This window comes from Pipistrellus hanaki (genome assembly GCF_964339955.1).
Source record: "Pipistrellus hanaki genome assembly, chromosome: 5".
In the NCBI taxonomy this organism is placed as follows: Eukaryota; Metazoa; Chordata; class Mammalia; order Chiroptera; family Vespertilionidae; genus Pipistrellus; species Pipistrellus hanaki.
In genome coordinates, this window is record NC_140507.1 from 33,721,619 (window position 1) to 34,009,303 (window position 287,685).

Here is a 287,685-nt window from a genome sequence, read left to right on the forward strand (position 1 = left end):
AGGGAAGTAATGTTTAGGTGATCAAGAAATCAAGAAATCAGAATCCATGCCCTAGCCGGTTTGGTTCAAGGGTTGGAGCATCCACGCTCGAACTGAAGGGTCCAGAGTTCAATTCTTGTCATGTACCTCTGTTGGAGGCTTGATCCTGCGCTCCTGGGCACATGTGGAAGGCACCCAATTGATGTGTCTCTCTCACGTTGGTGTGTGCATGTGTGTGTGTGTGTGTGTGTGTGTGTGTGTTCTCCCCATCCCTTCCACTCTCTCTGAAAAAGAAAAAGAAATTAGAATCCAAAGGAAGCTTGAAAGCAGTTTTATGGGACTTCTCTAGAAGGATTTCCAAGGAATGCACCCACCCTAAGAACCCTGGTATACAGAAACATGGGCTTTCTCTCTGCCCATGCCATACATCTGGCTTTCTCCATGTAGTTTTTCTTCTCCTGTCAGAACCCCAGGAATTTTCTAATCTGAGTGACCTAAGGTCAAGGCAGCAACTCTCATTTGAACTTCCAGCCCTCCTCCCTGGTAAGAGGAGAAATAACTCGTTGGCAAAACAACCTAGACCACCCAAATTCTGTATTCCAGGCAACTGGCAGGCTCATGACTTTCCTGGGTGATTCACTGTCGGCGCCCAGCTCCTGACACCCCTGTCCCCTCCTACTGACATAGGACTCACTCTGCAAAGGATTGCCCAGGGAGGGGAAACTCCTCCAGGGAAGGATGAGCTGTCCCATGGTTTCCATGAAACAGCGCTAATGACATGTTCCCCTTTTCCAAGGGAAACATTCTCCTAAGACCAGCCCGTCATTATCAAAATATTTCATTGAGATGCGATGTGGTTTATTTAGAATAACAGTGATCATTCAAGTCTTTTAATTTTCGTCAATGAGTTGAGGAACCAACCATAACTCATAAATTCCATGGTAATAAGCACTGTGTTTCTTCTTTGCAGGGAGGACTTTCCTTAGTGAAAATAAAACATTTCCCATTTAATCGAGGACTCTCACTTATTTGAGGTATAGTAGCCCTATCCCGTGCTCACCGACTTTGTCCTTGAGCAAACTTCAATGTCTACATGTATTACACCTCTAAGTGACAACCTAAGATGAAAACTCACAGTGGAAATAGATGTGGCTTGTCGAGAAAGCTGTCTAACCCATTTATTTATTTATTTATTTATTTATTTATTTATTTATTTATTTATTTTAATGTTTTATTGATTTTTTTACAGAGAGGAAGAGAGAGGGATAGAGAGTTAGAAACATCGATGAGAGAGAATCATCCATCAGCTGCCTCTTGAGGATGTGCCCACAACCAAGGTACGTGCCCTTGACCAGCATTGAATCTGGGACCTTTCAGTCCGCAGGCTGACGCTCTATCCACTGAGCCAAACCGGTTTCGGCTGTCTAACCCTTTTAAAAAGCAAAGGTTGGGGGCTGCCTTATGAGATATAAAATTATCAACCATCTGTCCCAAGTGTATGTAAATTGGTGATACTCCTGAACTAATCGCTGCTAATCTTTGAGCCTCTCCAGGAATTTGCTGCGTAAGATACGGAGCAGAGGTGCTCAGCAAGCTCCCAGGGGCGGCAGCTGAACTCTTCCCTTTGTTCTCTGACACCAAGTCTGTGAGGAAGGGAAGCTTCCGTGGCTCTCCTCCCCGTGTGTGCATTGTTTGAATGATTTGCGTTCGTGCTGTTCCCCGTGACTAGATGTGAGGCACAGACTGCAGGGTCCACACCGAGCTGACTTTTAAAACTCCCTGCCACACAACCCAATTCAAAAATGGGCAGATGCCTTTACTCGACTTTTCTCCAAAGAAGCTATCCACATGGCCAACAAGCACATGAAAATGTGCTGAACATCATTAGTCATTGAGGAAATGCAAATAAAAACTACAGTGAGTTAGCGCTTCTCACCCACTAAAGTGGCAACTTTAAAAAAAAAAAAAAAAAAAAAAAAAAAAAAAACCACAACAACAAATAAACCAAAAAACAGAAAACAATGATGGCAAGGATGTGGAGAAATTGGAACTCTTGTGCATGCACTGTGGGTGGGAAGGTAAAATGGTGCAGCTACTATGGAAGAGTATGGATGTTCCTCAAAAATCAAAAATAGAATTACCACATGATCCAGCAATTTCACGTCTGGGTTTGCACCCAAAAGAACTGAAGGCAGGGTCTGGAAGAGATATTTGTAAACCAGTGTTCATAGCAGCATTATTCATAGTAGCTAAAAGGTAGAAGTACCCTGCCTATTGGCAGATGAATAAATAAGCAGAGTGTGCCCTATCTATACAATCCAGCCTTAGAAAGGAAGGGAATTCTGATACGGTTTATAATGCAGATGAACCGTGAGGCCATTATGTTAGGTGAAATAGGCCAGTCAGAAAAAGAAAACTATTATATGATCATACTTATACGAGATTAGAGGGCTGATGCACGAAATTCATGCAAGAGTAGGTCTTCCTCCCCCTGGCTGCTGCACTGGCTTCCCTCCCGGCCCTGGCTGTGTCTGGAAGGTCGTCCGGAAGGATGTCCGGTCTAATTAGCATATGGTGCTTTTATTATTATAGATAGCTCACATAAACAAATTCACAGGAACAGAGTGTAGAATGGAGATTGCCAGGGGTTGGGGGGGGGAAGGTGTTTAGGAATGGGGTGTTTCAGCTTTACAAAATCAAAAGACTTTGGAGATGAACGGTGTTCTGGTCATGGAGCACAGCATTCTGAATGTATTTAATACGGCTGGCTTTACATTTAAGAGTGGTTAAGATGGTCAGCTTTATGCTTCAGTGCATTTTGCCACAATAAAACAAAACGAAAAAAGAAAACTGACCGAGAGGTCTTATCCAAACAACATAAAGAATGCCTATAAGTCAGTAAGAAAGGCAAAAAAATCCCACCGAAAAATGGATGGAAAAAACAGCAACACCCCAAACTTCTAATATACCTTAGTGGTAATCAGGAAATGCAATTTAACATAATGTCTATAATGAGCCCCAAATTGGAATAATCGAAATGTCCATGAGGGGATAAATAAACTGACGTTTTGTCACACAATAGAATATTATATAATACAAACAATACAAATAAATGAGTTGTAGCCACAACCCCAAAATATGGATGAAACTCAAAAACATAATGTTGAGTAATTATTTTTTTTAAAAGAAATGCAAAGCTGAAACCAGTTTGGCTCAGTGGATGGAGTGTCGGCCTGCAGACTGAAGGGTCCCTAGTTCAATTCCGGTGGGGGGGGGGGGGGGAGAGGGGAGGCATGTGCCTTGGTTGAGGGCACGTCCCCAGCGGGGGTGTGCAGGAGGCAGCTGATCGATGGTTCTCTCTCATCGATGTTTCTGGCTCTCTATCCCTCTCTCTTCCTCTCTGAGAATCAATAAATATCTAAGAAGAAGGAGAAGGAGAAGGAGAAGGAGGAGGAGGAGGAGGAGGAGGAGGAGGAGGAGGAGGAGGAGGAGGAGAAGGAGAAGAAGAAGGAGAAGGAGAAGGAGAAGGAGAAGGAGAAGGAGAAGAAGAAGAAGAAGGAGAAATGCATTGCAGTACATACTGTGTGTTTCCGTTTATAGAAAGTTCAAAAGCAGGCCAAAGAAAACTGTGTGCTTAGGGATCCATCCAGGAGAGTGGCTCGGGGAGGAGGCGGCAGCGTCGGGATCAGGGGAGCCGATGCGAGTGCCTCCCGGAGCCGGCCAAGCTTTATCTCTTTACCTCGTGATGAATGCACAGGAGTTCCACTTTCCGGGAAATGTGTCACATTTCCCAATGGAACTGTTTCAATAGCAAATAAAATGTCTCTGCACATTAACGTATTAATTCGTGTTTGCTTAATAGTCTACAGTACAATAAGGAGGAAACGTGAACGTATAAATTGGTGCATACAAATAAAAAACTGTTTTCTAAAAGTCTGTTCCTGGGGAGGAAAAAATTGAAGTCTTAAAGCTGTTGTGTGCCCTAAGCCCCATTCATTTGGAGAGATGCTGGGCAGATAGGAGATGGATGCACACCGGAGAGTCAGACAGATGGACAAAGGGTTAGCTTTCTGCGCACCACACTGCCGTGACAGGCACCAAAAACGGGTAAGCCTGGGTCTGAGATCGCTATCCTTGAAAGTCTGTATCGTGTTCACTGAGTGGGAATAGAAGCTAGTAATTATACAGCAGGCCTTTCTCACACAAACCAGAACCCCAAATTAACTTAATTTGTTTAGAGTCATGCCTTTCAGTGAGGAGGCACCGCTCCCACCCCTTTCGGTGCCAGGGGAATCCCTGTCACTTTCATCTGCTCTTGTTTCTATTCTGGGACCATCAGGGTAAGGTAAGAGCCTCGCCGGACCTCAGCGGAAAGATGGGTTCGATTTAAACACCGGGCAGAACGCATAGAGCGTGATTCGGTTTCTGGTCCAGCACATCTGCAGGACTGGGGGCTGGGGTCACCTCCTTGCCAGCAGAAAGTATGGCTGATATTTGCCACAGCTGGACACTTACTGCAGCTCTTTTTGGGTAATTCGTGCAAGAATGTGTGAGTCGTGAATCTTCCAGTTTGTTTTAAACCACAGACTTCCTTCTGTCTTCCCTCTCGTTGGGCTGCCTCCATCATCACGTTCAGGCCAGTGTGACCTTGGGGGACCAAACCTGAACTCTAAACTATTGGTATCCGTGTAATCAAATGATAGGAATTGGTTACCTGCTGCCCTCCTTCCCTCATCACATCGCTGAGACAGACATTCGTCATTTCAGGACAGTTCTGTTCTCTTCCTATTACGGAGAAAGCCCTACTCTGCGTAGTTTGGGCAGGAGGCAGGGCCCCTGTTCCCGCTACAAACATAAAAGGGGCTTCATCTGCCTTCTGGCCGTCCCCAGGCCGTCAGGGCCTGGACTGCACTCAGCTGATGGGGAACGCCTCCCGGAGCTTACAGTCTTGAGAGAGTGGCTCTAAGTGACAGGACAGATGGCATTAGTTCCTAGGAGAACGGGGGGGGGGGGGGGGCGGGGGGGGGGCCTCCTGGTCATACGGTTTCTGATAGAAGTGTCTGCTCCTGGGCTGTTCAAATGGGTTGATCACGGTCCCATTTCCATCATAAAATCTAGCAAGGATTCTATGGTCCACCGAAGTTCTCCTCATACATCCCGTTTGTGCTTAGGTTACCTGGCGTTGTTTTTAACATCCTGGCCAGAACACCTTTGCTCTGTGCTTTGGACATCGCTGCTCTTTTCCCTCAGCTAGGACAACAGGAAGGAAACCGTATGCCGTCCAGAGGGGTTCCCAGACGGAGGCCTGCGTCAGAGTCGCCTGAGGCGTGTTCACAGAGTGTGGGCCCGCCTCCTGGATTTCCGATGCGCTGAGCCTGGGCGGTAACTCAGAACCTGCATTTCTAACCAGCCGACACTGCTGCTCTGGCATGTAACAGAGTCTTCTCCAACGCTGCCCCCAAACTACCAAAAATAGTAAGCCAAAAAACAGTGACTCGGGGTCTCACTTGGAATTTTCTTTGATGTGTTGACTCCCCTGGTTATCATTGCTTATGTATTATAGATGAGGTATAAAATTTTTGAGAAATTTTTATCTTATTTTTCTGAACCAATAGAAATGGTAAAATCTTGGTGTAAGCCTGGTCATCTCCTTTGTTTATTTTTAAAAATATATTTTTATTACTTTTTTTTTTTTTTTTTAGATAGAAAGGGAAAAGGAGAGAGACAGAGATAGAAGCATAGAAATACCGATTGGCTGCCTCCTGCAAACACCCTCCCTCCCACCTGGATTGAGCCCACAACTCTCCTCCCTGGGAGACTTGGATCCCTGAGAGGAATCGCCCTGACGGGGAATCAAACCAGTGACCTCTTCTTGGTGCGTGGGACAATGCTCAACCAACTGAGCCACACCAGCCGGGATCTCCTTTGTTTATTTACAATAAAATGGTCATGTCTGAAGTTTTTCAATTGAGCTTATTATATTCTTAATTGCATCTTAATTATTTTATTAGGATAATAAATTTGTTTAAAACACTGCTCATCTAAGTGAGAACTGTTCTCTAAACAAAATTACATTTTTAATCAATAATAGCAGTTCAGTAATTTCCTAATTTTCACTGATGACCGTAGCTATTTCTGGGCATAGACTGCGGGGTTCAACTAGGATCTTTAAAGAGAGACTTTAAGAAAAAAGACTAAAGCGTTCTCGCCGGCACGCAATAAATTCCCGACGTTCCTGTGGCGGGAGCACAGCCGCTGCCACAGTGCCTATGGCCATATGGGGCTCTGCACGCGGTCTAACAGGCTGTCATTCGCATGGTTCTCTCAATAAAGCCGGGTCTGCTAAAAAAAAAAATAATAATAATAACAATAATGAATTTAAAAAGACTACAAAGAGACTATTTTTCTAGAGTTGTCCCTAACTACCTGGCTGCATATATTTGAAGAAATAATCTATCCCTCAAATAATTCCACAGCCATAAGACACAGCAACTACACACGTGCCAGGCTGGTGAAAGGGAATCAGTGACACCACCAAACGCTGGCAGGGATGCTGAGGAACGTGCTGGGAGGAGAGGGGAAGGCGATGGCCACCCCGGCAATTCTCATAAAACTAAACATGCAATTCTCAATATGACTCGGCAATCGCACTCTTGGGCATTTATCCCAGAGAAATGGAAAACTTACGTGCGCACCGAAACCTGTACACGAACAGTCACAGTGGTTTGTTTGTGATAGCCAGAAACTGGAGTTAGCCCAGGAGTCCTTCAAAGGGTGAGTGGGTAAGCAAACGTACACGTACACGTCTATGCTATGGAATACTGCTTAGTAATAGGAAGGAATGAGCCACTGATACATGTAACAACTTGCACGACTTTCTAGGGAATTATGCCATTTCCCAAAAGATTTACATCCTGTATGATTATATATATATATATATATATATATATATATATATATATATATATGAAACATTGTTGAGCTGACATCGTTTAAGCAGTGGAGGACAGGTGAGTGGTTGCCAGGTCTTGGGGGTGGGGCAAAAGGTACGGTTCTACACATGGGGGATTCATGCGGTGTTGGGACTGTTCGGTATTTGTAGGGTGGTGGTGGATAGTGGAACCTACACAGGTGTTAAAACTGTGGAACTTAATAAACACACACACACATCAGTGCAGTAAAACTGGGGAAATCTGAATCTCATTGGATTGCATCAGTGTCAGTATTTTGGTTGTTATATTATACTACAGTGTTGCAAATTGTAATCATTGGGAGAAACTGGGCAAGGAATATCTAGGTAGTATTTTTTTTTTAATTTTATTTGTTTGTATTTATTTGCTTATTTATTTGTTAATCCTCTCACAAGGGTATTTTTTCCATTGCTTTTAAGAGAGATAATAGAAGGAATGGAGGGAGGAGAGAGATAAAGTGAGAGAGAAACATCGATGTAAGAGAGACACATCAATCAGTTGCTTCCTGCATTGAGCCTGCCACTGAGGTGCATACCCTTGACTGGAATCGAACCCAGGACCCTTCAGTCCTCGGGCTGACACTCTATCCACTGAGCCAAACCAGCGAGGGCTATTTCTTACAACTGCATGTGAATCTACAATTATCTCAATAAAATTTTCAATTTAAAAAACCCAGGTAATAACCCTACCAATGATAATGCTATCGTAAGATTTGCGTATTGCTAGTATTAAGTTTAGGTTGTAAGTTAGAGGATGATCCTAAAGGCTTCCAGACATAAAAGGATAAATAAGGGTGCTCATTAATCACAATTTTGTACATCCAATTGTTTGGAAAACAATGTTCAGATGAAGAGCAAAAAAAAGCCTAGATTCTAGATCTAGAAAAAACTTAAAAGGCTAATCTGATCTAGCCACTGGCCGCCGAGGCACCAGCTCGGGTAGAGCAACGTGCTCTCCAGAGGCATTTGTGAGAGCCATCCACTCCCACCAGGGACGGTCCGCACGACATCCCGAACAGATTCCCCTAGTCCAGTGGTCGGCAAACTCATTAGTCAGCAGAGCCAAATATCAACAGTACAACAACTGAAATTTCTTTTGAGAGCCAAATGTTTTAAACTTAAGCCTCTTCTAGCGCCACTTCTTCAAAATACGACTTGCCAGGCCGTGGCATTTTGTGGAAAAGCCACACTCAAGGAGCCAAAGAGCCGCACGTGGCTCTCGAGCTGCAGTTTGCCGACCACGGCCCTAGTCATAGCACTGGTAGGTTTCCGCAAAGACTTAGCATGCACCTTTCACTGGTACTAGGAAGAGCAGTCATTCGTTGAGTGCCTGCTAAGTCTGCGTCCAGGGTTTCATTGAAACGCATGATTTCAGATAAAGGAAGAATTTAAATAAATCCATGTTTTATTTTAAACTTTGGGTGAGAGGCGTTATCTCCATTTTCACAGTGAGGCCTGGAGGATTTAACTAACTTGCCCTAGTGTGGCTGGCACTGTGACAGAGCTGGGGTGGCGTGTGGGTCTGGGTGGGTCAGAGCTGTTCTCTTTCCAGCGTACCCACCGTCTTCAAAGGCGGCGACTGTGGTGCTGGCTCCTGAACAAACATATGGAACATCCCCAAGGTCATTTGCTTGATCGTTTCCTTTAGATTAGGAATTCTTACTCTAGGAGTGATGAGACTGTGTGTGTGGGAGGGAATCGATTCATGTGCCTGTCTCACACAATGTTTCTCCATCTCTCCCTCCCACTCTGTCTAAAACTCCAAAGAAAAATATCCTCCGGGGAGGATTAAAAAGAAGAAAAAAAAAAAAAAAAGATCGTATGTTTGATAAATCTGATACCTGATGAAAGGATATGAAGATACGCCTTAAGTTCGATGTGAGGGCTGGCCCACAGCCTTAGCACAGAATTCTAATTTCTATTCGAGTTAAAGGGGAGGGAGGGAGGATACCTTTGTATAAGCTGTTCCCTCTTGTTTTCAGTGCCCTTCCCCACCTCTTTGCCCAACAAACTTGAACTCTGCCTTTCTGTCCTAGATCAGGTCTGTGATTCTTCTCAGATCTGCCCGTATCTCTGCTCCCAGGCAGAATCGCCCTGCAGTCTATGTTCTAGCCCTCTGTACACATCTCCCTCACTGTATCATTGTCAGCTGTTCATGTCTGTTTCACCCAGGAAACTGAGCTTCCGAAATGCTGCCGCTATGATTTATTTGTGTTCCTTGCCCCTGGATGCATAGTAGGTGGCCTGTGTTGGCTGCTGAATAAAACATTCACTTTCATTTAGGAAGGTCCTACTTGTGAAGGTTGTGCTGAAAGACACTGGTAGACATATCTTGTGAAATGACAACAGCAATTACCGGTACTTATTAATGAGTAAACTGAAATGCCTTCTGGTAACTTCCAGAAGTGACCTCCTGACTCGATAATCAAGCAAAGAAAAGTACAGAAGTCTAGGCAGGTAAGAAAACAGGTTAATAGACTAAAGGTCTTTAGGTCAGGAAAACAGCTGGTTATCAGAACAGGGGTCACAGAGATGTTTAGTCTGGTTTAGAGAGAAGATACTTAGATATAAGACTAAAGAGGAGAAATACTACCTGGACTGAGAGAAGAACGGGGATTTCTTGAGGGCGTCAGAGATTCCAAATGGATCTTTCCAGACTGCGACTCACTCACGCTTACGGAAACAGAGCTGGATTCTGGATCTACTGCTCTGCTGCTTAAACATAGCTTGTATTCTTTGGTATTTGAATACTCATTGAAAGTCTGAGCTGCGAAGGGCCAGAGAGATGCCTTGGCCGTCCTTTAGTTACAGGATTGAAGTTCAAAGAAGCCTTGAGTCCAGCCCAGGAGAGACTGTTTTCACAGGTCGCGGGCTCAGGTGGGCACGCGTGCCAAGGTGGTTTGTTCGGGACCGCCACCCCAGAGAAGGCCCGCAGCTGCAGTGGGTGGCAGCAATGGCTCAGAACCGCCTTCCTTAGGACACACACGAAATAAAGGCACTGAAAGAATTAGGTGGTTGGTCAAAAACAAGTTTGATACTCAAGCTCAGCTCTCCCTCTTCATTAGCATATTATTTCCTTTCTATAAAGATTAACGGGGTGAAGTTGGTTTGCTGGACAAAGTATCAGAGGTTTTAGCTTTATCCTGTAACTCTGGGAGGAAAGGAAATACAAGCAGAAGACGGGGAAACACTGGCTGTAAAACTGCTTTTTTGTTTTAAACTGCACGCGGACCGGATAGCAACACAGATCTACCCCCTCCACTTGATTCCCTCCAATGTTGCTCACCTTGTTGCTGTGATTCTAGCAACTTTGTTACGGGTCAATGGAGAGCACTCGTGGCAGAAAACACACCTAAGAGAGGACTTTTGTCTTTTGGGGAAGTCATCCCTTGGAATTGCATTATCTAAAGGCTCTCCACTAAAATAAAACACAAAATTTAAAAAAAGAAAAAAGTGTTGTCTATTTGTGCAAGGTGCAGGAACAGACCAGGGCAGGGGTTCCTGTAACCCTCTCTTCAGTAACTCTCAGGAGCCTGGAGCCAGGGACCCGGAAAACCAACGCGGTTCTCCGAACCTCAGCGTCCGCCCATGCAGGCAGGTCCCCTCGGAGGACGTGGCCAAGATCCAGGGCGACCGGGCGCGGGAGCCCCGTCCCGCCCGCCCCGGGGCACCTCCGGTGCCGGTGACCAGCGGCCCAGGCTCCGTGCACCCGCGGCCGTGCTCTGGCCTCCGGGCGCGGGGCTGCGGGGGGCGCTCCGCTCCCGAAGCCGGATAGCCTCCCCCGGGATCCCGCGGAGGCCGCCCGCCCGCCCCGGAGGAAGCAGGAAGCCGGGCCGCGGGACAGGGACCCCGCGCGCCCGAGGCCGGACGGACAACGCCAGCGCGCGGCGCGCCCCGCCCCGCCCCGACGTGCAGGCGGGGGCGCGCACGCTCGCAGGCGCGGGGGCGCACGCCGGGGCGCGCGGGCCGGGCCGGCAGCGGGAGCGCGCGCGGCTCGGGAGGCGGCGGCGGCGGCGGCGGTGGCGGCGGCGGAAGCGGCGAGGGCGGCAGGCGTCCGGCTCTGAGGTGGTGAAGGCGGCGGCGGCGGCGGCTCCGGACTGGGCTGGGCTAGGAGCGAGCTTGTATCCGAGGCGCCGGGTCCAGCGCGGACCTCCCGGCTCGAGCATCCGCCCGCCGCCCGGACGCCTGGGCCGCGGAGTTGGTGTCCCGGCTCGGACCCCGGCGCCCAGCCCGGAGCCGTAACCTTGAGGCGGCGGCGGGGCCGGGCCGGGCCGGGCCGGGGGGCGGCGGCGGCGCTGGATCCCCGGCTGCCCGATCGTTGGCGGGAGATGTCGAACCCCGGGACGCGCAGGAACGGCTCCAGCATCAAGATCCGTCTGACAGGTACGGCGGGGGGGAGGCCCGCGCCGCCCCCTCAGCGCCCGCCCGCCCCCGCACGGCCCCCCGGCCGCCCCGGCTTCCCCGCGGAGCGCCCTGCGGGAGCGGCCCTCCCCCACGGCGGCCGTTGTCCCAGGACCTCCGCACCCCCCTCGGCGAGTGCCCCTCGCTGCTCCCGGCCCCGCCCCCTCGCCGCTCCGGCCCCGCCCCTCCGCGTCTACCCCCCCCCAGCTGCCTGCTCGCCGCCTCCTTCCCCCTCCTGCCCCCTCTGTTCCCCCTCCTGGCCCCGCCCCCCCGCTTCGACCCCCCTGCCTTCATCCTTCCCGTCCCCCTGCTCCCCGCCCCGGGGTCCCCCCTGCTCCCCGCCCCGGGGTCCCCCCGCTCCCCCCCTCCCGAGCCCGCCTCCCGCTGCTCGTCCCCCTCCCTCCCCTCTCTGCCCGATCCCCTCACCTGCCCCTCGCTCTCCCCTCCCGGCCCCGCCCCTCTCTCCCACCGCCTGCCCACCTTCTGCCTTCCCTGCCTCCCGCTACCTGCCGGGACTCCCGCCTCTCCCTCCTGCCCGCCCCCCGCCTCGCCGCCTCCCGGGTCCCCCCTCCGGCTTCCCTCCCGCTGCCCCCTCTCTGCCCCCTCGCTCCTTTCCCCGGCCCCGCCCCTTTCTACCCCCTGGCCCCGCCCCCTCACTTTCTCCCCTAAGCCCCGCCCCTCATTTCCTCCCTGGCCCCGCCCCCGCTTATCTCCCAGCCCAGCCCCCTTGCTTCTGCCTCGCGGCCTCCACCCTTTCCTTCAGCCTCCAATGCCTCCGTCCTCCCTGGTAGCTAGCCTCTCCAGGGCCTGTTCTCTCCACTTCCCCTCCTGGCCAGACCTCCTCGGTCTCGTCCACTTCCTTTCTCTCCCAGGCCGGGCACTGTCTAGTCTTGACTGTGCTGCTCGCATTCTTTCCTCCTTTGCATTGAATGCACCTTACCATCGCGTCCCCCCTTCTCTTCCTCATCCCTGGGGCCCAATGAGGTGTGGGTCGCACCCTCTCCCTCACCACCACCACCGCCACCGCACACACCACTGGCTTTGGCAGCTGCACTGCCGCAGGCTCCTTGCTCCACTCTCGTTTAGTCTTCAATGAGATGCCTGTGCCTCCTAGGTGGCTCTGTAGTGCCACCTTCAAGGGTGAGCGCGAAGCTCCGCCGTGGGCCTGCGACTTGGTGGCTGTGTGTGTGTGTGTGTGTGTGTGTGTGTGTGTGTGTGCGCGCGCGCGCGCACGCAAATGCCAACGGTGCGTGCTGGAGGTGCCCCTCGCTAGCTAGCGGGCCCCAGAGGCCCTGGACCAGTCCGCATCCTCACCTGCCCCTTCTCTCCCTCCTCATCACTGTGGGCGGCTGCTCCTTGTCTCAGTGTATAGCGGAGGCCGGATTGTCGTGATGCCAATACCGTTCTGTTGGGGGACTTTCCAAACTCGAATATTTCCAGCTCTGAGGAGGAAGTAAAAAGTTTGGGCTGATCCCTGCAAGGGGGGTTCCCCCTGGATTTTTCTCTTCAGCGACCAGTCTGATGAGGATTTCACAGTCAGAGTTCCTTTCAAAGAGACAAGTGAGCATTTTGGGGACACTTCATGGCAGATGCATAGCCCTGAATCATTGATAAATCTGTGAAAAACGCAATGGGTGATTGTTTTCCTTTGAAAATCCACAGTTGTTGCATGATCCATTTTTTGTTTCAAGAAGAGAGTCATCATTCTTTGTAGGTATAAAAATGCCTGGTCAGGTTATGATCAGATAATATGACCAGATCAGATGATGATTTGGACCCAGACCCAGACGGTGGTTTTGTGAAGTAGCCGGCACAGCCCAGGGATCTTTGCTTCTAGAAACAATCCTCTAGTTCGGGGCTGGCAGGAAACACTTCTTACTCTGCATACATTGTTATTTTTATGGTTACATAAAAGCCACCTATTTGAGTTTGTAATGCTTGTAAAACTTTAATTACTGACAACTTTAATTTGGTTTTCATTTACAAATTAAATCTGTAATTGACATCAGATTGGTTTTCTTGTTAAAAGCCAAAGTAACTGATTTTGTGATTTCTGGGTAGAAATGTGATTAATGTTTTAGAAGTAATAGGTTTTCGTTACAATGTTTGTGGCAGGTGTATAATATGTATTAATCCTAATAGGCAGGTCTGGGTGTGGGCTTTTTCCTTATGAAAGGGAGGGCTTGGTTTGTCCTCCCAAGTTACTTTTGGATTCAGGACTATAGACGTCATGGATGTAGAAATGCTTCAAAAATTATTCAAAGAGTTTTTATATTCATTTGATAGTGAAGGATCAGATGATGAGTGTTTTTTCCAAAACACCTTTTCCCAGTGATGTTATTAATGACACGACAGAGTGTGGTTATTGCTGCAGCCGGGTTGAGAGTTTAGGGATGATTGTGGACACACATGATGCCAGTTGTCTGCTGATGTGAATGTACGCAGAATCGTTGGAACTAGATATTTTGTTGAAGATAGACTGGGTTTTGGCCTCATCTTTAAGTTTGTCGGGAAGTTCGATTTATCTTCACTTTTAGCAAATCGGCTAGCCATCTTTCAAGAGCGTATACTTTTGTTACGGTTTTAGAGTTTATTTCCATGTGTGCTACTTGAAAAAATGACTTTTAGAATGAGAGCTATTCTAACAAGTGAATACCACACAGGGTAATTCAGTGCAAAATATGAAGACATGGGTGTTATAAAAGAGCATTTACAACTTTGGGGTCTATAATTATATTTGGTGGTGAGTAGAACATTGGATTTAGAATTAAAAGACGTGATTTTGGTCAGATCTGCCATAAACTGCATGATATGGAACAAATTATGTAGCCTTTCTGGGGCTCAGTTTCCGCATATATAAAATGAGATCTTGCCGAAATCAGCGGTAGAGAGTCGGTCTGTGGACTGAAAGGTCCCAGGTTTGATTCCGGTTAAGGGCATGTACGGTTGAGGGCATGTACGTTGGTTGCGGGCACATCCCCAGTAGGGAGTGTGCAAGAGGCAGCTGGTCAATGTTTCTCTCTCATCGATGTTTCTAGCTCTCTATCCCTCTCCCTTCCTCTCTGTAAGAAAAATCAATAAAATATATATATATTTTTTTTAAATGAGATCTTAACACCATTTATAACATTATTTCATTCTCCTTGTTACAGGATCTGTCAATTTTGACTTATTCCAAATTACTGTTGGGTGATTATGTTTTGTTAGGTCTCAATCCTGATATTCAGAAATTTGTGTTAAAACACATAACTTGTGTTTGATTTATGCCAAGTATTACTTTTTTGTATTGATTACAATTATGACTTCTTTTAAAAAAAAATTCTGTGGAATCCCTTTTATTTTTAAAAACTATTTGGTGAACTGCTTTGGAAATCTGGCCTAAACAGTAGAAGAATGTTTGAGTCTTTATATTTAAAAGAATATAATTTAAAAAAATGTCTTTGTGGTATTTTAGCAGGGTAATAGTTTTTCAAGGTATCAGTAGGTTTGGGCACAATATTTTCAAAATAGAGAGATCTTTGTTAAAGGGCATTATCTTGCAGACATTTTAGAGTTCACTGGCTAAACACTTGGGAAACCTTTTTATTTTAAATTCAAGCAGGATTTTCAAAAACTTTGTTCTTATGTGGTACACAAATGAATCCCAGATATGGTATTTAGGCCACTTGGGTAAAAGAATGGAATTTTGAGCTCTAAGGGTTCCACAATGCTCTTCAAACAAATTAAATTGTATTCTAATGTTAACCAGTTAGATGAAATACCAAAAGCCTAACCTTCTCTGTGCTTTTATGCCTTGAAATACTCTCAAGACCTCTTTGTGTTTTTCTATCTCTTGAATTGTGACTGTGTATTGTGAAGAGAGAAAATTCTAATTCCACTTAGAGGTGGGGAGAGAAACCTCCCTTAAAGGCATAGGGGAATGGAGGCTGTTTTTAAAGTTGTAGTTCATGTGATGTAAGGCTGGCTTGTGTTTGGCATCCAGTTGATGCAACTTGGAGGGAAATTGCAGTAGTAATAACTGTTAGTAACGTTAATTGATCAATAACAGGTGACCTAATTGATTTGAAATAGTTACATTTCTCATAAGAAAGATAAAGCTGTTAAGAGTGTTGCCTTTGTCCCTCTGTACCAGCAAAGAACCTCCCTTGTACAAGGCAGGCAAAACTTTTATTTTTTATTATTTTTTTAAAAATATATTTTATTGATTTTGTACAGAAAGGAAGGGAGAGAGATAGTTAGAAACATCGATGAGAGAGAATCATCGATCAGCTGCCTCTTGCAGGCCCCCTACTGGGGATATGCCCGCAACCAAGGTACATGCCCTTGACCGGAATCGAACCCGGGTCTCTTCAGTCCCCAAGCCGACGCTCTATCCATTGAGCCAAACCGGTTTCAGCAAGGCAGGCAAAACTTTTAATAGTTGCCACTCAGATAAGTTGGAATTGCTAGCCATCCGTTTTTAGCCTTGCACTGCACCTGCGTTTACATATTTTCCTCAAGATTGGCCTCAAGTTTATGAGGTCCAGTCAAGGTACTTTAAGCTGAATTATTTAAGGATGTGAAATGGGTTAAATCAAATCTTACTGCAAAACTTAAGCTGCAATTATACTTTAAAGGGAGTCACATTCTGCCATATATAGGACTATTGTTGTTTTTTGTTATTTGGTCACGTTTGTGTTGTCTTAAGAAAAACATTTTTTAAATCCATTTTTACTTTTTCATTTTCTTGATCCAGTTAACAGACTTGAGAAATAAAATGTCTCATGTACTTTATTTCTGTCTGTATTTTTGCAGTAGTTGTGTCCCAGTAAAATTTTTTACTGCAAGTCCATTTATTTGTCAGATTTCAAAGCTTCTATTTTGCAGTTTTGCCAGTGGTGTCTGAACTTCGAGTTTTCCTTCTCTTCTGCAGGTTTTCATTTTCTCTGTTTGGTTACGTCTTCAGGTTCTAGTTTGGAACATTGGATGAACCGGGGAGGTTCTGGCGGCTGAGTCACTGGTGAGGAAGTATTTCCCCAGGAACACAAAAAAGAAAGACTGGCCCATAATATTTCAACATCAGCTTAATGATTCAGTTAACTAGACTGGTTGTTGTGTAACACATTTGTGGGCACTGGTTAAAAGTTAAAATAGCTGAATTATCTATTTTAGTGTGTGCTAGACTGAAAAGGAAGTTCAAAAAACCTGACATGATGAAATAATTTTGGTATTTTCTAGTTGAGAAACCCTAACTTTTAGGATTCTTATTTGAGTCAAACTTTTGCAATTTTAAAACTATTTTAGAGGTTAAATATTTTTTAACAAATAGAGAATTAATTAAAATAGTGTGGGGTTTGGGTCACTGAGCAAGTTAAATTACTGGCTGGCTTGTTGTAGGTGAGTCTCATTGAGAGAAAGCCCCTACCTTAGATTGGCTTATTGTCCACAGCACTCTGACTCTGCTGACTGGTCCCTAAGGCCATCTAGTCAAAGAAAAGCTGCAGAGCTATGTTGGGAAAACAAAAGCTCCTAGCCGTCTAGATCAGGCAAATCTTCTTAAAATGTTAGAATTACTGTTGTGTCTATAGATGCAATTTACTCCATTTAGATATTTAACTAAGTGGAATGACGCTTCCATATTTCTGGATGAAAGGGGGAAAATCCTTTTATTGTTTTAAAACAAGGCTTAAATAATGTACAATCAGTGCGGCTGGCGATGCACCCCACTCTGTAATTCCAGCTGTGTTCACCTCCATCGCAGCCGAAAGGAATTCTAATTGGCTGAGGAATGTCGGCAACATGGTGTATCACTGAGCATGAACCTATTATGCTGGCTACCGGTGATGCATTTCAGATGTTTGAAGCTCCTGAGTCCAACGTGGAGGGTGCTTTTGGAGACTGGAAGAGAACGTTGTGACGCTGCGGGTGGTAGATGGCAGCCTGCTTTCTTCTTCGTATGTTGGGCATGGCTCAATTCTCTGAAGGCTACAGTGCGTTCTTGTGGCAGAAACACTGGATTAGAAATCAGAAGGTCTGAATTCTATTCACAAAAGTGCCACAGTGAAGAGAGGAGGGTGGGTAGAATTATAATCTTTTCATGACTTAGTTTTTCTATTCAAAATGCAATAATGCCTGCCTTTTTATATTGCACAAGTACTTGATATTAATTAAATAGCTTGATGAGTAGTTATGAATTATTAATAGAGTAGCACAATGGAAATAAAATCCTAGATTCCTGTTACTTCTTATTCCTAAATAATCATGTAAATGCTAAAGGTAAGAATGTACATTGACACTGAAGAACAACTGTAGAACCTATTGATAAGCATGGAAAAATAATGCTCAAGAACAAATTGTTAAATTCTCTATGCATTCAGAAAGTTCGTTAGAGAAATCATGTTGAAAGCCAAAGCCAGCATCATCTTCACTTATGAAATGTTGGAAGCATTTCTATTAAAATCAGGAACAGTACAGGGATGTACACTGTCACAGTTGTTATTAACTAGAGGAAGATATCAGCAAGCAAGCAAAATTGCTATTATTTGCAGGTGATATGATTTTATATCTTAAATGCAAAAGAATCAGCTGAAAAGCAATTATTAGTAATTAAACAAAACTTTAGTATAGTAGTTGGATAGAAAATTTTTCCATGGAAAAATAAAATTGGTTAAAACTCAATATGCAAAAACAAACTAGGGAAAACAATTTGCAATCTGTATGAAAATGAAAGTCTAGCTTCCTTAATATATAAAGAGCCTTCAAAATCAGTGAGAAAAATTCCAGTAACCTATTTGGCAAAGAATACAGACAATTCACAGAAAAGAATGAAAATGAATTTTAAATATGTAAAAAGACACAGCCCTATTTATACTAAATAAAATACCAATTAAAATTAAAGGTGAAATAGTTTTTCATCTAGCAGATTGGGAGAGACCAAAGAGTTTAAAAACATGTCATGATGACAAAGGTATAGAAAGCAGAAATTCACACTGTTGGTTGAGCAGTAACTTGATACAATAGAATAAGGAGGGCAGTTTGGTACTGTCCTATATAATAAAAGTCTAATATGCAAATTGTCCCCTCAACCTGGAGTTCGACCAGGGGGTAGGGCCTGCTGGTCCCTCCCCCCCCAATTGGCCCTCCACCTGCGACCAGTCACTATGACATGTACTGACCACTAGGGAGTGGATGCTCAATGCAGGAGTAGCCCCTTGGTGGTCAGGGTGCTCCCACAGCCAACCTCCCAAGGTCCCATTCTGCCTCCCCACCCCAGGCCAGCCAGCCTTCCCAGTGGCCCCGATTGTGGGGCCAGCCCGACAACCTCCCGAGGTTCCTTCCCCATGCTGGCCGCCCCCCACATGCACATAGGCCTCAATCGGGGCTGGCAGGCCAACCTTCCAGGGTCCCTCCCCCTGGCCTCAATTGCCTGCCAGGCTGAGAGACCCCACCCATGCACGAATTAGTGCACTGGGCCTCTAGTATCAAAGTAACCCTAAATGATTCTTTCCAGGTTCAGAAATCTGGTCCTCCTTAGATCTACTTTCTATGGTGAGTCCTTTGAAAGACTGGGGTCTTGATTCTGAATAATATTGCTGGTTTATATCATTTATTTGGAATGTCATTTGGGGTTGGTTATCTCCTGCTTTTTCTATATCAGGCAGGTAATTTATTGCCTTTTCCCCTATTAGATCAGTGGGATAAAAATCCTAACTGTTACTGAATTGTATTTTTACATTTTTGTTTTACAAATTATAGATTTGAGAATTACTTGCTGCCTGTTTATACATGTCAGTATTATTAATGTCTCATATCTTATAGTTTCCAAAGAGTTCTATATATTTCCTCACTTGAGCCAAAATATCAAACCAAGTTGAAAAAAGTTTTGGGTTCTTTTTGCATGTGTTTTTATTTCTAGGTTAAAAAAACAAAACATGTTAGCATGCAGTTTTTTGTATTTTTTAATTTAAAAACACTACTACACTATTTTAAAAATTCTACAGAAAAGAATACTGTCTCCCATCTTAAATGGATAATCATTTCATGTGCAGATAAAATATTTAATCCAACTGTAATAAATGTACATGCTTTCCCAAAAAATCAACAGTCATGTGCAGGAGAGGGCTCACATTTACTCATGGGACATCAATCGGACTCTTCTTAGGCTTTAGTGAGGGTAATTCACACTCATAAAATTAGACCAGCTTTCTGGGATAAGGTAGCTTTTTTCCTCAATAATTATGGAAGGTTAGAAACATGACATTACTCCTCCCCCCCCAACATGCCTAGTAGACATCTTAAACTTAACATGTCCAAGATGGTCTTCTTGATTCCCCCTCCCCAGAAAGCGTCCTCTCCCCAGTCTTCCCCACTTCGTTAGATCTGCCCAGTTGCTCAAACCAAAAATTAAGACTTCATTGTCATTCATATCTAATTTAACCTCAAGTCCTGTCGTTTCTCCACCACAGCTTATCTGGACTATGTCTTCTCGTTGCCCCCATTCTAGTTCAAGCTATAGTCATCTCTTGCTTCGACAGATGCTTGCCCTTTTTTATTTAAATGTAACTTGTAACCCAAACCACTTTGCTCTAATATTATTTATTTCTCTATTACAAAAATGTTAAAAGGTTAATTATAAAAGTCTTCATTTTGGTGGTTCTAAAGTGGAGATGCAAAGCGACTTGCTAACGTTGCCCTTTCCCCTGGCTGCTGCAGCCCCTCTGTGTTCACGGCCTCTGCCTTCAGCTCCCGGAGCAGTGTCAGGATGGCCAGATATCTGTCAGGTAGCACAGAGCTTCCCAGGGTCTGACAACTTAGGGATGGCCAGTGACAAGTTTAATTTTGTACAATGGGGGAGAGAGATCGACAAACCAAATTGAAGACTTACTACCGGTATTTGAAAGAGTTGAGAGTTATATTCTCTTGTATGGGAACAGCGCATTGGTTGCCTCTGGATAACTTGTGATTTTTATCACCCTCCTTAACCATTCCCCAAGATGCTCTGACCCTAATTGCCCCATCTAGTAAATGACATCATCAACCAGTCAGTTGCTTTTACAAAAAACATTGGGGTCTTCCTTGGTTCTCTTTTTCTCTCATTCTCTAGAAGTTGTCAGCTCTTACCTTATATACCATATTCTGAATCTTTTTCCTTCTCTCCATTTCCACTATTATCACCCTAGTCCTAGGCAATGTCACCTCTCACTGGGATGCCTGTGATAGTTATCTCCTAAATATTTTCCTGCTTCTGTATATTGAAATATCACTACATACAGAAAAAAGGCAGTGTACAGTTTGTTGATATTTCATGAACTGAACATATCTTTGTAACTATATCACAGATCAATGATTTTCAACTGGGAGCAGTTTTTGCCTCCCAAGGGGCATTTGGCAATGTCTGGAGACATTTTTTATCATTACAACTGTGTGGGTGGTACTGGCATCTAGTGGGTAGAAGCCAGGGATGCTACTAAATATCCTATAATCACACTCAGACCCTCACAACAAAGGATTATCTGGTCTAAACTGTCAGTAGTGCTGGAGAAACTCTGATCTAGATCAAGAAATAGAATGTTATTAGTACCTGAAATACCCCCATAAACTCCCTTCTCAGTTTCTACTCCCCACTTCCCAAAGATGATAATCTGCCCTGACATGCTTTTAAATTTCTTATTAATGGAATCATACAGCCTTCATTCCTTTGTGACTGGCTCCTTTTGCTCAACATTCTATTGTGAGATTTACCTATATTGTTGTGTTTGGTTGTTTATCATTCATCCTTTTTGCAGAATAGTATGCTATTATGTGGATGTACCATAATTTATCCCTTTACTGGATGATGGGCAATCGGGTAGTTTCGAGTTTTGGGTTGTTCTGAATGGTGCACTGTGAACATTCACATGTGTGTCTTGGTGGGATATGTGTGCATTTCCACTCAGTATATACTTAGTAATGGAAGTGCTGGGTCACAAAGCAGGCAGATGTTCAACTTTGACAAAACTGTCCAACACTTTACCAAAGTGGTTGTGCCAATGTGCATTGCATCGGTGTGCAAGAGTTCCAGTGGCTCCATATCTTTGCCAAACTTGGTCTTTTCTTTTTCATTTTAACCTTTTTGGTGGGTGTGGCATGCTATCATTTTGTGGTTTTGCTTCTGCTTTACTTTTCTCCTATCCATACTTTAAATGGCAGCCGTAGACATTGTTTATTAACTTTATTTTTTAGGTAGGGTGTAGCTTTGGTGTAAGCATTATAATGCTTTTTCCTCTCCCAGAACATAATTTCCAGCTCCCTTCTAGGCAATACTGCCCTGTTAGAATGAATGGTCTGCCCTGGTGTATGTCAGTCACCCAGGAGGCTTGAAACTCATGCTGGCACCCCCAGGCACTAGCATATACCTTTATGTAAAAAAAAATCTAGGTCTGTATTTGGGCGTTATATTAAAAAGGGTTAAAAAGAATTTTAGTCAAAACTTTAATAACTAGTTTCTAATTTATTATGTAATATTTTGTCTACATACCAGGTTTTCCTGGAATCTCCTGTGTAGATTCAGATTTATTTTCAAATAACTAGTACTGTTATTAAAATAATATGACAAAGTTATACAGACTACTATATTACAAACTTAAATTCCATGTATTTAGTCCAAAAAGAAATAGATGCATACTTTTCACACACCATGTGAGTTTTATCTATTTAATTTTTATTATTTTAAAAACAATTGTTATTAGTTATGCTTTTGTGTGCTTTTTTAATTGAGGTATCTCTGACATATAACATTATATTAATTTCAGGTGTACAGCATAATGATTTGATATTTGTATGCATTGTGATATGATCACCACAATGTCTGGTTAACATCTATCACATTACTTAGTTTTAAAAAACTTTTTTCCTTGTGATGAGAACTTTTTTTAATCCTCACTTGAGGACATACTTAGAGGAATGGAGAGAGAGAGAGAGAGAGAGAGAGAGAGAGAGAGAGAGAGAGAGGGAGAGAGGGAAAGGGAGGGAGAGGGAGGGAGGGAGAGAGAGAGAGAGAGAGAGAGCGAGAGAGAGAGAGAGAAACACAGATAAGTTGGCTTCCCTATGTGCACACCTGGGGTTCAAACCTGCAATCCAGGGGTGACCAGGAATCTAATCTTTTGGTGCACAGGATCATCAATGCTCAACCAACTAAGCCACTCCGGCTGGGCTTGTGATGAGAACTTTTGAGATGTACTTCAACAATTTTCAAATACGCAATATATTTTTAACTTTTAATTTTGAAGTAATTATAGATTCACAGGAAGTTGCAAAGAAATGTACAGAGAGGTCCTGTGCCCTTCACTTACCCTCCCCCGTTGTTAACATTGTGCATAACTATGGTATAATATCAAAACCCAGGCTGGACAGTCAACATTGGTGCAGTTGACAGGGTTTATTCAGATTTCACCAGTTACGTGTGCATGGCAAGAAGCTGGTCTTCCTTCATTTCACAGTGCTGTGACCTCAGAGCCCTTCCTGGCTCTTCCCTGTGTGTTCAAAAGGTCACTACAGGCAGCTCCCGTGGCTCTCTGCTTCTAGCTCTAACCAGAAAGGCTGTAAGGCCGCTTCTTGAACAGCTCACTCTTGGAGTAGGAGTCCTGGAGCTGAATCCTCTCGTCTGGTTGACCTAATTTGGGTCATGTGTGCGTCTCTGAACCAAACACTGTGGCTAGGATGATGGGAGGTGCTGGTTGGGCAGTTAAGGTCCATCACAGAATCTAGCAATGGTGTTAGTATTACCCAACAAAGGCCTGGGCCTTTGAAGGAATAGGAAAAATGGGTGTTAGGAAGGCAGCTAACAAATAAGTAGACAATACCGTTTTTGTTGTTGTTGTTTTTAAAGTATAATGATAGTTTTGTATATGCTGAGTGTAAGAATGGTAAAGCTACTGTTTAATCTACTTCTGAAAAGTAGTACCTTCTTTGTAGTAGTGTGAAACAAAAGATGCATTTTTGTAAAAGTGCCAAACATTTTTGCCAAGAGTTAGGAGTGGTGTCTTTATATGTAAACTAACCCCAACAAATTTCGTTGTCAACTTGTATTATAGAATGTTCCTAGATTGTTGTATAGTGTTGTGTGTTTTTTTTTATTTGGGATTATTTCAATACTAAGATTTAAACAGAAATTCAGATTGGAGGAATGAATTCTTACATCATTTCTCTAAAGATAATAAGGTATTTTAAGGAAGAAACATTCATGTTAATTGTTTGTAAACTGAATTCAGATTGTGTAGAAAGAGAAAAAATGGTTTTATGCAAGTATATAATTTTTTAGTAGATAAATGATCACCAACTCTTACCTATGCTAAAGGCTTTCTATTTATGAATCTGTTCTTGATGTTTGGAGCTCTGTATTTTCGCTCCTATATTCATTTTATAAAATGTGCTTTTAGGATGCTTGGCTGACCTTTGAACCCATGCTTCAAAAAATTATTGGCCCTCTCAGGCCCCAAAGCTCTTCCCTCCATAAAGTCAGTGAGCAGAGGGGAAAAGTTGGGATGGAGCCAGTCTGTGCCTTTAGACAAGTGACCTCACCTCTTAGTCTCCTGAGCTATAAAAATGGGTAAAATTAGTGTTGTGGATATTAAATGAAATAATCCACATGCAGTATCTGGTACATAGTCAGTGTTCAATACATGTTAGCTATTATTAACATTTTCATATTTCAGGTAATCTAAGTTGGCTTTGATTGAAAGTCATACCACTAAACATGAAACACCAATAATTACAGTATAACATATGATTCGTTTGAAGGTTTCAGAGATGTTAACATATCAAAAAATGTGTCCAAGAATCAGTGGTATTTGGTATTACGGCCGTCTCTGACTTCAAAGTCCTGGAAATTGTTTGCATACTCAAAGAATAATGCCATCTGTCTTCAGTTTATACATAACACAGTGTGAACTAAAATTTCTTTTCATTTTTGTTGTTGTCCTAAACTCACGTTGGATTTGGTCTCATATGTTGCGATATAGGCAATGTAATAATTACTGATTCCCCACATAGATTTAATAATGGATTATGTAAGACACTGATAGGCTTGGCAACTTAGGTTATTTGCTTTACCTCAGTGATTTGGGGGTGGGGAGGATTGAGATACAGTTTGGGAAATCACTAATATTGGTTGAGTAAACCCATCTGGAAGCTAAAAGCAGGCTCAGTGATAGTGCCTGTGACCTTTCAGAAGAGCCCAAATTGTTATCAGGAAGCCTGGTAAGGAAAATGCTTTTCATATACCCAAACACGTTCAGTTTAGAAAGCATAATACTTATATTTGAAAGCAATGTGTGGTAGTTGATTTTCTGCTAAAACATAAATGTGGACAGTGTATTGTAGCTTTTGAGACATACTCACAGGCTATTTATGTACCCACTTGGTATAGTAAAATGTTGGCTGTATAATATGCTTAGCATAAATTTAGAAATAAAACCTGTGAGGATATCCCATAACCTTGATAGAGCGCTACTTCTCTCGGAGCCTGGTATTTAGAATACTGTGAATGGGATATTATGAGCCTGGGTTTTCTTTTTTTAGTCCTGTTCTTTATATTAAAATTGAAATGAATTATGGAAGTCTTTCTAGAGACTTGACCTGTTACTTATTGCATAATTTATGGCTTACTTCACACACTGACTGTCAGCAGGATTCCACTTGTTGAAGACAACCGCATGAATGGAACAGCTATGCGGCTGGGTTGTCTTGTCATGAGCTCCAGAGCTGTCCCCTGGCACATCTGGCAAGTGCAGCACTTAAACATAATTTGACGGTGTTGATTGTGAGTTTGGAAAAGACTCTCTCAGTGCATTCCATATTCTAATGCATTCTGAAACAGCAGTGTTGTTTTTCTTTTTGGAAACCCAGGAGGGTTTATTTGCTGTATTTTGTATAGGGTTCAGCTTAGCAGAACAAAAATATATACTTTTAGGAAAGGAGTTTCACTTTAGAAAGTGGTTGCTAAATTGAATTAACAGTAAAATAACTTCCAAAAGGAGTCATTTTTATCAATTTTAGTACTTTTTCTCATTACCTGCTTAGTAGTGACAGACAGAGCCAGCCAAGATCACTCGGCAGGCTTTACAAAAGGATTATACGATGGCACTGCTACTCCAGGTGTCTAATTTCATACAGGAGGAGACGAGGATTTGGAGTTTCTTATATTAGAATAGGTTGGACTTTATTCAGAAAAACAAACAAACACTTCATTAATTTGAAGTGTGTACATCATAGCCTAGAAAATATTTTAGAATAGATCTAAAATAGATCGTGCATGCTTATGCTATGAAAGGACACCCATTAAAAATGTCTCCCTTTCTCCCTGTCCCTGGTCAACCAGCTTGCCTCCACAGAGGAAACTATTATTGCCACAGTGTTATTAGTTTCTCCTGTATCCTTCCAGAGGTTCTCTGTTCCCTTTTCCTCTCTCTTTCACATCGTGATAGCATACTGTGTGCAAATAATCAGGGATTGCTTCATTTTTGTATCTCCAGAGCTGCCTCTGTGGCAGAATCATCCCTGCTCAGTGACTAGGTCTCATTTCCCAGCTGCTTTGCCATTAGGTGGGACCATGATTGGTTCTGGCCAGGAACTGTGAGAAGTGACTTGCCCCACTCTGGGGCTAGAGTAGTAAGAGCCTGCAGCTCTGCCATGGAGCACCCTGAACTGGGTATCAGAGGGTGGCACCGCTATCAGCCAGAGTCCCTGACTGCGTAAGTGGACCAGAGGGTCCCCTTAGGCCCCAGCCTGCCCCACCAGGCCCAACCTGTGTTGGATGTGCCATGTTAGCGAGGAATAAACCTCTGAGAGGTTCATGTGTTTCTGCATCATATCAGCCTCTCCTGATTGATGTAACGTATTTCTTTCGATAGTTGTGAAATGCATGACACTTTAAAGGAGCTCAGTTCAAAAGGCCTGATAGTTTGTTAAAGAACAAAAAGGTTTCTAGTTAGAGAATAATCATTTAATTAATTACCAGAGAAATACATTTTATCCCAGTTGTGTTACTATACAGATGTAGCATATCTATCTCTCTAGTTTCTTCTTAAAATGTAACTATTGAAAAGTGTAAAGAAAAAAGAAACACTTTGTTATTTTAATGGAGTGTGTTTCTTTATAGTTTATACTTTCTGCATTCGAATTTGTTAATAATTTTCTAAAATTATTTCTAAAGCAGGATAAGTGCCAAAGCCATACACACTGGCTTCATCCAGTATTGAACAGGAGACTTAAAGATGAAAGGAATATTGCAAAATATAGTTGTCTCTCCTAGGACCTTAACAGCACAGGGAAGTAAGACATTCACTAAGCAAAGTGCCAGATTGAAAAGGCAGCTCCTCGTGGGCCAGAGAAGTCTGCAGTGGAAGCCGAATCTGAAGGTCTGGAGAGACCCAGGTGGAGAGAGGGATCACATGGTAATAATGTAAAGGCAGAATGGCGCAAGAGTGTGGCCTTTTTGAAAGTCAGACAGTGAAGTAAGGGAGGCCAGGCAGATAGAGGGAACAGAGGACACAGGCTGCAGGGGTGGGCTGAGGGTCTGTCTGGATAGCAGCGGGGAGATGTTAGATTCCGCCAAGAAGTGAGATGACGAATTCTCGTTTGTGAGGCCTGCGTGCAGAAGGGGTTCTTTTGTACTCTGAGGGCAGCAGCACAGCAGCCAGCAAATGGAGTGGCTTAATGGCCAAGAGCCTGGACGCTGGGGCCTGGGTTCCAATCCTAGCTACGTTCTAGCCGTGGCAAGTGCTGGGAAGGGTGTGCAGGTCAGTGGGCAGAGAAGTTAGTTGTAATGTCTACTGCTGATACTATTTGGAAAGGAACTTGGTAACAGTGAAAACCCTCTAATGAGGGAATCAATTAGGCCCCTTCACAAAGTTGTAAGTATTACTGTGTTTATGCAAATGATGAATGGTGGTCTTTCTAGGGTGCTTTACAAGGAATCCTTTATTGGGGCCAAGTTTAGACTAAATGGTCTTCAAGTTTCTTTTAACCAACATTTACTGAATAACTACTAAGTGGTAGGTTGTCTGGCAACTAGCGTATATCATGAAGTGGATAGAGACCAGAGGACAAACTATTGTTTACCTTGTCTGTGCATTGTTACAAAGTTAACATCAGCTTCCCTATTTGACCCTTGACAAACCATTCCAACCAGAGGAGATGAATGTGTCTGGAAAGCAAGTTACGTATTGTTTTAAGTACCAAACGATTTTGGACATCGGGCATTCTGGGGAAGTTAACTTAGCCCTTCCTTCATTGAACTAGCTTAATATCTTGCTGGCTGATTGCAACATGCTTACTTGAAACCGTCTTAGAAGTTCCGATTGAAACCCAACTGCCACTCCTCCAGTCTTGATGGTTGTGTAGTGCATTTTTTGACCCCAGGCCTACTTCCATTGGCGGTAATATTTAAAATCTTTCTGTGGGTAAAGGAGGCCAGATGTAAAGCGCACACCAGGGAACTGCACCGGGTGGGGAGGCAGGTCTCGTGGAAGGTCCCATGCTGTTGCCTTCCCTGAGCCCTGCCCTGGGTCACTCATGAAGACTGCGCAATCTTCACACCAAAGTTTGGAGTCTTTCCAAAAATATTTTAGAATGAGACTCTGCCAGGTGCTAGCTTTAAAGCTTCAGTCCTGGGACATAATTTGTTGGAGGGCCCCTTCTGTCCTTTGGCCTTTATAAATGGAAACGGGGTCAGGTATGCAAGCGCCACACTGTAGATAAACACCTCGGTTAGAGTATGGGTTTTAGAGCACAACAGACCTGGGTTTCCGTTCCAGCTCTGCTGCTGAGGAGCTGGGTGACTTTAGACAATAAACATAAAGATATTTGTCAATGGCTGAAGCTCTTCCTCCTCGCCAAGGCAGGCACTATACTAAGTACTTTTTATGAATTATCGTATTTCCTCCTGTCAATCCACTTACGAGGTAAGGACTGTTCTTTGTTCCCATTCCCGGGACAGTGGAATCAGCTGACCCAGTTCCACCACATACCAGTAGCCTTGGGCAAATCACACATTTCATCTTTAAGCCTCAGAAAATACCGATGTCATAAGATTGTTGCAATGAATAAGTGAAGTCACGTGGCAGCCGGCTGTTGGCCAGCATTTGCGAGGGGCTGGCTTGTCTAAGGCTCCTTATGGTTAACTGTTTTGTGAAGTTACTCTGTTTCTTCTTTTATAAATTGGTGTAAACATTGTTTCTGAATCTAGTTCTTTTCTTCTTTGTCTCCAAAATAAAGTCTGCATTAAACATCATTCAGTTAGAGGTTTTCATGTTCAGTCAGCCATCCCAGAGAGCACTCACATGGATTGTTACATGGATAAGGGGAAATGGCACTGGCATGTACCAAGGATGAAAGAAAATATGTGTTCTCTCCAAATTTCCACCACTGCTTACCAACCTAGTATTTATTTTTATTGCTACTTCCTACTTGACCTATTGATAATTTTCAAAAAATGTTTTGAGTAATCTGTGCCTTATTATTTATAACATATATATTACTGAAATGTTACTCAGTAATTATGGTTCCACTAAAAAATTAAAATAAATGTTGGTGACTTCCAGGAGTTTGAGAATTCTCTGTTTAGTTTTCCCTGTGCTGTTATTTTTCTTTGGTTTGGTCTTCAGGCCTGGTCACCACCCTTTCTCTGAAATAAACTTTACATTCTAGTGAGTGTCATGAAGTTGGTGGTCACTTTGAGATAGAGCATTTTGTGGTGTTATTTAATCAGCCTTTAAACTCATGAATCAAGTTTAGGAGAGAATTTGCTAGTATAGATCATTGTTGACTCGGAGACATTTTAAGCAATACCCAAACACAGCCCTAGTGGTTATTCAAAATACACAGAGAAATGATGTGAAATTATAATGATGTTAAAAAAAAAAAAAGTATGGTAGATATCAGTGTGATTGAGTCAGTTTTCTTAGTGCAGGGCCAAGGACATGAACATTTCAGAAATATTAAAAACAGGCCACTCTACAGAAGTGGCTTTCCTGTCCTAATAGCATCAAGCAGCTCGGAAGGCGGCCCTATGAAGGGAACGTGCACAGCGGCACCGGTCAGGAGACTGCTCCCCTCCCTACACCCCATTCCCATGGGAGCAAGGACCGTTGGGAGCTCATTTGAACAATAGTTTTCCCCTGAAGTTTGAGGAGCTTGGTCTTAGGTGTGGTGCTTCCCTCTACCATTTGTATAGTTTCCAGCCTGCTATGATTTTATCTCTCAGCAATGTTCTAGGAGGTTTTAGGAAAAATGCGAAACTGCCAAACCGCCTATCAAACTGAGTTTGAAAAAAGATCTCTTGGGAAAGGACAAGCTAAGTATTCTAAGTGGTCTACGATCCAAAGCATTTCCTGGGCTGAGTGTTTATCAAGGCTGGGCTTGACTTCCAAATGGAGCTGGAGGAGAATCTGGGACTGTTTCCCAGCTGATTGGGGGTGGGGAGTGGAGGAGGGAGCTGGTCTGGGAGAAAGGAGAAAATCTCACTCTCTTTTTATCTTTTACACAGTTTTCTGATGAAATCTGTATAGATATGGCTTGCAAAATAGAACCATTTTGGAGTATGGAGTGGGAGAGGCTGTTAGATATTTTTTTAAATTATATGTAGTATTTTAATTATATTTTGGGAGTGGAACATTGGGTCAGATTAACTTTTTAATGGATCAGTCTTATTCTTCAATAAATGCAGAGAAAAGATCATACCTCCCCATTAATTGTCATTAATCTCACATCACACTAGTGTTTTTTGCTGTGCCTGTTATCATTCTCAGAGTTCAAGGTCTAAATTGACATATTTTGGAATAGTGAGGTGATGAGGAAGTAGAAGTGGTAAGTATATGATTTTTTCCTTCCTGTCTGACTCAGTGTTAGAGAACTCTTTTTAGATAACATGTTGATTTCGATTCCTCCATGCCAGATTATAGCATTATAAACATCCTGGTATAGAGACTAGTTCATGCTCTTTTAATAGAAATCTTATAAAGAAAACATAAATCCCTTATTTCACTGTTTCTTTGCCTAACCGTTTTTGTAGTCACTACTCCTTTATTGAGAAGTGAGAGTTGGTGGTGATACCAGAAGAAAATTCCTTTGACCTGAATAGTGCCAGCTTCACTTCCTTTAATGATGACAGGTTTATGTGTATTTTAAAGTTGTCCTCACTACCCCTTCTTCTCCTTTCCCCACCCCCATCCCGCCCCATAATGTGCTGCTTTGTGTGAGTTCCCTAGCAGAAGAGGCTGGCATTGGTGGTGAAATACTTCAGTCTAAATTAAGATTCCTTTCTGAGGTTTCATAGACTACTTCCTTAAATTAAGCCCCAGACTGCAGACGCGCGGCCTTTTCAGGTTTGTTCCCTTTTTTCTGCTCTAGAAATAAAGATGATGGGACAGGATGGACTGGCTCTCACTCCAGCTGCTTCCGAAGGTTCTGCCCTGGTAACCAGAATCACTAGCAGCTTCTGTAACGAATTTAAAGGTGATGGGGGTAAATCTGGTGGTGATCTGACAGAAATGGCAAACCATCACTAATCTGAGAGACTGTGGGTGAAACAAGCACTTGGGATTGTATTGTAAGTTGAAGGTCGTCATGGATAAGGACTTCTTTACCTGTTAATGTACCTGGAACCTAGTGAATCATGAGTGAAACCAGTACATTTCATTGTTGAGGGTACAGTCGAAGATTTTCAGTCAAGAGAAAGAGTTGAAAATGGGCTGTTGGACTATAATCATGGAGGTTTTACCCAATCTCCCTCTCTCTCCTTGAATCGATAAGGTTATTTGAAGGCTTTTTTCAATATGGAGACAGGAGAGATGAGAAGTGCGATGAGGAAGGGGCAGGAGCCCAGGCCCTCGGCCTGTCGGGAGTCAGGTGTCCTGAGGACTGCTCGCAGTATGTCGTTGAGGATTGTTTGCATCTGTAGTCAGAAAGGATATTGGCCTGTGATGTCTGCTATGTTATCGGGGCGATAGTGGCCTCACAGAATGAGTTAGGAAATGTTCCATCCTCATCTATTTTTGGAAGCTTGTATGAAGGTTGGTGTTAATTTTTTTTTTAATGTTTGTAAAACTCAACAGTAAAGCCATCTGGTCCTGGGGTTTTTGTTTGGGAAATGTTTAATTACTGAATCCATCTCTTTGTTATAGGTCTATTCAGATGCTCTGTTTCTTGAGTCAGTTTTGATGATTTATGTGTTTTTAAGAATTTTTTTTTCACCTAGATTATATAATTTGTTAGCATACAGTTGTTCATAATATTGTCTTACACTTCTTTTTATTTCTGTAAGATTGGTACAAACAATTTCATTTCATTCCTTTTTTTTAGTGTTCTTGTCATTTCTTTTTCTTGGTCATTCTAACTAAAAATTTATCAGTTTTGTTGATCTTTTCAAAGAACTAACTTTTGGTTTTGTTGACTTTGTTTTATTCTCTATTTCTCCTCTCTTTGCTCTAATTTTTATTACCGTATTTCCTTCTGTCTGACTTGGACTTAATTTGCTCTTGTTTTTCTAGTTCCTTTAGAGGGAATGTTATGTTGTTAACTTGAGATATTTCTTTTTCTTTTCTTTTCTTTTCTTTTCTTTTTCTTTTTTTTTTTTTTTTTTTTTTTTTTTTTTTTTTTTTTGTATGAGCATTTACAGCTATAAATTTCCCTCTTTACATTGCTTTTGCTGCATCTCATACATTTTGAGATGTTGTGTTTTTATTTTCATTAATCTCTAAATATTTTCTAATTTACCTTATTTTTTTCTTGACCCACTAAGGTTTTTTTAAGTATGTTGTTTAATTTCAACATATTTGTGAAATCCAGATTTCTTTCTGCTGTTGATAGCCAATTTCCTTCCACTGTGGTCAGAGGAGATACTTTGAATAATTTTAATCTTTTAAAATTTAATTGAGTCTTGTTTTATTGGCCTAATATGTACTCTGTCCTTGAATATTCACAAAATGTGTTTTCTGCTATTGTTAGATGGAATGTTCTGTATACATCTATTAGATTGAATTGGTATAGTATTAATTTTTCTGTTTCCTTGTTAATTTTCTGTCTAGCTGTTCTATTCATTATTGAAAGCGAGGTAATAATGCCTCCAACTATTAGTGCAGAACTATCTATTTCTCCCTATAATTCTGTCATTTTTTTCCTTCATGTTGTTGGGTGCATATAATTATTATATCTTCTTGATGAATTGACTCTTTTATCATTCTATAAGGTCTTTCTTTGACCCTTGTAATGATTTTTTTTTGTCTTGAAGTTTATTTTGTCTGATATCAACATAGCCAATCCAGCTGTCTTTGGTTACTGTTAGTGTGGAATATCTGTTTCAATACTTTCACTTTCAGCTTATTTATTTGGGTCTAAAATCAGTCCCTTTTAGACAGCGTAATATTGGGTCATGTTTCGTTATCCATTCTGTCCATCAATGCCTTTAATTGAAGAGTTTATCATATTTACATTTATGTACTTGCTGATAAAGACTTTTACCATTTTGATATTTGCTTTCTATATGTTTTATGTCCTTCTTTTGTTACTTTCTTCTTCCATTACTGCCTTGTTTGCATTAAGTCAACCAGCCCTCTTTGGTGGACATGTAGGCGTGTTGCCAGTCTTGCATTTTTACACCTGATCCTTCAGTGAATATCTTTGAAGATGTGTTACTTTACACATCTGCAAGCATATCTGTAGGTAAATTTCTACAACTGGAAATCCAGCTGCAGCTGGGATGATGCTGACAGAAAGAGGAAACCAGGAAGGAAGCCCCTTTCCTCTCCTCTCCTCTTTCAGCCTCTTTAGGACTTCCCATTGGCGGAAGGAAACAGGAAGCCACCCAGCATGAGGATTGGGAAATGCAGTGTGCAGAGCTCTAGCCTCAAATCACAGAGTAGAGCAGGGTGGGCGAGGGAAAGACAGAAAAAGGGGAAATAAATGCACATAAGAAATTATATTTCCTTAAACTCTTATTTTCAAATGTACAGTCTTATTTTCAGTGTCTTAAAATTTACTTAAGTTAACTTCTTAGTATTATATTAGGAGAAATCAATCTCTTCTGAATTACAGGTCACATAACAAATTGTTAATCTTGTAGATTCTGAATCCCATTCAAGGTTCTAACTAACCTTCTCCCTGGATTCAAGGTGTACATATTACTTTGGGCTTGCAGTTGTGTCTTTAGTGGCTGAGTTGGGGGAGAAAATGGCTCTGGAAAGTGCTGTCATCTAATAGGCAATGCTTCTGTGTCCTTTCAAATCTTGGATGAATAAGAATGCCATCAGCTCCTGCATTTCTTTTTTGGACAACCAGCGGATTTCAAGTATTTCAAGTCTTAGCCATATCTTACCTTCCATTCCCCCCATAGTTCCTATTATTCTACCTCTATCAAATAGCATACCTAAAAGGAGGTGATTTACTGTATATTTTGGCATTTATAGAACAATAGAAATATCTCTTGGAATTGAAAAAAAAAGTTTTATTTGGTGGGTATATTCTAGAATGGCCATATTTTCTGCTTCTGCCTAGAACAATTCTGTTTTAAGCCTGTTATCCTGGAATAATTAATAATAGTACCCTTTCTTTTTCTAAAATGTGCTCTGGTTTGGCTAGTATAATCACTTGATATAAAACTTACTGTCTGATTATTCAAGCCATCTTCTCTGGTATAGTTCTATTCTTGGAATTTCCAAAACTTAATCTCTCAGATGTTTAGCAGTGTCGGGTGTCACCACATGAGGAAGTCGTACAGAGGGAGGCTAAAGTCTGGAGTTGGGGTTGGCAAAGGGGCCTGCGACTGAAGGCAGATGTAGATACATAGACATAACATATACAGAATCTTCAACATCCGTGCTTTCACAGGATATGTGTACTCGTACCTCCAATCACATGCACATCTCTAAAGACTTTTTCCTATTAAGTGTGATTATTCTTTATTAAATGAATGATTCTTTTCAAGATGAGAGATCCTATCAATCTTTTTAAAATTAAAAGTCTTAAGTGCAAGGGCGTAACAGGGAATGCCTGGTTAAGTCTCCACACAGCAACAATGGCCAAGTGTTCTGGTTGTGAGCAGGATGTGAGCTTCATTATGATTTCATTAGGTCGGCTCTGTTAGTGCCTTCCACTACTTTCAAGGGGTTTTCTTAAACGTTTGAGTGATTGGAGATGTCTGTTATAGTTTTTTTAAAGAATTTTTTATTTTTATTGATTTCAGAGAGGAAGAAAGAGGGAGAGAGATAGAAACATTAATGATGAGAGAGAATCATTGATCAGCTGCCTCCTGCATACCTCCTACTGGGGATCTAGCCCTCAACCTAGGCATATGCCTCTACCTGAATCGAACCCAGGACCCTTCAGTCTGCAGGCTGACGCTCTATTAACTAAGAAGAATGAATTTTAAAAGCATTCTCACATAGGCAAATTAGGTTAACAACCGCACTTTTCATTCTTTTGGCACTCTTGGGATATTTGTCAGTTATTTTCTGGGTCAGGTGTGCATAAATGCAAATAAGCCTGCTGTTGACGTGAACAATAAAATGTCTCACCACATTAATGTTGTTACTCCAAAGAACAAGTGTGACTTTGTTAAGGGTAACAACCTCTTTCCTATGGGAATCCTGTTTGATGCCACTTTGGAAGTGGCTTTGGAAAGCTGAGTCCAGGTTAATGCCTTGCTTCCTATAACTAACTGCATGCTGTTTGGCACTGGGCAGCCCTGCAAATAGGACCTGAAGGCCATTTCCAGTGGGGATTGTTGGAGGTTGCTGCCAGCTTTCTCTGTGTCTGAGAATAGTTGTTTTCCTGTTGTTAGTTGTGTTGGGTACAAAGGGATTTCCAGGATCACAGGAATCAACCTAATGAGGCAGGATCATAAGAAGCAAGTCCAATCAGAAGAATCTCCATGTAGGTGTTATATTTTTTAAGTGATACTGTAGCTTTCTGAAAAGAATATTCTTTGAGATGTTCTCGTTGTTGAAGGTTTCTCATGGTGACAGGGAGTTAATGTGCCATGCGGTACTGGTGGATTGCATGTCCACCCCTCTTCCTACCGGTGTCTCCTTCTGTGTTTGATCTGCAGGGAGTGTGAGCAGTGAGTTGTCTTTGTTCAAACTTGTTTCCTCTTCTCCCTTTCTTCAATCCTCATCCAAGCAAATGTTTAAAGAGAGAAAAAGAGCTCGGCCGATATGGCTCAGTGGTTGAGTGTCGACCTGTGAACCAGGAGGTCATGATTCGATTCCCGGTCAGGGCATATGTCCAAACTGGAAGCTCAAACCCCAGCGTGGGGCATGCAGGAGGCAGTTGATCAATGATTTTCTCTCATCATTGAGGTTTCTGTTTCTCCCTTTCCCTTCCTCTCTGGACTTATTTATTTTAAAAATATATATATTAAAGAGAGGAAGGGAAAGAGAGAAACATTGATGTGACAATTGTTTGTGTCCCATACTTGCCCAAACCACGGTGTGTGCCCTAACTGGAATCAACTGCAACCTCTTGGTGTACGGACAATACTCCAACCAACTGAGCCAACTGGCAAATCTCGTTTCTTTTGGTGACACAGTAAAAAGTTGTCACAGAATCTGCAGTATATTATTTCCACTTGGTTAATAATTGTAACTACATTTGGATTTCTTCCTACCATTTCCACATTTACTTATCCAATGTGGGAAAAATGTGAGGAACTATTTCATCTTCACTGCAGTGATGGGCAGGTAACTTAAAAATGCAAAGAGCTTCTTAGCTTTGATTTAATTCATAAAATCACTTGAGGAAACCAACTGAAGAAACAAACCAGATCACAGAAGGCAACAGGATTCTTAAAGTGAGAGCTGGCCACCTGTCAGAGTTGCCGGCAGTTATTACCCTCACTGCTGGCTCTCGTGGCAGCCAGAGTTTAGACTTTTTCCTTGTGGTTCATGTGACCTTGTGTTCCCAGTATTTACCAAATGTCTTAAATAGTTTTCCAAAAAGTTTCCTTCTTTATTTCCCACAGTGTACGCACATTCAGACCATAAAAGGAACTATTGAGATAAATGTTAAAATTCCACAAATGATAGTGTCTCTTAATGATAGGTTTTTTAGATTACAGGGGGCCTAGATTTGTTTAATGATAGGCTAATTGAAAAAAAAAAATCTTTAATATTCTCCAGTTTGCTTCCTTGGGATTGTCCATCTTGATAGTAAAGTCTTCAACTCCTCGATATCCTTAGCCTCAATAGACATTAATTGAGCAAATACTTCTTGCAATTACTTTTTTCTATACAGTGGAGAATTCCAAATAGAAGAAGGGAAGTTAGATGTACTCAGTTTTCTAGAACCTTACATTGGGAACGGGGCAGTGGGGGGAAATATTAGCAGTTTATAATACATGCTCTACTGGAGGTAAACAGAATCATAGGAGTGTAGAGGGCAGGCAGATTCAGTCCATCTGAGCGGGTTTGAGGAAGGTTTGTGGAAGATGTGGCTTTTGAACTTGGCATTGCATTATTGAATGGGATAGACATATGGGTAATGGGTTGGCAGGATATTTTAAATAACGAAAGTAGCTTGAATGAAGGCTTAGAAGTAGAACAGCACTTGGCACTTATTGGAGAATGTGACCAATAACTTGGTCCGTGTGCTGGGATCCCAGTCTTAGTTGGAAGATGAGTCTTAGCTTTAGTAGAAGATGAGGTATTTATTGGAGCCCATCTGTGTGGTAAATGTCCTCTTGCCATTTAGACACCAACTATGACACAATAAAAATTTAACATATGATCAGAAATAAAAAAATCTGTTATTATAAGGTGAAAAGCAAGAAGCAGTATGTATGGTAGTAAAGAATACAGATTTGGCCCTGACCAGCTTGGTTGGTTTGAGGTATCGTCTCACTTACCAAAGGGTGGCAGGTTCGATTCCCAGTCAGGGCACATACACAGGTTGTGGTTTCAATCCTTGGTCAGGGCTCATGTGTGTGACTGTGTGTGACTGTGTGTGTGTGTGTGTGTAGGGGCAACTAATCAATGTTTCTCTCTCACATCGATCTCTCTCTCTAAAAATCAGTCAAACTTTATTAAAGATTTAAAAAAAGAAGAAGAAGAAGAAGAAGAAGAAGAAGAAGAAGAAGAAGAAGAACAGGTTTGAACCTGGATTGCATGGGTTCAAATCTTGAATTGCTGTGTAACCTTAGGTAAATTACTCAATCTCACTGATGCCTCAGTTGCCTCACATACAGCTTGGGGATAATACTACCTACCTACAGGTTATTGCAAGGATTAAATGACTAATATGTAAGGTAATTATAACAGTGCCTGGCACAAAGGAGAGTGGTATATATATCAGTAATTTGTAGTAGTAGTTGCAGCAGTAGTAGTACATGGGTATTGTGTGTAATTTGATTTTCTCTGAGTTAGATTCATCTTTCTGTAAATTGTACTAGAATTGTCTATGTAATGTTGCATTAGTAAAATTGTCGCAGCCCAGGCCTATAAGTGCATGAAAACTCTGATAGCAGAATTTTCATTTGAATAAAAATGTCTTTCTTTTTGAGAGCCTTTGTGCTTTGCATTGCAGCTGCTAGTTTTACTGACTGCTTCCTGGGACATAGGAGATTACAAAGGTTGGTTGGTTATGTAGCTTATCATTCATGTGTGTATGTGCATATATTGTAGGTTTTCAATGACTAGAAGGAACTGCCATATAATGGAATACATTGTGGCCTTAAACACCTATATCTAGATCATAAAAGGCCTGTGGCTGTCACACCCTAATGCGGAATGACCAAACAACCAGTCACCAGGAGGTGCATGGAGCACCTCTCGCAGGCCAGGACTTGCGGCTCACATGGGGCTGGCAGGGCTGGTGCGGTGGAGGCGGGGCCAGAGGCTCGTGCAGGGTGGGTCTGGGGGCCTGCTGGCACAGCATGTCTGGGTCTCGCATGATTTTGCGCACTGGGCCTCTAGTCTATATATATAAAATTCTAATATGCAAAGTGTCCCTTCAGGAGTTTGACCAGGAGACTGGGAGTTTGATCACTCACTATGATGTGCGCTGACCACCAAGGGGTGGCAGGGAATGAAGGAAGGCCCCGGCCAGCAGCAGGAAGGCCCTGCTCAGCCCTGATCACTGGCCAGGCCTAGGGACCCTACCCATGCACAAATTCGAACCATGGGCCTCTAGTTTTATATAAGAATATTTAATGACTTGGGAACTGTCCACACATTCTATAAAGTGCAAATAGCAGGTAGCAAACTATACGGGAGGATAATTTAAAAATTCAATGAAGTAGCTACTATTTTTTTTAATATATTTTATTGATTTTTTTACAGAGAGGAAGGGAGAGAGATAGAGTTAGAAACATCGATGAGAGAGAGTGATCGACCAGCTGCCTCCTGGACACCCCCTACTGGGGACATGCTCGCAACCAAGTCCATGCCCTTGACCAGAATCGAACCCGGGACCCTTCAGTCTGCAGGCTGACGCTCTGTTCACTGAGCCAAACAGGTTTTGGCAGTAGCTACTATTTTTCCTATTTGACAGAAGAGGCTTAGAACTATTGACCGTTTGCTCAAGGCCACATGGCTAGTAAGTGGAATAAAAGATGGTGCTCTTTTATTATTTATCTTGATTTCTATGATAAGCATATGTTACTTCTAACGTGAACAAAATGATTCTTAAGTTATTGTAAAAGTGTAGTTTTAGAATACTTGTTTCCAGTTGAAAAGTTATTCAGAGATTTCCATTGCAAATTTCTTTTTATATATAACAAAAAGTACCAATAATTAACTCCATTAATGTATGAATTTCCTGCTTGAACTTGTATGTGTCATACAGTGTATTCTTACCATTAATGGGAGAAATGATTACCATCATCAAAACCAGAAAATGTTATTGGGATTTTAAACTCAGTGTTGCTGCATTTTGTGGATTACATCAAAGCTTTGATAAAACAGTTTGTGTTTTAAGTGGAAGACTTAAATCTGTGAAGCTTTTTAAGATTTGTGTTTGTCACATCTTGGCACAAGTTTCTCATTTGTAAAGTATGGTTACAAAAAGAGTCTGGTTTCCATATGTATATTTAAATTACTCTGAGTCATGGGCTCAAATGAGTAATAGACATTATACCTATACTAGATTTCTGCTTTGTCATGCCTTAGCATGAAACCTGTACACTTATTTTAGTACTTGCAAAAACAAATACATTGAATTGACAAAATTGTTTTTTAATTCTCTTCCCCTGTTTTTTCACTACTTTCTAGAAATTACTTTATTGGACTGAAAATTTGTGTTCGATTTGACAAGAAGGTTGGGGGAAGGGCCCACAAGTGTATGCACACAGGCATATGTATATGGTGCTGTGAGTGGTGTATGCATTGGTATTTGGAAATGAAAAACTCCCTATCTCCATTTCTTCATCCCTTTTACTAAGTCTCAACTCTAAGCCAAAACCACATTGATTGTTAGATGTACCATTAGATGCACGGCTAAGAGGGAAAATACTATGAATTAAGTGCTTTCTTATTACCTATGATTTTTATTTATGCTATTGAAGAGCAACTTATTTATTATATGTATAGGTTTTTATCTTGTAATATTCTTGTGCAGATATAATTAAAAACTATAAGCAAAATAGATTAAAGAATTCATAAAATATATTTACATTCAGTGTCTATCTCTTCTGAATCAACCAACTGACAGAATGAACAATATTTGTATATTTCCACATACTATGCAATAGAATGTTGGTAATGCAACTTTTTAAAAAGAGTGAACCATTCTTATCTTGAAATTTTTTAAAAAACACTTTATTGAGATAGAATTCGCATATCATACAATTTCACCCACTTAAAGTATAAAATTTAGTGGGTTTTGATATATCACATTAGTTATTTTTAAAGTTGTGATAAAGTATATATAACAAAATTTCTCATTTTACCCACAGGCCAGGCCTAGGGACAGTACCCACTCATGAATTTCGTGCGCTGAGCCTCTTAGTGTGCCCATAAAAGGAGCGCTAACTTACAGTATCTTGTCTTTTTTAATTTATTTCAAATGCACACCATAATATATATTATATCTCTTTCGCTGGTAACATTATATTAAAATAGTCTTTGAGCTTGCCTGGACATGGATTTGCAAAATAAGACAAACTAAATTATTGTGTATTTTTGTATGTAAAAAATTTTCCTTTCAGTGTAAGATTAAAATGCCTGGACCCTCTGATGTGGAATTCCCACCTCTGTTTACAAAAATTGATTGTACATCCTGTCACAAATTAAAAATATGTATTGTATTTTAGTTTGAAATTTATGTATGTCTCCTGTAGTGTATTATTTGCATGTCTAAACCTCCTTGCCAAATATGAGCCAGAAACACTGTATTGCAGTTTTTAAATTAGAGGAAACTGCATGTTAAATTCTTACCTCTACTTCCCCTTCCCCTCAGATTTCTTCAGGACACAATAGTAGCATTGCTTCTTATCAAGAATAACATTCATTGCTAACTTAAGACAATTGAACTGAGTTATAAAAGGAAAGCAAATGGCTGAAACATTTATTGTGTGATCAAAATTTGGTTACCTCTTCCTCTAATTAATTATTAAAGTAAAAAACTGGAGTAATTACTAAGTAAAGAATTCTTTTTCCTGCAAGCTTTATCTCTGCCCATTGTTTCTTAGATTCAGATTTAAATTTTGATGAATATTATCTTTCATCTCTTTTTTATTCTACTCTGAATATTCTTGTTGCTTCATAGAATGTCTAAATTTTATCAAGAAATCTCCCTATTTCAATCTCAGTTTGATCATTGATAGAATGTTTTTAGTATTAACTTATAAAGTATGACTATGAGTTAATGATTGTCATTCAAACAAAGATATAAAATTTATTCAAATAAATGTGATTCTTTACACAAGTCACCTGAGAGGGCTGAATATATATTTCTATAACATTGGGCTCAGAATATGCAACTGCATTCTTAAATTGGGATGCTGGTTGCTCTCTTTATTTCTTACTAGATAGTGTGAAAGTGCAACATCTTTCCAGCACTAAACTCATGGATTTCCTGCCATCTGGCCTATTATTAACCTCAGTGTATTTACAGGAATGTTTGAGTATTTATTAAATATGATCCTGGACCAATTGTTTAAGATAAAAAGCAGAGTTGCATTTAGTTTCAAGCATAATCTGCTTCAAACCCTTTGAACACAGGAAATAAATGTCTGTACGTCCATTCTGTCCCAACTGATTAAGTTGTTACAGCCCATGTATTTACCATGTACTCTTTTCCCTTTGGTGTTATTTAGTTCAAATGCCTGAGTAGACTCTGGACTTTGTAGAAACTGGGATTGTGGGTTAAACTAAAGAGATTTAACTTGACAGTTTTTAAATAGATCTTATCCTGTATATTTAGAAAGAGTACACTTGAAGTTGTCCCAGAGACTTCCTACACTAGCTTTATTTTATTTATTTTTTTTGGACTCTTTTTCCCTCCCACATTTTGATTGGGTGGTTTGTGTTTCCTTATACTTCAAATTGCTGATTTGATTATCAGCCTCATCTAGTCTACTGTTGATCCCCTGTAAATTATTCTTCATTTTAGTTAGTGTATCCTTTGATTGTGACTGTTTTTTTTTTTTTTTTTATGGTTTGTATGTCCTTTTTATGCTGTTGAAGTTCTCGCTAAGTTCCTTGAGCATCCTTATAACCACTGTTTTAATGGTTTAGCTTGCCTCCATTGCATTTATTTCTTTTTCTGGATATTTATTATTTTCTTTCATTTGGGACCTGTTTCTTTTTCTTCATATTTTGGTTGCTTCCCTATGTTTGTTTCTATGTATTAAGTAGAGCTGCTATGTCTTCCAGACTTGGTAGAGTGGCCTTGTGAAGTAGATGTCCTGTAGGGCCCAGGGGTACAGCCTCCCCAGTCACCTGAACTGGACGCTCCAGGTGTGCCCCTTTGTCAGCTGTGTGCACTCTCCTATTATAGTTGAGCTTTGATTGCTATTAATGACACTGAGAAGGATTGACCCCCAGGCCGATCAGCTGTAAGGACTGGCTCTGACTACAGAGGAGTTGCTGTGCAGGAGCCGACCCCATGGAGCAGGACTTGCTTCAGTGGGGCTTTGGTGATCACCAAGTCCACCCTTGAGAGTCACTCATGGAGATGGTAGGGTTGTAATCCAGTAAAGTCTGAAGCTGTCCACTGGATGCACTGGCTCTGGGGCCTCCTGGGAGGTGCAAAGTCAGCCTCTGCCTGTGCCTTGCCCAGAGTGACCTGACATGAGCTACAAAGTGAGCTGTAGATGGCTGTTAATTGTGCTGGGCTTGGAGATGCCCAAATGAGGCCAACCTGTAAACTGAGTCCACCTGCCACTAGTGCCACACCGGGGGCCATTTAGCAAGAGGTACAGAGTATGCAGAGGCCAGATGCCACCTAACTACCAGAAGCTGGGAGACCAGCATCTCTTCGCATCCCTCAGGAGAAACCAACTTTCTTGTCACCCTGATCTCAGACTTCTAGTTTCCAGAACTGTGAGATAATAAATTTTCTGTTGTTAATGCCACCCTATCACTTGTTATGGCAGTTCTAGAAAACTAATGAAGAGGTACATTTCTCTAATTTGAGATCTTTAAGAAAATATATTCTTGCCAAAACCGGTTTAGCTCAGTGGATAAAGCGTTGGTCTGCGAACTGAAAGGTCCCAGGTTCGATTCCGGTCAAGGGCATGTACCTTGGTTGCGGGCACATCCCCAGTGGGGGGTGTGCAAGAGGCAGCTGATCGATGATTCTCTTTCATCGATGTTTCTAACTCTCTATCCCTCTCTATTCCTCTCTGTAAAAAATCAATAAAATATGTTAAAAGAAAGAGAAAGAAAGAAAGAAAGAAAGAAAGAAAGAAAGAAAGAAAGAAAGAAAGAAAGAAAAACATTCTTTCAGGTCCTGAATATAACTTTGAGTATCTAGCCCATTGCTTGTATGAAGTAGTAGGTAGGCAGTTGATAAGTATTTATTTATTTATTTATTTATTGGTTGGTTTTTAATTGAATTTATTGGAGTGACATTTGTTAATTAAACCATATAAGTTTCAAGTGTACAATTTAATAAAACATCATCTGCACAGTGAATCATCACAATTCAATCATCACTTAAAATCAAGTCCTCATCTATCCCCCCTTACCCACTTATACCTCCCAACCTCTTTCCCTCTATCACCATTCTGGTTTCCATATCTATGTGTCACATATATATATTGCATGATCCCTTCACATTTTTTCACTCAGCCACCCAATCCCCCTCCCCTCTGACACCTGAGAGTCTGTTCTATGTATCTATGCTTCAGCTTCTGTTTTGTTTATTAAATTACTTTGTTTATTAGAGTCCACATATAAGTGAAATCATGTGATATTTATCTTTTTCTGACTGGCTTATTTCACTTAGTAAAATTCTCAGGTCCATCCATGCTATCACAAACATACTATTTTTTCCTTATGTGACCGAGTAGTATTCCATTGTGTAAATATACCACAGCTTTTTATCCACTCACCTACTGATGGGCACTTGGGCTGTTTCCAGATTTTGGCTATTGTAAATTATGCTACAATGAACATAGAGGTGCATATATTCTTTTGACGTAGTGTTTTGGGTTTCTTCAGATATATTTCCCGAAGTGGGATTGCTGAGTCAAAAGATACTTCCTTTTTTAATTTTTTGAGGAAACTCCATACTGTTTTCCACCAGTGAATGTCCTCTTTGGAGAAGTGTCTCTTCAGATTCTTTGCCCAGGTGTGGATAATACCAGACCCGACAGTAAGTAGAAAGAGACTATTCAGAAGATTCTTGTTATTCATGGTAGCTGTGTTCCATAAGTTGCCACAAATACTACACCATCGCTCCTAAGAAATACAGGATTTGGTTCCTGTGAGCCTCTGCCCACATTTTCACCAACTGATCAATACATAAGCTTGTTTCATATGTGCATCTGTTTAAAGACATTTAATACTAGTGGCCCGATGCATGAAATTCATGCAAGGGATGGGTATTCCTCAGCCTGGCCTGCACCCTCTCCAATCTGGGACTCCTCAAAGGATGTCCTACTGCCAACTTACAGGGATCGGGCCTAAACGGGCAGTCGGACATCCCTCTCACAATCTGAGACTGCTGGCTTCAGCCGCTCACCTGCCTGCCTGCCTGCCTGATTGCCCCTAACCACTCTGCATATCAGCCTGCTCACCTCCAACTGCCCCCCACCACCAGCCTGCTCACCCCCAAATGCCCCTCCTACTGGCCTGCTCGCCCCCAACTGCCCCCCCCTGCTGACCTGCTTGCCCCCACCTTCCCTCCCTACTGGCCTGCTCACCCCCAGCTGCCCCCCTGCTAGCCTGCTCACTCCAAACTGCCCCCTCCCCCACTGTCCTTATCACCTCCAACTCACTCCCACTGACGGCCTGCTCACCCCCAACTTGCTCCCCTGCTGCTCTGCTTTCCCACAATGGCCCCTGCAGACTCATCCTGGCCTGATCACCCCTAGGCGACCCAATGCCCCAGCCCCTCTTTTTTTCCTTTTTCTTTCTTTATATCTTTTTTTTTTTTTTTTTTTTTTTTTTTTCAGCACCTCCTTGAGTGAAGGTCAGGGTTGGCTGGAAACAAGTATCTAGGATTTATTATCTTGTATAATTCAAACTTTGTAGCCTTGAGTGGAGGCCAGGGCCAGCCAGGGCGGGCAGGAAGCTTGGCTTCCTCCATTGCCAGGGTAACCCAAGCTTCCTGCTTGCTCCAGCTCCATGGCCGGCCACCATCTTGGTTGGGTTAATTTGCATACTCGCTCCTGATATGGTTTGGCATAGATGAGTGATGGTTAATTTGCATGTTTCTCCTTTATTAGTGTAGATGTATTGTTGAATCGTTAACATTTAACTCAAAGCCGCCGAAGCCGGTTTGGCTTAGTGGTGGAGCGTCGATCTGCGGACTGAAAGGTCCCAAATTCGATTCCGGTCAAGGGCATGTACATTGGTTGCGGGCACATCCCCCATGGGAGGTGTGCAGGAGGCGGCTGGTCAATGTTTCTCTCTCATTGACGTTTCTAGCTCTCTATCCCTCTCTCCTTCTCTCTGTAAAAAAATCAATAAAATATATTTAAAAAAAGAACAACACATTTAACTCAAAGCCAACAGCACTGTAAGTCATGCCTGAATGAAGTGTATCTAACACGTATTTTTTTCACATAAGGCTCAGCACAGCCTTCTTGAATTTAGGAATAGTAGATTGCACTTCAATATTATACATAGGGGCTATTTAAAATAGCACCAATAAAAAGCATCAAAATTGAAAAAGGTGGCATTAACCAAACCTCAGAAAGGACACTTGTTTATATATGAGATTTGAAACAATAGGCAGAATGTCACCTTCTTCATCCATAGCTGAGAATGTGTACAGTGGGTAGGTAATTCACATTTCTTATCACTGCATATGTCTGTGAATGACTAGGAAAGTGCCACAAGTGTTGATTTGGGGGTTACAAATAAATTTTAACAATTAGGCAAATTCAGAGTCCCTGTATAATGAGGATCAACTGTACTAAAAGCCTGGATTGGAGTCCCAAACCCCTCCCTCTCCCCTCCCCCCCTGAATAGTCATGTTCTCTTAAGCAAATTACTCAACTTCTCTATGTCTGCTTCCATATTTGTAAAATGAAGATAAATATTGCATACAGCAGAAGTTTGTGAATTTAAGTGAGTAAAGTTGTTATCACATTGCCAGGCATTTTTGATAAGTGGTGTTTGTAATATTAAGATAAGTTAATAATAGCAACTATTTTTTAAGTACCTATTTTGATGCTCCTAATAACCCTGAAAAGAATGGAGTATTATCTCTATGGTACAGATGAGCAAAATTACGGCCCAGGGAGATTGGGTAGTTTGCTCCATGTTAGCCATTTATATAGCTGAGTTGGAATTTGAACGCAGGATTTGATAATTTCAAAATCTTTTGGCCCACTATAGTGAAGAAAGATTATCTATGGCTTCCAGTCCCCAATAATCCAATCGGGATCTAACATCTAGGGGAGGAGAGAAGGTAAGTAGGCAAAGAGAAATGAATGGGGAAGGACAGAAGTTATACTCGCTGCCCAGAGTGGGAGAAACCAGGGCAGAGGCAGAGCCCACAGTGATCCAAGTGACGAGTTGTGGGATGCAGAGTCACAGACATAGGATCATTTAGATTGGAGTAGAAGCCAAGGGGTCCAGAAAGAACAGAGGCCGTAGTTAGGGTTCAGCTGGGACAGGACCTGGGCACAGAACATTTGCATTTGAGGGAGAGGGTAAATTTCTGTTGGTCGTCTTCCCAGCTCTGAAACTGGACTTGTAAAGAATAGCACTTATCATTGCTTTCCTCGTATGTATTTCCGGCCTTCCTAAGTCCTTACATCCAGAAACATTGGCATTTGTGAAAGTTCCTTGCTTCTTAAGTTCTCCAAAGGACTGATCTACAAGTGCTGTTTGCTTCAAAGTCTTATTCCAGAGATATGGGTCCTTCCTTTGGGTGGTTTTGGAGAAAGGCTTCTCATACTCACAGAGTTTGTAGGTGGAGTGAATTGGGAACCATCCAGTTCGCATTGAGCATTTGGTAATAAAAGCCTCCCAAAGGCACTTTCCACTCGCCCCTCCCAACAGTGGCAGAGAGACTTTCTGAGTCAAGGCTGAGCAGTGCTGTGAATGCCCAAACCCTCAGGGAGACACATGGAAGTTTTCTATGATTTCTGCTTGTAGTCTGCAAATATTTTTCAGTAGACTACAACATAGCAATTTGAGAGGAATGCTTCATGGTGTTTATTCTTGTGGAATGATTATTTCTTACATCTGGTTCAAGCTTGGCGAGCATGCATTGCATGGATTTCACCAAATTTTGTTTATATTAATATCCATATAGTAAATAAATGAATAAGTTGTCAAAAACTAGGATAGTATTGGGGGGATATATTTTTCTTACTTCATGAATCTCCAAGAAGTTTTTCCATTGAGGTTATTATGTACATACAGTCTGGGAGCAGGAAGGAATTGTATTTCATTTTGCAAGTGGTGCTGAGCTCATAGGTTTATGTGTAAAAGAGTTACAAAATGAAGAGTGTTTTACTCATTGATCCAACAAGTAATTATTTCATAATTAAAATTAATTAGAAAAGAGAAGCCAGACCCCATTGTTACTCAGACATGACACAAGAGTTGCCTGGAATTGAGCTATAGCATTGGGCCTGGAAAGAATAGATTTAAGCTGCTACAAAAGATGAATTGATAGGACTTGATGAGTAATTGAATGTGGGTAAGCAAAAGTGATCTATCTGTTAGGCACTATTGTTGGATTTCCTTGTTAATGCATTTTGTTTGTCGAACTAAACTGTAAACTCTTTGGGAGAGACAGTACATTTCCTGCTCCTTTTGTATTAGATGCCCATTATTTTTTTATTCCTGTTTAAAGAACTTATTTAACACATCTCATTCCACACAACATGGCATTTTAAACAATGACCTCTAACTCTATGATTTGTCTTATGAAAACCAAAGACCGCTCACATTAGTCTTCAAATTACTGTTGCATTTTATTTCTTTCTTGAGATGTAATTATTGTACTATAAACTTTACCCATTAAAATATACAATTCAGTATTGTTAGTCTATTCACAGAATTGTATAACCATCACCATCTAATTTCAGGATATTTTCATCGCCCTCAAAATAAACCCTACACACGTTAGCAGTCCCTTCCTAGTCCCTTTATCCCCCATCTAAGCTGCTATCCCCCATCTACTTTCTGTATCTATAGATGCTTTATTAGTTTATTTGGGCTACTCTAACAAAATGCCACAGACTGGGTGCATTATAAACAAGAAACATTTATTTCTCACAGTTTTGAAGGCGGGGAAGTCAAAGAGCAAGGTGCTGGCCATTGGGTGTAAATTCATATAATTGAATAGTAGTTGGCAACAAAAAGAAATGAAATGATACTTGCAACATGAGTAAACCCCAAAAACATTACACTAATTGAAAGTCATAAGGTCACATATATTATATGAATCCATATTTATGAAATGTCCAGAATAGAGAAATGCATAGAGTCAGAAAGTAGATTAGTGGTCGCCATGGGGCTGGAAAAAGGGGGAATAGGGAGTGGCCACTTGGGGTACTATGAAAATGTTGTGACATTAAATGGTGATGATGGTTATACAATTCTGACTAAACCAATAGCATTGAATTGTATTCACATTTTAAAAGTATGAGTTTTATGGTTTGTGAATATTCTTAACAAGTTGTTGTATTTGAAAGTGTATACTTAACAAGACACCACAACTTTACATCGTTCATTCTCTAGTTAGAAGCAAGATCTGGCAGATTTCCCTTTTTATTTTTTTTAAAGTCACATTTGTTTGCTTTTTAAAAAATATGTGTTTCTCTGGATTATTCTGGCTTCTTTATGTTGCATGTCAATTTCCCAACATAATTAAACCTTTTCAAAGCACACTGTATGGGAGTATGGCACAGATGGGAGAATGGCCTTGGGCTCCAGAGTCAGAGTCTTGAGGCTGTGTGGTCTTGGGCAAGTAATTTAATCCTGATTTCCTTATCTGTTGTGAACTCTAGGTAAGGTATAATTTGTATCCAACCAGTGTTGTTTTATGTCAGCTCTGCTTGTGGATGCTTGTACAGCTGTCTTAATCTATGGAAGGGAGAGAGCTTGATGAGCTGGGAGGAATGCTTACCTTTTGATATTCATGATTACCCTGGAAGAAGGTTTTTGCTTACTCTGGGACTGACATCAGAGAAATGACACATGAGAGATCCCATTGGTCTCTCCCATTGAAGTTTCAACAGTTTGAACACCTATAACTTAACAAAGGATTCCCTGCTTAATGTACAAGCAAGCCTGAGAGATCCATGCAGTGAAACATCTAAATGTGTGCAAATGGGAACAAAAGGGAGAGGCAAGAAAGGGAAGGTCTCAGATCATCCACAGACACAGCCCTGCAGCCAGGAGTTCATGGCGGGGCCAAAGAGGAGAGAAATCTGGTTGTGCCTGGCGCTCCCTTCAGCTAGGAAGAGCAAAGAAATTTGGTAAGCATTCCTGCAGGAGTGGGTAGTACAGGCTGCAGTTGAGCCCACAGACCTGGGAAGGACACAGCATGGGGGTGCAGCCGCAGTTCTTAGGTGGTCAGTATTTCAACAGAGAAACAAAGCTACAGCTCCTTAGCCTCCTTTGCCCTAGTGTCAGGTTGTGGCACACATTTATCTGCAGACCCAAGAACTGATACTACGGAATCGCTTTCTTTCCTGAGTCAGGGTGCAGGGGGGGCCCAGTGGAAGTCTAAGGCCACCAATACTAGGAAGGCAAAACAGCAAAGAAGCCGGCCAGTTCCCCAGCCCAGCCCAGCCCAGCCCCATGCATTGGGCTGTACTGACAGCATCATCTGGCTGGGGTGGGGAAGAAGTACTGGAATTTCAGAAAGCTAAAAACTTGTGATTCAGTGCCACCTACTGGAAAATAAGAGAAAGGCCTCTTCCTATTAATCAGCTAGAGAAATGCCTTTCTTAAATAGATGCCCAGACAGAGAAGGGATTCATCAAATACCATGAGTAACCAGGTAGGCAAGCAGTTCAAAAAGAAAATGAAACTAAAACAAACTAAAAGACCTGGATATCTATAATAATAAAAGCACAATATGCTAATTAGACCAGACATCCTTCTGGATGACCTTCCAGACAAAGCCAAGGCTGCAAGGCCCAAGGCAGAGGTGGCTGCCGTGGCAGGCGGGGGTCAAGCTCCTTGCACAAATTTCATGCATCGGGCCTCTAGTATTAATATAAATGACATAGAATTCAAGATTGCAGTTTTGAAAATACTCAGCAAGATGTAAGAAAGTGCAGCTAGGCAATTTAATGTGCTCAGAAAACAAAACAAGTACTTTATCAAAGAGATTGAAATTTTTAAAAAGAGCCAAACAGCCTGGCCAGTGTGGCTCAGTGGTTGAGCATCAAACCATGAACCAAAAAGGCATGGCTTGACTCCTGGTTAGGGCACATGCCCAGATTTCCAGTTTGATCCCCAGTTAGGGAGCTTGCAGGAGGCAGTTGTTTGATGTTTCTGTCTTATATAATGTTTCTCTTTCTCTCTCTTTCTCTCTCTCTAAAATTCAATTTTAAAAAAAAATAGAACCAAACAAATTATGGAGATTAAGAACTCAATAAATAACAAGAAAGAACTGGCACCCTGGCCAGTGTGGCCCAGTTGGTTAGAGCATTGTCCCATGCACGAAAGGGTTTTTACAGGAAAGGGTTTTGCGGGTTCCTTTCGCAGTTAGGGCACATACCTAGGTTCCATGTTTGATCCCCAGTCCGGGCATGTTTGGGGGGCAACAGATTGATGTCTTTCTCTCTTTCCCTCCCTCCTTCCCTCCCTCCCTTCCTTCCTGTCTAAAATCAAAAATACAATATATCCTCAAGTGAAGATTGTATATATATTTCTAATATATATATTAGAAATCTAAGAATGAAAAGGAGGGAAGAAGAGAGAAACTTGAGAAAAAAATAAAAAAGATCCCGGCTGGTGGTTTAGTGGTTAAGCATTGGCCTATGAACTACCCAGTCAGGGCACATGCCTGGGTTCTGGGCTTGATCCCTAGTAGGAGGCAAGCAGGAAGCGGATGATCAGTGATTCTCTCTCATCATTGATGTTTCTATCTCTCTCCCTCTCCCTCTCCCTTCCTCTCTGAAATCAATAAAAATATTTTTTAAATAACTTTATGAAAACCATCTGACTTCATCAGAAATAGCAATATAAAATAATAGGCATACCAGAAAAAAGAAAAAGAGACAAGGGAATGGAGAGTCTATTCAAACAAACAGTTGAAAACTTGCCAAACCTATGGAAAGCGCTAGATCCTCAAATCCAAAACACAAACAGAATACCTACTTAGTTCAATCCAAAAAGGCTTTCGTCAAGGCACATTGTATTAAAACTGTCAAAAATCAATGACAAAAAATTCTGAAGGCAGCTCAAAGAAAGTAACCTATAAAGGAAATCCATTAGATTATCATCAGATTTCTCAGCAGAAACTCTATAAGCCAGAAGATGGTGGAATCAAATATTCAAACTACTGAAAGAGAGACACTATTAGCCATGAATAATACATCCAACAAAGTTATCCTTTATATATGAAAAGGAAATAAATACTTTTCCAGACATACAGAAGCTGAGAGAATTTACCACCATAAAACTTCCTTTGCAGGAAATCCTCAAGGGGGTTATTCTATCTGAAACAAAGAACAAAAGGTCACAAAACTATAAGTAAGATCACCAACAAACTTACAAGGCAAATGGATAATTTGTGATGATAAAAACATGAAAGGTTTGGTAATAAAGGTCTGAATTTGCTAAGGAGGATGAAGAGCAGATGCATTAAAAAGAAAGACTATTGTATATATGAAACTTTCTTTTTCATAGACCTAATAGTAAACACACAGACACACACTCACACACCAAAACAAACAAACAAAAAACCCTGAGACACAGAGCTTCCAGAAAACAAAAGATAAAATGGCTATAGGAAATCCTCATACATCAATAATTACCCTAAATGTAAATGGATTGAATTCAGAGTAGCAGATTGAATCAAAAAACAAAACCCAACCATATACTGCCTTCAGGAGACACATCTAAGCTGCAAAGACAAAGTGAAAGAGTGAAAAATGATTCTCCAAACAAATAATATCCACAGAAAAAGAGGTATAGCCATACTTATATCTGACCAAACAGATTTCAAGATAACAAAGGTTACGGGAGACAAAGATGGACATTTTATAATGATAAAGGAGACACCACATCAAAAACACACAACACTTAATATATGTGCACCCAATCAGGGAACACCAAAATATATAAAACAATCCCTAACAGAACTAAAGGGAGAAACAGACAAAAATATAATCATGGTTGAGACCTTAATTCTCCATTGATGGCTCTAAATAGGTCATCCAAATAGAAAAATCAATAAAGAAATATTGGCTTTAAATGGCACATTAGACCAAATGGACATAGTTGACATTTACGGAGCCTTTCGCCTCAGAACATTGGATTATACATTCTTCTCCAGTGCCTATGGAACATTCTCAAGGAATGAGCATAAAATTAGCCTCAAAAATATTCAAAATTGAAATTATACCAAGTATATTCTGTGACCACAATGCTTTGAATTAGAAATCAATTGGGAAAAGAAAGTAAACCCACAGATATGTGGAAATTAAACAACATACTACTAAAAAATTACTGGGTCAAAGAACAAATAAAAGGTGAAATCCAAAGTTATAGAGAGACAAACAAAAATGACAATACGATATCAAAATTTCTGGGATGCACCGAAAGCATTAATAAGAGGGAAGTTTATATCACCACAGGTCTATCTCAAGAAACACAAGACGCCGAAACCCGTTTGGCTCAGCGGTAGAGTGTCGGTCTGCGGACTGAAAGGTCTCGGGTTCGATTCCAGTCAAGGGCATGTATCTTGGTTGTGGGCACATCCCCAATAGGGGATGTGCAGGAGGCAGCTGGTTGATGTTTCTCTCACATCGACATTTCTAGCTCTCTATCTCTCTCCCTTCCTCTCTGTGAAAAATCAATAAAATATATTTTTTTAAAAGAAACACAAGAAATCCTAAGTAAACAATCTAGCATTCTATATTAAAGAACTAGAAAAAGAACAAAAGCAACCCAAAGTGAGCATAGGAAGGAAATAATAAAAATTAGAGCAGAATTGAGTGAAATATAGAACAAAACAACTATAAAAATTAATACAGCAAAGAGCTGACTCATTGGAAAGATTAATGAAATTGACAAATCCTTGGCTAAGGAAAAAAGAGAAAAGACTCATGAACAAAATCAGAAACTAAAGGTTACCACAGGCCTCACAGATACACAAAGGATCATACTAGAATACTGTAAAAGACTACATGCCACCAAATTCACTAACTTGGAACAGAGAATAAGTTCCTAGAAATGTATAACGTTCCTAAACTGAATCATGAAGAATCAGAAAATCTATATAGACGGATAAACAGTGAGGAAATTGAAACAACCATCAAAAACCTCCCAAAAAATAAAAATCCAGGACCAGATGATTTCACTAATGAATTCTAACAAACATTCAAAGATTTGATACCCATTCCCTCTCAAACTCTTCCAGAAAAGTAAAGAAGGCAATATTTCCTAACATTTTATGAAGCCAACATAACCCTAATACCAAAACCTGGCAAGGATAATACAAAAAAAGAAAACTACAGACCAATATCTGATGAATACAGATGCAAAATCTCAAACAAAATACTAGCAAGTTGAATACAAAAATACATTAAAAAATAATACATCACAATCAAGACCTAGATGTTATCTCTAGGGAGGTGACCTTATGTATCTGCTATAAATGTCTTGTTTGTTCAGCTATCTGTCTCAGTTTTCCTATTTCACTTTTCCTGGCTTACTGGCCTGTCTCAATATAACATAGTAACCAGCTCATGGAATTGTATTGAATAAATGCAGTCATGCATGTCAGATACTTAGCTTAGTTCCTAATTAATTACCTTGTAAAAATATTAAGAAAATTTTAGCTATCAGTTATACTAAGGGGAACTAGATTGTATTTTTAAAGTTTCACAAAACAATGGCAAACTTTTCAGCCCTTCCAAACTGTCCACTGTGATTCCATTGATGGGTTTCATCAAACGTTTTGGCAGAGGTGTTGGTCAGATGGTTGCCTAGGAGACAGTCTGCTTTCCAGGGCGCTTTTAGAAGCTCAAATTGCAAACTGCTCCTTAGTTTCTGGTTATAAAATCACTGTGTGCTTTTCAGGAGAAGAGATGCTAGACATTTGGGGCTGACTGACGTGTTGGAGTTAATAAACATTGTCTTTGCATATGGCATTTGAATAGAAAAATAAACATGTTTAGGGAGAAAACATTGATAGTTAACTGATCTAGGAACTGATTAATTTTTGGAATGTAATGATTTTTCCTTTTTTTTTAAAATTTATCGGGGTGGTACAGGTTAACAAAATTATACAAGTTGCAGGTGCACAATTCCACAACACATCATCTGTATATTGTATTATGTGTTCACCACCCCAAGCCAAGTCTTCCATCACCATTCATACCCCTACTAGAGGCCCGGTGTGTGAGATTCATGCACTGGTGGGGGGGGGGGGGGGGCGCTGCGGGGATCAGCCCCTGCGAGAGCACCGCTGATCCCAGTCAGCCTAGCAGCTGTGGACCCGCCCTCTGAGCAGCTGCTCATGCTGTGAGAGCACCGCTCATCCTGGTCAGCTGAGCGGCACTCCCATTGTGGGAGTGCACTGACCACCACGGGGCAGCTTCTGCATTGAGCATCTGCCCCTGGTGGTCAGTGCACATCATAACAACTTGTCAACCAGTCGTTCTGGTCATTCTGCTGTTCAGGCACTGGGCTTTTATTATATAGGATACCCTCCTCCATCTTCTCCCTCTTCCCCCTCCCCACATTGTTGTCCAAGTCCATGAGTTTTTCTTCTTTTTTTTTCCTTTTTGTTCAAATCCTCCACTACTCCCACTCCGCTCCACACACACACACACACACACACACAGCTATTAGCTGTATAGTTATTTGAGTCTGCTTCGATTTTACTTATTCGTTCACTTTGTTCATTAGATTACACCTAAGAAATCATATGGTACTTGTCTTTCTCTGACTGGCATTTCTATTATTTTAAATATTTAGGTAAAACTTTTTCTAATGAAAACCTGAATTTTCTTCCTATGTTCTAAGGTAGGGGTGTCGAACTCAATCAGAGAAGGGGCCAAAATCTAAAATCCAGCCTAAATCGTGGGCCGAATGGTTTACTGAACAGTCATAAACTGACAATGTCATAAACTGACAGCGGAGTGCAGTGATGACAGCGCGGTGCGGGCCACATTGCAAGGCCTGGCGGGCTGGATTTGGCCCGCGGGCCTTGTGTTTGACACATGTGTTCTAAGGCAAAGAAATGTGCTCCACCTGTAGAATTACTTGCACTCTTGTTACGTTTGTTCCACTCTAACATGGTTGAAAAGCATTCCATTTGGTTGATTTGAGGCAGAAACATGATCTGGACATAAAAGTTATTCTAAAAGACAGACTTTAAATGACATACCTTTCTTATCTTCCTATAATACTTGGGAGGAAATCAAACAACAGGAAATTGCTTTCTGTGAGACCTGTCTTCTTCCTTCACCCAGTGAGAAGTCAATCCTGTGGGTCCTGCAGGGCAAACCCAGGGTGTCAAGAAAAGCAACATTTTAAGATTAAAATATAAAAATTAAATATGCCCCTTAGTTATAAATTTTCTTAGAATGTAATGACCTAATCAGTCCTTGGAAATAATCCCTCAAGATGTAAAAATGACTGTTCATTAATGAGGGCTTTGTTCAAACAAAAAGTTCCATATGCCCTCTGGACTTGACTTGTTTTTTTAACATGTACTTTATTTTTCCCTCGTTGCACTATTACTTCTGGTTTGAAACTGCAGGGGAACGTTTTGTTTTCTTAGTGCCAACCAAATGTCACTAACAATACCATAAGGAAGAGCGTAAACCATTTCTGAAGAACAGGATCTGTCAGGCAGCAGTGTGTGTGCAAAGCTGCCCGGCCTGGACTCCTGGTGGCGAATGGGATAGCAGTCAGACACACCATTGTGGAGGCTCTAGCAAAATGATCTCATTCATTCATTCATTTATTCATTCAAATACTTATTGCAACAAATATTGGCCGCATTTAATTCCTGTGCTCCATGCTAGGAATATAATGGTTTAGAAGAATAGTCTCTGCCTTCTTGGTGCTTATATTCTAGTGAATAGCTAATTAAAAAGAAAAAAGGTAGTTACCTAGTTCATTTATTCAGCAAACATTTTTAAAGTAATCTGGATACAGTAGGAAATACAAAAGACACAGTCCTTGTTCCAGTGGACGTTTTTGTAGGGGAGAGGCAGACATGAAACAGCATATACATAAATAGAGGCTTTCATTTCAAACTCTGATAACAGCTGTGATGCCACTGCGATAGTGTAACATGAGATGGGTAAAAAGGGGGTGGCTACTGGGTCTTTCTGGATCATAGTAATTTCACTGTAAAGTGGAAAAAGTGATACCTGCCCTGTATGTCCACTTGCCTCATCCTGTCAGTAAAGACTCTAAAGTCACAATAATGCCTTAGTGTTTGCAGCTGATGGGGACTTGAGGGGACAGGCAGAGGAGCCGGAACAGACCCTAGTCCTTGGAGCCAAGCTCTGCCTCAGGGGAAAGGCAATTTCTGCCACAGCAGCCCTGCCTCACCCCTCAGGGTGTGGGAGTATGAGCTGAAGTTGGTCATACTTTTTTTATGGTTTTTAAAATTGATTTCTGGGAGAGGAAGGGAAAGATTTAAAATTAATTATTTCAGTTTTATGAAAACCCCACTATATTGTTCTTATTTTTTAAATTTTGGCACAGAGTGACAGTGGGAAACAATGGCCTGAATGAAGCTTCACTGAGAAAGAGGGCCTGGCCTGCCCACAAAGACAGACACAAAGAGAGAAAGATTGCTAGTGGATTGAGTAGCAAGAAGAATTGCCTAGAGGTAGTACGTAGTGATGGCCAGGGCCCAGAGGAGCGGAGACAATGAACTGAACTATACTTTGTTTTTTATTTTGTATTTTTGTAAATTAAATTGATTAGGGTGACTTTGGTCAACATGAACCTATAGGTTTCAGGTGTGGGGTTCTATCAATATGTTACAAGATCTGTATATTGCCCTGTGTGCCCACCACCCAAAGCCAAATCTTCTCCTGTCACTTTATATTAGGACCCCCTTCTCCCCAACCCTGTTCCCGCTGGCAACCACCACACTGTTTGTGTTCATGACTTCCAGTTTTATATCCCACATATGAGTGAAATCATATGGTTCTTAGCTTTTTCTGACTGACTTATTTCACTAAGCATAATGCTCTCAAGGTCCATCCATGTTGTTGCAAGTGGCACTATTTCATCCTTTCTTATGGCCGAGTAGCATATTGTACTGAACTATACTTTAAAGAATAGTGAGAGGCAAAAGTGATACTAGAGGATGGGACACTTGAAAACCCAGGAGAAATTTAGATTTGCGGTAAAATAAATACAGAGCCATTGAAAATTTTGAGCCTCAGAACACAAAAATGTCATGTGAAAGGATGGATCTGGCGGCTGAATGTAGTGTGAGTTAGGGAGGGCACTGATGCTCTTAGAATAACTGCAAATAGGTGAAGCCCAGAACAGGAGAGTGAGAACAGAAAAAGGAAAGGAGAAGATCAAGAGACTTTTAGTGAAAGAAAAGACAGGACTTGGTGACACATATAAACATAAGAAAAGAGGGGGTAAAAGTTACAGCCACAAGAAGTATTTGGGGGATCCTTGTTTTTGTCAGGGGCCTGGTAAAGAAGTTTGCTTTACTAATTGAATGTAGAAGTTAGCAAAACACTGCCCTTCTGTGTACTTTGAGATGCTAAGTGAACATTACATAATTTGCTCTTACTCTTTCTCCAACATCAGGGATCTCTGGTATGTGATTAAGAAGTATCACTTACAAGAGTTGGAATTGAAGCAGCCATGCAGTGGTCTACACTGAAAAACTGAGCTTCGTTTTCTATAAATTTTGTTCATTGTTGTATCCCAGAGCCTAATTTATAATTGGAGTATAACATATTTGTTTAAAAATTAGTGGTAGATTCAGATAATGTGGGATTTTTGTGCTGTGTAATAAATTGTCTTTTATCATTACATCCCTTAGAGTGGACAAAGAGAATTCTATCTCAATATCACAAAGTTATTCTAGTAGGAGAAATCATATGCCATTAACTAAACTAGAATTAGTATGACCCTAAGTGAACTTTGCACCAAACTGAGGCAAAATTCTTTTCATGCTGACACTACTTAGAGCTTCTCCACCTTGCGATATAACCAAATTCCTCTGGAGCCTTAAATGAAAACATTGCTAGTCTTGTAAATATCAACAAATCTTGTAAATATCTCTTTTTGAGATATTATGGGAATTTTTTCAGTCAGAAGCAATCCAACCACAGGATCTCAGAAAAACGAGGGCCCAGGGCTGGTGGATAACATTTGAGGCTGGAGATGAGGTAGGTCAGGTCAGAAAATGACATCTAGAATTTTGCAACAGGAAACCACTGTGGAATTTTTTTAAAGGAATGAGACATGAGATTTAAATTTTAAAAAGTACTTTGTGATAGCTAATTTTGGAGCTTGAACAAGGGTGGAGATGGCAAAAAGTCAACATATGTGAGAGATTGAGAAGCACAAGCATGGCATAGGGATTTCTGGCTTGTGCGGTGGTGGGTGTTGCTGCTGCTCTCTGAAATGAATCTTGGGAGAGGACCAGGTGTTTAGGCAGGAGGGTAAGCTTCAATTCTGTTTTGGACAGTTTGGGTTTGATATGAGAGTCTTTGAGACATTCAGAGCTGTGGGAAAGTAAAGGGAAGCTGGTCCATTTGAGGAGAATTGAAAAGATGGCTGATTTAAAATTAATGTAAGAAAAACCTTTCCTATATTCAAATAACAATTAGAAAATGCAATGAAAGGAGCACTTCCATTCACAATAGTAACAAAAAAACAAAACATTCAGGAGTAAACCCAATTAGAAATGTGGAAAACTTTTATAAAATACACTAGAACTTCATTTCTCCATAAGTCAGTGGGGAAAGAATAGTCTTTAAAAACAAATGGCAATGGTAAGATAGTATGTACACATATAATACCTTAATAAAAAATGAAAAGAAAAAAAAATGGTGTTGTACAATGCATATCCACCTACAAAGAAATGATATGGACCCTTCTCATATCCCACACATAGATCATAGACCTGAATATCTGTTAAAGAGTAATTTAAGAGTAGAGTAGCTAGAAGTATTTAAAAAGCTAAAAGTACAAAACTCTTAGAAGAAAATATAGGACTAAATCTTTATGACCTTTGGTAAGGCAGAGCCTTCCTGGACATGATACCAAAGCACAGCAACCAAAGAAAATAGATAAATTGGATCTTATCAAAATTAAAAACTTTGCTGCTTTGAAGAGCAACAGCAAGAAAGTAAAAAGACAACCCACAGAATGGGAGAATATTTACAAATCTGATAAGTATATTTTATATTTAGATGAAAGGCAAATAATTAGTTAAAAATAGGCAAAAACATCTAAATAGAAATTTCTCCAAAAATATCAGTAGCTAATAACCACATGAAAAGATACTCAAAGTCATTGGAGAAATGCACATTAAAACTATTGGGTCGGCAACTAAGTAATTGCGGATTTTTTAAAAAAGAATTTTTTCATGGAACTAAATAACTTTATTCTGTAATGTATTGCCCATTTTGATCAATGACCTTTTGCCATCTTTCAGGCAGCATCATAATCCCACGTTCAAAAAACTTCTGGTTTTTATTAGCAAAAAACTGAATCAGGTACGATTTGACATCATCATCATTATTGAAATTTTTACCATTCAAGGAGTTCTGTAAAGATCGAAACAAAAAGTAATCAGATGGTGCAAGGTCAGGACTATATGGTGGATGTGGCAAAACATCCCAACCAAGCCCCATTAATTTTTGCCGAGTGACCAAAGATGTGTGTGGCCTTGCATTGTCATGATGGAATACAACACCTTTTCGATTTGTCAATTCGGGCCGCTTTTCTTCAACTGCATTGTTTAATTTCATTAGTTGTTCAATGTAGACATCAGAATTGATCGTTCGGTTGGGTGGTAAGAGTTCAAAGTAGACAATTCCTTTGTAATCCCACCAAACTGATAACAAAACCTTCTTTTGATGAATATCAGCTTTTGATGTTGTTTGAGTTGGTTCACCTGGCCTGCTCCACGATCTTTTCCGCTTGATATTGTTGTAAACAACCCATTTTTCATCGCCAGTTATCAGTCGTTTTAAAAATGGATCATTTTCATTACGTTTCTTTAGCAAATCGCAGCTGCTAATTTGCGTTAACTGTGATTCTTTAATTTCGTGAGGAACCCATGTATCGAGTTTTAAAACATAGCCAAGTTGTTTTAAGTGATTTTCAATGCATGTATGTGATACATGAAGCTTCTCTGCAATCTCACGTGTTGTACTGTGACAGTCTGAATTGATTATTGCTTTGATTAGGGCGTCGTCAACTTCAACTGGACGACCAGAGCGTTTTTCATCTTTGAGTGAAAAATCACCAGAACGAAATTTGGCAAACCAATTTTGACACTGCCGTTCTTTTAAGGCTTCGTCACCATAAACAGCACATAACTTTTTATGAGCTTGCGATGCGTTTTCCCTTTGCGGAAATAAAAAAGCAAAATATGACGAAAATGTTCCTTTTGATTTTCCATTTTTCAACGAACGCCAAACGAAAACTACAAAACAGATCAAAAAACTTTTTTTACTGATTAACAGCTGAATAGCCAACTATCAAATAACAAAATGTGTTTTACATTTGTACTACGTCTGCAAACCTAAAAATTCAACTGAAGCATATATGTGTGAAACCCGCAATTACTTAGCTGCCGACCCAATACATATATAAAACCACAGAGGCAGATGATAAATATTAGTTGAGGATGCAGAGAAATAAAAAACTCATAACTGCTGGTGGGAATATAAAGTGGTGCAGGTATTGTGGGAAACACTGACAGTTCCTCAAAGTGTTAAACATTCAACTCAGCAACTCCACTCTGTCCACACAGCAACTTGTACAAGCATCATTCACAATAACCAGGGGACAGAAACAACCCAAATGTCCATCTATTGATAAATAGTAAAGGAAATGTGTTTATTCATACAATGGAATACTACTCAGTTATGAGAAGAAATGGATTCATAATACAACATGAACTTTAAAAACATGCTAAGTGAAAGAAGGCAGTTACAAAATACCATATACAATATTATATAATTCAATTTATATGAAATGTCCAGAATAGGCAAATCTACAGAGACCTAGTGATTGCCTTGGACTGGCAAGATTTGAGGTTGAATGAAGAGTGACTGCTAATAGATGGGTATGGGATTTCTTTAGGGGATGATGAAAATGTTCTAAAATTGATTGTGGTGATGGTTGTACAAACCTGTGAGCATACTAAAAACCATTGAATTGTACTGTATATACATTAAATGGATAAATTGTATAATATATTAATTATACCTTGATAAACCTGTTATATAAAAATACAGTAAGTGAAAAGTTTGTAGAATATATGTATTATATGAATGTATTTTTTAAATAATATATTTGTAAGTTCATAGCAAAACACTATATTCTCTAAAGTTATCAAAATTGCCCTCTGTGGCTCAGTGGAATAGAGCGTAGTCCCATACACCAAAAGGTCGCAGGTTCGATTCCAGGTCAGAGCACACACCTAGGTTTCAGGTTCAGGCATGTACAAGAGGCAACAAATTGATGTTTTTCTCTCTCTCTCTTCCTCTTTCTCTCCCTTCCTCTCTCTAAAATCAATAAGCATATCCTTGGGTGAGGATTTTAAAAAATAGCAAAATTTGTGAAGCAATGTAAAAGGGACATCAGTGTATATTTACCCTTGCAATAGTAGCTTTAATCATGTAACTGACCTGGTGTTAAAATTTCTTAATAGTAATTGATACCACGTAATTAATAAGATAACAACAATAACATTTATTCTACGTGCCAACGTTTTGCTAAACTCTTAATATGTTTTGCTGTTTGTTTTTCACAACACCAATGTTTTCTATTGCTCTCCCTTGCTTTCTGTTCTCCAACATATTGAAGTTTACACTTACAAAATTGTATTATTTATCAGAAATGAACAATTTCTTTTGTTCTTAATAATAGCTAAAAGGTATTTATGTGACCTTGAGTAGTTATAAGAGCATATTGATAAATCTATCTGTATGTGTTTAAGTAAGATTTTAAGAAATTCGAACTAAAACATTTTATTATTTATTTATTATAGTTGATTCCCAATTGAAGGAAAAAACACTTTTTACGTTATTTTATTATTATTATTATTATTATTATTATTATTATTTATTTTAGAGAGGAAGGGAGAGGGAGGGAGAGAAAGAAACATCAATGATAAGAGGAATCATTGATGGGCTGCCTCCCACACTCCCCACACTGGGAATCGAGCCTACAAACCCGGGCATGTGCCCTGACTGGGAATCGAACCATGACTTCCTGGTTCATAGGTTGACGCTCAACCACTAAGCCATGTCAGCTGGGCGAGAAAACACTTTTTAGTTACTTGACAGTTTTTTGTTTAATGTAGTATTAAATTTGAAAGGCAATTAACAAAGATAATTTTTAGAATCTTTTTTTTCATTGTTTATATAGACTGTCTCAGTCAGTTTGGGCTGCTATAACAAAATACCATAGACTAGATGGTTTAAACAATAAACATTTATTTCTCACAGTTCTGGAGACTGGAAAAGCCTAAGATCAAGGTGCCAGCAGAACTGGTTCTTGGTGAGGGGCTTCTCCCTGGCTTTTAGACGTCGTCTTCTGACTATACCCTCACATGGAGAGCAAGCTCTGTGGTCCCTTCTTATAGGAACACTGACCCCATTATTAGAGCCCTAATCTCATGACCTCATTGAAACCTAAGCACCTCCCAAAAGCCCCACATCCAAATGCCATCACATGATGGAAAGGGCTTCAACATGGGAATTGGGGTGGTACGGGACAGTTTAGTCCATAGCAACCTGCAATGATGAAAACCTTGTTCATAAATGCTAACCCTAGCATTTTTTGTTTGTTTTTAGTATTATGTGCCAAGAACCTTGCAAAGAAGGACTTCTTCAGTAAGTAAACACCCATTTTTGCTCTCTTACAATATTAATATTTTTCACATATTTCTGAAATTTTAAACTCATTAAAAACACTGGGTGTATTCTCCTAAAAATTCTTCCCTTACTGGATAGAAATCCATGGTCTGACAAACTTCATTTCCCAATTGACTACAACATAGACTCAGCTCCAAGGCAGAGAATTTATAACTCAACAAGAAAAACTCCCTCGTCCCCTATTTCAGCCACACCCAGTTTTCTCTGTCTTTCCACCCATTAATACATTACTTTCTGCTGAATAAAGTGTTCTCAGCTCAAATACAGATGAGAATTTTTTCTATAAAATAGCCGCAGTTAAGTAAAATTGTTAGTCAAATTTTATAAATTAAATCATATTTTAAAAGTCTTGTAATTAAAGGAATTATGAAAAATAGAGGATCCTTTTCTAAAGAAAGGACTCACCCCTTAATTCAAGAAATTCACCTACTATAAAGTAGGTGCTTGCAGCTTAAAATTCTTCACCTTTTTCCTGATCCTCACAAGCGCACTGCTCAGTTCAGTTATTCACACTTTAAGGATGAAGACACGTAGGCTCACAGGCTTTATTCAAGTAGCTGGGAAGCTCCAGAGCGTTGGCTCTCATCCACGTCTGCTCTAAAACCTTTACCTTGCCACCGCTCTGGTCCTGTAACCTGTCTGATTTATTTAGGACTCGGTGAATACTTGCTTCCAGAGTTAAAATTGACAGTCAGTAAATAAGATTTCTAAGTATGACTTTTTAGAAAGCATAAATACAATTAATTATAGATATATTTTCCTTCATTTAATTAGCCCCCCTTAGTGATCATCAAAAATGGTAATTTGAGTTTAAGCCTATTTTTTATAGGGTGTGTCTTTTTTCCTAGCCTCTAAAAATCTGAGAGTGATGTCATCCCAAGTTTCCATTCTTAGAAAGCTAAATAGATGGAACTGACCTTAAAGTAGAGAATAAAGTCAACCAGGGTTAACTACTTAACCTGTAAGACTGTGTTCTAACATCACACTGATAGATCTATGGCTGTCCCCTCTTCTCCAGGACTCCCTGACCCCTTTGCAAAGATTGTTGTGGATGGATCTGGGCAGTGCCACTCAACAGACACTGTGAAAAACACATTGGACCCAAAGTGGAACCAGCACTATGATCTGTGAGTTGAATATTCTGTAAGCCATTTGGGAGCAGCAGGACAGTAGGTATCCTGCTTTTAAGAGAAGCGTTTCATTTTTTTTTAAAGGATTTGTAACTTGTTATTGATAACAAAGTATGGCAAATTAATACTGCCTCATTTTAGAATTCATGTACTTGGAAGTTCTTGTGTTAGACATTTTTATATATTTGTGTGGTTTACTTCTCTAACTGTGATCTTCTGAGACTTTTCAATCAACTGGCCCATTCTAGCAGAAAAAAGGGGGCTTAGTTCAGTCTTCTATATACTAATTTTTCAGTGAAACCCTAAACCTGGTTTTAGAATTTTTATTTTAAAAATACATTATCATCATATTTATCTATTATGCAAATACACGTTGTATATATTTCTGTTTATTTTTTTAATTCTGCTTTTTAGTTCAAATATATTTTCTATAAGAGAAAATATAGTTTGATATGATTGAATGTATATAAACCTATGTACCATCAAACAATTTCTTGTACTTGTTCATAAAATGAATTGCACTTTGAAACCCACTATTTTATATGCACTTATGTTTTCATGTTTCTGCTAAGAAATTTTTATCAAAGTAATACTGAATGACTATTGGTTTTTTAGTAACACAAATTAAACTGGGTTTGGATGGGATTTTTAATAGCTGGATTCTAAGGCTCACTTTTAGCGATACTTAGGTGCCATAAGGGGCCTGGAAAGTGATTGTCAATTCTTGTCTTGAAAGCTCCCCACTTTGGTTGACATGCACTGAGAGTAAGTGGGAGGTTAATGTCTGAGTTAGTACCCATTAGTGATTTTTAGATGGATCTACAAGTTTATAGGTGGTCCTCTATTGCAAACTAGTATTCAATAGTAAACCTAACACTAGTAGAGATTTATAATCATGTCACTGAACTTTGGACCTAATAAAATATAGTAAATCTTACCCCAGCCAGTTGGCTCAGTTGGTTGGAGTGTCATCCCATCCTGTACACCAAAATGGGAATCGAACCTAGGTTGTAGATTCGATTCCCAGTTGGGACTGGAACAGGAGGCAACCAATCGATGATTCTCTCTCTCGCAAATCAATAAACACATCCTCAGATGAGAATTTTAAATAAATAAATATATATAAGTCTCTATTAGATTATAACTTTATGTGGTTATCTATATTTGCTTCTTACATAACTGTTATAGTTCTTTTCCCAGCCCATTGAGATTAAAAGACCTATATTTATTGAATACCTGCCACATGTGGAATATAGAACCAATATTATTTTTATTTGTTTTAATATATTTTATTGATTTCTTTTACAGAGAGGAAGGGGGAGGGATAGAGAGTTAGAAACATCGATGAGAGAGAAACCGATCAGCTGCCTCCTGCACACCTCCCACTGGGGATGTGCCTGTAACCAAGGTACATGCCCTTGATCATAATTGAACCTGAGACCCTTCAGTCCACAGGCCCATGCTCTATCCACTGAGCCAAGCCGGTTAGGGCAAGAACCAATATTATTTTTAAAGGATTCTTCTGTGCTAACAAGTCAGTCAGACAAAATCTCAGTGGGCTGTATCATAATTCAGAAATACAATTAAAAGTGAGTTTGCATGTTGTTTTTAGATACGTTGGGAAAACTGATTCTATAACCATCAGCGTGTGGAACCACAAGAAAATTCACAAGAAGCAGGGAGCTGGCTTCTTGGGCTGTGTGCGGCTGCTCTCCAATGCCATCAGCAGATTAAAAGATACCGGATGTAAGAAACAAACGCTTTTCTGCCTCTTCATGCAGCTGAAGGAGGCTTATGAGGCATCTTTTTTGTTTGTTTTTTTAATACTGAATGCAGAATTCCTGCCTTCCTCCCTAGTTAACATTTCGCTGGGTTAAGTTTTGAATTGTTTGTTTGCAGACCAGCGTTTGGATCTATGCAAACTAAATCCCTCAGATACTGATGCAGTTCGTGGCCAAATAGTGGGTAAGAACTTTCTCATCTGTATAAAGAGATGCTTTTGCTCAACTTAACGTTCAGCTCTCCATCACTGAGGACACACATACAGGCACGGGCATGGTGACATACATCGAAGGACAAACCACTTACGGGGGCCATCTCTGCAGCACTAAAAAGTTTCATCTTGTGTAGTTTTGGTTATTTTATCTAATTTATCTCTTCAACCTATCATTCAAAGTTGAGTTAAAATGACTAAGGTACAAAATATAATTTTAAATGTCATTTTAATCATCCCATTAAGGATAATTAATTTGTCATTATATTATCCAGAGGTGGTTAAGAACGGTGGCCACATAATGCAATAGTTGAGAAATGGTTTCTTCAGGAAAACCGATCAAATATGTAAAAAGCAAAGATGATTTCTGAAGACTTCCATGTAATAAGATTTGATAGAGTTAGAGGTTTGAATTATTTAGAATAAACTAATACATGTACTAATGTTACAAAGTATTGGCTGGCAGTATTCTCTTGGAAGTGATTTATCTGTTAAGTAGCTCATCATATTATCCAGTTTTTGTCAGCATTTTAGGGTAACTGTGATCTTCTGTGTTTGCTGATTGTATGCATTGCAAGGAATCAAAGAAAATGTCGTACTTCAGCAGCACACCAGAGTGACCCCAAACCTTTTAGGTATTGCCTTGTGTAGGCTTGGCCCAAGGTAAATGAACAGCGGGTGTAGATCCTAAAACTGTCAAAGTGAAAAAGTTCTCACTGAATGCTTTCCTGTTTCTATTTCTTCTTTTCTTTGTGGAAAGATGTGCCGGCGAAATGAATAGCTGGGAGCAGCTTTATAATTGTCTTTGTTGTTCATAGTAGCTACTGAGAATAAATATTTGGATGCATCTAGACTTTACAAATACTAAAAGTGCTATCTGTGTCCTTATTAAACATGTCAAGATCTCCTTAAAGGATAAGGTAACTTAGAGGAAGTGAATATTGTGTTCTGTTCTGTTTATGGAGAGCACTAAAAACACACTACCTCTTTCTGCTCCACATTTTAAGGAATGGTCCAGGCGGTGTATGGTGGTATGCAGCTACTGGAATAAAATACTTTATGCTTGAAAGCATAAGAATATATGTGTCTCTGTATATGCATATGCCTCGCTTTTAGAAAATAATATTGTGCATAAATTATGCATCTGAAATGGCTCATTGTATTACAATTGTATAAAAACCACTGGGTTTTAATGCAAGATGTTCTTTTCTGTTTTAGTCAGTTTACAGACGCGAGACAGAATAGGCACTGGAGGGTCTGTGGTAGACTGCAGAGGACTCTTAGAAAATGAAGGGTACGTATCACCATGGCAATGCCTGCTGAGTTCCCCGCTGCCTTAGGCTCTCGCTCTGTATGAAAGTGTCCTTCACACCTTTCATTGTGCTGAATGCTTAAGACACTGGAAAGGACTTTGGGATAAAATTGGCATCCAGTCCCCTTGTTTGTAAAGTAAGCTGTAACGATTAGTGGGGTTGTGCCCAAAAGACTCAGGATCCAGTTTAAAGAGGTTCCCACTGGCCAAAGATGGAACATCTTGAGCATCAGTAAGAATTATAACTAATGGATTGAAACACATCAAATATGTTAATAATGAACATTATGTGTTCATAATGACACAGGAAGAGAGAAAAGAACCCTAAAATACTTTTTTTTTAAAATACCCTAAAAATTCTCATTGGTTACTATCACAATTTTGCAATTGCCAGTGAATTAATGAAGCTGGTTGATAATTATTAATAGTTGTTAGCGACATTGCATAAGAGAGGTAATCTGGCATTGACATACCTCTTGGGAATCGAGGGGACTCCCAAGGGAATGCAACCGGCACCGTCTGGAAGGGGGTGCTCAGTAGAGGGTAGAAGACACAGCCCAGTTCTTCACAAATACATGCTGGGAAAATAAATCACAAGAAAGGAAGAGAACCTATAAATTCATAATAAAAGGCTTAAATGCATCCCTACTAAATGCAATGTGGGGACCTCGCTTGGATCCTGAAGGAGACAATTGACTGGAAAAAGTGAACACTGTCTGTATTTGATATTTTAAAAAATTAGCATACATTTTTTAGTCATGGTAATGGAAAAGGTCTTTGTCTTCTAGAGGTATGTGCTGAAATGTTCACGGGTGAACTAGGAAGTTGTTGGGATTGGCTTCAGGCTAATCCCCTGGCGAGGAGGGACAGGAAGGGCAGCCACAGGCTGTTGTTGCTGTGGCGGGAGGAGGAGTCCGGGAGGGTCCGAGTTGTGAATATATTTAAAATTTTTCAATGTAAAATAGTGTTTTTTAAGTACTTGCTTATAAGAGAAAATGGCCTATCAAGGTAAATTGTCTTCAAACTTGCTCAGGAGTGGAGATCTATATTAAAGAGTACTTAAAGTATCTTATGTAACAAGGAGTTTTATGGTAGAGGAAAATAAAAAGGGAAATGGAGTGTTTGGATTTGACTTTAAATCAAGAAAAATAAAATCTCATTTCATGCCCAAGGTTGGTTTTTCCAATCACTAGCTTTACCCGAGGATGAAACCCACAAGTGGCTTGGATGGCACTCTACCTATAGCTCCCTTTAGCTACTTGTTTCTACAAAAGTCTTTCTGTTCAATAAGGACAGGATGAATTTTATGAAACTGAGCACTTGGGACACTGTATATTGCTCAAGTAAAGCAAAATAAATGGATATGAGAGCACTGCGTCGAGTTTTCAGGGTCTTTCCTCAGCCGTGTGGCCATGTGTGCTGTGCTCTGCCCCCTTTCAGAACCATGTATGAAGACTCCGGGCCTGGAAGGCCTCTCAGCTGCTTCATGGAGGAGCCCGCCCCTTACACAGACAGTACCGGTGCTGCTGCTGGAGGGGGGAACTGCAGGTTTGGGGAATCCCCGAGTCAAGATCAAAGGCTTCAGGCACAGCGGCTCCGAAATCCCGAGATCCGAGGGTCCCTCCAGACGCCTCAGAACCGCCCGCATGGCCACCAGTCCCCGGAACTGCCCGAAGGCTACGGTGAGAGAACTCACCCGCTGTTATGTGCATTATCTACAAGGTTTCAGAGAGCTTTAATTTTTTAAACTCTTTTGCCTAACTTGTACATGCCGCAGCTGCTGATGTTGGCAGAGCTGTGCTGTGGGATGGTTGTGTCGGTGTAGAGGCGGGTAACCAGAAAAAGATGGGGATAAATCTTGCTCGTCACGAGTTTGTCAGCACTGTATACCAGCCTCCCAGTTCAGCAATTGTGTGAAAATTTTCAGGCCAATGAATAGCCAAGAAAATCAGGATGGTGGTGGGTAGATGAGATATTTGTAATGCTCTGTGATTTGAATGTGGAAAGGACAGTTTGGGCTAAGATTGGAGAGAAGGGTTCGTTTGACAGCTGAGAACCTAATGCAGGAGGAATGTGATATCAATGTGCACATCATTACCATAAGTAAGAGCAAATGGGGGCAATAGAGGTCAGGTAAGGTCAGTCCTGGGGTGGTGGATACACAACAGGGGCTGGTCCAGGGCTGACTAAGGAAGGAGAGCATGCCTGTCCAGGTGTGAACGGGGAATGGAAGGAGGCCCAGACGTTTACACAGGTCTAGAGACTGAGGAAGTCTGGCAGGAGTTAACCACTGCCCTCTCCATTCCTTTTCTGGGTGATTTTAATCAATGTGGAAAAGAAGCTTAGACTCTGTGCTTAGAGGCCTGGTTGAAAAAACTCTTTGGAATTGAATTTAACTAATTGTGCCCCCCGGTTTCTTGCACAGAACAAAGAACAACAGTGCAGGGGCAAGTTTACTTTTTGCACACACAGACTGGAGTGAGCACGTGGCATGACCCCCGAATACCAAGGTAGGTTTCTAAGACGTGCACCAAAGGCAGATTTCCCGCAGGTGCCGGGGCCCCTGACTGGACGAGAGTCCCTTAGGTTGAAGATGTGAACTTGGAAGAATGGCAGCTCAAACAGGATGTCTGCCGGGGGTCCTGGGCTCCAGCTCTGGGTCCGTGTCCCAGTGCCACCTGGGAAAACGGCAGCTGCTGGAACCGAGGCTCCTTAGAAAGCAATCCTAGACCTTGAAATCAGATCACATAACCAAAAAAGGCTGCACCCTGGGTTAAATCAAATATGCTCTGGCTCGGAAAGCCAATAAGCCCTTCAAGATGTATTCTCATTTTAACAAAATATTAATGGATGAAATCATAGGATGTCTGGGACTTGGCTTCAAATAATCAGAGTGGGGCAGTGATATAGGGGTATATCTGAAATAGGTTGACCATGACTGGGTGATGTTGAAGTTGGCTATTATGGTTTCTCTACTTTTTTATATGCTTAAAAATTTCCATAATAAAGCATTAAAAGGAAACATAAAGACTATTACCCTTTCTCTCTTCTACTTTACTGTCCCTGTTGCCTCAGTCCCTTGGGGACCAATCCTGGGGGAGATGAAGCTTTACTATACGAATTCCTTCTACAAGGCCAAACATCTGAGCCCAGGTCAGAGAGACCCCCCTCACCCGTAACGGAGTTATGTTGCTTTGCTTTGCTTTGCTTTCCCCCCCACCCCTTTTTTTTTTTTTTTTTTTTTTTAGAATAGCATTACTACTGAATAACATTTTTAGTAATGCTTATTTCCTTTTTATTCATAATTTGTTTCATCTGAGAACAAGCTTCTTGTCTTTGATTTTCCAAGTCTGTGTTAAATTTCTGATTCAGTGCCTATAATTAGAGTGGAAATATTACCTGCAAATGGATGAGGTGTCTCGTCAGTACCCACTATAAGAAATGGCAGGCTTTTGTGCTAATTAGAAAAGCATCTTGGTCAGTAGTGCTGTGTTCCCATCTGACTGTGGATTGTGTTGAAATAATTAAGAGGTTGGATTAGAAACAGTTACTTAATAAAGCCAACTAAAAAATGAGAATGCCTCTCCCGGTGCAGCTGTTTAAAATTGCGAGATTTCAAATGCATGTTCCTTCATCCTATCAGCTTTACAAAACTTGTGTTGTCTGGGGGCTTTTCGATGAAGCAACCTTTCTGGCCTTGAGCATTTCATTCACTGTAACTTGTGAGTTCAGATAGTTTTCCGGCAGCATTCAGATCCTTCCTACCGTTTGGCCCTCTGTGGTGTAAGAAGTGATGTTCCCTGGGTAGACCATGTTCCCTCTCATGGTTATAGGCTCTGGAAGTTTCGTTGTTATCTGTTGGATTTGCTGCCACTCGCAGCAGAGAGGCCTGGATTCGGTGGGAGTTAGGCGTAAGTAGCACTGTGACTGTCCCTCTTAGCAGAACTGGGACATGGCCACACTGATCAGAAAGGGACTCCTGTGGCTCCTCTTGCTGAAGTGTTAGCGTCATGCCTCCATACTCACATGGACAAACCTCTCTGTGTCTTCCGTTTTGATAGAGACCTTAACAGTGTGAATTGTGATGAACTTGGACCACTGCCACCAGGCTGGGAAGTCAGAAGTACAGTTTCTGGGAGAATATATTTTGTAGATCATAATAACCGAACAACCCAGTTTACAGACCCACGGTTACACCACATCATGAAGTAAGTACAACTTTTACACAATCCTTGTTGACTGCTTACGTTTACCGTTTCGTGTTTTCCAATGTTTTTTTTAATTTATCCTACTGCATTGTTTGTTAGTGGAGAAGACACATAAGCCAATATAAGTATTTGGTGGATAGTTGCATGTGTTAAACTCTCAGGTTAGCTATGAGCGCACTGAAGCCACATCTTGTTGCTGTTGCCACCCTTTTCCTGCCTGCAGCCAAGGCTAAGTTCATGGAGACGGCAGTGTCAGGCAGGTGCATTAGCGAAGCTTCACACGCAGCGCCATGCTGAAAGGCATGGCTCTTAAGTGAGAAGCGGTAAAATGCCCACTCATCACAGTGTGGAAGGACGGCCACAGTCACTGTGCCACTTGCTGGAGCCTTTTCCCGTGCCTGTCATTCCCGGATAACTAGGGGTTGGGGATTATCTGGCTCCCACTCTGTGCTCCAGGTTTGGCGTGTTCTCACAGCGTGAGCGCCCACAAGGCTCTTCTCACTGACAACTGACATTAGTAGCAAAACTTGAACAAGAGAAATGTCACTTTGTCCCTCTGCTGGTCCTAGTCCTTTTATGTTACTGGAATCTTGCTTTTAATGAGTGAGCTTAATAATCTGTTGTTCTGAAAATGAGGATGGGCTGCCATTAGACTGACATGAGTTGTTTGCTCTTATGCACATTGCCCCTCTCCTCTAGAATCTGTTTTTCCATGTTTCACGTCAACCCCATTTAATTCTAACCGCCAAGGTGCATCTACCTAACAGTGCGCTGGTCAGTCTCAGACACATACAAGATGATAAATGATAGCAATGGCTGTTTTTATTTATAGCAATGAAAATGTATGAGCTAAGCTGATGCTCCTTTATTGTATCCTAGGCCTATATTTGGGCTAATAGTGGCCACCAGCAATTGTTACATAGCCACATCATCAGAGACGAAAATGTCTACTTGAAGTTCTATGTAACGAACTCTCTTCTCGGTCCCTTTGGTGTAGGGGGCATTGCTTGCAGCTCCCTTGGCCGCTGCTTTTGGAGTGATTTTGATGCTTCTGTTCTTCTCAAGTCACCAGTGCCAACTAAAGGAGCCCAGCCAGCCGCTGCCGCTGCCCAGTGAGGGCTCGGTGGAAGATGAGGAGCTTCCCGCCCAGAGATACGAGAGAGATTTAGTTCAGAAACTGAAGGTCCTCAGACACGAGCTTTCGCTTCAGCAACCCCAAGCCGGTCATTGCCGCATCGAAGTATCCAGAGAAGAAATATTTGAGGTATGGCATTTAGTGCGGCTGGCAGGCAGGCAGGTAGGCACAGACTCTGCATTCATGTTAATAGACAAATGAGGTGATTCAGCCTGAGGAGCCACCCCCTGAGTACCTTTATCTGCGAGGCGGTGCTCTGAGGGGACTGCTCCGTGAGCGGTTTCTGCATTTCCGTGGGCTCTTCTTTCTGTTTGGCATATCAGGTATTGAGTTTACTGCTCTGTGAAATGCAGAGTTGTGCCCATGTAGAGAGGGGACTGCATTTACTCCTGTGGTAACAGTTTAAACACACCGATGGTTTCTGAGGTGGAAACCTAGAGATAAATGCAGAGGTGGAATAAAGCCCTTTGCCTACATTGTGCCGATTATATATTCCTGCAATCTTCCGTGTCCTCAGAACCAGTCATTCCTTCTGGCCCGCAGGAAATGTGATGTAATAGCACAGCCTCCTCAGAGGAGCTCAGTGGCCAAGCAGCCGCTTGTCTCTTCTGGAAACAGGGTGATCAGGTGGTTCCTGGGAAGGCCTCCACCCCTGCGGGATCAGGGTCTCTAACCAGGCGGGACCCTCTTGTGGACAGAGTCCTTTCTCAAGGAACATGGCCATAAGTTGGCATCTCAGCTGTGTTTGGTCCATGGCCTGCCTGCCTTGTGGAATGCTTGGCAGACATGAGCCAGTGAGAGTGGGTAAGAGCTGGACACAGGTTGTTCGGGGCTGCAGCCCGAGGGCCCAGCACCTCCACAGCGAAGGGCACAGGATGCACCAGGGCCGTGCGTGGACCTCCTGCGCAGCCAGCGCTGGGCGAATGGGGCCGCCGAAGTGCTCAGCTTTGCCCGCTGAGCAGCCTTAAGTGCTTCCAGGGTTAGAGGAGTGGAACTGCTGTCATTTTGATGCCCGATCATTTCCAATCAACCTCCTCTTTCCCTCTTGAGATGGCAGAGTTTGCATTACATTAAACTTAAAGCATGAAATGGTTTTTAAGTGCCTTATCACTTGAAAATATCTACAAACACTTAGCTGGTTCTACTCAAATGCTGAATCTGAGGGAATATTGGGCTGACCACATGTTTTCTGTTTTGGCTATGCTTCCGAAATAAAAACAGGCTCAGAATTCTTTTAATATTCAGACTTTCTAGTGATGTCTTCATTTTGGTTAAAATATGAAGCCTGGCCGGTGGTTCAGTAGTTTGAGCATCATCCCAGGCACCAAAAGGTTGCCAGCTCGATTCCTGATCAGGGCACATGCCTGGGTTTCGGGTGTGATCCCCAGTCAGGATGCGTACAGAAGGCAACCGATCTATGTTCTCTCTCTCTCCCTTTCTCTAAGCATGTCCTTGGGTGAGGATGTAAAACACACATACATACATATAAAGTGCTTATAGGACACATTGAAGTTAACTTGTGTAGGGAAGATCAGCTCTACAGAGGACATTTGTTCTGTCGTTAGGGATTGTGCTGAAAATAAGTGTTTCCTTTAGGTACAGTGTTACCTAGTACACATTGATTTTGTTGTGGTTTCTGAACTAGAAACAGTGGGAGAAAAGTTGATGATACAAGGTGGAGCAAAAGTAGGTTTACAGTTATGAGTATGCAAAACACAGTTTATTATTGTATAATTATTTATTAATTATTGTATTATTTCCATGCAAACACTATAAACCTACTTTTGCCCACCCTGTATAAACATGCTAAATAGGAACCAGATAGAACTCGGATTTGAACGGATGCTATTTTGAATCAGACTCCATCTATATATATAAAAGCCTAAGTGTTCGTCCTACCATCCAACCAGTAGCTATGACATGCACTGACCACCAGGAGGCAGACGCTCAGCACAGGAGCTGCCATGATGCACACTGGCCATTTAGAAAGACATGGCACTGCAGACCCAGTGCCAACAAACCAACACTTGGCTTCTCCCAAGTGGGACACAGGCCCTACCACCACCCCAGAGCAACAGCCCTCCAAATCACAGCCAATGCTGCCAAGAACCCATGGTGCAAAATGTGGCCAACAGCCCAGCCCAGCCCAGAAACAGTCACTGTAGTTGCCAGGTAATGACATCACATAGCAACACCGGCTTCCTATCCTTAGCAGCTAGCCTTCTTGGAGTTTTTTCAGCCAAGAAACACAACTTGCTTTATAGCCAGGTGCAAACATTTTACACTTTGACCAAATGTTTGTGAAGCGTTTTCACATGCCTCATCTCATTTGATCCTCACAGAAGTCCTGGAGTAGGTAGATAGGAAACTCATTAGAATCCTATTTTCTTTTCATTAGCTGGAAAATGGAGATTGAGAAAGTTTAGAAACTTGACCTGACTGAAAAGAAGAAATGGTAGAACTTGAAAATGACTTCAGGTTTTCTCACTTTGCGGAATATAGTAAAAACTGCTGTAGTTTAATATTTTACCCTTTGTTCTCCCTGTGTGATCTACAATAATAATCTGATTTGTTTTGATATTTACTGCTCTGTTGCTGACAATTACCTGAGAGAGAAGTTGGGGTGCTTCACTGGGCTGGAAAAAGTTTAGCTACATCAGTAAGCAGGTCTAATTAAGCAAGTTTATTCTATGTATATAAAAGGCTAAGTTGACTTGTGCATGCACAATACATATAAAACTCTCACTGGCACCAATTGCATGTGTATGTTTCTGTCTGTCATTGTTGATCATGAATTTGGTTGACACTTCTCTTATAGAGAAAGGGGGAATCGTGATATTAAAATATTTCTTCTAATTAATTTCCCTTCAATGTGCACGAATATGTGCACCAGGACACTAGTTATCAATAACCTTTCATTTTTTTATTTAAGAAAAGTTCTTCTCTCTAAAACTAATTTTTCTATATAGGAGTCTTATCGCCAGATAATGAAGATGCGACCAAAAGACTTGAAAAAGCGACTAATGGTGAAATTTCGTGGAGAAGAAGGTTTGGATTATGGTGGCGTGGCGAGGTGAGAGGCTAATTTATTCACCCTTTCTGCTCAATGCTTTTCAGAATAGCTATAATAAAACACAGTCCTGCATTCCAGAGTAATAAACTTCATACCTGAAATGCCAAACAAAAAGAAGAGCCCACTGAAATGCAGAAACCGCTCACAGCAGTCTCCTCAGAGCACCACCTCACAAAGGCTCTCAGGGGCGGCTCCTCAGGCTGAATCACCTTTTCCTTTACCACACCTCCCCACTCAGTTCTGAGTCTGTCTGAGGTAGGGGTGTTCTGTTTGAGGTAGGGCTGTAGGAAAGCCTGCATTTTCTCACCTGAGCTCACATGGGGCTGCCTCTCTACAGGTGATACTTTTCAAGATTGCCCCAAGTTTCTTCCTCGATCTAGAAACCATCTTTCTTTTGGCCAGTGTAACTTCTCTTGGCTTTGATAGCACTAATTCCATTTCCTGACTAGAGGCTTAGGCTTCTACTCTCCTTTCCAGATGAGAATCTTCCTTCTCAGTCCTTCATACTTGTCCTAACAATGCAGGTCTGACTGCCTCCACTTTCTTGCCTGTGCTATTTTCCTTATAGTTTCAAGAGTTCAGTACCTCAGATTGTTTCAGTTCACCATTATTTCTTTGCATGGCTGGTATTCTGTATTCCTAGGCACACATGTGAATAGCTTGGTTTGGTTGGTAGTTCTCTTCTGCCTTTTCCAGTTATCAAGACTCCCACATGGAGCTAGCTTTGTGTGGCTCCCTTGAGTAACATGGTGCTTGAGGGGAGGTGGGTGTGAACTCTTGCTCTGCCACCTCCAGTTTGATCTCACATTGCAGTTTCACCCCTTGGATTCTTCTCAGGTCCAGATGGGATCATGCCCATCTAGACATGAAGGAGCGATTGGAACTATTGTAGGCACAGGAAGGCACTGGTTGTTAGACCCGTGGCAATTTCAGTACTTGAGTTCTGACTAGGAAACAATTCAGAGCCAAGACCCAAACTATAAGAGAGCATTTATTTATAAAATCACAGAGGTAGTGGAAGTAATTAATAGAAGAAATGGGCTTAGGAAACAAGTTATAGAGGCAAAGGAAGAGCCCTTGGAGCTTGTAAGTGAGGAAGGCAATGGTAAGGAGCCTGGGGTGGGAGAGGGAAAGGCGAGAGCATGCTGGATCCTCTGTCCTAAGGGTTTTATCGGTGGGGTGGAGAGTTTAGGGAAGGTCCCAGGGGCTATTAATAGGCTGACTACTCAGCAGCTTTCCAGGTGTGTCCATTGAGGTCTCCGCTAATTGATTGGCCAGCACCAGGGAAGGGAGTCAATGCAGCTGGTCCTGAGGTTAGCAGAGGTGTTGCTGGTCTGGTTGTGCTGCTTTTCTGGGCCTGGAGCTGAGGCCTACAGGTTATCTAAAGCAGTGTTTCCCAAACTTCTCTCATGATGAGAATCACCTGGTGGAGTTGTTAAAACACAGATTCCTGAATCCCAACTAAGAAGTGCTAAACTAGAATTTTTGAGAACATATAGGTAAAATTGCATACCTAACTTAGTGCTCTGTATATAACATCTGTCTTAGAGCACTAGTTAAGTATACAATTTTACCTATATGTTCCCAAAAATTCTAGTTTAGCACTTCTTAGTTGGGATTCAGGAATCTGTGTTTTAACAACTCCACCAGGTGATTCTCATCATGAGAGAAGGTTGGGAAACACTGATCTAAAGGAGAAAGGTCAGGGGGTCCAAACCAGCCATATGCTAGAGCAGTGGTCGGCAAACACATTAGTCAACAGAGCCAAATATCAACAGTTCACTGATTGAAATTTCTTTTGAGAGCCAAATTTTTTAAACTTAAACCTCTTCTAACGCCACTTCTTCAAAATAGACTCATCCAGGCCATTTTGTGGAAGAACCACACTCAAGGGGCCAAAGAGCCGCATGAGGCTCAAGAACCTCAGTTTACCAACCACTGTGCTAGGGGAGGAAAGGTCATCCTCGGGACGAGGTCCCACCCTATGATTGTCCTTTCTAGGCACCAGCGCTTTTCACGTGGTGACCTTCTGTACCTGACCCATTGTCCTTGTTCTGCTTATGTCTGACTACCTACCACAAAACCACGTGTGTGTGTGTGTGTGTGTGTGTGTGTGTGTGTACGTGTACTCATCATCTACTCACTGAGAATCAGTCTATACTCATCTTCCCAGTGTTTTGTTCTGAATCGTTGCTGTTGTCCCTCTTCTTCCTGTATTGCTTTTCCCCTCCCACTTCCAGAACATTCCTAGTATGCCTCTTTCCCTTGTCCCTGGCTTGCTCAGAATGTTTGCTTGTATTTTAATCACTTCCTGTCTAGACAGTTGCAGGTCCCTGGTTTTTATGAAAAAGATTCTTCTCAAACCCAAACTCCCAAACTTGGGGATGAATCAGTGTTGCGAAGTTTTGCCTTTCTAGTCAAGAGACTTTACAAGATTTGGAGTCTCATCCTCCTGGCAGTTGCTTTCTGTTCTTTGGAGTTTGATATATTATTAGCTTTGTTTTGGCTTGGCTGTTTTTATGGATTCTCACCATTCCCTTAGATTATTTGCATTTGCGCTTATTCTTTCCTAGTCTTTCTCAATTGTCTGTCTTTTCTATTTGAAAGAGTAAAGACTTCCAGAATAAAAGCTGGGGCTGCTATCTTAATGAGATGTATCTATTTGAAAGGAGTTTGAACAGAAAGAATGAAAGGCTGTGTGTGTGTGTGTGTGTGTGTGTGTGTGTGTGTGTGTGTAGAACTGCCGCAGGTGTTCATATAAGGTTCCCCATATCTGGGCTTCTCACTGCCCAGAAGTAGTAAATCATACAACTTCTATTCAGAGTGCTCTTTAAATTTTGATTTGTTTTTCATAGCAAAATAACTCAAACATCAAGGGATTCAGAGAATAATTCATTCTTATAAACCCCATCCAGATTTTTAGTTTTTAAGATTATAAACATGATGTTTATGCAAAAAAATTCACCAGAAACTTACAGAGGAGGAAAGACAGTCTTAAACAATCCCTGCCTCTCTAAGTTGTGACATATTTTATTATTATATAAATGTTACTACCTGTTACAATTGATCAGAAATTTAAAAACTAGAAAGCACAAGAAATTAAATGCCCCAGAATGCTAGTTCTCAGGTCAACCACTGTCCCTGGTTGGTGTAAGCCCTTCCTGCCTTCCTGTGCCCCTCATATACATCTGTGCTTTGTGTGTGTGTGTATGTGTGTGTGTGTGTGTGTGTGTGTGTGTGTGTATGTACACACACTCTTTAAATACAAATAGGATCATACTCCTCTTTACTGCTCTTCTGTCAGTTATTACTGCACCATTAACGCCATCACTGGAGGCTCTGATCTTGCAGAGCAGCAGAGAAACCCCAGCTCAGGGCCAGGAACGTTGGCCAGTGAGCAGCTGCAAAGACCGGATGTGGAAGGTGGTAGCCATTCTTTTAATGTAGTCCCACTTCAGGGTCCTCGATTTAATTCTAGCTCAGAGTTTCTGTTGCTATGGAAGATGCTGGGATTCGGATGTGGCATTTTGGGGGCCACAATTTAGGCCAGCACACGTCTTTCATGAGACCTTCTCTACAGAGTGTGTCAACCGCAGTTCTTTCAGAGTAGTTGGCATTTGGGCCAGAAAAGCCATTTCTGAGACTATCAGAACAAGTGTTTACGTCTTTAGGCTTGTTTTCCCAAACTTACAGATCACATTCTCACAGCCAGGTAGGGTACCAGTTTTGGCCTCTAGAGGTTCAGTCCTTTTGTTATGACCTAAAACTAGGAGTGTTAGCACATATAACATGTTTTAGTGTCTGTTGTTATTGCTTTTATCCCTAGGGAGTGGCTTTATTTATTGTGCCATGAAATGCTGAATCCATATTATGGGCTTTTCCAATACTCTACGGACAACATTTACATGTTGCAAATCAACCCAGATTCCTCCATCAACCCTGTAAGTATTAATGAGTGAATAAGCAAGAAATTAAGTTGGGGGATTTTTAAAATGGATTTTCATTTCCATCTCAATTTTGGATTTATTCACTGTAGTCTTACTCAAGTTCTATGGTAATAAAAGGTAGAGTGAGAACTGGATTGAGATGGGTGATTTCAAGCCTGTGCCTCCGTGGTGCTATTTTCAAGGACAAGAGGGACTGAGTTGCTCGTATACTCAGCACTTTGTTGCTGTGGGAGGGCGCATTTGTTGGCAGTGTCATTCTGAGAAATGGGTTACGAAGTCTGTCCTCCTTCCAAAGTTGGAACATTCCCATAAGTGGCCTTTTTGGCACCAGTGCTGACACCCTTAGTCCTTGTTTTGGAGAAGAGTGGCTGCCTCAAGGCTGGACTCCCTGTGGGCTGCATCCTGCCTCGGCGCCACAACGTGCACAGCCCCTCGCAGTCCTGGGCCAGTGCCGCTCTGCAGGCATCGGCGTGACAACCTCTTACCAACACGGAAACTGAGTTTTGACTAATTATCATAATTCCAACCTGAACGTAGAAATGTGAGCTTCCCTTTGTAGTTAAAAACCAGACAGCTCTGGTTATAAAATGGTTCTTTCACTTGGGTTATTCATACCTCTTTTCCTCTGTGCTCCTCTGTGTTTCTTATTTTTTGTGTGACTGGGGAGACATGGCAGAGGAAGAGGGGGAGTTGCCCTTTGCTCTTTGTTTCTCTTTGGCTCAATGGGAAGAAGTGTGGCTGTGGCCCGCCCAGCGCTCAGAGCCTGCTCCCAGAAGGACCCATGTTTGCTTTGAATCTCTGCTGTTGCCGTGCTGGAATTCTTAATATTTTCTAATAAGGGGCTCTGCATTTTCATTTTGCACTGGGTTCCACAGATCATGCAGCAATTCTGAGGAAATGTGTTGAACTAAGAGCAAATAAAATGTTCCAGTGATCCATACAAAAGACGTGCGCTCGGTTTTCACTAACCAAGCAGCCGTCTTCATTTGGCACGAGCACAGCCTGGGAGTCCCTGACCCGGTGTGGCTGCCTGTGGGACAGTTCTCCAAGAAGCTGGAGCAATCACAGGATAATCACCTGGACTCTTTTTAAGTGGATTTATGTTCTCTGGTGCCCCCTACAGGACCACTTGTCTTATTTCCATTTTGTTGGTCGGATCATGGGTCTGGCTGTGTTCCATGGACACTACATAAACGGGGGTTTCACAGTCCCCTTCTATAAGCAGCTACTGGGGAAACCCATCCAGCTCTCTGATTTGGAATCGGTGGACCCAGAACTACATAAGAGCTTAGTGTGGATTCTGTAAGTATTGACTCACTGTTCAGTTCATTGAACATTCATATATAGCTTGTCTTAGTGTACGCCCAATACATTTGTGTGTGTGTGTGTGTGTGTGTGTGTGTGTGAGTGTGTTTTGGGGATGGGTGTGGAATTTGAGAAGAGAAATAAACTACTGTTTTATGATCAGAAATATAAAAGTAGCCCAGCTAGTGTGGTTCAGAGAGTGGAGGCCGCCTCTGGAGCTGGAGCTGCCCCCTCGAGCGCGCCCTGGCCTGGCAGCAGTGATGCGCCCCCTCCCGGCGGCTCCCTGAACGCTCCATGCGCGGCTGCGGGGGGCGAAGCCTGGCTGACACCTCTCCGTCCCGACAGAGAGAACGACATCACCCCGGTGCTGGACCACACTTTCTGTGTGGAGCACAACGCCTTCGGGAGGATCCTCCAGCACGAGCTGAAGCCCAACGGCAGGAACGTGCCCGTCACCGAGGAGAACAAGAAGGAATACGTCCGGTAACGTGCTGGGCCCCCCCGGCGGGCGCGGGGGGGGGGGGCGGCTGGGGGCGTGTCTGGCTGTGGAGGCTCCTTTGCTGTCCGCTGGCAGTGACCAGAATCACGGTATAGAAGAGACTTCCCAACGTGGGGCTCAGCAGCAGGAGCTCCTCCTGGGGAGTCCTGGTGACGGGAGAGTGATGCCCCAGGACCCCAGGGGGGAAGGAGGTGAGGCCTCCACCCACGCCTGTGAGTGGAGGTGCCCAGGAGGGAGGAGGAAGCCCGGCCGTCCCTGGAGATCAGTCTCCCCATTGCAGTCTGTTCTCCCACCTCTTCGGGCAAATGGACGACTAGGCAGCTTAGAAACGGGCATTTCGCTCTGGCCAGTGTTCTCGGGGGTTAGAGCGTCAGCCCATGCACCGACGGGTCACAGGTTCAATTCCCAGTCAGGTTTGATCCCTGGCCCTGCTCAGGGTGCATGCGGGAGGCAGCCAATTGATGTCTCTCTCTCACACCAATGCTTCTCTCTCTCTCTTAGTTAGATAGCTATGATATAGATATCCCTCCCCCCCCTTTCCTCTAAAAATCAAGGGAAAAAATGTCCTCAGGTGAGGACTGACAAAAAAAAAAAAATAGAAACATGGGCATCTCTGTGCTCCAGCTGTCAGACTGGTATTTAGTTCCAACCCCGGTACCACCTGGTGGCTCCTGCTGGGCGCACCCTGCACTTTATTTCCGAGTGCACTTCAAATTGTGCCCTGGCACGGGCCAGGGTGAATCCCGCTGCTGTTCCTAGCAGTGACGCAGCACGTGCCAGGCCGTGCGTGGCTTACGTGAACCTGTAACTTAGGTCAGGGCTTCCATCTGGGCTGTCAGGACGGCCAGGTGGCAAGGTGTGAGACAGCAGATGTCAGAACCTGCTCCTGGGGAAATGTCTTTTCATGATCCATTGGTATTGTTGCCAACCTGTGCCTTTTCTTCCAGGTTGTACGTAAATTGGAGGTTTATGAGAGGAATCGAAGCCCAGTTCTTGGCTCTCCAGAAGGGGTTTAACGAGCTCATTCCTCAGCACTTACTGAAGCCCTTCGACCAGAAGGAACTGGAGGTGCGTGCTCCCCTCGCCGGGCAGGGGCGGGCTGACGGCAGGGGGGGCCGGGTGTTGGTTGCACCTGCTGCCAAGGGAGCTGCACTGGAGTGTGGGGGCCCCGGGGAACAGAGTGCTGGCCCGAGAGGGGCCTGGAGGGTGCTCACTGTCCCATGTAAGCACTTGGCTAGGAGGCCAGGTGCTTACATGGGACAGTGAGTCGGACCCTGGGGCCTGTTCGTGGTGCTCTGTGGCTTCTCAGGTTTGTAGCAGGCAGAGTCCCAGCCTCCTGAGCAGTGAGTCCCCTCAGAGCCAGGAAACTGTCTCGGTGCCACCAGCTTCTCCCGCACATCAGCGTTTGCTGTTACTAGACTCAGACCACAGCTTACTGTCTTCTGCTCGTGCTGCATGTACTTGAACACAGCAAGGCCTTCATCTCTTACCGTCTGTTTGGTGCCAGTGGCTCCAGGCTTTAAAGTGGTTCTCGCCTCTGCCCAGTGGGTGCAGGGAGCAGCCTCCCGGCGAGCAGCTGCGGAGAAGACCTTACCAGCAGGTGGCAGAACCGCACACACCCTCCTTCCGCCCCTCAGGCCTCAGCTGCCCACGTCACTGCCTGAGGGTCACTGGGACGTGGCCCGTCCTGCACCCAGCTCCGGGCAGTCTTGCCAGTGGTTCTTGCTCCCCCCGTGCTCCCCGGGCAGCACAGACCTGCACCCCACAGCCGGAGAGCGCCCGTCAGGAGCCGCCAGGTGGTCCCGGGGCTGGGAGACCAGCCGGACGGGGCAGGGGCCTCCCGTTGGTCCATTTCTGTTCTTGTCTAAACATGTGTCCGGTTTATTTGGACATGGCTGCTTCTTTGCACTGGGAACCAACCTTAACTCCTTTCCTGTGCTGGGACCGTGGAGTCGTTTATAAATGACCCCCTCTGGCCTTCCAGCTGATCATCGGCGGCCTGGACAAGATAGACCTGAGCGACTGGAAGTCCAACACGCGGCTGAAGCACTGCGCGGCCGACAGCAACATCGTCCGGTGGTTCTGGCAGGCGGTGGAGACCTTTGACGAGGAGCGGAGGGCCCGGCTCCTGCAGTTCGTGACGGGGTCCACCCGCGTCCCCCTCCAAGGCTTCAAGGCTCTGCAAGGTGACTGACGTGGAGGCGGGGCTGGTGGCAGCATGTGGACAGCACTGGAGTGGGGAGGGCTTGGCTCCTGAGATGCCAGCTGGGAAGCGGTGTGGCCTGCGGGCTCTCAGTGCCAGTGGTCAGCCGGCCGAGGGGCTCGCCCGGCTGAGGGACACTCTCTCCCCCAGAGGCGGGCTCTGGGTCGCTGTCCTTCCCCATGCTGAAAAAATGCCATAAAGAGCAGGAGAGGCCGTCAGCAAAACAAAGCCCAGCTCTCACCTGTCCGGCCCCGCGAGCCGGGCACTCCTCGGGTGGGCGGGCCTGTGGCCCAGTCTGTGGGCAGCAGCACTCGCTCAGGACGGCCCGGGAGCCGATGCCCCCTTCCCTACAGGACTGACTGGCAGGGGGGGCACAAAGCACGGTTTGGGGGAAAGAGCGGTTTGAAGTGCAGGACGGATTCATTAGGGTCAGGAGCGAGGGCCCGGCCTGCACACCAACAGACCGAGCCATGTGGTCGTTGGCTCCCGGCCCCCGCCCCCGCCCCGGCCCCCGGTCCTTGAGCTGCACCCGTGCGCTGTCTGGGCAGCTCCAGGCCGGGGAGCTGCCTGCTCGTCCGTCCGGTTCACCCATCAGAGTGGCCGCGGAGGGAGGGAGGAGCGGCTGTGGACGGCGGGTCTGTGCCTCGGGGAAGGTTTCGGGGCTCGCAGTCAGCGAGAGCATTGGGGCAGGTCCTCGCAGGCTGTCCCTGGGATTTGTATGATTGTAGATTTTTGTCACTTAATAATCCCGATAGCCAGAAGGATTAAAGTAAAGAATATAATAAAGTTTAGAAAATTGACCTTTGCATATTAATAGTGACAGCAGATATATTCCATTTATAAGACATTCTCTGCACTTTCCCTGTTTTAAGGATTTCTGGGTGAGAGCAGTTACTTCGGTCCCAGGGCTTAGGTCCCCGGCAGTGTCTGTTCCTTCTCCACCTCCCTCTGCCCTCTGCCGGGAGCTGTCCTGGCTGTGCCTGCTCTCACACTGCTGCCTCTGCAGTGGTCACTCCCCACTCCCCCACCACTCAGAACCAGGGGCCTGCTTGCTGAACTTCCTGTGGAAAGGGAATCCCTGTGATTGGGGATGTTGCCCTTCAATGCCGCCTGGGGCCTCGGGGCTCTCCCAGGCTGTGCTCCATGCCCGGGGCTCTGACCAGGGAGGACAGCCGCCGGGGCGGACGCGGCGGAGGGTCCAGCTCAGCCTCCGAAGCGCAGTAACTAGAATGTTGTCTGTAAGGCTCTACAGGCGCCGCAGGGCCCCGGCTCTTCACCATCCACCTCATCGACGCCAACACGGACAACCTGCCGAAGGCCCACACCTGGTAAGGACAGCTCCTCGGCCGGCTCTCCCTGTGCCTCACGGTACACGCAGGTACCCAGCACTGGGCAGCAGCCACCTGCGAGGGCCATCGGAAGGCTCTCCGTCAGACCAGTTCTGTCGGGAGAGGTGATGTTGGCTGTGACTCCGACGGGCTCCCGTCTGCCCTTCTGGGTCTCGCGACGTGTGGGTATGTGTGTGTGTGTGCGCGCACGCGTGTGCACACGTGTGCCGTCAGCAGGGTGCGTGCAGTCTAAGTTGGACTCACTGGTTCTCCCTTAGCTGACCTTCCTGGGCCCCACGTCCCGCTCAGAGCTCTGCCCCTGCGATGCACCTCCCTACTGAAAACTAACCTCAACACAAACCTCGCTTGTAAGGGTTCTTCCCTTTGTGGTTTAAAATCAAAGGAACAGCCATGCTGGGTCAGGAGAGCCAGTCCCACGTGTGGCTGCCTCGTTCCGTGCCGGCAGGATCGGGCCCCGGAGCCCAGGACGCATGTTCAGGTGCCGGTGACACTGCCTTCGGGCGGGTTCCGTGTGCGCTGGGCCCCCACGTGTGGGAAGCGGCTGTGGGAGCTGCAGGCGCCGCCAGGCCGAGGGCGCCTCCTCCTCGGGGCCCTCCCTCTGACAGGGTGGTGCTTGGCGTGAACCGGGAATGAGAATCTCTGACGCTGAGGCTCCCCAAGAAAGGCCGACACCACTCACCAGCCTCTTACAAAAGCCATTCTCAGCTCTTGGCCCTTCGTGACTCAATAGGCCACTGTGTCCTCTGGTCACAGTTTGCATTTTTTATTTGTTGAGATAATAGCTACTTTGGAGGCGTCTTTTTTTTCTTTCTTTTCACAAACATTGGAAAAGGATTTCCCCGTAGAAATACTGAGCCGTCAGAGATTTGGCATTAATACAATAGTTTTGCAGGGGATTCTCCAGACGGCCCGTCGGGGCTGTGTGGTCGCCGAGGAGAAGACGTGCACAGTCGTTAGTGGCGATCGGTGTGACTGCGGCCACGGCACTGGTCCGGCCCCGTGGCATTCCCCCCGACACACGGCAGACCGGGCCAGCTGGGAGCTTGTCCTGCTTTCCCCAGGAAATTCTTAGTTTTACTTTGGCTTTAAAGATCCTCAGATTTATTTTGCCGTGTGTGTGTGTGTGTGTGTGTGTGTGTGTGTGTGTGTGTAATATATATTTTATTTATTTCAGAGAGGAAGGGAGAGGGAGAGAGAAAACACCAGCAATGAGAGAATCATTGACCGGCTGCCTCCCGCACGCCCCCTGCTGGGATGGAGCTGCAGCCCCAGCATGTGCCCTGACCGGGAACTGAGCCACGACTTCCTGTGTCATAGGTCCTCACTCAACCCTCAGCCACCCAGCCAGGCTGCTGTGTGTTGATTTTTAAATAGTTGCTTTAAGAAGAAAAGTACAAAGGGAAGTGTCCACTCACCACTGCTCCCGCCCCTCAGAACCAGGGAACAGGGCCTTCCCCTCCTCCTCCCACCGCCACGGAGGCACACGCACACGCTCACAGCCGGCTGGCGGCGGGTGCTCTGTCCTGCCCCTGCAGCAGGACCAGGCCAGACTCTGCCAGCAATGACTCCCGCCCTTTTGTCCTGTTCCAGCTTTAACCGGATCGACATTCCACCTTATGAGTCTTATGAAAAGCTCTACGAGAAGCTGCTGGTAGCGGTGGAAGAGACCTGTGGGTTCGCTGTGGAGTGAAGAGCAACCAAAGGCAACAGATTCTAGCTCACGACCACCAGACCAAAGCCTCCGCTCGGCGCCGCCGGAGCGGCCGAGGCACTGGTTCCAGAGGCCCCGGGAGGGCGTCCCTCACGCTGTTGGGAGCGAGGGCAGGGGACTTTGGCTCATGGCTCTCACCCCCTCTCCTCCTTACGGCAGTACTCCCACCCTCCATCGCCATCCAATAAAACGCAGCCAGCTTTAGATCTGGCTTCGCTCACGCAGGATGCTCTGCTCCAGTTGTAACATCCGGCCGTAGGCTCACTGCCCTGTGGTCTTTGCAGGAGGCTCTACCGAGTCATGAACTGAGGGTCTTTGCAGGAGGCTCTACCGAGTCATGAACTGAGCTCAGCCTTCTGAGCGTTTGGAACTGGTAGCTACGCTGGCGATTCTGTCAGGACAGTCCTGAGGCCCCTTTCCAAAGTCCAAATTTCACTTCCTAGCAGCCTGCTCTGGGTCGAAGATTAACTTCCCCCTGGAAACTTCCTGCAAATACACGCTCACCGGATCTGCCACGGCAGGAGCTTCAGTCCTAAGCGTGCAGGGGCGGCGTTAGCTGGGGCCAGGGCAGTTCTTTCCAGGGCGTCCTGGTTGAAATCTTTGTTTTGCGTAGAGAAAAGTGATCTTTCCTTTTAAGAGTCCTTTTTGCCACATTATCTACCCAGTTTGAAATACTTTCCCAGTGGAAATACCACAGGACAGAGCTCCCGCACCACAGAGTTCAGAGGGGCCACTCGGACACTAACACACTATTCTGCGGAAATTGCTAACAGCTACGCTAATAAAACAAAATTCTGTTCTGATAGCTGCTGGTTTGGTGCAAACTAGCTTAAAAGGGAGAGAGGGAACAGGTAACCTCAATGACCCAACTCCACCCCAAGTTACTATTTTACAAAAAGAGGTGTGGGTGGCCCTGACGGCAGAGAGGGAGATGAGGTGGTGCTGCTGACAAGTGCTACTTGATTTACGCGCCCTGATGTCTTCCTGTGACGAGCAAGGCCAGAGCACCCGAGACCCTCGTCCTGACGCCGCTCTCCAGTTTGCACAAACGGGCAGCGTGTGACAGCAGTGTGGCTCCAGAGAGCTCAGATCGCGGGAACAGCGCAGCCACAGGTTTCCCGTCCGGCGTTCGTTGTTTTGTTTAGGGGCAAGTACAGGGTCATTCATTAGCGAGACGTTCACTGTTGAGACTTGGCTGCGAGGCTTCTGCCTCGGCCGTTGGTCAGGGGGGTTGGAAGGAGTGTTTGCCAGCTGTCCCGCCGTCTGGTGTCACTGACGCCGGGCCGCGGCGGGTGGAGGCACACCAGCTCCTCCTCTCGCTGGTCCCGGGCTTGCCTGGAGGCAGCCTGTCATTTGGCATGGGGGTGCTCGGCACTCCCCCGCACAGAGGTTCATCCAGTCTGTGGGCACGATGTCCGCTGTGGACTCTTGAGAGAGCTGAGCCCTGGGCTACTTCCTGGGGCTCGGAGAGAAGGGGTGTCACGTGTGACTTGGCGTAGAAGGAAAACGTAGTCCAGCCACTGAGCCCCGGCCGAACTGGCTTTGTCTCCAGGAGTCCCGCTGGGTCCCAGTGGGGCCTGTCCGGTGCCTCATTTCCCCCGATGCTGAGGGCCTCCTAGGCGCTCAGTGACCCCATCCGGCCTCGTCATCTTCTGGGAGGAGGAGGGAGCGGGAGGGACAGACCTCCACCAGGGAGGAGGAGAGGACAGCCGAGCCCGCAGTGCTTGGGCAGGAAGTGAGGGTGCAGAGGGGGAAGGACTTGGCAGCAGGAAGGTTGCATTTGACCGTGTGTGACCGCCTTCCTGCCGTGGGGAGGAGCCGGGAACACCCTCCGCTCGGCCCCTGCCGGCCGCCTGTTCTCGCCGGTCAGGTGTCTCCCCAGCGAGATCCAGAGGCCACGTCTGGTCCTCCGGGAGCTGCCTGGGACACGAGTTACCGCCATAAGGCCTGGGTCTCTGCTTTTGCACTTAACTTGCCCATGGGCCCTCGTCAGCCGAGTGTTACGAGGAGCCTGGAAAGCAGACCTTCCCAGCGCTCCAGTTTACTCTTGCCAACAGGCCTGCCTGTGCGCAGCATTGCACTCCTAGAACCTTAAACACTGACGATGGTTTGGGCCTTTTGAACCACCCCAAAGAGCAGTGTAGCGAGCAATGGTAAACGCTCCGGACTGCACTGGTCTCAGGAGCCCCTGCACACGCCCGCTCTCCCCTGTCCTCTCGGGAACCCCCGAGGCCACCGTCCCGCACCTCTGCCCGATGCTCCGCCCTCACCAGCCGTCAGCAGCCCCCCCTCAGGGATGTAGCAGACCACCCTCTGCCAGCGCTTTAGGCGGGAAGCGAAGGGCTGCTGTGGGGAGCACCTGCCTGCCGAGGAGGCTGTGGCCCCTGGGTCCACGTTCAGGGCGATGGTCCCCGGAGCTGAGCTGCCGGGAGGGGCCTGTGCCGAGAACGGGCCACCCCCCCTGCAGCCGGGTGCCCCCCATGGCAGCCTTCCCGAAACATAGTATGAATTTTTAAAATTCGTTTATTTTTGTTTCTCAACCACTTTATAATGTATTTAATTTATTTTGTAATGTCTTGTTTTTAAGTATTGCTGCTATCCTTGTTATTCTTCCCACTGTTTTTATTGCTGATTTATTTTGTGAAAGTTGTACACTAATGTTCTGTTTTATGTCAAAATCAAAAGTATTTAAAGAAATACTAGTTCTATTTAATGTGGTTACGGAACCAGCTGGAAACACGAGACAAACAGCGACTGTACAGCAGGCTGGCCCGGGAGGGGAGGTCATTTTGTTACATATGCAATAAACTCACGACTTTACACGACGGGCATCTGTTGTTCTGCTGTGGAAACGAGGTTCCGGTCTCCTGCCCGCCCACGAGCAGGCGGTCAGCGGACAGAGGTCCGGGAGGGCCTGCGGAGGGCGCCGGGCCGCGCTGAGGGCTCGGCGGGCGCGGCCGAGCGTACGGGCTGTTGACTTCTCTCTCACAGCTGGTCATGCTGGTTGGTTTGGGTTTTTATTTTTATTTTTAATATATTTTATCACAGTAAACTATGCATCACATAATATTTATCAATTTAACCATAAGTTCATGAATATACGGCCCAGTGACATCACTCACATGTCACAGGATCATGTAACCGTCACACACCTTCCCTTTCCTCTTTATTGAATTCACTGGGGTGGCACTGCTTACTTATACAGGTTAAGGTGCACAATTCTACAACACGTCCCCTGCGCCCTGCATTGTGTGTGCACCACCGAGTCAAGTCTCCATCACCATTGTCCCCCCATGCCCTCCTCCCCCTCCTCTTCCTCCCCCAGCAGTCACCCTACTGCTGTCCGTGCCCGTGAGTTGTTTTTTCTTAATCTCCCCACCTCCGACCCTAAAACCTTTCTATCTTTTCAAACTGAAACTGCGCCCATTACCAATAACTCCCTTCCTGCCCCTCCCCAGTCCTAGGTAACTTCTATCTACTTTCTGTGAGTTTGCCTATTCTTCATATAGGTGAAATCATACAATGTGTGTCCTCTGTGTCTGATCCATTTCACTTAGCATAATATTTTCAAGGTCCATCATGTTAGAGCATCTGTCAAAGTTTACTTTTTTTATGGCTGAGCAATACTCCATTGGAGGACTATACCACATTTTGTTTTTCCATTCATTTAATGAACACTTGGTGTGATAATTTTTCATCAATTTGAGTAAATCAACCACTGCTTTGTGGCCACCAAGATTTGTGATGAAAAATTTGCTGGTAATCTTATTGACAATTCCTTGTGTGTGACAAGTCTTTTGTTCTACTTTTCAAGAATCTCTTTGTTCTAGCCTTTTGACAGCTTGATTATAATGTATCTTGGTGTGTCCGTGAGTCTATTCTACCTGAAGTTTATTGAACTTCTTGGATTTGTAGATTTGTGTCTTTTACAAAATTTTTGAAGTTTTCACTCATTTTATCTTTAAGTTCACTGTTTCTTTCTTGTGCCTGTTTAAACATGCTTTTGAACTCATCTAAGGAGTTTTCACTTCAAATGTTGTACTGTATATTGTTTTCCTGTCTTCGTCTGCATCTTTCTTTAGTTCTCTGAGCAGCTTTCAGGTAGTTGTCTTAGTCTAGCAAGTCTGCTGTCTATGCTTTCTCAGTGACGATTTTTTGTGACTTTGTTGAAAAGTGAACATTGGACCCTTATAATGTAACTCTGGAAATCAGATTCTCCCCAGATTTTTGGTTTATTTTTTCACTTGTGAGAAGTGTCTCTAAACAGCCTAAGGTAAAAAAGCTTGAGGTTTTTGCGGGTCTTTCCTGAGCCTGGTCTCTCCCCGGGTAGAGGAGGTTGCTAACACACATTATCTCACCGTTTCCATGGATCAGGACTCCTGGCACAGCTCCCTTTGGTCCTGCGCCTGGGCTCACGGGGCTGCACAGGGAAGACCCTCTCCAGCCCTCGGGTTGTTGGCAGATTCATTTTCTTGCAGGTTTGTGACTAAGGGTCCTGGTTTCTTAATAGTTTTTGGCTGTGAGCCCATCTTCAGTTCATAGATGCAGTTGCTTTTGAATATCTTAGTCCTTCCATGTTCGGCTCCCCAAAGGGGGGAAAGAATAGAACAGCCGAGTCTATAAGCCCCTTGGAAGCTTCTTCACCTGGTGGGGGAGCAACATGCTGCCTGTCCGTGTGTCTGCACCTCCCGGGTCAAAAGCAGCCATCAGAAGGCAGAACCCAAGGCTTGGAGGACAAGGTCTGTATTTCCTGCCCAGGCTCCACGAGGTGCCCGAGAGCACAGGCGGGGCCCCCTGCCGGGCTGGGGGGGGGGGCAGCCACGACTGCACTCAAAGCCACCAAAGCTCAAACAGCCTCCGAGTTCCAAAACCATCCCATCAGGTTCTGCAGCTGCTCCTTCTGTCCGAACAAGAGCGGCCCCACCGCTTCTGTGGTCAGTGGTCCAGTCTGTCTCCCCGTCCCCGTGTCTGTGGGCTCGGCCCGTGCTCTGCCGTCTCCAGGTGGAGCTCATGGGGTTTTCTACTCTCACAGCCACGATGCTGTCAGGTTTCTGAACAAGTCGTATGCCTGCCTGTGTCCCCGCAGCTGCCCTGCCACTATCGCGATGGCTTTTTAAAAGCCTGCTCTCTTGGGACTTTCTAGTTTGTTCCTTCATCCTCTCCTCCAGCACAAACACTGGCCCTCGCACAGCTGCCCCGTCCTCTGTGTCTCACCGGTGACGGGATGCAGATGCACACACACCTACAGATTGCTTCTCCTTGCCAGTGCCCTCAAGAGGCAGGTGGCGTCGCTGAGCACAGAGGTGGCACCTGGGGTTGAACTCTGACTTTGTAAGGTGACCTTGCACATGTGGCCTAACCTGTGCCTCAACTTACTCTTTTGTAAAATGTGGACCATTTTCTCCCCAGAACGTTGCACCACTTCAGTGGTTCCTCAGTGAAGTGCGGGAAGCCTGGCCCGTTTCAGACCCAGAGCTCTGGGCAGAGTCAGCCCTGGCCGCCACCTCCCTGGAGGCCGGGCCGCGGGGCCCGGAGTTTGAATCTGCTCCAGTCCACAGCTGTGGGACGGGATGGACGGGGTGTGTGGGAGGTGGGGGAGGGCAGCAATGCCTAACTCTTGAGCCTCCATTTCCTTACCTAGAATTAGATTAAATGAGTCAACTGGTACAGCAACACAGATGACTCTCAAAAAAGAATCAGACGAGATGACAATGTCGGAACAGGCTCCCCTTCTGGGGAGGGGTGTCTGGCCAGGGCCTTGGTCTGGGCGGCAGTAAATGCGTGAATAACGTCCGCAAGTTATTAAATCCCCAACAGGTGTCACTGGTCGGCACAAACAGGAAGGTGTGGCGTGAATCACAGCGTGTACAGTGGACAAATACAGCGTCACGTGCCGATTGTATTCAACGAAACTGGAGAAAACCCACAAACTTCTGTAAGAAACTGGAAGTTTGAAATCATTTCTAATGTACCAATGGGACTCGATACCTGAAAGTTACAGGATCTTCTGGGATTAAAAAAAAGACACGACCTTTAGCCGCAGGCTCGTGCACCTCCGCCCGCAGCCTGGGGAGCAGCGCCCTCCGAGGGAGCGGCCGCCACTGAGCGCGCTGCGGGGAGAACCTGCACACCATTCCCATTTCCTTATAACTCAACATGGTTTCAGAACGCCCGGACAGCTCAGGCGGGAGCTCCCTGAGATAAGCCATGGACTCCACTGAATATTCCGTCAAGAACAAACTCCCTGCGAGGAGAGAGCTTCTCCAGAGCCGCGCAAAGGGCCGAGCGTGGGGAGTCTGCAGAGACGGACGTTCTGTGGGACAAAGCCTCAGTGGCACCGCCATCCCGAGGGGGAGGGACGCAGGCTCAGGGAGGGGATTCGGAAGGAATTCAGACTTGAACCTACATCCCTGCTGTTTGAGGCGGCGCCTCTGGCAGAGGCCTGACAGTGCTCAGGACCCAGGTTCCTGAGGAAGGAGCACTGGGCTGTGATGGCGCCGGGACCCAGGGCGGTGCCCAGGGCGGACCCACAGCCCCACAGGCTCAGGTCCTCTGGGTCCATCACCTGTGTCCCCAGTGGCCAGGCAGAGCCCGGCGCCGAGGCCGGGTCCTCCGGCAGACATTCAGGACCTGGAAGGCCCTCCCCCAGGAACCCTCCTTCCACAGCCTCCCGGCCCCACACACTCCACCCACAGACACGTCTGCTCCGCGCTGGGTCCGCTGTCCACACAGCCGGCACAGGGCCCGCCTTCCCGGCGCCAGGACAGACCAGAGCCCCGGACCCTCCTCAGGAAGCTCTGCGTAAGTAGCAGGGAGGTCCCTCTCCTTTGGCTTCATGCTTTTCGTTAGAGGTGATGCCGTGGTTCAGATTAGAATCGCGTAGAACTCTAGAGTAATGATAATAGCGGATTCGAATGTGAATCTTACAAGGTAACTGCCTCCGCTCCGTTCCGTTTGCAGGCAGCGCTCATACAGAGTGTCACTACTAAGCCCACTAAAGCAGCCCACAATGCAGCAACAACTTTGTCTTCTGAAATAATTTTGACCATTTTCTCTTTTAGTTTTATTGCTGTTATGGAAGTGATTACACAGTAGCTCAAATGAAAGCTTCATAATGCTATAATTTTTAGGATATGTAATGCTATAATTTTTAGGATATGATTTATAAATGCACAGTCATAAAATGTGATCTTATTACAAATTTATTTCCATCTTATTTGGCCTCTGGCTAGTGTAAAGACATACTTTTGTTTTGCTACTTAAGTGTATTCTGTTGGCCCAGGAAAAGAGCAATTTCTGTCTCTCTAAAATAATGTTGCATTTTCTCATTTCGTTTCACTTGCCTACACAGCAGCATAGTTTGGGGAAATTGGCCACTTGGTCTCTGTCCCCTTTCCAAACCAGAGAGAGCAAAGCAGACAGAATATAAGTTCATAGAGAGAAAAACCTAAGAAATGCATATCAAAAAGCTGTTAGAATGCAAAGCAGACAGAATGTAAGCTCATAGAGAGAAAAACCTGCCGTAAGGAGGCTTTTCACACATTTTCATCTACTCACCCCCAATGGCACGGGACAATGTTACCACCAATTTATACCATACACAAGAATAAACTCAAAATTGATAAAAGATTTACATATGAGACATGAAACCATTAAAATCCTAGAAAAACCATGGGTAGTAAAATCTCAGACATCTCTCATAGCAGTATGCTAATGGATACATCTTCTAGGGCAAAGGAAGCTATGGAGAAAATAAACAAATGGAACTACATCAAAATAAAAGCTTCTGCACAGCAAAAGAAACCATCACCAAAATGAAAAGGGAGCCCAATACATGGAAAACATATTTGCCAATAATACATCTGATAAAGGGTTAACTTCCAAATTATGCAAGGAACTCATACATCTTAACAAAAGAAAGCAAACAATCCCATTTAAAATGGGCAAAGGACCTAAACAGACACTTCTCCAAAGTGGACATACAGAAGGCCGAGAGACATGCTCAAAGTCACTAATGGTCAGAGAGATGCAAACTAAAACAACAATGAAGTATCACCTCACTCCTGTCTGAATGGCTATCCTATCTAATAAAGAGGGGAATATGCAAATTGACCATCATACCATCACAAAGCTGTGGCGCCCATAGCCACAAGATGGCAGCACCCAGTCCCCTCAGCCCTGTGGGGGGGCAGGGGGGATGGCAGGCACATGGTGTGGCCAGATCTGCCCTCAGCCCCCCAGCCACCCAGGGCTGCCCGAGGTTCAGGTAACCAGGGCCAGCTGAGGCTTGCGCTGCCGGCAGTGGCAGCAGCAGAGGTGTGATGGGCGTCGCCTTCCCCTGATCACTGGGTCACCTCCCACCCCTGAGGGCTCCCAGGCTGTGAGAGGGGGTGGGCTGGGCTGAGGGACCCCCTCCAGTGCATGAATTTTCATACACTGGGCCTCTAGTCATCAATTAATCAACAAACAGCAGTGCTAGCCAGGATGTGGAGAAAAGGGAATGCAGACTGGTGCAGCAAAAAACTAGAAATGGAACTGCTGTTTGACCCAGCAACCCCACTTCTAGATGCATATCCTAAGAAATCAGAAACACCAATCAGAAGGAATATATGCACCCCTATGTTCATAGAGGCACAACTTATAATAACTAAAATCTGGAAACAGCTCAGTGCACATCAACAGAAAAGTAGATTTAAAAAGTTGTGGTTCATTTACGCTGTGGAATACTACGCAGCAGTAGAAAAGAAGAATCTCTTACCCTTTGAGACAGCATGGAGGGACCTGGAGAATATCATGCTAAGTGAAATAAGTCAGCCAGAGAAAGATAAATATCACATGATCTTATATGTGGAATCTGAGGAACAAGATAGATCCAGAGATACAGAAGCATGGAACAGACTGGAAGGCAGCAGCAGAGGGTGCAGGGAGATATACTGGGAGACTTACATGCATAGCCATGGACACAGACAACAGTGTGGTGAGGGCCTGGGAGGGGTGGGTGCGGGGTAGCGGGGGTCCATGGGGGAGAAAAGGGAGGTGGGCATCTGTAATACTTTCAACAATAAAGATACATTTTTTTAAAAAAATAACAATTGTCTATATCAGGTGTCGGCAACCTGCGGCTCCGGAGCCGCATGCGGCTCTTTTTAAGTGAAAAAGTCCTTTTTTTCTTCAGATTGACAGCTAACTGCACGATCCTGTATATAGCATTAAGGTAAGGAACAATATATGCAGTGTTATATTTGTTTTAAATGTCGCAATGGTTTTGCAGCTCCCAGGTTTTTTTTTCCTTCGGAAACAGGTCCAAGTGGCTCTTTATGTCTTAAAGGTTGCCGACCCCTGGATATCATCAGCATTTAATTTTAAAAGAACATTTAACATCAAAACTTTTCATAATGAAACATTCTCATTTTGGTTGTCCTTTATGAATACCTCGCTTTTGTGATTTTTTTTCCTCGTACTGATGGTAGAAACCTCAGCCCCGGCTCACAGCGGTTCCAAATCCAGTGTTTGTTCCCCTCGCTGGGCCCTCTCCCTCCCCCTCCCCCGTCAGCGGGTTCATTGCCAGGGCAGCCTGGGGCCCCTCGGGTCCCCTTCCCCTTCCCTCCCGAGGGGCCGCGCCTTTCAGACCGCCGCCTGGTTCCCATGTTCCCTGAGCCCCCCTTTTCCCTCCAGACCCAACCCAGCCTTTGCCTCCCAAATCCCCTTCTTTATATTATTTTGTTGGTGGTGTTGATCCTCACCCGAGGATGTTTTTCCGTTGATTTTTAGAGCGTGGAAGGGGGAGATGGAGTAAGGGAGAGAGAAACTTCAGGGTAAGAGTCACAGCAGTCGGTCGCCTCCTGACCGGGCCGGGAACTGAGCCGCCACCCTCGCTGCTCCAAACACCGAGCACAGGCCACAGCCACTGAACAGCTTCCCTCGCTTCACTTCTCCGGTGTAAAACACAGCCCGGGCTTGGCGCAGCTCTCAGGTCCATCCCCGCCGTCCCGAGAGAGCAGCTGGTACTGCTCACCCTGTGGGGCTGGCCACGGGCACCACCACTGTCCCGGGTTCGAGGCGGCACCAGGATGAACCCCGGACTCCCCTCCCCCCAGCACGGATCAGCAGCTACACACGGAGCAGCTTCCCATGGAATAACAAAACGGCTGAGCGATGCCTCCAGTCCGAGAACCAGCCCTGCCCTCCCCTCCCGGCTCAGCCACACAGTCTGCCTGGGGGACTGAAAACAGTTTCCCCTGAGGAGGAGCCAAGAGCCTGACCCCACATGGGGTCCCCAACCTTTAACACCCGCGCCAGGAAGACCGGCCCCCAGAACATCCAGGTTTCAAACCAGCGGCTGGGCCCAGGGGACCGCAGGCACAGTGACTGAGAAGGGCTCCTGGGCCGGGTGCACTCACCTGCCAGCGCTCCGCTCTGCGGGGACGGCCAAGGGGTGCAGGCCTGGTGGCCGGGCTCCATCTTCAGGCCCCAGCGTGGCAGAGGGCAGGCACCTCGTAGCTCACACGGAGGGCTGCACCGCTCCGCCTGGCTCCCCCGCAGCCCGCAGCCCGTGGGCGCGGCCTCTCTCAGCTCCCAGCCCCTCCACACCTGGGCTCAGCAGGCCATTCGCTGAGCATCAGCCCGTTACCACGGGAAGGGGCCTCCTCTTGCTGGGCTCGAGGCTTCATCAACTGTTCTTAAAGCAGCTTATCTTGTTAAGTCTAGAGACACTGGAAATTTTAAATACTTATAAAAGTCATAAGGAGATGATTTCTGTAGGTTCTGCTGGGAGAGAACAGGGTTCAGTTGGGACTTGAAGTCTAATCGTAGGAATTGGGTAAACGTGGCGTCAGCACAGGTTCTTCCCCTTTTCCTGACTCACTTGGTCATCTAGTCCAGTGTTTCCCAACCTTCTCTCATGATGAGAATCACCTGGTGGAATTGTTAAACCACAGATTCCTGAATCCCAACTAAGAAGTGCTAAACTAGAATTTTTGAGAACATATAGGTAAAATTGCATACCTAACTTAGTGCTCTGTATATAACATCTGTCTTAGAGCACTAGTTAAGTATACAATTTTACCTATATGTTCCCAAAAATTCTAGTTTAGCACTTCTTAGTTGGGATTCAGGAATCTGTGTTTTAACAACTCCACCAGGTGATTCTCATCATGAGAGAAGGTTGGGAAACACTGCTCTAGTCGGCCTGCAGGAAGTTACCCCACACGTCACAGCTGTGTATGTGGGAAGTGTTTGTTCATGTGGCTGTGAAATCAACATTTTTAAAAATATATATTTTATTGATTTTGTACAGAGAGGAAGGGAGAGAGATAGATAGAAACATCGATGAGAGAGAGTCACCGATCAGCTGCCTCTTGCACACCCCCTACTGGGGATGTGCCCACAACCAAGGTACATGCCCTTGACCAGAATCGAACCAGGGACCCTTCAGTCCCCAAGCCGACGCTCTATCCACTGAACCAAACCAGTTTCGGCGAAATCAACATTTTTAATTGATTTAATATATATCTGTAGGTCCTCAGTCTTGCCAAAGTCAATATATACACATAAAATATATATATTAAATCAATTAAAAATGTTATAGCCCTAGCTGTTTTTGCACAATGATTAGAACATCATGCCGAAACCAGTTTGGCTCAATGGATAGAGCATCGGCTTGGGGACTGAAGGGTCCTGGGTTCAATTCCTGTCAAGGGCATGTGCCTTGGTTGCGGGCATATCCCCAGTAGGGGGTGTGCAAGAGGCAGTTGATCAATGACTCTCTTTCATCGATGTTTCTAACTCTCTCTCTCCCTTCCTCTCTGTACAAAATCAATAAAATATATATTTTTTTTAAAAGAAAAAAGGAAAATCAGCCCACGGGCTGAAGGGTCACGGTTTTATTCTGCTCAAAGGCATGTACCTGGGTTGCAGGCCCAATCCTGGCCCCAGTTGGGGCACCTGCAGGAGGCAGCCAATCAATGTGGAGGTTTTGTCCGTCTCTCCCGTTTTCCACTCTCTCTCTCTGGAAACCAGTGAAGAAAATATCCTCGATGATCATGTCCTTGGCCGGCGCCCAGCCTATGGCGGGGTCCACTCCTTGTCCTCAGCTCCCTCTGCCAGCTCCGTGGCCTTGGCCCCAACCCAGTGTTCCCTTGGCTGGCCGCACCCTCTCCCTCTCCCTCTCCCTTCCTCTCCCTCCAAAATCAACCTCTGAAAACATTTAAGAGGTTGGTTACAGCATCGTCCCAATACATCAAGGCTGTGGGGTCTGATGCCGGTCAGGGCACATGTGGAAGGCACCTTACCGATGCTCCTCACATCGCTTCTCTCTCCCTTCCTCTCAAAAAACGTTATACACCTCACATAGCCTTGGGTGAGGACTAAAAAAGAAATGTCTGACAGCAATCCTTAGCCTTGAAATCGTGTTTGGAGACTCGGCGTGTTCTGTGTGTGGGTTCCCCCATAAATGAGCCCTTTTCCCGACTCCTCAGCCGAGGGCCCAGCTCCCAGCGTCGCCATGCTCAGGTGGGGAAGCCCGGGTCACGGTCCTGGAGCCACTGGCTCAGACCCCACTGCATGTCCTGTCTTGCCGCTCACAGACGCAGCTCTGAAACCCCCCCTCCCTCTGAGGTGGTTTCCCCAGAAGCCAGTCCGTGTGCCGGGCGGGTGTGGGCGCGCCTTCTCTCCGGGCACAGCCTCGCCTCCCTGACCCAGACGCCATTCGGCAGCCACCAGGCTGCGCCTCCCCCCGGGCACGGCACCGGACCCAGGCCCGCCGAGCCCGAGCAGTGAGGGCGGGAGGGCACGGGGCCGCGGGCACAGGGCTGCCGCCTGCGCCACCCCCCGGCGGCGGCTCAGATACGGAAACAAGGCTGAGGCCCGATTCCTGGGCGCATCACCGGCAGGACCAGCGCCCTCGGGACCGACAGGCCGCGGAGCGTCTGCGTCAGAGCCGCCCCCGCCGAGACCGAACTGCAGGAAGGACACACGGAGAGGCGGCCGGCCGGGCCCTCCAGCCCCAGGCCAGGAACACCCAGGCGGAGGAAGCACCTCACAGAAACTGGCACTTTAACACGCAAGGGACACCACCTCCTTTTATAAAATATTTATTCTAAAAAACCACACTGTACAAATTTAGATAGAACATTCTCAATACTCGTATTTATAAAAATGTGAACACAGACTGGAGCGAACAGACTTCTGTTGCTGCTTCTCTTTAAATTAGGAAGAAGTGATTTTCTTTCGGGTACAATGATGTGAGTGTCTCCGGACATTCAGAGCCGCCGGCAGGCAGCTGCCCGGGCCGGGCTCAGGGTCCCGGCGGAGGCGCGGAGACCGGGCGGGCCCCGCGGAGGGAGGCCTGAGCTTGGGGGGACCAGCGGGATGTGTTCCTGATTCCCGTTTCCCTCACCGAGGGCCCTGCACGGCGGTCACAGCGGTCTGTGCAGGGCAGGCCTCCTGTGGGTGTGACTTCTGGTTAAAAGGACGTTCCGGACTGTTCCCTACAGCTCGGTCTGTCCCCGCAGCCGGAGGGCAGGCCTTCACACGGGTCACTGTAAAAGCTTCGGGTTCAGCTCCAGCATTCGACGGCCTCGCCTCATGGCTCAGCGCCCTCTGAGGGACCTCGCCTCTCCCCCCTGCGATTGGGGACGCTGTGCGGGAGCCTGGAGGACGAGGCAGGGGCGCGGGAGGGCGTGCGGGGCCGAGGGCGGCCTCGCCTCGGTGGGAGCGGGTCACAGCCAGGGGTGCCAGGCGGGGTCCATGCGGCACAGGTTGTCCAGGCTGTTGGCGGCGGCCACCAGGGTGTTCACCTTGCTCTCCCCGCCTTCGAACTGGGCGAGGTTGTGCAGGCGGGTCATGATGGCGGTGACGGCCTTCTGCACCAGGGACACCAGCTGCTGACTGTCCATGTTCTCGGGCTGCCCGGCGGCCGAGAGAGGGGAAGAGGTGTCCTCCTGCGTCTTTTTGTGCCAAGCGATGATCTCGTCCCGGAGCACCGTCTTCAGGATGCCGTCCACCTGGGCGAGGAGAGAGAGGCACGCTCACGTTCAGGCAGCAATGACCAGAGGGGCAGCTGCACCGAGAGCCGCTGGGCCCGGCGGGCTGCCTCCCGGAGCGGCGAGGGGTCCGCAGGGCTGGGCTCCGCGGTGCCGCTTCCCCTGCCTGTGGCCGCCGCCGGGCGTCTGGGCTGAAGAGAGAGGCACGGGAAGGAGCACGCACATATGCTGTGGAACATCAGCCACAAAAAAGAACAAAATCTGCCATTTGTGACAACATGGATGGATCTAGAGTGTTATGTTAGCATTGTGCTAAGTGAAATACGTCCGACAGAGAATAACAAATACCACAGGATTACACTTATATGTGGGATCTAAAAAACAAACAAACAAACAAGACAAACTAACAGGTACCAAGGACAAACAGCACGGCCAGATGGAACGGGGCGGAGGGGCTGGTGGAAAAGGTGGAGAGATTACCTAGCACAGATGGGCAGTTCCAAAATAGTCACAGGACGTGCAGCACAGCATAAGGAATAGAGCCAGGAACACTGTCACAGCTGTGCACGGTGCTCGGTGGGTACTAGGCTGACGGGGTATCGCTTCGTGGGTTATATTAATGTCTAACCACTGAGCTGTACGCCTGAATCACATACTACTGTCACTTGTAGTTGAAAATTGAAAAATAAATGAGAGCCTTCTTCCTTTCTAGAGGTTTCAAACTGAATGCCATTCTGAGGAGTCCCTTACACTGGTCTCCAGAAGGACAGCCTTTCTGTCCACCCTCACGCACAACGGCGAACAGTGAACTGCTATTCGCTGCCTCAGAGCACCGGCTCCTCACCGAGGAGCCGAAAGGCCGTACATTTATCCATGTTCACAGCAGTCACTGCGCCCTCCCACAGCCCTCCACACGGCGCTATGTGCAATGCACATCGGAAAGAGCCGACGTGTCTGTATGCAAGTCCTCGTTCACAAGTAAGAGCTTATTCAATAGCTTAAAGGCTGTTCCCAGTCAATGTTTTGGGAAAGCAATTCGGGTCTGAAGCCTCCTCTAGGCACAAACTGCCTATCTGAAAAAATGGAGAAAAGGGAAAAAGAGATGGCTCGTCTCAGAAGTTAAAAAAACAGAAAAAGTGAACTGTGTTCTGTCCTCACTGTGAAGAGACAGGTCCCCCTGACTGTACGACCTCTGACATCCACTCACCTTCCCTGGCCTCAGTTTCCCCACCTGCACAGTTGCTGGGAGACCATGATGACAGTCACTCAGGACCCGGAGCAGCGCCAGGCGGAGACCGTGCCAGGATGGCGGACGTGCTGCCCCCTGCCCCGCGGAGAGCGTCACCCCCGCACGCCGCCAAGGGCAGGCCCACTCCCGCCACCGGGTTCACCGCGGGCCCACATCCGCGTTCCGGTTAGGCCCATCTCACCGCCCTATGAGACAGGCGCCCCTATGAGACAGGCGCCCCTATGAGACAGGCCCCCCTATGAGACAGGCCCCCCTATGAGACAGGCCCCCCTATGAGACAGGCCCCCTATAGGACAGGCCCCCCTATGAGACAGGCCCCCCTATAAGACAGGCCCCCCCTATAAGACAGGCCCCCCCTATAAGACAGGCCCCCCCTATGAGACAGGCCCCCCCTATGAGACAGGCCCGCCCTATGAGACAGGCCCCCCTATAAGACAGGCCCCCCCTATAAGACAGGCCCCCCCTATGAGACAGGCCCCCCCCTATGAGACAGGCCCCCCTATGAGACAGGCCCGCCCTATGAGACAGGCCCCCTATAAGACAGGCCGCCCTATAAGACAGGCCGCCCTATAAGACAGGCCCCCCTATGAGACAGGCCCCCCTATGAGACAGGCCCGCCCTATGAGACAGGCCCCCCTATGAGACAGGCCCCCCTATAAGACAGGCCCGCCCTATGAGACAGGCCCCCTATAAGACAGGCCCCCCTATAAGACAGGCCCCCCTATGAGACAAGCCCCCTATGAGACAGGCCCCCTATGAGACAGGCCCCCCTATGAGACAGGCCCGTCCTATCAGACAGAGAACACATCTGCGCTTTCAGAGGAAAAAGGTTTGCAAAGCGACGAGGCAGCTTTAAAGTGGAGTAAACCAAACTGGCATGCAGGGTGCCAGGGGAGGTTACCCAATAAAGGCTCCAGGTTCCTCAATCCCAGGGCCTCTCTCTAACGCCCTGCTCCGAGTGCAGAGCGGTCCCTGCACAGCAGCGGCACGCTCTCCCGGCTCAGCGCTCTCCTCACGCACAGGCCAGCACCTCCTGTGGCGAGCCCAGCCCGGCTCTTCGCAGACAACCCGTGACCCACCTTAAAGTTTGGTTGAGCAAAGCACCGGGCAACAGCGATCATGGAGGCGGTCAAGGGGCCAGAGACGCCGATGGTGGTCAGGAACTCGGAAATGTTGGGCGTGAGGCGAAAAGGAACGGGGCGGTTGGCGTCGAGGTCTCCAGTCGCATCATTTATATCGAAGCGGAAGTAGGCCACGTTCAGCTTGCCCGTGTCCTGCGTTTCAGAGGGAGGCGCTTTAGACCGTGCGCAGCAGAACACAGACGTCCAAAGAGAGGCCTGGCTGTCCGCACCATCTACCTGAGCGATCTGCAGCATCTCGGGGTTGAGCCGATTTAGATGCAGGACGAACTCGGCGAAGCCAATCAGCGCGAGCTGGATGGTGAGCATCTTGCGGAAGGTCCAGTAGTCGGTGGCGTTGGGGAAGGTGTGCAGAGCCCACTCCTTCAGCATGCTGCGCGGCACCATGTTGCTCTGCACCTCCTTGAGGATGTCTCGAAGGACCTGAAATGACACGTCACTCCATGGCTCTCCATCCAACTCACTTTTCTTTTCCTCAAAAGGAAAACTCTCAAATGGTAACTCTTACGTGGCACCCACAGAGCTAATTTTGTCACAGTGACGTCGGCAGTGCCCTCTGCCTGCCCGGGGAGGTGCACAGATAGTGCGCGGAAGCAGAGGGCAGCCGTTTGAGGCCTCGGGCGCAGCCCGGCCGCCTGAGGCCCGGCTCGGTACCTGGTGGCTGGCCTGCGTGCCGCGCGCCTGCACCGTGGCCAGCCGGTCGTAGTAGCGCGAGATGGGGTTGTCATGCTCGATGCCCTTCTTGGCGCAGCGCTGCTTGTAGATCTCCACGAGGGAAAGAGAAGAGGGGTTGTCCTCCACGAGGCGCATCTGCGGAGACACCGCCACAACTCGTGGAACTGCGGAGAAAGGGGGAGAACGGGACAGCTGAGGGAGAACCGCCACAGGCCTCACTCGCTTCAGCCTGGATGTCCTGGGAGCAGAGGTGCCTCAGCCTGAGCAGAGGAGCGGCAGACGGGCGAAGCCGGAGAACGCTGATGTAGCACACGTGGCACAGAGCTCCCCCTACTGGTGACGGAGCCTGAGCGGCCATTGCCGTGTTGAAGGCACAGACGGACAGAAATGCTTTAGAAGGCAATCTTCAAAAACCATAAAGAGCCCAGCTCATCTACCCGTGTCAACATGCACACAGCTTTCCACAGACTTGCTTTTTAATCTACTTATCTGGGCTACAGTATATTTAAAGGTAAGAGGTTTTAGGTAAGATGGGGTTAGATCACACCTTAGCTATCAGAAGAAAGTTCCATGTACTAGGTACTCATGGGCTCCTAGCCTTGGATTTAATACTGAAATGATTTGACAATGGCTTTCTTCTTTGGGTGGGATGGTAGGTGTCTCTTCCCCCATTACAGACAGAAGCAGGTCCCTCATGAGCCACCCAGGACACCTCAGTTACAGAAAGACCTCACTCAGATGCTGCCACCTGACCAAGATCCCTGCACCCGGCTTTCCGAGTCTTGTTATCCACTCGCTGAAGGCGAGCTCGGGCGGTGCCCACGCACTGCAGCGAGGGGCCCGGAGCCCGAGGCCTCACCTCACCAGGAAGGTGCTGGTGAGACCCAGGACAAGCCGCCACTCAGCCCAGGTTTCACCGGAGCATGGGGGCTCCTGGGGGAGTCACAGACATAGCGCCTCCGTGCCATCCTTGTCAGAGCCCATCCCGCAGTGAGGAGCCTGAGGCTGGGGTGGGGGCTTCTCCAGGAGCAGGGCCCTGGCGAGGGACCGGCTCCTCCTGGCAAGGCTGCCCTCCTGGCGCCGCTCAGCGCATCCTTGGCGCTGACGCCCGGGCCGGGAGCTGGCCAAGGCGCTCTGCCTGCCCCCGGCGGCCTCTACCTGTGAAGAACAAGTGCCGCTTGGTGGTCTCCTTCCTCTTCTCCAGGCAGGGGTTCAGCAGGCGGAGCAGCTGCAGCACCCGCTCCTCCCGCCGCGACTCGGTCAGGCAGGCGTCATTCATGACCAGGTACGGGTAGATCTTGCCGTTGTGCCCGCGGATGTACAGCCTCCGGGCCGCGGTGTTGTGCTTCTGCACAATCTCCACCCTGGGCATAAACCTGCCGGACACACAAACGCCCTCAGTCTCCATCTCCAGTCCTTTCCTTGGAAAAGAAAACGGGGCTTTCCAAAACCACTGGCAGGGATCATCAGGGGAATGGAGACCACGTAGTGATCACGTTAGCTCACTGACTCACGCCCACCCTTGTTCTGACAAGGTATAAATCATGTCACAAGACGAGGGAGAAACCACGGCAGAGGGAAAACAAAAAGCAGAAAGATGAAGCTGGAGTTTCAAAAGAATCAAACCAGGGTCCAACTCCAGGAGCTTCCGGTGGGCCGCCGTCCAGCCCTGGGCACCGAGCGGCTCAGGGAGGGCACCGAGCGGCTCAGGGAGGCAGAGAGCGGCACAGGGAGGGCACCGAGCGGCTCAGGGAGGGCAGAGAGCGGCTCAGGGAGGGCAGAGAGCGGCTCAGGGAGGCAGAGAGCGGCACAGGGAGGGCACCGAGCGGCTCAGGGAGGGCACCGAGCGGCTCAGGGAGGGCACCGAGCGGCTCAGGGAGGGCAGAGAGGGCCCCGCTCGGCCTCCGGAGGGACGGTCCTGCAGGCACACCCAGGTGCCTGAGGAGCAAGCGAGGGACTGACACCCCCCGGGCCTCCCTCCTCCCCGTGGGCTCGGCCACTGGTGCAGGTCAGAGAGGAGGTGCGGGCCGGGCCCAGGCAGATCTGGGGAAAGGAAGGCTGGGTTCTGACGTGTGGAAAGCAGAACTCTGTGTCTGAGTTAGAAATAAAAGGAAGCTCCTGATTATGTGTTAACAGAGCCTCTTCATAGAATTCTTTCCATTTCAATGAGATGCCACGCTCTCCCTGCCCTCCACACGTCCGGCTCTGTCTGCACACTGCGCTCCCTACCCTCCACACGTCCGGCTCTGTCTGCACACTGCGCTCCCTACCCTCCACAGCATCCGGTTCTGTCTGCACACTGCGCTCCCTACCCTCCACACGTCCGGCTCTGTCTGCGCACTGCGCTCCCTACCCTCCACACGTCCGGCTCTGTCTGCACACTGCGCTCCCTACCCTCCACACGTCCGGTTCTGTCTGCACACTGCGCTCCCTACCCTCCACAGCGTCCGGTTGTGTCTGTGCACTGCGCTCCCTACCCTCCACAGCATCCGGTTCTGTCTGCACACTGCGCTCCCTACCCTCCACAGCGTCCGGTTCTGTCTGCGCACTGCGCTCTACGTGTGAACAAAGGCCCGGGAGCTTCATTTGGTCGAGTTCTATGGGGCTTCGGGGAAGGTTCTTTGGAAGCAAACTTGACTCAAACAAGACCCTGAAGCCGCCCGCCGCCCGCGGGGCTGGTCCCTGACACCCTGGGACGGCCTGTTCTGAGCCCCGCACCAGGCCGGCCTGCAGCCTCTGTGCGGGCACAGGCCACGGTCGAGCCGGCCACGCTCACTCACCGAGCGATCTTGATGTAATAGTGCGTGGGCTTCGGCATCAGGAACTCCCCTGGGATTTCCACCTCAGCTGTCTGTGCGGAGAAATTGCTCAAAAACCGGCACTTTTCTTCTATGAGGAAGAATTTTGGAAGTTGCTTGGTTTTGGCCTCCAGAATTTTGATCCACTTTTTCAATTTAGAAATGAGGTTATGAAGCTTCATGGATCCTGGAACGCTGAAGTCAAAATCTTCAAGATAAAACATGAATAAGCATTTTCAGTCATCAGGCTCTTCCAATTCACCACCAAGCCACTGCTCACGCGCCTCCCGGCTGGCACAGTCTGCATCAAACCCTAGAAGCCCTCTTGCTCTTCATCATGGAAACGCGGGCCTGAAGCCCGTGGTGTGGCCGGCTCTCCAGTGCCACACGGACCTCACCCAACCATGTCCTGTCCTCTTCAGGAAGGATGGGGGCCCTGCATAAACGCCTCAGCACTGAGCCCCACCACCTCCGACAGGTGCCGGGAGCCCACCTGCCCCCTCTAGAGGTGACCTCCAAGAGCAAGCACCGCCAGGAAACAGGCCCTGTGTGAGCGAGCGCAGGCACCAGGCGGGCCGAAGGAGACAGTATCCAGGAGGAGACTGAGTTATTATACATCAGTCTCTCAGAAGGCATTAAGGCAAGAAATCAAAATGACAAAAATGAAAAACATGCACTTTTCACTTAAGCAAAAGCCCTGTGTTCTCAGAGTGTAAGAAGACTCAATAATAAAAGGTCTGTTAAGCGGAAAGCCCTGCTTTAAAATGAACCCCATTTCCCACCCGGATTAACGCCAGTGGTGGAGGGGGTTCCGACACCCTAACCTGCCGGAGCCCAAAGGTGAGGAAAGCCCGGCTTCTGGCGGAAACGGGTCTGAGAGCCGCCGGGAGGCACCGTCCTCGTGGGGACAGGACCGGTTGGTCCCGAGGCCAAAGGAGGACGGACGGCAGAGGCACCTTCACACACGAGCTGACGGCAGCGAAGGCGCCGAGCCTCTCCAGGCCTCTCCCAGCACTCTCCGCTCTCCTCTCCCAGAGCTAGGTCGTGTGGGTGAGCGGGGCAGGCTGCCCTGGAAGGCACAGGCCCTGCCCGGACTCCTGCCCCCTCTTCTCACTGCCTTGTTGGGGGCAGAGCCTCCCACCCACTCCACAAAGACTCTCCCAACTCTCAACTGCAGTGAAGGTGGCTCAGAGCCTGGCAGCCTCCTTTCAAGTTCCAGTCTGTGTCTTCTTTTCCCGCCACCCAAATCCAGATCTGTCCCACTCCCAATCTTTGTTTCAGACTGCAACTGATTTAATAATCTATTTAAGATGAAGACATGCTGAGTATCGCCTCGTTTAGAAAAATAGGATCGCTCCCATAAAACTCTAACGCAAACCCTTCCTTTCCCGGGGAAGGATGACAGACCACGTGGGCTTTACAGAGAGAAAATCTAAGATGATGAGGGCACTTCAGTGTAAAAGCTCGGAGAGGGCACGACTCTTATTTTTCAAAGAGCACTTTCCTCAAGGGGTTGGCTCTTCAGAGGAAGCCTCTCAATCTCATGCCCAGCTCACACCTCAAGAGCGGACACCGGCCCAGGCTGCCGGGAACAATGGGGCACACACGCTGGGCTTCAGGTCAGTCCTGCCTACAACTGCACAGTGTCTTCGCAATGAGTGGGATAAATGTTTCCTTCTCTGTCACTGCAACCTACTTTACAGCTATACATGTTTTAACTATGTGAGATGTAAGTCTTCTATGGTTTAAGATATCAACGAAGAAAGAATTTTCTGTTGTTGTTGTTAACCCTCACCCAAGGATATTTTTCCATTCATTTTTAGAGAGAGAGGAAGGGAGGAGAGAGAGAGCGACACATTGATTGGCTGCCTCCTGCACATGCTCCGACTGGGCCAGGGATCAAACCTTCAATCCAGGTATGTGCCCTTGACTGGGAATCAAACCCACAACCCACAGCCAATGCTCTAACCACTGAGAAATACTTGCAGGACAAGAAAGAATGCTTTAAAGATGGTTACAAAAGCAATAATGAAATGTTTCTTTTTGCTTTGGGAAATTTTACCGGCCGAGTCTTGTTTCCATGTGACAATCACTCATGGGTTGACGCTGAGGACTTACAAGCCTGCGGAAGGTCCTCAGGCTCAGGTCTCGGACCCGGTGCTCCCATGGAAGAGCCTACCCCAGACGAGTGGGAGGGAGGCAGAGCAAGGACTGGGAATGAATGCTCTGGATCCTGGGGACCCATACCTTCATGTGGTGGGGTACGAGGACCCCAACCTGACAGATGGAGACAGGCGAAGGGAGACTGGACACTTACCCAGATCACACAGAACGCGGTGGAGCCAGGACCCATGCTCCCACAGGTCTGGGAAAATGCATGAGCCTGAACCAGGGACAAGTAACAAAACACAACCTCCTGTCACTGAGCCACCAGAATCCTAGCAGCGTGGACTTTCCTTGTCACCCCAGCCCTGCACCTTGTCTCACTGCTGAGTTTTCCCACAAAGACCAAGTGGAGGGAGGGATCGAGGAGCAGAAGGGTCTGTCTGAAGCCACCCGACTGCTAACCCCAGAGATGAAGCCTGTGCTCTGGCTCCAAACCGCAACCTGTCACTGGAAAGAAGGACATGCAGTTGCAGGCTGGTGAGCCTTCAGGTTTTCGTGTGATGAGTCTAAACATAGTATAACCAGCTCGCCCAGTATAGTGACAAGACAACTAATGAAAAATGAACAGATAAAAATAAAACGAATGAACATAGTCACCCCCTATGCTAAAGCCCGAGGAAAAGCAGTGCTGGCACGGTCCAGTGCAGGAGAGCCGTGAGACTCACCGGTGGTGAACTGGCCCTTCAGCTTCTGGAAGACGGGGTCCTGCGCCGTGGCCTGCGCCCGCCGGGCCAGAGACTCGGAGGCCGCGCTGGAGAACATGGTGGAGACGTTGGAGACGTTCTCCAGGCCCACCCCGAACGTGCTCACCAGCTTCTTGACGAAGTTCAGAGTGTGGGGAGTGATTTTGGCATCGGACACCGCTCCGCTTTTCTCAAAGGCGACAGAGTAACACTTTGCCAGGCCCTGTTGGAGCTGCCTGAGAACCTAGTGGAAAGAGACCGAACACCACTCACAAGAGAGCTCTGGATTCGAGCAGCGCCCACCACCACCACCAGGGCGATTTCTGTGGCAGAGTCGGTGTAAAACCATGTGTGCTCCACACGTGAGCTGTGTTTTTAACAATGCGGAGAAAGTGTCTGAGCATGAAAAAAACAACAGCCCACTTTCTGAGTCACATGCATCCCCTTCAATTGACTAACAGTGGGAAAACCTCATTCGGATGCTCAGTGTCAATGCTGCACATCTGTGTGTGCACACACAAGCACCGTGATAACAACTAGAAGAGCATCTGGGCCATAAAGGCTATTTTATCGTCAGTACACAACACCACCGAGGGGGTGGCCCGCTGCTGAAAGGTCACGGAAGAACCCAATCTGGCCTCTGGGGATTACTGCAGTCAGTTACCTACACACACCGCTCCTGGCCAATCCATGGCATGAAGTGACTGAGCTTATAGTAAGCACTGTAAGGGCAGGATGGTTTTCTCAATTTCACCCTCATTTGAAATCTCCCTCTTCAAATATTTAATGCCACACTAGTGCGCAGACATTAACTCTGCCAACTCTACCGCCCAACTCAACAGACAGACACCATGACCAGGCAGCCAACTGACCATCACGTGGCCACAAAAGCATGTGATCACATCCACGTACCTCTTCGTGCCAGTTTTCTCGGAACCAGACCATCTGATCGACGATGCCTTCCAGGGAAGACAGAAGGGTTGGGTGCAGTTCCCGCTGCATGTGCATGATTCGGCTGCAGCGCCACATGGGTGCTGTTGCTCTTATGGGCCCTGGATCTGATGCAGAATGGGACTGGTTACCCACTGAACTTGGCTGCTGCTGTCCAGAATCTGAGAGCAACACACACAACGCCAATGTCAGCGCAAACTGACCGGTGCTGGAGCTTGGTGCTCCAGAGGGCCCACCGGCCAGAGGAACCCCGGTTCCTGCCGATGCCGACACACTGAGACGGTTCCCCAGGGCTAAGCAGGAGGACGCCCCGGCTCTCAGGAGAAGTGCTCTGAGGGACTCGGCACAGAGATTGTGACTGTCTACAACCTGGCTTCAGCCGGCTCAGCAGAGTGCGTCCGTGCTGATCAGAAAGCAAACTGGCAGCATGCTGGCTGGGGAATCTGTGAGGCCACACAAGTGTGCACTGTACTCCCTCTTTAACTTGACTCTAAGTATAAACATTTCTGTTTACAATACATGCCTTGTAGTGTAGCTCAAGAGTAGTTAACAAACAAGTCTACATTCTTCACCTAGGAAAGCCAAACCACATGTAAAATGATAATCACTTGCTATGTGAGAAATGTTATTAAAACCCTATTTACCTAAGCTTAGAATAAAAACATCTTAATTTTCACATGACCAACACATGAATCTACCCAGGTGGACCCAGGAGGTCAGGGCGGAAGTGTGCTGTGCAACCTCCTAACCCACCAGCTCACTGGCAGGCGATGCTGAGAAAGACTCTGGTCTCACTCATAGCATGAATGTCTGGGTATAAAAATATTTTGAAGCAAATGTTCATAAAGCACCATGCTTAGTGGGCAACTGGAGCCATCAAATAAGTTATTTCTTTATATACAGGAACTACTCAATATACAGTAGATGTAAAATTTTTTAGTAACTAACATTTATACTGCTTACCAGGATGTATTTCTACTAATTAGGTAAGTTATTTGTAATTACCTATAGCTAAAAATTTCATATATGATTTCTACTTAGGGATCAAATCACTCAGGTAAATGGACATCCAATTACATTATGGCACAGAAAAACCATAAATTTCACTCAAGAGGATCAGGCTCTGCCTTCTGGCCCCAAAATATTCTCTCTCTCACTGGCTAACGACTGGCCCACGTGCTAGGAAGTCCGCTGTGCGGCAGGCGTGTGTCCGCAGCGGACTGGATGGGAATGCCCCATGGAACAAGCCCTCCGCAGCCTGGCCAGCTGGCCCCGCCCGAGACATACCACTCTTGTAGCGTTCCCGCTGCTCTATTTTCAGAGTCAGGTACAGGGTCCGGATGGGAAAGTAGACTGCCTGGGGGTACACTCGTCCGACCTGCTCAGAGACAGGGAGGAATGAAGAACATGCTCACTGTTCTTCTGGAGAAGACTCTTTGTATCAAAATAACTGACGTAAACCACAAATGGGTGGCTGGTCTACCTTTGGACCAAGGAAGCAAATACCGCACCACTGACCCAATAGATGAGGCCAGATTAAATAGCAAGTAAAACATCCAGTTTAGCTTTACAGACCCAACAAAGACCAGCATAGTGCATGCATTTCAGCAGTCCTGCATGGGGACCATTAATGACACAGAAACCATACTTTCACTTAATTCAGTAAATCTCAGGAAGGCAAAACGCGTAAGTCCCCGAATCTCACTCAGGCAACCAAAGGAAAACACAAAAGACAACAAATAGTCTTCTATTTGGCACCGTTCACTGGGAACTGTGAAATGATTCTAGCTGACAGTTAGGTTTATCTGTGAATACTAGTAACTTTACTTAACTGCAGCAAGGAGATTTAAAGTTTTCTATTTACAGTAAGAAACGCCAGTTTTACCAAACTGGAGTTACAGGGCTCCTTCAAAGGGCTGAGCAGATACTATCTCACTCTGGCACAGCCACGGATGGTTTGGCTACCGTACATTGAGAGATGTTCAATGAATGACAATGCACATAGACTGAATCTATATCCTGAGATACATCCCAAGCAAAAGGCCCGTTTCCAGAAACACAGCTACCTCCTCTCAAGGAAAACATAAAACCTTTTCGCGGGGGGTGGAGGGGGGAAGATGATGCACCACATGTTTTTAAAAAGCAAAGTAAACCGACAAAATGATGAGTGGCGTGTTCCTAAGTGCTTGGTGATGATGATCCTCATTCATGAAGTTACATGACTACAATTTTATAAAAGGAAACACAAAGGTACTACATTCCACAATGAGGTATCTTTAAGCTTCTATTGTTTGGGTCCTTCCCCTGATGTTTTCTCAGAACAGGAACATTCTGGAACCATTCTTAAATACTGGTCATGAGAGCCATCTGCCCCGTCACCAACCTCAGTGCACCCAACTTTAATTCTCTAACAGCCACAGCCAAACAGCTCCACCAGGGCAACAACCTCCACATGCATGGGAGAGTTTTATTCTGAAGGGAAGCTCTAAAGACCTCCTGGCACAGACAGGAATCGGTTATAAAATAGCAATCAGACACTCATTTCACTGTGACCAGCTCTCAGAGTACTCACTAGTAATCTTACATTTTAAGAGAACGTTATTGGAGCCTTAGCTCTCCAATTTAATTTGTCCTGAAGGCTATTTGAGAAAACGGAATCGTTTTTCCCAGTAGAAATGTAAATTGAATTAATTTGTTCCAGAGCCCTACAGGATTCCCTACGTTAACCTTTCGTATGTAAAGTACATAGCTGATGTATGGTTTAACCTATAAACAAACACTTCTTTCCTTAGACTTACAGAACCACTCCTCCTGCCCTTGAACCGCCTTTGGCACTCATTACAGGGGTGTCTCTCAGAAAGCCAGCATGCAGCATCTCCGCCTTTCCCATGTCACTGCCTGTGAGATGCTGTCACCTGCTATCTGCTTTTCCTTTATCCAAATCAGCCAGCTTTTCTACCTCTTCAATTGCCTGTGATCATTGTTTGTTACACCTTTAGCAACATTAGCACTTTTGATGGCCTATATATGTTTTAAAATTATGCTAATCATCCATTTCTAGCAACAAAAGCAAAATACATACATATATACACATATACATATATACGTACATACACACACGTATTCATACATATACATGCATACATATATACATATACATGCATACATACATACATATACATATATACACACACACATATATATATATATCAGAACTTCCTAGGAACTGACTCTCATTCGCTCCTTTGCTCCTTTGCTTGTGGCCTGAGAGATACTTTCTTTCATGCTGATGTATCAGCAAGAAAGCGTTGTCAGGCCCTAACGATTTGGCTCAGTGGATAGAGCGTCAGTCTGTGGACTCAAGGTTCTCAAGTTCGATTCCAGTCAAGGGCATGTACCTTGGTTGCGGGCACATCCCCAGTAGGGAGTGTGCAGGAGGCAGCTGATGAATGTTTCTCTCTCATCGATGTTTCTAACTCTCTATCCCTCTCCCTTCCTCTTTGTAAAAAATCAATAAAATATATTTTTTTTTTAAAAAGGGGAGGGGGGTTGTCAGGTCGAGAACTGAAGTTGTGTTCAATAACCAAGACACTTTTTCCATGAACAACTTGGTCAAGAATCAAACTGTTCAAGATGGGAGACATTCAAGAACCAAGGTTTGACTATATCTGCATCTTATGTGGCACATGTTCAAGCAAAGAAATTACCACTTTAATACAGCAATGCTATAGAAGATTATTTCATTTCACCCTGATATAACCTTCAATCACACTTAATTATGTTTTAAAGTGATAGTTAGATGTGTACATGTTCCCATCTTTTTGACTTATATCCCATGCTTTGAGAATGCACATTTTCTTTCTGGAAAAAAAAAGAAAGTGAAACAAAGACAATTTTTTTGTGTGAACAAAGACACCTTGTTATTCTGACCTGGCTAATGAGGTTCAAAAGCAGCTTTCCTTCTGAGCCAACCAGGCAGGTGAGCAGCTGCGGGATCCAGGCCAGCCACTGGATGGGCGGCACACCAATGCAGTACTTGTCCACAGCATCTGCCAACGTGTTTTTATCATCATCGAAACTTAAAAGCCACAGCACCTAGGGCAGAAGGAAAGATGGCCTTTACAGTGACTTTTCCCCAGCGTTAAAATACCACACAGTCACTTTACTGGAAACATAGCCACCGAAGGGCCAACAATATTGCTAAACTTAACAGATAAATAAACTAAAAATTAAAGTTTTTTTTATTTAGATTTAGCATTACTGCCAATTATTAATTGAGCCAATCAACTAGCTGGTGGTGGCCAGTGACCCTAAGGTGGATGGTGCGGGCCTGCTACCCTGCTAATCCACACCTCTGATTGCACCAATACAAACTGGACTTTTGCTAAAAAAATCTCAGAGGAACACCACCCTAGCATCAGGTAGGCCACAGGTTGGCAGCCCAGCGTCCAAGGATGTCTGAAACAATGACATCCAGACATAAGCAGATTTGGAGTCAGATATTTAGGTAGTTTCTTTGCCTCGTGGAGTTGGTTTGTTTCTATATCAGGCTGGAACTACTATGTGCTGATGTACATTCTACATTTTAGCATCACCTTAAGGAATTCTAAAAAAGTCTACACCTTTAACAAACAAAACAGGAGGAAAAAAAATACTTATTCTTAAGTTTCCTGCAAGAATTAATTCTGGGCTGTATTGATATATTTTGTGGCAGGGGAGGAGGGACGAGACAGAGCAACTCTAAATGACTCTCAAGCTGATGACCATCACCGGGCATAAGCCAAATTGCCAATCCTGTGCCCAGCGCTACACTGAGGCAACAGAGGATGAGAATGCCTGCAACGAGGACCTCACCCTGTAGTGTGCCCAGAAGCCACAGGACTCACCATGACCTGCGACTAGAATTGACCGGCTCTATGAGCATGTGCACTGTCCCTGCAGGCGAGAAAGCAGAATCTACAGGTATCCAGCAGGTAACTTTTCATTGCAGACCCCTCATCAGTCTTCAGGAACCTCTGTCCAGTGTGAAATCCCACAGTGAACACTGGACTTGAGACCTAAGACCTAGACTCCAGGCTCGGTTTTTGCTGCATAAATGTCCTGGGATCCCAAGTATGTCCAGGAAAACTGACACAGGAAAGGTAATTACAAGAGTGATAAAAATGGGGAATTAAGCCTCTCACCCAGCATGAATTCGGAAGTAGCTGAATTGTCATCCAAACCTGAAGGCTACCAGATTGATCTCTGATCAAAGCTAATTCTTTTGGCCTCACCTTGGCTAAGTATTTCCTTGATTTGCTCTCGTTCTGATGGCGGCAGGCATGCAGGTAACAGGTAATGGCAGACACTCCAAGATGCAGCTGCCGCTCCTTCACGAAGATGTTCTCCAGGTAATCGCCCCACATGGCCCAAGCCTTCACCAGCACATCATGCATCTGCACAGCTGCAGAAAAGGCCTTGTTTGCTTCCTCAGACCTGTGAGGACACAAATCACAACATTAATTTGGTCTTTTCAGGTGAACATCACAGAAAACAATCAACCATTTAAAAGTGGCATTTAGTACGTTCATGTACTTTGGATATACAGGCAGTGCAGCTACCACCTCTATGTATGTATAATAGTGCCAAACCTTTTCATCATCCCAGAAGAAAACCCTTAGCCATTAAGCAACCTCTGGGGACCACCAATCTGCCTACTGTCTCTATATAGAATTACAATTCTTCATATTTCATGTTAAGGGAATCACACATAATGTGTCTGGCTTTTCACTTGGCATAGAGTGAATGTATGGGTACTTTATTGGTTTTTATGACTAAATACTATTCCACTACCTGTATATGCCACATTGTTTATCCATTCATTTGAAGTGTTTTAACATTCTAGCTACTTTAATAGTGCTGCTGTGAACATTTGTGAATAAGTACCTACGTGAGAACTCATTTTCAATTATTTTGGGTAGTATACCAAGGACTGCTCCTATGTTTAATCCTATGTTTAATTTTTTGAGGAACTGCCAAAGTGTTTTCCATAGTGGCTGCACCGTTTTAGTATCAAACCAACAATGTACAAGACAAAGTGAACTACACATCCATATCCCTTATTAATATAGATGCAAACATCCTCAACAAAATATTAGTGAGCCAAATCCAACAGCATATTTAAAGATTATGCAGAGTGACCAAGTGGGATTTACCAGCAATGCAAGGAGTGATTCAATATACTAAAATCAATCCATTATACTACACCACATTAACAGAATGAAGGAGAAACACGTTGAACTCAGTTGATAAAGAAAAAGCATTTGACAAAATGCAATACCTTTTCATAATAAAAATAGTCAACAAACTAGGAATAGAAGGAAACTATCAATATCTTAATATGATGAAGGTCATATATGAGAAACCCACAGTTAATATTGTACCATACTCAAATGGTGGACAACAAAAGGTTTTCCTCTGCGAATTAGAACAAGACAAGGATGTCCATTTTCATCACTTCTACTTCAACTTAGTGCTGGAATTCTTAGCCAACAGGCATGCAGATTGGCAAGGAAAATGCTAACTATTTGTAGATTACATGATCTTATATACAGAAAAACCTAAAGAAGTCACAAAAGAACTATTACAGCAAATATATTCAGCAAAGTTGAAAAATACAAGATCAATATTTAAAATCCAGTTGTATTTCTATACCTTAGCAATGGACAATCTGAAAATAAAATTAAGAAAGCATTTTATATCATTAAAAGGAATAAAATATTTAAGAATAAAATTAAATAAGAAATGTAGGACTTGTACTAGGTGTGTAAGTTAATAGTGCAGATTTTTTTATACAAAAAAAAAAGATAAAAAATACCATGTAACCCATCAACTCCACTCCTGAGTATACACCCAAGAAAACTGGAAACATGCTCACACAAAATCTTTTACATAAATGCTCACAGCAGCATTCCTCATAATAGCTGACAAGTGGAAATAACCCAAATGTCAACGATTGAATGAATAAATAAAATGTAGGAATATACAACAAAACAGTATTCAGCCATGAAAAGAAACTAAACACTGACACATGCTATAACATGAATGAACCTTGAAAACATGTGAAAAAGCCAGATTCAATTATATATTATTCTATTTATATGAAATGTTGACAATCATAGAGACAGAAAGTAGATTAATGGTTGTCAGAGGACAAAGGAAGAGATTGCTAACAGGTATGTGGTTTTATGAGAATTTAGAATATTTTAAGAAGATAAAATCCTTTTATCTTGACAAAATCACCTTTATTTAAAAACTAGAGGCCCAGTGCACAAAATCTGTACATTCGGGGGTAGGAGGTGGGGAAGGGGGGTCCCTCAGCCTGGCTGCACCCTCTCGAAATCCAAGAGCCCTTGGGGGATGTTCAACTGCCTTGGAGATGGGAGAGGCTCCTGAAACCACTGCTGCGCTCACCAGCTGGGAGCTCAGCTCAGGGATTCTGGCTGAGCAGCGCTACCTCTGTGGGAGCACACTGATCACAGGGGCAGCTCTTGTGTTGAACGTCTACCCCCTGGTGGTCAGTGTGCATCATAGCAATCGGTCATTCCGCCTTTCGGTTGATTTGCATATTAGCCTTTTATTATATAGAATAAGCTTAATGCAACTTCTATAACTGAAAATGTGAAAAGTGAGTTTTACAGCTCTATACATGGCAACAGGTAGCAACTTGTAAGTATATATCATTTGTATATTTTATAAAATTTCACCTGATATTCATTTCTCTAAAACAAGGTTTAGCTACCTTTTTCTGTAATTGACCAGTTAGAAAATGGGTTAGGCTTTGCAGGTCATATAATTTCTGTCACAACTCAACTTGGTGGCCGTACTGTGAACAGACATAGACATGTCAGTGGTGTGGATGGGTTCCAATATGTCATTTACAAATCCAGACACTGGCTGGATTTGGCCTACAGGCCAAGATGCCTGACCCCTGCTCTAAAATAAGAAGCACCTCCAGTAAAGGGATCAACTCTGTGCCCAAATAACATGCTGAGAAGATGGGGAAATGAATCCATGTGATCAGCCATTTTGTTTTCAAGCATTTCCTTTTTAAAAAGCTTTTAAAGTACACATCAAAGTGGCTTATCCATCTGCTGGAAGTTATAGCAAAGGTCTTAACACCTGAAACACACACCTGACAACTATAACCGAATCATACCAATTTCAAACTTGACCTTTACATCGGCTTCAAGTAATAAATAACAATTTAAAAGTTGTTGAGTTTTACTCTTACTTTCCTTCTATGTAACATACATACTTGTTAATCTGAGCCAAGAACATTCCCTTCAGTGCATAAAATTCAGCTGTCATCTCTTTTGTGAAGTATTTTAAGTTTGTAGATTCTATAACTTCAAGTCCCTGTTTCAAAAAAAGTGTAGGAAAAAAGTCCTTGAAATTTTTATACAATAATATAACAAATTCATTAAAATATTAATCTAGCCAATAAATATTAAAGGTCATTGACAAATGTACTTTAAATTGACAACAGATTTGCCTACCATGAATATCTATTGACAAGTAGTATTTAAACTGAATCACTAAATGCTAAATTCAGGTCCTAGACACTTTAAGTATTTTATTTTATACTAGAGTTCCAGTGCACGGATTCATGCTCTGGTGGGGTCCCTCACATGGCCTGTGCCCTTTTGCAATCCGGGACCCCTCAGGGGATTATTGAAGAGCCATTTGCGGCCTGATCCCCGCAGGCCAGGCTGAGGGACCCCACTGGTGCACGGGACCTCTAGTATGCATATTAAGATCTTCGATTAAACTCTTCCCGCCCTCCCCCTTCCCTACTTCCCAGAGATTCATCAGTCTGTTCCATGTTTCCATTCCTGTGGTTTCCACTCCTGCATTGACATCCGTCCCCTAGTGGTCAGTACATATCACAGCTGATGGCGGGCTGGCCAATCGGCTGGTCGCTTAGGCTTTTATATATATAGATGTCTAAACAGTTCATTGATTTTATTAATATTCCTCTGAACATAGCCAATATCTACATTACAATATCCTCATACTTCTGCATCTACCTTACAACATCCTCATACTTCTGCAGTCTTTAATTTTTTTCCTTAAATACATTAACCAATTATATGATAGAACAGAGATGATAAAATGCAATTCAAATATTTAAGTGGTACCCTGGCCAGTGTGGCTCAATTGGTTGGAGCGTTGTCCTGTACACCAAAAGGTAGCAGGTTTGATCCCCAGTCAGGGCACATTCCCAGGTTGCAGGCGCATTTTCAATTCCTGATTGGGACACATGCCTGAGTCAACATTCAATGTTTCACTCTTACTTCGACTTCGATGTATCTCACTCTCCTCTCCCTCTCCCCCTAAAATCAATAAAAGCATGTCCTCAGGTGAGGATGAAAACATATGTATGTATTCACTCAAATGGTTTCCTTTCCCTTTCTTGTTCAGGAAGATCTGCTTCCCTACTAAGGCTGTATTTGAAGAAAGTTCTAACCCTCCTTCCTTATTGTCTGAACCAGGAGTCCCATATGGACACTCCTACCCTTCTTTACTGGACCTGCTGGGCACAGGTCCTGTTGGCACTCTACCTGCATACACTCGTTTTTCCCCATGACTCCGGCCAGTTGGAGGTAGCATTTGACTTGCTGTCGAATCTTCTGGAAGCAATCCACAATAGGAACAGTTGGAATAGTATGAATGCGACTTAATATATCCAGAGCTACATTGACCAGTCCTTGTTTCCGGGCAATTTTTCCATACTGGATAATTGCTGAAGCTGACGCGTGAACTCCAAGCATAGCATTATTGGAACTTGGATCATGCTGAGAACTATTTTCATATGCAGTTACAATAGCTAGAGAGCAAAGAAATAAGTTATCAGTCCATGCCAAACATTTTCAAAGTGTCCCACAATAAAGCTTAAGTAAAAAATGAAAACAAACACATATGGCTTATGAAGATGGGAAGCTCCGTAATAAAATCTTGTTACTTGGAGGAGAAACCAAGATGGCGGCATAGGGTAGACACCCGAATGCAGCCTACCACAACAAATTTGAATTTAGAACTGGAAAACAGGGGAGGCATTACCCTGAAACACAGGACAGCTAGCTGAGGGGAGGCTCTGCCATCTGGGAAGGAGAGAGAAGGCATGCTGAACCTCAGGAACTTTGAAGGTACAAACTGAGAACTGTGCGCGCAAAAAGGCGCTGGCTTACTCCCGGTGCGCGGAGAAGAAGGGCTGGACTGAGATTGCTGCTGGCGTACTCCCGGTGCGCGGAGAGGGTAGGCCAGGCTGAGTTCGCTACTGGCTTACTCCCGACGGAGAGCTAATGCGCGGCTTTCTTGTTCGAGAGGAAAACAGAATCACCCTATTGCTCTGATAGACGGCCCCAGTCAGGGAGAGGCCAGACTGTCAGGCAGCGGACAGAGATCTCTCGGAGGTGTGTGAAGCCAGAGGCCATTACTGCGGGACTTGGGGAGGAGCCGACGGGAAAAAAAAGCTTGTCTGCACCAACCCGAGACTCCGCTCCATCCAAGCTGAGCACAGAAGCTCTCCCAGAGGCTGGCTTTCTCTAAGGAGGAACTGGTCGAAATCCAAAGCTTGTCTGCGTCTTTACCAAAGAGGTGCGTGCGCCTGCAACCAATCTTCCGAAACTCACCGAGAACAGGACTTTTCTAAGGCGTGACTGACAGGGAACCAAAGATTGTCTGTGCAACCCCAAGACCCAGCCCCATCCAAGCGGAGTACAGAAGCCCACTTAGCTGAGACACTGCTGATCCTCACAGTCAATTGGCTTGGAGATCAACGCTTCCCAGTGATACCAACAATAAGCAAGGCTTAACAATAAGACTGCACACACAGCCCACAAAGGGCTACACTAAGACTGTCCACCGCAGGTAACTGGGAAGGCTGTGCTATTGGGCTCTACCAGAACACCTAGCACACAAAACTATTCCATCAAATCAGGGAAACAACTAAAATACAGATAAGAGGAAGGTCACAAAGGAAGGAGATGGAGGAAAAGAAAAGATTGGACATTGAGTTAAAAAAACTACAGTTATAAGGTTATTCAAGAATATCCTAAAAAAGGCTGATAAAATAAATGAGACCTATGAGGATATGAAAAGTGAGCAACTAGAAATAATAAGGGATCAACTAGAAATGAAGAAAACATTGTCTGAAATAAAAAATATTACAGAGTCCTAAAAACAGACTGGAAGATCACAAGAATCAAGACAAAGATTTAGAACAAAAAGAGCCAGAGGACACTCCTCCACAGAAGCAAGAAAAGAGAATCCAGAAAGTTGAAGATAGTGTAAGAAACCTCTGGGAGAACTTCAAGCAAACCAACATCAGAATTATGGGGATCCCAGAAGAAGAGAAAGAGCAAGATACCAAAAGAATACTGGAAGAAATAGTGACAGAAAACTCCCCCCACCTGGGGAAAGAAATAGACTTATAAGTCTAGGAAGCCCGCAGCACCCCAAACAAAAGGAATCCAAGGAGGACCACACCAAGACACATCATAATTAAAATTCCAAGAGCAAAAGACAGAGAATATTAAAAGTAGCAAGAGAAAAGCAGGTAGTTACCTATAAAGGAACACCCATACGATTGTCAGCTGATTTCTCAATAGAAACCATGCAGGCCAGACGGGAATGGCAAGAAATATTCAAGGTGATGAATAGCAAGAACCTACAGCCAAAAATAAGCTACCCAGCAAAGCTATCACTCAGAATCTAAGGCCAGATAAAGAGCTTCACAAATAAAAAAAAAGCTAAAAGAGTTAATCACCGCCAAACCAGAATTATATGAATTGCTGAAGGGGGGTTATTTAGGAAGAGGAAGAAGATAAAGATAAAAATTATGAACAACAAATATGTAACTATCAACAAGTGAATCTAAAAACCAAGGGAATTAAAAATTCTGATGAACAATATTAACTGATGAATATAATAAATCAGAGGTATGGAAGGGGAGTGGACTGACGATTCTCGGGGAAAAGGGGAGTGGGGGTGCTGGAAGAGACTGAACAAAAACTGTGCACCTATGGATGAGGACAATGGGGGATGGGGAAAGGACAGAGGGTGGGGTGGGAACCTGGTGGAGGGGAGCAATTGAGGGGAGAGGGAGAGGAACACATTTGTAATAATCTGAACAATAAAGATTTATTAAAAAAAAAAATCTGTTACTTTTCCTTGTATTTTATATCAAAAGGAAGATATAAAAAGCATTAACTATTGAGTTGAGTGTTACCATCTTGGCTAACTAAATCATGAAGGCTGTTCTAAACAGATGTCTGAGAGGTTTAGTGCATGAGCAGAGGGGACCAGAAAACTGGAGAAGGCTACACACACAACCACCTAAGAGCAGTTCTTCGTGGGAGGTGAGGGGTGGTGTTCAAAACAAAGAGCCACAACCAGAGCTCCAATCACACTGGCCTGAGCCCCTGGTGCAAGAAGCAGTGCCAAGCAGCACTTCTGTTCTAGCTAGAAAAAATGTAACAGGTGGAAAAATCCTTCCCATCTTTCACCACCTTCACCTTTGTCTCACCATACCACCACCATCTCCCATACCCACCAAAAATTAGACAATCTGGTAAAAGAAAAAAAAGAAAAAAAAAACCAAGACATGAAACCAGAACAGCGGTGTCTGGGAAATTACATGATGAATGCATGCCGGACCAGGTAGGTTTACCCTGGTAATGATGCTGCCGCCACATGAAGACGCTGCTCCAGTGGGACAAGTCGTCGGACACGATGGGCAGCCTGTTCCTCCAGGTCTTTACCACCGTCTTCATGTCATGCAGGCTGTTGTTCCTTCCCAGGTTGGTTGGCTGTAAACCTGCATTTATTTGCGCAGCTTCCTGAAGTTCAATGATTTGCTGGGCGGCCTGAATGAGACCAGCATAAAAGATTCCACAGTAAGCATTATATCAAAGGTCACATAAGAATATAAATCAGTGTCAATCAGGAATCAGACTGATTGTAAAGATCTCACAATTCTATTATGAAAGAAAGCACTCTAACATCTACAGGCACCTTAGGTTCCACATTTAACTCATTTTCACCTCCAACATTCTCTCCTGCTCCCCCAATTTTAAAACCTCAGCTCTGTGGCCACTGTGAGACAGGAGATGGGAAGAAGAATGGTGTAGATATCAAAGTTGCTAATAGCTCCCAAAACAAGTTTCTCTTTTCCAAATATGATTGGCTCTTTCTCTGCCAATGTCTAAGAAAAGAGCAGCCTAGTCCCGTGCCCTCATGCCTGCCTTCCACCAACATTTAAAAACCCACAGCCATATTAAGCATTTTAAAACATGGTTCTGATTATCTCTTTGGGCTGGTACAGACAATTTCAATCATGTGTCTTTTGAGTCTGTATAGTTTAATACTTTTTAAACCTTACATGTGTTGCTGGCTCCAAACTTCTGGTGAAATCTTACTGGGAGAGCCCCGGCCACAATTTTGAGTCTATACAAATTCTAGCCATTAAGTTCCACCTTCCCCTCCCACAGGAATTAAAAAAATAAAATTTAAAAAATAGTATGGAGAAGGCCTGGTGTGGGGTGAAGGAGGGCAAAAGGGGAGAAAATGGGAGACATCTGTAACACTGACAACAATTTAAAAATTTTTTTTTTTCTGAGAGCCATTTTGAAGGAAAACTCAGCAAGACTTGATATTAAGGAGGACTGAAGGGAATGAAGGAGATAGACTCAGAAGCTCTAAGCCTGGATACATGAATTAACCAGATAACTCTTTTTTGGCTAACTATTGAAAGTATTTTTGTTAAATTTCATCTTTCCTACACAATTTGACAAAGATTAAAGTTAAAAATATTAATAATAAAAAGCAAATAAACAAACAAGCCAAAAAAATATATCCTCTGCCAGCTGGTGTGGCTCTGTGTTTGAACATCAACCTACGGAGCAGGAGGTCATGGTTCAATTGCCGTCAGGGCACATGCTCTGGTTGCATGCTTGATTTCCAGTAGGGGGTGTGCAGGAGGCAAGCGATCAATGATTCTCTCTCATCACAGATGTTTCTACTCTCCCTTCCTCTCTGAAATCGATTTAAATATATATCTATATAAAAGTTTCAGAGAATGATAGACCTTTGAACTGAACAGTGGCATCACACTAATGGTGGTATAGTGGGCACTAAAGAAAATTCATAAAGCAAAAATGCAAATCATCAAAAGCACTCCTGAGGATATCTCTGTCACTTAAGTCCCTTGGAAGTTCCAAAAGTGAGAGCAACATTTGAGTGTACATTTCACTCTGCCTTCCTTCCACTGAGGATGAGCTTAAATGGGAAAGTCCAAGACAAGTAGAAGGAGTTTCCTCTCTGCCATCCAGTTCGGTTTACAAATCTATCTCTGGACAAGATGTTCTCTACTATGATGGGCCCAAGATACTGCTCACATTAATGGAGCACAACCCACCTGGAGAAGAGGCGTGTGCACATGGGACACCACATGAGGCAAGCGCCGCCACTCCCGGATGGCCAAGCTGCTGGCCATTTCCACCAGGCGCTCGATGAAGCTGAGCTGCTGCTCCTCAGGGTGGCAGATGGCCAAGTATCCACGGTACATGTTGACCTTCCAAGCCATCTCCTTGGGACAACTTACTTCTACCTGGTAATGAAAGAGCATTACATAGGGAGCTATGGGTATTCTTCCTCTCATTAGAAAGAGTCAAAAAGGAAAGTCAGTAGATTTTTGTAGTCAATTCAGCAAAGCAATAACAGCAATTAAGCTTTAAACAGACACTTCTTTTCTTTAGAGAAGTCATACATTTCAACGACTTTTTCTGGATACTCTCCTTTTCCAAATACCAGACCGTGGCCAATCTCTCTAGCTATGAAAATATGCCATAGGCTCCTTGCTTTAAGGCAGTGGTCGGCAAACCGCGGCTCGTGAGCCACATGTGGCTCTTTGGCCCCTTGAATGTTCTAACGCCACTTCTTCAAAATAAACACACCCAGGATGAAAATCGACTTCTGCGCATGGGCCACGAAGTTTCAATCGCACTGTATGTGGCGCCCGCACGAGGTGTTTTGTGGAAGAGCCACACTCCAGGGGCCAGAGAGCCTCACATGGCTCAAAAGCCATGGTTTGCCAACCACTGTTTTAAGATATCAGAAAAGATATTAGAGATATCCAAAAAGCATTCTTGCTTCCCAAAAGTTATCTTGATCTGCCCAAATTCCCAGGTTGTTCTAAGTGAGGAGAAATCTCCACAGATTCACGGGTCTGGCAAACGGAACCCACGCAGCTGTAGGAACATAACCTGAGACTGCAGGAGCCAGGAGGTCTCACCTGCACCAGCGCCTCCTTCATGGCGGTCCAGTTAGACACCCGCCACGCACACTCCAGGACGAGGTAAGGGTTTATGTGACCTTTGGACTGGCCGTATTCCGTCAAGGCTTCCCACTGGTTCAATTCCTTAGAGCACCTAGAAGACCAGGCATTTGGGAAGTTCGGTTACCAACAAATCAATAGGTTCAAAAAGCACGGGGATAGTCATTTATTCCCATTCCACACCAGAGGGGAGTGGGCTTCTGTGGGAGGCCAGGCGGGATCCACTGCACTGCCACCTGCCTCTGGAATGAACTGCTCCCTGCAACCCCAGAACCACCCACTGCACAGCAGAGAGCCCAAAGCACCAGAGCAATGGAGAGGCAGGAATCAGTTTCTCCAACAAACATTTTTAATTCCTCAAGTCTTTAAAAATGTTCGTAGATTTGTTTGTTCTTTTCTCCATGGAGCCAAGTTCCTTTTTTAAAAGCACTTATTATGAGAACAGTCCAGAGATTTGTCATGGGTTCCTTTAACTGACAGGAACACATCCCTGTCCAGCTTACCGAATCCAGTGGTCCTCCCAAAGCTGGTATTCTGGGAAAATAGCAGGGGACGCATTGCTCCTCTCATGCTCTTTTTTGGCTTTATCCATTGCCTTCTCATAGGACTCTTGTGCCTAAAGAAGTTAATAATGCTTTCAAACTGCTGTTTAGGCAACTTCCCACAGCTGCTGCTCTATGGTTATGGGCAGGTTGGAGGAGTCAGGAGCGAACACCTGACACTCTCCTCTACAATCACATCCCGGGAATCTCCTATTCACAGAGCACAGAGGGGAAGGGGGAGAACGGAGGGTGCGCTGTTCCCACACAGAATGGGAGGGAGGCTGCCGGCCCCAGGATGAGCCACTCTGTCCTTCAGCGATAAGAGCAGAGGACACAGCCCATACCTATACTGTACTTCCAGAGTTCCTGTGACTCAGTGTCCTATGCAAGGCTGACAACCATACCGTGACCTTGGCCCACCCATGCTATACTGAAAGGACAGGCACAAAGATCAAAATTTAAACACAAAAAGCCATCTAATTCCACTTTCAATAGGGTCAATGAGTGCCGATAAGAATCATCCACATTAGCTTCAATGGTAAAGGATTTAGGACTAAACGTTTAAATATGTTCATGTCATACATGTTTCTCTAAACTGAATCTTCCAAGGGCCTCTATGTGTAGGACAGGTGCTTCAAGTAAAACAGTAAACTTCTTATGTGAATGTGAACTGACATGAGGACATAATAACATTGTATTTACAGTATATAATACAACCATGCATCCTATTCATTGGACGGTGGCTACCTGCTCAAAGAATCCATGCTGTTCATAAGCAATAGCAGTAGCTGTCTCAGAATACTTGCAACGCTTCTGCCACAAACCAGCCCACATATCTTCCTCTTGTAACAAAGAGTAAAGTTCTGCAAGGGAGTCCAGTATCTCCTGAAAACACAGATCATGGTTTTTGAGTGCTTATGGCAAACACTTTTTTCCCCCAATAAAGCAACTTCACTGTGTTAGAACTTAAAATCACTCAGATGTCTTTTGAGACCATGACGTCATTGGCAAGGAAGATGTAATTAACACATGAGGGGAGCCTCACCTGCTGAGGCGGAGTTATGCTCTCCTGCTCATAAAATTCTGTCGTTTGCTTTGGCTTAATCTGAAGACTCAGACCTTTTTCAAAAGCCTGGTGCTCCAGCATTAGCGTGGAGCGGAACCAAAGGTTGTGCGTTTTCCCCAAGTACTTCAGAACGCAGGGCCTGATGGGGATCGGAGGGACACACTGGGACATGGCTTCCACGAAGCAGTTCAGTGCGCTGGGCTGACAATCCCGCTGCACCTGGTGACTGCCGCTGCACAGGAACGGGCTAATCTCACCAGCTAGCGCCTAAAACCAAAGAGCATGTTAATTCAGGTCTCCCTTCAAAAAAAAAAAAAATCAACGTTTTGACTCTGTAAATATTTTTAATAATTGACTCTTAAATAACAATCAATAGTTTTTCTTCATCCTTTGAAACTTAATCAAGATTACTTTGTCATAAATACTTATTGAAAGCTAAGACTACATTTTCCAAAACGGAACTTTAAGAATACACTCACGTGCTGCTGTCGGTCAGACAGAATTTTCCACAGTCTGGGGAAAAGCTGGACCCAGGTCTTTTCTGCCAGTGTGGTGGAAATGTGGCACAGCTGGACGAAGGCACTGAGCAGGGCCCCGGTCTACAGACAGAAGAGAGGTCAGTGAGCGGACGTGGCCTGTGCCAAACCTCCGGCCAGCACTGCCGCACACCCGCGCTCAGGAGGCGCCGCAGGCCCACTCCTCCACTCCCAAACTCCTCACGGTCTGAGCAAGTGTCTTGCCACAGTGAAAACAGATTCTGAGCACAGCGACCAACCCATCTGGCCTCAGCAGCCAAGCACAGACATGGGTAAAGGGCTCATCGGTGACACGCCTTCATTTTGTAACTTTAAGGGCATTTCCAAACATGCTAGCACTGAAAGTACATGTGAGAGGTACACAGGGGCCATCAAGTAAAGGCTGCTGAAAATAAAAAAAGGGAAAAGCACAGGTACATGCCAATGGCACAATTCCGAAGAACAAATCAAGGGCCAGGAAAGTTCAGAGTCTCTGCAACTGACAGCAGCCACGAGAAGAAAAAGTGACTGGGATGACGAAACCATGAAAGGGCCTGGAGCTGGAATCCGAGGGCCCAAAAGCTATCAAATCCACGGAAGCATTGATTTTGTCCACAGCTTTGTTGTTTTTGAAAATCTGAATTAGCTGCCAACATTTCCTCTAAAGAGCAAGGCTCTGATGCAGTCAATAGTCTGCGGGAAGCCCATGGGGCACACCTAACTCCTGATATGACCAGAAACACCGCTGTTTCTTTGAAACACTCCTCAAAAGTGACTCAGTGTACGGAGCCATATGTGATTCTCAGAGCCCTTACCTGAAAAATGATCCTGTCTGTAATTAACCTAAAAGTTTGTGGAAGTCAAAGATCTGGATACATCTTAAAACAGATGTAACTGGAGATCCCTGCTCCCAAAGTGAACTTGATTCACCACATATTCTCATTTTCTCCTGCTTTATTGCACTTGAAATATAATCCAGCAATGTATCATCATATATGTTTAGCAAACAATTTTACCACCCCTTTTAAGGGTCAGTTATGGGGAATGAACCTCTTTTTATTTTTCCCATAGAACAATGTAATTCCTTTCTCGAATCTTTACATAAAACATTCACATTAGAGTCTCACAGAACAATAATGGTTTTCATTGAGAAAGGAAAGAAAGTGAAACTTGTAAAAGAAAATATTACATGGCTGTGGAATAATACTGATTTAGGATTTAAAATATGAAGGGGGAGGACCCACAACTATCCTTCCAAACCTACACACAGACCTTCACTTCTCGGAGAGTATCAAGAAATTTGTCATGTCTGTTGGTTAACATATGCAGCTGGTTTCCAATGTCCTTTTCAGAAAGTTCTTTGGTTTTGGGTGTGCTGGTTTGATCTCCAGGAGCCAGTTCAATATCTATCTCAACATCCTAAAAAACAAAACAAAAAACACAAATAAGCAAAACCAAAGAGTCAAATAATTAAAATCCAACAAATATAATCTTATAAGCTTCGTTACATTTTTGGCAAGTAAAATTTTAGTTAATTTCCAGAAGTTTCCAACTATTAAAATAATCTTGAATTCTAAAATAAACATACAGAATAACTTGACCTGACCTATTTCCTTCTCTTTCTCTTTTTTTAGTTGATACCATTTTGCATTCATAATTGGATTATAGAAAGCAAAATAAAGTACCAACAGTAAGAATAATAAAGATCATTAGGAGCACTGGCTGGGTAGCTCAGTTGGTTAGAGCGTCGTCCTAATACTCCAAGGTTGCGGATTCAATCCCAGGTCAGAGCACATATAATAATCAACCAATGAATGCCTCAATAAGTGGAACAACAAATCAATGTTTCTCTCTCTTTCTCTTCCCCTCCCTCCTACCACTTCCTCTTAAGGAAAAAAATAAATAAATAAATAAAGCAATGGAAAAAATATCCTCTGGTGAAGATTAGCAAAAAAAGAATTTTTTTTAACTTGAATCTAGGTATCACATTTAGAGCTTTTAAATTAACAGGTTTCAATTCACTGCTCTTGCCCTAAGGAAATCTAACCCGGATATAAAGTTGGAGAAATGGGCTGTGAAAAGAAGGCACCACGCAATCCAGACATTACCTCCTCTTTGGACTCGCTGTTCTCTCGCTCCCGAGGCTCCTGCTTGACATGTGTGACCATGGCGAAGGCTGCTCGGTCGTGGCTGTCGGCCAGGTTGATGACATTGGTGATGGAAGGGAGCATCGCTCCTTGGCAGCTGGTACCAATGGGAGTGCTCTTCTCACACACGGCCAAGAGAAGCTGGAGGGTTTGAGGACAGAAGTAAACCTCGGGGGGCCTGTGGGACCACAGTCCCTTTCTAATCATCCTGACAAGCATGTCCATTCTGACTGCTCCTGACCCACGCACCACTCTGCTCTACACATCTCCCCAGCTTAGACAAAAAGTCTAACCTCGCTACACATTCCTCACTCAGGAGCTTCTAAGAAGAATGTATTTTTTTAAACCAAATAACCGAAAACATCTGACTTACCATCCACTAAAATGGTCTGGCTATTTTACACAGACCTTTATCCCCAGCACCCTGACTCCCCACAGAGGGATCAGAGCCCATGGCCTGGCCGGGAGGTCACACCTTCCTGCTTTAAGAATTAGGAGAGCTGCTGAAACCGGTATGGCTCAATGGATAGAGCGTCAGTCTGCAGACTGAAAGGTCCCAGGTTCAATTCCGGTCAAGGGCACGTACATTGGTTGCGGGCACATCCCCAGTAGGGGGTGTGCAGGAGGCAGCTGGTCGATGATTCTCTCTTATCGACATTTCTAACTCTCTATTCCTCCCCCTTCCTCTCTGTAAAAAATCAATAAAATATATTTTTTTTAAAAATTAGGAGAACAGTTATAGCACATTCCATCTTCTAGAGCATATAGACAGAACTTACAACTTTTCTATTTAAGGGATAATGAATCTGTGGCTACCAACTAAGGAATATTATTCAACATTCTAATTAAAGCACTTAAAATCACCCCAAAAAACCTCTGGATAAAAGCGAGGCTTTCACTCTTTTTTTGTTCCTATTAGAGATTAAAAGTGGGGAGATTGAATGGGGGATTTGTATTCATCTTGGTGTATGTGAACACTTCCTGGCTTCAATGCCCCAGCCAGAGAGAGTGAGCTGAGCTTTTCCTACCTCGATGCACTGCTTAATCCAAAAGTGGTTCCCCATGGCTTCCCAATTCTGGGAGCAGGTCACATAAAGCAGACGCTCGTAAACCCGGCGTTTCATGGAGTTGTCAAAAACCTCGAAAAACTTCGCCCTGATGAGTGGCTGTGCACAACGCAGCCCAGAGAGAAAGGCAGGCTCGAGTTTCGCAGTCAGCTCACTGCCAGACAGTGTCTCGTCCCTGCAATCAAAAGAATAAAACTAAGATGAAAGAGCTATACCCAAAGGTGGATGCCTCAGCCATAAGCAAACAAGTAGAACCAACTTCCCAAAATGCCTTTATGAAAAATGAGAGTATGCTACAAATCATCATAGACTAATGCAGCATTTGTGCAAAATGTTCAATAATGATGCCAAAATATGTTACTTGGCCAAAACCGGTTTGGCTCAGTGGTAGAGCGTCGGTCTGGGGACTGAAAGGTCCCAGGTTCGATTCCGGTCAAGGGCATGTACCTTGGTTGCGGGCACATCCCCGGTGGGGGGTGTGCAAGAGGCAGCTGGTTGATGTTTCTCTCTCATCGACGTTTCTAGCTCTCTCTCTCTCTCTCTCCCTTCCACTCTGTAAAATATCAATAAAATATATTTAAAAAAAAAAAAAAAAAAAGGGATAAGAGATCCTTCTATTTAAAAAAAAAAAAAATATGTTACTTGATTTAGAATTTAAACGAATTTATCATGGGTGTAACAAAAAAATTAAAATGTCATGTAATGTTGCTTACTCAGAGAACACACTATAGATTGGTACACAAAATATTTGATAATTGCTGTAAATTACCTGTAGACATAGTTAACGAGGTCTAAGAACTGTGCATTTAACTCAAGATCTTCTGGAAAACGCTTTTCTATATAGGTCATCATTTTCACAAGCAAAATGGACTTCTCCCGGAGAGTAGGTGTCTGTATGGATTTTTTAAGACAAAAGGTCAATTACTTCTATCTGAGGGAAAACATGTCCAAAAGTACTTCAGCCATCTGCTCTACTACTTTTTAAGCTCCTACAATTTTGCCAAGTAATTTAAGACAGTCATTTCTAAACAAACAAAAAGTTATGCTTGAAATCACGATGAGTGCCAATGTAATTTTCCTAGGAACTACAGGTCACTTTGGAGGGAGGGAGCAATTCAATTATAAAACCAATCAGAAGTTTGCAAGCATCCCAGGGTCCCTAACGATCGCAGGCTTGACGGGCCAGAAGTCAGTCCTGGTTGCCGTGGCGACCCAGCACTGACTGCTGCGCTGGGGGCACAGTGAACCAGCACTGACTGCTGAGGGGGCTGCAGATCAGGCTGAGAGAGAGACCCGGAGAGAGAAGCAGGGTCTGATCCGTAGCCTCCTTAGCAGCTGTTGATCAGCCGTTGCCTCTCTCTTTCTCTCCAGGCCTGGCCAGCAGCTGTGCCTCTTTTTTTCTCTCCAGGCCTCCAAGGGGGCTGCTGATCAGCCCCACCTCTCTGATCAGACCTGGAAATGGGCCCAGAGACTCTGAGTAGCATAGAAACCAACCAATCAGAACCAAATCTAGATGAATTGTGAGGAGCCAATGGCTGCCTAGGAGGCAGAGCTCTGGATACTGACTGGCATAGAAACCAATCAGAACCAAATCTGGGTCAAGTGTGAGGAGCCAATGGCTGCCTAGGAGGTGGAGCTTTTGACACTGATTGGCATAGTAACCAACCAATCAGAACCTAATCTGGATGAACTGCGAAGGCAGAACCTAAGGTGGGGGCTGAGGAGGGGTTTTAAGGGCAACATGTTTGGTGTAAGGTGTAAGAAAGCAGTTCAATTTTTTAATGACTGGTTTGACGGTACAGTGCATATGGCTGGCTATCAGTCCAGATATAGGGATTATGTACAGTATTTTTGTCTGCCAAGAGCACCTCCTGCTGAAAAAATTCCCCACCCCCCATTTAAGTAATCCTATCCTATATAATCTATCTATACTAATAAAATGGTAATATGCTAATTAGACCGGGTTGACTAGCCATCTTCCAGAGTCCAACTTCCTTCCAGACAAAGCCATAGTGGTGGGGGCCGAGGCAGATACAGTTAGGGGCAATCAGACAGGTAGAGGAGGGCCATTAGAGACGAGATCAGGCTGGCAGGGGAGGGCAGTTAGGGGCCATCAGGCAGGCAAGCAGAGGCAGTTAGGGGTAATCAGGCAGGCAGGCAGGGGAACAGGTAGGAGCCAGTGGTCCCAGATTGTGAAAAGGATATCCAACTGCCAGTTTAGGCCCGATCCCACAGGCCAATATATAGGACTAGTGGCTTGGTGCATGAAATTCGTGCACGGGGCGGGGGAGAGGGGTCCCCTCAGCCCAGCCTGCACCCTCTCCAATCCCTTGGGGAATGTCAGAGAGCAGATTTTGGCCCAATCCCACAGGCCAGGCCGAGGGACCCCACTGGTGCACGTATTCATGCACCGAGCCTCTAGTCATATATTAACTAATAATCTCTATTTTTTTCTTGGCTAATCTTTATCATCATACAAAGACTAAGTAAAGTTCATTTAACATTTTAACAAGTAAAACCACATTAAGATAAGTGACCAATTATCTCGTTTCTCGTTTAAAATCTGTTCAGCACAATGAAAAAAAAGATCTTTGAAAAAAGATACTGTGAATGCAAATACAGGAGAAAAAAGTTTTACCTGACTGAAAACTTCCAAAAGAAGAGCTGAGAAAGTGAGGCCTGAATTTTCTTTTACATGCAAAGGTCACCTAGCCAACTTGCAGCCCCTCTTCCCAGCTCACCTGATTGGCTGCCATTGGGGAATTATTTTTAACCCACTCTTCCACAATTTTAACCACAGCCCGGAGAATTTTCGCATCAAGTGATTTTTCAATGAGGGAGGTCAGGATGGCCTGAATAAAGTTCTTCCTCATCTCCAAGCTCATCACAGCCAGGCGTGTTTTCACCAGCTCCAGACTCAGCATCACCAGTTCACTAGTTCCTATTCATGTGGAGAAAGAACACAGCTCAACAATTTCTATAAGCATGCATCACCAGGCAACCACTCTGCACTACATGGGAAATTAATTCTGCCCACTTTTCCTAAAAATATTTTCTCCGGTCTCATCACTTTGTTGCTATTACACTGCCTTGCAAGGCGGCCCTGTTAGACGCTCCCCATGAGGAAGAAACGGTGGAGCGGTTGAAACCAGTGCAGGCAGCCCTGGGGTACAGGCAAGTCCCAAAGTCACATCCCTAGCACTTGTGTTCCCAGCTGCATTGTGCAGCTGTGCCGACCAGCCCCCCACCAAACATGTCACCCAGATTTCTGGAGGCCACTCCTCAAGTCTACAACCTACAATGTAATTCGACATCAGATGTAACAACTCTAAGCAGTCTCTGCTTTACAACAAAACTGTTAGATAATTCTCATTTAGTGGTGCAAGTTCCACATAAATGACCAATCATTTAAAAATTTCTTCAGCCCTTAACAGTTTGGCTCAGTGGATAGAACGTCAGCCTATGGGCTGCAGAATCCCAAGTTCGATTCTAGTCAAGGGCACATATCACAGTTGCAGACTCCATCCCTAGTCCTGGTTAGGGCTTGTGTGGGAGGCAACCCATCAAGGTATCTCTCTCACATAGATATTCCTCTGTCTCTCTCCCGCACTTCCACTCTCTCTAAAAGTCAACAGAAAAATATCCTGGGGTGCAATTTAAAAAAAAAAAAAAGAAAAAGAAAAATTTCTTTACTCTCACACTCACAAATTTTAAAAGCAATTCATTTAAAAAATAAGTCTCATTTTGGTTTTAAATGAACCACTTACAAACTCTTTGTTAAGAGCAACAAATAACAAATTGCCCGTGAACAGCAAGCATTAGTGTTCACTTTAAAATTCAATCACAGTCCCTTTGGTGTGGCTCAGTGGTTGAGTACTGACCCATGAACCAAGAGTTCACCAACATGATTCCGAGTCAGGGAACATGCCCAGGTTGCAGGCTCAATCCCCAGTGGGGGAGCATGCAGGAAGCAGTCAATTGATGTTTCTATCTCTCTACCCCTCCTCCTCCTCCTTCCTCTTTCTTCTTCTAAGGGAGAGGAGTAGAGAGATAGAAACATCAATGGGGGGGAGGGGAGGAGGAGGAGGAGGAGGAGGAGGAGGAGGAGGAGGAACATAAAATTCATTGACAAAGCCAGCACTGTTCAGTCTGAGGAAAAACTGGGGGCCAAGTCAAGGGTGTCACCTGAGGTGGCCTCTGTGCTGCCGGAGGCTGCCTGCGGGTTGAGGTGCTCTCGGACCATCTTCTGCAGGGAGCGCATGAAGACCGAGATAAGCCTGTCTATGTAGCTAGGGTTGTTGCTGCAGGCAGACTTGAGGATCATAAGGGTCCCTAAAAGGTAGAAATTCAGTGGGTTTATTTTTAGAAAAGTTTTTAAAAGTAATTGTCAAAAGTATGCTAATCAAAGCCTATTAAAACGTGCTAAACAATAATGCTGTATCAACAAAAGTATTGTATGAATTAATCCCAAATGTCAACATTATAAACATAGACTACATTTTGAAGTATTATATATTCACTCTTAATTCTTAATTCATGAGCAACATCTCCAGGCATAAAAACTGACTTTTTGTGCTTTAATAGAAACAGTCATCCTTCAGCTCTGTATTTAACTTTAGGCCTTGTATGGCCAAATATCTTAAGTAAAAATTTTTGTCCCCTAATATGTTTGGGGAGGGGGAGGGATACTTCCTTTTTATCAAGACTATTTGGACATGATATATGTTTTAGAATTCAATTTGAATTCTAAAAAACTTTAACATCAGACATGAACACTGAGTATGTGAAAAAAAATTATCTCCCATACTGGCATTTTTATAAACATCTTCACACTGACCTACACATTAATGTTATAATCATGGCTCACAACATAGAAAAGTGAAAGGGTATGTATTTGCCATTTAAAGTACAATCATCCCAGGTTTGGGTGATTTTAGGCTTGCTTTGTTAAAAGGCTGGCTGGCTCTCACAGCAGCAGTAAACGTATAGCCCATCTGATTCTTTGACAGGTAACCCATGACCCTGGAGGGAGACAATGACAAATACGGGGAGTGTGTTCTGGGATTCCTGGTTGCCAGGCTCGCCTCTCCTGAGCTCACCAGTAATGGAGCCCTGGATCTAGCAGTGTGGCCGACTCCAACAGACCCACTCGCCCCACTGCTGTCCCCGGCCTGCTGTCACCCCCACACAAACAGGGAGGCAGAGTCAACAGTGGTCAGCTCTTCTAAAAGAGAGTCCTTTAGAGAATTAACGAGATGTGCATGCTATACTATGATGGAAGTCAGGTTGCAAAGCAGGATCTACTGTATGATACCACTTTTTTAAAAGTCACAAAAGCATCCCTCGTTATCGAAATCTATCCAGTGCCAAAACAAAAATAGCAAACGTGAACAGCAAGGGATACGCCATTTTAACTAAATTTATCAGACTCCTGAATTTCATGTAGCAAGTAGGAAGAGTGTGGAAAGCAGGAAACTCAATTTAAAAAACCATGTCAACAGCCAAGACCAGTTTGGCTCAGTGAATAGAGCGTCGGCCTGCGGACTGAAAGGTTCCGGGTTCGATTCTGATCAAGGGCATGTACCTTGGTTGCGGGCACATCCCTGGTAAGGGGGATGCAGGAGGCAGCTAATCGATGTTTCTCTCTCATCAATGTTTCTAACTTCTATCCCTCTCTCTTCCTTTCTGTAAAAAAACAATAAAAAAAAATTTTTTTTTAAATCATGTAAACAGTTTACAAATGCAGACACAAGTATCTGCATAACAAGGGCTTTCTGTATATGTATTCTATGTGTATGTATAGAAAAAGACATGCACTCCAAAATGCTGAGACGAGAGGCTCAGATTATTTTTATTTAGCTTTCCTTCAATTGTATTTTCAAAGTTTTATACAATGAATATATAATAAGGGAGAAAAAAAATTTTAACCCAAGGTTTAATCCTAGTCACAGATGTGAGTTTAGCAAAACACACAGTATTTTTACACATTTGACTTCTGGGTATCTGGATGCCAATGTTATCCAGCCGCCCTGATCCAAGAAACCAACTTCCTTTTCACCCGGGGCAGCCAGAGCCTCACCAAGAAGCTGGGAAGGCGTTGTTGGTTTGTGAGTGGCTCACAGGTGACCACATAGTGAAAGGCAGCGACTCTACATCTTGGTATACTGTTTTAGCAGCAACTCTCTGCTGGTGTAAAATGGGGTCAGAAGTATCCATGCAACTTAGAGCAATTCCTCTCGCAACAAACCCGCATCTCAGGAAGAGGCAGAAGAAACAAGGAAGCACTGGTGTTGGTTGGGGTAGGGGAGGCTTCACCTCAAAGACCAATGGGGACCATGGCCTGGTATGTGCCAGGCCACACACCGACACCACCCTCAAGGCCCCCCAGACGGCCTGAGCCTTCCCCTTCTAAGGAAAGCTTGTCCAGGAAGCACAAACAGAACGACGCCAAACTGGACCAGGGCTGGGAAAACCAAGCCTCGCACACACTCACCAAAGAGCTGGGAGGGGTTTGCGTTGGTGGCCTTCTCATAGTTGGTGAGTCCTTCATAGATGACCTTCCCTACGGCCGCATAGAGGCATTCCAGCTCTTCGTACTTGGAGGCCACACTGGACGTGCCTGAAACAGAAGCAAGAACCTGGGATCTGTGGCTTTGGTTCTTAGGCCTGGCCAGGCCCTGGGACGTTAATGTCCCTCACACTAAAGCTGAGCTTTAGTTACTCTGGCACCTGTGGCAACTTCTCTCCCACTGGCGCTCACTTCTGGGCAGGGTTCCTACTTTACAAAACCCTTTACAGGGTTCCAACTTTTATCTCACCTGAACTCACTCTAAATACACTTAACAGTATTTATTTTGTCAATTGTTCACCGTTTCACAAAAAAATTTCACCTAACTTCCCTTTAATACCTTATAGTAGGGGTGTCGAACTCAATCAGAGAAGGGGCCAAAATCTAAAATCCAGCCTAAATCGCGGGCCGAATGGTTTACTGACAATGTCATAAACTGACAGCGGAGTGCAGTGATGACAGCGAGGTGCGGGCCACATTGCAAGGCCTGGCGGGCTGGATTTGGCCCGCGGGCCTTGTGTTTGACACATGTGTCTTATAGAGTCAGCAATACTCAGCTGATGAAGAACTGCATTTCCAAAGCAGATAAAAATAGAATGCAGTGACTATTGCTGTTCTCATTTCCATTTTTTTAAAAAGGTTGGAAATATAAAGAACAGTGACATAATAAAATGCTCCACATAGTAATAACTGGAGGATGAGCCCTCTCCAATAACAAGCTCTGTGACCACCCATCCGCTCACCAAGGCACCCATGGGAAGGTGACATACTTGGCTCTGTTGGGAAAATGCTCATTAGGCGTGAGAGAAGGCTATGGACTGCTCGTAAGACTTTGGTGTTTCCACACGTCATACAGGCAGCGATTCCGCGCTGCAGGGGTTTGAAGCTACTGAGGATGGCTGGAGACTGGAGAACAGTGAGCAAGAAACTCAGCACTTCCAAACCCGTGCAAATATTTCCATAGTTAACTTGATTAGGCTGCTCCTGGAAAGGAAAACACAGGTCGCACACAGATGAAATACTCTAGGTACAGTAAATCATAGTCAACCAAAATTTTAAAACTATGTGCTACTAAGTACTAGAAGTGTAGTAAAATATCACTAAAGAATGAACACATGATATGTATAAACATGTGGCCATTCAGTATATATATAAAAAAAAATAGAGGCCTGGTGCACAAAATTTGTCTCCTGCACCCTCTCCAATCTAGGACCCCCTCCGACATCCTCACACAATTCAGGACTGCTGGCTCCTAACCGCTCGCCTGCCTGCCTGCCTGATTGCCCCTAACCACTTTTGCCTGCCAGCCTGATCACCCCCTAACCACTCCCCTGGCGGCCCAATCGCCCACAAATGCCCTCCCCTGGTTGCCCGATCGCTCACAACTGCCCTTTCCTGCCTCAACCCTCCTCCTCCGCCAGGACTCGCCTCCTCCATGCCATGTGGCGGAACCCCTAGGCCTCACCACGCTGAGCGGCCACCAGACCCCACCTCCACTGTGCATGTGGCCATCGTGCGACAGCATAGCACGAGGGTGTCACACGAAGGGCATGATGCCACCTAGCTTTTTATTATATAGGATATATTATTATTATTATTATTATTATTATTGATTTCAGAGAGGAAGGGAGAGGGTGAGAGATAGAAACATCGAAGTTGAGAGAGAATCATTGATCAGCTGCCTACTGCACACCCCCTACTGGGAATTGAGCCCACATCTCAGGCATGTGCCTTTGACCAGAATCAAACCCGGGATCTTTCAGTCCACAGGCCAACACTCAATCCACTGAGCCAAACCAGCTAGGACAGGAGTCATTTCTTTATTACCTGACTATACAGTGCTCAATAACAAATTCTATGTCTACCTACTTTAAAAATTCAAGTTACTTTATTTTTTTATTTATTTATTTATTTTTTTAAAATATATTTTTATTGATTTTGTACAGAGAGGAAGGGAGAGAGATAGAGAGTTAGAAACATCAATGAGAGAGAGTCATCGATCAGCTGCCTCTTGCACACCCCCTACTGGGGATATGCCCGCAACCAAGGTACATGCCCTTGACCGGAATCGAACCCGGGACCCTTCAGTCCCCAAGCCGACGCTCTATCCATTGAGCCAAACCGGTCTTGGCAAAAATTCAAGTTACTTTAAAGGCTGTTTCATAAATCAATTTAAAATGTTTATTTCAAGCTAGCCAGTATGTCAATTTAAAAAATGAGACTTCACAAGACAAGAGGACTATTATGTTTTCAAAACTAACTGTACTTGGTGCTGAGGGAGGTGGTGGAAGCTAAAGTTTTAAAACCATTTTCTGGAAGTGAAATTCCCTCATTAGCAGTATGAAAATTATTAAAATAAAACCTCATTTTATAGACCCCCCAAAAGGAATTGTCAAATGCAGATCTCAACAGGGAAAGAAAAAAAAGCACACCTTCCTTGCCTGGCAACTTAGCCAACAAGAATTAATCACCATCTCCTCCAACCCAACAGACTTTTGTTCAAAATAATCCCTCTAATTTCCTTCTTTTTCTCTAGAAAGTAAAGTTCCTCTCCTTTGCTTGTCAGACTTGCCCTATAGTTTTTGCTATAACTTGCAATTCCTCTGCTATTCTCTGGTAAAACAACTATTTTATTTTTAAGGTTAACAGTAGCCAGCAGACAAAGTGGAAGGGGCCACAACTGGACAAAGGAATAAAAGATTCCATTTTGGTGGCCCAGCCCCAAGCCCAGGCAATAGCAACAGATCCCCGCACTTACCACACTCATCAGCAGCTTGTCGAACCACTGCAGTTTGAGCTCAGACTTGGACCACATGTCCGGTCGCAAGGCAGTTTTCAGGAGGGTCACACACCGGCGAGAAAGCACCTCCCCAGGAGACCCAGCAGTGTTGGTGTTGTCATTAACCTGGAAATTCATTAATTCAAGTCCACATTTCACTACATACATGTTTAGTCATTCTTGTGACACTGCTTCTTGCCCATGCCCCATGCCCTTGCATCCCAGATGTCTACCTCACAGCCTCCTCTTCTCCTATCTGACTCAACTCAGCCCTCTTGGCTGCAGAGACCCTCCCCCGCAGGACCTCCCTCTCAGTTGCATTGGGTCAGGGGTGATTTGCAACCGTTTGTGTGATTGATTGATTAGTGTCAAGAGGCTCCCTGAGGGCAAGGATCCATGTTCCTCCCTTCTGGATCTCCTAAGCTGTGCCTAGCACATTGCAATAGGCAAGAATGCAGTGACTGAATAATTCAGTACATCAATTTTCAACTGGTGTGCCACAAGAATTTTTTAAAATATATCTTTATTCATTTCAGAGAGAGAAAGAGGGAGATAGATAGAAACATCAATGATGAGAGAGAATCATCTATGGGCTACCCCCTGTACCTCCCCTGCTGGGGATCATGCCCGGAAACCAGACATGTGCCTTGACGGGGAATCAAACCATGACTTCCTGATTCATGGGTGGACACTCAACCACTGAACCACACCAGCCAGGCAAGAATCTTTAAAACATGCAACATCTGACTACTTAGTAAGGAGCACTGAATTGTTTTCTATTAGACTGTCAAATAAAAATATGACAACAGCCAATACAACAATAGTCATCGGAGCGACTAAATCAAAATTATACCTAATTTGTCAGATTGGCAAAAAAAAATATTTGTTGGTGTGCCACAGAATTTCAATGATTATTTTATGTGTGCCATGATATGAAAAAGGTTGAAAATCGCTGGTTTAGTAGATTCCTTTCAGTACTATTGACCTCAATAGTCAATAATAGTATTGCAAGACAAATATTTTGCTTAATAGTTATAAAAATGCAAGATTACCAAATTTTAAAAAACATAGAAAAATTTCATTTGCAATGTTTGTTTGAAATATAAAAATGAAGTTTCAGAAACAGATCCCCTAATACTCCATGAAAACTGATATTGCTGAGTGGTAAATTAATGCTTTCATTTATTTTTTGTATATTTTATCTATTAATTTTTTGGGGGGGTGGGGGCGAGAAAAGAGAGAGAAGAGACAGGAGAGAGGAAAGAGGAGAGAGAGAGGGAGGGAGGGGAGGGAGGGAGGGAGGGAGGGAGGGAGGGAGGGAGGAAGGGAGGGAGGGAGGGGACATCTATTTGTTGCTCCACCTATTTTTGCATTCATTGGTTGCTTCTTGTATACTATGTCCTGACTGGAGTTTGAACCTTCAACCATTGAGTACCAGGAGGACGCTCTAATCACCTGCACTACCCATCCAGGGTGTAAAAGCATTTAAATTACTAAATGTCATGTTGGACTTTCCCAACACCTTTATGAGCTATGTAACTTGAAAGTTAAAATAATTTGCCCAAGATCATTGAACTAATGCCACAAATCCATTAATAGACATACCATTATATTATCACTGCTAAAAGAAAAAATATTTCTTAAATATCATATGAATTTAAGACAAGGCAGACTTCAGAATTATCAGCATGTTATGAAATCTGATATGAAAGTGACAGTCTACGTCAGAACTGGTTTGTCTATTTCTTTCTTTCTTTTTTTTTTTTTTTACTAAACTGTCACAGAAAACATTCTATAGTTGACCAAGTAGACTCTGTTCTGAAAAATCCTTAATATAAGACATTCAGAACCCGCACCTGACAAGCCACTCGGATGAGGAAGTTCACCACGGTGTCCGTGTGCTGTTTATCAATTGGCTTGGCAAGAAGGGAGTCCGCTCCAGGCAGCGACTGGCTCCTCCCAAACACCTACAACGACAGGAAGAGCCGCTCAACAATGCATTCCAAGGTACAGCACCAGCCTGTGAGCCCAATAACAGGGAACAGACGCCATTCTGGGTAGATGGGCACCAGAGGCAGGTAGTAAACAAAGTAGCCACAAAGTAAGTAATGGGTCATTTGCAGGACTGGAAGGGAGCGTGGTCCAGGAAGTGAAAGGATGCTATCACGGTGCCTCTCCGGCTGAAGGAGCCAGCCATGGGAGAGAGGACTGAGCCAGCGAGAGGGAACGGAGTCCTAGAGAGCACAGAGCTGGCGTTTCTGAGGTGGAGGAAAGGTCTGTGACCAAGTGCAGGGCATGAAGGCCATCAGAAGGGCCTGGTCATGGGGCACTGAAAGCCAGCGTCAAGGGAAAGGATTGTTGAGGGAAAAGGCAGCCTGCATTTTTTAAGTGTTTATTTGAAATTACTATAACAGTCACAAGAAGTAACAAAGACAGTACAGAGGTGTCATGTTCACTTCATCCAGCTTTCCCTAGCTTGAATTTTGAAAAGAGTGTTTTTTGGTTCTCTGCTCTGTTAAAAGTGTAATGAAGAGAAATAAAAGTGAAAGGTCTGAGAGGAACTGGGAGGCAGTTTCAGTAACTCGGTGAGAAGGGACCAGGCATCTGCTCGCACCACCATGGTGGTACAGAACTGAGGAGCGGGTGGGGTATTCATGGCTGGGCTGCCAGGACTTGCTCTTGACCAGTCATGTGGAGAGAAGGAAATGGACAGATTGCAGATAGTTCCAAGTTTCTAATTTGAATACAGGGGGAATGCAGGGCCACATACTCCAGAGAAACAGAGGGAGAGTTCACACCCACAGGGCTCTTTTAGTACCCAGCTGCCCTCCAAACAAAATAGGACATGTCCTCAATCTATTTTACTGACCCAAAGAGTTTCCTTTGATGCCTTTCTGCAAGTAATCTTATATAATAAAAGGGTAATATGCAAATTGACAATCACTCCAACACACAAGATGACTGCCCCCATGTGGATACAAAATGGCCACCACAAGATGGCCAGCAGGGGAGGGCAGTTGGGGGCAATCAGGCCTGCAGGGAGGGCAGTTGGGGATGACCAGGTCTGCAGGGAAGGGCAGTTGGGGGCAAGCAGGTTGGCAGTGGAGGGCAGTTAGGGGTGACCAAACCAGCAGGGGAGGGCATTTAGGGGCGAGATAAGGCCATCAGGGAAAGGCAGTTGGGAGCAAGATTAGGTAGACAGGGGAGGGCAGTTGGGGACAATCAGGCTGGCAGACAGGCAGGAGAGTGGTTGGAAGCCAGCAGTGCTGGATTGTGAGAGGGATATCCAACTGCTGATTTAGGCCCTGATAACCCTTGAGGGATCCCAGATTGGAGAGGGTGCAGGCTTGGCTCAGGGACACGCCCCCAGCCCGTGCACGAATTTCATGTGCCGGGCCTGTAGTTAACTAGTGCATGAAATTCATGCACGGGGTGGGGGCGTGTCCCTCAGCACTAATGATATTAAGAGGCACAAAGAAAATTGCATCTGGTAATTTTCGGTAGCATGTCATTGGGTTTCTCTTTGTTGGGGGCAGCCTTTCTCTCTGGCACTGTGCTGGCACTTAGTCCACACTCAGAATCTGTTGAGTAAGTGACCACACTCCCACAAGGAAGCACAGAACCTATAAAAGGAAGCACACTCGGGGTGTGCAATGATCTTACTGCGCTGATTGCTCCTGTGGCCGTCCTAAAGCGTTTCACTTCCTGGGCGGAATCCACCGATAGGCCTCTTTTAATGGAAGATGACACAGAGTTGACTCCTTCTCCACTGGAATTTGGATCCATATCTGAATCCGGCTTAAAAAAACACACACATTTGACTTTAGATTTTGCAGGGAAGCGTAAGGAATACAATCAAGAATGACACACGAGGGCTAACATCTTTACCTGCTGGTCCTTGATCCTCTGGAGCTCCCACTTGATGACAACTTCTGACAGGTCCACAGCCAGCCTTCTCTGCTCAATGGTGACGCTGGGTGTGAAGCCCAACCTCTGCATGGCACTGACCATGTGCTGTACCAAGTGGTGCCGCACGGGGTAGTACACCTGTGAGCACAGGGCTAGTGTCACACCGGAGACGTTGTACTGTGACCCCACACACACAAACACATATGCACATGCACATATATACACATACAACCTGCCTGGGTCCCAAAATACTCACATAAGCCAACCATAACTTTAGTGAGGAAATGCTCATTACCTGGTGTGTGTGTTTATCACTTCCCTGGCTCTGGTTGAGTCCCATACAATAGTGTAATTCAGTGATTTAGTACCATCTTTAAAAAATGTTGAAACACTCACCCGGCTAGTGTGGCTCAGTGGTTGAGTGTTAACCTATAAAGCAGGAAGTCACAATTGGATTCCCGGTCAGGGCACATGCCCAGGGTGCAGGCTTAATCCCCAGTAGAGGACATGCAGGAGGCAGCCAATTGATGTTTCTCTCTCATCAATGTTTCTATCACTCTCCCTACCTCTCTAAAATCAATAAAAATATGTATTTTTTAAGTGTTTGTTACCAACTTTATCTGAAGGTATATAGTACAGCACTGACAAACATATGTACAATCAAGTCTGCGCTGCCCCACACACCGTGGGGCTAAGGAAGACGCAGTCCTTCCAAAGGCTAGAAACAGTCCCAGATGATGAGTTATGAAAAACACTTTTTTTTTTAAATGCTGAAACACTGAGTTCTCTTTAGGTAGACAAGCTAGTCACTTGCTATCATAACAATTTGGCCTTGCCAAGAAGCAACTTCCCAATTTAAAAGCTATAACAGCTTTCAGCTCAATACTAAACCCTTCACCTCTACCCAAATCTACAAAAATTGTGTAAATCCAACAAAGTGGGCAATTTAGCTACATAAAGGAGACACCAGCAACAATAACATTTTTAGCCACGTTACCAAAATCTAGAGTTAATGATGACTCCTCCCAAAGTAACAATTCATGTGTATCCACTGTTAAATGAGAGCAATTACAAGAAAAATGCAGTCTAGACAGAAACACACCTAACACATTCTCTAAACTATAGCAATTTCCATGTTGAAAAGCCATACACACACACATATACACACTAATCAATGGATCTGAAATAACTTTACTGAAAAACTAACACCCTAATTACTGCAGAAACTGAAAAATAGGCAAAATGTTAAAGCAAACGCCTGGATGTGCATCTGACATGAGTCTGCAGTCCTTTCTGTGTACCTTAAAATGCTGCACTATCAAATGCAAAATATGAACCAGCTGAGGAACCGTGTGCCCCTCCTCCACAATGATCTTCCTTGTCCAGTGGGTCAGCATCTGGTGCCCATCCTCCATTCTGGCTGGCACTGCCGGAGTCAAAATGGCCATCGCTTGTCTGACAATTGCTCGAGCTTCCATTGCATGGGCCTTGAGAAGACTGTGAAAAACCTAAAACAGGAGAGAAATTCTTACCTAAGATAAAAACGAAGGCTTTAAACAATCTTGAATTGAATTAGAACCAGGGCATGTTTTTTTAAAAATTCCTCTGAGCTCTCTTATTGGGAAACAACATAGTTGCATTCTCCTTCATTCAGTTTTGATCAATGAATACATTCATTGTAATATTGATCGAGCACCTACTAGGTGCCCATGCCTGGCTAGGGTGGAATATTCCAAGACGAATAAGACCTAGCTCCCTGCAGACATCAATATCTACCATAACTTGTGGGAAGTCAGCCATTTCACTCTGGCCACAGAATTAAGAAGACGGAGTGAAGGGGCCACGATCAGAGGTAAAACATAAAGTGAGCAGTGAAGTGCTTATGACAGGGGAACACCAAGACCACCCAATAGTACTGAGTGAGGGTGAAGGGGCGGGAAATCAACAGGACTTGCCCATGCCTCCATGCTGGGCAGAACGAGAGGGTGTCACAGATGGCCCTCAGGTCTCCGGCTGGGAAACTGGGGGAGAGCAGTGCCAATTACCCACATTTATATCTCAAGTGCAGGTGAAAGGAGATATCTAAGAGGCCACTGGCATTATTGGGGCCTGGGGTTTAATACCACAGACATTCACAAGAGGTGGTAGTCAGAGGAAAACAAAGAATGACCTCACAGAATAGGACAAGAGCAACTGCTTACCAAATGCTTAAAGGGAAAGACAGGCTGAGCACTCAAGTCTATTATTACATTGAATTCTTACACAGACAGTAACCAACTCACTCAGAGTCATGGAACTCCTTAGTGAAGAAACAACTCAAACCCAGGTCTATCTGACATCAAAGCCTAAATCACTGAGGGGCTCAGTTCAAGATCATCAGCATAATGGAGGGCTTACACAATGAGGGTTCAAAAGTACCCACTGTCTATAGTTTGCTATAGAATGGGGTGGGGTCCTTGACCACAACATTTTCTTTCTTTTTTTGAAAGGGAGAGTGAGAGTCAGAAACATCAATGCTGAGAATCACTGATTGGGTGCCTCCTGCACGCCCAACACTGGGGATCGTGCCTGCAACCTGGGCATGTGGCCTTGACCAGAATCAAACCTAGGACCCTTTGGTCCAAAGGCTGACGTTCCACCCACTGAGCCAAACTGGCTAGGGCCACCAAAACATTTTCAATGGAACAAAGAATTGAAAGCCAGAATGCAATGGGCGAGGAGCATGAGTTGGACAAAGGAGACATTTTGTTGTTTTAAAAGCAAGGCTGCAGAGGAACTCGAGCAGGGGAGGAAGGAGAGAATAGTCATGGGAGATTTCTCGGTGTGTAAGAGATGGCAGAGATGAGCATAACTAAATGGCATTGGGAGAAGTCAACAGAAGAGGAGAGGTCACAATGGTATAGGAGCAGGTGTACAAGCATGGAAATGCATCCAATTGTTGGGCAGACATGAGGGAGCCACGCAAAGTACCTGCAGGACAATTTTCTTATGTATTGCAAATTTGGCAATAATGTGTGCCAGCAGTAAGTGCCCACTGTATTTGCAAGCTGGATCTACACAGGCCTTGGAGAGCAGGCAGGGCCAGGCGAAGGTCATCAGGCGGCGCAGCTTGCTGTTGCGGTTCTTGTTGTTGTCGTGGATGTGGTGGGGGGCGTGCTCCACCAGCAGCGTGGCATACTGTAGGAGGTAAATCCTCAGCGAGTCCAGCATGTCCGCCTGCTTCTCTGGGTCCAGCACCTGTGGGAAAGGCAAGCAAAAGGAATTCCTTTCTGGTTTTGAACTGTGTTACCTACTAAGGGTCATACACGTTTAAACTTTAAAACGCACACACACGTACTTACATTTATCTATATTATTAAGTTTTCCAATGAGGAACCCAATAATGACATATCAAGTTTCCTTTAACACATATGGATTAGAAATTCACTGAATTTTATTTCAACCTGCAAAAAAGGGGCAGGCTCACAGTCAGAATGCAGTGGGGAAAGTGGCTTGATGTGGGAAAGAACTTCCTCTTTGATACAAGGTGAGTTAGGACTGTGTTTCTTAATTTCCAGTAGTTGCTATTTTTTTTTTTTTTTTTTTTTTTCTGATCAACTACTATTGTATATTAGGATCAAAAACGTTATCTGGGGGAAAAAATCTTTTTTTTTTTTTTAAATTGTTATGGTTTTCTATGTAATCAAGTATCTGATAGATTTTTGTGTGTGTTTCACGGATATAAGGAAAACAATGTACACTCTTTAAGGAATATTCTGAGTGTCTCTATTGAATCAAGTATTGTAACTGCACTATCCAATTCAGCTAAATAGCCTTAACTACTTTGTGTCTACAGAAACATCTAAAAGACTGAAATCTTCCATCACAACTGTGTCTTCATTCGGGTCCCTGTCGCCCCCTAAGTCTTCCTTCCCCTGAATTCACTGCAGTCCCTCCCCCAGGGCTCCCGCCTGCCCAGGGCCACTTATCCTCATCCAACATTCGGAATCTCAACTCCTCCTTGTGCCGAGTCAGTAGGGAGACCAAAAATAATCCCTTGGGCTCAGCTGGAATTACCTTGGGAGGGTGGAAGTGGAGTCAAAATAGCAGGAAGACCAATAACCTGCCAATAGGAACAACAGTCCACTCTACCTGGACCCCCCCATTGGAACAGGCAACAGAATGAGTAAAAAAACTGTATCCTTCCATAGAGCATTAATGTGCATATGGTGCGCTGCAGCCCTGGAATGGCTATCACTCCTGCACTCCCAACAAATAGCCCACATACAAAACAGTCAATCTAACACCCTCACGCAAACATGAAGTTTAAAGGCCTACCCTGCAGAGGACAGCCCAGGCTTCCTGAAAATAACACACAGAGCAGGCATTTCTCAAAGAAATATTAAATTCCAAAAATCTCTTTAGGGAAAACTATAAACACTATTATAAAAATGTAGACCTTAAAGCCTAAGCTAAGTTCCGATATCATCCTGCCACAAAGATGTTTCATTAAATTGGCAATGAAGGGTCACAGCAGCAACTGTATCCAACCTTAACCCTTTGCACTCCGAACCATTCTGGACATTGGCTACCAGCTACTCGACGCTACTTTGCGGGCGGAAATGTGCTGAAATAACTCAATTCCCCGTAATCACTAATAAACTGCAATGTCCCCTGAGAGGGGACATCCGAGTGATATGCTAGAATTCCGATGTCCCCTGAGAGGGGACAGCGGAGTGCAAAGAGTTAATATTCTCACCATCTTTTATAAAGTCCTTTGCAAATCTTAAGATGTGCAAAAAAACAACAACATTAAAACTTGCTGGGCCAGCATAGCTCAGAGGTTGAATGTCAACCTATGAACCAGGAGGTCAGGGTTTGATTCCCAGTCAGTCCACATGGCAGGGTCTCTGGCTTGATCCCCAGTAGGGGGCCTGCAGGAGGCAGACTATTGATAATTCTCTCTTACCATTAATGTTTGTCTCTCTCTCCCTCTCCTTTCCTCTCTGAAATAAATAAGAATATATATGTATTTTTTAATCAAAACTCTACTGACCAGCAATAAGGGTTTTTATAAAATTACTTTGAGATCTAATTTTTCATTGAGATACATTGTTTCTTACTGGAATCTATTAATGTAGGAAAAAATAGTTCGTTTGTTCCAAATGAAGCTGCCTTAAAAAGTTCACTAATAAGAATTATAATACATGAAGGCTGGGGCTCGGGGGCGGGGGCAGGCTGGGAGAGGACAATGGGGGAAAGAGGGGCACATATGTAATATTTTCAATAAGGAATTTTTTTAATAAAGAATTATAAGTATCCACCCTCTCCCCCATGGTTTCACTTTTCCCAATATCAGTTACCCACAGTTCACTGTGGTTCAAAAATATTAAATGGAAAATTCCAGAAATAATTCATAAATTTAAACTGTGCGCCCTTCTGAGTAGCATGACAAAAATCTCTTGCCAGCCTGTTCCATCCCGTCCAAGACATTAATCATCCCTTTGTCCACACTATCTACACTCCCCGCCCATTTCACTTAGCAGCCATCTGGTTATCAGATCAGCTGTCAGAGTATCCCAGTCCTATGTTCAGGTAACCCTTATTTACTTAACAATGGTCTCAATGTGCAAGAGTAGTGATGCTGGCAACCTGGATATGCCAAAGAGAAGCAGTAAAGTACTTCCTTTAGGTGAAAAGGTAAAAATTCCCAACTTAATAAGGAAAGAAAAAAAATCATATGCTGAAAGGTTGCTAAGATCTTCAGAAAGAACAGAGTTCTGTGAAACTGTGAAGAAGTAAAAAGAAACTCATGCTAGTTTTGCTGTTATACATCATGCAAAAGTTTCAGCCAGTGTGTGATAAGTACTTATTTAGATGGAAAAGGCATTAAATTTGTGGGTAGAAGATATGAACAGAAAATGTGTTGTTCCAGAAAGCACTGAGCCTATACAAAGACTTCTGCCCCTGAAATGACACCAGGCCATTTACTCCAATTAAGGATTGTGATTATACAGATCAGGACTAGATCTCACATCATCACGAGAAGAAGGGTAAACAGTACAATAAGATACTTTGAGAGAGAGATCAGACTCACATAATTTTTATTATAGCATAGTTATAATTATTGTATTGTTATTGTTAATCTCTTACTATGCCTAATTTATAAATTAAACTTTACCACAGGCATGTATATACAGGGTTCAGTACTATTTGCGGTTTCAGGCATCAGATACTGGGGGCTTAGAACTTATCCCTCCATGAATAAATAATGTTCTGCTATAAACTAATGGAATAAGGAAAAATAAAAGCCTTAGGAAAATAAGCTTATTTCAATGAACGCATCACGCACGTGTTATGTGTATACACACACACACACACACACACACACACACACACACACGTACACACACTCTCATCTGCCAAGTTCCTTTTCAAGTCAATATACTGCTAGTCAGGTCACCTTGGTTATAAACACACTGGTGATGCTTTCTGGATTATCGCCTTCTGGATTGGGAGGTCCTAAGAGCTGCTCTCCTTCCCCCTTCTCAAAGCTGTATAAGAAAGCAGGATTCAAGATATGCTGCAGAACCTACAAAAAAAAATTTACAGTAATGGAAAAGGAAAACAAAGCCATGTTCTTTAATTTCTTCAATACAGTGGGCAGGCCCACCAGTTTGGTCATATTATAACCCATAAAATTAGAACTCAATCAAGGTTACAACTGATAATCTTGACTATTATTCAAACAGTCAATTGGAAAGGTAGGCTTAAAAACTTGAAAAGAGAATGTCAGTTTGTTTTACTTTTCTCACTTCAAACAAGTCATTTTCTAAAACCAAGGTAACCACACCTAAAACCCGTATTATTTTAACTAACTAGAAGACTGGTGCAGTGGGGTCCCTCAGCCTGGCCTGCGGGATGGAGTCAAACCAGCTCTCCGACATCCCCCGAGGGGTCCTGGATTGGGAGAGTGCAGGTCAGGCTGAAGAACCCCACTGGTGCACTCGGGCAAAGGGAGAAACTTGGGAGACTGGCCAGCCGGGGAGGGACCGTGGGAGGGTGTGTCCAACCTATCTCACTCAGTCCCGAGACCCCAGCAGCAAGCTAACCTACTTGTCAGAGCATCTGCCCCCTGGTGGTCAGTGCACATCATAGCAACTGGTCGACCAGTCAACTGTCTAGGCCCTGGTGGTCACTGTGTCATAGCAAGCAGTTGAGCGGTCTTAGCATATCATTAGTATATTATGCTTTTTTTTTTTAAATATATTTTATTGATTTTTATACAGAGAGAAAGGGAGAGAGATAGAGAGTTAGAAACATCGATGAGAGAGAGTCATCGATCAGCTGCCTCTTGCACACCCCCTACTGGGGATATGCCCGCAACCAAGGTACATGCCCTTGACCGGAATCGAACCCGGGACCCTTCAGTCCCCAAGCCGACACTCTATCCATTGAGCCAAACCGGTCCCGGCTATATTATGCTTTGATTAGTTGAACGGCTGACCAGTCGACCGGAGATTTAGCATATTAGGCTTTTATTATAGAATATCACCCAATAAATTCAATTTAAAAAAGGTAAAAGTAATGAAACTAACAAACTTCTTTTCAACACCAGTTCACTGTTGAATCTATCTTATGTTTCTCAACAATGGCATTTTCCTCAAATAGTCCAGACTACTATTCAAGTGTCAACAGAGACATAGAACACAAATAGTGTCCTTGGTTCCCCAGTAAATTAGCTCCAAACCCATGGCTTCTACTATGTAACAGTGGGACTCACCTTGGCTTTCAGTTCATCTCCAAAGTTGGGGTCACTGAAATCCACAAAGTGAAAAAACAGGGCACGTTTTTGAGCAATGCTATAATTTTTGGGAATTTCTTCCTCCATATACTCTTTTAAGAATGTCATGTTGCAGAGAAAACGACCAGTAAAGGCTCGGAGCAGCTGGAACAGCAATTCTATGTCTCCATAATTCCTTCTGAAGGGTCGAATAAGAACATAGGTTAAATTGTGGAAAACTTCCTAACTTGTTTTTAACAGCTAAGTCATAAACCATTCTCTACACCAATGACCCACAGCTATACACAAAAGTCTTTACTAAGACTGTTTATTGGATAAATCAAGTCACTTGATGTAAAGCAGAACATGTGCACCCACTTGCAATAATTCAGCAGACAATAGGCCAGCAGCTTGGGCTCCTTCCAGTTTGTGGCAGCCATGTTCTCCTTCCGGTGTCTTTCTTGAAAGGTTTCACTGATCCACACGCGTCTCAGCTGGCTCACCAGAGAATGCTGATTGGCCAGCCAGGAGTCATTGTTTTTAACTATAATACTTATGATCTGTCAAAGAAGAGACAATTAGGGGACTGGCAGGGTTCTCTGTGTTTCAACTTTTAAGATTTCAGGTGTCTAATGAAGAGACACTACCTTGATGGCCTGAAACTGAAGATCCAGGCGCATTGTGCTTGTGCTGGGCGAGCCAGGGCGCATGGCGGTCTGAGCACCGCCGGGCAGCAGCAGGGTGATGAACCTGTTGGGGTTAGCTGCCAGCACATCTCGCAGAGGTCTGGCATCTTTGTGTTTTAGAAAACTCTAAAAACAAAATAAAACAAGCTGTTTTAAGCTAATAAAAAAATCACAAAAGACTGGGGTATTAACTATAAGGTTCTTTCTAAGTCTTTCTAGGCAGGCTGAAAAAACAACACTTTTTTAAAAAAGTACTTTTTCGTGCGAGCTCTCCCTCCCAGGAGCACACTGTGCGCCTTTTCCCTCCCACAGGCATGCATTTCCTCAACTTACATCCAATGGAGAAGGGGTCAAAGCAGTTCATCCCAGGCAAACCCCAACCTTGTCCCTCAGCACCCCTGTTCTCTGACTTCTTAGTAAGCCAAAGCAGCCCAGGCCAGGCTAATTTCCGCACCTAGTCCCTCTCCTACTGCTTCTTCCATCCTAGACCCTTCCTTGTCTCACTGTCCCCAGCTTTAATAAATGTACTCTAAAAAAAAAAAATGTTTAATGCTTTTTAACCGGTAATCACACTTTATGATTCTGATTCTGATAATCCTAGCAGCTCATTCATTTGTTACCCCCACCAAAATCTACAGAGAGGGATTCCTTGAGCTCTTTATATACACACAGTAATGTTTCTAATATTCAAATGTATTAGAAAAAAAGCCTGACATTGAACAATGAGATATGAATTTCAGATTCAGAGAGGCACTGGCAAGAATCCAGCTCCTCGCACTCTTACCATGAACATTCTGCTCCACTGAGGGTCATTCAATGTTGCCTCCATCATGAACAGCTCCACCGTCTGGGAAGGGTGGCGAGTCAGGAACTTGATCAGAGGCTCTCTGAAGGGACTGCCAGCCTAGAAAACACATGATAAAGACATCTTCTCAGGGCTTGAGGCTTCTATTGGTCTACCAACCTAACATGGTAGGAGTATACATTTCCATTCTTTCTTTCTTCCTTTCTTTCTTTCTTTCTTTTTTTTTGGGGGGGGGGAGAGGGGGGAGGAATAAAGATAGAAACATGGATTTGTTGTTTCACTCATACATACATTCATTGGTTGATTCTTTATATATATATATTATTGATTTTTTTTTTTTTTTTTTTTTTTTTTTAGAGAGGAAGAGAGAGGAATAGAGAATCATCGACCAGCTGCCTCTTGCACACCCTCTACTGGGGATGTGCCCGTAACCAAGGTACATGCCCTTGACCGGAATCAAGCCTGGGACCTTCCAGTCTGCAGGCTGACACTCTATCCACTGAGCCAAACCGGTTTTGGCCACTGGTTGATTCTTATATGTGCCCTGATGGGGGACTGAACCCACAACCCTGGTGTATTGGAATGACACTCTAACCAAGGGAGCTGGCAGCTAGGGCTGGAAGTATACATTTCTCCCCCTTGTAACTGTTTATATGCTAACAACCATAGCAAATAGTAATATCTAACATCTTTATATTTTTAAGATTAATCTATCTAAAATATAACAAAGTGAAAATATTGTAAGCAACAGACGGAGGAAGAATCAGAATTAATCCTATATCTGACCATTACCTCAATCAGCATAGCCCGTTCTGTTTTCATCACAACCTCTAACAAAGGCTTGACCAGAGTTTGAGGTGCAGCTGGGATCAGATGAAAAAGGTTTATAATTGCTGAACAAATTTTCATTTCCTAATGAAGAAAACCAGAAATTACAAAATAGGCCAATTGATTTGACAAGCTAGAAATATCAAAATTACTATAGACCATACTATGGTCTATTTGCATTTGCAAGGCTAGCCACCAGAAGCAAAGAATTGACATGTAAAAAAGCACAACTTACCAATCCCACAGTATAGCTGTAGCCGAAGGAAACTAACTGCCCTTGGCTTTCATATTTCATCTCGAGGAGATGGGGGAGTAAGGGGGGGGGGGGGGGGGGGGCTGACTGTGCACATGGCGTGACTGGGCTGTCCGTCTCTCACGCTCTGACAAGTGTTAGAAATGGCCTGGTGGTTGCCTAGGCCCCTCATGGAGGAGGGGGTGACCATGCCTGTGGCTGTGAGTGGTAGGATTCCCTCAGTTTGCTGTGGCATCATGGGGTCTTCCCAATGTACTAAGCTCTGAAGGCAGACTTATTTTGCTCTCAAAACTTAGCACAAAGTCCTCAAAAAATACTTCAGTATTTACTCTGGAAATCAAATATCAATGTAAATAAATAACTGGCTATGGCACTAATTATTTGTCAACCAGGCATAAAATAAAGCTGACAACTGCTTTCATTGAATCTTATTGAAAAACGGCCGATTACTGAGTGTCAATCCAACTCTCCCTTCTCATTTTCAGTTCCCCCAATTTCGTGTCTGCAATCCTAGGGAAATCCCCATGAGCACAGAGGGAAGACTCCCTGATGCACCACCCTGCGTGGTGTGCAACAGGTTGTCCATTACTCTAAGACAGTAAAATGGGGATGATAAACACTGGTGGGGAGGAGCCACATCCCACAGCATTCTGAGATTATTTTCCCAAAAGGCAAAATAGTGAGATGTGTAAGAAGTGAGAAAAATCAGCTCACTGTCACTTCATACCCATACCATCTCTAAAGTTCTTGTCTATAGTCGTTTCAAGTCTTGGGACAGAACAAGTTCTATGCCGAAATTAGAATAACATTCTAGTATTGGTTTTATATTACAGTTTTTTGTTTTTAAAGCACTGTTACAAAATCACTTTTTTGGTCTTCCGATTCCATCAGAAGACAGGAAATGATGTATTATCATTCATCCCCATTTTACAGAAGAGGGAAACCTTAGAGTTTGACTATCCAAAGTCAGTGTTGTACTACATCAGTGTGGTGTGTGTGAACAAGAGATGCAGGGAACTGGGTTCAGGGGAGCAAGGAGGTTCTAAAATTCACGGCAGTCTGTCAGTGTAACTGTATCACACCTCTCAATTTCTAGCAGGATTATATATTCTTTGTGGAGTTTCCTCTCCAGAGGTTGTTAGATGTATGAGTTCAAACGAACTTTGACAGCAAAATCCAACAAAATCTTAAATATTGAGATGCTAATATTCTAACATGTAGAAAACCAAAGAACTTAGAATCTTGCTTAAAACATCCTAAAAGAAAACATGCGTGACACCCAGACAGTTCACAGCAATGATACTAATACAACTCTGCCACAGACAGACAATACGGCTCACTGCACTCAAAGGCACAATGCACTCTGTCCACCACAGAACCACAAGTCACAGCAAAACCAAATACGACCACGACCCCCTCCTGCGCCTCCACTGAAATTCTCACCTCTACCCCTTCCATGGCAGGCTGAACCAAAACAAAAATTACAGCATGAAAAAATGCAACAAAAAGGTAAAAAAGAAAAGAAAATAAAATATAAACTGTTCTTCACATTGCAAGTCATAAACTGACTTTTAATAGGTTGTTCTCACCTCAAACTGACAGAATGGAGACAAGGAACATCTCCCGCACTCTGAGATGTTTTCCTGAGGATGGGGAGGAAAATCATCTTTTTTCTATTTATGTTATTTACATTAAAAATTCCCATATACTCATACACAGTCAGGGTTATTGGGGTAAACAAGACAGTAAAGATACAATTATCAGAAAGCACACAATAATTAGTAAATGCTCAACAGCAAAACAAAAAACACCTTCCACCCTTCAGATGTCAAACGTAGCCCTCTGATAATGTCGAATAGAGTGTATTCCTTCCATACATCAAATTTTAAAATACAGAATTTTAAATTTCTTGTCTAGAGGAGAAACTGTAAGACTTTGCTGTGTACAAATACATTTAAATAACTCTTTTGCTTAGAGGGAATACTTAAAGCTTTTTTGTGAAGTGATAAGAAATTTCTAAAGACCTCTTTCCCAGCTCAAGTCTTCTAGAAGAGAACCAGGAGGCTTAAGCCCCGTCAGTAGGCATGTCTGAGATCCCCACACCCAGGAGAACCCACAGGCTAGGACTGGATACCTGAGCAATCTTGTCAAGTAAAGCTGTGCGTGTATGCGTGCATGTTGTATGTATGTGTATTGTGTATGCATGCATGAGTGCTGGGGAGTGTATGTATAGAGACATGGCATAACATGCCTTGAGTTCTGCCCTGTAAGTTCAATGCTAAATAGCCAAGCTTTCCTAAACATGATGATGTACAAATCTCTGATCATTGAGGGTGCTCAGCATTACAAAGCTTTATTTTTAGTCAACTATTTAACATGACTTCAGTTATAGTTTCTCAATGAGGCAATATTATTTGGTGATTTGACCAAATAGGAACAAATTACTTTCCAAGATCTACTCCCAATCCTGGACTGCATGCATAATAAATAACCAGGCCTCAAGAGCAGAAAGGCAAGGCCTGGCCCTGGACTGAGGTGATGGAGCTATGGCCATGCTGCCTGTGGACCCCAAACAACATGTTAAGGATTCAGACCTGGGGCCTCTCTCACACAGCTGGGCGTTCCCAAGCAGCTCAGGGAATACACTCATCCGACCACCAACATGTTCATCGAGCAGGAGCTCAAGGACTTCCCAACACCCACCACACCGTCCCCTATGCAGTGCCCCTCCCCAAACCCTTCCAAACAACTCGAGGTAAAGTTTGTGGAATCTTTTTGACCTAACATAAGTCATTCATCTACCCACGAGGTCTTTTAATGTTTATTCTGAAATTGCTGTGTGTTTCAAGTAATTAATAGCTTAATGTAAAGACAAATATAAAGTTTATAGCAAAAATACCTAAGAAATGAAAGATGGGAAGGAAAAGCACAGAAGCACTTGCACCTACTTCCAAGAGCTTAGGGTTTACAAATACACTCTGCTCTCCCCACGAAGTTTCCCTGACTTGATTCCTGTTTATATCAATAACAAACCTTCAAAGAGGTCACGTGTGGTATACCAATCCTAAAAAAGTTAAAAATCCTGGTTTAGTTTTGCTTAGTTTGCTCTTTAGAAGCAGTAAGAAACAAGACTTACATAAATAAAACAAGTGACACAGAATGGTCAAAACAAAGCATAATAAAGCAAAAAAAAAAAAAAAATCAATTTGGGATGAAACACAGCATCCGACAAACAGGCACAGGAGGACAAAAAGCCACGTTAATTATGCCTCTGAAGAGCTACGGAATTCCCTCATCAGGACACAATGGCACCAGAAACTTGGCAAAACACAACCTCACTGACAGGACAAGCATCAACTTAAAAAATATTTTAAAGGAATAGTAACATGTACAAGTAAAATCAGAGTCAAAACAATAAGAATCATTCATTTTTAAGAGGCAAAATCTTTAATGACTAATATAGAATGCTCAAAAGATTTAACTAGTGGTTTTCCCTCAAAACCATAAATGTGGGTTTTGAAGTACCAGCCATTTGACTTTTGACAAACAACTGGGTTGGGGTATTTAGACCTAGAAAATATAAAATTATTTTATTTTTATGTAATGTCTTATTACATTCTCTTTAATGCTTTTAGTCCTAAAATCACTCCTTGGTTTTATGAGGCAATGATGATGGAAAGTGATGGAAAACAACAGCAGAGGAGAGCACCACCATGCAAACAGCAGCTGCCAAGGACAGTCTAGAAAATACACTTAGTACACTTTAACACAAAAACAGTACAATTCAAATACTAACATTTCAAGTTTCCAAGAATTCTCAGCAACAAAAACATCACATTAAAGTGAACAAAGGGAGATTTTTAAAAAGCATAAAAAAGAATGTTTTCAGCAATCATGAGATTTTTAAAAAATGTAATGATAATAAAGTATGCTGAACAATTTAAATGGACTACAATCATTTAGACTACTCTGACCGGCACGTTAATTGAAAGCCCTGCTCCGGCACTAACACTGACGGTGGCAGGGCCAACGGGCGGCCCTCCCCAGAAACAAACGAGCCACTCACGTTCCCGTCGCTCCTCTGGCCCCCTTTGTGGGTGAGGACCACCACTTCCATCCACTTCCGCAGATGTTGCTGTTGAAAGAAATACATCCTTAGACATTTCTTCCTCACAACAGGAGCATTTCGATTCCAAAATGCTGCTTTTAGGTGAAAACACATATGTAATCATTCATATTTAATGTGAGAATGGGTGTTTCTGTTACTGAAATAGCCCAACCATTCAACTCGTGATGGGAATAACTGGCACTGGTTTATGTTCTATAAAGAAAGGCTGAAACCACCCTGCTACAGAAGAAAACACCCTGAGACCTGCCATTCCAACATCAGGAAGTTTACTCCTGTCCATCATTCCTGCCGTTACAGCTGTTCATGGAGTGCTGCCATGCACCCAGCACCGTGCAAGCAGGGGGCAGAGAAGTGAACATACAGGCATCGCCTGTCCTCCTGGTGTTAGGGTTGCAGTAGGAAAAACAGGGTAGGGCACAGGAGCGTGGGTGGGGAACGAAGACGGTGAGATGTGTGAAAGCTGTGGATGCAGGTTCAGGTCAGGTCCCTGCTGAGGCTCATGTGCCAGAAGCACAAGGAAGCGCGCTCCAGGCAGAGACTGGAAGAGGGCGCAGGCGGGGCTGAGGGACCCAAATGTCGTGCACCGGCCTCTAGTAAATAAACACTTTTCTGTGAGCTTTAATGTAAACTTTAAGAGGGGAGTACAGGAAGTTGTGTTTCCCAAACTTACCAGTGGAGGTTTTCTCCCCTACAAATTACAGGGCCAATGTTCTAAGAATCTTATGTTGAGAACCACTAAAACAACACATTTCTTTAAGGAACTAAGTACACTAAGCTAACAATGTTTTACCAACAAAATTCCTTAAAGGAAATCACCAGAATATATTTTCATAAAACCTACAACCCTGCATTATCATCTGTAATAGCAAAAGACTGGGAAAATCTAGATCTGATGTGGGCAACATCGGCCATCGGGCCATACCATGGGCCCTACAAAGCCCGTGAAATCATTTGGTCTGGCCCCGGCAAAGCAATAAGGGTGAATTAATTAAATGTTTGACCAAATACAGCAGGTAAATTTTTAAGTTTATAATTTTGTATGGCCCATGAATAATGCTATAAATATTCAAATGGCCTCTGGCAGAAAAAAGGTTCCCCACCTCTGATCTAGAAGGTCATCAGTGGAGGCCTGGTTACATAAATGAGGGCATGGCCACAGGAGGATTATTGTCATCATAAAACAGAATGAAGAAACACTTTACGTTCTGATAAAATGGTGGGGTAGTAGACAGGAAAAGTAAGAACTGTGTGTACATTATCCTTCCTTTTGTGGGGAACAAAAGAATAGACACATGTGCTATTACAAATGTGAAAGCCTCCAGAAGGACACTGTTAGCTCTGGGTGTCTCTGGGAAGGGGGTGGAGAGTTGGAGGACAGGAGGGAGACTTTCATAGCACACCCTTCCATACCCTTTGAATTTTAAACCATGTAACTATATTTCTTATTTTAAAAAATAATTCCAATTTTCAGGTTTATTATAGAATATATTTACATGCACTTAGCTTACCATCATCTGATCACAGAACTTATCATTGAAGGAGTTTGGGAAGAGCCTGGTAACTGAAGTCAGACGATTCACAACATTCAGAGTCAAGCTTCGATAATCCCCCAGCATCATCAGCAAAGGTCGCATATGTGTATGGATTTGGTCTACTTCTATGGTAGCACCTTCTAAAAACTATTTTAAAAGAAAGGTTACAAATAAAAACGTAACAGAATATACTTTAGAATAGAAAGTATGTGTGACTCAACAGCAAGTTTTTGTGTTCCTTGGAAAAATGAAATATTAAACTTATCAATTGACTAATCATTGCTGTATAATATTTTTAAAGGTTTGGTATGACTATGGAACCAGTAGAGACATTATTACACTTCAGTGGATATTAACAGGCAAATTTCCAGGCACACAGACAAGATAAACAGAACTCGTAAGCAGAATCCACACACACACACACACACACACACACACACACACACACCTCACCTTTCTCATACAGGCTTCTCCAGCCTCCTGGAGCTCACTATTTGTGGAATTAAGTGCTTTGAAGAGTGCAGCAATGATCTTCTCTCTAGACTGAGGAAGGTAATTGCAGGCAGCAAGTGCATCTTTAGGGAGAAAAATAAATATCTCATTATTAACCTGAAAATACATGAACATATTGCTTATCTAAAGCTCTTACCAGCCCTAGGCAGTTTGACTTAATAGACAGAGCATTGTGGTCAAAGGCATGTACCTGGGTCACAGTCTTGAATCCCATTATGGGGTATACAGAAGGCAGCCAATCAATGATTCTCTCTCATCATTGATGTTTCTCTCCCTCCCTCTCCCTTCCTCTCTGAAATCAATAAAAATAAAAAAGTGGATCTTTAAAAATAAATAAATAATAAAATAAAGGCTTTTGCCCACAAAAATTACGAGTCATTAAACCTCTTTCCTAGTATCTGACCATGAGAAAGACAAAAAGAACACATGATCTCTACTGACATTATCTAAGGGTGAAATCAACAGCCAGAAGGGCCATGACAAATTTGACATTGTCCAGATAGAAGGAAGAGGGCAGAGGGCTGAAGAGGGAAGAAAGAAGGTCCCCAATGACACTGCTGCCCCCAAGACATCTTCATACAGGGTGAGCATGGCTGGCCTGTGGGCAGATGCTTGCTGAATTCATGAGGAGTGCATGGCCTTGATGAAAGGAATAGACACACATGGCCAGGCTTCTCTCCACTATTCTCATCTAATCAGGCAGCAGCCTCCTCCTAACTTGAGAGACTTTGAAAATACAAATATTCTGAGGAAAGGGGACACACCTCAATCTTATGCTCCTTAGGAGACAACAGCCTAGCCCTGGCTGGGGTGGCCCAGTGGAAGAGCATCGGGCCAGTGCATCAAAGGGTCACAGGTTCAATTCCCGGTGAAGGGCATAAACCTGGGTTGCAGGTTTGTTCCCACCTTGGTTGGGGCTTGTGTGCGAGCCAACTAATCAATGTGTCTCTCTCACATTTATGTCTCCCCCCCCCCACTTCCACACTCTTTAAAAATCAACAGAAAAAAACATCCTCAGGTGAGGCTTAACAACAAAAAAAAAAGAGAAGAGGGAACATCTTAGCAAGAGGAATAACTATATTGCTAACAGGAATGTATGAGGGTACCCCAAAGGAAAAATCCCAACTCAGAAGTGAGAATCTGGCAAACATCCCTGCTCTGCACCTCCCTCACTCTGGCTTGCTTTGTCTGAAATGGCCCAGCCCCATCTTCAAACTTGGATATTATTTCCTCTGTCTCTCAACTTCTCTACTGCTAATTCAAGGAATCTGACAAAAATTTGTTAAGGGTATAAATATCAACAGATCAAGAGACAAAGTCAACTAAAAAAACCTGTATTAGTATTAGCAAAAAGTGGGGGGGAAAGACTGTTTCTAAGCACAAGAGTGAGTACTGGTCTAGTATATTTTTCTAAACTTAACACAACTCCTGTACTAAACACTGATAATTAACACTCATGAAAATCTAGAGCCAGCAGGATTCTCAGATGCTTCTAAATCATTACCAAGTCTATAAAGAATGTTGTATATCTTACTAGATACTCTGAGTTGGATGAAAATGGTAATATATGAACAGTATGACAACTCTCATAAACCAGAATATTAGGTTCATAGGAGAACTATAAATAGTTTATTAGGTAGTAAAATTCAGTTTACTATAGAATAAAAAATTATTTAAATCCTAACAATCTATATAACCACTAACATTTCATTATCTAGTTTAATACACATAGTTTCTGATCCCACCTTAAAAACAACACAAAAATTAAAAAATTAAAAATTAAACAACATAAAAGGCCACTGACCCCTTTCACTTTTGTCCCCAGTAACTTGTTTCAGATTTATATGAACTTACTTAGTGCTGCAATTCTCAAAGGCACGAGTGATGGAAGACTTTTGTAACAGGGCAGCTTTGTTAAAGCTGAATCTTCAGCCTCACACAAATTCAAAAGCTGCAAAAGATAAAGCAATGCATTTTAGCCTTCTCTTACTGTAAAGACACGATAATCTTACAAATAAAAGAGCATAGCCGAAACCGGTTTGGCTCAATGGATAGAGCGTCAGCTTGGGGACTGAAAGGTCCCGGGTTCGATTCCGGTCAAGGGCATGTACCTTGGTTGCGGGCATACCCCCAGTAGGGGGTGTGCAAGAGGCAGCTGATCGATGACTCTCTCTCATCGAGGTTTCTAACTCTCTATCTCTCTCCCTTCCTTTCTGTACAAAATCAATAAAATATATTATAAAAAAAAAAAAAAGCATAGCAATCTTCCACACACCCCACAACACAATTAACTAACAAACTGAAATCAAATTCTAAAGAATTTGATTCCAGGTCAAGAGCCTTGGTTTCAGGTTCATCCCCGCCCCCAGTCAGGTGTGGGAGACAACCAATCCATGTGTTTCTCCCACATCCATGTTTCTCTCTCTCTCACCTGATTCCTCCCTCCTACTTTCACTATAAGTAAATGGGAAAAAATATCTTCAGGGGTAAACATAAAAAAAAAAAAAAAAAAAAAAAAAAGAATGTTTATAATTTGGCTGTATCTAATGTTTAATTTCTGTTTATTACTGTCTACACACTGTAAACTGGAGAGTTTACAGTAACAAATACTTGAAGATGCCATCTGCGTCTGCCCATTATCTTGAATCAGGGGACATGTCAAGTGCACTAAACAGCACGAGAACCTGGCAGGACAAGGCAGTGATCAGAACCCCTGCTCTAAAATAACAGTCATGGTTCCTATGACTGCAGTTTCTCTGCTGTGACCTTAGGTGCATACCAAGCGGTCAGGCCCAGTTTCTATACCTTCAGGAGGCCAGAGCTACAGAGGGCATTCATGTGAAGTAAGGTCTCTCAACAATGCCTGGCACATTTAAGTGATTAACTAACACAGTCAGCTGCCACTGTCTGCGCCGTCTTATTCTGAGCACCAACAGATGGGACAGTGACTAAAGTAGATGGTACAGTCTTAGCTCTAGATTACAACTTTAAGGCTCTGAAGAGCAAGGTTCCTTGTTAGAGGGCTAATAGAGTTCAAAAGACTCAGGAAACACCCACCTTTTTTTAAAATATATTTTTAGTGACTTCAGAGAGGAAGGGAGAGATAAATACATCCATGATGAGAGGAAATCATTTTTTGGCTTCCTCCTGCACGTTAGACCAAGCCTGCAACCCAGGAATGTGCCCTTGACCAGAATCAAACCTGGGACACTGAGTCCACAGGCCAATGCTCTATCCACTGAGCCAAACTGGCCAGGGTGAAACAGTCATGGTTCCTATGACTTCAACCTTCTGTTGAACATCTGCAATCACTATGCCCACCTTCTCCCCAATTCCTGATGTAACATACCTGTGCCGAGTGCTGTGCCAGGCTATTGCTGGTTCCCTGTGGTCACCCCCCAGGCCTTCTCTGAGTGCTGCCTGACCAGGCTTCGTGCACAAAGACAGTTTACCAGACACACGTCATCACCATTCACACCACGAGTACTACCACCCCCCTACCTCTGTGTAGAACACCTTATGTTCCACCACGTTAAGATCCATTGTGAAGAGCCTGGGCTGTAATGTGGTACAGAACGTATTCCCCTCCATCAGGCCAATCTGTGCATTGGCAGGCTGGTGTCTGAGCAAATGCTTCTTAGGTGGGACCATATCCTGGAGGACCTAGGACAGGCAAGGAGGAAATACAACTGAACACACGCCCCTCAAAAAGGCTCTCATCACAATATTCTAAAGCAATTACCAATTTGAAAACCATAAGAGATGAAAAGTTATTACAGATGTCTTTTAGTTAGGTGACAGAGAGATGTTTCATGTACTAAAACTGGGCCATGGGTGTCTGATACACTTCATTCCTAATGCTTCTGAGTAACCTCTTTTAATACAAACACAAAACTACCAGACTGTGCTATACTGATCCAGGAAACCAACCTTCTATCCTCTTGACACTGGCAATTACCAATAGAACCATTAATATAAGACATTGATTTTCACATATCTGAGGTTAAAAACAGCATATGTAATAGCATTCTGTAAAGCGAACACAAAATTACAAATTATTATATCCTCTACATCTCAGATTTGAAGGGGGGAAAAAAGTTTTGCCCACGTTACCCTAGTTCTGGTGACAGAAATCTCACCTCTTTATGGGGTTCCATTATCACTGTCACACTTTTCCCAGTGACCTGGGCCAAAACTTGCAGTGAATGCATAGCCTGTTTTCTCACAGTGGAATTTGGAGAGGTGACTTCTCGAACCAAGTCGTGTGTCACGTGGTGAAACGACTTTTCCTGAGCTGCCACAATCTCTTCCGCTCTCTCCTCATCTTTTAAGGGTGTCGCACACCTCATCAGCAGCTGCTCCAGGGTGGTCTTGGCCATGGCAACTGCCCCATTGGAAACCTGCAGGACAAGGACTCCTTAGATGGAAAAGGGAACAGTGCTGCCCAGGACACGCATGTCTCCTGTGCGACCTGCCTGCGTCAACACTGTCTCCAGGGGGCTCACGCCCCGCGTGCCAGCCAATCTCATAAGACTCCTCCATCACTTCCGTTAGGTGCTTATAGGTAATTCCTGTGTGCCACTCAGACAGGAAAATGTGGTGTAGCAGCATCTTTGAATTTACCAAACAGATAAGCTGGCAATGCCCAGATATTCTCCCTGCATCTAGGATCATAAAGAATGCAGCGTCTGTGGAAATGCTGGAGCATATGCACTACTGAGCCCCAAGGCAAGACTGAGGAGTGGTGCTTCTTCTCAGGTCACAGCTGTTCTGCGGTAAGTTCTCTGGCGTGACTGCTCCTTATGAAGACAGAAAGGTATCTGATAACCAGACAAAGCCTAGAGGGGTTCTGATCTGTCCTTTCATTGAAGGTGCTGTTATGAAACCTAAGCTTTTAGGAGAGCAAATTTGCAGAAATGACTTTTGCTACCTATCCTCCAGGCAAATCAGCTTGTTGAGACAGCCTGGTTAGGTTTAGAGGCACCATCACCTACCTCTCCAGTTAAGTCCATCATGACAAAGAGAAGCGCTTTGAGGAATGTCTGCTGGTTCTGGAGAACCCAAGTGAGAGGCAGCCGCTCCATGAGGAATTTAATGGACACCACACCCCCCAACTTTGCATACCAGGCCTGCTCATAACAACACGCACACAAGCGCTCCACAATGTAAGAAAACAGAGGCAGCTGGCATGCCTGCGGAGAAAAACAAACACAAACCTTAATGTGTTACTGCAATTCTTAAACTACAGTTTCTAGAATGATACCCTCAGGTACAAACCCCACAAAGAGGAGACACTCCTCAATCCGGCCTTACCCTCTCCTTTGAGCCCAGGATGATACTGGCAACATCAAATATCACAGCGAGAGCCACCTCTCCAATCTTGCAAAGTTCCTTTTCTTCATATGCCATACATATGGCTATGGCGTCAATGAGAACCAATGGATCCATTCCTTTTGACCCGTTTTCTTCACTGTGAAACATGGCTGTGCTGGGCTGGCTGCCCACCTGGTAGCAAGGCAGCAAGAAAGGACCTGGAGGAGAGCACAGGACGCATGAGAGAGAAGAGTGTTCACTACCAACATTCTTGTCCCTCCAAGTGCAAAAGTACCTCATTTTCTTTTCTTTGAGGTTAGGAGCTTAATACTTTAGCCCAACTTCTGTTAATATTTTTAAATTAAGGAGTCTGATTTACACTAAGGTTATTTTTCTGAATATTTTCCATTATACACTGTATTATTTTCGTTTTTCCTCAATCATAAGTCAGAAATGTATTACTTTAAAATGAGAAGCACTTGCTAGGTTGGCTCAGTGGATAGAGTGTCGGCCTATAGACTGAAAGGTCCCGGGTTCAATTCTAGTCAAGGGCACATGCCCCGGTTGCAGGCTCAATCCCCAGTAAGGGTGTGCAGGAGGAAGCTGATCAATGGTTTTCTCTCATCAGTGATTTTTCTCTCTCTCTCTCCCCCTCTCCTTTCCACTCTGAAATCAATAAAAATATTTTTTCAAATAGTTTCTCTTTCTCCTAAAATATTCTCATGGCCAACTATATTTATTTTTTTAATATATTTTATTGATTTTCCACAGAGAGGAAGGGAAAGGGATAGAAAGCTAGAAACATCAATGAGAGAGAAACATCAGAGAGCTGTCTCCTGCACACCCCCTACTGGGGATGTGCCCGCAACCAATGTACATGCCCATGACCGGAATTGAACCTGGGACCTTTCAGTCCGCAGACTGACGCTCTATCCATTGAGCCAAACTCCACTAATCCATGGTTTCGGCATCATGGACAACTTAAAATAAAATAAAAGAGAGAGAACCACAATCAGGTACCTTCTTTTTAAAGTCATTAAACAGGCCAAAGGGCAGAGCATGGTAATGACTATGGGGCATCCTCTGTACATTCCTGACATACAAATAACAATCAAAAGCAACAGCTCACCAAAAAAAAAGAAAAAAGAAAAAAGGCAACAGCACCCAGCTATGACACCCAACAAACACACAAAGAACCAGCAAGCTGGGAATTATTAAAAAGGCTTACAGGTCTGCTGGAAGTGAATGTTAACACAGAGGAAACACTGAGAAACAATCTCAGTGCTAAATTGTACAGTACCAACTGCTCAGGCCAAGAAGAGTTAGGAGGGGGAGTCCCACATGTTCTACGGCGCTCCAGAAGCCCTTATCGTCCTCCAGGGTGAGGCTCTGAGGAACGCGAGTGCAGTGCTCCTCACGGGAGGCCGCTGGCCAGCCCCAGGCTGGGAGGAGGCACACAAGTTGGGAGTAAGTGTTCAGAAACTTAGGTAGTGCTGGGGAGCCCTGACAGTCCTACTGTCTTTTACTAAAGCACCAGTCTGCGGTGGCTTAAAAATTAAAACCAAGGAGACAAAATCTGTATGCACACCCAGAGCCTGAGAACCCCTGCAGCAGGAGCACGTAGCTATTCCAGGCAGAGAGAAGCATGGAGCAGAGATGACCATGCCAGGAGCAGAGATGAGCACTGCAAGGGAGCCTTCAAGGGGCTGGCTAAGAGCAGACAGGCGACGGTGGAAAACACATGGAGGAAGGTCAGCAATAAGTGTAGCTGCAAACTGCCTGTGTTTTACACATCCAAGCCTATTCAACCCCATTGTTCATAAAAAACAAAGGGCCAAAATACTGAGTATAGTTTATAGCTAATACTTGGAAACAATGTTCACAATACAGCACCCATCAATGAAATACCAATGATCTTTTCCAATGTGTTTAAGTGGAAAATTAGAAAATAAAGGCCAAAAAATCAATCAGCCAACCTCAGCTTCTCTTAAACTCCACCATGTCCTGACCATGTTTTTGAAGTCAAATAACCAGTTCCTTGGCTCCACTCACCACACTGCTGGGCAACTGCCACCATTGTGTAGTGGCGGATCAGGCTGGCTACAAAGGGCAGGGCGCTGGGCCGAAGATCTTTAATGACTGCAGACATGAAAGCCCCGGTCAGAGCCTGCTCAAATGTCTTCCGAGCTGGAGTGTCTTGTGCTTTGTAGCGATGTGATATGATGACATTAGGTATGGTCTTTTCTGTAAAGCTGGAAGACAAAATTTAATCCACCATCACAACACCGAAGTCCTGAACTGATGGCTTCACCATGACTTAATTTTTTTATTTTAACCTACCCTCCTTCCTCATTCAGATAGGACTGAGTGAATTAATTTATCTGCTTTAATTTCAGTATGAACACTTATGACTAATGATTCAAGAGACATTAAATATGTTCTACCTGATAGAAGCACAGGCAATGGATCAGAGGGAAATTATAAAAGGGTAGCAGATTCAATTTTTTATATTTCATTTTAGGTTGATGTTTGAATTTATCTTTTATAATTAAACTAGTGGCAGGGTGCGCAGATTTGTGCATATTGAAAGGAAATTAATTAGAAGAAATATTTTAATTTCACTATTCACCTTTTCTCTATAATAGAAGTGTCAGAGATGAAAGAAAATTAGTAAAACGTGTATGGAAATATATAAATTAATTTTTAAAAATAACGATATAAAAACAACAAAAACATAACATAAAAATAACAGAAACATAATATAGCAACACTGATAAAAACAATGATAAATTGATTAAACTTACTCAATATCTCCCTGCACACAACATTAAGAGTAAAAACACTTTCAGAATGCTTGCATAATTTCCTTTTTGATAAAGTATTTACAACTTTAACATCTCACACTTTTCGAACTTGAGAGAAAGCAACATATAACTGACCATGTTCGAAAAAGGGTTCAAGTATGAATATTCCTACTCTGTCTAGAGTTTGTCCTTGTGATTTATTAATAGTCATTGCAAATGCTGGCATCACAGGAAACTGTCTTCGAATTAATTTAAATGGGAGGCCAGTGTCAGACTGGAACAAATAAATTCTTGGAATCAGAACAACCTCTCCTTCCATAGATCCTGTTAATACTTCAGCTTTGATTATGTTAGGTCACAATCTTTGATAATAAATCTAGAATCATTACAAAGACCCCATTTACTATTAAGATTTCTTAGTAGCATGATGATTGCACCTTTCAGTTTTAATTTATGATACAGCATTCCCAAAGGAGTAATACTATTATGAAACTTGATGGCAAAATTATCCTTTTCAGCATCATCTATTGAATCGATGGAATCATTACTCAAATAGGTGTGAAAATCTCCATCGGGTATATCCAAAATTTCATTTAATTTATGAATGTGCTCATTTTTAGGGCAAAGAATCACATGTTTAGATATACTTTTAATATTATCTATAGATATACTATTTCCAAAGGTAACTTCAATAATAGATCCATTACAAATCATTTCATAGGTGATTTCAATAATATCCACTCCGAGGGCTTTATCTGTATCACACATGCACGAAGTTAACGTCTATTTTTAAATTGCCAATGTGCGTCATATGTAACAGTCGGTAACTCGGATGGTCAAACAGATGTCCCATCGGTCACTTAGCCTTTTATGTATATAGATAAGCCAAAATCTAAAAAGTAACTCCATCATTGATCAAATAATGATGGAAAAAGCTATTACTTAAATGCAGCTATAGACCTGTTATACATTAAAATTCACACCACTTATTATTACTACCACTTATTATTACTCTCATTAGATATTTTATCTAAGAAGAATGAAAATGCAGAGGATTAAATTATCGACATACTTAGGGTGTGCAAGGAGCTGGTAGAGAGCATGTTTGTTGTCCTCTAGACTCATCATTGCCACCAGGAAGCACTTGATCACTTCCCACGCCTGCCTCCGGTAGTAGGGCTCAGTGTTGGCACTTTTCAGGCAGTCCAGAGCGGTTTCAATGGCCTGTGACAACAAATAAACACAAAAACTATAGTTGGTACCAAATTACATATCCTTGAAAGGCTTTCACTGAAAGCATTTGCAATTCCCAAAAGAATCTTAATGCATATGTATTTTTTTCTCTTGAAGTGAGCGGAGTGGGACCTACAGAGGGCAGCGAGCACTCCCTGTAAGACCTCCAGCGAAGGCGATAAAAGTATTACGAATAAGGAGCTGCACAGTTCAAATTAAAACGTAAAATAGAGTTTACTAATTTTGTGCTTAAACAGACAATGGGAGATTCCAGAAATAAATGAGCCCATAAGAGTCCATGAGGTAGATTTGCTGGATTAAACTAGACATTGGGTCATCTACAAACTTATCAAGGTCCTCAAGAAAATAATGAACTTTCTGCAGACCACAGACTTTCCCATGTTTAAGTTCAAAACTAAAAAACAACTTTCCTAAGTTTTCATTAAATTCCTCTTTAAAAGAGAAAAAGGTTTACATCTTTTTTTCAGAACACTTATATAGCTACACTCATATTTTTATCCTTTTCATTTCAATGAAATTGACCAGACAAGCAGGGGAGGCACAATCACACAGAAAAATAATTTGAAGCCTTTAACAGCTAAGATATTAACTTAGTGATAATTATATACATAAATACCAAAGAATTAATCTGTATCAAAGATCAAACATTTATCCAGGCTCTGTGTGAGGAGCCAGAAAAGGAGCCAACAGGACAGAGCCCTGTACTCCTGCAGGCGACAAAGCACACAGGGCCACTTGGTGTGATACAGCTTCCCACCACATCACCCCAGTCGTGTGTCTGAGTCTTCTGGGGCACAGCAGAACTGTAGTTTCTCCTACTGCCTCTAATCTCGTCATTAATAGGTAATAGATCATGTGAGGTAACTTTAGAAATTTTATTTTAAGAATAAATGTAAGCTATGAGCCAATTGCCCATGAAAAAAATAAATGACTGTTTTACTGGCCCTGGCGTTGGCCTCACTGCTCATTCCCTTTGCCTAGTCGATGCCTTCGGCTCACCGGACATGCCATGCCCTGAGGATGCTGCCTGCTGGGAAAGGAGCTCCACAAACCCATAAGGTTTCCATATGGAGGACTGAGGAAGCCTATCTTCAAAACCTGGTTTCTCCCGCCCTCGCTCCTGTGGCTCAGTTGGAAGCACTCATCCCTTACACCAAAAGGTGGATTCAATTCCCAGTCAGGGCACATACCCAGTAGGGGGCATGTAGGCCACCTGTCAATGATTCTCTCTCATCAATGATGTTTCTCTCTCTCTCTCTCTCTCTCTCCCTTTCTCTCTCCGAAATCAATAAAAACATTTTTTTTTAAACACTAAGTTCCAGGGCCAAGTGGACAGGGCATCACCTTCTGATTCCTCAGGAAAGATGGACCTGCTCCAGGGTCCATATGGAGTGTCGTCCCTCAGCCCGGAATTGCGAGAGGGCGCAGGCCAGGCCAAGGGACACCACCAGTGCATGACTGGGGCCAGGGAGAGACACAGGAGGTTGGCCAGTCGGGGAGGGACCGCAGGAGGGCTCCGGGGAGTGTCCTGCTCTTCTCGCTTAGTCCCAATCAGCCAGACCCCAGCAGCAAGCTAACCTACCAGAGTGTCTGCCCCCTGGCAGTCAGTGCACCTCATAGCGAGCAGTTGAGCGGCCTTAGCATACCATTAGCATACTACACTTTGATTGACTGGACTGGATGACTGGACACTTAGCATATTAGGCTTTTATTATTAGGATTAAGAAGCTCCCAGAGACTTCCAAATTTACCTTCTCCATTGGAAGCTGAAGAGATGCTTTACAATCGGAAAACTCCACTGTAATACTGGGGCCTTGAACTTCAGTCAAAACATAGTGCAGCTTCTGAGATTCCTTTAACATCTTCCTGTTACTGCCACCAAATTTACCAAGTACACGATAGGCTACATGAGAAATGCTATCAGCAGGATTACGTAAAGTGCGCCATAAAGCCTAGAAATCAACACACTTGCATTAAAATCCTTTCAAGGTAATACATTCACATGGCTCATAAATTAAAACCCCAAAGTTATAAAAGACTATACAGCAAAATTTATTTCTTCTCTTTCCCCCAAACATACAATTCCCCTTCTTAGGGGAAACCAATGTTACTGATCTTATGCATTCTCCCAGAAAAAAGTTTATGTCTTTACAAAAATGCATAGACAAATATAAACATTCTTCCATGCTCCTGAAGCACAAATGGTAGCATATAGTAAATACTGCAGAGCTCAAAAGCAAGAAAACTAAGCAATATATAGCTTAGGCATCTTTACAAAATGGGATTGGTAGGTGATTAGAGAGAAATGTGGTTTACTGGTAAGTTCTCACCCTGAGGTTAGATGACAAGTTCTCAAAATTTTACTTCTATTAGGTTTTATAACTTTAAAACATGATATATAAATCAAATCATATATCTAAAATATCCCATACATTAGGAAGGATGATAGCAAAGGGGGAAAATGTGGATCATGTTGGGACCTGAATTATAGAAAGAACAAATAATGTGCACCTTGTATACACACACTCAACTGTTTGCCAAAATTGTCCATTTTCCATTTTCCCAGCTAAATTATCATATCTTGAAAATTATCATAGCTCGTTATTAAAGTCTATTTCTTAAATCATCTTCTGAAACAATGCCCAATATTAGTGTCAAGCAACAATCAACAAAAAATCTTGGTACTTTCCTCTAAAACAAAATTCCAATATCTCTTATGTACCTGTAGCTCCAACGAGGTTTCTCCGTAAGGACTGCTGAGAGGTGTTGTCTGGTCCCCTCTCCTCTATCCCTTCTACCTGCCCACCTAACACTCACTTATCTTAATAAGTACCTTGGCTTTACCCACCAGGTGGAGCAGGCAGTGGAAATGAGTGTTTCTGTGCTTCTGATCTCCAAATACTCATGTCGACTTAGCTGGATGATGGAGCTAAAGTGAGACAGCTTATCCCACTTGACTAGTGGATAGGTTTCTGAGCCTCCAAAAGCAGGCTGGACCCTGTCTCCCTAAGGCTGTCTGCCTCACAGAATGGCAAAGGCTGGAGAACCCCTCCCTGCCTCCTCTCCCACATGGTGCTTGCCCATGCTTGAGTCAGTTCTTCCAAGCTGCCATCTCCAATCTATTCTGCCAAAGACTTCTGTCCTTTAGGGTTACTGAGTCCCCATCATATAATCAGAATTCTGACTCCAGTGTGGGGTCAAATACTCTATGCTAATGGGGCACATGAGCAAATAATGGGTAGCGTAAACCTCTAACAATTAGTAACCACATTAAAAATAAATAATAGCGGCAAAACATGAAGTAAAAACCTGGAGTCTGACATATGAACTCTAATGAACAAAAAATACAAAATGTTGCCTGGCCAGTGTGGCTCAATTGGTTGGCATGTCAACAGTACACCAAAAGGTTGTGGGTTCATTCCTAATCAGGGTACATATCCAAATTTGGGGTTTGATCCCTGGTGAGGGCACATGTACAATAGAAGGAAACTAATTGATGTTTCCCTCTCTCTCTCTCTCTCTCTCTCTCTCTCTCTCTCTCTCTCCCCCCCCCCCCCTCTGAAAACAAATCAGTTACATTAAAAAATTTTAAGACTGTTAAAAATATCCTATATTAGGGGTGTCGAACTCAATCAGAGAAGGGGCCAAAATCTAAAATCCAGCCTAAATCGTGGGCCGAATGGTTTACTGAACAGTCATAAACTGACAATGTCATAAACTGACAGCGAGTGCAGTGATGACAGCGCGGTGCGGGCCACATTGCAAGGCCTGGCGGGCTGGATTTGGCCCGCAGGCCTTATGTTTGACACATGTGTCCTATATAATAAAAGGCTAATATGTAAATTGACCAAATGGCAGAATGATGGGTTGCTATGACATGCACCTACCACCAAAGGGCAGACGCTCAATGCAGGAGGTGGTCAGTGTGCTCAGCCAGAAGCCGGACTCACAGCTGGCAAATGCAATGGCAGTGGCGGGAGCCTTTCCTGCCTCCAGGGCAGGAGAGCAGGCCTAAGCCATCAGTCACACATTCCCCAAGGGCTCCTGGACTGCGAGAGAGCACAGGCCTGGCTGAGGGAACCCCCAAAGTGCACGAATTGCGTGCATCAGGGCTTTAGTCTACATATAAAATGATTGCAGGCAGCTATGCTTTCCCCCCTTAATAATCTGCATCTCTGTACTGTGTAGCTCAAGATCTTTTGTGAATAAAGAAAGGATCTCGTCGAAACCGGTTTGGCTCAGTGGTGGAGCGTCGGTCTGTGGACTGAAAGGTCCCAGGTTCGATTCCGGTCAGGGGCATATACATTGGTTGTGGGCACATCCCCGGTGGGGGGGGGAGGGTGTGCAGGTGGCAGCTGGTCAATGTTTCTCTCTAATCGATGTTTCTAGCTCTCTCTCTCTCTCTCCCTTTCTCTCTGTAAAAAATCAATAAAATATATTAAAAAAAAAAAAAAAAAAAGAAAGAAAGAAAGAGAAGAAAGGATCTCCCGGTAGCAACAGTGACCATAACACCTGCCTTTGTAAGTCACCAACTAAATGAACATGACACCTGTAAAAGCCTCCAAGAAAAGGGCAGTACTGCAAAACAAATAGTCACTCAATACTTACAGTATTTCTTTACATATTGTCATAAGCCAGAAGGTACACAAAGTAAGTTGAAAACTTCACTTCATCCTGCAGACTAGGGGTGTCGAACTCAATCAGAGAAGGGGCCAAAATCTAAAATCCAGCCTAAATCGCGGGCCGAATGGTTTACTGAACAGTCATAAACTGACAATGTCATAAACTGACAGCGGAGTGCAGTGATGACAGCGCGGTGCGGGCCACATTGCAAGGCCTGGCGGGCTGGATTTGGCCCGCGGGCCTTGTGTTTGACACATGTGCTGCAGACAGTCCACCACAGAGCATGGAGAGCTCAACAGAGGCCTGTCGCTGCCGGATGGCCTGTAAGAACTAACGTGAGCACCTAGCGCCCTCTGCTGACACTTAGGAAAACCAGACTTACCTGCATGAGCTCTGCTCGTACTGGCTGAATGTGGTCATACAGGAAATCGGGCTGTAGGTTGTCCACACACAACTCCAGAGTCCTCAGGCCTTGGCTGACCAACGTCTGAGAGCCATTGAGAGCAGACACTAAGGGATCCATTAACATGGGCAAATATGGCAACAGAGAGCTCAGCCGTACAGGCACCGTGAGACACAGCTCCACGAACAGATCCTTCATGTGCTGCTTATGCAGGCCGCTCTGCAGCATGTTCAGACCTAATAATGGTGTGCAAGAGTCAGAGATGAAGTTACCATCCAGACACAGGCCAAAGTTAACTGTACAAAATAACTGGTGCACTTTTATCAACGTGATGATTGGAAGACTTATTATACCTTATAAGCTACTGTATTAATTAACTAACCCTATTCTTAACTGCATCTACAATCCCCTTTGTCTGCCCCGTGGTAGTCAGTGTGCTTCATACCTACCAGCCAGTCAGATGATCACTTAGCCTTTTATATATATAAATTACTGAATTCTGGTTGTATAAATTAGCAACTAAATAAAAATATGAACTTATAAATCAGCTTTATAACTCATTTTCCCTTCTTATTCTGATTCTCTTTCAAAACTAGGGATTCATGTTACAAAACCACAAGAAACTTTCTAAACTTGCTTACCAAATGCTATAAAAATACAACCAAGTCCTAACTGAGGAAACAAAAACCTTCCAACTCTCATTCAACTCTGAGTGTAGAGGAAGAGACCAGAACTGAATGGGGAGGGGGACGCACATTTCAAAGTCCCACTGACTTTAAAGAGAGTGAACATGGGGACTGAAGGGCTTCATTCTCATTCTCTCTCCCTCGCCCTCTCTTTGTGGGGGACATACATTATCTCCTCACCATGTCCTTCAATGGGTACAGAGGATGAACCCCAGCAGCCAAGGGCAGCCAGACCAACCACACACACAAGGCTAAAAGTCAACCAAAATCATTGCTCTGACCTTGCAAGAGGTTTGGAAGAAGAGGCAAAAATTCCTGATACAGGAGATCATGGCTGCCACCTCCAATAGAGCGGAACAGGGCCCGAAGCAGCAGGAAGTAGTTGTAGGGCTCTTTGGCAGTCTGTGCGAGCTCCATGGAGCTGTTCACAATCTTGTGCAGGTGGGGCTGCAGGATAGAGAAAAGGCAGGTTATTGGGCTCTAAATGAGGCGCGTCCACATCCTCAAGAACTGTGCTACACATTCACTGCAATCAGACGGAAGGGAAGGTCATTCTTATAAATTTGTTGAAAAACAAAACAAGAAGTTGCCAACTTTTATTCGACTCAAATTAATTATTCTTAAAATATATGTTGGTTTCCACCAGTTTGGGTGTGAAAGCAGCATTTAATAGGTTCCTATCTGTCAGCTCTGCAGTTCTCATGAATATAGTCACTCATGTATAAGACTAAATAATCCAACAAGATGAAAGAAGCCTGTTTCCTATGACACTCTAAATGCAACAAGTAATCTAAAGGAACTAAACTTGCCTATCAATCAAATATGTAAAGTTTGGAAGAGCCTCAAAAGACATTTATGATAAGGTTTTGGAAGACTTGATCGAAAAATGGGTATTTCTTTAATAAAAAAGCACTTTATTAGCTTACAATATCTTTAGTTAACATTTTAAGCCAGATTGGGTTTTTATTGTGTACTTCAAATCCTAGTTTTGACATATGACAGGTTAAATTTAACATGATCCTTTCTTGCAGGTATATTTAAAGTGAACTGTGAACTGTAAACTGTTGGTATAATCACTAAATCAATCCCAAACTTGTTACTGTATATGGCATATTTATTTTACAGAATAAGTGTTCTCTAGACAAAAAGTTTTATGAATTTGTGATTTCAAAATTTTTCTTGAACATCTTCCCATTAGTCTTTTTTCCCCCCATTAGGTTTTGTTCTGTTGTTATTCTGTATAGTTATATCTAATGTCAGCAAAAATTGAATTATTTGACCATACAAAGTTATTTGGACACATTACAATTAAGTACTTCTTTTAACCAAGTATTTTTCTTCCATAACAGAAAAGTAATGTGAAGGTTGTTAACAGATTACTATGTAACTGAAAAAGACTAAGAAACCATCACATAAAAGCACAGATTCCTGCGACTTTTTATCACTCTCTGTACTTTTGCTCTAGAAAAAAAAAAAAAAGGATCTTATTTACAGCTTCAAATTTTCCCCATGTCTTTTCAGACTCAGCTGGTGATAACATTCAACTTTCTATAGGATTAAAATTTTGCCCGAAATGGAAGTGAATGTTTACAAGGTTTTTGTTATGTTATCTGCCACTTTTAAAGGGTGACTTAACCACCAGTTTGTTTCTACCCCTTTTCTAGATTCAAACAATTGATAGGATCAAATTATATAAGATTAGTCCTCTATAAACATGTTGGAGATACATTCCTCCAAGTTTATCTAAATTAAGGCACAAAAATGGTTAGAATTCTTGATCTAAACATTCCCATTCATGCCTCAGTGGTAGAGCGTCAGCCTGCAGACTGAAAGGTCCCAGGTTCGATTCCGGTCAAGGGCATGTACCTTGGCTGCGAGCACATCCCCAGTAAGGGGGTATGCGAGAGGCAGCTGATCGATGATTCTGTCTCATCGATGTTTCTAACTCTCTGTCCCTCTCTCTTTCTCTCTGTAAAAAAATCAATAAAAAATATTTAAAAAAATAAACATTCCCATTCAGGAATGTTTACGTATTGCCACAGAAAATATAAACACACAACAAAGTTAAAGTGGAAAATGGCTGATACATTTCATCAGATTTGAGAGGTAAGTGAAGACATTTTCCCTTCTATAATCTTTTGCATCACTTAAATTTTAAAATAAGGATATGAGCTTCTAATTTTACTTGTGTAAACCAGAAAAAGAAACTGAATTTAAAAAAGAAAACTAATGGTAGCATATTAATGATAACCCACTGCCTACCATAGGAGTTATGAAATTTTCATTTTAAATCACCAGATAAATTAAGCTCTGCTTAGAAATAAATGTAATGTTTTCCATACTAGGCCCTTATTTGTTGCAAATATTTTAACTCAAAGGGCACTTTACAAATATAAAAAGAGCCATTCCGGTTTTTGTTCAAAAGTGAAAACAAGACTTAAGCAAAAACAAACCCTAAGACAAAGTACTAGCTGAATCTAAATAGCTTTACCTTTAGCATTTGTTCATTTTCAGCTGCAAAGAGGGAGACGGAGCCAAAGACCAGTTTAAACAGCTTGAGGTACAGGTTGGAGAGCTCCACGTTGGAGCCCATTTCTGGCAGGCGATCCAGGAGATATTCCACCAGAATTGTAGCAAACAGAGCAGAGGTAGTAGGATTTGCCAAGAAGGAATTGGCAACAATCTATCAAACAAGAAAAAAGGGTGACAAAAAATAATTCCTTTCCCAAAGCAGTTTTAAGAGAAATATACTCCAAAAACATAAAATCAGACACCCCAAGAAATTAATTACTCACCAAAAGAAAAAAATGAAACAGATTTACCGAGCGTTGAGTGGAGCAGTTCAAGTACTTAATCTGTTATTCTATCCTTACTATCAAACACCAAGAACCTACATCTAACACATATTGAATTTCTACTAATGAAAACTGGTCCAAAGCATCTTCAGATTTTTTTTTATTGGGGGGATTTTATATTTCTCTAAATTTTGCTCTAAAAGCACATTCTTACACATAGTATTTAGAAAACCCTCCAAATAAACAGAGTACCAAGAATTCATGTATGTTGAAAGAAAATAAGAAAGGAGTTTTATACCTGAAGAGCATAATTCTTTGAGATTCTTTCCACCATATAAGGGACTGTAGTTTGAAATATTTCTTTAAATGTTAAGGGATTCATCATTGTGAACACACCAGCAAAGTGTTCCAATACCTCCTTCTCTTCCTTCATTCTAACAGTCTGGCAGTTTGCTACTCGAATGTATGTTTGTCCATTTCCTGCTATCTGAACCTAGCATAGAAAAAAAACAAACCATGGGCATTAAAATCAAACATCTCTGAATATATTCCATCACCTAATCAGATCAGCTGCATACTTAAAACAGAGCATTTGAATTAGATAATAAATACCCTCTGAAATCTTTCAAATTCTCTATTCTTAGTTTAATTCTAGAAAATAATTTTTTAACCTTCACCAGAGGATGTTTTTATTTATTTTTAAAGAACAGAGAGGAAGGACAGGGGGAGGGAGACAGAAACATTGATCAGTTGCCTCCCATACATGCCCCCAACTGGGGACCCACAACCTTTTTTTAAGTGTATGGACAACGCTCCAACCCAGCCAGGACTAGAAAGTCATTTAAGCCAAAACTGGATAGAGCGTCGGCCTGAGGACTGAAGGGTCCCAGGTTTGATTCCGGTCAAGGGTAAAGGGTATGTACCTTGGTTGCAGGCACATCCCCACTAGGGTGTGTGCAGGAGGCAGCTGATGGATGTCTCTCTCTCATCGATGTTTCGAACTCTCTATCCTTCTCTCTTCCTCTCTGTAGAAAATCAATAAAATGTATTTTTTTTAAAGTCCTTAAAAAAAAAACAACACAATTTTCTTAGGAGTTCCAAAAAGGAAATTTAATAAACTTAAATCTTATTTCTATTACATTCCATTTACACCTCCTCCACCCAAAATACATCCATGGACACTTATAAATAAGAATTCTCACCATAAACACAATGCTGTGCTACAGAACAAAAGCAACGTGGGTGTAAAAATACTGTAGACTAGGGGTGTCGAACTCAATCAGAGAAGGGGCCAAAATCTAAAATCCAGCCTAAATCGCGGGCCGAATGGTTTACTGAACAGTCATAAACTGACAATGTCATAAACTGACAGCGGAGTGCAGTGATGACAGCGCGGTGCGGGCCACATTGCAAGGCCTGGCGGGCTGGATTTGGCCCGCGGGCCTTGTGTTTGACACATGTGCTGTAGACCATCTAAAAATAACAGCTCTCTCAAGATCTGTTCCATCACTAACATATCTAATTCTAAGGGGTAATTTCCATACTCAATAGCCTGGCTTAAGGGCACTGCCTTACCTGATAAATATCTAAAGCCTGCATCGCATATTTCACAAGTTTTATGTAAATCTGAGTTTCTTTGGGCTGTAACTGCTTGTTAGGAATGAACTGAGCTTCTGGAAAAGAGAGAGTATAATAAGTCAATGTGAAAAAACCCCACCCTGTAAAACATTGTTCATCTAAATAATTCAAGAGCATAGTTACCACCAGGCGCTTTACAGGACGTTATGCCCCACGTGATTGTCTTGACACCACAGACCAAGGTTTTTACCAAACTTCGGCAATCTGTAACTTGAAATGTCTGCTTGTCCTCCTTGTCCTTTTCTCCTTGCTTCTCAAAGGCAGGCATAGGGGCTGGGGTCACAGGGGTGGCAGGGGGAGGCGGAGGGGGTGGGGCTGGGGCTGGGGTGGGAACGGGGGCTGGGGATGGGGCAGGGCCCGGAGCTGTGGGGGCAGCGGGCACCCCTGGCAGAGCTGCTTCCACGGCTCCGAGTTCTGACTGAGGCTTGCACTTCTTAAAAATGGCAGAGAGCTGGTACCGAGCAATGGTGTGGAATTTGAGAACAAAAACCTAACAGGATGAGAAGGTGGAGAGGTAAGACAAAAATCATTACTTTTAAAATGGTCAACAACCCTATCAGAAGACAGGATAAGAAACTCTCTCTGAAACCATCTGCTGAAATCATTCTGCTTTGTATAAAAAAAGGGAGTGTGCGATCTTTCCTCTCCCGTAACTATCGATGTATCACTATCTCCGCTGCATCTGTGAAGAACCCGCTCAGGACAGCGGGTGACTGGCCAGACAAGCAGGACCAAGACTGCTCCATGGTCCATGCAACTGCCCACTGGCGCAGGCATCACACTTTACCCCTCACCCACATCCCCAGTTGGGCACCTCACCAGAGATGCTCACAGCTACATGAGCACTTTGCTATATGGTGTCTCAGGACCCTTGCCAGGTACTGTACTAAGAGGCCTCATGTATTATTTTATTGTCTCTCATAACAATCCTGTGCAATAGACAGTGAGCATACCTGGTTAGAAGTTCAGCATCCCACTCAAAAACACTTGACTAGTTAATGGGGGAGCAGGGATTTAAACCAAAGAAATCAAACGCCTATGGTCACTCTTGGCAAAGTGGCAGCTCCATAAACTTGCCAGTTAAGCACTGGTACAAGTTCAGCAGCAAGTGGGATTAAAGAGCATGGGGACCTATCTGGGGAGCTGGTACCTCCAGCATCCGCATCAGGACGTCTCTCCCATTGCCGCTCTCCTGCTCGCTCTTGGAGCGGATGCAGTCCACCAGGTTCAGCAGGAGCTTGCAGGACATGGTCTGGATGCTGCTGGGCAAGGACTCGTCATCAATGTTCTTGGCAAAGAGCTGGACGGCGAGGGAGAGGTCACTGAGGGGCAGATGTTGACGAACGTGGTGCACGAGGTCAGCCAGAGTGCTGTAGGCGAGGGGCCTGTGGGAAGAGACCTCTGTTAGTGTGCATCTCAACATCCCCACAGGGCCACGTCTGCAAGCCACCTTTCCTTCCGCTACCTGCCCAGGAACACCACCACTGGGACAGCACACCCTACAGCGTTCCAGTTTCCCCAGCTACACAACTGACACTCTCATCTTGGTGCTTATATCTTTACTTTCCAAGTTCATGAATGTCATACTAACACTAGCACACAGAATTAACAAGAGCTCAATCATGCACTGAATGGATTTTGTTGCTCAAAGATAAAATAGTATGTATCAATTAATACCTTATATACAGGGCAGGGCAAAAATAGGTTTATAGTTGCAAGTATGTAAAACAGTTTATTTTGTATTATGATTTATTAATTATTGTATTACTTTCCATAAGAACTGTAAACCTACCCGGTATAGGGGCCTTTTTATAGAGGTACAAATGTCTGGATTATAAAGTGCTTTCACTCACTAAACAATTGGACACTTGCCAGATATTGGGCTAGATACCAGGGATACCACAGTGACCAAAATAAATAGAACCCCTGTCCTCAGGAAGCTTACTTTCAGGAAGGGAAATACACAAGTAAAGAAATAAAGTGTATAAAATTATTAGTGCTTGGGAATGTGAAAAGAGACTGTAAGAAAGACAGGTGGGAAAACCACTCTAAGAGAAGATGCCCAACAAAGTCCCTTTGAGGTGACATTGACACTGAGACCTTAAGGGCAAAACGCAGCCTTAGGGCAAAAAGCTAAGGACATTTCCAAATGGAGGAAACAGGGAAGACAAAGCCCTGAATGGGAACTGCCTAGAAGAGCCAAGGAGCTGAGAGGCCAGTATGTCTAGAGTTTGAGTGGGGAGGGAAGAGCAAAATCCCACGGGATTTGCATGCCAGTCAATAGTCTGGGTTTTGCCCAGCCAGCATGCCTCAGGGGTTGAGAGTGGACCTGTGAACCATGAGGTCACAGTTTGATTTCTGATTGGGGCACATGCTCAATCCCCAGTATAGAGTGTGCAGGAGACAGCCAATCAATGATTCTCTCTCATCATTGATATTTCTACCTCTCACTCCCGCTCCCTTCCTGAAATATAAAAAAAAAAAAAAAATTTTTTTTTAAAAAGAGTTTGGATTTTGTCTTTGTCTAATGGCAAGGGAAAGCCACTGGAGGGTTTCCAGCAGCGGTGACATGATCTAATGTCCAACAACAGGCAGGTTCAACTCCAAGTTATAAAGAATGTCTTAATTTTATAACTTTTATATAGAAACAGTGAATTGTCTACATCATAAGGAAAGCATGATTTTCAAAAGATACATCACACCTCCCTTAAAGCCAAAAAATTACTAATGTTGATTAATTTTAAATTTTAAATATGACTAAATGTTAATTTTCTCCTTGAGAAACAATAAGCATGATCATAACTACATTTGACTTATAAAATGCATAAAATAAAAACTAGAAGGAAATACATCAAAATATTATTTGTGTTACTTGAGCTCCTTGTGCAGGACCAAAAAGTTTTCTTCCCTTCTTTCTTATCCGTAGGTTATAAAATACTCGTTTTAGTCAAAAGATTCATTTATTATATAGGAAGCAAAAATAAAAAATATATTTAAAAAAAGAATGCTAGTCAGATAAAGTTATACCTACATTAAAATCTAAATGACTACTCTGATTTTTCCCTTTAAGCTAAAGCACAAAAAGCAACTGAAGGCATTTAAAAATTCCTGCAACTCTAAATTCAATGACAGCGAGGGCCCAACAGCCAGTATTCGTTGAAGCGCTCGTAGCATAAAGTGTCAGGAATCACCACCCCTCGCATCTCATCAGCTGATATCATGGGTTTAATTTCATACCTGAGAGTCTCTCGAGCAGTATATCCTGAACCAATCAGTATGGATTCATCAAACAGCTTGTCCATGCAAGGAATGAACTCTAAAACACAAATACCCATTGCATACATCACCAACTAAACCAATTACACATTATATAACAGTACTTTCATAGTAGCCAACCTGTAGTCATTAGCAATCCAGATTTTTAAAGGGTGAAGAGGAAAGCACGCACATTGTGTTTTAGTCACACTGGTTTTACTGAGCTGCATGAGCCATCTGCTGTCAGAACCGCATTCAGTGTCAGAATAGACTGAGAACAAGACCTTCATATACCCCCGTAGAGAACTCGCCCCCAACACTTCACTGGAGGCACATTCCTTTGTCCTTAAAAGCTGCCACCATCAACTGAAACCTGCCTGAGAAGGGGCAGTAATTTCTAAATGCCCCTGGAGTCGCCCTTCTTAAGCATTTGTGGTTAGTCATCGTGGAGAAATAATAAATGACAAAGACCTGGGAAATTTTAGTGTTCTCAAAGAAATGGGTTTAGCGGGTCCCAACTCCCTGGATGAAACGAACCAGATGGGGCTCCTCTGTTCCTCCAGGCTTGCAGAGAGAACCATCACCAACCCTTCTCCCTCTCCCCTGCAAGCCTGACATTACGGCCAGTTCAATAAGCAAAAAAAAAAAAAAAAAAAAAAAAAAAAGTACATTTTTAGGGTGGGGGGAATCACTGTAAAATAATAATAATAAATAAAGTACATTCTTCACCAGCAAACAGCTGAGAGTCAAAACTAAACAGAAATATGTACATTGGGAGACACAGTGCACGTCTCCTGTTAATAACAAAGCACGGCAGCACAGGGAGACCCTCCCAGGTCAGAGGGAACATCCCTGGACGGTCCTCAGTGAAGTGGCCAAGAGGAAGGAGGCAAGAGGGAAAGGTGCAAAGGGCACAGACGTCTCATGCTGGAGGGCTGGCGAGGAGATGAGTTCAAGAAAAAGGGATAAAAATTAAGTCCTACAGCATTTGTTTCCAGATCCCCCTCATGACCAAGAACCAGAATCTCTGGAGAAATGGGTAACTTTGTTAAACCATCAGGTTTTCTAAAACTACTGCTCTTCAGAATTAGAGCAAATGTGTTACCTTTGTTATCATCTGAGATGCCAAAAAATTAAGGCCATGTGAAAATGTTGGTGGATGTGTAAAATTTAACTATGTACATACATTTTTTTCATTTTATAATAATGGGGTTAATATTTAACAAGATTCTTTCAATGTTTCTTCTAATAAAATCTCTTTTGAGATATGATGCTATTACCTATTTAACTCCAGGAGCTACTAAGGGCTTTAAGATAAAGTATCCTAAAAGCTGACTTCAACAAGGCTAATGTGTTCAATCCCTGGAGAGTAGCATCTTGGAAACCCACTGATCTTTGTGGAACAGGTTCCATAAGACTGAAACCTAGCCGTACCACCTCAGAGAGCCTGGCTGTGCATGGTAGAAAGCATGAGGAGTTTTTAATCCATCAGCACTTCAACAAGTTTTGCTACAAAACTCCCCAGATGCACCTCCAAAACCCTTTTACTTAAATGGCAGGAATATAAGTTACTGTGAGAATGGTTCTCAAGGCACAATCCAGTAACTTAAGTAGATTTTAAATGTTTCTTTTAAAATTCTTCTATTTTGCCCTGGCTGGAATGGTTAAGCTGGTTGAGCACCATCCTATGCACCGAAAGGTCACTGGTTCATACCTGGGCACTTACCCTGGTGGTCAGGGCACATACTCAGGTGGCAGGTTTGAACCTAGCATGGGTGTATACAGGAGGCAACCAATCAATGTTCCTCTCACATTGATATATCTTTCTTTCTCTCTCTCCCCCTCTCTCTCTCAAAATCAAAATGTTTTTATTTTTAAAATAAAAGTAAATAGAAAATAAAATTCTTCTATTTTGATATTCAGAGATGAACACATAGGAAAGGCAAAAAGCAAAGGAAGCTGTCAGTAACCAGACAAGTCCCAATGGAAGTCAGCTCTAAAGGGGAGTGGGCTATGAGGACTTGCAATGCTCAAGTTCTCAACCTGGGTGATGCTTACACTTCTGGTGAAATCATACATTATTTTTGGTGCACTTTTCTATGTGTTACATTTCAAAATAATGTTTAAGTCTATCTTCCATTCAGCGATATCTACATTCAAGAGGCACACTATAATTTGTATTTTAATAACACAAAAATATCTGAGCTTTACTGTGTTAATTCTAGTGTAAACACTCAAACTGTACCCTTCTTTTCATGCTTAAAAAATATATAAGGAGCCAAAACCGGTTTAGCTCAGTGGATAGAGCGTCGGTTTGCGGACTGAAAGGTCCCGGGTTCGATTCCGGTGAAGGGCATGTACCTAGGTTGCTGGCACATCCCCAGTGGGAGGTGTGCAAGAGGCAGCTGATCGATGATTCTCTCTCATCGATGTTTCTAACTCTCTATCCCTCTCTCTTCCTCTCTGTAAAAAATCAATAAAATATATATTAAAAAAAAATATATATATATATAAGGAAGCCCAAATTCAGTTTTACCCATGCTCTAATTTACAAGCATATAAAGCATTTAATATTGAAAAAAGTACTTGGGGAAATGACTATCATAACAAAACAATTAGGATGTAACTTCAACCTAATAATTTAAATATAAAATGTATTTAAAAATTAAATTCAGCCGAAACCGGTTTGGCTCAATGGATAGAGCGTCGGCTTGGGGACTGAAAGGTCCCGGGTTCAATTCCGGTCAAGGGCATGTACCTTGGTTGCGGGCATATCCCCAGTAGGGGGTGTGCAAGAGGCAGCTGATCAATGACTCTCTCTCACTGATGCTTCTAACTCTCTATCTCTCTCCCTTCCTCTCTGTACAAAATCAATAAAATATATTTTTTAAAAAATAATAAATAAATAAAAATTAAATTCAATAATTGATAGAAAAAGTATAATTATCAGATTAGCAAAAAGCAAGTATCAGTCTTGTGCACTGAAACAGAACCAATCATTATTTCACACATGGAGAAAGAAATCATTGTTTCCTTCTCATCTTGTAAAATCTGAGAGCAAATGGTTATTTGCAATTTCTAAAAATATGCAGTTGAAAAGCAAAAAAGTACCAAGGAAGACTCGGAACTTAAGTAAGCAATGCTGAGGTTATCATCACATTCATTATGAGATTGTTGATAAGATAAAGAGAGGACCTGGAGGCAGGCTCAGAGGAAAAGGGAGGAAGAGAGAGAGAAAGGGGGGGGAGGGGGAGAGGAAGGGAAAGAGAGAAAGAAGGGGTAAGAATAAACTCAAGACAGCAATAAGAAAAGGACAAGCTGAACCTAAAATATGTAAGCATTGGCTTGAGCTAAAGACTCCCACAACAAGGACATATCAGGAGGATATCCATGTCGCCTCCTGCTGCCCAAGACATACCTCCTATGTAAGTTCCCGTAACAAACTCTTAATGTAAAAAGAACAATGGAATGTCAGCAGAGTTCCACCCCCAAAGATGTGGACAGCACTCATGTCAGAATTCCAGACAAAAGACATACGGTTTCTTAGCTCTGTCGTGAGGATGTGCTTTGCAGCAATCAGAAGCTCCTTTCTGAGGTGTGCAGTCTCTGCTGGGCAATTTGAAAGTAACTGTAGCATTCCTTTTACCATTTGCTGAGAGTACTTAGTTACCAACTCCTGTAAAAGTAAGAGGAAAACAACACAATTACATTGACTGGTGGATAATAAGAAAAACCCAAAATTGCCCTAACAGGTTTGGCTCAGTGGATAGAGCATCCGCCTACAGAGCGAAGGGCCCCAGGTTCCATTCCGGTCAAGGCCATATTCCTTGGTTGCCGGCACATCCCCAGTAGGGGGTGTGCAGGAGGCAGCAGATCAATATTTCTCTCTCATCGATGTTTCTAACTCTCTATCCCTCTCCCTTCCTCTCTGTAAAAAAATCAATAAAATACATTTTTAAACAAAAGAAAAATACAAAATTTATAAACTTTTTTTTTTTAATTCAGTAAAACTAAACTTGGCTCAAAGGACCCCCAGGAAATAACAGATCTAATAAACAAGTATTATTAATAGTTGTGTGTACATACTGAAATACTAGAAGGATGGTTAGAAACATAAATAGCAGTTTATTTTACATAAGGGGATTGTAGACATCTTTTTTTGTACTTTTCTGTGTCTTCCCAACTTTCAAGAGAGAATATATGCTATATTAAGGAGGAAGGAGAAATATTGAAATTTAAAAAGTAAACAAACATGTCATCCCATTAATGTAAGTTCTGAATGACACCAAAAACATATTTAATCAACTCAGAATAAGTTCTAATCACAATCTCTTTTTGAGGTGTTTTGGCAAGGCAACTCACCATAATGACTCAAGCTGACCAAAATATCAAAGGGTACGTAACTAAATTTTTTAAACCAAAAAGCCCCATTTTCAGTGCTTGATAGATCCTGAAAGTGGGAGGAGAAAGTGGACTACAAATGTACAAAGAAAATTTTGAGGGGGTGATGGGAACATTCTATATTTTGATGTCTTGGTGGTTATCAACTATATGCATTTGTCAATTAATAGAACTGTATACTTATAAAAGGTGAACTTTATTATATGTAAATTATAGCTCAGAAAACCTAACTAAAAAAAAAAGTCATGCCCGGCTGGCATGGCTCAGTGGTTGAGCATCGACCTATGCACCAGGAGGTCATGGTTCAATTCCTGGTCAGGGCACATGTCCAAGGGTACAGGCTCGATCCTCAGTGGGGACCTGCAGGAGTTAGCTAATCAATGATTCTTTCACGTCACTAATGTTTCTGTCTCTCTCTCACTCTCCCTTCCTCTCTGAAATCAGTAAAAATATTTTTTAAAGCAAATGAACTTACCTGGTAAATTCTGATGATATAAGCTAAAAATGACAATGTTTTAATCTGAGCAGCAATGAAATCGGCATACAACTCCTTGTTGTAAAGCTTATGTTGCCTGGATGAGAAATAAATAAAATTTATAATATTAGCTCTTAACTCTTTAGGTGACATTAATATTAATTAAAAGTCTATAATAATTCCCTGAGCCCAAAAGTCTGATTTCTGCACAGATCAGAACAACAGAGCAGCAAGCTATACTCTTTACTGTTATGCATTTCCAAATAATATAAAGAGTTTAGAGGCATAAAGCAAGCAGTTCTCTAAGCCATTCCATCGCAGTTACAATGTGTGTCCCATAAAGCTACTCACTCACCCAATAGACAGTGTTAGGCTATCGATTTGCTCAATAAGAGCCAATGCTAGGGCCACAGAGGATGTTAACACTCATTCACCCTCAGATCCTGTCCTTAAATGACTCAGAGACAAATAGGCCAAAAGAAAGTGAGTGTTAAAGGTCTTAAGAGGACATGTCTAAAGTTTAAGAAAAAGTTCTCACTGAGAGAATGAATATGGTTCACCTAGAGTGATGGGCGGGGGGATTAAGAGGATAAAGAACATTCTGGCACTCGTGCTGAAAAGAACAGCAAGAACAAAGAAAGGCTTAAGGGTAGAAAGGTTTAGAGATCCCACAGATAGTAATCTAGAGCAGTGTTTCCCAACCTTCTCTCATGATGAGAATCACCTGGTGGAGTTGTTAAAACACAGATTCCTGAATCCCAACTAAGAAGTGCTAAACTAGAATTTTTGGGAACATATAGGTAAAATTGTATACTTAACTAGTGCTCTAAGACAGATGTTATATACAGAGCACTAAGTTAGGTATGCAATTTTACCTATATGTTCTCAAAAATTCTAGTTTAGCACTTCTTAGTTGGGATTCAGGAATCTGTGTTTTAACAACTCCACCAGGTGATTCTCATCATGAGAGAAGGTTGGGAAACACTGATCTAGAGTATAATAATTCCTAATAATAGTTCTAAATTTATGAAACACCACCAAAACTAAGGTTTAATACCTTTAGCTAATCTTTCTAAATAAGGAGTAAAATAATTATTACTATCATCATTGAAATACAAGTTCAAGAAGTAAAAAACATAATTTGTCTAAAATTTTGTCACTTAAAAATTTTATATCTTACAAATAATTACAGCAAGTGTATTTTTACTTGGAATTAAAGCCCTGTGACAGTCAGCTTTGTCACTGTCCGAAGAATTCTCACCTGGCTTGTGCAGATACTTGAATTGCAATGGTATTCATGATCAGGGGCACAAATTCAGCAACAACATTGTGGATATTCAGTTTGTAGAGCTAAAAGCAAACACATCAGATTTTCATGCTTTTACACTTCCTGCATAGTAAAATAATTTGGCATACCAAAGAAACTACAGGAGCTAGCATGTATGTATCATAACACATCTATTCACCACAGATTATTAGATGTGAACATTATCATAAAACAAGAAGCCAAAAACCCAAGAAACTAGTACGTAACAATATACATACCTGATACATTAAAACAACAATAATGGGCAATTCTGCCAATACTTTCAGAGAAAGAGATCCTCTTGGAATGATGGAATGCTGAAAGAGAAAAACAAGCAGGACTGTGGTTATCCCAGTGGCACTTCAAACAGCCCCAGTCAGTGCCCACTACTGAGCACTGCCCACTGAAATAAAAGGGGAAAATACTGACACCTTTGTCAATATCTGTGGGGAAACTATTTTTTATAGAACTATGATTTAATACAGCTTTTTATATTTTCCAATGTAATCACCTGTAGTAAATAACTTTGGAAAATTTTGTCAAAACTTAGAAATTCAAATCAGCAGAGAAAAAATTTATTTATATATATATATATATATATATATATATATATATATATATTTTTTTTTTTTAATCCTCAGATAATGTTTTTATTTATTTTTAGAAAGATGTGCCCCAACCAGGGAAAGAACCTGCAACCTTTTTGGTGTACAGGATGATGCTCCAACCAAGCGACCCTGCCAGGGTCATCTGAGAAAAATTTTAAATTAGTATCTAGTATTTAATACTTAAAAAAAAGCAATAGCAGAAAGTGCATATTTGCCCGGTTTTATTCAAAATATTTAAAACAGAAAATGCTTGCAATAAACTTAAGAAAAAAATTTAATAGTCCTAATATAAAAGAATTCATAAAACAGGTAAGGAAAATGCCACACTCATACAAATGGGCAATGAATAGGCACAGACAAGCAAAACAAAGACTCATAAACAGAAAACAAAATTGTAATTCAAGAAGAGGAAAGGAATGAGAACTTTATTTTTATTCAAAATGCAGTTTCTTGTTTATCGTAGCACAAATTAAAACATTCTGCAGCCCTAGCCAGTTTTGCTCAATAGTTACAGCGTCAGCCCACAGACTGAAGGATCCTCGGTTTAATTCCGATTTTTATTCTGATCAAGGGTTTGCAGCTCGGTTGCAGGCTTAATCCTTGGCCCTGGTCAGGGCATGTGCAGAGGCAACCAATCCATGTGTTTCTCTCATAAGGATTTCTCTCTCTCTGTCTCTCCTTCTCCCTTCCAATCTGTCTAAAGATCAATGAAAAAAAAAATATGCTCAGGTGAGGATTAATAAAACATTCTGCAAAACCATTGCAGTAAAGCAAAACCATTGCAATAAAGCAAATACAGATGATATTCTTAATTCAATCATAAAAATATAGTCAACAAGCCGGGACCGGTTTGGCTCAGTGGATAGAGGGTCGGCCTGTGGACTGAAAGGTCCCAGGTTCGATTCCGGGCAAGGGCATGTACCTTGGTTGCGGGCACATCCCCAGTGTGCAAGAGGCAGCTGATCGATGATTCTCTCTCATCGATGTTTCTAACTCTCTATCCCTCTCTCTTCCTCTCTGTGAAAAATCAATAAAATATATTTAAAAAAAAAAATATATATATATATATATATATATATATATATATATATATAGTCAGCAAATGCTCAAGACACATTACCTATGTGCCAGATATAACAAATACATTACCTGCAGACAATTACTAGCATTACCTTCACAAAATAGGTTTTTCAGATAATGAGAGGGAAAAATCAAGGCCAAAACAAAGGTTCATGAACTTTCCTATTGTCAGAATAGTCCCAGTGCGTCTGTCCCCAGAGCCCAGGCTCCCAGGGACTGAACTACAATTTATATGTAGATTAAAGGGGCTCATTAATATCAAAACTAAGGATGGAACAGAGACTGGTCAGCTGCTCTTTCCAACAGGTGAGTCTGGACTTCCACTACAATTCTGTTTAAACCTTTACATGAAAGCAAGAGTTCATTTCACCACTCAGAGGTTGCACAGCAGAATCAGTGATGCTCTCTCATGCACACATTTGTTCATCTTAAATGCCTCTAAGTGTTTAAGAAAGAAAACAGAAAACTTAAGCAGTTTAAAAAGTCACTTATATATTAATTATGCCTCTCTACCAAGTAGAGGCAAAGTTAAGAACAAAAGCAAAACAATTGGAAAAACTTACTGTTCTGGTCTCACTGTCCTCACGCTCAGGATTCACCTTCACAGCAATTGCTGTAATCATACCAACCATTTCTGGGGGAGGGACTGTGTTCTCAGGAATCACCTGAGGGTTCTCAAAGTAGCGGTTCTACATAAGAACAAGAGAAATGTTTTTTCCTAAAAGAGTCATACACAACATTCCTTCACAAAACAGCCCTGACACATGTGGAGGAAGAAACCAAATGCCCCACATGTATCTTGCTCAATCCCATAGTACTTGAGATCCACTCTATTCAACACCAAAAAGACAACATGATAGAGACATTTCTCCACCTTCCACAACAGAAAATAAAAAACTTGTCCTAAGTATTTTTTGCTCCTTCCTGGATAAGAAAAGATGAAATGCATGCCAGATTACATTAAACCTCAGTGAGGCAAGGAGAATGGACCCCATCTCTCCAGTGATAAGAAACTAGGAGCCAGTCCCTCTTGAATTAACTTTTCAAATAGTCTCCTAAATAGAGATCAAAGATGGGACCAGAAGCAAAGAACAGAAGGCATGTTTAAAGGCCAGGACCTCACTGTCATCCCTTAGTTCTCAGTGGAGTTTGGACCTCATATTAAACAAAACAGCTTCATATGAAAAACTCTGACTGAAATGATAGGTGACACAATTTGATAACTCAAAATGTAATTAATTTTGTTTGACACATTATTAGCAAATTAAAATCCTTAAAATACCTAAAAGTTAATTTTACCATATGTTCATTTAAAAAAAAAAATTTAAACTTAACAAAATTCTTTAAAAAACAGAATTATGTGCAATAAATTTTTACCAAAGCATTATTTGTGATAGTGAAGAATTGAAAAATGAGAAAATCAGCAACAGAGAGATGGTTGAAGTATACGCATATAATAAAAAATTATGGGGCCACTAAAAATTACGACTGCCAGAAAAAGATCTTGGATGTTCCAAACTGTTAACAGTGATTCTTCTAGTAAGTGAAAATAAAATGGAGAGGAGACATTCCTGTTCTAGTCCACACACTTTTACATTGTTGGCATTGCTTGGGAAGTTTTTTCAACAGAAAGAATTTTAATGATGCAGAAAAATGCTAAAAGCATACACCACCTCCCCAGAAGTCTTTATAATTGAGAGCATAACCATCTTTAAAGAGCACAAAACATCAATATCAATGGTTGCTTACAAGTCAAAACATTATGGATTTATCTTGTTGTTTTTTGCAAAATTTCTACACTAAGAATATATTAAAGTATTTAATTTAAACAATGAAACCAAAAGAACTATTTTTTTAAATGACTGATTTATCAACCTAGATTCTGACTATCGATAAACATTCCCCACTCTAAAATTAGCATCCCCCAATTATTCCTCCAATGCAAACGCTCCAAAATACCTTTGGAATAAGAAAGTAATAAATAAATATAAGTAATAATTCAAATAATGTTAAAACCATACCACTACTTTTGGAAGCTCCTTATAAATCTGTTTCACAAAATCCAAAAAATGATGAATCTAAAAAAAAAAAAAAGTATAAGGAAGATATTTATAAACAGAAAATGCTTACAATAAATAAGAAAAATGTTAATAGTCCTAATATATAAGAACTCATAAAATAGGTAAGAAAAATGTCAGACTCAAAACACAAACAGGCAATGAATGTGAATAAAAAAGAAATACAAAAGATTGACGAACAGAAAACAAGCTTCCTATTTCAGAAGAAGCAAAGAAATAAAAATTAAAATAAATGCCACTCTTTGACTCCCAAAAAGTAATACTACACCATGTTGGAGAGACTGCCACAAGAGGAAGACTCTCATAAACTACTGAAACCTTTCTGGAAATCAATTTAATACTATATTTATCAATAGCATTAAAACATTAACATATTTGACCTACTAATCCTGTCGATAACCCTAGTTTATGTAGTAATTTGAACTAGAAACAGATATTCAATCATAGTCATAAAATAAAAATTTTTGAAATACTTTAAATATCCAAAAATGATGGCACCCATGTGTAAGAATATTATACATCCACTAAAAAGTAACTTTATAAAGAATTTGAGTGGGAAAATGTGAAGCGAAACTATCACAATATAAAACGTCGTATACAGTATTATTGCAATCATGTAGAAAACATTACATATATAGAAGGTGGGAAAAATGAAAAGTAATCAATATTGTTTATAAGATAGGAGGAATTCTATTTCATCATTTTGCTTCTAATTTCCAAATAATCTATAACAGGCATTTACTAAGCTTATCATTGCAGAAGACACTGTATTAATTACTGCTAACACAGAATACCTAGTATTTACTCTGTAGGGGCAAATCACTGTGTTAAGAACTTTAACTTTTATATTTAATTCTTCAAGCAATCTTTGAGGATATACTGTGACTGTCCCCATTTTACAGAAAAGGCTCCAAATGGCTACAAGTTTACCCAGTTTCACATAGCTTCTGAATTGCAGAGCTGATGATATTCAAACCCAGCTGACTTCAGAACACATCTTAACCCTTGAATAACATAAAATGATCAGAGCCTTCTCGCACATCAGACGTTTCTGAATACCAGAAGCACGCAAACAGCTCTGCCAATCTGGTTAGGTAACACATATCCACACGACTGAACAAATTCAGTTAAATACTCATAAACACATTCAAAATAGAAAAGGTAACTGCTAAACCAAAGAATTTTCCCCAAACAGGCTATACCATTTTCTATACTTTAAGCACCATGTGTTCCATCAATACTATAGGAAAAGAGAATTTACACAGCACAAAGAACTGTCAGCACACTACAGAAATGCTCTCAGGGTAAATACTTACTTCTTGTGTGATGGGTGGCCTGAATTGTTTGTGAAGCTCAATAATTATTCTTAAACAAATAAGGACGTTTTCTTCATTTTCCGTCTTTAAAAAAAGCATTTAAAGAGTTACAATTCTGAGGACTTACTTTAAAGATTAAAGACTATTTTCTAAGCATTTTTCTTTATACACACACTGCATCAACCAACTTAGATTTGATTTATTAAAAATTCATTAAATCATAAAACACAGCTGCCCAAACAGAAAGACTTCATGGTCTTTGGTAGACCATCTGAAGGGCAGCACACCAGTGAGTTCTGGTCAATAACTCTGAAAAATAAGTTAACTGACATGTGTGGCAAGTCACACCATGAACTAAGGTCTAATGGCCCGACCAACACTTTTTATTGCTTGAAAGTAATGCCAAAAGAATGAATTACTGAGTACCCACCAAATATTGAACCTGTGCTTAACATTTCACACATACTCTCTAAGTGTGAGGTTCCATCCACACTATACCCAGAGGAAGCTAAGGCTCAGAGAAGATAAGCAACATGACTAACATGATATATTGTAGTTAATAAATGACAGAGCCAGGATCTGAATCCAACTCTCTCGCCCCTCCAAAGCTCATCTTTCCAAGGAGGCCAGAAATCCAATAGAATTCTAAACACATCAAGACTAAGTACAGTAAGAAAACCATTTTAGAGGTTAACTTAATAGGTACCATATGAATTAGCCCCAAGTATTTGAAAAACTCTTTATGAGCACGTACTGTGCTTGACACACACAAAACTAGAAAGCACGAAGCCAAAGAACCCACTACTCTGAGTCTGTCAACAACCACCAACTCATTCTGAAAGATTTCTACTATGTAGCGTTAATTTATCAGTGACTCAAAAATACGAAAACAAAATGAAACTTTAATTAATAATCTATCATGAGCTGAAACCGGTTTGGCTCAATGGATAGAGCGTTGGCTTGGGGACTGAAGGGTCCTGGGTTCGATTCCGGTCAAGGGCATGTACCTTGGTTGCAGGCATATCCCCAGTAGGGGGTGTGCAAGAGGCAGCTGATCGATGACTCTCTCTCATCGAGGTTTCTAACTCTCTATCTCTCTCCCTTCCTCTCTGTACAAAATCAATAAAATATATTAAAAAAATAATAATAATCTTTCATGATAATTTGGTTGGGGAAATGGACATCAGGAACTTTAGTGAAGGGGAAACAGTTGTATAACACTAGATTTTACATTAAGAAAATCATTTAAAGTTTTTAATATTGCGAAATAACAAGAATTCTCAAAGGTTACCTCTAAAAAGCGAAACATCACAGACAAAACATTTTTTGTATGAGGACGAAGATGTTCATTCGTTGGTATCCTATGAATGATTTCAAGAACTAGTTTCCGCAATTGCTGGTGAAGAAAAATAAAAAAGTAAATATAACATCCTCCCAAGAGCTCCAAAGTAATTCTTTTGCCTGCTAAAAGGGTCACACGGCTGTCCGTACCCAGCACTGGTAACACACCAGAGGATCAACCCCATTTTAGAAACACTCCTATATATTATTTCAATGTAATCCAAAGCAAGTACTGCAAACCATTACTTTCAATATTTCTACAATTGTGTAGCAAATCAAGTGAGTCACCTCTTTCCTCTTTCACACTTATTTTCAGCAGAAAGGGCACTAGTGTGTGAATGCAGAGTGGATTTAAAATGAAAGAGCAAAACAAATAGAACTTCATTTGAGATCTCCCTCCATAATCTCAGTTTAGCTTCTACAGTGTTCTCCCCAATTACCTTGGGCCCAACGACTAATTTCATCATAAACTGAACTAAGCTCTCATGATTCTGACTATGGAGCTGACAACTAAAAGGTCGACCAGCCCTGGCTGGTGTGGCTCAGTTCCTTGAACGTCGCCCCATGTACCAGGAGATTGCCAGTTCCCTTCCCAATCAAGGGCACATGCCCAAGTTGTGGGCTCAGTACCCAATAGGGGGCATGCAGGAGGCAGCTGATTGAGGTTGTGCTTTCACACTGAGGTTTCTCCCTCTCCCTTCCTCTCTCTAAAATCAATAACTAGCCCTAGTCGGTATGGCTCAGTGGATAGAGCGTCAGCCTGTGGACTGAAAGGTCCCAGGTTTGATTCCAGTCACGGGTACATGCCTGGGTTGTGAACTAGATCCCCAGTAGGGGACATGCAGGAGGTAGCTAATCAATGATTCTCTCTCATCATTAATGTTTCTATCTCTCTCTCCCTCTCCTTTCCTCTCTGAAATCAATAAAAATAATTTTAAAAATAAAAAACAAAATCAATAAACTATTCTTTATAAATAAATAAATACACACACACACACACACACACACGTGATGGGACTGTTTTAAAAAGAGGAGGTAAACGTGTGGATGGAGCTATAAGTAAAATAAAATTGGCCATGAATTACAAAAATTAAAATGAATAAAAATAGTTGGACAGTGAGTATGGGAGGTTCAACAGACTACTGTTATATTAATTTGCAATATATTCCAAGCACATCAAACTTTGCAGAGTCCCACAACAAATATTTTTGTGGTCCAGCCAATATAATGGTATATAAGAAACATTTTAATAAAAACTTCATAACTTAATTTTTACAATATCCTGTTATACATAATTATTAATAACAAACTACAATGGGGAACAGGCCTAAGCTGTCAGTCAGACATCGCCTGAAAGCTCCCAGACTGCTAAAGGCCCAGGCCGAGCTGAAAGGACCCCTTTCCCCCACAGTGCACAAATGTCATGCACCAGGCTTCTAGTTTAACCCTTTGCACTCCGAACCATTCTGGACATTGGCTACCAGCTACTCGACGCTACTTTGCGGCGGAAACTCAATTCCCCGTAATCACTAATAAACTGCAATCTCCCCTGAGAGGGACATCCGAGTGATATGCTAGAATTCCGATGTCCCCCGAGAGGGGACAGCGGAGTGCAAAGGGTTAAACTATAAAAGAGATGTTCTTGACAAAATAAAACCAAGACATTTAACTAAGCAGGCAAAAGCCTTGGGCAGAGTTATCCTTATGTGATAAAAACACTTTGATTTGTAATTGAAACCATGGTGTGTTTTTTTAGTATTTTAATTCAGAAATGCTTGCAATACTACTATGTGACACCTTTTTCTCACTGACAGTTTTAAACAAATTACCTGGGCTGGTTTCTCCTGAAGAAACTGAACTTCTCCATCTTGAAGAAATGTAAGAAACCGAGGGATGATATGTTCCAGGAATGTAGAATATTGAGGAGATGACGTTACATTCTAATTATACAAAAATAAAAACCTCATTTAATTTGTATATATATTTTCACTTCAACTTCACCTAGTCTAACCTAATAATAGAGCAATATGCAAATTAACTATCAACCTGCTATACAAGCCACGCCCATCAGCCAATCAGGGTGGGTATGCAAATTAACCCAACAAAGATGTTGGGTTAATTTGCATAAGCATAGGGAGGGAGGAGTGAAGAAGGAAGACAGCACAGAAGGAAGAAGGGAAAGTGGAAAGCAAGGCAGCGGCTGCAGCTGCTGGAGGGAAAGCAATGGCAGCGCGTGCAGGGAGGAAACCAACTGATCTGTCTCTCTCACATCAATGTTCCTCTCTCTGTCTATCCCCCTTCCTCCCACCACTCTCTCTAAAAATCAATGGAATGAGTATGCCCTAGTGCAGGGGTCTTCAAACTACGGCCCGCGGGCCACATGCGGCCCGCAGAGGAGTCTGATCCGGCCCACCAGGTTTTTTGGGCAGTGAGCACAGCCGAGGTGTTACAGTAGGAATTAGTAGTTCATATAGTCCGGCCCTCCAGCTCTCTGAGGAACCGTGATCTGGCCCCCACTTTAAAAAGTTTGAGGACCCCTGCCCTAGTGTGAGTAAATAAAATATACTTAATTAAAAAAAAAAAGCCCTGGCCAGGTAGCTCAGTTGGTTAGATCATTAACCCAATATGCCAAGGTTGCGGGTTTGATTGCCAGACAGGGCACATACAAGAATTAACCAATGAATGCATAAATAATTGGAACAACAAATCAGTTTCTCTCTCTTCCCTCCTCTCTCTAAAATAAAGAAAAAGAAAAAATATTAAACAACCAAAACCAAGGCAAGTATCACTATATGAAAAAGTTGGACAACACTGTGGACAAACTTACAAATTTCACTTTTAGAATACAATAAAGTACATCAACAAAGATAATGTTTTTTAGTTACTATAGTAAAAAGATTGACAAAAAAAGCAATAGGAAAGCCCAGGACAATATCTAGCTCAAAATGAAAAGCTTAAAATATAAAGATCATACCTCAAAATTTTCGCTAACTTCTTGCATCATTTTTAACTTTGTTTCATCAGCTGTAAAATAACCAAAAAAACATCAGGTAATTGAAATTATGTTAAAGATTATCTCAAAATCACTGGATTTAATAAGAGAAGCAATCAGATCTTATCAGTTTGACTGTCATAGTCCCACAGAAGGCACATAACTAGTTCCCTACAACTAGTCACACACATTCACACTCCCAGACATACGTGTGCATGCACAGACAAGGACAGATATACACACACACACACACACACACACACACACGTGCCTCTTCAGGGCTCCAGCCAGTAATGATCATCACTTTGCTTCTCCACAAGCCAGAGAACAGAAATTCGGATAAAAGTTAATGTTATTTATCTCCAAGTGCACATTCTTTGAACTGAGATGAATGAGTCAAATTAATGCATTTCTTAAAGACAAAAAGGATCAACTCACGGGTATTTACATCTGTGAGAGCTGCTACAAACTGAAGATATTTTTTCATCAGAGTGGTTTGGTCAACCACTGTGGCCCCTTGCGTTGCAACAAATGCCATTTTTCTTTTGATCTAGTTTATTTCCAAGAGAAAAGTATCAGGTCCATGAGTCCACCCAGTCTATGAAAAGAAACATAAGTTAGCCAATTTATTAAGGGCACAGGTTCACAATCTCTATGAAAATCCTACTTAGATGCCCAAATTTATCTAAATGCTTTGCATTAATCCAGAATACACCATTCCCTCTGTTTTTATAAAAATAAAATTTTCACCCTATCCAGTTTGGCTCAGGGGCTAGAGCCAGCTTGTGGATGGAAGGCTTCTGGTTAAGGGCACGTACCTCAGTTGCAGGCTCGCTCCCTGGCCCATGGTTGGGGTATGGGAGGCAACCAATTGATGTGTCTCTCTCACATCGACATTTCTCTCTCTGCACCTCTGCCCCTGTCTCTCCTCCTCCCTCCCTCTACCCCCACTGAAAATCAATGAAAAAATGTCCTTGGTGAGGATTAGAAAAAAAAATTTTAAATATAAAATAAACTTTACTAAGCCCATTTTATCTACTCATTTTTAAACAAGGCTTTTCTAGCCAGATGCTTTTTTCTACCATATTTCCTCCTTTCCCTAAACAAGAGGTCGGCAAATTTTATATTATCTACAAAGAGCCAGATAGTAAATATTTAAGCTACTTGGCCATAGACACCATATAAATGAACAAGAGCAGCTATGATCCAACACAATTTTACTTCTGGACACTGAAATTTAATTTCATGTAATTCTCACGTGTCATGAAACATTATTTTTCTTTTGACTTTTCCCAACCATTTAAAACAATGTAAAAGCCATTCTTAGTTCATGGGCTATATAAAAACAAGCAGCAGGCTGGATCTGGTCAGCTGACTGGCTGCTTCTGCCCTAGGTGACCTGTTCTCAAACTTCAGTGTACATTAAATCACCAGGTATCAAAAGTAGATTCCCAAGCATCACCCACAGTCAGTTCAGACAGTGTTTCAGTGAGGAGTCCAGGAAGCTGGAAGCTGTTTGTAGCTGGCACACAGTAGGCACTCAAAAAACGCTCATTTAGCTAGACCAGTGTGGCTCAATGATTGAACATCAACCCTTGAACCAGGAGGTCACAGCTGAATTCCAGCACATACAGGGGTTGCAGGCTCGATCTTCAGTAGGGGGAATGCAGAGGCAGCCGATCAAAGATTCTCATCATTGATGTTTCTAACTCTCTCCTTCTCCTTCCCTCTCTCTGAAATCAATAAAAACATTTCTAAATGCTCATTTAATAAATGGGGAAAAATGCTCTAAAAAAACACCTCGGTGAGTAGTAAAGAGGCTGTTGCCAATACTTTGAGAAGTGCCACTTCACACTGAGAAACAGAGGGAAACTTAAGGCTCTATTTTAAAAGTCTCTAGAGAACCTGGGAAATTGCTTTTACCCATCCTCCTAGTAGTATATATCGGAATTTCACTCTGCCTTAGGAGCAGTTTCCTGACTTTTCTTCCAACAGACACACCAATAACTCTTCTGCAGGCCTTTGAAAAGTTTTATCCTGACAGACACACACTTCTGCCCCAAGCGATGGGGACACCTTGCCACCACAAAGCCCCTGTGGCCACTCCCCCAGAACACCAGACCGCCCCTAGGCAGAGGACACCACAGCTGTCCCCTGCTAACACAGCCCCACCGGTCCCACTCCTCTGCCTCCAGGCAGGGAAAGGCCCAAAGAGACTACTGGGACGGAGGCTGTCAATCCTACTAGACTAGATGATGTCCAGACCACCGCTTCCTTTTTCAGGTCACCCTCCCTCCTCCAAATGCACAAGGCCCCACACCCCCAGCCCCATCCCCATCCCCGGGTACCCAAGTCTCAGGGTCACGGCCTCTCCCGGCCTAAGAAATTTCTGGTTATTTCTTAAAGCCTTGGATACCCCCACCCCACACCCCCGCCTCCTCGCTTTTTTTTCATCCAATTCGCCAACTCTTCCATTTCCCAGGGCCCGGAGAGGCCTGGCTCCGCTTTCCGGCCCGGGAGGGACCCTCCGGTGCAGGTCTGTGGGAGAGCGGCTCGGAGGGCCCCGAGAGGCCGGGGTGCCGGGCCTGAGGCCCCGCGCCCGGCGCCAGGTGGGAAGACCCCGCCCGCCCGCGCCCGCACCCGCACTCGGCAAACGGCCCCGCCTCCCGCCGCCCGCCGCCGGGCCCCGAGGCGGCGCCGCCGGGCCAGAGGGGGCGCTGTCCTCCCCGCTACCTCCGCTCTCCGAGCCCGGCGGGCGAGCCGGGTGCCTGCGAGGAGGCCGGGAGGGGCAGGCCCGCCGGGGGCGCCCGGTCCCACGCTCGATCTTCCCGGGCTCAAACGCCCCTCCGCTTCCCTCCTTTTGTCACCGGCCCCGGACGCCGAGCGCCCGCCTCCCGGGCCGGGCTACGGCAAGCGCCGAGGGCCAACCTCCGCGCCACGAACCTCCGCCCCCCGCGGCGCCGGGCTCGGCCAGGTGACGGCGAGGTTCCCGCAGGGGAGGGAGGGCTGGGCCGGGGCCGGGGCGGGCCGGCCTCCCTCCCGCAGGGCCCTCCCCCGGCCTGGATCGCGGCGCTCCCGTCGTACCTCCCGGCGCCGCTCCGCTCCTCGCCCGCGTTTACCCCGATCTCCGCGGCCGGCCTCCCGCGGCCCGGACCCGCGGCCACACGCGAAATCCAGGCTCTGCAGCGCGGACCCGCGGCCACACGCGAAGCTGAGACGCGCAGTCCCGCCCCCGCTTAAACCCGCTTCGCCCGCCGCGGAGGAGCGGGCCGGCGCCGCCCCGCGGGGGTGTGGCCTGGGGCGGGGCGGGGCCAGGTGGGCCCGGCCCTTTAAACCTCGCCCCGGGGGCGGGGCCCGGCGCGAGGGGCCGCCAGCCTCTCCGAGCTGCTTAGCGGGGCTCCAGCCGCCCTGTCTCCCCGCGGGAGCCGGGCGCCGGAGGGCGCGGGAGGGCGCGGGGGCGCTCGGCCGCTGCTCCCGGGGTGGGCGGCGGTCTGGTCCGGGAAGAGCCCCCCGGCCCCGACCTGAACGTGGCAGGCCAGGGGGGTTTCTCTCCGGCGGCCTTCACAGGGTCCTCCTTAGCCCGGGGCGGGGCAGGGCGGGGGAAGGAGGGTCGTGGGGAAGTGGGAGGCCGAAGACTGACGGATACCCTGCAAGTACGCAAAGGGAGGTGCTGGTGGTCTGCCTCGAAGTGGCGACTCGCCCATTTGTTTTGCTGCTGGATCACCCCGAGGCCGGAGCTCAGAGGACAGACAGCTTTCTGTCCCTTCCCGCAGGCGCCTTGGTCCAGGCCAGAACAATGATGTTGGGGGGAGAGGGGAGGTAGGTGCACAGCCGCCCTGATGCTCAGGTGCGATGGCGTGGGCTGGAGATAGGCCCTGGCAGAGAGCACTCTAGGACAGCTCAAAGCTTTAAGAAAAATATCTAAGGCGAAAACCCTCAATGCCCATAGGTACTCGGTGCGTAGGAACTGCAAACCAGCAGAACAGTGATGGGGGGGGGGGGGGATAAAATTAAATAGGGGAGAACCTGTGACGCCAGGGGTGACCAGAAAGGGAATGGACCAGAGAAATGGCAAAGGCTGGACCAGCGATGAGGGAAGAACCTCGCCGGAGCAGGAAAAGTGACCTGAGAAGGAGCGGACTTTGTCAACACCTGGAACCCTTCCGCGACCAACCTTTCCTACCTAGGCCCCACCCTAGATCTCTGGCTCATTGGTCACTTTTTTTTTAATCTATTTTTCAATTACAGCTGACAATTTATGTTTCAGGTATATAAGATAGTGATAGATATTTATATACCTTATGAAGTGATACCCCAATCAGTACCCATCTAAATCATACACACCTATTACAATATTATTGACTATATTTCCTATGCTGTACATTATATCCCTGGGAGAGTCACTTTTTAATCATTTTTTACTTTTCAATTACAGTGGACGTATTATAATCTTTTCAGGTGTACACCCCAATGGATTAGACATTATAAGACCATTAAGGGATCATCCCAGAAAATCTCATACCCATCTAATAACATAATTCTAGGCTATATTCCCCAGGCTGTACTTCAATTCCCCATGACTATATTGTAACTAATTTGTACTTCTAAATCCCTTCACATCTTTCACCCATTTGCCTTACACCCCTCCCATCTGGCAACGGTCAAAATGTTCTCTGGCCCTAGCTGGTTTGGCTCAGTGGATAGCTTCATTCTGCAGACTGAAGGGTCCCAGGTTCGATTCTGGTCAAGGACACCTGCTTAGGTTGCAGGCACAATCCCCAGTAGGATAGCCAATCAATGATTCTCTCTCATCCATGTTTCTATCTCTCTCTAAAGTCAATAAAAATTTATCTCCCTTCCTCTCTGAAATCAACAAAAAATATATTTTTTAAAAATGTTCTATGTTGGCCAAAACCGGTTTGGCTCAGTGGATAGCTTCATCCTGCAGACTGAAAGGTCCCAGGTTCGATTCCGGTTAAGGGCATGTACCTTGGTTGTGGGCACATCCCCAGTAGGGGTTGTGCAAGAGGCAGCTGATCGATGATTCTCTCTCATCGATATTTCTAGCTCTCTCTCCCTCTCCCTTCCTCTCTGTAAAAAATCAATAAAATATATTTTTAAAAAAATGTTCTATGTTGTTTCTGTTCTGCTTCATTGTTTGATTTTTAGATTCAATTGTTTTTTTGTTTTTGTTTTTTTTTAAATATATTTTATTGATTTTTGTACAGAGTGGAAGGGAGATAGAGAGTTCGAAACATCAATGAGAGTCATCGATCAGCTGCCTCTTGCACACCCCCTACTGGGGATATGCCCACAACCAAGGTACATGCCCTTGACCGGAATCGAACCCGGGGCCCTTCGACTGACGCTCTATCCATTGAGCCAAACCGGTCCCGGCTGATTTTTAGATTCAATTGTTGATAGATATGTATTTATTGCCATTTTATTGTTCATAATTTTTTATCTTTTTTTGCCTTCTTCAACATTTCGTGTAATACAGGTTTGGTGGAGATGAACTCCTCTAACTTTTTCTTATCTGGGAAGCTCTTTATCTGACCTTCAGTTCTAAATGAAGGCAGTGGGCTCAGGCTCCTTGGACAGTCTTGATTTCTCCTCCTTGGCCTGGAGCTGCTCTTCACGGCACTAGCAAGCTTCCTTGGCTTTCGACCTGTGGGCCTCAGCCTTGTCAGCCAGAAGCTTCCTGCAAGCTTTGTCTGCCTTCAGCTTGTGGATGTATTCCCTAAGAGCCGCTTGTTTTTGAATGCTACCCTTCACTTTCAGGTACAGGTAACAGTCAATCTTCTTAGATTCATAGTATCTTCTGAGTAGCCCGCAAGGAATTCTCATCCTCCTCAGCCAGGTTACTTTCTCAGCCATTTAAATACCGGCAATACCCTTTTGCTTACTTATGCTCATGTGCCTGCGCTTCCTGCAGGCCAAGGTATTTTTCTGGCATCGAGCCCGGGAATGGACAGCCACAGGCTTCCAGATAATCGGCCTATCTTTGATCACCTTCTGAACCTACTGAGGGGAGGCATTGGCTGTTTCATTGGTCTCCTTGGGGTACAGCCAGACCTTTTAGCCACAGCAGAGGACACTGGAGACAAGCCTCTTTTGAAGCCTGACCATACCCATGGCTGTTGCCACAGCAGCAAAAAAGCCACTGGAATACTTCTTGCCACTCCATTTTGACTTGCAAAGTTAGTGTTGAGAAATCAGCTGAGTCTTACGGGTACTTACTTGTAGGTAACTAACTACTTTCCACTCTCCTGCCCGAAGCAGCTGCTCCTCCTCTCCTGACCCTGCCCATGCTCTGTGGCCATGGTGGTGGCAGGCACCTAGAGTAAGGTGACCAGACGTCCCGACTTCTAACAATTCGTCCCGCGTCCCGCGGCGTTTTCTTTCCAAAAATCAGGACTTTTTTAAAACGCCTCAGAACGCGGGACAAATTGTTAAAAATCATGGCTGTCCCACCAAAAGCGGGACGTCTGGTCACCTCTAGGTCCCAGAGGGACAACAGTGTCTGCCTCAGAGACATGAACACAGAAGGCAGGCGGGACATGTCTTTGCGCTGTTTGCTGCTCTTGGGGTTGAAGTCACAGAGCTGGGCCACTTTCCGCCGCTCTGTGGCTGGGTTTCCCCCTCAGATGCTCTGCAGGTGGAGGCAGACCAGGTCTCAGAGCTGCCTGCCTTTCCCCTGAACTAGTGATGCTCTGCTGCCACTGAGAAAGGCTGCTTTGTCAGCCTACTCTGGGGTACTTTATCCAGAGGTCCCCAGCCCTGTGCCCTCTGACCTGGGCCCCAGGAATAACCTTGGCATAGGAGGAAGCTGGCTTGGCTCTGCCTTAGGGCCTCCTCATTTGTCACCTCTTCCAGGAATGCTCTTCCCCCAGACCTGTTGCTCATCCTTTAGGACTGAGTGAGGCCTCGCCTCCTCAGAGAGGTCTTCCCTGGCCACCCTAAAGTTTCCTCCTGTACCTCCACCCCTGCCCCACCCTCACGCTCTCTGATCTTTACCTCTCCATCAAAAGTTCCTCACCTGGAGCTCCTGGCACCTACTGGCCGTGGAGGAACGAATGTGGTATCTCAGCAATTACTAACAGTATAACTGAAGTTGCCTCAATGTTCTGTGAACCTTGTGTGTTCTCCAGAAAAGGATTGTGGTGAAACACTCAGAAAACTCAGTTGAAAGGGATCTTCAAAGCCAGTCTTTCTGTAGAGAGCGCGCCTGGGAAGGCACAAGAGCATTTCTTTAAGTATTGTCAGCTGAGCCGAAACCGGTTTGGCTCAATGGATAGAGCGTCGGCTTGGGGACTGAAGGGTCCCGGGTTCGATTCCGGTCAAGGGCATGTACCTTGGTTGCGGGCATATCCCCAGTAGGGGGTGTGCAAGAGGCAGCTGATCGATGACTCTCTCTCATCAATGTTTCTAACTCTGTATCTGTCTCCCTTCCTCTCTGCACAAAATCAATAAAATATATTAAAAAATATATATATGTTAAAAAAAAAAAAAAAAAAAAAGTATTGTCAGCTGAGTCCAGTGTCAAGCAACTTCCTGGAAATACACCTTGCCAGAGGCATGTGTGTTGTCAGCCTGACCTTCAGCTCAGGCGCCAGGAGGTGGGTTTCATTATCTAAATCCAGCCAAGCACCAGGAACAAACACGACTATCGGATTATCCAGGCCCACCCAGAAGTAATAATTACAAAGAAGCCACAGGAATGCTCATAATCTCCTTTGTCTTGGGCTTTAGTAAAACTTCCTGGTATTCTGCAGTAAAAATAAATGAGCTGTAGAGGCTCTGGGTCACTGTCTCTCCATCTGAGGACAGCTTTCCCACCCAGCCCCAACTCTTCCCTTCTATCTCTGTGTCTGTCTCTTTCTTTCATTTTCTCAATCCCGAGAAGTCCCTACTCAGGAACCAGACCGCTCTCTAGCCGTAATGGCCACAGAAAAGAGAGAAATATTTACAGCTTTCAAAAACTTCCATGTGCTAATGTGCACAAGTGGAAAAGTGGTGATGAAAGAATCCACCATATCTTTAGCATGTTTGATGGCAGGACTCTTTTGGCCCATGATGACTGTTATATTCTATGGAGCTACAGCCTTGGGAATTGCTCTAATGAGTCTTCACTTTTGGTTGCAATTAAACCAACAAAACCAGCTTACGCTGATGCAGTGGAACCATTTGTAAGGACTGGTGAGGGACTGAAGTCAATCAGACACAGCCTTCAGGTCCTCTGCAAAGAGGTGCCAATAAAAATCTTAGAGCCCTGACCGGTTTGGCTCAGTGGATAGTGTCAGCCTGTGGACTGAAAGGTCCCAGGTTCAATTCCAGTCAAGGGCATGTACCTTGGTTGCAGGCACATCCCCAGTAGGGGGTGTGCAGGAGGCAGCTGATCAATGTTTCTCTCTCATTGATGTTTCTAACTCTCTATCCCTTTCCCTTCTTCTCTGTAAAAAAAACAATAAAATATATATTTAAAAAAAATATTTTTAATCTCAGAACTCTGTCTGCCCAAAAGGCCACGCCGTCAGTCATTCTACACTCATTCCCCCAGCACCTGCCTTGGGCCAGGCTCAAGATTTCTAGGCAAGGTCCCTGCACTCATGCCTGTCTCTTTCTTTCATTTTCTCAATCCCCACATCAGGAGATGTCAACCAGATTAAAAGGCAGTTATGGCTGTAACAGGATTGTTAACAGGAAGTCTGGGGCATTGGAACCACAAGCCCCTTCCACAGCCTGGGAACAGGAAATATGGTAAGGAAAGCTTCCTAAAACTGGCATCTGAACTGAGCAAATCAACAAGGTAAGGGGACAGCCTCGTAAAAGGCCTGAATTTGGGATGCTCTGAAGGATAAAAATTACAAGGCCAAAAGCAAAGGCCCTCCCTCAGGAGCTCGGCTGCAGACTACATCCTGAAGGCTGTGCTGGCAGTGCGTAAGGGCCAGGCAGTGCCGAAGTCTAAGCAGGGAGAGTCCAATAGGGGAGGGAGGGCTTTCTGGGACAGACCAGTTTCCAGCCTAATGTCCTGATGGTGGGGAATGGATGAGCTGCCTTCAGAAACCAATGGGACAGACATTAAGTGAAAGCCTAGGCTTACTTGTTGGAAAGACTTGACTACAAAACCCCCCATTAACACTTCTCAAGGCTGTTCTTATCTTAAGATGAAGATAAAACTACAGACCTCTTTGGGTTTTATGTGAAAGGATCTATGTAAGAACACTAAGCTCCTCTTTCCAACAGCAATGACTTCTAGAAATAAAACAGGAATAAGAGGATTTTTGTTTAGCTGAGGGCAAACTATCAAGACTAAGAAAATGCCCAGTGCCCACCCCCACCCCCACCCTCTGCTTGGGAGGGGAAAATACAAAACCATCAGAGAAGTAAAATACCTTCATTTTATTATATATACAATATATTCAAAGAAACCACCCACTCTGAAACCAGCAGTTTCTTGCTTTTCCTAGAGCCCCAGAATAACACAAATTGAAGCCTCCTTTCCCCAGAGAGGGAGTAAGAAAGAAGGGAAGCGCTGAAACCGGTTTGGCTCAGTGGAAGAGCGTAGGTCTGCGGACTGAAAGGTCCCAGGTTCGATTCCGATTAAGGGCATTGGTTGCGGGCACATCCCCGGTAGGAGGTGTGCAAGAGGCAGCTGGTCGATGTTTCTCTCATCGACATTTCTAGCTCTCTATCCCTCTCTCCTCTCTGTAAAAAAAATCAATAAAATATATTTTTTAAAAAAAAAAAAAAAAAAAAAGGAGGGAAGCGTAGAAGAGGGATGGAGGCGAAGAAGAGAGGGAGGGAGGGGGAAGAAGAGAGGGAGGGAAGGGAAAGAAGAGAAGAGGGAGTGGGAAAAGAGAGGGAGGAAGGAAGACGTTTTGATTCCATGCAGTTCCATCTGTAGTAACATACCCCTCCTTGCCATAAATCCAGGCTCCAGTTCTCCGGTCCAGGAAGTCTGGGTCAAGGGCAGGCCCCGTTTCCTAACACCCGGCTGCCTCACCACCCGATTCGAGGCGCTGCCATTCGTTTAGCATTCCGGTTAAGACGCTCCGGTTACCATTGTAACCGAACTTCTGCCTTCGGGTCTTCCTCTCCGCCTTGGAGCATTCCGCTGTCCACCGTGCCTGCAACTCAGACTCCGCGCCTTCGCTTTCAGCACCTCTCGTAGCGGACTCCTTCCGGCGGGCACGCGCAGGGCTTCGCGGGCTTTCTGGGAAATGTAGTCCTCCCCAAGAGCGATGCCATGCTGAGTACTACGACTCCCAGAATGCAATGAGCGGGTACGCCTGCGTACAACGCTCAGGAAAGTCCTTTTCTCCGCCCCCTTTCATGACTTCATCAGGAGGCGGAGTCTAGTGTCCCCATTTTCTCCAGCTGCGGTTACCCCAGACATGGCGAATCCTGGCCCCATGGCTCCGCAGGCACCCTTTGAACCATCGCAGCCCCCCGTTATTGAGGGTTTTAGTCCCACTGTCTTTAGCAATCCGGAAGGCTTCAAGGAAAAGTTCATTCGCAAGACTCGCGAGAACCCAATGGTCCCCATAGGTAAGCGGGCACAGTAGGAACTAAAGATGGAGAGGACGGAGCTCTCGGGGGAAATGAAATAGTGAAGGTCCGGGGACATCGGAATGAGAAGGGACCGGAGAGGTGGCGGAAAGGCCGGGCGGTGATGAACCTGATTGGCGCTGGAGCCGGGCGGGAGTCGAGGGGGCGGACTCTGTAACTTCGGGGACCCTGCTGGGGCCAATCCCTCCAGCCTCTCCCCTTCCGATCCCCCACCCCACCCCACCCTACCCTGAAAACCTCAACTCAGGAGAAAGAAAGTCCAAAGCGGGGAGGGGCCGCTGGGGCCGGGCCTGCCACCCCCACCTGCTCTGTACCCTCCTCAGGCTGCCTGGGCACGGCGGCCGCCCTCACCTACGGCCTCTACTGCTTCCACCGGGGGCAGAGCCAGCGCTCCCAGCTCATGATGCGCACCCGGATCGCCGCCCAGGGCTTCACGGTGGCAGCCATCCTGGTGGGCCTGGCGATGTCGGCGCTGAAGGCTAAGTCTGGACCCTGAGCCCGGAGAGCCCCGCGGAGATCATTCCCAGCCGCAGGAGCAGCCAACGGCCCTGCCGCCGAACTCATTCCCTCTTCTCCCCCACCGGCCCCCGCGTCCGTGGGGAGGAAGCGGCCAATTGATGTTTGTTGCTGGACTCTCTGGTTCGGTCCGGTGTGGGTATTGCATCCTTCTGTTTCTGCCGCTCTTTCTCCACTTCCTACTTAATAAACTCTAATTCCCTTGTAGTTTCACGAATTCATTCTCAATCTCACCCTCAAAATTTTTAGGAGGCAAAAAAAAACGACAGACTGCAGCGGCCCTTAGAAAAGTAGAGATTCCGGAAAGTGGTAATATTTGGAGGAGAGGGGATGGGGAATCTTTCCAACAATTTCCCAACTTTTCGGTAGAAAATCCTGCTCTCCGTGGGTATCTGTGGAACTCAGGCACCAGGACCTACTCAAAAAGAAAACAGAGCCAGCCCGGCTGGTGTGGCTCAGTGGTTAGGCTGAGTCAACCTTTGACCCAGGAGGTCATGGTTTGATTCCTGGTGAGGGCACATGCCCAGGTTGGGGGCTCAATCCCCAGTGTGGGGTGTGCAGGAGGCAGCTGATCAATGGTTCTCTCTCATCATTGATGTTTCTATCGCTCTCTCCCTTCCTCTCTGAAATCAATAAAAATATATTAAATTAAAAATAAAAATAAAAATAGCCGAAACCAGTTTGGCTCAGTGGATAGAGCGTCGGTCTGCGGACTGAAAGGTCCCGGGTTCGATTCCAGTCAAGGGCATGTACCTTAGTTGCGGGCACATCCCCAGTAGGAGGTGTGCAAGAGGCACCTGATGGATGATTCTCATCAATGTTTCTAACTCTATCCCTCTCTCTTCCTCTCTGTAAAAAATCAATAAAAAATATATTTTAAAAAAATAATGAAAATAAAAAAATTTTTTAAAAATCCTTTCCTCCGATGAGACTTTTCATGGTGCTGGCGGGGGCAGGGGCTTCGGCCCTCCACTGCTCCTGCTCCTCGCCCACTCCCACCCCTGAGAGCCCCTGGGACTCCGCTCACCTGGACCCCCTGGCGAGGTGCCTGCAGCATCTAACAGAGCAGGCGGCTGCGGAGAGCAGCCTGGCTGGTGGGAAGGAAGCTGGAGCCGGTGGTCGTTGCTATGACCCCGCCTGCGCATGCCCAGTGCCCGAGTTAAGGAGGAAGGGATCTCTGGGCCCGGAGCAAAGAGAAGAGAGGCAGCGCCCTGACTCCTGCTTTCACCTGCACCTCACGCCGGTGCTCCTGGCTGTAGTCAGCTCTGACGTGTGCACTCCGACCCGGGTTTCTTTCGTGTGCTCCGTCAGCTTCAGCACCAGCTGCAGGCTGCCAGGTACGGGAAAGGGAAGACAGCCATTTCTCGAGCCCCAGCACAGCCTTGATTTCTAATCGGAGGCGAGTGACCAGGGCCAGCTAATCCGCTTGCCCCACGATGGCCTCTCAGCCCATTGTGGTGTCCCTGGGCCTCAAGGTCCAAGGAACAGACAGATTGATGAGGAAGATGGCACTCCTAAGGGGGTGGTCACTTTTTTTTTTTTTTTGTAACTGCAGGCATTATTGTATCTCTCCAAAAAGATCCATTGAGCCCTAGCGGTTTGGCTCAGTGGATAGAATATCAGCTGGTGGACTGGAGGGTCAAGGGCTTGTACCTTGGTTGCAGGCTCATCCCTGCCGGGGGGTGTGTGTGGGAAGCACCAATTGATGTGCTTCTCTCACTTCGATGTATGTTCTCTCCCTCCCACTTTCTAAAAATCAATGGAACAATATCCTTGGTGAGGATTTACCAAAGAATAAATAAATAAACTAATTTCTCAAAAAAGATACACTGAAGTCCTAACCCCAGCACTTCACATGTGTCCTTATTTGGAAATAGGGTCTTTACAGGGGTAATCAAATTCAAATGAGGCTAGGGTGGGCCCTAATCCATGTGACTGGTGTCCTTATAAAAAGGGGAAGTGTGGAAAAGACACGGAGGACGGGCCACGTGCAGATGGACCTGGGATTATACTGGTGCATCTACAGGCCAAGGAGCACCTGAGGCAGAGAAGCCGGAAGAAATGCTGAAACACATCGTTCCCTCATGCTGTCGGAGGGCCCGTGGCCCTGCTGACACTGAGTCAGATTCCTGGCCTCCGGAAGAGAGACAGTCTCTGATATGTGAAGACAGACTCTGTTGTGACAGTTCTAGGAAACTAATAGAGCTGGCAATTAACTCTTTTAGAACACTGTGCAGGTCCCAAAGTTTTGAATGTAACCAGTTTTCAGCCTTTGCTGAACAGGAGGAAGGTGTGGTCAATGCTTTTCATCCCACATCCACCGCGGGGCCCCGCTGAAGGAGGGAGAGCGGTGGGCCCTCCCCGCGAGTCACAAGGAAGGGGGTTTGGCAGAGGCGACCTTCACGGGCCTCAGCCTGACTTAGCCTCCACTGGGGACCTCCGGTCTGGCCTCCCTCCGACTTCACACCCCTTTCCCTCTGGGAGCCTCGGGTCTGTGGCTGTGAGAACCGAGGCCTTATTTCACAGGCTTGTCCAAGGATTGGGAAGGATCAGGCTGCAGAAGCATTCTGGGAGAGGTGGTCTTTCTTCCCGGGAGTCGGAGGCGGCAGACACAGGCAGCTGGGGTGCCCAGGGCAAGCTGGGTGCTCCTGGGTCCCGAGGGAGGAGCCTCCTCTCCTCCCAGGCCACGCTGGGCAAGCTCTAAGCACAAACCGAGCCCTGACCCCATGTGTGGCTCCCAGAAAAATGAGAACGGTAAAAAAAAAACAAGTGTAAAAAGAATTAGCAACACACCCTTTAAGTCAAGAAAAAAATACATCAGAGGGACAGTCACAATTCTGTGGACTACGAGGCGGTGTGAGGGGCTGGAACTCAGGGCCAAGAGGGAACGGGGGTGAGAGGGGCGCGTGTTCCCTCCCCAGCCCTGGGAGACGGGGCGGGAGGGAACAGGCTGTGTGGAACAGCTGCCAGAGGCACTGCACCCTCCTGCCCGAAGCCGCGGCTCCTCGGCCCTGCCCCTGCCCACGCCCTGCGGCCAGGCTGGCGGCAGGCAGCTAGCGGGACAGCGGTGTCTGCTTCAGGGACATGAGCACAGAACGCAGGCGGGACACGTCTTTGCACTGTTTGCTGCTCTTGGGGTTGAAGTCACACAGCTGGGCCACTTTCTCCCACTCTGTGCCTGGGGTCTCCTCCTTGGATTCCTTCACGAAAGCCTCCTCGGATGCCCTGCGGGTGGAGATAGGACAGAGGTCTCAGAGCTGCCTGCCTTTCCCCCGAACCAGTGATGTTTTCCCCGCAATGAGCAAGGCTGCTCTGCCCAGCCTACTCTGGGGTACTTTATCCAGAGGTCCCCTCCCCTGCTCTGTGCCCTCTGACCCTGTGCCCTCTGAGGCCCCAGGAACAGCCTTGGCATCAGAGGAAGCCTAATTTGGGATTGAGAGCAGGCCTCACCTCCTCAGAGAGGTCTTCCCTTGCCACCCTAAAGTTTCCTCCTGTACCTCCACCCCTGCCCCACCCTCACGCTCTCTGGCAAGAGTTCCCCACCTGGGGCTCCTGGCACCTAATGGCCGTGGAGGAACGAATGTGGTGTCTCAGCCATTTTCAATGTTTCCAATAACTTGGCAGAGAAAGGACGTTGATTAACTACATAACTAATTGAAGGGCCTGGCTTAGCATTGCCTCAATGTTCTGTGGACCCTGTGTGCTCTCCAGCAAAGAGCTGTGGTCAAACACCCATGGAAAACTCAGTTAAAGGGGACCTTCACAGCCAGACTTTCAAAGCCTTCCATGTGCTCAAATGTGCATCGGTGGGAAAGTGATGGCGACAGAATCCACCAGATGCCCGGCATGTTTGATGGCAGAGCTCTTTTCAGCCCAGAATGTCTATGGAGCCATGGCATGAGGACGGCTCCATTCAGTTAAGTCTTTGCTTTGGGCTAGAGTCAAGTTAGGGTGACACCTGGGGCTTCTTCATTAGAAGGTCTAGCTGACAGGTATAAAGGCCCCTGAGGAAGGAACAATGGAGAGACAAAGTGTAGTCAACACTGTTTCGTGTTGGGCATTATTAAGAGAAAGACATTAAAGGATTCTTAGGTAATGAGGAACCTTTGTAATAATATGAACAATAAAGATTGATTTTTAAAAAAAATAAAAAAAATAAAGGATTCTTAGGTGGAAGGGCTGGGTCTTTGTCCTGTTTGGCTGTCGAGCCAAAGCATGCATGAGCAGGCACCGGCGGGTGGTGGGAGCTCGCCGGTTGGTCCGCACGGGCTGTGCCACGCGTGATCTGGCCTCCATCCTGAGTGTGCTGCGTGCTCACTGCCTGACCTGTAGAGTGAGGATCCCAGCCTCCACCTTAGTGATCTGAGTGGCTGAGAATCTAAGGAGATGGCAGGTGTGTGAAGCTTGGGAAGGTGTTGACTGCTGTGCAGGGAGCTGAGGGAAGCTTTCCTAGCAGCTGTCCTTTGGGTCAAGAGGCTCCCTTCTGCTGAACTTGCAGCTCAAAGTGTGGAGGGTGGTCTTGCTGCACGGACATCATCATGAAGCTCGTGGGGAACGCAGAATCATGGCCTCTTCTCAGTCCTACTGAGTTAGAATCCTCACTTTAACAAGATCCTCTGGTGTCTCACAGGCACATGGAAATCCGGAAAACGCTGGTCTGCACTCTCCCTCTCCGGGTCTTCCTTACATGATCCTTGGGCCATTTTCTCGGGTGAAACAGGAGCACTAACTACCCCCAGCACTCATGTCCCTCTGCCATCCCCACTCTCCTGCCTTCAGGATCAAGTCCAAGCTTCTTGGCCTGGCACAACAGGCCCGAGCTGACCTTCTCCACACGCCCCCAGGCCACAGTCTACAGCCCCCAGGCCACTAGGTATGTCCTATCTCATCACCTTTGCCCAAGCAACTTCTTCCACCTAGGATGTCCTTCCCCTCATCTTCCCCTCCCCATCCATTCAATCCTCCTCCCACTTTCTGGTCCAGTTGAAGGTCCTGCTTCTCTGAGGCCTGCCCTGGCTCCCACAGCAGAAGGTGGCTTCCAGAGTGTTGTGTGTCCTTCCACGCAGCTCTTACTGCCATGCACTCCTGTCTGACCAGAGATTGGCACTGGGTAAGGACCCATGAGGGCTGGACAGCCGGGAGAGTGGATGAAGGGTAGGAGCAAAAAGCTGTCACCCTACGGTGTCCTGGCACCGTGAGAGAAGAGTTAGCCAGAGGCCTGCCAAGGGTGTGGCCGGCACGCAGACCGGCCAATACTTGGCTGATCTCACACACTCATCACCGTGTTTTTCCCTTCAGCTTTACAATCCCCAACACAACTCTAGGTGTCGCTGTGAACCAACTGAGGTGACATGAGAGGGAACCTCTACCATCTCTGGTCTAGGTGAGTCACAGTACCAGCTTGGGTAGAAGCTCTAAGGCGGAGGGAGCAGTGCACTTGGGGGTAGCAGAAGGGGATAGGTGTGCTCCTAGCTCTCTTTTTGTACCCCCAGAGAGTGGCACTCAATGATTGCTTTGTTCAACAGAAGACCTCTGCACCCTACCTCTTACCCCCAACAGGTGTCTTTTTTTTTTTTTTTTTTTTTTTTTTTTTTGGTGCCGTGACTTGGATAACAGGCATCTCTTAGGGAAGGAGTTGGACATCTTTGCCATCCACCCTCCCACCCGGGCATGGCCAGTGCATTATTTTCCTTTCTCTGCCTGGATTTAGCCAAGTCACCTCCATGCAGAAAAGACCTCTATAAGCATTTGCTGGAGTGGCGGGGGTGCTGCGCTGATTGGGGATTCACCCCTGCTCTGGTCACAGCCTCCTCCCTGCCCTCGCCCAGCCGCGCTCTTGTACCCCACAAGCAGGAGACTCAAGAAACTGTGCCCGCCACACAGGGGCCTTGCCCTCGCCAGCTGCCCCAGCAGAGGAGCAGAGGAGACACACGTACACGTAGCCGATGATATCAGCATCTGGCTGCTGGTAGAATGCTTTGTCAGCGATCCTTAAGCGAAAGGGGTTAGGTGGGGGAAGACAAGATGGCAAGACAGGCAGAGGGTTAAAGAGAAAGAGAGACAGTGTTAGTACCTCCAGCTGGAGAGATGTTAGGAAGCACAGCTCTGGGAGGCTCAACTGGCCACAGCCCAGAAAGGAGAACAGGATCCTCCACCCGCCCACCCGAGTGCCTTTTCTAAAACTCAGCCCTGATCATAGGACTCCTCCTGTTCACCACCCATGTCTGCCCAACACAGGTACCCTCTCTGCCACCACTCCCAGCCTCCCTGCTGCCTTTCTTTCTTATCATTCTGTCCCCTGCCCTCTTTTTCCTGATGAACTCCTACTCATCCTCCAAAACCCAGTTCCCCAGATACGAAGGTTCCTCCCCCACAGCATCCCTTGCTTCCTCCTGCAGAGGCCCTCCTGCTGAGTTCAGCTGGACACGTGTTTCTCTCCTCTGAACTCAGAGGACACAGACTGGGTTCTTCTTCTCATCTGCCTTCCGGTACCCAGCCCAGAGCCTGGCATGCAGCAGCTTCCTGGACACACGTGTGGCGGCTTCCCAGAATTGGCCTTGCCCTTCCTGGTGGGCCTAGTGATTTGAAGACCAGAGTCTCAAAGGCTGGACTGCTGAGCAGCATCTCTGAAATGCTCTGAGACCATTTCCACAAAGGTGTTCGCTGGTGGCATCGGCTGTCTTTGCTGCTCAGGATTCATTCTGCTTCTTCCAGGAAGGACACCCTGATTGTCCTTTGCAGGATCAAGTTGCCCCAAGTCAGTCCCTGTGGTTTGGGTAGGTCTGACCCCATGCCCAACCCAAGGAATGGAGTGTTACTTAAGCTGGGTCCCTCCCTCTGGGCCTGGCCCATGCCCCCCAATGAGGATCAGGTCAAGTCTTATGCTGGAGCTACTGGGAGCAAGAGGTTATTTTATTGTCACTGAAGTTGCCAAGCAGATGGAGCAGAAGCCTGGAGCTGCTGGTGGCCGCCTTCGCCCCCATCCCAGGTATGTGTCCCAGAGTGAAGGCTCCATCGAGGAAAGAAGAGCTTAGAGATAGTAAAAATGGTGCCAACTGATTTGTTTAAGCCCTTGAGCCCGCTGTGCCTGCCGTCCTACCCCTGGCTTTTCAGTTCTACAGGCCACTCGTTTCCATTAGTGCTGAAGCCACGCTGAGTCAAAGCAAAACCCCGTAGCCAGACTGGCTCTTTGCTCCCAGCCAGGACTGTGCTTTCCGCGGCATTAACCGTGGCACAGAGGGTCCAGGTCGCGCTGCTGGGCCCCAGCATGGTCTGGCTCACATCCCAGGGACCTGGGACCGTCTGCTGGCTGCAGAACTTGTTCTCGCTGTTGTGGTGAGGACGTGAGAGCGTAACAGTGAATCAGCCCTTCCAAGTGCAGGGCTCTGAACTCCACAGGCAACCAAGGAAGTAGTCCTGGGCATTCAGCTTCTCTTTCCTCCATGTTCTTGCCACCAAATCACACATTCTCAAGGTGGGTCTCCAATACCATAGCCCCCTCATGTCCTTATAGCTCCCTATTATCCCTATAGCTCCCTCATGTCTCTATAGCTCTTCTTATGTCCCCATAGCCCCCTCATGTCCCCATAGCCCCCTCATGCCCCTATAGCCCCCTCCTGTCCCTATAGCCCCCTCCTGTCCCCATAGCCCCCTCATGTCCCCATAGCCCCCTCATGTCCCCATAGCTCCCTCATGTCCCCATAGCTCCCTCATGTCCCCATAGCCCCCTCATGTCCCTATAGCCTCCTCCTGTCCCTATAGCCCCCTCCTGTCCCCATAGCCCCCTCATGCCCCTATAGCCCCCTCATGTCCCCATAGCTCCCTCATGCCCCTATAGCCCCCTCATGTCCCCATAGCCCCCTCATGTCCCCTATAGCCCCCTCATGTCCCCATAGCTCCCTCATGTCCCCTATAGCTCCCCTCCTGTCCCTATAGCTCCCTCATGTCCCCATAGCCCCCTCCTGTCCCCATAGCTCCTCTCCTGTCCCCATAGCTCCCTCATGTCCCAATAGCTCCCTCATGTCCACATAGCTCCTTCATGTCCCCTATAGCTTCTCTCCTGTCCCCATAGCCCCCTCCTGTCCCCATAGCTCCCTCCTGTCCCCATAGCCCCCTCATGTCCCCATAGCTCCCTCATGTCCCCTATAGCTCCCCTCCTGTCCCTATAGCTCCCTCATGTCCCCATAGCCCCCTCCTGTCCCCATAGCTCCTCTCCTGTCCCCATAGCTCCTCTCCTGTCCCCATAGCTCCCTCATGTCCCCATAGCTCCCTCATGTCCCCATAGCTCCTTCATGTCCCCTATAGCTTCTCTCCTGTCCCCATAGCCCCCTCCTGTCCCCATAGCTCCCTCCTGTCCCCATAGCCCCCTCATGTCCCCATAGCTCCCTCATGTCCCCTATAGCTCCTCTCCTGTCCCCATAGCCCCCTCCTGTCCCCATAGCCCCCTCATGTCCCTATAGCCCCCTCCTGTCCCCATAGCTCCCTCATGTCCCCATAGCTCCCTCATGTCCCCTATAGCTCCTCTCCTGTCCCTATAGCTCCCTCATGTCCCCATAGCCCCCTCATGTCCCCTATAGCTCCTCTCCTGTCCCCATAGCTCCCTCATGTCCCCATAGCCCCCTCATGTCCCCATAGCTCCCTCATGTCCCCTATAGCTCCTCTCCTGTCCCCATAGCCCCCTCCTGTCCCCATAGCTCCCTCATGTCCCCATAGCTCCCTCCTGTCCCCATAGCTCTCTCATGTCCCCTATAGCTCCTCTCCTGTCCCCATAGACCCCTCCTGTCCCCATAGCTCCCTCATGTCCCCATAGCTCCCTATTGTCCCTATAGCTCCTCTCCTGTCCCCATAGCTCCCTCATGTCCCCATAGCTCCCTCATGTCCCTATAGCCCCCTCATGTCCCCATAGCCCCCTCATGTCCCCATAGCTCCCTCATGTCCCCATATCTCCCTATTGTCCCTATAGCTCCTCTCCTGTCCCCATAGCTCCCTCATGTCCCTATAGCCCCCTCATGTCCCCATAGCCCCCTCATGTCCCTATAGCTCCCTCATGTCCCTATAGCTCCCTCATGTCCCCATATCTCCCTATTGTCCCTATAGCTCCTCTCCTGTCCCCATAACTCCCTCATGTCCCCATAGCTCCCTATTGTCCCTATAGCTCCTCTCCTGTCCCCATAACTCCCTCATGTCCCTATAGCCCCCTCATGTCCCCATAGCTCCCTCCTGTCCCCATAACCCCCTCATGTCCCTAAAGCATCTGTTACCGGTTGTTGATCTTGTTCTTTTCCACTTGCTCACTCTGGCGCTGGTTCCACTCCTCCAGGTCCTTCTTGGCCTTCTCCCGCCACTCCTGTTCCGTCACTTTGGAGGCAGCATCTGCAACCCCAACAGGAGAATGAGTGGCAGCTTTCCAGTAGGGACGGGAGGGACACAGCGGCCCCAGCTGCTTCTCCCCTCGGCCCCCAGGGCCCATTCTCACACATTAGAGGGAGTGTGCATACACCTTAAAGTTCCCCACCCCACCGTGTCCCAAAGCGGCCCAGCCTCAGCCCTGCCCTCACCCAGCTCCTGCAGCCGCTTCCTCTGCTCCTCTCTCCATTTGCGGATGCTCTCGGGCTCCTGGGTCAGCCTGTCGGCCTGGGCGATGGCAGCATAGCCGTCAGCGGGGCCGTTGGCCTCCTAGGACAAAGCACACAGCCATGGACCCAGGCCATCCACCTGCCTCCCGGGACTGCTGCCCAGGGATCAGGACATCCCCTCACATTCTTTATTCTTCTTTTTTATTGGACATATTGGGGTGACATTGGCTAACATAGTTCTACAGGTTTCAGGTGCACATTCTCTGTACATTGTTTTGTGTGTTCACCACCCTGTCAAGTCTCCTTCCATCACCATTTATTTATACCCCACCCCACCCCTTTTTCTTTTCTTTTTAGAAAAGCAAACAAGAATTTATTGGCCACAGCAAAAGCACACTTAGGACAAGGAAGGGCACAGAAGCAGCAGCAGGAGAGCCTAGGCTGGGCTGCTTTGGCTCACTGGGAAGTCAGAGAACAGGGGCCTTAGAGATAGGTTGGGGGTAGCAGGGGTGAGTGGCCATTGTCCATTGCTCCCCTGGTTGCAAGTCTTGTGGGTCCCTTGGAGTTTAGGAGATACGGGCCTGTGGGGGAAGGAGAGGGAAAGAGATGCACTGAAAGGAGAGTGCCCACTGTTATTTTTTGTTTGTTTGTTTTATAATTTATTTTTAGAGAGAGGAAAGGGGAGAGAGAGAGAGAGAAACATCAATGTGAGAGAAAAACATGATCAGTTGCCTCCTATACACACACCCTAACTGGGGACCAAACCCACAACTGAGGCATAATGCCCTGACTGGGAATTGAACCAGCGACCTATTGATGCACAAGACAATCTCAACCAACTGAGCCACACTGGCCAGGGCTCACCCGCTAATTTTTTTTTAAAGATATTTTTATTATTTTTTAAAATATATTTTTATTGATTTCAGAAAGGGAGAGAAAGAAACATTAATGAGAGGGATCATTGATCAGCTTGCCTCCTCCATGCCCCCTACTGGGGATCAAGCCCTGACGGGGAATCAAATTGTGTAATCTCCTAGTTGATAAGTCAACACTCAACCACTGAGCCACACTGGCCAGGCTCAAGCACTATTTTTAATAAATTTTAGTGAATAGGCCATATGTTGGGAGGAAAATAGTAATTTCACAGACATAAATAACTATTACATATCTATAACTATAGTTTACATATATATTTAAATCCAAGAGTTACCACTCATAAACAATGTTCAGCAAATGATTAACATGTGATCCACTTGGGGAAGGTAAGAGATCAACTGAAGGACTTGTATGCATGCATATAAGCATAACCAATGGACACAAGATGGGGGGAGGGCATGTGCCAGGGGGTAAGAGAGGCCAGGGGAAGGTCAATGGGGGGAAAAAGAAGGCAAGGTGCTACTATTCGTAATACTTTAAACAATAAAATTTTTTTTAAAAATTTTTAAGTTCACCTTGAAGAATTACTGTGGGGTTATTTAAGAATAAAATAAAAATATTTTTCTTAAAAAAAAAAAAAAAAAAAACACAGAAAAGAAACATGTGATCACACTGAATTGTGCGAAGGAATTGGTTCTGTTGTCCCTGGCATGAGCTTCTGCAGCAGTTTTAACTCGTGCCAGCAATGTTCCAACAAGCACTAAGCCACGCCCCAGCCTTGTTTACTCGCAGTGACTGGTGAATGCACGCAGTTACTAGACGTACTCAGTATATATTTAAAATTATAGCACTATTATAGAAAACTTTTCTGTGAAATTAAACTTTTCATACATACTTAATTTTTTAAACTTTTTAAAAAACATATTTTTATTGATTTCAGAGAGGAAGGGAGAGGGAGAGAGAGAGAAACATCAATGATGAGAGAGAATCATCGATCAGCCGCCTCCTACATGGCCCCCACCTAGAGATCAAGCCTGCCACCGGAGCATGTGCTCTGACTGGGAAGAGCAGGACCTCTTGGTGTGAGGGATGACACGCAGCCCACTGGGCCACACCAGCCAGGGTGTTCATTTTTTCTTTTGTTTCCCCTGCCCAAGGACATATATCAGAAAACATGTTACTATAAGGTCTGAGATTTTGCTGCTTGTTTTCTCCTACAACTTTTATAGTTTAAAACCATAAAACAACCTCAAACAATCTTATATCTCAAACAACTTCACACCCTCTGTGTCCTTTGCACTTGCTGTGCCCTCTGCAAGCAAGCCTACCCCTTGTGTGACCCTGGGCAAATCAGAGTGCCCACCCCTCGGGGTTGACATTAGAACGAAATGAGCCCCTAGCCTGGTTTGGCTCAGTGGACAGAGTTTGGGAACTGAAAGGTCCCAGGTTCGATACCAGTCAAAGGCATATAACAAGGCTGTGGGCTCAGTCCCCAGTAGGGGTCATGCAGGAGGCAGCCAATTAATGGTTCTCTTTCATACTAGTAATTGATGTTTCTCTCTCTCTCTCTCTCTCTCTCTCTCTCTCTCTCTCTCTCTCTCTCTCTCTCTCGTATTCTCTAAAATCAATAAAAATATTTTTTTAAAAGAATGAAAAGAATTAGCCCTGTGGCTCAGTTGGTTGGAGCATCATCTGTGCACTGAAAGGTCAGGAGTTCGATTCCTGGTCAGGGCACATACCTAGGTTTGTGGATATGATCAATATTTCTCTTTCTCTCTCTCTCTTTTACTCACTCTCACTCTCTCTCTCTCTCTCTCTCTCTCTCTCCTCTTCTCTTCTCTTTCTCTCTTTCTCTCTCTCCCTCTCCCTCCCTCTCTAAAATAAATTTTTTAAAAACACAAACAAAATATCAATTTTTTAAAAAAGAATAAAAGGAGTTCACAAAATGTCAAGAATTTCTTTTTTTTTTTTAATATATTTTTATTGACTTGAGAGAAGGGAGAGGTAGAGAAACATCAGTGATGAGAGAGAATCATTGATTGGCTGGCTCCTGCACACCCCCTACTGGGGATTGAGCCTGCAACCCAGGGCATATGTCCGAAATACTTCGGTCCACAGGCCAATGCTCTATCCACTGAACCAAACCAGCTAGGGCAAAATGTCAGGAATTTCTTTTCTTTTTCTTTTTCTTTTTTTTTTTTTTTTAAATATATTTTATTGATTTTTTTTTTTTTTTACAGAGAGGAGGAGAGAGGGATAGAGAGCTAGAAACGTCGATGAGAGAGAAACATCGACCAGCTGCCTCCCGCACACCACCTTCTGGGGATGTGCCCGCAACCAATGTACATGCCCTTGACCAGAATCGAACCTGGGACCCCTCAGTCCACAGACCGACGCTCCACCACTGAGCCAAACCGGTTTCGGCAAAATGTCAGGAATTTCAAACAATTCTTGGCACACAGTGAGTCCCTGTGTTCTTACCATTAAAACCAACCTCTTACAGTTTTATTTACCAATCATACATACACAATCCAAAATGACCTCACTTTATGTCTACTTGTCCATTGTCTGTCTCCTCCATCAGAATGCCACTCGGTGACAGGGACCGTATCTGTCCTGTTCGCTGCTGTCTCCTCAGCACCCAGCACGGTGCCTGGCGCATAGTAGATATTCCAGATATATTTGCTGAGTGACCAAGCAGCCGAGATAAGCAGATGACCACAGCTAGGAATGTGGTAAAGAACTTGGACTCTGCAGCCAGAATGTCTGGGTTCAAACCCCACCTCTGCCGCTTACTAGATGTGCATGTAGCCAGGGCAGGGTGCTTAAGGTTACTTTCTGGGCCTCGGTTTTCTCATCTGAAATGGGAATAATAATAAAACTGCCTCTCAGATCTGCTGGAAGGATTTGGTGCAACAATATTTGTAACACAGAAGAGTGAATGGTAGTTGGCATTATTATTATTATTCTATTCCCATTTTATAGAGAAGGACACTGAGGCCAGGAGAAAAGGCATGATGTATGACAGAGCCTCTGACTCCTAGAGCAGGGCTCTGCCCACTGCTCCACCCCTCCTGTCAGAGGCAGGGAACGCCAAGAGTTGGGGTTGAGAGCTCAGCCCGCTGGGATGTGGCTCCCCTCCGTTCCAGCCAAGCCTTTTACGATCCAGCCCCATCTCCCGCCCCCCCCCCCCCACTCTGGCGCTCAGCACGCCCCACGCATTCCTGTCTCCACACATCCCGCCCATTCCTGTGGCTGCTTTTGCTTTCGGCCTGGAATTGTCCTCCCTCCCTTTTCCAGATGATTACATCTTACTCCATCCCACGAGTTTCCAGCTCAAATGTCACAAGCTCTGGGGTAGCTTCCAACCCCCAGCAGATCTCACACCCCTTCCCCTCTGTGCTCTGTCACAGCCTTCGCCTTCTAGGGATCTTGTTACTTTTTTTAAAGATATGTGTAATGTATATGTATATATTTAAATGTATTTTCTTATTGATTTCAGAGAGGAAGAGAGAGGAAGAGAGAGGGAGATAGAAACATCAGTGATGAGAGAGAATCATTGGTCAGTTGCCTTCTGCATGCCCCACACTGGGGATCGAGCCCGCAACCTGGGCATGTGCCCTACTGGGAATTGAACCATGGTCTGGTTCATAGGTCAATGCTCAACCACTGAGCCAGGCTGGCCAGGCTCTGTGTGTGTGTGTGTGTGTGTGTGTGTGTGTGTGTATGAGTGTGTGTCTTATTGATTTCAGAGAGAGCAGAGAGAGATAAATATATTAGTGATGAGAGAGAGAATCATTCATCAGCTGCCTCCCCACACTGGAGAACAAGCCCACAACCTGGGCATATGCCCTGACTGGGAATGGGACCGTGACCTCCTGGTTCAAAGGTCGACATTCAACCACTAAGCCACGCTGGCTAGGATTGTTTGTAACTTCTAAAATGCTGTTCTGTCCTTTCAAGGCCTCGTGCTCCTCCTTCAGACACTCTTCAAAGCTGTCACGAAGCCCAGTGTGGTTCAATGCCTTCTCCCCGCCCTGTGCCCACCACCGTCCTGGGCAGTCAGTGCTCAGTCACCGGGACTGGACGGATGAAGGTTCCGGAGCTAGTGTGCCCGGTTCAGAGGAAGTGCTTTGTGTTTGCCCAAGGGGTGCAGGCAGCCAGGGGGAAGGAGCACACACCAGTCTCTGGCAGTCTGGGGAGAGGGAGGAGCAGGCCCAGGAGATGTTGGTGTAGACTGGCACCTCGGGTCAGCTCCACCCTTGGGTGGGGCCCTTTGGGTGGAGCCCTTATTCCTCTTTCCTGACTTTAGAGTCTGGTGACATCCCGAGGGGCCTTTCCAGGGCACGCGGGTCGCTGTGTTGGGTGAGCCCCACCCTGGTCACTTGGGAGAACAGCCCTGCCCTGAGGCCCGGATCTCTGCCCAATCTACACAAGTCCCATCTGCAAACAACTGCAGCTTCTTCTGTGAATGTGATAGTGCACAGACCGTGTTTTATCTCCATGCTGGTGCCTATCGCAATCTGAAATGACAGGTTTCTTTAGCGTTCACTATCTCTCTTCTTGCAAGAAAGTGAGCTCCTTGAAGACAGACTGCCTTGTCTGTATAAAGCAGGGGTGGGAACCTTTTTTCTGCCACGGGCCATTTGGATATTTACAACACCGTTCGAGCGCCGTACAAAACTATCACCTGAAAAATTAGCCTGCTAGTCTTGTTGAGGTGAGTCCTGGTACCGGTGCCGCTCAGAGCCTGGGGACCCAACTCGGGGACCACCCTCCTCCTGCCCCGTGAGAGTTTGTGGGAAAGGACACCCGCCTTTGTTCCTATGTAACAAAGCCAGTGAGGAGAGCAAGGTTGTCTCATTCTTCATTGGTAAACCGACCTTGCCCTCTGTGGTGGCCGGGAGCAAAGGGCCACTTCCTGTATCCTGCCAGGAGGCCATGGCATATGGGCAATTCCCCCCAGTACCTCCCCCTTTTAAAAATAAATCTTTATTGATTTCAGAGATGAAGGGAAAGGGAGAGAGAAATAGAAACGTCAATGATGAGAATCATGGATGGGCTGCCTCCTGCACGCCCTCTACTGGGGATAAAGCTTGTAAGCCAGGCATGTGCCCTCACTGGGAATCAAACCTTGACCTCCTGGTTCGCAGGTCAACGCTCAGTCACTGAGCAATGCCACTGGGCTTCATTTGCCCTTCTATACCTAGTTGCTCAGAAGACATTTTTAGTTTGCTGCGCGGTGAGTTATTTGCTAATCATATATTTTTAAAATCCAATCTACAAAAAAATTCCTACTGCCTTAGGAAATCATAGTCAGAGCCTAAAATTCTTAAAATGCTTGGGTTATCATTTATAAATACTGAGTTTGTTTTCAGTAGCTCGTCAGCTTGTTTGGAACTGGCGGAACCACTTGTCAAATTACAGCTATGTGGAGAGCGCACAGGAAATGGGAGCTCTGGAGGGCAGCCCTGGAGTTCCACCAGGAGGGCACCCCGTATCTAACAACCCTGCCCACTGGCCTCTCACACCGCTGTGGTGCATTAACCAGGACACACATGCTTTTTGTCGGTGCCACAGGGTCACGCAGCAGTTCTCATGCTTCTTTAGTCTTAGACCTATGTACACTCTTAAAATTACTCACCCCAAAGACCTAGTATTTATATGGGTTATATCAATATTTCCTGCATTAGAAATGAACACTGAGCCAAAACCGGTAAAAAATCAATAAAATATATATTTTAAAAAATAATAAAATAAAATAAAAAGAAGAAATGAACACTGAGATTTTAAAAGTATTAAATCTTTTAGAAATGAGAATAATAAATTCGTTTTGTGTTTTAAAAAAAATTAGCCTGCTATATTTGGTCAGACATTTAACTAACTCGCCCCTGATTCCGTGGCAGGGACAGACCAAAGGATTCTGCGGGCCTCAGACAGCCCTGGGCCAGCTGCTCCCCACGCCCAGTGCGCAGTGTCCAGAACGGAGGGGGCCTGGGCATGGGGGAGCCAGGGACACTTACTGAGTCAATGAACCTGCTCAGGCTTGGGGACAGGGATGAACAAGGCAGCCCATCGGCCCGGAGCTTGGTAAGGGGGAGTCCCTAACCGATGAGGACCATGGCTGGGGTACCTGCTGTGACACAGGTCAGGGTGAAGACCGGGAGCAAGGAAGGGCATGCCCCTTCCAGCCTGAGGGCAGAGTAGGATGGGAAACGACGGGGGCAGGGCGTTTCATGCCCAGAGCAGCGTGAGGGCCATGTGGGGCAGGAGCCTTTGGGAAACTCAGTACAGAGAGGCTGCCAGGTGTTGGGGAGAGGAGCTGGAGGGTCCTCTGGGCAGGAGTCTCACCATGGCCACAACGCCTGCCCTAAAATGAAGACTCCCCGGTTACAGAGCCTTAAAGCTGGCAGAGAATGTGCCACTAAACGGTTCTCTTTTATCTTGACCGCCACACAGGGTGGGTTTTATTACCTTTGTTTTACGGGGAGGGAAAGTCTAGCACCAAAGTCCCAAGGTCAGCCAGCCAGGAAGCAGCAGAGCCAGGATTCAAACTGGATTTCTGGGTGTGAACAGAGTGGCGACCGAGTAGCCAATAGGGACCACACTCACTTCCGGTGCATGTGATTCGTGTGCCCACTTTTTTTTTTTTTTTTTTTTAATTGAATTTTTACAGAGAGGAAGGGAGAGAGATAGAGAGTTAGAAACATCGATGAGAGAGAGTCATCGATAAGCTGCCTCTTGCACACCCCCTACTGGGGATGTGCCCGCAACCAAGGTACATGCCCTTGACCAGAATCGAACCCAGGACCTTTCAGTCCCCAAGCCGACGCTCTACCCATTGAGCCAAACCGGTCCCGGCTTTTTTTTTTTTTTTTTTTAATTGATTTTATTTTATTATTTTTTTAATATATATTTTATTGATTTTGTACAGAGAGGAAGGGAGAGAGATAGTTAGAAACATCGATGAGAGAGAGTCATCGATCAGCTGCCTCTTGCACACCCCCTACTGGGGATGTGCCCGCAACCAAGGCACACGCCCTTGACCGGAATCGAACCTGGGATCCTTCAGTCCACAGGCCGACGCTCTATCCACTGAGCCAAACCGGTCTCAGCTCGTGTGCCCACTTTTTGTCTCCCAGATAAACCTGTCTTCCCAGGATCAGCGCCAGTGCCACCTCCTTCCCCTGCTCCATCCCCCATCTCTCTGGCACACCCCTGGGCTCTCTCTGGCCAGTTTATAAAACGTTTCCTGGGCTTCAGAGCACTCCTCTCCACAGGCCTGTGGGGCAGCAGGGCAAGGCTTCTCACCCCCATTTACAAACGGGAGGTCTGGCTCAGAGCAGTGGCTAGTCCAAGGCTGTCCAGCTGGGGAAAGCCAGAAATGAAGCCCGGGCTGTCTGACTCCATCCAGATTCTTCCCCCACAGCTGCCCCAGTCTGTGGCAGGAGCATAGTGGTGTTGCCAGCAAACTGGGGAGCACCTTGAAGAGCATCTGGACCCCCCGGTACTTCTCTCAGCCCCAGAGCAGCTGCACATCCAGGGGCACTGCTCAGGATGTTCCAAGCATCTTGGACCCTGAGATGGTTGTACCCCAGGCCTCAGGCCCCGGCCAAGCTGGGCCTACCTCTGCCACCACTTCCCATGGGCAGTGCGGCCCACTCACCTGCTCTGGCTGGCAGCTGTGCCTGCCCCACACCTTGTACCTCAGAATCCCCCAACCCCCTTCTGTCTGCAGTGGGCCCAGGCTCTGGGCAAGTCCTGGACTCAGTGTCTTACCCTCTGTACCTTGAACATGCCGTCCCCTCAGCCAGGCCCACCCACATCCCCTCAGACAGCCTCCACACCACCTTCAGCACGCCCTCCCTGTGGCACTTCCTGACTCCGTGCAGCACCTGGTTCAAGTCCCCGCTCTTCCCAGCTGTGTCAGCAGAGTGAGCTTCTACCCCCCCCCCCCCCCCGTGTCCTCCTCCTCGTCTGTAAAATGCAGACAATGACAGAACCTACGTCGCAGGGCTGTTGGGAGGATGAAATGAGTTAAATCACGTAAAGCTCTTGGTGGTGCCTGACACACGGGAAGAACAGACTCAGCTCTTCATACTCCCCAGTCTCCGAGCCCTTGCTGTCCTGCACCAGCATCACTTCTTCCCTGGTCTCTGTGCTGTCACAAGCGACAAAACACACATTGGACTTGCCTCTCCATCCACTGCCACAGCAACTGCATGGCACTCAGGGACCAGGAGAGACTCAGTGCAGGAGGAGTGGCCGCCTGCAGAGCGAGGTGGAGGGCGCAGGGACAGCCTGGGACAGCGTCCGAGGGACTGGGCTTGCAGTCCCTTCCCGCCACTCCCTGGATGAGGGACCTTTGAGAACCCCTTTCCTTGTGCTTCATCACCTGCCAAGCGGGAGGGGCAACATCCCACTGGGGCTGTGAGGTGGGGACCCTGTGTGACAAGCGATGTGCAATCCGGCAGCCGGTGGAGGATGTGCCCGCGAGAGGCCGGCAGGCTGCTGCCACGCTGCCCCGCGACCAGAAGGGCACAGTGGTGTAGCCAGCAAAGTCCTGAGAAGCTGCTGGGCGGCGATGGCCTTGTTTTCCCGGCCCCGCCTCTGCCGGTGGGCGGGGTGGTGGGAGGGAGGAACAGCAGGAATGTCCCAGTGAGGAGAGCGGGTCAACTGCCAGGAGGGTTGGCAGCCTGGGAGGACCCACCAGTGGCTCTGGAATGCTCTGAGCGCCTCCCAGGCTGGAGAGGGAAGGGGCTGGGAATGGCCAGGACCAAAGGCAGGAGGCTCCCTGGAACCCTAGCCTGGGGGACCCCTCTGGGAACCCCATGTGAGCATCTCCGTGGGCCCTGCGGGCAGAGCCCTGCTGTGACTCCAGAGACAGCAGGAGGAGGAGGAGGCATATCGGCCTTTGGGATTGACCGGCTAAAGCTAACCTAAGCTGAGCTGTTGATTCCTCTAAGTAGCTCAAAGGGGGAAGAAGGAAGGGGTGGGGAAGGGATACGGTTTGTGCAGGAAGAGGGAGTGCTGCAGGGGCCTCCCACCCCTGCCCCTGGCAGTGCCAGGTGGGACTGGAAAAGGTGTGGCAGGCCTATCCTTAGGCCTTGTTGGGGATCAGGTTTGTAGCTGGACCCCTAGTGACCCACAGGCTAAAAAAAAAAAAAACAACAACAAACAACACAACACAACATCACAATAAAAGTATCGAGAAAGCTCTGCCTGGGACACTTGAAAGTTGGGCATGCATGCCTCCTGGCCGGTGTGGCTCAGTTGGCTGAGCACTGCCCCAAGCACGGAGAGGTCACTGGTTGATTCTCAGGGCACATGCCCGGGTTGCAGGCTCCATCCCAGTAAGGGGTGTGCAGGAGGCAGCTGATCAATGGATATTTCTGCTCTCATTGATGCTTCACGCGCTCCCTTTCCTTTCCTCTCTCTCTAAAAAAGCCAATGAAAACACTTTTAAAAAAGGAAGAGAACGTGTGGGGCATGTGAGGCTTTCCTCCACCCGCAGCACAAGCTAGGCCCTGCTCTATGCTCGGTTCTAAAAGGCTGGAGCAGGGGTCCTCAAACTTTTTAAAGTGGGGGCCAGATCACGGTCCCTCAGAGAGCTGGAGGGCCGGACTATATGAACCACGAATTCCTACTGTAACACCTCGGCTGCGCTCACTGCCCAAAAAACCTGGCGGGCCGGATCAGACTCCTCTGCGGGCCGCATGTGGCCTGCGGGCCGTAGTTTGAAGACCCCTGGGCTGGAGGGTGGCGGTGGAGGGGCTCCCACCTCCGACCTGCTACAAGGGTGAGGTGCAAAGGGCACCAGAGCAGGGAGGGAGGCGTGAACGGAACTGGCTTCTGAGAGACCGGCCTCATCTGGGACCCCTTCTAGGATGGCACAAATCGGAGACAACTAACAAAGAAGCACAACCGGGGTTATTATTGGGATCGGTGAAAATGACAACTAACAAAGAAGCACAACCAGGGTTATTATTGGGATCGGTGAGAATGCCAACTAACAAAGAAGCGCGCCCCGGGGTTATTACTGGGATCAGTGAGAATGACAACTAACAAAGAAGCACGCCAGGGGTTATTACTGGGATCTGGGATCGTGAGAATGAGAGTTCACACGGAGACCGGAGGAGTCCCACCCAGGGCTCCTCAGACCCGCCAAATACAAAGGGAGGCCGGAGGGTGTGGAGAGAGAAGGCCGCAGATCCTAATCTGTAGGAAGGGGAAGTGATGCTCCCATAGTGTCCCAGCTACCTCCTCGGTTCCAAGTGTATCTCCAGCTCCAGGTCCCCCGGAGGACACAGACCATTAGGTCTAGCAAAGTCCTTTGGAGAGTTCCCAGCCCAGGGGCGGCCTGGGTCTCCATGACCAAACCAAACAGGAGGCCATGCTGACTATGTGGGGCTCTCAGACCCACAGAGACACGGAGTCCTGAAGCCCTGGGGGAGACTGACTTCCTAGCTTGCACACAGTTGAGTACTTTTCCAGAAATAGGAATTGGCCGGGCTCCCTGTGTAAGGTACCAGCCCATCCCGCTTACGTAAGAACATATTGTTTGTTCTCTCCGAGGGTTCGGAGGCCAGCTCTGCCACAGCCGCAGGGGCCCGGCAGATGGCAGAGCTGAAGCCAAGGGGGCCAGGGCCCTTGACCCTTTTTCCCAGTGGGAATGAAGCTCATCCACTGAAGGCTTCACCCCTCCCAGGCACCTTGGAGGGGGGTGAGGGGGGGGGGTAAAAAGTAAAGGGGTTGTGGGGGTGAGAGCTGTTGCACCTGTGGGGTCCTGGGGATGCCATCTGTGAGCTAAATTCTCTAAGTCCCAAACTTCCTTAAAATTAAAGTGTAGGTGACATACAGTGTTATATGAGTTCCAGGTGTGCAGCATACTTCTTCACCGGTCTAAGTGCTTTAAGCCAATGTATGTGTATATGAGGGGAGGAGGGTTAGGTGGGCGTATTCTTTAACTAGAAACGTCCTTACTACGTGTTTTGGCGTGTGCATGTGTGTGCGGTACAGGGCCACTCTAAAGGATCGGTAAACAAGAAAAGTGAACGCTCTCCTCTTATCCCTCCCCCACTCCCACGTCGGGGCTAACCACTGTTCATAGTTAGTAGACTTCCTCGCAGATATTTTGTGCGAACATATTTCTAAAATAAAAGGCAGGACCGTACTGTGCATGTTATTCTGCAGACTGCTGTTCCACTGAAGATGCTGCTGGCTTCTTTTCATGTCAATACAGCTCGGGTTTCCCATTTGCCCACCCAGGCCCCCAGTGCCGGACACTTAGGTTGTTTCGGTTTGTCTGCTATTACACATCATCCTGCAAATAATCTGGGTGTCCCTGTCAAGTTATTTCCTGAGAAAAAATCCTGAGAAGTGACATATCTGGGTCAAGAGCCTACCCAGGTAGAGATGGCCACTCAGGTCAGTCTGGGAGGGTCAACGTGTGCAGGTCCCTGTGCTTCCTGCAGTCTGTGCCACTGAGGCCACTTCCTCCCTCCCTCTGTGAGCAGGACAAAGCCATGGGCAGCCTGAGGCCACACCCCACCAATCCCCGTCTCTAGTGGTCTTTATTCCTCATCCCTTTCTCTTACATGACAAAAAACAAACAAACAAACAAACAAACAAGCATGTCAAAACCTCTGTGTTCCCACCCCAGTTAATCAGACTGGAGTGACCCGAAGACGGAAAGCCCCCATCCTATTGAGGATGGGGCCATCGGTTCGTGGGAGTCAGGCCGTCGGTCCCTACCCCTGCTGAGGCAAAACCGTGCTTACCTGGAACAGATCTCCATTGATCGTGGTCCCCATGTCCTCAGGACCAGCTAGAAAGAGAACACGGACACCGCATTACTCACGGCCCAGCTGAGAGCAAGCACGGAGCGGCCCTACATCCGGGCCCCAAGCCAGCGTCCGTACGTGCCCCTGCGTGAATCGACTCCCCCCAACACAGACAGGATGGACACTTGGGCTCAATCCTTTGACTGCTCCGCATGCCTTCTCTCAGCCGTCAGCACATTGGATTTTCACCACAGCCTTGTGATGAAGTTGTTATCAACCCATTTTGTAGATTCTCAAACCTAGGCTCTGAGGGGCTATGGAATTGCCCAAGGTCGTCCAGTCAGCAATAGCTCCTCTCCTACCTGAAACTGATTTACCCTCCGCTGCAGCTGGGAATGGCCCCGTGGCGCCTGTGCAGGCAGAGGCACTGCAGGCTCAGGGCGGGGTCTGAGAGGACCTTGGAGGAGGGATCTGCGAGTCTCTGCCTGTTCCTGTGGCGCCTTGAGCAACTAGCTGCTCCACCTAGGGCAGCAGGCACCACAGCCCCCACCAGGCAGCACCTGCCCTATTTTTCCTGCTTCCGCCCCTCCCAGAAGGATTTCATTGTGCCCTCAACTATGACTCCTCCGGTCCCTTTCCCTGACATCTGAGTAGTCACAAATTCCTGTGACTTCTGCTGCAACACTGACCCTCAAAGTGGCCCTCCGCTCTTTGCCCCCTGCCCAGCTCCAGCCCCGGCCCCAGCTCTCCTCCTGCTAGTGGCAAATACATGGAGGGGCCCACCTGTGTCCTTTCCCCTCATCCCTGTCTTCCCTGAGCCCCGCAGGGTACCTGAGATGTAGTAAGAACCAGAAACTATTGGTTGAACAAACAAATTACAAAATGCATTCAAGAAAGGAAGAATGAATGACTGGCATTTGTTCACTCACAGGCCTCCCTGACTCCAGCCTCACCCTCTCCCAAACCAATGCCTGGGCTCAAAGCTGCCCTCTGCTCTCTACCCCGTGCCCTGCTCCAGCCCCACCTCTGACCCATACAGTATGCCCATAGAGCATACACTTACCTATGTCATTCCTCTAATTTAAAATATAATAAAAACAAACCCACAAGAAACCCACTTCCCATGGACCACGGTGGCCTACAGAACCTGCTCCAGCTTCTGGGACTCAGCAGGTACTATTCCCTCTGCCGGGAAGCCCTCCTTACCCATCTCCACATGGGCTGCTCCCTTCGGCCTCTGGCTGCCTTATTGTTGGCCTTCCCTGACCACCCCGATTTCACCCCTCCGGCACCTTGCCTCCCGGCAGTATTTTCTCCGTAGCACTGAGCACAGGTGACATGTTTATGTGTGTGTGTATTATCCATCTTCCCCACGGGAACGGACCCTCCAACAGAGCAGAGACTTTGTTTTGTCCATTGCTGGGGCCCACCACCCACACTCTGGCGCACAGCAGAGACTCAGTCAGTGTCTGTCAAAGGACCGGACCATGGCACGGGAGGGTCCTGTCCGTTTTTTTCCTGCCTCGCTGCCCAACAGTCCCTCCCACAAACCCTATTCTGGTTTCCTCCTTCCCCGGACACATCCTGTACCCCACGCCTTTCCTCCAGCTTCTCTCTCTAAAGTAGGGGTGTCGAACTCAATCAGAGAAGGGGCCAAAATCTAAAATCCAGCCTAAATCGCGGGCCGAATGGTTTACTGAACAGTCATAAACTGACAATGTCATAAATTGACAGCGGAGTGCAGTGATGACAGCGCGGTGCGGGCCACATTGCAAGGCCTGGCGGGCTGGATTTGGCCTGCGGGCCTTGTGTTTGACACATGTGCTCTAAAGGATGCTCTTAGATCCAATCGTTCTCCAAGACCCAGCTCGTGAGCCACCTCCTCTGGGAAGCCCTCCACTCCTGCTGCTTCCCTAGGCACTGGCGGAGGTCTCCCCTCCGGGGTAGTCCGGAATACTGAACAGCATCCCCTGCCCTCTCATGCAAACACTTGACCTCTCACGGGTCTCTGTATCCTATTCAGCTCCTAAAGGCTCCTCTGCAGAGAGAGTGAACAGTAAGTGTTGGCCAAATGGAAACCGAATTGCTCTTTGGGGGCTGACTATTGTCTGCACGGCCTCTCTGCAGCCTCTCAGGAACTGCCTGGCAAAAAGCCACGGGAGATGGCCACAGGTGGACTGGTGTCCCTGTACCAGCTGGCCAGAGCGGTGAGCAGCAGCAAGGCTGCTTTCAGCCTGGGGACTGATGGGAGGGACACATAATCCATGGAAATAATCCCCAGTTGATATAAATTATAATCAACGCTATTTTCAGACTCAAAGAGTGATTGATTCTGATCAGCTATGTCAGCTGTCCTCCCTAGGCGTTGAGAAAGGGCTTCTCCTATCTGAGTGGCAGCATCTCCCCCAGGGCACCTCCTCTACCAGGGTCCGTTCAGGATGATGCCAGTCTGTGCACTTGGCCTCCCTGGAGTGAAGTGGCCCCACCCTACTCCACCCTGGCCAGCCCCAGGCTCAGGCCCCTCATCCGCAGGCCCAACCCGCCCTGGCCTCCAGACAGTCCCTCAGCCCATCTCTCAAGTCCATCCGTGTTCCTCTGGAGATGAAGTCTCCGCCTCTTTGGGAACCCACACACACCTACATACAGAGTGAGGCGTATGTGCTCCCACAATGCTTTCTGAGTTGTCTACTGAGCATTTATAATCACGTGTCCACAGTCAGAGGCCAGCAGAGCAGGAGCACAGGAGACACCAGTTCCAGGCGTAAGCAGTGGGTACTGTTTCCCTCAGATCCTTGACCCCTTCCGGAACCGGGGCAGACAGGGTCCAGAACATTCCTGGGAGCTTACTGAGGCCCAGATGGGGAAACGGGCTTGCCAGGAACCGATTCGGTGAGTCAGGGGCAGAGCTGGGCTGGGCGCGCAGCAATCTGGGTGTGAAAAAGGAAACCTTCTGGGTCCTACCCAAGGTGATGAATGGAAACAAAGTGTCCATTGCTCAGGCTGGCCCAGCCCAGCACCAGAGGAGAGACAATGAGGCTCAGGCTGAGGCCTGCACCGGACACCTCTTTCCCCAGGGACCCAGCATTAGAGCACTCAGTACAGGCGTGTCATCTAAGACAGCGGCCGCCAACTTTTCAGACCTCACGGCGACCGCTGATCTAGGAAATAGGCGGCGGTGGGAGCCAGCATCCGCCCAGTCCCCGAAGGCCAAGGCACATGCACCCCATCCATCCCAGCTTCTGGCCTTCTGGGCTAGTCAGGGGGGATTGCTTGCTCAGCACCATCTAGGGCTAGAAGGGCAGATCAATTCCATCCTGCCTGGCCACCTATGGAGCCACCATCCTACAATACCTCCTGGATCCCCATGCCCCGCTCAGGACCGCGGCTGAGCACTTGCAGCTGTGGTGGGTGTGAGTCCAGGAGGACCTCAGAGGGCTGTGTCCCACCCTGTGCCCCACCCTCGCCAGAGAGGGAACCTCTTATCCAGGCTGTCAGCCCCCAGAGCCCTAGCGTTCTGGGAGAGGCTCAATCCCAGAGGCTCCTGGCTACCTGGGCTGACTTTTACCTGCTTCTCCCTCAGAAAGTTCTAACTTGGGATCTTTTCCGCAGGGCCTCCCTCAGGCCACGCCAGACCGGGGAAGCTGGTGGTCTCGAGGAAGAGGTGTGGACAAAGGAATGCTGGTGGGTGCCTGCGGACAGGCATTTCCCAGGACTTCCCTGAGCTGTGTGCCAGTCTGTGCGGAGCCGCTGCTCGGAGAAAGACTTCCCTGGCTGGCTGGTAACAAAAGACTCGCTCCCCGCCTCCCCCCACAGCCTGTCACCTCCCAGGTGACTGCGGAAGCCTGGGACTGGATCAAGTCCCAGATCTGTCACTCACAGCTGTGTGACTCTGGGCAAGATCCCCCAGCTCTCTGGGCCTCCGGCTTCTCACATGTTACAGAAGGCTTGTTACATTTCTCACAGCAAGTGGCTCCAGGGATGCTTCCCGCTCCTCCAGCCACGGGAACTGGCTTAGTCATATCTGTGTCCCCAGTGGGCCTAGCACACAGGGGGTGCTCAGTAAATGTTGAATGAATTTTCACAAACATGACTATAAGGAGCCTTACTTGTAAACATTTTTTTTTTTTAAATACTTATTCCAACAGACCATAAACCCCCACCAAAATGATAGCACTAACAGGAAGCAAGGGCTGTTTTGGATGCCCCTGTGAAGGTGATATCTACTTTTTTTTTTTTTTTTTTTACTACATAGTTTAAGAAATTATTCTTTCAAGCCAGAAACACAGCAGAAACATGAGTAAACATGCTGTTCTGAAGCTAACCACAGCAGTCCTGGGCCGCCTTTGGAAAATGGCAGAGGGCAGAGCCACGTTTGGCCGAAGTCCATTATGTCCTGGTATCTCACTCAGAGTCAGGCACGTGGAAGACGGTGCAGTCAGGTGGACAGGGCCTAGAGTCTTACAGAAGCAGGTGTAAATCCTCACTCTGCAACTTGCTAGCTGTTTTAGTACTGTCCTTTTTTTTTTGGCCTCGATTTTGCCATCTCTGAAATGGGTTTGACACCGAGTATAAGATGAGTAAATGTAAGTAAAATGCCTAGCCCAGTGCCTGCAGGTGGTCCCAGGGGAAATTTGTGAGTTTTTGGACACCCAGCTGCAGGAGGAAGCTATGTCTGAGGGGCACACACCTGCTGTACTGCCCACACCGTCCGGGCTCAGCTGGGAGCCCAAGGCAGGCCTCCCTGGAGGCACAGGGGACACTATGGGGCTGTGCTGTGCTGGATTCCCGAGCCACGCGGGGGTGGAAATGGCCTGGGATGAAACGTCATGAGGAATTGTGGTCCCGGGAGTACCGACCCACAGTCAGGCGGGGTCTCTGTGAGGATCTCCAAGAAGATTCCTCCCCATTTTCCCCAGACCCCAGGCCCTACACACACACACACACACACACACACACACACACACACACACATACACACGCACAGTCCCAGGCCCGCTCTGGCGGTGGACCTGCGGCGGGCCCTCTGCATCCACCGCGGAGCTCGGAGGCCTGTCCCCCTGGGCGCGCCCCAGGCCCCCGGTTCCAGGCCCCCTTCCCAGGGACCCCGTTCCCAGACCCCGGGTCCCAGGCCCCCCTTCCAGGGCCCCTCCTCGATCCCCAGGCCCCCCCTCCCCGTCCCCAGGCCCCCCTTCCAGGGCCCCTCCTCCGTCCCCAGGCCCTCCTCCCCGTCCCCAGCACCCCCCTCCCGATCCCAGGCCCCCCTCCCAGGCCCCCTCGTCCCCAGGCCCCCCTCTGTCCCCAGCACCCCCCTCCCGATCCCAGGCCCCCTCCAGGCCGCCGCGCTGACTCACCCCCGCTCGCGGGTGCGGGCGGCGCGAGGGCCGCGGGGCCGGCCGCGGGCGCGCCGAAGCCCTCGTCATTCTCGATGCCCGCGATCTCGCTCTCCTGCTGGGCCAGGAAGGCGGCCGCCGGGTCCTCCTCGGCCGCCTCGGGGGCGCCGCTCTCCGAAGCCGAGAAGAAGCCAAAGTCATCAGCCATGTTCCCCGCGTCCCGCCGCGGCGTCCGCCCGGCGCTCGGCTGTGCCCGGCGCTGCGCCCGGGGCCGCGGCCTGTGCCCGGAGCTGCGGACCTCACCGCCCGCACCCGCACCCGCACCCGCACCCCGCACCCGGCACCCCGCACCCGCACCTCCCTCCGCCCGGCCGGCTCCCTGTCACCGCGGCGGGAGGCGGACGGGAATGCGGTGATGTCACCGCGAGGGCGGGGCCGCGGAGCCGGAGGGCGCTCCCCGCGGCCGCCGGAGGGGGCGCAGCGCGGGGCCGGCGGGCAGCGCGCCCCCTCCCGCCGCCAGCGCCGGCGCCGGGACCCCGCAAAGCTCCGGCGGGTCTGGAGGGAACCGGGCTGGACTGCGGGTGGGCAGCCCGCGCAGGGCGTACCCCGGGGTGGTCGCGGCGCAGACCTCACCCAGACCCATTCTGTAGAGTTTCCTCACCGAAGCTGGGCAGACACTAGGAACCTCATTCCTATGAATCCCCTGCTCTTGCAGAAGAGAGGTGACCCTAAGTGCCAGGGCCTCACTGCACCTCTCCTGCAAGGCCAGAGGTGCATTTCGTATGCATTTCTCTTCATTGGAGGAGGCTCCCGTTCAGGCTGCCAGGGTTTGTATGACCTGACTGGACCACAACTTAGAGGCTTACATGTCCCTTAGGTCTGAACCGGCCTGAGAAAGGCAGACAATTTATCAAGGCGGCCTGCGACTCCTCCACCCATCACCCTCGAGCGCCCTAACACCTCCTCCTCCTTGCCAGTGCTATGCCAAGCACCGGTGCCACAACATGTAGCAACGCCCAGCCTTGGCCATCAGGAGATTACAACCTAGGAGACCAACAGATGGCAAATGGCTAGTCCCAGGCCCTGTGCAAGGTGCTCTGGCCCTAAAACACATGGTACTTCCCGGGAGACCTGGAGAAAGAACCGCGGTGGGATTCGTGCTCTGGAAATTTCTTTTTTGTTGTTGTTGTTTTTGTTTGTTTGCTTGTTTTGTTTTGAGACTTAAAGTCACGGAGGAAGTGGAAGATGTGCCCAAGCTGTGGGCAGCAGTTTCCTTAGTGGGTGGGGAATGTAATGGATATATTGGAGTGATGGGGCATTTCAGTTTTGCTCAGTAATACGTCACTGTGGGTTTCACGCTCATGATGAAAGTATTAGTATAAACAAGAAAGAAATTTAAGGTCCTGCTCAATCTGGCCCAAGCGTACTGCTCCACCATCATTTCCCCTCTTTTCCTACACCCCCAACCATTGGCTTGGGTGCTGAAAAGACCTTGAAAGTTTGCTAGTTTAACAAACCAATCATAAATGTCAGCTCCAGGTTTTGTGGAGACTGGAGAGTGAACCTGCCCATGGTGACCTCGGGGTGTGTGTGTGTGTGTGTGTGTGTGTGTGTGTTCTGATTTGAATCCTGGAGATGTCAATCAGTAATTTAGACAACAGGATCTGGCATATACCCATGCATAACCAATGCATACACTCCTCCGAAATACTTCCTCCTCCCTGTTCCTTTCTAATGTAGCCATCAAAAGAATTCAACTGCATGCTTAATTTATACAAGTTACTGGTCCAGATTATTCTGCAACCATGCTTGCTTTTGTACATTACTCTTACTCTTAAGTATTAATATTAAAAATTAATATTAAAGTTATATATAAATATTTACAAACTTTATTAACTGAGAGAGAGAGAGAGAGAGAGAGAGAGAGAGAGAGAAGCATCAATGTGAGAGGAAACATCCATCGGCTGCCTCCTGCACACCTCCTAAGGAGGATGGAGCCCTAAACCCTGGCATGTGCCCTGACCAGGAATCCAACTGGCAACCTTTCAGTGCACGGGACAATACCCAACCAACTGAACCACACAGGCCAGGGCAGTTCTACTTTTAATAGACTTTATTTTTTAGAACAGTTTAGATTTACAGAAAAATTGAGGTTATTAAAGCTATATTTTGAACTTTTCAACACTTCTTTATGCTGGAGATTCCCACTTTCTTGACACCTCCCTAAATATCTTTGGAGATCTCTAAACACAGTTCTAGTTTTCTAATTCTGCACTTAACTGTGAAATTCAGTAATGCTCAAAAGACATCAATAAATGAAGTTGAGCCCTAACAGGTTTGGCTCATTGGATAGAGCGTCAGCCTGCAGACTGAAAGGTCCCAGGTTTGATTCTGGTCAAGGGTATGTACTTTGGTTGCGGGCACATCCCCAGTAGGAGGTGTGCAAGAGGCAGCTGATCAATGTTTCTCTCTCATTGATGTTTCTAATTCTCTATCCCTCTCCCTTCTTCTCTGTAAAAAAAATCAATAAAATATATTTTTTAAAAAATAAATGAAGTTGAGTAAAGATATGGGACAATCTTGCAAAATCTAAATTTCAAGTATAAAGTCTGAAGTGGAGAAATTTTTAATGAAAATTTTCAAGCATACAGAGTAGAAAGAATGATATAGTGCAAAGTGAAATACTAACCCCCAAACCTCAATATTACCAACATACAGTCAATCTGGTATCATCTACATCCTTTATTCATCACCATGTCCTATATAATAAAAAGTTAATATGCAAATGGTCATCATGCCCTTGCATCTTTGCACCCTCATGCTCTCGCGCTCGGCCCAGGGGACCTGAGGCTGGGCGGCCCGGGGGGGGGGGGGGGATATGGAGGGGGGCAAAGAGGGAGGACTGGGGGGGGGGGGCAGGTCTGGGTCTTGTGCAATTTCAAGGCTCATGTGGGTGGACAGGGACTTGACTCAGGGTCCTGCGGCGCATCCCAGACTCTGACAGGAGAGAAATTTTATATATATTTTACGAATTTCCTTTCACCTCTGATACTTCTATTATAGAGAAAGGGCAAATAGCAATATTAAAATATTTTCTCTAATTAATTCCCTTTTTTTGACATTCTGTTTAATGCTTTACTGTTTCTGTATCTATCTTTTCGTTCAACAGTTTATAATTTTCTTTATTATCCATAAATGAGTAAGATCACGTGGTATTTTTTCTTTCATTGACTGTTATGAATCGTAATGTAAATATCTGTGTTGTCTGATGGCCTTAAATGACCCTGCTAGTGGTTCTCAACCTAAAATAAATAAATTGGGTCAGACAGGTTGAGAACCACTGCTGAAGAGCCTAAGAACATCGGAAAACAAAGATATTTACATTAAGATTCATAACAGTAGCAAAATTACAGTTATGAGGTAGCAATGAGAATATTTTATGTTTGGGAGTCACCACAACATGAGGAACTGTATTAAAAGGTCGCGGCATTAAAATCACTGGGCTAGGATATCTTTAAACCATTTTTAAGTTCTTCTTGTATATGGTGTAAGACAATGATCCAGTCTCATTCTTTTGCATGAATCTACCTAGTTTTCCCAGCACCATTTATTGAAAAGACTGTTTTTACCCCCATTACATATTTTTGTCTCCTTTGTCATAGATTAATTGACTATATAGGTATGGGGTGATTTCTGGGCTCTCTCTTCTGTTCCATTGATCTATAGGTATGTTTTTATGCCAGTGCCATGTTGTTTTAATAACTATAGCCTTGTAGTATAGTTTGATATCAGGTAGGGGAAGGGAAAGGGAGAGAGAGGTAGAAACATCAATGTGAGAGTGCACCATGGATTGGCTATCTCCCATGCCACTAGCAACACGGGCATGTGCTCTTGACTGGGAATTGAACCAAAAACCTCCTGGTGCATAGGACAATGCCTCATCAGCTGAGCCACACCAGCCAGGGTCCCATTGAGTCACCTTTAAAATGTTATGCTAAGCTGAACACAAAGTTCAGAGATTTATGATTACATGTATATTAAATTGTAGAGAGTACCTGGGAAGGCACATGAGCTGATTGTTGGCTGAGTCCAGTGGCGTCAGCAGAGCCACATCCTGGAAACTTACCTTGCCAGACGCAGCTACGTTGTCAGCATGACCTTTAGCTCAGGCGCCAGGGGGTGGGTTTCATTATCTAAGTTCAGTGCATGAATTTTGTGTACCAAGCCTCTAGACCAGATATAAAAGGAAGAGGTAAGACTATATATACACATAACATGATTGTCTTATGTAGAAATCCATCTCTTCCACTCTATATAAAAAAAATCTACCAGAACTAATATGTGTGTTTAACAAGGTCATAGGAGGTAAAATGAGCATACAATAGAATTGTATTTTTAAAATTTTTTTATTGATTTTATTTTTAGAGATAGAGGGAGGGAGAGACAGAAACAGCTAGAAACATTCACTGACAGAGAAACATCGATTGGCTGCCTCCTGCAACTCCCCCCCACCCCCCACCCCGCCACCTTACTTAGAGTTTGACCCACAACCCAGGCAGGCATGTACCCTGACTAGGAATTGAACTGGTGACCTCTTGGTGTATGGACAACACTCAACTGAGCCACACCAGCCAGACTATGAATTGTATTTTTATTTATTGGCAGTGACCAAGAGGAAAAAATGAAATTTTTAAAATGCCATTTACTATAGCACCAAAATATAAGTATCTAGAAATAAATCTAACAAATGATATGAAAGATTCATACATTAAAAACTATAAAATATTGCTGAGAGAAATTAAAGGAGATCTAAAAAAAAAACATGGAGAAAATACCTTGTTTATGGATTAGAAGACCCAATATTGTCTGGCTGGCATGGCTCAGGGGTTGAACATCAATCTATGAACCAGGAGATCACGGTTCGATTCCCATTCAGGGCCCTTGCCTGGCTTGTGGGCTCAATTCCCCAGTAGGGGTTGTGTAAGAGGCAGCCAATTGATGCCTTCTCATCACTGATGTTTCTCTCTCTCTCTCCCTCCCTCTTCCTCTCTCTGAAACCAATAAAAACTTTTTTTTTTTTAAATTAATTCAGCCCTAACTGGTTTGGCTCAGTGGCTAGAGCGTCGGCCTGTGGACTGAAAGGTCCCAGGTTCGATTCCGGTCAAGGGCATGTACCCTGGTTGCGGGCACATCCCCAGTAGGAAGTGTGCAGGAGGCAGCTGATCAATGGTTCTCTGTCACCGATGTTTCTAACTCTATCCCTCTCCCTTCCTCTCTGAAAAAAAAAAAAAAAAAAATCAATAAAATATATTAAAAAAAAAAAAAAGTAAATTAGCTCCTACCACTCCCCAGCTCAGAACCCTCTGTTGGCTTCCCATTGTTCTCAGAATCCAAGCTCCTCACCCTGGCCTATGAGCCCCTACGTAATCTGGCCCCCATTGCTTCTCTGACCTCCTTACTGAGAACTCATTATTCCCAAGCTTCCTCCTCATTATTCTCATTTGTGCCCTAGGGGTTTGGCATTTGCAGTACCCTCTTCCTGGAGCACTTTCTTGGAGTCCTGACATGGCTGACTCCTTTGGACATTCAAATCTCAGTATGTGTGTACTGCATCCTCAGAGAGACCTACTGTAACTGTTTCTACAAAGCACTCATTGCAACCGGACGGGGTCTGGCTCAGGGCAGGTCTGCCTAAGGCCCCGCCGGTAATGTGTGGGTTCTTGGCTTCAGGTAGGGAACATTTCACATTGAGAGCATGTTTATTAAAGCTGGCTCAGGACAGTGAAACTAAGGGAGGGCTTAAGTTCGGAAGGAAAAGCAACTGGAGATGGAAAGTCTGAGAGAGTGGAGCCTTTGGAGATAGGTTCAGGGGAGTAGCCTCAGTTGAGCTGCCGCTGCCTGCTGCTCACCTGGTTGCAAGTCTTGCGGGAACCCTTAGAATTTTAGGAGAAAAATAGCAAAGATACAAAGTGTGTGTTGTGCTCTTTGGAGAGTGTGCTTTGGCTCCTTTGTCTTGAGTATCTCTCTCTCTTCGGACTGCCGAAATTCTAAGGGAGGCCTCAGGAGAGGTTTTAACAGAACATTCATTAGCTTTTTAGGTGGGTCCTTCAGTATGAAGTGTCCTTCAACATCAAAACATGCATGTTGAGGGGTTGGGTTATTTTTTGATTAGTTTCTTTTTTGCTGTTGTTAGTTTCACTTTTAAAGAACATCATCAAGAATGTTCATTGAGCCCTAGCTGGTTTGGCTCAGTGGATAGAGTATGAGCCTGTGGACTGAAGGGTCTTGGGTTTGATTCCAGTCAAGGGAACATGCCTGGGTTGCAGGCTTAACCCCACCCATAGGGGTTGTGCAGAAGGCAGCCGATCAATGATTCTCTCATCATTGATGCTTCTTTTTATTTTAAAAAATATATTTTATTGATTTTTTTACAGAGAGGAAGGGAAGGGAGAGGGATAGAGAGTTAGAAACATTGATGAGAGAGAAACATTGATCTGCCCTTGACCGGAATCTAACCTGGGACCTTTCAGTCCGCAGGCCGACGCTCTATCCACTGAGCCAAACTGGTCAGGGCTCATCACTGATGTTTCTATCTCTCTCTCCTTCTCTCTTCCTTTCTGAAATCAATAAAAATATATTAAATTAAAAAAAAAAAAGGAATGTCATTGAAGGTTGTCTTTCCAGCCTGCGCCGAACCATGGGTATCTCTCAGGACAACTGGCACAAGTGCCACAAGACTGAGGGCAAGAGAAAGACCTACCACAAGAAGCGAAAATATGAGCTGGAGGCCCTGCTGTCAACACTAAGATCAGACCCTGCCGTGCACACACACAGTCCAGGTGCGGAGTGGCAACAAGAAGTACTGAGCCTTGACGCTGGATGTGGGCAACTTCTCCTGGGGCTCGGAGTGTTGTACGCGCAAAACAAGGATTATTGATGTTGTCTACAATGCCTCCAACAACGAACTGGTCTGCACCAAGACCCCTGTAAGGAACTGCACCGTGCTCATTGACAGCGCACTGTACCGACAGGGGTACAGTCCCACTGTGCACTGCCCCTGGGCCGAAAGAAGGGGCCAAGCTGAGTCCTGAGGGGGGAAGATATTTTAAACAAAAAAATGATCAAAGAAAATTCAGAAGAAATACGATGTAAGAAAGAAGAATACCAAAATCAGCAGTCAAGGAGCAGTTCCAGCAAGGCAAGCTTCTTGCATGCATGGCTTTAAGACCGAGCAGACGGCTATGTGCTCAAAGGCAAGGAGCTGGAGTCTATCTGAGGAAAATCAAGGCCTGGGAAAGCAAATAAATCCTCTTTCCTCCCGTCTTAGCTCATGTAATAAAGGTCTTTATTCTAAAAGGATGTCATTGAAGAGGTACTAGGACCAAGGTCATTCTGTCCCAGAACTGTCTGGAATATGTAAACCATTTGCTCCTACTGTCCTTGGTTAGGGAAGATAAAATCTTGTGATTTTCCAGGCTACTGTGGTTCAATGGTTAACCCATGAGCTAGGAGGACACAGTTTGATTCCTGGTCAGGGCACATGCCTGGATTGCAGGCTCAATCCCCAGTGAGGGGCGGGTAGGAGGCAGCCAATTGATGATTCTTTCGCATTGTTGATGTTTCTACCTCTTTCTCCCTCTCTCTTCCTCTCTCTGAAATCAACACGTGCGTGTGTGCGCGCGCACACACACACAGACACACACACACATGTTGTGATTCAATTAGCTAGCTGTAAATTGTTCAGATTGTTTTTTTTTAAAATATATTTTATTGATTTTTTACAGAGAGGAAGGGAGAGGGATAGAGAGCTAGAAACATCGATGAGAGAGAAACATCGACCAGCTGCCTCTTGCACACCCCCTACTGGGGATGTGCCCGCAACCAGTGTACATGCCCTTGACCGGAATTGAACCTGGGACCGTTCAGTCCGAAGACGGCGCTCTATCCACTGAGCCAAACCGGTTTCGGCAATTGTTCAGATTGTTTGACCTTATTTAATATTATTGTCTGTTTCCTTTATTCCACTTGTCAAGGAATCTCTCTAGCCTCTTAATATCCTGCCTCATTAGCACCAGACTAGAGGTGCAATGCACAAATTCGTGCATGGGTGAGGTTCCTCAGCCTGGCCTGCTATCAGGGGCAATCGGGGCCAGTTGGGGCCAGCAGGCCAGGGGGAAGGACCGAGGAAGGTTGGCTGGCCGTGGGAGGTTGGCTGTGGGAGTGCACTGACCACCAGGGGGGCAGCTCCTGTGTTGAGCGTCTGCCCCCTGGTGGTCAGTGCACATAATTGTGACCAGTCATAATGGTTGCTTTGGCTTTTCTATAATATATATAGACTAGTGGCCTGGTGCACAAAATTTGTGCACGGAGAAGGGAGGTGGGGGGCGGGGGGAGGTGTCTCTCAGCCCGGCCTGCACCCTCTCCAATCTGGGACCCCTCTCACAATCCAGAACTGCTGGCTGATTGCCCCTAATTTCTTCTGCCTGCCAGCCTGATTGTCCCTAACTGCTCCCCTGCTGGCTTGATTGCCCCTAACAACCTCTGCCTTGGCCCCGCATCTGGGATCCGGGCTTCCCTCCTCCAGTCGACCACAGGCACCCGGGATCAGGGCTTCCCTCCCTCTGGTCAGCCATAGGTGCCCAGGCTGGCTGCAGCCACAAGTCCTGGCACCCAGGACCTCAGGGTGGGTGGCTTCTCCGTCTCCTGGGCCACAGCCAGCCGCAGGTACTGGTGCCCAGGACTGCAGGGTAGGCAGCTTCTCCGTCTCCCCTAGGATGCAGTGTGGGCGACTTTTCTGTCTGGCTACGGCCTGGGATCACGGGGCAGGCGGCTTCTTGGTCTCCCTAGCTGCAGCCAGCCTCAGGTGCTGGTGCCCAACTTCTCCTACTACCCCGTCCCCCCCACCCCCCAGGCCTAGAGCCGCTGGGGTGGGGCTCTGCCATGATTTCAGGTTAATTTGCATACTCAAGAACAATTGTAGGTGGGAACTTCATCACCAGGGTGACCTTTCCCCCCTAGCATATGGCTGGTCCTGCGGCTTGGACCCCCTGACCTTTCCTCCCTAGAGATAACATCTCGGCCTCAGTTGTATTTCAGCTCCAGGCCCAGAAAAACAGCAAAAGCGCATAAGAAACACCGCGGCTGACCTCAGGTCCAGCTGCACTGAACAATGATCCCTGACTTGGCACCAACCAGTCAATCAGTGGAGACCCCCAACCCTGAAAGGACGCAGCTGGAAAGCTGCTGAACATTCTACTGAGATCTTCCCCTGGGACCTCCCCAACATCTCCGCCCTTAAAGCCCTCAGACAGAGGACCCGTGTGCTCGCCCTCCCTCCGGGGAGAACACCCCGCCTGCCTTTCCTCTCCTCCTTCCCCGCCCCCAGAGGTGTTACCGAGGGCCCTTCCTTTGGCTCTATAACTTGTTTCCGGAGCCCACTTCTTCTACAGATTACTCCTGTCTCTGCGGTTTTGTTGGAGATGTGGAACAGTACGACAGTCTCCCGAGCTTTGAGTTGATGTAATAAATTATTTAAAGTCACAGTTATTTCCTTCCAATTGTACCTTAAAGGTGTAAGAAAAATTCCAGGACACTGTCGTGAAGTTTGGGCAGACCTGGTAATGACGGGGGAGAGGGGGGGTGGGGGGGAGACTTATAATCTGATAGAGCACCTGAGTTAACTGAAAGAGAATCATATTATGGTGAAATTCTGAAGTATAATATACGTATAGGAACAGAGGGTTAAGTTATTTTTAATTTTTTTTTTCTTTTCTAAGTTTCATTTCTCAGGCCAGTGCACCTGCCTACTCCCTTTGATCCTGAGCAAAGTGATGAAGGAGGCGATTCGGCTGCTGCGGACCATGTACATATACTGCACCCAGCAAGCAAGTAGAACTGAGAAGCATGACCAGGCAGACCCCACCAGGAGCCAAGCCGTCATCTCGTCACCTGACAACTGAGAACAATGGAGTGGACTTCTGCAATTACATTCTGTTCCCAACCTCACTAGACCTTGTGACAGGCAGTAAGAGCCCACCCCGAGGTGTCCCCGGTAACAGTAAGACCTGCTACAGGCCTGAAAGAAAGCAGTCAAATGGAAGTCCTTCCATCCCTTAATGTGCTTTTCCCAGGACTTCAGCTTTCAAAACACCTTCCGTCCTTCCTGTCTCACCTGGCCCACCCTGTGAGGTGGGCAGTGGTGGGTCACATGGAGAGTCTGTGGAAAAGTGAGCCCCAGAACTTACCGCTCTGCCTCCCCAAGGAGGGTGGCAAGAGAAGACAGATGGCAGGAGAAAAGAAGGGAAAATGCAAAAGGGGGCTCTAAAGAGAGGTGGCAGGTTGGAACCGGTTTGGCTCAGTGGATAGAGCATCTGTCTGTGGACTAAAACGTCCCGGGTTCGATTCTAGTCAAGGGCATGTACCTTGGTTGCGGGCACATCCCCAGTGGGGGGCGTGTAAGAGGCAGCTGATTGATGTTTCTATCTCTCTCCCTTCCTCTCTGTAAAAAATCAATAAAATATATTTAAAAAATTAAAAAAATAAAGAGAGGTGGCAGGTTGGAACAAACAAGGACAGTCACTGAGGGGTGTGGATCAGGCTTGCAAAGGGGAGGGTCTGCATTCAAGGAGAAGCACTGAGTGGCCACGTCGTGGGGGTGGGGGAGGGAGGGCTATGGAGGAACCTCATCCCACCATGGCAATGGTGGCCACTAGTACCTGAACCCGAAGGGTCTTCCTTATGTCGGTCTCAGGGAGGACGGGCCAGTGGGCAGGTGACTCCAGGCCAGGAGCAGAGTCCCACGGAGTGAAAACTTTGGCCAAGGCTGGGAGCGCCATTAAACATCAAAGACCCAGCAATCTTAGCGAGAGACTTCAAAGCTGAGGTTTTCCCTCGGCCACAGCCTCCACAGTTACAGCCTGGAAGGCAGCGTGGGAAATGCCCGACCAATATTCAGAGACTGTAGGAACCTCCCGAGGGATGATCAGGATCTTCTGAAATGTCAGAGCAGGAATCAAACCTCAAATGCCAATATTTTGTCAAGTCCACAATTTCCTAAAAAAAAAAAATTCAAGAACAGCGTATGGTTAAGGTACAGCGGAAAACAGCCGATTGGCTTTCGGGAACTTCCGGAACTTCTCGATCCACATTCGGGACTTCTCGGCTGTTTGAGATCTCAGTAGTCTTGGTTTCCTAGCCCAGTGGTAGGCAAACTCATTAGACAACAGAGCCAAATATCAACAGCACAACGATTGAAATTTCTTTTGAGAGCCAAATTTTTTAAACTTAAACTATATAGGTAGGTACATTGTTATTAACTTAATTAAGGGACTCCTAAGTTGGCCTAAGAGCCACACTCAAGGGTCCAAAGAGCCGCATGTGGCTCGCGAGCCGCAGTTTGCCGACCTGCGGATCAGGTCCTTAGCTGATGCGTTCTTGGACGAAATCCTGAGGACTGGTACGACAGTCCCTCGGCAATTTCCGTGACTCTTCGGGAATCTGCCCGAGCGTGGCGCCCTCTGGCGGCGCGGACTGCCACGACCGCTACCGCCACCACCGGGGCTCAGCCAGCGCGCGCAGGCGCAGTTGCGCGCCGGCGGCCGTTCCGACCGGACGTAGTAGCTGCTGAGATCAGTTCCGGCGGGTGACGGTGCGGACGGGTCAGAGGCGTAGAGGCGGCGGCAAAATGGCGGCGCCTGAGGAGCAGGATCTAACCCAGGAGCAGACAGAGAAGCTGCTGCAGTTTCAGGTAGCAGCGAGTCCTCGGCGCAGCAGGTGCCGCCGCGGGCTGGGGCGCGGGCCCCCCGAGGAGCCCGGAGCCCCCCTGAAGTCGGGCGCGAGGTCCTCGGACCGGCAGGCGGCCCCCTCCCCCCAGACGCCAACTGCCCTGCTGCCCCGAGCCTGTGTGTGCCCGGCCCTCCAGCGGCGGCAGCTGCCAGCCTCGCCTGTCCCTCTCCAGCTTCCCCAGCGTCCTTTGTGGGCGCCGGTCTTCAGACATCTTCCCCAGATCGGGTCCTCTCCGCCCGGCGACTCTGGCTCTACCGCGGATGCTTAGTCCCCATGTGGGGCTGGCCTCGTCTCGGGTCCCTGGAGATCCTGCCGGCACCCCGTGCTACTCGCATACACATTTACGGAGGGCATCTTGGATGCCAGGGCTGGTGTGGGGCGATCTGGTGGGGGAAGGGCAGGCCTGGCCCCCGCCCTAGACGTGTGGGAGGACCCCGCGTTAGGAAACAAATGCAACATTATAAATGTCATCAGTGGCTCTGGGCGAGGCGTGGTACCCACCCTCGGCCTGTTCCCGGACTCACGTGCCTGACCCAGCTTGAGGAGGGTGGTAACCTGCAGGAGTCCGCCTTCTTTGAAAATGGGTTGAGGGCCTAAGAACTTTGGCAACAAGCCCTCATTTCTGAGCTGGAGAATCTGGGTGTGGAGGAGACCACGAGGGTGGGTAAACCTTGACTCTTTTTGTTACTTTGGTTGATACCGGTTCCCTTAGGTATAAAATACATGATTATCCCCTAGGGGAAACTGTGGAAATCAAAGCAGAATGGGTGTCTGAAGGGCTTGGTAAAATGCTTCCAAACAGTATTACCTTATTAATCATTTTTTTTTAACTTAGGGAAGAATTAAAGTTAACCATACACTTATTTCCTAATATAAAAGTGTGCTATATATATTTATTCATTTCAGCGATTACCAACCGTGCTCAGGTACTCCCAAGTTAGAATGCCATTTATTTATTGAGGATGATGATGTAGGTACTTGGCTAAACACCTAGCACACATTATCGGGTTTAATACACTCTAAGATGCATACTGTTAACAATCCCTGTTTTACAGATGAAAGATATGAGGCGTAAGAAGTAAGGTGCTTAGGTTACACAGCTAGTAAGAGGTGGTGTGAGATTTAAAGCCACGTCTGTCTTTTAGGAACCTTTCCTGAGCCCTCGACTGGTGCGCCATACAACCTGTGTATCACTGATAGTGGAATGCAAATGCTGCCACTTGCCTCTCTTATATTAGCAAGTTCTCACTTTTCTAAAAGTTCCTTGATTAGATTTCACTGTAGTTAATTTTGGAGTTTTTTTTTTTTTTCCTTCTCCCCTCTTACGTTGATCAGTGGCACTGGAAACTAGCAGGATTTGTTCGTGTTTATTATACATCAACTTGAAAAGTTGAGCAGTGGGTTGGAAAAATACTATCATAGAAGTTAGTTGATATTTAATTGGAGTTTTGAGTAGAGAAACTGATGACACAGCAAATTAGAATCAGAATGAATACACAGCTTCCATTTCCTGGCAGACCACTAATGTCAGAGTTTTCTTTAACTTTGGCAGACCATTTTACCCCCTACAACTTCAGGGTTATCCCTTGGTGTTTAAATGTAATGTAGTGATGTGAGTCATGAGTCATGGTGTACTTAGTCTGATGCTGGAAGAACATGAGTATGTGGTAGCATTTCTGAAGCAAAGTGCATAGCAACCTCTGCTTTTGTCTTCATTGGACATCTATATCAGTAAGAGGTGAATAGCAGATTAAAGTTGTATTAAGATCACTTTATGAAATTGGATATACTAATGCAAATGTATATGACATTTATGTGTTCTTTAAGTAGTTTCTGGGTCAGTTTCATCATCTAGATTGCCATTATACATTCCTTGAAACTTATTAGATGTCAAGCATTATGCCAGGTATTTGATATACATGAACTCTTTTAAACCTCTTAATAATACTGTAAGGTGTTAGCATCCATTCAACTTTTATATATATATATATAGATAGATAGATAGATAGATAGATAGATAGATAGATTGATTGATTTCAGAGAAGAAGAGAGAGATAGAAACATCAATGATGAAAGAGAATCATTGATCGGCTGCCTCCTGCACAGCCCCTACTGGGGATCGAGCTTACAACCTGGGCATGTGCCCTTGACTGGAATCGAACTTGGGACCCTTCAATCTGCAGTGTGGATACTCTATCCACTGAGCCAAATCAGCTTGGGCCCATTCAACTTATTGATGATGAAGCAGGTTCTGAGAGGTTAAGTAACTTACACATGTAGTAAGTGGCAGATTTAGAAATCCATACCCATAACCATCTTATCTATGATCTAAGGGTGAAGCCAGACACACATACGAATAGGTGTCCTGCAGTTTGTTAATGCTGATAGTGTGGTACTGTATAGACAGTGCTGTTGGAATTTAAGGGAAGGATAGGAGGGGGAGAGATGGCTCTTAGGCATGGTGCTAAATACTAGTTTATAACCATTATGCTTAATTCTCCCAGTAGCCTTACAGAGTGCCATAGATGGTATGCCTGCTCCTAGGTGAGAAAACAGATCTATTGAAGTGTTTGCGTAAGGTCATTAAGCTATTATGTAATGGAAATGGAATTATAGTTAGAAATCTAGTGGGTCTGGATCTGGACTTCAAGTCTGGGCTCTCCACTGTACTTTGCTACTTTGAAGGAGGAATAGAATCTCAATAGGGAGTGGAGAGGAGGCTGTTCAAAGGGGATGAAACAGCTCAAGCATGGGATGGAAGTGGAGTATAGAGTGTGTTTGTGATGGATTTAAAGAATTGGAAGTGGAGCCGAAACTGGTTTTGCTCAGCGGATAGAGCGTCGGTCTGTGGACTGAAAGGTCCCGGGTTCGATTCCCGGCAAGGGCATGTACCTTGGTTGCGGGCACATCCCCAGTAGGGGGTGTGCAAGAGGCAGCTGGTCGATGTTTCTCTCATCGATGTTTCTAACTCTATCCCTCTCTCTTCCTCTCTGTAAAAAAGCAATAAAATTATTTAAAAAAAAAATTGGAAGTGGAAAATAAGACTGGAAAGATACATTAGAGGTAGGGCCTCCCAAAATCTTTAAAAGCTGTACATAATGGTTTAAATTTTAAGGTGTAGGTGTGGGAGCCATCAAAGGTTTTTTTTCAACTAGGGTGTGACATAACACTAGGTTTCAGGTTGCTTCACTAACAAACAGTATGGAGCATGTGCTTGAAATCTCCGCAGGGTTCAGGACAGAACAGGGTGACCCTGCTAGGAGTATCTCTCCCCCCCCCCCCCCTCCCCCCAGCCTAGGTTTATTTGTACAAATAGCACAGGAGGACAGCAGCTCCATGCAGTCAGCAGCCCAGGGGGCACACCACTCCTCCCGTCCTCACGTGGACAGACGGAGGCTAGTACTGTGGAGCTGTGGTGGGGGCCTGGGCACCTTTGGGAGCCTGGACTGCAGCTTGGGAGCCACATCCTGGGGCTCGGTCTGAATCTTGTCCTTGGACTTGGACTTGGACTTGCAGTCTGAGACTCTTGGTGATGGGGCAGGAGCACATCTCCCAAGCTTGGGGGGAGTGATGTAGGCAAGTTAATTGAACTTGTGGCTGTTGCTCTTTGGGATCTTGGGCTTGACCTCTCTGGGCTTTGTGGGGGCTTTGTGTGCTCACGGCCTGGCATTGTCAGCTGCATCTTCTTCGGCCTTTCTTGTGCTTCTTGGCAAAGCACATGTTCCTCCAGAACTTGGGGTCCACCCCATAAGGGATTTGTGTCTTTGTGATTGAGGTTTCCTGATTCTGTTTCTGTGGCATTTTTGGGACCGGTTGTGCCAGATATGGATTTGGCCATATCTGCACCGAAGCCCGCGGCTCCCAGCGCACCTGGGACAGGAGAGAAGGAGCGGAGTACTTCTCAATCCGTTGCTTCATTTGTTATATTGAAATTAGCAAAAGTAAAATATTTTAGAAATCTCGGGTTTCCTCTATTTCACTTTTTGTGTGACATGTGATTTGATTGGAATCTCTAGGGTATATTTTTCATGCTTTTCAGTCTGTTTACTATCTAATACGATTTTTATAGTTATCCTTTTCTACTATGTATTTTGGAACTGGTCGAGTTATAAATAATACAGACATTTGTTTTAAGCTGTTTCAAATGGGAAAGAATAGGTTTTTGTTGTTTTTTGTTAATCCTCACCTGAGGATATTTTTTCCATTGCGTTTGAGAGAGAGTGGAAGGGGGGGGGGGGGCGGGAAAGAAACAGGCAGAGAGAAACATCTATGTGAGAGAGACACATCGAAGGCAGTTTTCCCAAATTTCCAACCAACCTCTAGTTCCTTGTTTGCTGCCTTTGGGCAGATTGTTTGAACACCTGGAGAAAGGTGTTATGACAGAGGAAGGGACTAAAGCAAACTGAACTCAGGGCTATGGAGTCAAACTTACTTTGAAAACCTTCCCTTTTGGCTTCATCATACTATTACTAAAGGAAAAAAAATGCATAATGCTTTTTATTTATGTATTTTAAAAAAAATCATAAAGTGATCTGTTTGAAATTTTTTGCCAGGAAATTTAGTGTAGAGAAAACACTAGCTTTGAATCTTGAAGCAAAGCAGAATTAGCCTTTGGAGTTAGCTTCTGGCGAGTTATTCGACCTTGGGCAAATTCTTCTTTGAATCTTTTCTCATCTATAAAAGGGGATAATTTTATCTGATTCACATTTTTTTTTTTACTTTTAAATCTAGCAATACATGCTTATTGTGCAAGTCAACAGCATAAAATTGTGCAAAAAGGTAACTAAATCTCATCTTTGCCCTCTTATCTTCATAACTGGCTGTGGTGTATTTTTGTATATACTCTTCTGCAAGTACAGATATACAAATGCTTAATATATAAGCTCTCTTACTCTAATCTTCACTAAACTGAACAGATGTCCTCCACTCAAAAGGTCTGTTCTCTAATACAGCCAATTATTTTGTTTGTTTAATCCTAACCCAAGATATGTTTACTGATTTGAGGGAGAGAGAAAGGGAAACATCGATGTAAGGGAGACACATCAATCAGTTGCCTCAGGTACGCACTCTGACCAGGGATGGAACCTGCAACTTAGATATGTGCCCTGACCGGGAATCGAATCAAACCTTTTGATGAATGGTATGATACTCCAACAAACTGAGTTACACTGGCCAGTTGGTGGTGTGCAGGAGGCAGCTAATCAATGATTCTTTCTCATCATTGAGATTTCTATCTCTCTTCTTCTCTGAAATCAATAACAATATATTTTAAAAAGTGTAGGCTTTCATCAGAAGATTGATGCATGCATATAAGTACAACCAATGGACACAAAACTCTGGGGAGGGAGGGCATGTATGAGGGAGGGCAATGGTATATGTACAGAGATAATAATTTAAAAAATTTAAAAAAAGAAGAATGATGCATACATGTGTATGCTTTATGTGTAAATGAAGTATTTAATTGACATATAGATGTTTTTATTCTCACTCTAAACCAATTTTTTTAACGACCCCTAGTGGGGATCGACCCACAACCTGGGCATGTGCTCTTAACTGGAATCGAACCTAGGAGCCTTCAATCCACAGGCGGACAATCTATCCACTGAGCCAAACCAGCTAGGGCGAGACTTTTAAATTAATTGGCTAGTTAGTAGATCCCATTCTCACTGGGTAGAGAGCTCTGCTCTCTTTGTCTTGTTGAGATAGGATCATGTTATACTTATGAAGTTAGTGTAGCATAGTAAGTGGTCATGAAGACTGGCTCTGGAGTACGACAGCCTTGATTTGAACCCTAGCTTTTCCAATTACAGTAAGGCCTCGCTTAATGTTGTTAATAGATTTTGCGACTTTAAGTGAAATGATGTAGTATAAGGAAACCAATTTTATCATAGGCTACTTGATATAAACAAATATTAAGTTCCTGCAGTATCTCGTGAGCTGTTGTAAGAAAAGAAGTTGAATGAAATGAAGTTGTTTGACCACCATGTTGTACTAACTTTGTGACCTTGGGCAAATTACTTAATCTCTCTGCCTTAGTTTCTTTATGTACTGATACTACCTGCATCATGTGTGGTTGTTTCAGTAATTAAATGATAATATATTTCAAGCACTGGAAAATAGGAAGCACTTTAATGTTACATAGATAGTACAGAGCTCCGTATTTATTGTGTGTATTTTCTTTAATGTTACACAGATAGTACAGAGCTCCGTATATATTGTGTGTGTTTTCTCATATGTACCGGGTATGTACCTTTTACTTGAAGTACCATATTTTCACTTATACCATTATGTATAAGACACTATTTTTTTCTAAAATCATTAGACTGAAAATCAAGGGCATCTTATACACGGAAGTCAGCTGAAGAGGGCCCCGAGTGGCTGCATAGCTGCCCATACCTTGTCAAACAGGCTTCCTCCAATCAAAAGCCTTATTGTTACTGACCTCAGTTGATGCCATAATTGGAGGTGGAGGTGGAGGTGGAGAATGCATTGATGGAACAGAGACTGGAGTGTTCTGAGCCCATAAAGATGTCAAAAATAAAAAGATAAATACCGGTAAGCGATTATCTTACTCTGCAAAATTCAAACTGAATGTAATCAGCTATGCAAAAGAGCAGGGAAATAGAGCTGCAGAGAGATCATTTGGACCTCCTCCTACTGAGTGTATGATCAGACAGTGGAGAAAACAGGAAGAACAACTTATTAAGATGCCAAATAAGAAGAATGCCTTAAGAGAAAAACCAGCGAAATGGAGCAGAGGCATAAGACTTGGATTATGGAGAAGAGCCAGAGTGACTAGTGTGTGTCAACCATTTTAATGTCAGACAAGAATGTTTGCAAGCAAAATGAACATTGTTGATTTTACAGGAAAGGCAAAATGGTGCTTCAGTTTCATGAGAGAGAAGGGTTAGCCATGAGAACAAAGTTAGCTCAGAAAATGCCACCAGTCAATGAAGATAAAATCCAACAGTTTCATTCCTATATCATACAACTTCCGAAAAAATATAATTTTGAACCAAGCCAGATTGCAAACACGGATGATATGCCTCTCAATTTCGATGTGCCTTCCAACAGAACTGTTAATGTGACAGGAATCAAAACAGTGTTGATCAGAACAAGGGGCCATGAAAAGACACTCTACTGCTATGCCTTCATGCTGTGCAGATGGTACTAAACTGCCTCCTATGCTTATTTTTAAGAGGAAAATCTAAAGAGACCATACCACCTGCCATTATTGTGCAAGTTCAAGAGAAGGGATGGATGAATGAAGACATTGTGGCCATTTGGTTTGCAAAGGTTTGGTCCAGAAGACCTGGGGGCTCTTAGTCCATTGCAGACGGATCAGGAGAATTCCTGTGTTTTCTGTTCTAAGGCTGTGGCCAGTCATACTTGAAGAAGATATTAGCTTGTAAGAACATGTAATAAATAACTTCAAAAGGCAATAGGTATTTGATTTTACAGTGTGCCTTTGGCATTTATGTAAAATGTTTTGACATTTATGTAAAATGTTTTTTGTACTAGTTCAATAGAAACTTACTGGCCACTGGGTAAAGCTAGCAATAAAACTACTGGTCTGCAGTGTGTTAAAGAAGCCAGCTCTTCTTGTCTTTGATCAGTTCCGAGCACATTTAACAGAAAAGACAAAAAGGGTTGCATCAGATTTGCAAACACACCTAGCAGTTACTCCTGGTGGACTTACAGGTCAGCTACAGCCACTAGATGTTTCAATCAGCAAACCATTTAAAGCCCTGATGAGAGAAGAATGGAGTAGATGGATATAAAAAAGCAGTTGATAACTTGATACCGACAGGAAGAGTGAAAAAAAGAACCATTAATGAATTCTGCATTTTGGGTCCTAAATTCTGCATTTGGGTATGGCATCAAACAAGAGGTGATTATGAAGTCCTTCAAGAAATGTGGAATCAGCTGAAACCGGTTTGGCTTAATGGATAGAGTGTTGGCCTGCGGACTGAAGGGTCCTGGGTTCCATTCTGGTCAGGGGCATGTACATTGGTTGTGGGCACATCCCCAATAGGGGGTGTGCAAGAGGCAGCTGGTCGATGATTCTCTCTCATGGATGTTTCTAACTTTCTATCCCTCTCTCTTCCTCTCTGTAAAAAATCAATAAAATATATTCAAAAAAATTAAAGAAAAGAAAAAAGGAACGTGCAATCAGCAATGCCATGGATGGACCCGAGGATGATCTCACACATATAGACAGTGACTCAGCAGACAGCAGTGATACAATAGGAGTTGAAGAAATTGATATGTCTGGAACTAATAGTGATGAAGAAGAGAGCAGTGATGAAACAGAGGCTGAATACAGTGATATGCTGCATAATATAGTACTGGTATGTGAACATTACCTGCAGTAATCCTATCTAATAAAGAGGGAGTATGCTAATTGACCATCACTCCATCACAAAGATGGCTGCACCCACAGCTGAGGCCAAGTTCCCATAAGGAGCCTTAACAAGCAATCAGCAGGGACCTGAGGCTATGCTTATCCCAGCCCCCATGGGGCTTGATAGGGGACCTCAAGGTGTGCTTCCTGTCCTAGTGCTGGGCTAGGGGAACTCAGGCTGCTCCCCCTGCTCCAGCAGCAGGATGGGGGACCTCAGGCTGCACCCCCCACCAGGTGGGGCTTGACAGGGAACCTCAGGCTGCACCCTCTGCCCCAACACTGGGTCAGCGGACCTGAGGCTGCACCCCCCTGCTTGGCTGGGCTTGACAGGAGACCTCCGGTCTCCTGTGGGGATTGACAAGGGACCTCAAGGTACACCCCCAGTGCTGGGTTGGGGGAACTCAGGTTGCCAACGCCTCCGCCCAGCAGGGCTTGACGGGGGACCTGAGGCTGTGTCCCCTTCCCGGTTCTGGGCCAGGGACCTGAGACGCGTGCGCTCCCCCCGCCCCCACCTGGCGGGGCTTGACAGGGGATCTCCGGCCTGTGTCCCATCTGGTGGGGTTGATGAGGGACCTCAAGGCACACCCGCCACCCCAGTCTGGGCTGGGGGACTTCAGGCCACGCCCCCTGTGCTGGTGCCAGGCCAGGTGCCCTGAGGGTATGCCCCCTTCCCAGCAGGGCTTGACAAGGGTGGGACTAGCCGGGTCTGGATCTAGCCCCATGAGGGGGGGCCTGCGGGTCTGGGTCTCACGCGGTTTTGAGGTGCATGTGGTTGGGTGGGGACTTGACTCTGAGTCCCATGGTGAGCCCCAGACACTGACAGGAGGAAGGTTTTCATATACATTTTACTACTTTTCTTTCATCTCTGACACTTCTATTATAGAGAAAGGGCAAATAGCAATAGTAAATTATTTCCTCTAATCCCCTTTTAATGTGCATGAATTTCATGAACCAGGTCACTAGTTACTAAATAAAAATGCATTCTGTTTTATGTTTAAAATATTGATTTCTTAATTTTGGGTTGGAAAAGTGGGAGGCGTCTTATACATGGGGCATCTTATACACGGAAAAATACAGTGCTTTGTAAATTGCTTGAGGGTTATTTGAACACAAGCACTGTGTTACTGCAGAGAGGGCTTTAAATGACCAACATACAATGCGGATGTACTGGACAAAGGAATGATTCATGTCCCAGGTGGACGAATGAGACAGTGCAGGATTTCATCATGGTACTCAGAATGGCACACAACTTAAAATTATGAATTGTATGGAATTTTACATGTAATATTTCTCGATGTAACTAAACGGTGAAAGTGAAACCTGGGATAAAGGGAGGGACTGCGGTACACATAAGGAGGGAAGGATCAGAGGGCCCTGCTCTGGAGCACTTCAGTCTTAGCATTCTGAGGATACACTGAGGACCTAGCAGAGGAAACAAAGTGGCAGGCGAGGCAGGAGGAAAACCAGGGTATTGTCCTAGACTTCCAGTCCTTGAGAAGTGAGAACAGACGTTTGGATTTACGTTGTGGGGTCATTTGTGACCTTGCCTAGAGTTTTGTTAGAATGTTGGGGAGGCGAAGGCTTGATTGGAATGAGTTCAAGAGAGAATGGCATGAGAACTTGGAGATTTCTGCTGGTTTTTCACTGAAAAGAAAAGAGATTGGTCATAACCTGTATAGGAAAGAGAGGTTTTTATTTTTTATTTTTTAGGCTATATCGCATTTTTGTATACTGATGAGGAACACACATTAGAGAGAGAAAATCTGATGCAGAGGAATGAGAATTTCTATTGCGATATCCTTGAGTAAGTGAGAGGGGACAGGACCAGTATACGAAATAAGAAGAGGCATTGGCCTTTGCCAGGAGCATGAGTAAGTTTGTCCATAATAAAAGAAAAGATGAGTGTAGGTAGGTTTACATGCAGGTTGGAACTTTTGATTATTTTCTCTGTGAAGTAGGAAACAAGATCTTGGACTAAGAATAAGGCTGGAGGAGGTGTTGGAAGTTTGAGGAGAGCGAAAGTCTGGTTATGTAGGAGATTAGGAGTGAATGGACTAGGCAACTAGTATGAAGGCCAGGCAACAGCACAGATTTACTTGAGGTTAGTGATCACATATTTATTTAAAGTAAGACCAGTCAGCCCCCTCCAGCTGTGAAGATACAGGTGCAAAGTAGACAGAGATTTGGATTTTTTTTTAATTTTAACTTTTATTGATTTCAGAGAAGGGAGAGGGAGAGAGAAACATCAACGATGAGAGAATAATTGACTGGCTGCCTCCTGCACGCCCCCAACTAGGGATTGAGCCCGCAACCCTGGCATGTGCCCTTGACTGGAATCGAATCCCGGGACCCTTCAGTCCGCAGGCCAACACTGTATCCACTGAGCCAAACCAGCTAGGGTGAGATTAGGAATTTTAAAAGATTGTGGTTTAGCCAAGGGAATGTGATTATGATAGAGTGGCAAAGGAGTTGAGGATGTGTGCCAGAAGGAGTGATCTTATCTTTGGCTGTGGAACTTATGATGAATAAGATGGGAAATGAGGACATGAGAGGTGCTGAGGCTCAGTGAACAGGTAGTAGGGTCAGTGGATGGTAGGTCCCGGCAGGTTGAACAATTTAGAGACAGGGCATTCGATGGAGGAAGGGAAAAAGGTAGAAGAATATGGAGGAGGATGTGCAGTTATGATTATAGTGAGGTCTAGAGTTTGACCCCAAGAGTGAATGGAGGAGCGGTAGGCAAGGAATTGAGAGATCAAAGTATTAGAACAGTTATGCAAATAGTAAAGTCACCAGGACACTGATGGAGCTCATCACTTGGCTGAGGTAGTTTGCCAGGTCTCTCCACTATAAAGTTATATCGATATGGACTCACGGATGTTTATTTTGTAATTTGGATTATAATTCATGACTATCCAATTATTGTGTTTTTGTGTGTGTGTTTTTAACATTTCCTTACTTTCTGGCACTTCAAGATTATCTAGGCTCATCTTGTATAGTTCCTGTCCCTGTCCTAGAATCAGTTACTTCTTTAAGGTACCTGATTCCTTTTTTGGACAATGGTATTAAAAATTGAGGTCTGGCCCTGGCTGGCATGGTGGTTAGAACGTTGTCCCGTGCACAGAAGGGTCATGGGTTTGATTTCAAGTCAAGGACTTGTCCTGGGTTCCAGGTTTGGGGCCTGTACAATCGATGTGTCTCTCTCACATCAATCTTTCTCTTTTCCTCCCTCTAAAGCAGTGGTTCTCAACCTTTCTAATGCTGAGACCCTTTAATACATTTCCTCATGTTGTGGTGACCCCCAACCATAAAATTATTTTCGTTGCTACTTCATAACAAATTGTAATGTAAATATCTGTGTTTTCCAATGGTCTTAGGTGACCCTGCTAATGGTTCTCAACCTGTGGGTCACAACATGAGGAACTATTAAATGGTCACAGCATTAGGAAGGTTGAGAACCACTGCTCTAAAGAGAGCTAAGGATTTTGGAATTTATTCTTCAGTCAACATACAGGAAGAAGAGTTAGAAGGAGGAAAATAAATTTAATTATTTTGACAATTAATTTGAAGTGTTATAAAAGCTTGACTAAAGATGCTGGCTGTGGGAATGGAAATGTGGTTGCACATGTAATATAGAAAATGGTCAAAACTTGATTATTGATGAAGTGTGGAGTTCAAGAATAGAGTACTTAAAGATGAAGCTCAGATTCCAGATGTACCTTAGCCAGTATATTTGGGAGGGTGGTTGTGTGTTTTCTTAGTGGTGGTTGTTTTTTTTAATGTTTTTATTGATTTTTAGAGGGAGAGGCACAGAGAGATAGAAACATCAATGAGAGAGAAACATCATCATTCGGCTGTGTGTGTGTGTGTGTGTGTGTGTCCACTGGGAGTCTAGCCAGCAACCTGGGCATGTGCCCTGACCAAGAATCAAACTGGTGACCTTGGTTCCTGGGTCAATACTCAACTGCCGAGCCACACTGGCCGGGTACATATAGTAGTTTAATGATACACTTAAGGTACTGGTGCCACATTTGGTGGAAATATTGGAAAAATGTTCCTAAACTTCAGAAGAGATGGTGGGTCCATAAATTAGGAGTCATCTGAGTAGAAAGAGTGGTTGAAAGCTGAGGGTTAAATGAGATTGCCAAGGAAGGAGGTGTAGGGAGTAAAAAACAAAAAACAAAAAAAACAAGGACACATCCTTAGGGAACTTCCTATGTTGACAGGGATGGGAAAAGAGGGAGCCAGAGTAGGAACTTTGGTTAGAGACAAAGTGAAATCTGAGAACAGTCGAAGGAGAAGGGAGTAGGAAAATACTTATTGTAGGGAAACATTTAAATTACAGACTCTTTTTAATAAAAAGTTGTACATAATTCATATTGTAAGCTAGGTTATGTGCCAATAGATAAAATAATGCAAGTTAATGAAAGTCATTATTTTGCACTAAAAACCTGCATTATTATATCATTATATATTATAAATAGAATAGTTGTTTAGCATTGAAAAATATTTTGCTGGACATAGAGGTTGAAGAAATCTTTTGAAAAGAGAATATTAATCAGTTGTCTTCTTAATTGGAAGTCTGGAATTTTTTTGTTTTTTAATCCTCACCTGAGGACATACTTAGAGAGGGAGGGAGAGAGAAAGAGAGATCAGTTGGTTGCCTTCCATACATGGCCAAATTTTTTTTTAAAATATGTTATATTTATTTTTTACAGAGAGGAAGGGAGAGAGATAGAGAGCTAGAAACATCAATGAGAGAGAAACATCGACCAGCTGCCTCTTGCACACCCCCTACTGGGGATGTGCCCGCAACCAAAGTATTAATACATGCCCTTGACTGGAATCGAACCCGGGACCTTTCAGTCTGCAGGCCGACAATCTATTCACTGAGCAAAACCGGTTTCAGCAACATGGCCAAATTTTGACTGGGAATTTAATGGGCAGATTTTCAGTGCATGGGGTGACACTGCCTTGAAGGTTTAAAAGATAAGGGATTTTCATTTTTTGTTCTATGGGAATAATCTCTGCTGTAACTGATTGGACAAACTCTGAATAGTGAAATTTTTACCGAATTTGACCATGTACCAACACTTTTTAGTATATTTTCGCAGAAGTATTCGTAAGTAGTCTACTAGGTATAAAAATATCTATAAATGTACTGTTGGTTTTTCCCTAAGTAACTTTTTGTTTTTATCCTTTCCAGGATTTGACTGGCATAGAATCTATGGATCAATGTCGACATACATTGGAGCAACATAACTGGAACATAGAGGTAAAACAGGATTTATTCTGAGCTTCTTTCTTTTTTTAAAAAAAATATATTTTTATTGATTTCAGAAAGGAAGAGAGAAATAGAAACATCAGTGATGAGAGAGAATCATTGATTGGCTGCCTCCCACACTACCCCACCGGGGATCGAGCCTGCAACCCGGGTATGTGCCCTTGACCTGAATTGAACCTAGAACCCTTCAGTCTGCAGGTCAACGCTCTGTCCACTGAGCCAAACCAGTCAGGGCTGAGCTTATTTCTTTTTCCGTGGTCTAATAATGATTCAAAGACATGTATTTTTCCACAGCTGGAATCTTTTCCTTTAGTAGAGCTGATTTTCAAATTTCCAACTCTTTAAGTCTTTGAAAATGAATGTGTGGGCCCTGGCTGAGTAGCTCAGTTGGTTAGAGCGTCTTCCTGATAGCAAGTTCGATCAGGGCACATACGAAAACCAACCAATGAGTATATAAACGAAAGCATAAATAAGTGGAACGACAAATTATGCTTCTCTCTCTCTCAAATAAAAAAATGAATGTGTAGCCTGGCCGGCGTGAGTCAGTGGTTGAGTGTTGACCTATGAACCAGGGGGTCAAGGTTCAGTTCCCAGTCAGGCACCTGCCTCGGTTGTGGGCTTGCTCCTCTGTAGGGGGGATGCAGGAGGCAGCCAATCAATGATTCTCTTTCATCATTGATATTGCTATCCTCTCCCTCTCCCTTCCTCTCTGAAATCAATAAAAATATATTTTAAAAATAATGGTAGAGCCGAAGCCGGTTTGGCTCAGCGGTAGAGCGTCGGTCTGCGGACTGAAAGGTCCCAGGTTCGATTCCGGTCAAGGGCATCTACCTTGGTTGCGGGCACATCCCCGGTAGGGGCTGTGCAAGAGGCAGCTGGTCGATGTTTCTCTCTCATCGACGTTTCTAGCTCTCTATGTCTCCCTTTCTCTCTGTTAAAAAATCAATAAAATATATTTTTAAAAAAAATAATGGTAGAAAAAACTCTATGATCAAAGTTTATAAAATAGAAAAGGTAGTGACCAAATTCCTCAATATAGTGCCTACTCCGTGTGTGTGTGTGTGTGTGTGTGTGTGTGTGTGTGTGTTTTGTTTTTTTTTTTTTTAAATATATTTTATTGATTTTGTACAGAGAGGAAGGGAGAGAGATAGAGAGTTAGAAACATCGATGAGAGAGAGTCATCGATCAGCTGCCTCCTGCACACCCCCCACTGGGGATATGCCTGCAACCAAGGTACATGCCCTTGACCGGAATCGAACCCGGGACTCTTCAGTCCCCGAGCCGATGCTCAATCCATTGAGCCAAACTGGTTTTGGCTGTTTTGTTTGTTTTTAATGGCTCTTTGTGGGGGGAAAAAACTCATTGTTTTTTTCAATGTCAGTTATTGGTTATAGCAAACATCTTGTCCTCACTAACATCTCTGAGTTGATTTGAGCATCACTGAAATTCTTTCTACTCTTTTTTCCTTCTCAGGCTGCTGTACAGGACAGATTGAATGAGCAAGAGGGTGTACCAAGTGTTTTCAACCCACCTCCATCACGGCCCCTGCAGGTTAACACAGCCGACCACAGGATCTACAGCTATGTTGTCTCAAGACCACAGCCAAGGGCAAGTTATTTCATAGCTGGAATTCCCCCTTTTATAAGTTCATTCACTTGGTTATGTTGATCTCTGTATGAAAGGAGCAAGAGAAATAGTCAGAATGTATAGCTGGACCTGGCTCCTTGATAGATTTATTGGGTATATTATTTTCCCTTGATTCTTTTCCCCCTCCAGCCCACATTTCCCTCCCACTTCCTTGATTCTTCATTTTGTGTGTGTTTCGGGGGGAGAGGGGTTCTTTGCCAGTTATTTGAAACAGTTTCTGCACCTTGTTTTTTGAGTAATTGTATTTACATGTCTAAAAATGTTTGTTACGTGTTGACTAGATATTCCACTTTTTTGTTTTTTAATCCTCACCCAAAGATTTGTTCCTATTGATTTGAGAGAGAGAGAGGAGGGGCGAGGGGGAGAGAGACAGAAACATCAGTGTGAGAAACATTGATCCTTTGCCTCACACATGAATCCCGACTGGAGATCCAACTGCAGACTTTTGGGACTATGGGGTGACACTCCAGCCAACTGAGCCAGCCACCTGGCCAGGGCTAGACCTTTCACTTTTACGTCAGAATGTTTACTGAGTTCTTTATTGCTTTATTTTACTTAATTTTAAGCTAATTCTAGGGAAATACTTGGAATCTTTGTTGAGAGCCTTCACTATATCTTTAAAATTAGCCTTCAAGGGCTAGTAGCAAGGAGTGGTCCAGTTAAAGTCAGCAGGCTTGAAGAGTGCTCCAGTGTACCTGGTATTTGGCTGCTGGGGATCCAGAGATGAATGATGAGCCAGCTTTCCCTTTCACATTGCTCACAGTCTAATTAGGGAGGTCACGTGTATACAGCACTGATATTGAACTCCAGAGAGCTGTTTGGAGTTTCTGTTTTTAAATATATATATATATATATATATATATATATATATATATATATATATATATATATATATATATATATTTATTATTATTATTATTATTATTATTATTATTATTATTTATTTATTTATTTTAAAGAGGAAGGGAGAGGGGAGAGAGAGGGAAACATCAGTGATGAGAATCATGAACGGCTGCCTCATGCACGCCCCCTACAGGGAACTGGTCACCTCATCCTGCAACCCGGGCATGAGTCCTTGACTGGAATTGAACCTGGGACCGAATTTCATTCTCCAGGCCGACACTATCCACTGAGCCAAATCAGCTAGGGCATGAAGTTTCTCGTAATTCTTGGAGTTATACTCACCTCTTGTTCTTGGATTTAGAATTCCAAGAAAGTACTCCCTTTAACTTTATAGCAATTAGAGTTTCTTGTATCATTATACCTTTTGTGAGCACTGGACAGTGTTTTAAAATGGAGTTTCTAAGTAGTTGTTTTGGGGTATTTTGAAGCAGAAGAGCAGATAGACTCCTATAGCAATTGTATCACCCGGTGTTTCCTCAGTTTGTTTTTGGCTTATCTCAGTGTTTTGAGCTCTTATGTCAGCCATGAGGCTCCAGAGCTCCCTGGCTATGGACACAGGGAGGGTTTCAGGTTAACACAGTACAATGTATAAGAAATGTTTTGTAAACTATAGACCTCTTTCCACATATGCTAGTTAACAACAACAGCAGCAGTAATCAACATTGTTAAAATAATAATTAGTATTATTACAGCTATGTGGAGATTTATAATTGAGGTTAATATAATTGTCAATTGTATATATGTCCAAGGCAGAAATAGTTACCTTTCTTGCTGTTTCTGTATACGATATTTTAATATGTAAATGTGAAAAAAAGGAAAGAAGGAATAATTATGACTTGGGGAGGAAAACTTGCAATTGAGTTTGTCAGCTAATATATATAAATGCAGAAAAGTGTTGGAGCAGGTTTTAATTCAAAAATTGTGTGATAAAAGAAAAAAAAATAGGATAGTATTAAGTGAAATGAGATCAAAGACAGTTGGTCTTTAAGAAGGATGAGGTGGCCAGGAAGAGGAACTATATTGCAGAGGGAGAAAGCACATGAAGGACAAATAGAGTGAAAAATTGAAGTAGCCATGTTTTAAGATATTAGTGAATGAATAAATGGTATATAACTTTATTTTTGGAATTGCAGGGGCTGCTCGGATGGGGTTATTACTTGATAATGCTTCCATTCCGGTTTACCTACTACACAATACTTGATATATTTAGGTACGTACCTTTTTATTTATGTATTTATGTGTTAGCAGTAAGGTAGACTTTGGAGTGGAAAGGTAGACCAGAATAAGATTTATACTCAATATCAATTTTGACTTGGCAATTTGACATCAGATTGAATATTTCTCCTAAATAATCTTTTTATCAAGTATGAAAATATTTTAAATTATTCAAATATAACAGGTGATGTGAAATGAAATGGTTTTAAATTAGTCTTACTTATCATTTTCAAGAATCTACCTACATTTATTATCTTCCCTTCTCCCACCATGTTCGTCACATCAACATTCTCTAGTTAATCTACTCTTTCCTTTCTAACCACCATATCTACTAGCTTCAGATTACTTGTAACTTTTTTTAATATTTATTTTAGATATATTTTATTGAGTTTTTTATAGAGAGGAAGGAAGAGGGATAGAGAGTTAGAAATATTGATGAGAGTGAAACATTGATCAGCTGCCTCTTGCACACCCCCTACTGGGGATGTGCCCGCAACCAAGGTACATGCCCTTGACCAGAATCGAACCTGGGACCCTTCAGTCCGCAGGCAGACTCTCTATCCACTGAGCCAAACTGATTTTGGCAGATTATTTGTAACTTTTACCCTAACTCATCTAAATAACTCCATCTGACTACTGATAATGCAAAAAAATTATCCTGCTCTGAGATTATTCACTTTTCTCCAGATTCACTTACAAGTTTCACCTCTCTAGATACTCTTATACAATTCCTTCTGTTTAGGCTGATAAAACTGGAGCCTTTCTGTAGGTATACCCCCTTGCTTCACACTTAACCTTTTTCTTGCTTTCTTCATGTACCATTTAGGGAGCTCAGCACTAGAAGCTACAGAGAGGCCAGGGCTAGAAAATGTCCAGGGGTTCCAAATTGCTGGCACATTAGGTTTGGGTGTCTGGTCTAGAGCTGAGTAGTAGAGGATCCCACACCTAGGCTTTATAGGGAACTAAAATGTTTATGGGCCAATAGGTAGAGCTTAGATTTGTGATCTGGGCCTTGCATATAGGGCAGGCTGTACCTCCCTCAAATGTGGGATAGCTTTTGCCTTGCTCTAAGGCAGCGGTCGCCAACTGGTGGTCCATGAGATCTGAAAGGTTGGCAACCGCTGCTCTAGGGAACAGAGGCCTAATGTGAGGACCCAGCAGCTACAGAAGTGCAAGGATCAGACAGCACCTTTTACTTTGCTCATTTAGTGTCTTTTTGTTGTTGTTGTTTTGTTAATCCACCTGAGGATATTTTTCCCATTGATTTTTTTTTTTTTTTTTTTTTTTTAGAGGAAAGGGAGGGACACAAGGGGGGGAGAGAAATATCACTGTGAGAGAGAAACACATTGATTGGTTGCCTCACACACACACCTGAACTGGGATGGGGGATCGATGGAACCTGCAACCCAGGTATGCCTTTGACTGGGATTCAGTACTCTGGCCAACACTCTAACCATTGAACCACGCTGGCCAGGGCCATTTAGTGTTTTAGGAGCCTGCTTGCTTAATGGCTTTCTTGCTTTAGCAAAATTCTTATAGATCAACAATTAACCAATTAGTACTCTTTCCATCTCTGTTTATTTAAGAATGAGCACGTAAAAACCTTTAAAATCTTAATGAAGACTGAGTTGATGTCTTTGTTTTCTTTTTAAAGCTAATTGTCCTAAAGTAGCCTATATAATAAAACCCTAACATGCAAATTGACTGAACAGCAGAATGACCGGTCGCTATGACACTCACTGACCACCAGGGGGTGGATGTTCAACACAGGAGCTGCCCCCTGGAGGTCAGTGCACTCCCACAGGGAAAATGCTGCTCAGCCAGAAGCTGGGCTCACAGCTGGTGAGTGGGGGTGCTAAGGACCCCTTGGGATGTTCTGCCGGTTTAGGCCCACTCCCTGCGGAGAACAGGCCTAAGCCAGTAGGCAGACATCCCCAAGGGGTCCCGGACTGCGAGAGGGCACAAGCCTGGCTGAGGGACAACCCCCCCTCAGTGCATAAATGCCATGCACCAGGCCTCTAGTTTATTATAATGAGAAACAAAAAAAGTAAATTCCTTTATCCATTCATTCATCAAAATGGAACTTAAAGACTAATAAGATAATCCTAAAAGTAATTTCAGAGAAAGTTATCAGACATCAATTTTCTACAGGATTTCTTCTCACATAAACAGCTTTTTTGTTAAATTTATTGGGTGGCATCGGTTATTAAGACTATATAAGATTCAAGTGTATGATTCTCTGATATATCTGTATGTGTTCACCACTAAAGTTTAGTCTCCTTAATGTCATTTATTTGACCATACACAGCTTCTTACGTTCGTTTTTAATTTGCTCTGGAATGTTTGTGTCAGTCAGTTTGATTTGATTACTCAGGAGAAATTCCAAGTAAAATTGTATACTAGTACACATGAGGAATTTGAGGGGGTAAGGAATTGGAATTGTTTTAAGATTTGGTAAGGAAAGGGTTATAGTTTACTCACCTTTTCTGTGCTAAAAATTCCTCAAGTACATGAATATTGTTTGTTTTCCATGGAAAAAAATATGCATGGCATGTGTTACTAATTTTAAATATATATATTATTTTTATTGCTTTCAGAGAAGAATGGAGAGGGAGAGACAGATAGAGAGAATCATTGATCGGCTGCCTCCTGCACGCCCCACACTGGAATCAAGCTTGCAACTCAGTCCTATCCTCTGACTGGAAATCAAACCATGACCTCCTGGTTCATCGGTTAAGGCTCAGTCACTGAACAATGCTAGCCAGGCACGTGTTACTAATTTTAAGAAAACTGTATCATCCAAGCAACTTGTTTAATGTTATGTAACATTGCCTTCTATGGAAATCCAAAGGATAAATAAATGGTGCTATGCAAATAAAATAAGATGGGCTCTTTAGAAACAAGCCATCCTTTATCTTACAATAGCTGCCAGGTCCCCGAATCTGCCAGGGCACTCTAGACCAATTGAATATTTTCCTCTGAGGATGTCATCAAGCATAAGTCATCATGCAGGATTTACTTGCCCCTTTGAAGAGCAAGGAAATCATGACTGCAAGTTTGGGTTTCAAGTTCCTGTCCATAATTCGAATAGCTTGGGAGTATGCACTAAAAATTCCTAGAGTGACTGGGGAACTGAAATTTTTTTGTATTTAATTTAAATTTTGGTAACCACGTGCCTTGTGCCTTCCATATAGATGGTACCCATAGATAGAGAGTCTAGAGGCACAGTTGATCCATGATCTTTTTGGATGTCTTTCTTTCCCAATTCATCTAGCTATAAATTTTTCTGCAGAAAGCACTCAGGATTTGTTTAGGCCAGTATTGAAATTTATAATCCTCGTAGTTCACATTCTTCTTGAATAGGCGATGGAACACCTGCTGCTTTGCAGCTTTTGAGCCAGGCTCTCATCTCAGGTTTGAGGTCCACTCCCAGACTGTTCACCTCCATTTGCTGCCATGCCTCTGGTACAAGAATCTTTGCAAACTGGCCCGCCCACCTGCACTACAGTAGCCAATTCATGTGATATTTATTCCTTCCTCCCCAGGTTTGCTCTTCGTTTTATACGGCCTGACCCTCGCAGCCGGGTCACTGACCCCGTTGGGGACATTGTTTCATTTATGCACTCTTTTGAAGAAAAATATGGGAGGGCACACCCTGTCTTCTACCAGGGAACGTACAGCCAGGTCAGTGCCACAAACCATATAGATGCCAATTTATTGATATGATTCTCTCCACAAAGGGAAGGAAAGCCCAGCACTGATCATGTCATGATCGTTCTTTTACTGAGAAACCTTAAATTGCTCTTCACTATTTACAGAGCAAAAAGGACCAAACCTTCTAGCTGGGCCCTCCTTGATCTAATCCTAAACTCCTTTTGGGGTCTTTCCTGCATAACTTGTTTCCCCAATATCCTAGGTTCCAGCTAAACTGCTTCCTGAACAGTCTGTACTTTTCCACCTCGGTGCCTTTGCTTTTGCTGTTCCCTCCACCTGCAATGCTGTCCTCACATTGTTGCTAATTAGCTCTTACCCATCCTTCAACCAGCTCATGCCACTCCCTTCTTATGCCCTTCAGTGATTGTCATGTCCTGCCCTGGCCTACCTTGCAATTTACGTAGTGCTTTCATAGTATTGTTTTTAATCTTACTGAAATTCACATTTTTCTCTACATTTTAGTTGTTTGTGTCAGTGTCTTCTTTCCTAAACCCTTGAAGGCAAAGCCTGAAGTCTTCTTTGATCCCTCGCAGAGTTGAATAAGGGCATAAACCATAGATTCAAGGCAGCATAGCTCATTAGCTCAAACCACACCGACCTTTGACTTGTTACCTCAGGGTGAAAATGAAGAGTTCTATGGTTTTTAAGAATATCTCTAGTTTGCCAGAGAAAAAAATGTAGAAATAATACTGTAGGCATAGGCCAAAGGGTTGTTGTATTCTGTAGCCTCCAGGATTCCTAAATCTATCTGGAGAAAAAGAAAAATGTTTACTCTTGCTTCCTGCTTTGATTCTCTCACATCTGCTTTTTCTCAGTCTCCCTCCCTGGCTACTCCCACCCCACTAGACAAGCATTAGGCACCTACTGTATGCTAGTCATTGTGCTCAGTGCTAGAGATACCGAATGAGATAGGCACCTCTCATACACTCTGCTGTGATCCTGAGGGTAGACCACCATTGGAGGGTAGACCACCATTGCTCATATAGAAAATCTTAATTGAATTGTATCAGGCTCAGGATTATGCAAATACAAAAGCACGGGAATCTTGGACACTAGCCTTGTCTTTGAAGATCTTTTCAATCCCATGCTCTTTAGAACATCTTTGTTTGACCCACCTTCCCTCATTCCTGCTTGGTATACAGCCTGGGATCATCTTTGCAGTATTTTTTATTTACAAGGATGTCGGAGCTGTAAAGTGGCAAAATTCTCACCTCCCTTTTCAGGTGGTCAGACACTCTTATTTTTATCTTCCTTTAGACTGGCAACACCTGACTTCTGTGATTTGTTGGGGATCTTTATTTGTCAGCTGTCTACTCTCAGGTGCCTGATACAACTAAAATGTTTTTATTAATGTTGGTTAGCACGGACTTTGCATAGGGAGATAAACTCCATGGGTGTGAGGGTAGCAGTCCAGGACTCTTGATTTTTTTGCTTACTTTCCCCCCTCATTTCTCCTTTTCTCCTTTTGTTCCTACGTGTATCCATTAGGACCCTTAGCCTAATTTAGAAGCTCTCGGTTTAGTCATCATAATCATTAGTGACCCTCTGTTTCCCACAGGCCCTGAATGACGCCAAGCGGGAGCTTCGCTTCCTTTTGGTTTATCTTCATGGAGATGATCACCAGGACTCCGATGAATTCTGTCGGTGAGTGGATCGACCATTTTCTTTCTCTTCTGACCTTATCTGCTGAGAGTTTACAGTAAGCCAGTTCTCATGTCCTTTTTATTCCTCTCCACAGCAACACGCTCTGTGCCCCCGAAGTTATTTCACTAATAAACACTAGGATGCTCTTCTGGGCGTGCTCCACAAACAAGCCTGAGGGCTACAGGGGTAAGTTGTGTTTCTTCTGCCTCACTTTGATTGTTGGGATATCTTTGGAATAATCTGGAAAGACTTGCCATTTATTGTATGATTATTCTATAGTAGACACAATGTTAGTTGATATTTATACATTATTTCATTTAATCTCAGCAGTCCTGAGAGATAAGGTTACATTACACCTCAACTTCCTGGTGTAGGAAAAAGGCTTAGATATTTAAGCCTGTCCACGATCTGGGTTGTAGGCTCAATCCCCATTAGTGGACATGTAGGAGGCAGCTGATTGATGATGTTTCTGTCTCATCAATATTTCTCTCTCTGTGTCTCTCTCTTCCTCCTACACCCCTCCCCTTCTCCCTTCTCCTCTCATTTTCTCCATTCCGCTCTTTCTACAATAAATAAAAAACACCTTTTAAAGAAACTAAGAAGGAAAAGAGGCAGAGAATAAATGACACCTCCCTCTTCTCCTGCTGGGATTAAAGCAGTTCTCTCTTGCTCGTTGTGGAAAGTAAGTTGATCTATTTTATCCTGAAGTTCTGCCCTCAACCTGTTGGGTCTTTTTTTTTTTTTTTTTTTTGTCAGTTTCACAGGCTTTACGAGAGAACACCTATCCATTCCTGGCCATGATTATGCTAAAGGATCGGAGGATGACTGTGGTGGGACGGCTAGAAGGCCTCATTCAACCTGATGACCTCATTAATCAGCTAACATTTATCATTGATGCAAACCAGACTTACCTGGTGTCAGAACGCCTAGAAAGGTACTGGGGAGTTCCTCTCTAGAACTAAGAGAGAGAGACCAGCTGACCTTGAGCTCCACAAATCATGACTTCTCTAAGACAGCTTTAAAAGCTTTGTCCCTTTAGTGTTAAAATGGTTAAGTACTTGACATAACTCTCCATCAGATCATCTGTTCTTAGAGATATGAATCAAAGTACAAGACAGATTCTGTGCTCAAGAATATAGATTGTGTCATTTAGAATAGCAGAGCCTTGATATAAAGAGCTTAAATGTAGAAAGAAATGGTTGTAACTCTTTTCACCATTATATAAGTAATATATGTTAGTTTTAGAAAATTTGGAAAACACAGAAAAGCTCAAAGAATAAATAATTCTACCACCACTCTGAAAATTTTGGTATATTTTCTTTTAATTATATAAGACACGTAGACACCTATGTACAAACATAATTTTTTAGAGAGAAAATAGGAAATACACCAGAATGTTACAGTGTTTTCTCTTTGTTTATTAGAAATCTGAATAAGATGTTTCTGTGTTTTTCAAATCTTGTAAGATGTGGTTTTTTGGTTTTATGAAAGCGACTTATACAAAAATGTATGGCCCAAAAGGTTCTTTACCTGTAAAATATGCTCTGATGATCATTGTATGACAATAATATTATGTTACTTTTGTTAGAATTTGGAAAAAATTCTGCCAAATGAAACTGGGAGAAGAGATGGTTTGATCAGATTCTGCCATACTTTGCTTTGGAATCCTTTATAGCAGTGTGAAATAGTCCTCTGCCAAGATTGTAAAACTCTTTACCCCCAAAACGTCAGTGTAAGGACACCCAGAGCTTGGTGAGATTGCCCTCTCCCTTCTATGCTTTGATCTGTCTGCAGGGAAGAGCGAAATCAGACCCAGGTGCTGAGGCAGCAGCAGGATGAGGCCTACCTGGCCTCTCTCAGGGCTGACCAGGAAAAAGAAAGGAAGAAACGCGAGGAGCGAGAGAGGAAGCGGCGGAAGGAGGAGGAAGTGAAACAGCAAAAGTTGGCAGAGGAGAGGCGGCGGCAGGTAATGAGCCTGTCTCTGCTCCTGGTGACTCCCAAACGGTCTTTTCTATTCTTGATTTTAGGGAGAGAAACATTGACTGGCTGCCTCCCACTTGTACCTCCAACCAACAGCCACACCGGCCAGGGCAAACTGGTCTCTTCTTGAGTGTGAAAGGAAAAAGACAGAAGATTATGGGATTGTGGGTGATTTAAACTCTCTTTGACATTTATATGTTCATTACATTTTCACCAAAATATTTTAAAATTTGTAAAAAATTTAATTAAAAAATATAGCAGTGAGTAAAAGGTGAAACAGCGCTGTTGCATGAAAAGTAAATGTAGGTGATAAACTGTTCATAGTGCTATTTATTCACAGCAGTAATTTTTAGGCACACCTAGTAGCAGTGTTGGCTCATTCGGTATTTCATTCACAGTCTGGTTTCATTGTGTATTACCACTTGACTACAGCCAGTGTTAAATACATGAATACAGTCAATAGATAGTATATGTGATGCAATAGTACTTTGAAATTGGTTGTTCTGACTCTTGCCAACAAGTTTTTCTCCTATTAGCTACTAATTTTTCTTTGGATGCACAAATATATGGTTATTGTATTTCTTATTTCCCTCTGGGGGCCATAACCTCACCTTTCTTTGTGTTTCCACAGAATTTACAAGAAGAAAAGGAAAGGAAGTTGGAGTGCCTGCCCCCTGAGCCTTCCCCTGATGACCCTGAAAGTGTCAAGATTATCTTCAAATTACCCAACGATTCTCGAGTAGAGAGACGATTCCACTTTTCACAGTCTCTAACAGTAAGGACTGCTTACGTTGTGTGATGTGGATGGAGAGTCTGGCCTGTGGACTAGAGTGTTGTGTCTGCTGCTCAGAGGAACTGGGAGGAAGGGGAGTAGAGAGAAGCGGGGCAGGAGGAGTGCAGTGAACTGTGATGCCTTCAGTTATAGCTGCCAAAAGCTCTAGTAAGCTTCCTTTCGTCAGATTAGAACTCGGCTAAGAAAAGAAGGTACCTTTCCAAGAAGTCCCCCAAAGACAGCTGAGAGGTGAGGCTCGCAGCAGAGCCCGCTTTGCTCTGTAGAGAAAGCTCTGTCTCTGCTGACCTAGGAGCTCCGGAGTTATACATCAGACTATGAAAGCACGTGCACGTCTCTCAGAATTGTCAGCCTCCCTTGCAGGCCATTACCTTGTAAATCTGGCGTCCAAAGGTAAATAGTGTTTGTCATTCCATAAGGAGGTACTTAAAGCAGATATTCTTTTTTTTTTTTTTTATGAAAAGTCCCTGCACCCCAGTGTTTTATTTATTTATTTTTAAAATATATTTTATTGATTTTTTTACAGAGAGGAAGAGAGAGGGATAGAGAGTTAGAAATATCGATGAGAGAGAATCACCGATCAGCTGCCTCTTGCACACCCCCTACTGGGGATGTGCCCGCAATCAAGGTACATGCCCTTGACCAGAATCGAACCTGGGACCTTTCAGTCTGCAGGCCAATGCTCAATCCACTGAGCCAAACCGGTTTTGGTAAAAGCAGAGATTCTTATTAAAGTCTTACAGAATGAAGATCAAATTCTCATTCTTCCAGAGTAACTAGTTAAGTTTCTTTTTTTGTTAATCCTCACATGAGGATATTTTTCCATTGATTTGTATAGAATGTTGAAGGGAGGAGCAGAGACAGAGAGAGAAACATCAATGTGTGAGGGACACATCAATAGGTTGCCTACCGCACATACCCCAACCAGGGCAAGAATTGAGTCTGCAATCGAGATATGTGCCCTTTATCAGAATCGAATCCAGGACCCTTCAGCCTCTGGGCCAATGATCTATCCCACTGATCAAATTGGCTAGGGCTTAGATGTGTTTGTTCGATCAGTTGTCTTAGTAATTTCTAAGCCTCAATTGCGTCATCTGTAACGCAGGTGTAATAAGCACTCTTAATAGGATGGTTGTGAGGATTAAATTCATATGTATAATGTTGAGCATTGTGCCTGGCTCATCGTAACTCGGATGCTAACTTCTTTTTGGTATCTGTAACCAAAAAGAAGTTTCTGTTTATATTGAGAGTTGATTTTCCAAATTTATAATTGCAATAGATTCTGCCATTTCTGATGGCCTGCTAGCTGTTCACAACCTGTGGGTCGAGACAGGTTGAGAACCGCTGCTGTAGAGCCCAAGACCATTGGAAAACACAGATATTTACATTACGATTCATAACAGTAGAAAGATTACAGTTATGAAGTAGCAGTGAAAATAATTTTATGGTTGGGGGTCACCACAACATGAGGAAGTGTATTAAAGGGTCGTGGCATTAAAAAAGTGGACAACCACTGCTCTAGAGAGTTTTGCAGGAAAACCTGTTATAATTGTGGAATAGAATAGGCTTGTGGCCAAAGGGGAAGCAACCCATTTGTTAATTATATTGAATCCTTAACAGCTTTTTAAATGGGTTCTCAGTAAAAGTTATTTTAAAAATTGCCTGGACCGGTTTGGCTCAATGGATAGAGCTTCGGCTTGGAGACTGAAAGGTCCCTGGGTTCGATTCCGGTCAAGGGCATGTACCTTGGTTGTGAGCATATCCCCAGTAGGGGGTGTGCAAGAGGCAGCTGATCGATGACTCTCTCTCATCAATGTTTCTAACTCTCTATCTCTCTCCCTTCCTCTCTGTACAAAATCAATAAAATATTTTTTTTTTTTTTAAAAAGTTATTTTAAAAATAAAAAAACTCCAGACTGAGAAATACTTGGTCATAAATGGGGACAAGGCTCAGGGTGGGGAAGAAGTGTAGTGGCAGTTCTGGCCTTTAATTGAACACTCATCTAGGTAATAAGCCGCAGCTGAATAATTGGTACTTGTGTCATCTTCCTGTGAGCTCTGCCCTTCTTAACCTCAAGGAGGGTGAATGTTCAGTGAGGTAGCCAATTTGACCTCAATGCCCAGCTCTTGACAGTGGAAACATGCTAAAACAACAAAGGATGAACTGTAGAATAATCTCTAGGCCCCATGAGTGGGCAGAAAAGTGGCAGCTGATGTTCTCTCAGCATATGCAAGAGAACCCAAATTATACTCAGCCCAGAACTTATTTTTTTTACCATTTACAAATCAAAAGGACTTTTTGTGGTGGTGTCATCCGTTTTCTGTTGCCCATTGTCAGTGGTGACAAAAAATGCCAGTTTTGTAACAAGGTGAGAACGATAGTCCTCTTTTATCAATCACCCATGATCACTTGCAGTCCGAAAATACTAAATTCCAGAAATGAAAAATTCATGTTTTTAAGTTATACACTGTTCTGAGTAGCATGATGACATTTTTTCCTGCCCTGCTCAGGGCATGAATTATCTCTCTGTCTAGCATACCCATGCTACATACCTCCCTGCCCCATTCTTGATGTCAGAGAGAGATAGAGACCACATTCATGTAACTTTTATTACAGTATATTATTACAATTGTTCTTTTTTACGAGTGTTGTTAATCTCTTACTGTGCAATTTTTAAGTTACACTTTATTGTAAGTATGCCAGTATAGCATGTATGGGGGTTCAATACTATCCACAGTTTCAAGCATCCACTGGGGATCTTGGAACGTGTCCCCCAAGGAAAATGGGACTGCTGCGTTCTCAAACAGTGACTGAAAGAAGCAAAATATTATTTCACCCTTACATAAAACCATGTTGGATTCATACCAAGAATACTTGGTACAAGTCTGATTGATGCATCTCAGAAAAGATAGAGAGTGAATGCTGAGAAGGGAATGAAAATGATCAATGTTGACAGACTAAAATATAAGAAGTTAAAATTATGAAGGAATTAGAGGACTTTGGGCTTGTTCCTTAAATCCTGGAATTATAGCCCTTTAAATGCTCTAAGGAGGTAAGTTTAAGACAAATGAAGGAAGAACTTCACACAGAGGGGAATAAGCTTATGAGAGATGGGACAAAAAATAGAAATCGATTCCCTCAAAAAGTAAGGGTAATTTGAATGTTGTGTTCCTAATCTTTGGGATTGACGGAGGAGAGTAGCAATGCCTTCATGGCATCTCTCTTCGAGTCTTTGTTAGACATACAATGCTAGAGGAAGAGGGCCATAGAGTATATCCTGGTACCTGTTCTTAGCGTGTGGCACACGATTACCTGTGCCTTGTCAAGAGCCGGAGAGGGCGAGAAGAGCATTCCCACAGAAGAAAGGTTGCCATGGAAGCTCTCCATCACATTAAGGAGGGTGACCCTATGTGGGGGCAGCCAGTGCAGACAAGTCAGAGTCCAAGTGGCCCGGGGTGGTTTGGGGTGTTAAAGCCAGAACTGGGTAAGGAGGGGGGATGAGCTCAGGGTTTTCGATATCTGTGTACAGCAACCTAGCATAGAGTGTGGATGTGTAGTATGGACAGATATTCTCCAGCTTTCTCCACAGAGCGCTTGGGAGCAGCAGCATCCCAACAGCAATGAGCACACCTAGCACCTAGACTGTGACTTTTCATATCATTTCCATTCAGATGAACCAGGGGTTGTTGGAGAAATGGGTGATTCCAGGGCTGGAACAGGGAAAACGCCAAGATGTGCCTGAACACTTTGTGCCCGAAAAGCCAGTAATTATTCAGAGAGCAAAGGAGACATGTCAGCAAGACACAAGTCAGCTTAAATGGGCTCCTTCTGACTCCATCTGGAACGATTTGAACATTAAATAATGATTGTAATATTATAACTTACTGAATAAAATAGGAAATCATGACTCTGCAGTAATAAATAGAAAGATTGAGGAACAGAAGGTTTCCATCTTTTCAAAGTACTGCCCCACAAAATACTCATTACATACAAAGGGTAAAATAAGATCTTGCCTGTGGAAGCCTGCAGGTGGTCTGAGTGAGTGTCCGCGGAGTAGGACACATTGACTGGAATGCAGTGAGGTTACCCACAACTTCTTATTTTCCTGGGAAGAATGAGGCATAACAGAAATCCTGTAACAGCCGAAACCGGTTTGGCTCAGTGGTAGAGCGTCGGTCTGCGGACTGAAAGGTCCCAGGTTCGATTCCGGTCAGGGGCATGTACGTTGGTTGCGGGCACATCCCCGGTAGTGGGTGTGCAGGAGGCAGCTGGTCGATGTTTCTCTCTCGTCAACATTTCTAGCTCTCTATCTCTCTCCCTTCCTCTCTGTAAAAAATCAATAAAATATATATTTAAAAAAAAAAAAAAAAAAAGAAATCCTGTAACAGAATAATGCCCAGTAATCTTTACAAGTCAAGGTCAGAAAAGATCGAGAATTTGCTTCTGGCTAAAGGAGATAGGAGACAATTCTAAACGAGTATTTTGCTATAAATGACAATTGGTGAAACTGGAATGGGGCCTGAATAATAATTAAAAGAGTTAAATTTCCTGTTTTTGAGGGCTGTGTTGTAGTTATGTAGAAGTGTCCTGTTTGTAAGACACACAGTATTCTAGGGTGAGGGCATCAGGCTGGCAGCTCGCTCTCAACTGGTTCAAAGGAAAAGCACCTCTATGTCCTATACTGTCACCTTCTCTGTAAGTCTGTGATGATGATTATTTTTTTAATTCTCACCTGAGGACATGTTTTTATTGATTTTAGAGAAAGAGGGAGTGGGGGGAGAGGGAAACGTTGGTTGGTTGCCTCCCATACACACCCCAGCTGGGAATCAATCCACAGCCTCGGTGTGTGCCCTGACCAGGAATTGGTCCTGTAGCCTTTTGGTGTATGGGACACCGCTCCAACCAACCGAGTCACCTGCCCAGGGCTGCGATGGTTACTGAGGAAAAATTTTTTTAGCTGTGCATCAGACAAGTTGTCAAAGAAGAAACAGAAGAATCAGTTCAGAGTAGGACCTGATTTGGGCTGTGTAATCTCTTCAAAACGCTGCCCTATTGGCCAGCCTGGGTTGTGGGCTTGATCCCCAAAGTGGGGCGTGCAGGAGGTGGCCAACTGAGGATTCTCTCTCATCATGGGTGTTTCTATCTGTCCCTTCTTCCTGCTCTTTGAATTTGCTCTGTGAAATGGCAAGACCTTGACGTAGAATTCCAGTGTAATGTGAGTCATCCTAGGGATGGCTGGGGGGTATTTGATTTCACGGTGGTATGCATGTGTGTATCTGTCTCTTCCTCACTGCTCTTCACTTTCTATATGACCCCTTCAGGTTATCCATGACTTCTTATTCTCCTTGAAAGAAAGCCCCGAGAAGTTTCAGATCGAAGCCAACTTCCCCCGGCGGGTGCTGCCCTGCGTCCCTTCAGAGGAGCGGCCCACCCCCCCGACGCTGCAGGAGGCCGGGCTCAGCCACACAGAAGTCCTCTTTGTTCAGGACCTAACAGACGAATGACACCTTTCCTCCTTCCCCCTCCCGCCCCGATTCCTAAAAGAAATGGAAAAGAAAAAACAGAAAAATTCACATTATTATTATTATTATAATAATACAATATTTTTTTTAAAGACTGCTGCATCCTAAGGAAGGATCAGAAACCATGCTGCCTGCAAGAGTCACCACCTGTGTGCGTGCGAGGTCAGTGATGACCGCTCCGCCGGCAGCCCCCCTCCCCTCGGCCTCCACCACCCCTTCCAGCCAGAGGGGGCTCTGCGCTCCGCCCGGCCGCCGTCCCGGCAGCGGGGAAGGACATTCCCACTAGTTCTCATTCGTTCTTGCTTTTATGGAAAGTAAAAGTGACACCTCCGTCAACCAGCTACTGCAGCATCTCTAAGGGCTTGTTTTCCCGCCTCCAGGGGAGAGAAGGCACAGCAGAGATGTTCTTTAACTTCCCACCATTCATGAATAACTTTTACTTTTTTTAAAGTTGCTTTGTAATGACCAAAGGAATGAGGCTGACATGGGTGTATTTCTCTCCCCCGCCTCCCCCCCCCCTTTATTTGATAAAGCGCCAATTCTTAAACCCATGACATGATTTCATCCCCTGGGCTCCTCAGCCCACAAGAGTATAATAAAGATGCCCTGGCCTGGTTTGTGCTTATTTCTGCCATTGCCCTCAAGTTCCCAGAGAGGTGGTTCTTTTTGGTCCAATTCTTTGCAGTCCTTTCTTGTCACCTATGCACCCCCTGTGGAGTAGTGAGAGGAAATCTGGGTTTGTAGCCCTTGTGATGTACGGATGTACTTACGTGTGCGGGGTGAACTCCATGTATACTCATCTGTACACACGTCTGCAGCTTTTCCTTGGAATCTATACCAGGGGGTATTATGGGGTCTGAGCCAAAGGATAGTAGCCCTTCATTCCTCTTCATGTGCATGCTGTTCCTGCAGCCCTGAGCTTTCCTGAATTGCCAAGCGTGGTGCCTTCCAGAGGACTAGCAGGGCCTGTGGTGGGACCAGCAGAACCATGTGAGAGTGCCCTCCCTTCTCGGTGCGTGTGTGGTGTGGTGGTGATGGTGGTGTTTTAAGGGTAGAAAGAATAGAGGCCTTAAGGGGACCCAACACAGAACTCTGAGGCTGTGTAAACTCTTTGGAGGCAGATTTCAGTTTCTGATGTGTCTACCTGCTGGGGGCAGTTTTTATCCTCTTTGTTGCTGTGTTCAAGTAATAGGGTTTTTTAACCTTTGGATGTCTCGTCTGTGGTGGTTTATAGTAATGGGTACATGGGTGAGGCCATGTATTAACAGATGCCAGCATGAGCTGACGACTGTTCCAAAGTGTTCTGTGGCTAGACCGGTGCACTCGTAACGATGCAACCTCCTGAAGTTACTCTAGTTCCCAGCATGCTGTGAGACCAAGGCGTTCATATCGAGATACAGCGTAACCTGCTGGGTCTGTCTGTAGTCTCCAAAGGCTTTCTCTGTTGCCTAACTAAAACCTGAGGACCACTTGTAGGTAGCAGTAACGTGGCTACTATTCTCTCCAGCCTCAGTGGTTGGGGTTCACACCCAGGGGCAGGGTGAGGAGCCTCATGGATATCACCTAGGGAGCCCGAGGATTTTCCAGTGGCCTTGGCACGGGTACCTAGAACACCATCTCTAGAAAATTTAATTCTGCCCTTGGCTGCCTATTATTCCACTTCCCCCCAGCTGTTCTGAGGCCACATGGGCAGGAAATCGCTGTCTGTTGTCATTACATGTATCTGGAGTGAGTACCTGGATAAACCATGCTCTCTTCTCAGCCTTGGGTGAATTCTGCCTCCTGCTTCACAACTATGCAAAGAGGAATTTCCCCCTTCACCAAGCACCCCGCCCCCCTGTGAGTTCACAGCTGATCCCTGCCAGCATCGGGGAGGGGAGGGCTTAGGACATTAGCTAGGCTGGTGGTACTGTCTTGTCCATACCTCTTTGGGAAGGTGTAAATTTTTTTCCTTAATTCAATCGGCATCTTACTCTACAATGTGCACTTTATGCCTCTTGCCTTTTGATAACTTGTTCGGTGAAGGAGGTCAGATGCGAGCATATTACAACATTTCTGTTTAGGTCGGTACAACTCTTGAGGTAGCCTATGCCTTTAGGCTTCCAGAGGCTTCGCAAGCACACGCTTCTTTCCTAGTCCCTGTGCAGTAACCCAGACTCCATTCCTGTCCCCTTGCTGACCCTAGAGCTGCTGCCCAAGTGCCCTCTCCTTTCCTCCCTGAAAGACGCACATTTTGTCAACGTCAGTACAATCTGTACACGACTCCCAAGGACCTCTGCGAACTCGATGGGACGACCTTCAAGGGAGAAAATATTGCGAAGCCAGTGATCTGCAAGCATTTGCTCTTGTTTCAAATCACCTCTGGGTATTAACAGCTGTTGTTTCCAAATGGCAAGTCATCAGCTAAGCGAAAACACTTGTTTCAAGTTTGTTTCTGCACTCCCAAGACCAAAGTTGTAGAATCGGCTGCGTGACCATGGGACACGACCAAGTGGAGACACCGGTCGGAGTTAGTTGAATCTCTGCAGCTCAGTGGGGGGGCCTTCCAGTGCTCTCTTCTACTTCAGCAGTTTCCTGCAGCAAATGTTTCTTTCTCTCTGCTTGCCTCCACTATGATGTTTGGATAAGAGATGGCCAGGGGAGAATATTTATCTCTTAAAAAAAAACACAAAAAAACAAAGGCTAAAAAGAACCTAGGAAATCTTCAACTGAGCAGTTATGAAACTTGCTAACGGTGCCAAGGCCAAGGAAAGAATTGCAGGAAATGACAATGGGAAGGAGTGGTAACCCCCAGAATGCAAAATTGGGGGAGTATTTCTGGTGCTTGACAAGAAGCTCCACTTCACACCGGTTCTTTAGGACTTGTGAGGAAAGCAGCAACGGGAAGTCCGTCCACCAAGGATGCAGTGCCCCAGCTCGGACTGCACCTGAATAGTTCCATGTAATTTACTGAAGAAATCTAGTGTACTTTAAATTTTTTTCATAAAAGTTTACATTGTATTGTAGGTTAACATTAAATGTTTTATAACAAAAATGTCCTAAGTTGTGGGTCTTTCTGTCTAGGAGAGAGGTGGTAGGAAATTCTCTATGTGAAGGCATGGTGGGTGGGTACCAGGAGGGAACAGCATTGCATTGCCAAGAAGCAAGGGAGAATTCCTGTGAAAACAGCAGCTCGGGCAGAGGGATGTAGCGCAGAGCAGACTGATCTGGCTTCAGGTGTGGGCTCGTGTATCAGCTTTGTTCTTTAGCTGCCCTGAGCTTTAATTTCCATGAGAGTAACGCCATTTTCCTTGGTGTAGGATCGTAGATTAAATGAAAGAAATGTGCATGAAGCACCGGTCACAGGAGTTCCTTTCTCCGTGGGAGTGTATTTTGAACATGCAGTAATAACTCAGTTTCTTGGGAGGTGTCATTTCTGCCAGATAGACCTATATGTCCTTGCAGAGAAGAGAGTCTCTTTTGACCTAACAAATTCTGGACCAATGGAACCCCCCTCCAAAGGTGTTTTCGCATAGATTTTCATTTCTGAGAGAAAATGTAAGCCTCAGTTCTTTGCCTTTTCCCCATTGTCCTGTGCAAAGAACTGAGTTATCAGTTCTTGTCACCTTCAGGGTCTGCCCTGTTGATTATCCAAAGATGTGAGGCCTTTGTTTTGTAATGTACGTTTTAAGTGTAAACTAGAATGTCTTCTGTGAGCCTTCCATATAAAAGTTTGGCTCTCAGTTAACGGAGAACAGGGAGATTCAGATCCTGATGCCGGATACTCCTGGTCCCAATGCCTGCCTGTGGCCGTGATTTTAGCCAGGTGACCTCCACTGTGGGCTTCAGTGTCACACAAAATGGGCCGATTGTAGGGAGCATTGCTGTTGAGTGAATTGCTACTGAGGCCCTGGCAGGCAGTAGCCCCCCATTACAAATCAGTTCGTAGTTTGCCCACTGCTAATGGTTCGCCCTAGTGTGGTTAAGTGGAGGGGGGAGAGTGTGGCTTAGGGGGCAGCAGAGTATGCCAGCACGTCCTGGCATGCCCCGGTGTTGCAGTTGGGATTCCTCCTGTGCTTTTACCCCAGTGGAGCAGTGTGTCCCCACAGTCCCTTTCTCACCCTGTGAGCTCAGTTAGTGGTGCCGAGCCTCTCCCTTCCACAGCCCTGCCCTCCTGCCTCTCAGAATGGTGTCTGGAACTCCCAGGTTTCTTCCTCGTAAACGGAAATACGGTTTTCCCCTGAAGACAACACTTCAAAAAACCCTTAAGCAGGTGCCACTCGTTTTCCCAGAAATCTTGACACCAGGGGGCAGGCTCTGTATTTCCCTTCTGCCACCTGGGTGCACTGTCCTGCAGCACACGCCATCTGCCGGGACCGTCCCGTCCGCTGCTGCTGGCCAGATGTCCACAACCCAGGTGACCCATCCCCGCGTGTGGTTCTCCGGACGGACAGCTCCTGATGGGACGGCAGCTGAGTGTGGTGGGGAGAGGCTTTGGCATCAAATCTGGCTTTGAAAGAGCCCTGCTGCTTGCTGACTGATGAGGGCAAGTGTCGTCATGTAAACGTGGGACTAGGTCCTGGCCAGGCTCAGGTGCCTTCAGTGGCCGGTGTCCGAAGGGCCTGGCGGTGGGCAGACGGAGCTGAGCAAAGGCGGCTTCCTCCCCTTGGTCCCCAGCAGGGCCACGCTCGGTGTGGTCTTCACCTGGGACTGCTTCCCCCGGGGGCCTCAGAACAGCCCCTCACTGCCCATAGGCTTCATGGTTCCACCTCCTGTCCCTTCTCCGCCCTCAAAGCCTCTGTGTCCCCGGCTCCGCTCACCTCAGTCCCCTCTGCAGGAACTGTCTTGGACTCAACACCCCTCTCCACGATAAGCCAGAACTCAGTCACAGCTCCTAGTCAACCCCGCTGTTAAGCTGCAGACTCCTAGCATCTGTCAGCGAAGTGAGGGGCCCTGGGTCGGCGCCCACGGCTTTGGCCTAGCTCACGGAACTCCCCAAATGTTTCTGCTCCCTGGGTGCCCTCCACCACTGTGCTCCCCTCTCAGGTCCGAGCCACCTGCATCCTTTTACACCAGCCTGTTACTACAGCAGCCTACTTCCTGAGAAACCGAGGTCTGGTCACAGAACTTCTCTTTTTTACCTTAAAACTGTTCTGTGATATCATCTGTTTCCTCTTTCTCTAGTCTCATGGGTATATTTTCTTTTAAAACACATCGTTTGCACACAGTAAAATGTCCAGATCTTAAACTACAGCTTGATAAAATTAATTTTTTTTATTGTCAATCCTCACCAGAGGATATTTTTTTCGTTGTTTTACAGAGAGAGTGGGAAGGAGTGGGGATGAGGAGGGAGGGAGGGAGGGAGGGAGGGAGAGAGAGAGAGAGAGAGAAACATCAACTGGTTGCCTCCTGTACACAGCAGCTTCACCAGGGGTGGGAGCAAACCTGAAACCCAGGTATGTGCCTTTGACTGGGAGTCAAACCCAAGACCCTAACCATAGAGCAATGCCAGCCAGAGCGCCTGATACAGTTTTACCTATGTGTACCCCGAAACCAAGGTGCAGAATGCTCCCCACCCCGGAAAGTTCCCTCCTGTCCTCAGTCAGTAGTCCCGCAAAGAGCCTGTATTCTGACTTCTTTCACCATAGAAATTTTGCCTGTTTTTAAAGTTCATATAAATGGACTCGTGTGCAAATGATTTTAGAAATGTTTTCCTGATTCAAGTATTTTCCTACTTATAACAGAAAAATTTATAAAATGAGAAGAAACAAAACATTTCATAATATCACACTGCCAGAGATGTCCATTGCTAATATTCTTCCTAGACTTCGTTGTATATAAAACTTCACTTTTTACAGAAATGGAATAATACTGAAAATACTGTATTATCTCTATTTGACACATTTCTTATATCTTTTTAATGACTATGCAGGATTTCACTGAATGGATGTACCATAAAATGATAAAAATCCTCTTGTGACATCTAGGTTATTAAACTTTTTTTTATTTTTTTCCTGTTCAGTTTATTGTCCTACTTGCTTAAGTAAATTTTTTAAAATATATTTTATTGATTTTTTATAGAGAGGAAGGGAGAGGGATAGAGAGCTAGAAACATCGATGAGAAACATCGACCACCTTCCTCTTGCACACCCCTACCGGGGATGTGCCCGCAACCAATGTACATGCCCTTGACTGGAATCGAACCTGGGACCTTTCAGTCTGCAGACCGACGCTCTACTACTGAGCCAAACCAGTTTCGGCTAAACTTTTATTTTTTGCCTTTCTAAATAGCAGGCACATCTTGCAGTTAAATGTGCATGTCCATGCTATTTTTCCAGGGAGGAAAAAAAAAATCCTAGATGTGAGGTTATTGAGTCAAAATAAGAATGGGAATATTTTCTTTTTTTTTTTTTTAATAATTAAAAAAAATTTTTAATTGATTTTTTACAGAGAGGAAGAAAGGAGAGGGATAGAGAGAAACATCGATGAGAGAGAATCATTGATCAGCTGCCTCTTGCACACCTCCCACTGGGGATGTGCCTGCAACCCAGGCACATGCCCTTGACCGGAATCGAACCCGGGTCCTTTCA

The 287,685-nt window shown here is 44.8% G+C and overlaps 5 protein-coding genes and 2 pseudogenes across 24 annotated transcripts; 4 read left to right on the forward strand and 3 right to left on the reverse strand.

Annotated features, from left to right (window-relative positions):
* The first annotated feature begins 10,992 nt into the window (after positions 1-10,992).
* Positions 10,993-89,917, forward strand: SMURF1 (SMAD specific E3 ubiquitin protein ligase 1). Of its 3 annotated transcripts, none has more exons than XM_084886601.1 (19): positions 10,993-11,332; positions 63,147-63,185; positions 64,246-64,354; positions 65,970-66,103; positions 66,257-66,322; positions 67,569-67,644; positions 69,103-69,344; positions 70,088-70,172; positions 71,724-71,870; positions 72,936-73,134; positions 75,975-76,078; positions 79,905-80,019; positions 81,149-81,327; positions 81,676-81,813; positions 82,777-82,897; positions 83,814-84,015; positions 85,276-85,360; positions 86,972-87,379; positions 87,417-89,917. In XM_084886601.1, the coding sequence occupies exons 1-18, from the start codon at positions 11,278-11,280 to the stop codon at positions 87,069-87,071; spliced, it is 2,196 nt and encodes a 731-aa protein (XP_084742727.1). In that variant the 5' UTR covers positions 10,993-11,277; the 3' UTR covers positions 87,072-87,379; positions 87,417-89,917. The 3 variants fall into 3 exon arrangements, with proteins under 3 accessions (XP_084742727.1, XP_084742728.1, XP_084742729.1); XM_084886602.1 differs by having other exon boundaries at positions 85,285-85,360; XM_084886603.1 differs by lacking the exon at positions 10,993-11,332 and adding an exon at positions 12,112-12,490.
* Positions 89,918-100,167: 10,250 nt separating this feature from the next.
* TRRAP (transformation/transcription domain associated protein) lies at positions 100,168-209,768 on the reverse strand. 13 transcript variants are annotated; one of them, XM_084886532.1, is made up of 73 exons: positions 209,496-209,768; positions 200,019-200,178; positions 199,563-199,612; positions 198,418-198,528; positions 196,539-196,643; positions 195,248-195,331; positions 193,875-193,931; positions 192,417-192,542; positions 190,405-190,482; positions 190,121-190,209; positions 188,860-188,956; positions 187,521-187,659; positions 183,966-184,044; positions 181,879-182,113; positions 180,852-181,218; positions 180,666-180,763; positions 179,389-179,583; positions 178,787-178,978; positions 176,577-176,742; positions 175,589-175,845; positions 172,335-172,535; positions 170,402-170,553; positions 168,578-168,777; positions 166,526-166,743; positions 166,207-166,404; positions 165,352-165,612; positions 164,714-164,875; positions 163,067-163,163; positions 161,153-161,274; positions 160,676-160,846; positions 159,105-159,173; positions 156,628-156,681; positions 156,482-156,502; positions 154,750-154,869; positions 153,937-154,056; positions 153,114-153,278; positions 152,845-153,026; positions 152,467-152,665; positions 151,147-151,275; positions 147,675-147,941; positions 146,006-146,212; positions 144,684-144,842; positions 144,459-144,593; positions 142,652-142,762; positions 140,775-140,921; positions 138,787-139,000; positions 137,942-138,067; positions 135,634-135,780; positions 134,190-134,389; positions 132,218-132,339; positions 131,410-131,623; positions 130,343-130,522; positions 129,507-129,653; positions 128,199-128,318; positions 127,699-127,986; positions 127,401-127,538; positions 126,615-126,727; positions 126,070-126,205; positions 125,194-125,385; positions 123,415-123,643; positions 120,338-120,603; positions 119,032-119,132; positions 116,009-116,210; positions 114,666-114,830; positions 112,023-112,113; positions 110,697-110,896; positions 109,767-110,028; positions 106,918-107,143; positions 105,296-105,513; positions 104,117-104,301; positions 103,682-103,885; positions 103,403-103,597; positions 100,168-101,095 (listed from the first exon to the last, which is right to left on the reverse strand). In XM_084886532.1, the coding sequence occupies exons 2-73, from the start codon at positions 200,116-200,118 to the stop codon at positions 100,811-100,813; spliced, it is 11,658 nt and encodes a 3,885-aa protein (XP_084742658.1). In that variant the 5' UTR covers positions 200,119-200,178; positions 209,496-209,768; the 3' UTR covers positions 100,168-100,810. The 13 variants fall into 13 exon arrangements, with proteins under 13 accessions (XP_084742658.1, XP_084742660.1, XP_084742662.1 ...); XM_084886534.1 differs by lacking the exon at positions 209,496-209,768 and adding an exon at positions 202,665-202,850 and having other exon boundaries at positions 180,666-180,760; XM_084886536.1 differs by lacking the exon at positions 209,496-209,768 and adding an exon at positions 202,665-202,850 and having other exon boundaries at positions 123,448-123,643.
* On the reverse strand, positions 205,146-205,715 carry LOC311622666 (large ribosomal subunit protein eL19-like; annotated as a pseudogene). Its single transcript has one exon. The product of its transcript is annotated as a large ribosomal subunit protein eL19-like (transcript).
* A 139-nt stretch (positions 209,769-209,907) lies between the features above and the next one.
* Positions 209,908-210,875, forward strand: HIGD2A (HIG1 hypoxia inducible domain family member 2A). Its single transcript, XM_084886762.1, has 2 exons — positions 209,908-210,131; positions 210,476-210,875. The coding sequence occupies exons 1-2, from the start codon at positions 209,978-209,980 to the stop codon at positions 210,646-210,648; spliced, it is 327 nt and encodes a 108-aa protein (XP_084742888.1). The 5' UTR covers positions 209,908-209,977; the 3' UTR covers positions 210,649-210,875.
* Positions 210,876-213,449: 2,574 nt separating this feature from the next.
* On the reverse strand, positions 213,450-238,628 carry CLTB (clathrin light chain B). Of its 2 annotated transcripts, XM_084886733.1 has the most exons (6): positions 238,254-238,588; positions 232,900-232,946; positions 220,226-220,343; positions 219,929-220,040; positions 216,605-216,658; positions 213,450-213,893 (listed from the first exon to the last, which is right to left on the reverse strand). In XM_084886733.1, the coding sequence occupies exons 1-6, from the start codon at positions 238,438-238,440 to the stop codon at positions 213,722-213,724; spliced, it is 690 nt and encodes a 229-aa protein (XP_084742859.1). In that variant the 5' UTR covers positions 238,441-238,588; the 3' UTR covers positions 213,450-213,721. The 2 variants fall into 2 exon arrangements, with proteins under 2 accessions (XP_084742859.1, XP_084742860.1); XM_084886734.1 differs by lacking the exon at positions 216,605-216,658 and having other exon boundaries at positions 238,254-238,628.
* Positions 238,629-244,929: 6,301 nt separating this feature from the next.
* Positions 244,930-245,537, forward strand: LOC311623991 (small ribosomal subunit protein eS8-like; annotated as a pseudogene). Its single transcript has one exon. The product of its transcript is annotated as a small ribosomal subunit protein eS8-like (transcript).
* Positions 245,538-249,850: 4,313 nt separating this feature from the next.
* Positions 249,851-283,808, forward strand: FAF2 (Fas associated factor family member 2). 3 transcript variants are annotated; one of them, XM_084886640.1, is made up of 12 exons: positions 249,858-249,978; positions 258,167-258,367; positions 263,624-263,692; positions 265,175-265,309; positions 267,385-267,461; positions 271,012-271,150; positions 272,739-272,824; positions 272,919-273,010; positions 273,581-273,758; positions 274,619-274,790; positions 275,436-275,579; positions 280,916-283,808. In XM_084886640.1, the coding sequence occupies exons 1-12, from the start codon at positions 249,916-249,918 to the stop codon at positions 281,096-281,098; spliced, it is 1,539 nt and encodes a 512-aa protein (XP_084742766.1). In that variant the 5' UTR covers positions 249,858-249,915; the 3' UTR covers positions 281,099-283,808. The 3 variants fall into 3 exon arrangements, with proteins under 3 accessions (XP_084742768.1, XP_084742766.1, XP_084742767.1); XM_084886641.1 differs by lacking the exon at positions 249,858-249,978 and adding an exon at positions 254,739-254,795; XM_084886642.1 differs by lacking the exon at positions 258,167-258,367 and having other exon boundaries at positions 249,851-249,978.
* Positions 283,809-287,685: the final 3,877 nt, after the last annotated feature.

What these genes read in the sequence shown, in the direction of transcription:
- CLTB (XM_084886733.1), bottom strand. Translation starts at nt 238,440, where the DNA reads ATGGCTGATGACTTTGGCTTCTTCTCGGCTTCGGAGAGCGGCGCCCCC. An exon ending in GCCCGCACCCGCGAGCGGGG is followed by an intron (nt 232,947 to 238,253) that starts GTGAGTCAGCGC and finishes TTCTCTTTCTAG; the next exon opens with CTGGTCCTGAGGACATGGGG. An exon ending in GCTGATATCATCGGCTACGT is followed by an intron (nt 213,894 to 216,604) that starts GTACGTGTGTCT and finishes CTCCACCCGCAG; the next exon opens with GGCATCCGAGGAGGCTTTCG.
- HIGD2A (XM_084886762.1), top strand. Translation starts at nt 209,978, where the DNA reads ATGGCGAATCCTGGCCCCATGGCTCCGCAGGCACCCTTTGAACCATCG. An exon ending in GAACCCAATGGTCCCCATAG is followed by an intron (nt 210,132 to 210,475) that starts GTAAGCGGGCAC and finishes TACCCTCCTCAG; the next exon opens with GCTGCCTGGGCACGGCGGCC.
- TRRAP (XM_084886532.1), bottom strand. Translation starts at nt 200,118, where the DNA reads ATGGCATTTGTTGCAACGCAAGGGGCCACAGTGGTTGACCAAACCACT. An exon ending in GAGAAAACTGGCACGAAGAG is followed by an intron (nt 110,029 to 110,696) that starts GTACGTGGATGT and finishes TCTTTCCACTAG; the next exon opens with GTTCTCAGGCAGCTCCAACA. An exon ending in GAAGGGCCAGTTCACCACCG is followed by an intron (nt 107,144 to 109,766) that starts GTGAGTCTCACG and finishes TTTATCTTGAAG; the next exon opens with ATTTTGACTTCAGCGTTCCA.
- FAF2 (XM_084886640.1), top strand. Translation starts at nt 249,916, where the DNA reads ATGGCGGCGCCTGAGGAGCAGGATCTAACCCAGGAGCAGACAGAGAAG. An exon ending in AGAAGCTGCTGCAGTTTCAG is followed by an intron (nt 249,979 to 258,166) that starts GTAGCAGCGAGT and finishes AAAAAATTAAAG; the next exon opens with AAAAGAAAAAAGGAACGTGC. An exon ending in CAAGCCTGAGGGCTACAGGG is followed by an intron (nt 273,011 to 273,580) that starts GTAAGTTGTGTT and finishes TTTTTTTGTCAG; the next exon opens with TTTCACAGGCTTTACGAGAG.
- SMURF1 (XM_084886601.1), top strand. Translation starts at nt 11,278, where the DNA reads ATGTCGAACCCCGGGACGCGCAGGAACGGCTCCAGCATCAAGATCCGT. An exon ending in TCGACCAGAAGGAACTGGAG is followed by an intron (nt 82,898 to 83,813) that starts GTGCGTGCTCCC and finishes CTGGCCTTCCAG; the next exon opens with CTGATCATCGGCGGCCTGGA. An exon ending in CTGCCGAAGGCCCACACCTG is followed by an intron (nt 85,361 to 86,971) that starts GTAAGGACAGCT and finishes GTCCTGTTCCAG; the next exon opens with CTTTAACCGGATCGACATTC.